This window comes from Ursus americanus, chromosome 22 (genome assembly GCF_024610735.1).
Source record: "Ursus americanus isolate L20-20 chromosome 22, mUrsAme1.1.p, whole genome shotgun sequence".
Classification (NCBI taxonomy): Eukaryota; Metazoa; Chordata; class Mammalia; order Carnivora; family Ursidae; genus Ursus; species Ursus americanus.
Genome location: NC_142148.1, coordinates 23,635,281 through 23,868,597, shown reverse-complemented (window position 1 = coordinate 23,868,597; position 233,317 = coordinate 23,635,281). Strand labels below are relative to the sequence as shown.

Here is a 233,317-nt window from a genome sequence, read left to right as displayed (position 1 = left end):
GGCTTCAGGTCTTACATTTAGGTCTTTCATCCATTTTGAGGTTGCTGAGTGTGTGTGTGTGTGTGTGTGGTCCCCATGGAGAGACATGCTGAGGCAAGGCATTCTGTTGGACACACTGTAGGTGTATGTTCCCGCCCAGCTGTTTCTCTCCCTTGTAACAGGGCAAGTATGAGAACAAGGGCGAGTGCAGGCAGACCATTAGGGTGCTAGGCAGAGTGGACTTAGGTACCATCTTTATGGCAGTTGTCAGAAAAAGCCCACTGCCTAGCACTTGGGACGTCTGGGACCCTTGTGAGATTGTAACTCCTCCAGCCTGGGAGAGGAAGCAGTGGTTCTTGGGGAATCTGGGAACAAGCACAGCTCTCACTGGCTCCAGGCAGCGCACAGGAAGCTCCTGGGGTCACTGCTGGACAGTGTTCTACATTGCAGATACCAGATTTCTAGGAAGGGTCCTCAAGCCCTGCAGTTGAGTCTGGACCTACTCGAGCCATGTGCCTGTCCTTGAGCCAGTTTGGAGAGCTGATAGATGAGGAACTGACCGAAGCTGCCTGACGAGGTCTGGATCACATCAGCACCCCTGGCTGCCTCCATCACTTCAAGCAGGTTTCCTAGCCTTGTCCCAGCATTGTCCAGGCAGTCCTGAGTGGGTCTCAGGAATAAGAATATGAATTCCTGAGGTTTCCCGAAACCTTGGACCCCCACCCCCACCCCCAAGCAGCAGCGACCCCTGCCTGCTGCCTCTTCTAGTTTCCACTGGTATCAACAGGCCCACACGACCCCTCCAAGCTCATTACTTATCCCCAACAGGACTTGAAAAGGATGCCAGCACCTCTAGACTAGCAGGGCCCTGCCACCACATGTATGTGGGCAGAGGGGCCTGGTATCCAGGAAAGAGCTCTGATCTGGAGGCAAGCTGGACATGAAACTCTTCATACATGTTACATCATTTGACCCTCAACAGCCACCTGAGGTAGATACTTACGCCTGCCCCAAGTCATATAGTGAGTTAACAGCAGACCCATGTCTCCTCCTTTCAAAAGCCCAGCCCCCAAAAGCCTTAAACTCCTTTCTCCCTTTCCTGAGGGGCGTGGGGGGACAGCCATGGCCAGGTTAGATACTATAGGACCCTTGGGCAATTCCTTCTTTACCCCATGAAGCTTTGATGGTGGAGCCCAGACATTAGGAGTGGGGATTGGGGACTTAGGAGACACATCATCCTTCATTGTGGGTACCTGGTCAGTGTTACACATGTGACAGATTAGCAGACCTGAAATCAGAGGTTAGGCTGAGACCAGATGTAAAAGGAGAGGGTTGTTGTTTTTATACAAAGGGTAGTTTTATTGAGTTTACCTGAGGCCATTCCCATTTCTACTTGTTAGTGTACATTTATATCTTAATGAATGAGCATGTTGCTCGAAAGATGCATTATACACAGTGTAGGAGAGGGTGTGTTTTTAAGAAGATTCTAAGAACTGGCAGGCCATTTCCAAAGAGGAAAGGGGGAAAAAAAAGAAAGGCCTGGATAACAGAAACAAGAACTCCTGGGAGACTGGAAGTGGGGGACTGCGTGGGATCTCACAGGAGGGAATTCTAGAAAACTATTTCCTAGGTCTGGGAGGAGGCAGACTCGAGGGAAGGGAATGTGCTTACACACAGGCAGAGGCCTCTTGGAGGGAGCAGCATGATTGCCATGTGAGCTAAAGTGTCTAACCTCTCTGGCTCACATGAAGAGTGGCCTTCCCCTTTTTTCCACTGGGAAGTCATTGTCCCAAAGACCACCATGCTAGAGTTGCTGAGGTGGGTGCTGTGGGCAGCACTCTCTGGTGGAAGTCTTGCCTTTAGGGGGCCTGTATTACAGTTCGAGTTACTGATCCAAATGTTGGGAAGTCCTAAACCTGGGCCTATGGGTATGGACGGGGCTTGGATTGGGGCTCAGAATCCTACCTAGTACAAAAGCCAGTTCACTCTCATGGCCCCTCTTAGAGCCTGTTTCCTGATCTGTAAAACAGGAATTCAAGTCCCTACAAGGTTATCAAGAGGAATACGTAAGCACTTTCTTAGCACAATGCCTGATAAACAACTAGGTATGCAAGAAACAGCGGTGGACATGGTAATGGATCTTTCTGTTTGACCACTGGTGTCACGATCAGTTGAGAAGTGTGCCCTATGTCATTTGTTACTGGTAATCGTTAATGTACCAGAATTCCTAAAATTATTTACAATGGAGTCATATCATATATGCATATAACATATTATATGATCTGGAGTCAGGCCACTTGGCCTCTCTGAAACTCTCTTCTCTTTAGTAACATGGGAATAATAATACCACCTCATAGCCAGAGGCTTAGAATACAAACATGAATGATTCACATTTGTGGAATGTTCAGTCAAGTAGGGACATTTCAGGAGTCTGTGAAGTTCAAGGATTAAAACCAGAGCTCTCATCTTAGTGTTCAAAGCCTATCCTTCCTATCCCCCAGGCCAACTGTTGAGTCCTTTACCTCATAGCTCCCCCTAAACTACAGCCAAACAACTCTTCCCTACCCCATCCCCTCAACTCACTCTTACTTAAGCTGTTCTGCCTGGAATGCCCTTGTCTTCAATTCCTCCTGTTAAAAATCATCAGCTCTTTCAAAATCCATTTCAAGCATCACCTCTTCCCTGCTGCCTTTCTCCTACTACTTACAGGGACTGAACTCTAAAGCTGGGCAGAGAAAAAGAAATGCCAGGAGATGGCAAAGCTGTTTTGTGAGTGCATTCTCCATCTAGCTTGAGATCCAGAAAGCTAGGGTCAGGCCTCAAACATCCCAATATCCCCATCAGGCCCTCCATCCAGGAAATGACCCTTAGAATAGTCTCCAGTTACCCTTCCCAGGTGGGTTCCTGACCTGTAAGACCAGCACAGAGTTCAATATATGACCATTTCAGCAAATAGGAGGGTCTTCAATTTCCTGTAAGTGGCCTCTTATAAACTGTGGGACTTTAGGAAAGACATTTAATCTCTATGAGTCTCTATTCTCAAATATAAAATTAGGGTAACATTATTACTAAGCTTATTGTGAGAATAAAGAAAATTACAAAGCACCTAGCATCCAACAGATGCTTAATAAATAATAGTTCCCCCAAGGAGCACTGGATCAACCCAAAGTATAAAGGGAGAGAAAAAGAAAAAATGAATGGAACACACAAAAAAATAAGGTAGAGGAAAAAATTTTAATAGGGATTACAATAAATCTAAGTGGGCTAAATTCATCTACTAAATGACAGATTAGGTTAAAAAACAGGCTGTTTACAAGAGACATACCTCAAGAGATAGAATTCTCTCTCCACTTTACCCATTCTTCCAAGTCCAAAGGTTTGCCTGCAGCTTTTATCACCCCAACCTGCAGACAACCCCTCGTCTTCATCGGCACACAACTATTACTTCTTACTCATGCCATACATTGTTGGCTGTGGATTATCTATATAATAAAGGCTCAGAATTCTTTCAGGCACAAATTTTTTTTTTTTTTTAAAGATTTCATTTATTTATTCGACAGAGAGAGACAGCCAGCGAGAGAGGGAACACAAGCAGGGGGAGTGGGAGAGGAAGAAGCAGGCTCCTAGCGGAGGAGCCTGATGCGGGGCTCGATCCCAGAACGCCGGGATCACGCCCTGAGCCGAAGGCAGACGCCTAACCGCTGTGCCACCCAGGCGCCCCAACAGGCACAAAAATTTTTATTTACCCACCTTCCTGCTCTCTTTTAACATTATAAACATTAAAAACCAAATTAACCTTTTTGATCCAGGGTTGTGATAGGAACCATCATGTTACAAAGAGGTGGCATATCTATGCCTGCTTTTATGATTCTCTGGCCCCCTCAACTGCTGGCTGTTACTTCTCTTATCCTTTTTTGACTGTCCCTTAACAGTATATTCTAACCTCTGTGAAACAGAAACTTAATGTACTAACCTCATTGCTCTGTGAAACCTCTTAAACAAGAGAATGCTCGGCACTAAGGCAGGCTCTCAGGGGCATCAAACTCTCAAAGTTCCTCCCTGCTCTTTGATATAGCTCATTCTCATCTGTCATGGTTGAGGAACCAGTGAACCAGTAAACTAAGAACATGTGTACAAAGTCCATAGACCAGGTGAGGGCCTAGATGGTAAAGTGCATGCACTTTGTGACCACCAAAGCTGACTTCCAACCCAAGTAAGGACTGACTGAGCGAGCAGTTCTAAAACCTCTGAACTCATGGTTCCCTGTGGGTATCTGCTGTGTACTTCTATCATGACCAGTGCTTGAGAAGGGGCTTCTCAATTCCTTCTGCCACACTTAGACAGTATGAGGGATGCAGCAGAGGCCTAAGACTGACTGACTAGCTCTGGGGAGTCAATGGGGGACATTAACAAACTTATCTCAAAGTTGGTACCATTTGCTCTTGGGGAAGAGAGGTGGGACCCCAGCAAGGCCAGCAGTTATAAGGCAAACAATAGGCCTGGTTCTCAGTAGCGGTAATGATCAGGCTTGAAGGGGCCATCACGGGACAAGCCCAGGTACTGGGCCTGCTTCTCAGTCAGCTTGGTCAGCTTCACATTCAGCTTACCCAGGTGGGCTTCAGCCACTGCTTCATCCAGCTAGAGAGAAACACAGGAAGATCTAGAATCAGTGCTATGCTCTGGGACCCCATACCTGCATCCAGCTACGAACAGAGATAAGAACTACTCTGCTGAAGTATCTGTCATACGTGTTACACATATTACTTCATTCTATCCTCACAGCCAGACTCAGTGGATGTGTTGTTTTTGGCTGCCCAGCTCCCCTTTCTCAAGAGAGAACCATGCAACATACCCCCCTCCAAGTAGCCCTGTGAGACCATCAACTACATCTCCTTCCTCACCCTCTACCAACCCAAGCAACCAGCCAAATGCTGCTCTGGAATTTATCTATGGACAGAACATATTTTCTATGACAGACACAGGGATTCTTTAATTCCTAAACAGGGAGGGAATCTTAAAAGAGGGAGGGTATTGGTCTCAGCTTATCAGTGGCAAGTCTATTTGACAAGTGAAGTGAATGTAAAGAAGAAAACAGCCAAGACACAGAGGAAGATGAATCCCTAGGTCCATTGTCTGACTCTTAGACTTCTCTGTTATATAGCTAAGAGTTCCCTTTTAGATTAAAATGGTTGTGATTGTTTTAAAATATATCCTTCAATTCTTTGTCCATAAATATGTAATACCCTTTCCTTCAAGAGGTAGAGCCGGCTCCTCACTTTTTGAGTGACTCACTTTTAATGAAGAGAATAAAGCAGAAATGATGTTGTGGGACTTGGAGACTAGATCCTAAAAGGCACTGGCAGCTTCCTCCTTTGCTCTCCCATGGATCGCTCACTCTACTAGGGGAAGGCCAGCTCCCATCTCATCAGGGGAAGGCAAGCAGCCCTATGGGAATAGACCCATGTGGTGAGGAACTAAGACCTGCCAACAGTGACATGAAGTGAATCTTCCAGCCCCAGTCAAGCCTTCAGATGACAACAGCCACTCCAAATGGAGAGAATGATTTCTGCCCTGTGGAGGACCCTGTGAGGACCCCTAAGAGAGTAGAAATGCAAACCCACCTTCTTGGGCAGGAAGTGAACCCCAACAGAGTACTTGTCTGGGTGGGTCCACAACTCTATCTGTGCCAGCACTTGGTTGGTGAATGAGTTGCTCATCACAAAGCTGGGATGGCCCATCGCACAGCCCAGGTTGACAAGTCGGCCCTCAGCCAACAGAATGATACGGCGCCCATTTTTCAGCCAATAGCGGTCCACCTGCAAGTGGGCAGAGCAGCAGTGAGGGTTGGCAGGGCACTGTTCCCAACGTCCATCCCTGCCTCATCCTACCCTCTTGTCCAGCAGGCCTTCCTGCCTCCAACAGTGTCTGTGAAAGGACCAAACCATCCTAGAACAACCCCCATCACAGGGGCTGGCACTCACAATTAGTTAAGAGCCAATATTTATTAAGCAGCTCTGAGCTATAGACCTCACAGGTCTGCCGTGAGAATTTAATGAGCTGACATGTGTAAAGCACTTGACACATGGCTTGGCAGATACTAAATACTCAGTAAGTATCAGCTAATGTTATTATCATTATTATTGCCATGTGCCCAGGGCTAAGACCATATATAAATTAATTATACATATACATATAAATAATTATATTTCATTCTGATAACAACCCTATGATTTAAGTACTAACTATCCTCATTTCACAGATAGAGAAACTAAAGTTTAAACGGTTAAGTTGCTGAAATTTGAGCCTGGACATTTTGAAGACAAATCCCATGTTCTCAGTCATCATGCTTCATCAAGCTGTGGTGCTCAACCTTAGTTGCACAGCAGAATCATCTTGGGAGCTTTAAAAAAATGGGCTGTCTTGGTGTCACTCTAAGATTCTGATTTAAGTGGCCCAGAAACCAGGCCCTCATCCTCCCCCATTCCACTGCCCTGGTTGCCAGAGCCTCCTCATCTACCCTTCTTGGTGACCAGCCCAAACACATCCCCCCCTGTCTTCCATCTGCCCACCCTGCTGGGGCTTCTCACCTGGGGCTTGACGTTCACCTTCTCCACAGCATTTTCGTTCAGCCACTTGACATCAATCTCCACGTCAAAGTGCCCAATGTTACACACGACGGCATCATCTTTCATCTGCTCAAAGTGCCTGTTGAGGAGTGCCAACCCATGGAAGACCGTCAGGGACAAGAGCAGCCCCAAGCCTGCCTTCTTCCTCGCTCCCTGCGACCCCCAACCTGGCACCTACCGGCCAAGGATGATGTCAGTACAGCCTGTGGTGGTGACAAATATGTTGCCCTCCTGACAGGCCTCATCCATAGTGGTCACCTCATAGCCTGCGCAGAGATGGTGTCCACGGGTCATCCAGGGTGGCCCTGCCCCTCTGGCCCCAGTGGCTGACAGCCAACCCTTGCCCTATCATACCCTCCATGGCAGCCTGCAGTGCATTGATGGGGTCGATCTCCGTGATGATGACGCGGGCCCCAAAACCCCTCAGGGCCTGGGCACAACCTTTGCCCACATCGCCATAGCCTGCTACCACTGCCACCTTGCCTGCAATCATCACATCTGTAGCCCGCTTGATGCCATCTATAAGAGACTCCCGGCAGCCATACAGGTTGTCAAACTTGCTCTGAAAGAAGAGAGGGCAAAGGGGTGACGGGGGCAGGCAAGGCCCTGGGGCCTCAGACCCACTCTCAGCATCTTGGCCTACTGGGTCTTGGGCTGATCACTTCCTGTGACTTCTCCCCACCAGCTAATGTGCTCATATGCCCCTTGCTCTGATCAGCCCAAGACGTTCTCCCTAGCCTTTCTATGCCAGTCCAGAAGGCTTCGTAAGGATCAACTGCTAAGAGAGATTGCCTAGAATCTGCTTTCCTTTAAAGCTCTTGTTGTCCAGCTCTAAAACTCATTGTATAGTTCTTCCCTCTTTAATGTACTTATTACCCTCAGTCACTTATTACTCCCTTATCCTCCTCGAATGAGGGCTTCAAGTCCCTAGCCTACAGCTTTCCCAGGGGCCTTTCTTCAGAGGCCTACTCCTGAGCTGCACTGGGGATGAACAGCTGAACATGACACTGCCCCACGGACTCACCTTGGTGACAGAGTCATTGACGTTGATGGCAGGCACCTTCAGCTTCCCACTGGCCATCATCTTGTACAGGTTGTGGACCCCTGTTGTGGTCTCTTCAGAAATGCCTCGGATGCCTGGACAAGAAAGGAGGGGATGAGGCTAAGGCCAGGAAGGAGCTGCCCAAGGGATAATGGCAGTGCCTCTGGGATGAGACCCCAAGAGCCTCAAAGAGCCCATACCTCAACTCACCCGAATTCTTCATCTCTGACCCTGAAAGCTGCTTTCCTTTCTGGGATCCCATCTCTGTGACTGATACCAGTTACCCGATCCTCCAGGCCAGCATGCAAGAGGAGTCACTACCATCACCAGACCTAAGGATTCCATCTCCAAGCAATCCCTAAGCTCTCCATTACTACTGCCACTGCCTTAGTCCCTGCCACCATTGTCTCTTGCCTGGTCTCCCAGCCACAACCCATCTTCTACACAGAAGCCAGCAGCCATTTTCAGCAGCCAAATGTATATATTTTCAGAGAAATCTTTTTAATACCACCCAATTATTTCTCTTTGCTCTCAGGATCAAGCCAAACTCTTCCCTCTTGGCCTGTTAAGTCCTCACATGTCTGCTCTTCCTTAAAGCTCCAGCCACACCCTGCTATTCTCCCCAGCGAAGGAAGCTGCCAAGTTGGCTTCCGTCCAGTTTCTTGAATAGTCCACCCTTTCCTCCCTCAGGGCCTTTGACCTCACTACCCCCTCTACATTCCTTTCCACCCTGATTTAACAAAGTTGACTCCTTCCCAGCTGTTCCCAGCCCTGGCCTTATGCTTGTCCTCAAACCAGACCTTACCCAGGCCTCCCCCACCGCCTCAGCCCCACACCATCAGAAATCAGGAGGCCAGGCGACAGCATGTCTGCAAGAGCCTGCCATCTTCCCATCTTCCACAGAATCTGCTGTTCTAGGCAGTGGAGTTCTGCCAGGCCTGCTGCTTTCACATGGGCAAGCAGGCCCCATCTAGACTGCCAACACCCTGCGCACCCCCCTACCCCACTTACCTGACAGGAGCTGTGGGTACTTGGTGTGAATGAGGTTGGTGAGGTCACCTCCGTCATCCAGAATCATGTTGAGGGGCCCGTCCTTGAAGTACAGCGTCTGCTCAATGCACCACAGGTACTCCTCGTCTGTTTCACCCTTCCAGGCGTACACTGGAGGTCAAGTGGCACAGTGCATCAGGGGCTGGCCCTCCCCACCGGTGCCTGCCCCAGGGAACCACCAGAGCACAGCCAATACGATCTCCTACCGAATTCCCAGCCCCAGTCACCTCCAGCCCCTCTGAGGACTTAGGCGGTGAAAAGAACAGAACTTGGAACCAGATAGATCTGAATGCAAATTCTGGTTCTACATTCAACAGCTGTGGGACTTTGAGCAAATCACTTCACCCCTGCGAGCCTCAGTTTCTTCATCTCTGATAGTACTGATTAAGTGAGATGGAGGCCAAGTACAGCCCCCCAGATGTAGGTGTCTGGACATAATTATTTCATTCCCTGCCCCCGCTTCTGTCTGGGCCCCAAGGACTGGGACATCAACCTAGTGACCACGGCTCCCACCCACAATGCCTACTGCTAGAATGAAGGTGCTACAGGACCACTGAGGCACACTCAGGTGGACCCATGAGCCAAGATCCAAGATTCATTCCTCACTGAAAGGACTTGAGGGCCCAGCAGTCTCTTGGTGGGCTGTCCTAAGTCTGGCCAAAAAATTATTAACAGCAGCTACTATGCATGGAGCACTTTCTCTGTGGCAGACATTATTCTGACTGCCTCATGGTCCAACTCTTTTTTCTTCACAGTAACTCTCTGAGACAGGCATTACCATCATTATCATTTATAGATGCCCAGAGAGGGGCTAAGATGTGCCCAGGTCACTCAGCATGGGCATTCCAGAATAGGCACCAGAATCCTAACTGCCAGCCCAGACTGGGACACTGATGTTGGGTTCCCATGAATCTCCTGTGAGAAAACAAAACTAGCCAAGCAGGCCCAGCTACCCCCTCCCCCAAACTACGGTAGACAGTGGTCTTAAAAACAAGGCCTTTCCCAGAAAAGGGTCACGGAGCCAAATAAGGCTGAGGAGTGAGGGACCTGCCAGTCCAGGCTGTGGAAGGGTCCTTCCCCACCCATTCCCTCCACCTAAGGTTGGTTAAAGGGAATTGTGAATATCCTATTTAATCACCATCAGAGCTAACCACTTCCTTCCCCGAGTCCCAGCGGACATGTGCCTGTTTCTCTAGCAGCTTGTGATAGTCTTTCCTCAGCCCCCTAGATCATCAGACCCTAGGCAATGGACCTCTGAGGCTCTTTTTCTGCCCAGTATCCCTCCCTGATTCTTTTGGAAATAGAGCTACACCCTTCCTTTAAGGAACTTCCTCTTCTCAACATCATGTGGTTCCCAATCATAAGCTCCCACCCTCCCTGGTTACATGATTTGAGATGGGCCAGTAAGTGCATTCCACAGGATTTTAGATGACAGTGGGACAAAACAACTCTTTCCTTAAATCACTAGACTACAATTCTGCAACCATGACTCCTCTCCCCTGCCATGGGAAACCCTGTCACAGTGAGAGTCAGTGAAGCAAACAGGGAGAAGCAGAGCCCCATCAAGCATCCCCACATCCTTCAGTAGCAAGCAGGACTCACCTGGAATGCCAGCCTTGGCAATGGCAGCAGCTGCATGGTCCTGGGTAGAGAAGATGTTGCAGCTGGACCACTGCACCTAGAACAGCCAACAAGACAGGGCTGCTGGTCACAGACAGCTCATCCATTGGACAGGGATCAAGCAAAGCCTTGGATCGAGGGGGAAGAGGCCCAGCAGGCTCTTCAGTCATAGGTTGGGGACAACTAGTGAGTGGATGGGAGCCAGAACATTAACAAAACCCGACTTAAGTTTTAAAACATCACCTCGTGCTGTGTGGAGGGCAAAGGGCTCCACAAGGAAGCAAGGAGACAAGTGAAGAAGCTGCTGTAAGAGTTCAGACAAGAAATGCAATGGTAGCAGTGGAGGTGATGATGGGTCTATTCTGAAGGCTGAAATGACAGAATTTGCTGTGGGATTAGTTGTTGGGGTGAGACAGAAAAAGGAGTCAGGGATGACCCCAGGTTCTTCAACTGAGAGAACCTGGAAGGCTGGTGTTTCCATTTATTTACATGAGGAAGACTGCAGGAAGAGGAGGGGAACAGGAAATCATGAGTTTGGACATGTTGAGGTTGAGATGTCTATTAGATCTCTAAGTGGAGATGACTGACACATCGGCTGCCGGATACCTAAGTCTGGAGTTGCAGGAAGAAGTCCAGGCTAATACATGTATTTGGTAGTCATACAGACAGTATTTAAAGCCATAAAATCAGACCACTGAGTGTGAATGTTGAAAAGAAATAAGAGGTCAAAGGACTGAGCTTAGTATACTCTTAGTTGGTTTTGGCTGCTCTTCCTTGCTCGGTCTTGGGAAACCATTATTCCAAAATTCCCAGAAAGATTAGAAGAGCTGCCAGTCACTGGTACTTACAACCCAGGCTGAAACAATAAGAGCATACCATCCTTATGGCACCATGATTGGTCCGTGGCGGGCACATGACCCTGGGGGGCCAATGAGAGCCAGTCCTTACATGACTCAGTGGGACATCAGCGTTGAGTTTTTCCTACCCAGAGTTCCTCCGTTAGGAGGATGTGAACTGAAGAAACTCAAACTATCTTCCCAGTCAGGGCAAAAATATGCCTAAGAATAGTCGCCACAAAGGGTGGTGGCACTGTGACAAGCTTGGAGCCCCTGCTGGAGCTCCCCTGCAGGAGCACCACATTGGACTTCCCCACCCCCCACAGGAAATGCTGAGGGCCTCACCTCAGCACCCAGGGCTACGAGGGTCTCAATGAGGACAGCCGTCTCCACGGTCATGTGCAGGCAGCCAGCGATGCGGGCGCCCTTCAGTGGCTTGGAGGCCGAGTACATCTCCCTCATCCGCATCAGGCCTGGCATCTCATTCTCCGCGATGTCCAGGGCCTTGCGTCCCCAGGAGGCCAGGCTGATGTCGGCTGCAGGGCCAAGATGGATGGGAGTTCCATGAGCTGCCTCCTCCCGCCAACCACGAAACACCACCATTCTCACTCACCCACTTGTGGACCCAAAACACTACAGTGAGCAATCCGGTCACTGCACTCTCTCATTCAACAAGGATTTATGGACCCAGGGTAGTCAAAAAAGACAGACATGGTCCCTGCCTCACCACAGCTTACAGCCTTGTGGGAGAACACATGTAATCAAAGAATCACACAGGTATGTGAAAATTACAACACAGGTAAGTGCCCCTTGAAAAATAACTATCAGCCTATACATACCTCCCACTACCCTTTCTGATGTCACCTACCAATCTCCTCATTCCTTAAACATTTTGGTTCCTGGCACTCCATCTTCCAAGTCATCATTCTTCGTGACTTCATCACTCATAAATGATATCCAACACACTGGACTCAACAACTGTGTTGAGCGTATGAAAATGCTGCTTCCCCACTACTGACGTTTCTTTCCACCCGGAGTAAACCCACCTGTGTAACTAACACTCTTGGCCTCTCTCTGCCCTAGGGGAAGCCAGAGTGACTTGTCTGATTGGTAAACTTGGGAGGAATAAAGGTCATGCTCAGTTCAGCTCTCCCTTTTGCAAGCAAGCAGTAGCCAGCCAGCCTACAGGAAGCAAGTTCTTCCACAGGGAGACCTACCTAGGCTCACCCTGCCTGTACCTGGAGGGTAACTGCTGAATCTGGCAGTTTGTTAGCTGGATCATCGGACTTCAACACTCACCTACACCCTCCGGCTTTGATGTTATCAGTAATGAGAGTTATATTTGGGCTTCTATCTGCCACCCCAAATGTCTCAAATTTGTCCAAATTCTCAGACAGGAAAGAAGGATATATAATGAGTTCGCTCACTATCTCAATACTGTTCTCTCTAATTTCACCCTTTCTCTCTCCAGGCCACACTAGCCCATTCCCTAGGTCAGTGGTTACAAACTTCCCTGGGCAGAGTCATCAGGCATACTTGTAAATCTCCCCTGGCAAAAAAGATTCAATAGTTCTAGGATGAGGGCTGGGACTCCTGGTGATTTTTATCTTTAGGGAAATTTAGATCCTGCCAGTCACCCAAAGAGGTGGTGGGTGGGAGAGAAAGGACGGTAGAGAATTTAACAGTAACAAATAATAAAACTAAGTCAGTCTGCTTCCTACTGTACCTCTCAATTTCAGAGAAGAAATATTCCTCTCCCTACTCCCACAGTGCCTCAACACACATCCCCTCCCTTTTTACCCTCTCACTCCACTCCCACCCATCCACCTTGGCAAGCCATCACCAATTCTGACCACCCCCCCCCCTTTGGAAATCTTGATTTCAAAACCAACTCTGGCCATGTCCCATCTTTCCAATCCTCTCCCTCTGGAGCCCCAACTCCAGTAAGGGCAAAGCTATCGGTCAGAACCTCTAATGCATTAATCCTACCGATTTCTGCAGTCCCTCAACACACCACCTTCTATTCTCAACTTCTTCCACAGTTTAAGATTCCCCTGTTCCCTCTGAGAACTCCTTGGCAAAACTCCCACCCTGGTTAAACCTAACCCTCCACGGCACCCAAGCCAGTGAGCACTGCAGGAGGAAAATCACCACCACACCAAGACCACGAATCTCACGGGGCATTCAGCAACCCTAGGACACTTTCTTAGTAAATTTACTCTCCTTAGGCTGGGGCACCTGGGTGGCTCAGTCAGTACAGCGTCCAATGCTTGATTTCAGCTCAGGTCATGATCTCAGGGTTGTGAGACTGAGCCCTGCATCAGACTCCGTGCTGAGCATGGAGCCTGCTTAAAACTCTCTCTCCCTCTGCCCCTACCTTGTACTCTCTTGCACGTGCACGCTCTCTCTCTCTCTCAAAAAAAAAAAAAAAAAAAAGTACTATTTTCCTACTCTGTTCAAAACCCTAACACCTCTCATCAACTAATGACCTCACTTCACAATTCATTGAGAAGAATTCAGAACTATGCCTTATTTCCTTCGTGCCATCCACTAGTCCTTCTCCTCTGTAGCTATAGACCAAGCATTCTTATTTTAAGAGAACAGTCTCTGCCAGGTGGGGCTTGATCCCCTGTCCTCTCACCTTGTTGTGGAACTTCACTACTCCGCTGAAAACTGTTCTCAAGGTTTCCCAAGACTGGCCTGATCCTATATCTAATGGTCAATTATCTATGTTCACATTTCTCCTGCCCACTAATTACGTCCTCCTTCTGAAACCTTTTCTTTTCTTGGCTTCTATGCCTGTCGTCCTGTGGTTTTCTTCCTACCCTCCTGGCTCCTCTTCCTATAACTGACTCTCAAGTTTGAAAGCCTTCAGGGCTCCATCATCTCCCTCTTCTCTCTTACCAGATGAGCTCATCACATTACAGCTTTTAATACCTTCCCTACGGCAACAACTCCCATGTTATTTCCAGCCCAAACTTCTCCCCTGAATTTAGGACTCATATAATCCAATTTATCGACTCAGCATCTCTACTTGGATACCCAGCTGGATTTATTATGGGTCACATTTGAGCCCTTGGGACTCCTCCTCCCTCTCAAACTTTTTCTTCCTCAATCTTCCCATTTTAGGAAATGAAACCACCATCTGACCAGCCACTTCAGCCAAAATCTTTAGATTTCTTGATTCTTCTTTTCCCCTTTCACTGCCTCCCCGTCTTCTAGCTCTTCTAGCCCATCAGCAACATTCCAAATAGCCCTCAACCCTGACCGGCTGAGCTCTTCACAGTATGACAAGCCCCCATTCTAGCTCAGGCACGGATGAGACCTTGACTTAACCTTTCTGGGCTTCAATTTCATGGGGGCAGCTGGCTACTTGATAAGCTATTTCCACAGAATCTTGTTTTGTTTTTTTTTAAAGATTTTATTTATTTGAGAGAGAGCACAAGCCAAAGGAGGGGCAGAGGGCAAGGGAGAAGCAGACTCCCCACTAAGCAAGGAGCTCACTCAGGGCTCCATCCCAGGACCCTGAGATTATGACCTAAGCCCAAGGCAACCGCCTAATCCACTAAGCCACCCAGGTGCCCTATTTTCACAGAATCTTTACAAGTACTTCCTACTAGTGCCTCAGTTTCTTCCTCTGTATAATGGGATAAAGTCCACTTCCACAGATTATTTTGTAAACACATTCAAATCACCAAATACACTGCAAGTGCGCCATAAATACTGATGCCTTTCTTTAGGTTAAATGGTGTCTCGAATTTACTTTAAAAACTGCTAGCAGCCTGAACAGATTTGTGCTGAGAGTTCATTAAGTTTGCTCCAAGTGTGTTCACTTATATACAGTGGTGAAAGAGTGTGCTTAGAGGCCTTCAAGGCCTATGTTCATATCCTGCTCCAACACCTCCCAGCTCTAAGATCTCGAGCAAGCTATCTTTATTCCAGTGTCTCTGCATAATCATCATCAAATGGGAAAGTAATAGTCCCTTCCCTAAAAAGCATGAGAATAAAATCACTTCATGTAGAATTAAAAAGTCAAAGGTGGTGCCCGTCCCATAGTAAATGCCCAAGAAACATTAACTGTCAGTTTATCAACTTCAATCCATAGGACAGCAAGGAATTTTCTAAGCACTCCACGTTTTCTTCGAGATTCTCTGCACAACTGTCCGTGTTGACCAGCAGAGTGACCCCAGAGGCTGAGTAACGAGCCCAAAGTCCCCTGTGAGTGGACTAGTGCCAGCCTCTAGCTCGCTATCCAGGCCTCTCCTCCGCACACGCCTTAGGGACTCCAGTGCCCTCGAATTCCCTATGGGAGGCCCAGACAGGAGTAGGCACTTGTCCGGGTCCACCCAGCTGGCCAAGGGGCCGTTGCAGGCCCAGACGCAAGACCTTGGCCTCCTGGAGTAGGTCCCTGCAGGTGCCAACACTCCCAGGCCGCGGCCAGGTGCTCGCTCTCCGCCTGCCCCAGCCTCCTCAGGGCACGACACGCCGCCAGTTGGCGGCTCCGCAGCCCGCGCCGCTGCACTGGGCCTCGCGCGGCACGCCGGGACTTGTAGTCCACGGCCGCCTCCGACAACCGGCTCGCTGCAACAGGAGAACTCCAACCCCCAGGCGGCCTCGCGCGGCGAAGATCGCGCCGTGCCAAAGATTCAATGGGACCATGAGAGCCTCGCTAGGGCCCCGCGGCTGCCTTCCCGACAGGCCCCCGGCGGGCGCGGAGCCGACCTGGCTTGCTGCACTCCTGGAACTCACCGACTTTGTAGGGCAGTTTGTCCGACATGCTGGCGGCGTTTCCGCACAGAGTGATGGACACGGGCGAAGGAAGCCGGCCCTGAGGGTAGGGACTTGCACGGGAAGGGCGGCGCTGGGCAGAGATCTGCGCTAGGCGCCGGCGCCTTTAAATAGCTTCCTCTGTCTTGCATATTCATGAGTCCCGCTAGAGCTGAGTGGTCCGGGGCGGAGCCCAACGCAAGGTGGGAGGGGGCAGGGGCCGGAACGGACTTCGAATCCTGCTGAGAAAATAACCCGATTTTGTCCGCGGTGGGTCTGGAAGAGAGCTTCGGGAGAGGCCTGAGAGCAAACCCGAGGCTTTCTTTCTTTCATTCGTTCAGCTAGGAAATCCGTAGTTAAAATCTAGTAAAACTGCTATTCTAACCAGTTCACCTCCCTGAGCCGCAATTTCCTTATTAGTAAAATGAGCCGAATGACACCTACCAAACGAATTACACGTAAAGTTGCAATATGTCAGGTACCTAGCACATCCCAGATAATTCTACACTCCCCTCCAGGTAACCACTATCGTGAGTTTAGGTAGATTTTCATGCATTTTACTACTTTTACTACATATGTGCACATCGTTAAACATTTCACAGAATTTTTTCTGTATTTATATAAATGGTACCATACTGTATTTAGCCTTCTGCGACTTGCTTTTTTCTGTCAATATTACGTTTGTACGAGTCACGCATGTAAGCTTAATAACTTTACTTATTTTTGGTTTTGCTGCTGGATAGAATTTCATGTATACGTTCCATGATTAACTGTTCTGTTTGCTAATGTGCAGGTTATATACATTCTATCGCTATTGCATACATGGAGCAACGGACATTTGTGTACTTGTCTCTTAGGGCACATGTGCGGATATCTCTGGGGCAGAATGTACCCAGGGATGGAGTTTCTGGGCTGACATATTTGTAACTTTCCTAGATATTGCCAAATTGCTTTCCAAGGTAGTTTTACCATTTAGCCCCCTCTCACCAGCAATATCTGAGAGGGCCTGTTTTTCCATATCTCTGTGACCACTTGTCAGTCTAACAAATTTTTGTTGACCTGATGAATGTGAAAATATATGTCCCCGTGTTTTTAACTGGTCATCTGAAGACCCTTTAACATCTCTAAAGGAACCCTGCTCCCCACCCAAACCCCAGCTGCAGTCCATTTTCTTCCTCTCCTCAAACTTTTTCAGTTTCCCTTTAGGGATCTGCACTTGTCACCTATCACTCAGTTCTCAGCTATGTGGCCTCTACCCCCATGTCTTGGCAAAAATTTCTGCAGCCAAGGTCATCAGGAAACCTGGCTGAATCCAACAGATGTGCCTCTGCTTGCATTCCCACTCCCCTGCAGCACCTAATGTGCTTTTGGCTTCCTCTTTCCTGTTTCTCCTCCCAGTGTTTATTCCTGTTCACTCAGTTCCTTCTCTGACCTTTGCAACTTCCTCTTTCTCTAATGCCTTTAAGGGTTGATGTTCCTTTTTCCTCTTGCTCTATCCTTACTGTGCCGTTTCACCCACACTTACGGCTGTTGTGACCATTTCTATCAAGCTGATCCATGTGTTGTCCATGGATTAAAACACTGCCTTATGCCAGAAGCCACCTGTTTCCCTTCTCAATCACATGCCCCTTCTCCCCACCCCTGGAGTTATTGCTACAGTGAATTTTGTCTTAATCATTCCTTTGCTTTTCTTTCTTTCTTTTTTCTTCTTTGCTTTTCTTAATGGGTTTTACTACCTATGTGACTATCCCTGAACAGCACATTGTTTAGTTTTGACTGTTTTTTACCTTTGTATAAATGAAATCATACCATATATATTCTTCTGCAACTTGCTTTTCTCTCAACATTGTTTTTGAGTCATTTGTGTAGATAGTGTAGCTGTGGCTCATTTATTTTCTGTATAATCCATTGTATGAATATACCACAATTTACTAATTCATTAAATTGTTGCTGGGCACTGAGTTCCAGTTTTTTCTACTACAAATAATACTGCTCTAAGTTCTTCAGGTATGCTCATGTCCAACTTAGCTAAGCAATAGGAAACCGTTTCCCAAAGTGGTTGCACCAGTCTATATCCCCACCAACTCTGGGTAAAAATTATTGTTCTATCCCCTTACCAGCACATCCTGTTATCAATTTTTATTTTTTACCAACCTGGCATGTATGAAATGATCTTTCACTGTGGTTTTAATTTGGATTTATGTGACTACTAATGAGGTCGAGCGCCTAGTCATATGTTATTTTTTCATATGAATCCTATCTGCAGTCCTTTCTCTGTGAAAGTTCCACTCATGTCTTGCCCATTTAAAAATAGGTGGTTTGTTTTTTCTTTTCAATTAATAGGAATTCTTTGCATATTCTGGATGCATACCAATCTTACGTGTTGCGGGTATCTTCTCCGGGTTTATGGTTTGTCTTCTCAACCTCTATGTTTTTTGATAAATAGAAATTCTCAGTTTTAATGGAGTCAAATTTATATTTTCCCTTATAGTGGGAGTTTTTGTCTTGTTTTAGAAAGTCTAATATCCCAAGCTCATAAAGAATATCTCCTGTATTGTCTTCCCAAAGTTTTACAATTCAAGTATGTATATGGTTGGTATGAGGTAGGAATTCGGTTTCTTTTTTTTCCCATATGGATAAGCAGTTGTCCCAGCGCCACTTAGTGCATCCTTCCCCCAGGGCCTACAGTGCCATCCCTGTCACAGATTAAGTGTCCATAAATACATGGTTCTTTCTGCACTCTCTATTTTGATGCATTGATCTATGTCAACTCTACCCCATTGAAATGACTAAAGCTTTATGGTAATTTTTTGGGGGGGGGGTAGGCTTCATGCCCAATGTGGGGCTTGAACTCATGACCCTGAGATCAAGAGTGGCATGTTCTACCAACTAAGCCAGGCAGAAGCCCCTAAAGCTTTATAGTAAATCTTGATATCTGGTAGGGGAAAACCCCCCCCCATGTCCTTCTTCAAGAGTATACAATTTATGGGATGCCTGGGTGGCTCAGTCAGTTAAGCGTCTGCCTTCGGCTCAGGTCATGATCACAGGTCCTGGGATCAAGTCCCGTATCGGTCTCCCTGCTCAGTGGGGAGCCTGCTTCTTTCTCTGCCTGCTGCTCCCCCTGCTTGGGCTTGCTCTCTTTCTGACAAATGAAATAAATAAAATCTTAAAAAAAAAAGAGAGAGAGAGTATACAGTTGGTAAACAGTGATATACACAGAGCTTAAGTATTATACAGATGAATTTTGACAAATACATACATCCATGTAACCTATACTCCAGCAAGATAAGAGAACGTGTACGAGGATAATTTTTTTTAAAGTTCACATGGAGTGGATGTATCACACAGATTTTTCTATTTTTTCACTATTAGAACTTTAATGAGTTGTTCATTCATGCAGAGTTCCCTATATATTTTGGATCATTCCCTTGGGGGGAAAAGTCCTAGAATTTGGAGTAACTGGATCAAAGGACATAGCATTTTTTTTTTAAAGATTTTGTTCATTCATTTGAAAGAGAGAAAGCGTGCACAAGCAGGGACACCAGCAGAGGGAGAGGGAGAGAGAGAAGTAGGCTCCCCACTAAACAGGACCCCGGATCATGATCTGAGCCAAAGGCAAATGCTTAACCAACTGAGGCATCCCTGGACTTAAGCATTTTTTTTTAAAGATTTTTAAAATTTATTTATGTGACAGAGAGACAGCCAGCGAGAGAGGGAACACAGCAGGGGAGTGGGAGAGGAAGAAGCAGGCTCCCAGCGGAGGAGCCCGATGTGGGACTCGATCCCGGAACGCCGGGATCACACCTTGAGCTGAAGGCAGACGCTTAACGACTGCGCTACCCAGGCGCCCCTGGACTTAAGCATTTTTAAGGATCCTCCTGATTTTATTGCCATATTTTCTAAAAATCATCTGTAGTGTCTGAGTTAAAGTTACTGCATGTTTACCAGCATTTATATTATTCTTGGTTTTGTTGTGGATTTTTGGGGGGTTTTTTTTCTTCTACTTTAGTAGGTGAAAATGATACATTGTTGAAATGTACATTTCTGTACCATTGGAACAAAAGATTCCTGCTCCAGAATGAACCTAGGGAGATCCTCCCACTGAAAGTTTGCCACAGTCTGATTCTGTGCCAAATAGCCTGAGATACTTTAGTTTCCAGTTTGTTTCTTAGCCCTGATTTCCATTCCTCTTTTACTGTCATCCTTCTCTGGTGGAGCTAACTTCCACCTGGCCCATTGCCTGTCAAGTCTCAGACTTCCTTGTCTACACTCCTGCTGTGGACCTTGGGGAGGCACAGCACCTTTCTGAGCCTCCTTTCTCCTCTATTGTAAAATGGGAATAAGACTAATAATATCACCTTAGAGGGTTAGTGCTAATCAAAAAGCTCTTTACCTTCACATGGATATAGCACTTTATAGGTTACAGAGCACTTTTAAGTCCATTTTCTCACGTTGGAAAATTAATAATTTTTCTATTACACAGATACATTATGTGAAATGTAAAAAATATAGAAAAGTATAAAAAAGAAACTCAAGCTAATTCGGAGATTATGACTATTATCATTTTGATACATTTCCTCCTGATCTCTTTTCATTGCATCTATATGTTTTCTATATCTGAGATCATATTGTATAGACTGTCTTATCCCTCTTCTTTTTTTTTTTAAGATTTTATTTATTCATTTGACAGAGAGAAAGCTAGCAAGAGAAAGAGAGAGAGAGCACAAGCAGAGGGAGAGGCAGAGGAAGAGGGAGAAGCAGGCTCCCCACTGAGCAAGGAGCCTGATGCGGGACTTGATCCTAGGACCCTGGGATCATGACGTGAACCAAAGGCAGATGCTTAACCGACTGAGCCACCCAGGCACCCCATACCTCTTTTTTTATATCTAAAATTTTCACATGAGCTAGCTTCATAATGCTCTCAATTTATGCCTGGTTGTGTTCAAAGTGCTTTGTAAATAGTAGCTCATTTAATCCTCATAATAATATTAAGAAGTAGGTTTTTCTCAAATTGCAAATGAGGAAACTGGCCCAGAAAGGTTAAGTAATTTCCCCATAGTTACACAGTTAATAAGTAAAGAAACTAGAATTTCAACCCAGGTGGTCAGACTCCAAAATTTGTTCTTAAGTCCTATATTATGCAGTTTCTCTCTCTTTTTTTTTTTTAAGATTTTATTTATTTATTTGACAGAGAGAAACAGCCAGCGAGAGAGGGAACACAAGCAGGGGGAGTGGGAGAGGAAGAAGCAGGCTCCCAGCAGAGGAGTCTGATGTGGGGCTCGATCCCAGAACGCTGGGATCACGCCCTGAGCCAAAGGCAGACACTTAACGACTGCACCACCCAGGCGCCCCCTATGCAGTTTCTCTTATTACGGAAATTCCAGCCTATGGGTGTATCTCAATTTATGCAGCCAAGCATCTATTGTTTCAGTTTCCCTGAAATAATGTGTCCCACTTTTGATTCATTATGGCTTCGATAAACAAACAGAAATAGAATTATTTGCTTAAGGAATATCAATATTTGTGAAAGTCCTTTTTTTAAAAAAAAAAAAAAGATGTATTTATTTTAGGTGGGGGGAGAGTGTGGGAGGGAGGGGCAGAGGGAGAGGGAGAGAGAGAATCTCAAGCATTCTCCCTTGTTGACTGCGGAGCCCAGACACGGGGGCTCGGTCTCACAACCTGGAGGTAAAGACTTGAGCAGAAACCAAGACTTGGTCACCTAACTGACTGAGCCACCCAGGCGCTCTAATATTTGTCAGTCTTGATCCAACTTGTCAAATTACCCTCCAGAAATTTGGTTCCTATTCTTGATACTCTCGAAAACTGGGTGTAATTATAATAATTTCAAGTATTTTCTAATTTATTGGGTGAAAAAACTTGGCCATACACTCTCCAACTATAAGCATTCGCCTTAAAAAAAAAAAAACTTTTTATTTTGATATAATTGAAGATTCACATGCAGGTGTAAGAAATAATACAGAAATAATACAGAGAGGTGCTGTGGTCCTTTTTCCCTGTTTCCCCTGATAAAGACATCTTGCAAAACTGCGCCATATCACAACCAGGATATTGACATTGATACAGTCAGGATACAAAACATTTCCGTCACCACAAGAATCCCTCAAGTTGCAAACCATAAGAGAAACTTAGGAAACAAACTGAGGGTTGCTGGAGGGGAGGGAGCTGGGAGTTGGGGTAACTGGGTGATGGACATTGGGGAGGGTATGTGTTGTAATGAGCACTGGGTATTATATAAGACTGATGAATCACAGACCTGTACCCCTGAAACAAATAATACGTTATATGTTAATTAATTGAATTTAAATTAAAATATAGAATAACGGGGGTGCCTGGGTGGCACAGTCGTTAGGCGTCTGCCTTCGGCTCAGGACGTGATCCCAGTGTTCTGGGATCGAGCCCCACATCAGGCTCTTCCACTGGGAGCCTGCTTCTTCCTCTCCCACTCCCTCTGCTTGTGTTCCCTCTCTCGCTGGCTGTCTCTCTGTGTCAAATAAATAAATAAAATCTTAAAAAAAAATAGATTAACAAGTTTGTAACATCAAATCTCAGTTTAGTAGGAATACTTGTTAGATCTTGAAATAAATGTGTCATTTAAAATGAAAAAAAAAAAAAAAGAAGCCCTCACGGTGCCCTTTTATAGCCACACCCACTTCTCTCCTGCTTCTATTCCCCCAACCACTAATCCATAGTCCATCTCTATAATTTTGTAATTTCAAGAATGCTATATAGGACGCCTGGGTGGCTCAGTTGGTTAAGCATCTGCCTTCAGCTCAGGTCATGATCTCGGAGTCCTGGGATTGAGTCCTGCATCTGGCTCCCTGCTCAGCAGGAAGTCTGTTTCTCTCTCTCATTCTCCCTCTGTGTCCAGGTGCACATGTGTGCGTGCACTCTCTCTCAAATAAATGAATAAAATCTTAAAAAAAAAAGAATGCTATATAAATGGAATCCTACACTATGTAACCTATTTGGATGGCTTTTCCCACTCAGCATAATTCTTTGGAGATTCATCCAGGTTGCTGCATTTATCAAAGTTTGTTCCTTTTTATTGCTGAGTAGTATTCCTTGGTATGGATGCACTAATTGGTTTAACTGGCCACCCATTGAAAGACATCTGGATTGTTTCCAGTTTTTGACTATTATAAATAATGTTACTATGAATATCCACATACAGGTTTTTATGTGAACATTAAATTTTAGTTTTTCAGAGATAAATGCTGAGAAGTAGAATTGCTGGGGGGCACTGGTTGGCTCTGTCAGTGGAGTGTGTCACCCTCGATCTTGGGGTTGTAAGTCCAAGCCCCGTCTTGGGTATGGAGGATACTTAAAATCTCTTTTTAAAAAAGTGAAATTGCTGGGTTGTATGGTAACTGCATGTTTAATTTTATAAGAATAAACTGCCAAACTATTTTCCAGAGGGGCTGTACCATTATCCTGTGTGCCCACCAGCAAAGCATGAGTGTTGTTTGGGTTTTTTTTAGATTTTATTTATTTATTTGAGAGAGAGATAGCACACATGAGTGGGGGGAGCAGCAGAGGGAGAGGGAGAAACGGACTCCCCAGGGAGACGGGAGCCAGATGAGGGGCTCTATCCCAGGACCCTGGGATCATGACCTGAGCCGAAGGCAGATGCTTAATGACTGAGCCACCCAGGCACCTCTGATCTGTATGCCTTTTATTTCCTTTTCTTGCATTGTTGTACTGACTAGAACTTCCAGCACTGTGGTTGAATAAGAATGGTCAGGACAGACATCCTTGCTTTCTTCCTGAATTTAGGCAGAAAGCATTCAGTTCAGTCTTTCCCCATTAAGTATGTTAGCCACAGATTTTTTTTTTTTTTTTGTAGATGCTCTTTATCAGGTGAGAAGTTCCCCTCTGTTCCTCTTTCTGTTGTTTTTTTTTTTAAATCAGAAACAGATGATGAATTCTGTCTTGTGCTTTTTCTGGTATTAATTGATATCATGAGATTTTTCTCCTTTAAATTGTTAACATGGTAGGTTATATTGATTGGTTTAAAAATATTAAACCAGATTTACACCCTTGGAATAAGCCCCACTTGATCTTGAAAGAATTATATGGTGTATAAGTCTTTACAATTATTGCTGAATTATATTTGCTAATACTTTGTTAAAATTTTGAAGAAAAAAGAATTTTGCATCTGTATTCATGAAGGATATTGGGCTCTAGTTTTCTTTCTTTGTACTATCTTCATCTGGTTTTGGTATTAAGATAATACAGCTTCATAAAATGAATTGAGGGGTTGCCTGCGTGGCCCAGTTGCTGAAGCAACCCATTCTTGATTTCTGCTCAGGTCATGATCTCAGGGTCATGAGATTGAGCCCCATGTTGGGCTCCATGCTAGGCAGGTAACCTACTTGGGCCTCTCTCTCTCCCTCTGCCCCCTCTCCGCTCTTGCGCTCACGTGCTTTCTCTCTCTCTCTCTCTGAAAAAAAGAAAAGAATTGGGAAGTATTCTCTTCTCTTCAGTTTTCTGGAAGAGATTGGGTAGAATTGATGTTAATTCTTCTTTAAAACTTTGATAGAATTCTCCAATGAAACAATTTGGGTCTGAAAATTCCTTTCTTGAAAAGTTTTTAAATTATGAATTTAATTTCCTTAATAGTATAGAGCTCTTCAAATAACCTATTTCACATTGTAAGAACATGGTAGTTTGTGTTTTTTGAGGAGTGAGCCATCTTGTTGAAGGTGAATTTATTTGTGTAGAGGTATTTGTAGTATTCCCTTATTATGCTCTTGATGTCTGTGTGGTCTATAGTGATATCCCGGTTTCATTCCTGATATTGGTAATTAGTGTCCTTTCTCTCTTTTTTCTTTGTCTGTGTTCCTAGACTTTTGTCAGTTTTATCAATCTTTTCAAAGAACTGGCTGTCGGTTTCATTGAATTTCTCTATTTTTTCTGTTTTCAACTCATTTCTGCTCTTTATTATTTCCTTTCTTTTTTTTTTTTTTAAGATTTTATTTATTCATTTGAGAGAGAGAGAGCACAAGCAGGGGGAGTGGCAGAAGGAGAGGGAGAAGCAGGCTCCCCGCTGAGCAGGGACCCTGATGTGAGACTCACTCTCAGGACCCTGAGATCATGACCCGAGCTGAAGACAGATGCTTAACTCACTGAGCCACCCAGGTGCCCCTATTTCCTTCCTTCTGCTTGCTTTGGTTTATTGTGCTCTGTTTTTTTTATGTTCTTGCAGTGGGAGCTTAGATGATTGACTTGAGACTTTTCTTCTTTTCTAATATATGCCTTTTAGTACTATGAATTTGCCTCTCAGCACTGCTTTGGCACAAATTTTAATATGTTACACTTTTATTTTCATTCAGTTCTATGTTTTTTTCATACTTCCCCTTGAGACTTCCTCTTTGACATACGGACTATTTCCATGCCTGTTATTTAGGTTCTAAAGTGTCTGGAAATCTTCCCATTATCTTTCTGTTAACGATTTCTAAGATTGAGTCCATTGCGATCAGAGAACACATTCCATAGGATTTCAATTATTTTAAATGTGTTAAGATTTGTCTTATTTTATGACCAAAGACATGGTCAACCATGGTATGTGTTCTTTGGGCACTGGAAGCGAAGTTGTGTTCTGTGGTCAGGAGCAGTATTCTGTGCGTGTCAAGTAGATACTGTAGGTGGTGATACTGTTGAGGTCTTCTGTGTCTTTGCTGATTTTCTGTCCACTTGTTCTATCAATTGTTGAGAAGTATATTAAAATCCCCCAACTGTAATTATGGATTTGTCTACTTCTCCTTTCAGTTCTATCAGTTTTGTTTCACATATTTTGCAGCTCTGTTGTTTTGCGCACAGGCACTCAGGATTGCTTTGTCATCTTGGTAGATTGACCCTCTCATCATTACATAGTGGGAAAAAATATATATTTAAAAAGAATCGGGGGGGATTCTTTATTAGTGGCACCTGGGGGTGGAAACTAGGCTCCTCATATGGTTTGGGGGGGATGGTCAATTTTCTTTTTACATTTACTATCAGATTGATAAAAATTAAAAAGTGTGATAACTGTTGGCTATCTGTTGATGAGGCTGTGGGAAAGCAGGCCCCTCATACGTGGTACCTTGGCCCAACTTTCACGGGCAACATTCCGGGAACAAGATTACAAACTCACGTGCCCTTTGACCAAATAGTTCTGCTTCTTAGGAATTTATCCCAAAGACTAAGCACATGTGAGCAAAATGACAGTAAGAACAAAAGACTGGAAACAGAAACAATGTCCTTCAGTAGACCTGTTAAATAAATAATGGTACAGTCCAAATTGTGGATTACAGAGATGCCACCACTTCTTAAAAAGAAAGGTATTTATCTATTGATATGGAATGTCCGATCATCAAGATAAAATGTTAAGTGAAAAAAAAAGAAAGGACCGTGCAGGACAGTGTGTCTGGTATGTCATTATCTGTTTAAAAGGGGGGAAAAAACACAAACAACTATTTGCCTATATATGCAAAAAAAAATCAGGCTGAATACACAAGCGCTTCCTGGAGGGTCCCCACTCATGCCCTCTCTGCTCAAGGCCACAGTGGACAAAAAACTGTCAGACTGGCCTTCTCCCAGCCAGGCGCCAGCCCAAGGCTCTGGGGAGGCTGCGGGGTGCGCTAAATAATAGGCAGAGACAGGCCAGGCCCTGGAGCCAGCCACACTGTCTGCCCTTTGAACCTGCCCTTTGGGTGTTTGCTTTTGCAGACACTTAGGCCTCCAACTTGAAAAGTGGAGAGGGGTGGAGACGGAAGGAGCCCTCCCATTGGCCAAAGGGCCCTCTGGATTGCCCAAGCTCCAGGGACCAGCACTTAGACTCTGAATTAATTAGGAGGCTGCCAAATGAGGGATTGGGGTCCAGATCCTGAGGATGCCCCTCAATGGGGATGAGATGGAATAATGCAGTTCTGGGGAGACCCCTCCCACTGCTCCACTTCTATCAGGGTGTCTCCCCACCTCCCCAGGTCCTTCCACAACCCTCCTTCCAGGCCCTCTCAGATTTGTACATGTCCCTTGGGCGGGCCTTGATATCATTGCTGGGTGTTGGGTACTGAGGTGGGGGATTTCTTGGAGAGCTTGGAACAGGACTCCCCCAGAACCCCTCAATCCTCTCATCCTAGACTGCTGCATCAGGGGTGGTGAGGGAGCCTGGGAGAGTCCCAGGAGCCAGCTGCGCCCACCCGCAGATAGGCTTCTCCCTTTGGAGGAGCCCTCAGGCTCAAACGGGGGTGTGTGCAACTATGTATCATCATGTCGAAATAGTCTGATTATGTATCTGACTGCCCCACTGCTTCCAGGAGGGTCAGAAATGTATCTGGTTTTGCACACAAAAGGCACCAATATTTGTGGAATGAATTAACCCTCTCAGATGTAGGCCCAGGAACCCACTTTGTGGTGTCTCTTGGCTTCAGCCCATAGACCTGGGTATCCTTGGGATGGGGATAAGGAACTCTGTGTATCCAGGTCTCTAATGTCCCTGGCTGAAGCTGGACCCTTTCCCTGAGGGGGCTGGATGTTTTCTTGGGTCAGGAAATGTTTTCTTGATGGCTGAGTAAGAAAACATTTCTTGACCCAAGAAAACATCCAGCCATCAAAAAGAATGCAATCTTGCCATTTGCGATGACATGGATGGAACTAGAGTCAGTCAGAGAAGGATAAATACCATGTGGTTTCACTCATATGTGGAATTTAAGAAACAAAACAGATGAACAGAGGGGAAGGGAAGGAAAAATGAAATGAGACGAACACAGAGAGGGAGGCAAACCGTAAGAAACTCAACTATGGGAAACAAATTGAGGGTTGCTGGAAGGGAGGTGGGTGGGGGGATGAGGTAAACCGGCTGATGGTCATTAAGGAGGGCCCTCGAAGTAATGAGCCCTGGGTGATGTATGCAACTCATGACTCACTGGATTCTACCTCTGAAACTAATAATACAGTATATGTTAATTAAATTGAACTTAAAACATTTTCAAAAAATGTTTTCTTGACTCTAGCGTGTGAGAGTCTGGGCTTCCACGATCCTTTTATTCCAGCACTTACTGACAGCCTAGTCCAGGGACCCTAGGAATCCAATGGTCTGGGGGGCTGCCACTGCCTTTCATTTCTCAGACGAGTCCTTCCCTCATGAAGAGATAGACATTGCTAAATGGTCACACGGAGGAAGGCAAAATGAATACGGCTTGCTCTGAGAACTTGTAACAGGGGTGCCTGGCCCAGTCTGGCCGTCCTAAAGGGAGATCTGAGGAAGGAGTCCAGCAGACAAAGGGGGGTGGGGAGAGGCAGCTTATGCCAGCGAGCTATAGAAGTCCCCTCCCCCCGCTGCCCCTCTGCGGGCTCTGTTTACTGGCAATCCTCACAGCAGCTGCCACCTATGAGGTCAGCGACTAGTGTGGGGGAGCCAACCTTTACCCCATCCTTCCAGAAGAGGGCACCCTGCTCCTAGCTTTGGCTTCTGCCTACTGCAGTCCTGTGATCTCGTAAACCTCCGGGCTGCCCCAGGAGGCAAAATACAGTTCATCGCTCCCTCTTGTAGAAGAAACTAAGGCTCAGAGAATTTTGGTGGCTATGGTTAGTAGTCTGTTGACTTGTTTTGAGGGGTTTTAGCCTATGGAAGTATCCACTCTGGGTGTTGACAGTGATATTCGGTATGATAATACTGGCTGACGTCTATTAACTACTTCCTATGTTCCTCCCTATAGGTTAAATGCTGCGATTACACCTGTTTCACAGATGAAAAAACGGAGGCTTATAGTGGTCACCTGGCCCAAAGTTAGAATCATTCATGACATCTGACTCTTGGACCCCTGCTGGTAAGCACCGCACTATTCTGTTTTCCCATCATGCTCTTCCCAATACCCCCCCCAACACACACTGGGGAGTGCCAGATGCTAGATGTGAAGACACAAAGAGGAACAACACAAAGACCCTTTCCCCTGGAGCTCCATTTTAGTGACCATGTGTGTGTTTACACAAATGCAATCATATAAACCCTTACACACATATTCATTCACACATACACGTTTTTCCCACCATCACACACAGATCCACACACACACATTCTCACTCATACACATGCGCACACATTCACATACTGCCACATACTCACATACATTCAGATACACACTTACACACAATTAAGTGTTAGACAAGGATCAGCCCTTGATCTGTGCTTTAATTGCCAGAGCACTGGGGCCCAAAGTTCAGCCAGGGATCTATCTGGGAGCTGTTTGTGACACCCCTCCCTTCTGCTTCCCTTCTCTTTGTCCACAAACATTGCTGGCCACCCACTCGAGGGCAGACTACTGGGGAACATGGATGACTCAGACCTGGCTCCTGTCCTCGAGGAACTTCCTAGCCCTTGGGGCCAAAGACTCACCAAGAACCACCATACAGAACATTAATGCCATGTAACATCGTAACATCGGAGCAAAGCGTCCAGAGGGGAGGGAAGGAAGGAATGATGCACCAGCCTGGGGGCTCTGGAGGTCTCTCAGAGGAAGAGGGGCCCATCTGGGTCTAGAAAGAGCCAGGCAGAGAAAGCAGAAAGAGACCTGCTCCAGCGTGGAAACATTTGCAAAGTCATGACAGTAAAAATGTGTGGGAAATAGCAGCTAACATCATGAACTCTTCCAAACCCTCCATGCAGATTACCCTGTTTAACCCCCTCAAAAATCCTATGGGATAAAAATCATTATTAACTGCATTTTATAGCTAAGGAAACTGAGGGTCAGGAAAACCCGGCTGGTAAGCTGCAGAGTCAGGATCTGAACCCAGTTCCACCCAGCTCCAAGGTGTAGACGCACGGTGCCAGGGTTCTGCTGCTTTGGCTGTGATCACTTCTGCTTCCCACACATACACACCCTTCCTCTCTCTCCTTCTGGCACTGCAGGGGACCCTGACAGGTGCAACAATATAGCACCCCCCTCCCCCCTCCCTTCAAAATTCATCTAAACATCCTGCTGCCTCCTTCCCAAGGAGAACTTTCCAGTAGTGTGCCCTTAGAAACCACACTGTGTTGTTTTGGTTTTGGCAAACAGCTTTTCTAAGTTTGTTATAGTGACCCCACCCCCCAAAAAGTATAAAATTTGAATTAGTTGCCAAATTTTTTAAATTGGGAGAGTTCAAATGGAAATCCATATTTCTGGGTTCTCTTGAAAAAATGATCAGGTCTGGCAATTGAGTGTATGTTGTCGTATAGCAATGGGTGGGCAAGCTGGATGTTAACTGCCCTCTTCAGATGGTGTTTAAGTTTTCCAGGCCAACATATATCCCCTCCCCTGGCCCACTTTAGTTGTTCTGCCAGTCTGATCCCTGACTTACTTTTCTCAGCGGTGCAGGATCATCCCAATGACGACTGGTTGCCGTTCTCATTTGCACAGCGGCCACTGAGTAGTTTGCCCCTACGCTAGATGTCCCTACATTGCAGGACTTCCTGTGTTGGTTATAATTTACCTATCTTCCAGTTGCCACTAGGATCCTAAAATGCAGGCATTAAAAATAACCCTTAGAAGCACCTGGCTGGCTTAGTTGGTAGAGCATGTGACTCTTGATCTCGGGGTTGTGAGTTTAAGCCTCAAGTTGGGTGTCAAGATTACTTAATAAAATCTTTATACAAAAATAATCATAACCCCTTAAACTCAAGCTTCCAGGATGGATTCTTGTAGCCTCCCTTTGAGGTGGACAGGGCTGGAATGATTACACATTTGACAGAAGAGTCAACAGGGATAAGCACTTGCCTGAAGCATCCCGGAGTCAACAGTGGACAAGTGCCTGGGGCTTGAACAGCTCAAGCCCAGATAGGGCGTTTGACGCACCAGTGGTCATGTGGTATGAGGATCAGATGATGAGGCTTGTGCTCTGAGATCCTGGCTCCTGGGGGTAGAAGAGGAGGGTCCAGAGGGAAGATGAAAAGCTTGGCATCACTTCCCCATGGTGGTCTGTGGCTGAATGTCTCTGCCCTGGCATCCAGTTACCTACCGCTGTGTACCAAACCACCCATGCTTAGTGGCATATAACAACAATAATCATTATTATTATCTTTTGGTTTGGGGGTTGATTGAGCTCAGCTGGGCAGTTCTTGCTCTTGGTCTTTTGTGTGGTTGCGGTTAGATGGTGGCTGGACTCGTGTCATCTTTAAGGCTTCCTCACACATGTCGCTGCCCGTTGCTGCTGGCTGTCAGCTAGGACCTCAGGGAGGCTGTCAGCAGGAAACCTGCTCACTGGCTCTCCATGTGGCCTGGGCTTCCTCCTAGCATGGTAGCTGGGTTCCGAGGGGGAGTGTCCCAAGAGAGAGCTAGGCAGAATTGGTGTCACCTTTTATTTTTTTTTAACTATTCTTTTTTTTTTTTTTAAAGATTTTATCCATTTATTTGAGAGAGAGAGAGAGAGAGGATAAGCTGTGGGGAGGGGCAGAGGGAAAGAGAGAAACAGACTCCCCACTGAGCGGGGAGCACAACATGGGGCTCAATCCCAGGACCCCAAGATCATGACCCAAGCCAAAGGCAGACACCCAACTGACTGAGCCACCCGAGTGCCCTTTTAACTATTCTTAAAAAAAAATTTTTTTTTTTTTTGCTTTATGGAGATATAACTGACATAGAACATTGTGTAAGTTTAAAGTATACAGGGGTACCTGGGTGGCTCAGTCGGTTAAGCACCTGCCTTCGGCTCAGGCCATAATCCCGGGGTCCTGGGATCGAACCCTGCATCAGGTTCCCTGCTCTGCGGGGAGCCTGCTTCTCCCTCTCCCTCTGCCTGCTGCTCCCCCCACTTGTTCTCTCAAATAAATAAATAAAATCTTTTTAAAAAATAAAGTGTACAATGTGATGATTTGACAATCACATGTATTGTGAAAAGATGAACACAATAAGGTTAGTTAACTATAGCTATCATTCACCTCACATAATTATTAGTAATAATATAATAATAATATTCCACGGTGTGGGAAAAAGTGGCCTATGTTTTCTTTATCCATTCACCCATCGATGGACAGTCAGGTGTTTCCATGTCTTGGCCATTTTTTGGTATCGCCTTTTATGATCTAGCCTTGGAATTTATATTGGCACCACTTCCACCATACTGTTATTTGAAGCAGTCACAAAGGCCCACTCAAGTTCAAGACAAGGGGCCACAGATTCTACCATTTGATTGGAGAGTGACAAGGTTCTAGAAGAGCATGGGGGTTGGGAGAGATTGATGTGATGATTTTTGAAAAATATACTCTATCACAGCAAATAAGAAGGTGGTGAGCTCTGGAGTCAGGTGCCTGGGTTAGAGTCTCAGCAGTACCCTTTATGGCTCTGAGTCTCATTTCCTCATCTGTAAAATGAGACTAATAATAGCATCTGTTTTGTGTGATTGCTCTGAGGATTGAATGAGTCAAGGTTCCAAAGGGCAGGTAGCTGGCACATGGCCAGTGTTCAGTCGGTATCACTGTTGTTGGGATAGGTCATCATGCTAAGCTCTGACGAGTGTGAGCCACCATACCAGGCCATTGCCTGTTTGTGTGTGAGGAAGCCTGGAGGTATGTTCAAGGATGTGTGTGCACGTGGGTCCATGCACACATGCCCAGAGTTGCTGAGTGAGTGAGTATATGTGTCAGTATGAGCACTTATCTAGGTGGGACCTTGAGTGGAGGCCTGCCCATCCATGACGGCACATGCAGGACTATGGGTGTGAGTGTGTGAGACAGGGGAGTGAGAATGAGCGAGGGGGTGTGTGTGTCCACAGCTGTGCACAATTAGTGCTGGATGTGGGTAGATTGAGCCATGAAGGTCCACAGAGAATGGGATACGACCAAGCATATGTGTTAGGTTGTGTGTACATATGTGCATGAGTGTGTGTGTATCTGCTCTTGATGCGTGGAAAAAATGAGAAGATGTAGAAACAAAGAATGCTTTCAAACCTTTCCAGGGATGTTTGAATCAAACGAACCCTTGGGGACTGTGACCAGCTGGAAAGACGGGGCAAGCCAGGTGGAGGGGCGTGGAGAAAGGCTTTTCTGAGGTTCCTAATCACACTTGGGCTGAGAGCCAGGGGCCGTCTTAAGGCCAACAGCTTCCCACACACAGTTGCCTCTTCAGCCTGGTGACAGCTCCACATCTGGGCCCTCCTCTCCTCGTTCCCATCGCTATTAGTAGATATTTTGTTCATTCATTCAATTTTTTTTTTTAGTCAACTAGTTTATTCTCTCTTTTTTTTTAAGTTTTAATTTTATTCCAGTTAGTTAACATACAAATGTATGGAGCACTTCCTGAATTTGCATGTCAGCCTTGCACAGGGGCCATGCTAATCTCCTCTGTACTATTCCAATTTTAGTCTATGTGCTGTCGAAGCGAGCTATTCATTCAAATATTTGTTGAATACCTGCTATGGACCAGGAACTATGCTGGAGGCTGGGGATAAGGCCCCTGTCCTAGAGGAGCTAACGTCTTAGTTGGAGGGGGTATTATATACATAAACACATATATCATGGACAAACGCCACATGAAGTGGTGGCGAGTGCCATGAAGAAAAATCAGAGGGTGATTGGGAGATGGGAAATACTCCCAATAGAAAGGAGATCAGGGAGGCCTGTCTGAGGAGCAGAGAACTGAGTGTCGAGGGGAAGACATTTTAGGCAAAGGGAACAGCAAACACCAAGACCTTAGGTGAGAATGTGCCTGGCACATTCCAGGAATGATGAGGAGATGGGTGAGGCTTCAGTGACATGAACTAGGGGCAGAGGAGAGGAAACTGGGTCATAAAGCTGCCAGGACAGGGAGAACCGTGAGCTTCAGCAGGGAAGGCCGACTCTCCTTCCTTTCCTTTGCCTTCTCCACCCACCTCGCATGTTCCTTTCCTGAGGCTGCTGCACCAGCTTACTGCGGACTGGTGGTATAAAACAACTGAAAGTTTTCTCACAGAGTGATGGAGACCAGAATCCAAAATCAAGGCGTCAACAGGGCCACACTCGCTCCGAAGGCTCTAGGAGAGAATCCTTCCTTGCCTCTTCCAGCTTCTGGTGGCTCTGGGAGTTCACTGGTTTATGGCCACATCCCTCCAATCTCTGTCTCCATCTTCCCATGGCCTCCTCTTCTCCCTCTGTCTCTTCCTTCTTCTTGTCTCTTCTGAGGATGCTTATCATTGGATTTAGGATTTAGAGCCCACCCAGATAAACTCATCTCAAGATCCCTAACTGAACTGTACCTACAATTCACGTGTTCTGGAGTCAGGACATAGGTATATCTTTTGAGGGGCCATTGTTCAACCCACTACACTTCATTTTTCTAGGATCTAAGGCAGACCCAGTAGGGCTCCTGTAGGTTTCACTCTTCACCTTTATGGAAAGGGACAATGGCATGGATTCCTAGGGTTGTCAAGAGGGAAAGATGAAGTCCTGAATAAGAAGGTGCCCCACATATGTTGGTGCTCAATATTGAATCGTTATTATTGGGGGATGTCCCCATGAAATCAGTCACTTTATCAAGTTTCTTGAGCTTCTATTGAGTGCAGAGCCTCTATTAGGCACCATGGGAGTCGAAAAGGAAGGGGCAGGCCCAACATCAGATTCCTCTCCTGACTCTGCTCTGGCTCACCTTTGTGATGGTTAATTTTATGTGTCAACTTAATTGGGTCACAGGGCCATCCAAATGAAACATTATTTCTTGGTGTCTCTGTATGTTTCCAGAGAGTAGCATTTGAATCAGTGGACTCAGTAAAGTAGACTGTCTTCCCCGTCATGGGTGGGCATCATCCATTGAGGGCCTGAACAGAACAAGAGGTGGAGGATGGGAGGATTTGTTCCCTTCCTGACTGCTTGTTTGAGCTGGGACATTGATCTTCTCCTGCCCTTGGACTGAATTACAGCACCAGGTTTCCTGGTCTCCAGCCTGAGGATGGCAGATCAGCAGACTTGGTCTCTGTAATCATGTGAGCCAATTCCTTAAGGGAAATTTCTCTTTCTCTTTTTTAACATGGATGGATCTCAGAGACTAAGTTGAGTGAAAGAAGTCAAACAAAAAGAGTATATGCTGGATAATTCCACTTGTATGAAGTTCAAGAACAAGGAAAACTAACTGATGTTTATAGAAATTAGGTCAGTGGTTACATTGGCAGAGGGATTGGGGACTCTCAACTGGGAAGGGACAGGAAGGAGCCATCTAGTGGTCTGAAAATTAGTCCGGCTCAAGGTTACGTGGGTTTAACAAAAGTAAAAATGCATGAAGCTGGACACTTAGGACAGGTGCATTTTGTTTACTTAACTGTACATATGTTCTGTCTCAATCACAACATTAGTAAGTCTGCAGTACCAAATGTTGATGACGATGAGGAGTACCGGGGCTTCTCATGCTTTGTTAGTTGGGGAGAAGGAAATATACATAACCTCTCTGGGGAGCCAGTTAGCAATAACTCGCAAAGCGGAAGCTGTGTGTGCCCACCATTTCCATTCCCAAGGCTATACCCAAGAGAATATCACACATGTGCACAAGAAGACATGTACAACACTGTTCATTGCATCATTGTTTGTAAATGTGAAATATTAGAAGCAACCTAAAAATCCATCAACAGGATAATAAGATGCGGTGTACTCGTGTAATGTAATTATACATAGCAGGCGGATTAGAGAGAAGAGGTAGAGAATCATAAGTAGTAGATCTAGAAGGGCCTCAAAGATCAAGTCCATGCTCTATTTTAACCATAGCAAAACTGAGGCCCAGAGAGGCTGACGGACTCATCCAGGGTCACACAGCAAATTAATGAACAAGTAATGTGAGGCCTAGGTTTTCTTACTCTCAATCCAGTACTCATCCCTAGGGATAGAAAAGGAAATTCGTTATAATCCCTGTTCAGATAGCTTCCCTGGGGGCGGGAGGCAGTTCCACACATGGGGAGGTAAGCACAATCATGTTTTGGGTGTAGGGACACTCTCCCCACAGACATGTCCTATGGCCAGCTCAAGGTCCAGATGCCCCATCACAAATCTTAGGACACCTTCACCACTTCTCTGAGACCAGGCCAGCATTGCTCAGGGACCCTCAGCAGGCACTACCACTGAAGGGAGTTGGGGCAGAATGAAGATATGCATGCCAGGCTTTTCCTTGAAAACTCTCATCCCATCAGGACCTAAACTCAATTCCCACCCTGGGCCCAGCCCTGCACTGCTTGTAGCACTCCCACACTCAGCCATTCCATCACTCCTTGCTGCTTCAGGCTTCCCTATCCCTGGTCCTGCCCACATAGGTCCTTGTCTTAGATGTTTCGTCTGTGGCCTTGGAACCTCTTTTTCTATACAAAGCACATTTCTTGACCTTCCCAGAATGTTTCCTTTGAGGGCTGCTGTACTAGAGTAAAGGCGGGGGGGGGGGGGGGGTTCTGATTTGAGGTTGACTTTACATGGAGGAAGGATACTTTGTAAAATTTGTCCAGAGAGATATCCTAATCTTCACAGAGGTCCTTAGGGAGGCCTTGTTTCCCCTCCTGAGCCTTCAGAAAGGATACCACGTCCCCTAGGGTCCTCTCAAGCAGAGGCCTCTCATTTCCTGTCAACGCCATGCATCTCAGAACCTTCTCCATTCCCTACTGCTCCTTGTACATTGTTGCTTCAAATTGAACTGTCTGAGCCTCTCTTTCCTCAGATGCAGAGTGGAGATAGTCAAAGTATTACCAAAGAACGCTCTTGGTTACAAGTAATAGAAAACCGGACCAATAGTAGGTTAGGGGACTTTGTCTTACAGGAATTCTCAACAGAGGGAGCTGCTTGGGTTGCTTCACTGGCTTAATGATGTCATGCCAGGGTCTCTGTGATTCTATTGGCCTTTTCCTCCTGTTGCAGCCTCATGGAATATGTTGTTCTGTGGGTGACATCATGTCCATGTGCCAGGTGGAAAAAGAAAGTAAAGGAATGAAGGATGAGCAACCTGAGTCTCTTCTTGGAAAGCCAAGGTGTTCCCAGAAGTTTTATCCAGTGGGCATTCTCTTCTGTCTCATTGGCTAGCACTATACACAGTGCCCCCCTTAGCTAGAAGGTAGCTAGAGAGGAGGATATTGATGAAGTCAGTCACTAACCAACAGTATCCACACACGCACATCCCCCTCTTGGGGGCGATATGAGGATTACAAGAGCATAGCGCCACCAGAATAGCTAAAATGTAAAAGGCTGACGATATCAAGTGTTGGTGAGAATGTGGAGCAACTAGAACTCTCATACATTATTGGTTAAGAGAATAAATTGGTACAACCCTTTTGGAAACTATTTGGCAATACTAGAGCTAAATCTACATCTCCCTTATGATTCAGGAACACCCCTAGGTTTATATGTCCAAGAGGAGTAGATAAATATGTCTACCGAAAGGCATGTGCATGAGTGTTCATGGCAGCCTTCTTCTCTGAAAACAACTCCGAGGCCCATCAACAGCAAAACAGATCCATTGTGGACTATTCGTACAACAGGACACTGCGTAACAAGAGGAGGGGAGGAAAGAAGGGGAGAGGAAAAAACTCATACACACAGCAGCATGACTTGTCCAAAGTCATGGTGCAAAGGTGGAATTCAAGCCCAGGTGTGGTGACTCCAAATCCTGTACGTCCTAGAGGAAACAGGATCTCTAACTGGTGGGAAAGTAAATTAGAAAAGCCTTCTTGAGGGAGGTTTGGCAGTATCATTGTTAAAAATGTAATGGCCTTTGACTCAGCACGTTCACCATCACAACCTACCCTAGGAAACATATCCGTGTGGACAGAAAGAAGCATGTACGAGGATGTTCACTTCACTGTTTGTCATGGGGAAACAATCCAAATTCGCACTAACAGGGTACCGAGCAGCACCGCTGCACTTGGAAGGCTCTTAGAAGTGCAGTCGGTGAAAGTGTGGACTGTCAGTTCAAATCCTGTTTCGTTCACTTGGTAATATACTTACCCTCTCTAGGTTTCACTTTCTTTGCATTTATTTACTTATTTATTTATATTAATTTTTAAGAAGTAAGCTCTAGGCCCATGGACTCACAACCTTGAGATCAAGAGTCACAAGCTCCACCAACTGAGCCAGCCAGGTGTCCCACTTCTTCCACCTTTAAAATGGAAAGAACGCTAGTGATCAAAGGCTGTCAGGTTGAAATCTGATATGCACATGAAGCCCAGAGGGAGGACGGGGCGGGATCCCTCGGAGGCACTTGAGCATATTTTCACAGCATACACAGTATGAGATCCTGGGCTGTAGTTAAAAAGAACCCTGGGGGGGGGGCGGGGGGGGGCACGCCTGGGTGGCCCAGTCGGTTAAGCTCTTGATCTCAGGGTTGGGAGTTCCAGCTGTGTTGGGTGGAGCCTACTTAAAAAAAAGAAAAAGAGCTAGGAGATGTGCCTGGCTGGTTCAGTTGAACAGCACGCGGCTCTTGATCTCAGAGTCATGAGTTTGAGCCCCATGTTGGGTGTAGAGATTACTTAAGTAAATAAATCTTCTAAAATTTTTTTAAAAATAAAAAGAACTAGGAAATCTCTATGTACTTGTATAGAAAAGAAATCTTGGGGTCCTAGGGTGAAGTAGGAAAAGGTAGTTGTGGAACAACATTTCTAGTTGCTCTTCCCCTTGGAAAAGCAAAGTGATGTTTTCCTGTATGTTTATGCCACAGATTCATACAAAACAAGATGTGGCAGGATATGGACCACATGTATAACAGTGTTACCTCTGGGGCAAAGGAGGAATTGTGCTGTTTTACCCCTGGGCTCTGCCACTTACTAGCTGTGTGATCTTAGGCAAGTTATAGTGCCTCTCTCTGCCTCAGTTGCCCCATCTTTAAAATGGGGATATGCTAGTAGCTACCTGATAAATGGTTGTAAGGACTAAATGAATTAACACACATGAATCACCTAGAATAGTGCCTGTAACACAGTGTACAGAACTGTTAGCTATTACTTATGAAATTAAATTTCTTTTCCTTCTTTTCTGCTCTTTCACTCTGCTGAGAACTTCTCTGTCTTGGTCAGAAGTGGGGGACAGCTACCCCCTCACAATTCCTTCAGGGTTTTATGCAAAGGAAAAGCCTGAGAAAGTTTGAAGGATTGTACTGGAGACACAGGGTAAAGATGGGCTCATGGGTGGTGGGCAGGAGTGGGCCTGGGGGTGGGACAGTGGAGGAGGGGACAGACGCAGCCGGGCCCAGTGTCCGAGAACAGGGCCTAAGGACCGCATTTCATCCAATTTAAGACCCGTCCCTGTAATATGCACCATAATTTTGTGTAACACCACGTGCTTTTTACACGCACCTCAGCTATTACACGCGTCCCAATTTCAAAGATTAAAAGGCAAACAGATGTGCATTGTAGACTCATTAAAATATGGGTCCTTAAAGCACTGAAAAATTATAATGCCCTCACTCCCATTTTTTAATATCCTACTAAACTGTAAAATAAGTAGAACAGGATCTTTCCTGTCATTATTACTTTGAAGCTTTTTGGTGGGGGAGGGGTATAGTAAATGTCAAATTCTTTCCTTAAACCATATCTCGTCTTCTTTGTTCCCCTGCATGGGCTGAGTCAGCCTGTTGGGTGACCCAGGCCTGCCCTGGGGGAGGGGGGAAGCCACACAACTGAGTTCTTTGAGCCTCTCCCCTGCCCCCAGGGCAGCAGCAGCTGGAAAAGGGCCCAGCTTTATGGGGGAACAATGGTGCCAGCCAGCTGCGGGTGAAGCAGGGCTGAGCAGCCTGGCCAAGCCTGGTCTGGATCCAAAAAAGTGACCCTTGTACGTAAGGGGTCCACTCCACTGGGGCAAAGGTCTGAGAGATCCAGGGAAAGTGGAGAGGGAATCACCTCAACATTCCTGGTGAACAACTCTGCGCATGAAATCCCGGAACCTCAGCCAGAGGCCTGCAGGGCCCGTGGGATTCAACAGTCCCATTGTACAGATAGGAAATCAAAGGCCTCAAAGGTTCTGAAACTTATTCCAGGTCACACAGTAAGTCAGAGGCGAATCTGGAGTCAGAATCCAGGTTCCCTCTGACACACCACGTCCACTATCGAGTGATTTGTGCCATCTTTTATAAACATGCCCAGGTCATGTGGTTTTGACAAAGTGACTGTCTGACACATCAGATAAAGTGTCTGACCCAAACAGTCACTGGAATGAGATCCGCACGAATCTCCGGGGGGGTGGGAGGTCTGTGAGCACCTGCCTGCCCCCACTCCTTCCAGCCAATCTTTACTGGGACATAGTAACTGCCTGGGTTCAAAGCCACATCTAATACTTCCTGCGGAAATGACTTTGTCACCATGGTAGCTAGCCTCCACGACAGCCCGCAGTGGTTTTCACCGCCTGGTCTTCATACCCTTGTACAGTCGGTGATTAGAGCTGACCTGTGTAACCACTAGGATATTACAGAAATGGCAGTGTGATTTCGGAGGCTAAGTCTGAAAACACAGAAAATACATTTCAGCTCCCACTTTGCTCTCCTGCATCAGTTGTTCTTGGGAGTCAGTGGCCATGTCGAAAGCGCCCTCAAGCAGCCCAATGGCGAGATCCACATGGCCAGTAACTCCTACAACTGCCAGCCGATTTGCCAGCCCTGTTCAGGGGCCACCTTGGAACTGGACCCTCCAGCCCTGGTGAAGCTTTCAGATGACTGCAGCCCTGGTTGACAGCTTGACTGGAGTCTCATGGGGTGCCCCAGGCTAGAATCACCCCGTTCATCTGCTCTTAAATTCCCGACCCACAGAAAATGCGTGAGATAATAAATGATTATTGTGGTTTTCAGCTGTTATGCTTTAGAATAGTTTTTTTTTTTTAAGATTTATTTATTTGACACAGAGCGAGTGCACAAGCAGGGGCAGAGGCACAGGGAGAGGGAGAAGCAGGCTTCCCACTGAGCAGGGAGCCCGATGCGGGGCTCGATCCCAAGATGCTGGGATCACGACTGAAGGCAAAGGCAGACGCTCAGCTGACTGAGCCACACAGGAGCCCCTAGAATTTGTTATGCAGCACTAGATAACGACTATAGTCAGTCATCCTCTGCCTCCCTTTCCTTACCTTGGAAATGGAGATGACATAAGCACCCACTTCAGAGAATCACGGGGAGGATTCCGTAGAATGATGCCTGGGAAGGGTCTGGGGAGGATGCCTGGGAAGGATTTTATTTATTTATTTATTTATTTATTTATTTATTTATTTATTTATTTATTTATTTATCAGAGACAGAGAGAGAGAGTGCACAAGCAGGGGGAGCAGCAGGCAGAGACGGGGAGAAGCAGGCTCCTCGTGGAGAGGAGCCAACATTGTCCTATGATTTTACAGTCTTTACTCTTTGAGAGCAGAGGTGAATACTGTGTGAGGAAGGGCCAGGAGGGAGGATGAAGTTGCCACCCCCAGCATTTCCTTTATCTTCCTGGCCTCTCAGTTCTGACTCTATCCTTGCATACCCTCTCCCGGGACAGAAGTCCTTCCAGAACCTCAGTCTCCGTAGGAGGCAGGATGGGAACTACTGCTCCTCCGAGCATTCACCTGACAATCTCAGTCTCTGGCGGAATTCCCCATCGCTGCGGCTGATCTCATGATGCCTTGCTCATCCGCGAGGAGGCCCTAGCCTAGCCACAGAATTCGCTTCAGCTCAGCACTTTCCGGGGATCTTCCCTCACCACTGGCAGCCACACAGCTAAGGACTGCTTGGCTCCTTATACTCTCTCTGACGATCAAGTTTAAATTTTAACCCTGCTACTGATTTGCCTTTTGTCAAGTCACTCAACTTCGTGAGCCCCACTTCCTCATCTGCGCAACAGAGATAGTGAATTTTGCAACAACAGGGTTGGTGAGGGAAGAAAATGAAGCAAAACAAGTGAGATAGGAATGCTTTGTTACGTGGAAATAAACTGTAAATGCCCCCAAGCCTGTCAGGGCTGCCCAGCTCCCTGCTCCGTCCCTGTCCTCCCCACAGCCACACTCAATTCTCATAGGCAGGCTGTCCCTTGCTCTGGGCTTGAGACCAACCTTGTTTTTTAATCAGGGGATTTTATTTTATTTTTTGAAGATTTTATTTATTTATTTATTTATTTATTTATTTATTTATTTATTTATCAGAGACAGAGAGAGAGAGTGCACAAGCAGGGGGAACAGCAGGCAGAAGGAGGGGGAGAAGCAGGCTCCCCACTGAGCAAGGAGCCTGATGCAGGACTGGATCCCAGGACCGACCCCAGGATCATGACCTGAGCCAAAGGTGACTGAGCCCCTTTGGCACCCTAATCAGAGGACTTTAAAGAGATTTGATTTCTTTAATCAGGGGCTCAGCTGTAAGTTGAAAATGTGCTCTAGTACCATGTTTCCTATGCCAAAGACCACTTCAAAATAAATTATTGTTAAATCAAAGTAATAAAATCACAGTATAGACTACTGACTTTAAATCTGGATGTGCACTGAAATCAGCCTGAGGAGTTCATGTTGATGCCTGGACCTCACCTCCAGTGATTGAGATCTAATTATCTAGGGTGTGGCTTGGACATGGGGATTTTTAAAAGCTCCCCTGCCTTACTCCCTGAATGAAACAATTGTTTTCAAGACGCTGGACACCAGATAATAAAGGACAGTGATCCCCAAGAGCCGGAAACAAATGAGGTGGGACCTAAGATTTCCCCAGATTACTGTCTTGAGAGGGAGTTTTCAGGCTCTGTGGTGCAGGGAGGGGGCACCCATCAGCCTCTCTGGGTTGGGGAGACAGAGCTGAGAGTCTGGGAGGACCAAAAAAGTACCAAAAAGGAGAGAGAGAGAGAATTCTGGAGATCTACTCAAATATTCAGCCAAATACTCACTAGCACGTGCAGGTGAAGAAACTATCCAAGGACAAGGAAAGGAGACAAAAAGATTAGAGGGAAGAGTGTTCAGTGCTCATGAAGGGCCAAGAATAGTGCCTGATTTCCACCAGCCAGACTGGCAAGCCTCATGATTCATAGGGCACTTGGTAGAATACACAGATGGGTATTGCCTCAGCAGTGGAGAAAAATTGGGCCTAGACCAAGCCCTGTGTTGGTGCAACCAAATCTTAAAAGAAAGACCCAAAAGGATCAAGCTGTTTTGAAATAAGTGCATCCCAGATCAAAGTTCAGGAATACTCATAGAATTACAAAAACATCCTGCAGCCAACAGGTAACATCCATGATATCTGGCATCCAATAAAAAAATTCATTGGTCATGCAATGCAGTAAATAATGAGAAGAAAAAGAAATTGAAACAGACCCAGAACTTAGATGTTAGAATTAGCAGAGAAGATATTAAGATAGTTATTATAACTATACTGTACATGTCCAAAGAGTTAAGCAGACACATGGAAGACAAAAAATTGAACATCTAGAAAAGACCGAGATGCTATTTATTTATTTATTTACTTATTTATTTCTGGGCTGCCTATTTTTAATTTATTTCTTTTTTAAGATCACCTCCTTGCAATTTCCAAAGAGAAAATACAAAACAAGAAACAAACTGTGTTTCAGATACATAAAACAGTGTGCTGGATTTGAAAGCATTACTGATAACATTGTTACAGAAGAATGTCAGTTTACTCCAGGGCATTTCAGTATTCCTGAGGAATAAACATGATTTCTCTTTTCCTCCCACTGGGAAGTTCTCAGGTATAAGTCACTGCTCCTGCTCTTTGACGTATTTTTCATGTAGAAGATACGGAGCCTGGAAATCATGCGGACAGTTGGAGTAGGCCATTCCGCATCCCATGCCAGAACTAAAGGCTAATGGCCACATTCTTCTTTTAAAGAAGGTAAGTGAGAAAACAAGTCCTACTCAGAAACTACTCCCTATTTTCATGGACTGCATCCGCCATGCACTTCCTGCCCAGCTCTGAATCCCAGGGGTTACCCATCCACATGTCCCGCTTTCTCTAAGGGGGGGGGGGGCTGCCAGCTCCTGAGATGAGTGAGATTTTCAAATACACTGAATGAGGGGCACCTGGCTGGCTCAGTTGATAGAGCATGTGACTTTGGTCTTGGGGTTGTGAGTTTGAGCCCCACATGGGTGTAGTGATTACTTAAAAATAAAAAATATTTTTTAAAAAATAAAATACACTGGATGGGATTAACAGCATATTAGACATTACAGTACAGAAGAAAAGATTAGGAAACTTGAAGATATAGCTATAGAAAATATCCAAAATGAGAAAGAAGAAAAGAGAATTTAAAAATAATGAACAGAGTATTAGCGAGCTGTGAGGTAACTTTAAGCAGTCTAATACGTATATAATTAGAGTCTCTGAAGGTGATGAGGGTGGGACAGAAAAATTATTTGAGGCAATAATGGTTGGGGTGCCTGGGTGGCACAGTTGTTGAGTGTCTAACTCTTGGTTTCATCTTGGATCATGATCTCAGGGTCATGGGACTGAGCTCAGTGGGGAGTCTGCTTGGGATTCTCTCCCTCTCCCTTTCCCTCTGCCCCTCACCCAGATCTCTCTCTCTTTCTCTCTCAAATAAATAAATAAATCTTTAAAAAAATGAAGCAATAATGGCTAAAAAATTTCCAAATATGATGACATAATTGTCTATGTAGAAGAAAAGCCCCAGTGGAATCTACTTAAAAAAAAAAAAACTACTAGAACTAATAAAAAGATCAATATACAAAAATAAATTGTATTTCTATATACTAGAAATGAATAATTGGAAATTGGAACAGAAATATTATTTATAGGGCGCCTGGGGAGCTCAGTTGGTTAAACATCCAACTCTTGATTTCAGCTCAGGTCATGATCTCAGGAATATATATATATACACACACACATTAGGGATATATATATATATATATACACACACACATTATTTATAGTAGTATCCCAACTATTAGGGATAAGTATGGTAAAGAATATGAAATATCTCTATACTCTGAAAACTACAGAACATTGCTGAGAGACTAAAAAAGACTTAAACAAATTGAGAAATATACTGTGTTATGGGTCAGAAGACTTAATGCTCCCCAGACTGACCTATAAATTCAATGCAATCCCAATTAAAAATTCCAGTGGGCTTTTTGTAGAAATTGACAAGCTGGTTCTAAAATTCATCTGGAAACACAAGAGCCTAGGATAGACAAACCCTGATTTCAAGACAATATAAAAGTATAGTAGTCACTACAATATGGTCTGGGCAGAAAGATTGAGATTAATGGAACAGAACAGAGTTGAGAAACACATCCACATAGTATATGAGCAACTGATTTTCTACAAAGATTCTAAGGCAAGGATAACCTTTTCTACAACTGGTGTTGAAACAACTGATTATCCCTATGCAAAAGAAAAAAATAATAACATGTAAAAAGAATTTTGATTCATACCTTGCACCATGTTCAAAAATTAACTCAAAGTGTAGACTTAAATGTGAAACTGAAAACTTAAGATTTCTCAGAAAACTTTATGACATGGGGTTAATCCAAGTTTTCTTAGATACCATACCAAAAGCACAATCCACAGGAGAACAAATTGATAAAATGGATTTCACGGAAATAAAAAACTTCCGCTTTTCAAAAGACACTGTTAGAAGAATGAAGAGGGGCGCTTGGGTGGCGCAGTCGTTAAGCTTCTGCCTTCGGCTCAGGGCGTGATCCCGGCGATCTGGGATCGAGCCCCACATCAGGCTCCTCCGCTATGAGCCTGCTTCTTCCTCTCCCACTCCCCTGCTTGTGTTCCCTCTCTCGCTGGCTGTCTCTATCTCTCAAACAAATAAATAAAATCTTAAAAAAAAAAAGAAGAATGAAGAGACAAGTCACAGACTGAGAGAAAAATATTTGTAAATCATAAAAATTAAAGTACCAGAATATGTAAGCAATGCTCAAGACTCATGAAGAGAACAAACAACCCAAGAATGAGCAAACAGTTTGAATAGACACTTCAACCAAAGAAGAGAGATGGTTGGTAAATAAGCACGTGAAAAGATGCTCAGCATAATTAGTTATTAGGGAAATGCAACTTAAAACTGCAATTAGAAACCACTACACACCTATTATGGGGCGCCTGGCTGGTTCCGTGGAGGAACATGCGACTCTTGGTCTGGGGGTCATGAGTTCGAGCCCCATGTTGGGTGTAGAGATTACTTAAATAAATAAAACTTAGAAAAAAATGTTAAAAAAAAAAAAAGAAGAAGAAACCACTATACACCTATTAAAATGGCTAAAATTAGTAAAGCTGACCACAGCAAGTATTGGAGGAGCTGGAACTCTTACGCTGCTGGTTGGGAATATAAAATTGTACAATCATTTTGGAAAATAATTCAGCAGTTTCTTATAAAGTTAAAAGTACACTTACCTTATTATATAGAAATTTCACTCCTAGGCATGTAGCCAAGAGAAATGAAAGCATATGTCCATACAAAGATTCATATATGAATGTTCACAACAGCTTTATTCCAATGAGTACATATTCCAAAAACTGGAAACAATACAATGGTCCATCAGCTGGTGGTATATCCATTCAATGGTATATGGCTCATCAATAAAAAGAAATGAACCATTGATACATGCTACGGTATGGATGAATCAGAATAATTGTGCTGAGTAAAGAAGCCAGACACAGAAGAGTACATACTGTATGATTTCATTTATGTAAAATTCTAAAAAATCTAAACTAATCCGTGGGGATAGACAGCAGATCAGTGGTCGCCTGGGAAAGGGCAGAAGGAAGGGATTGTAAAGGGACATGAGGAAACTGGGAAGTGAAGGATATATTTGGTTTCATGGGTCTTTACATATGTCAAAGTTTATCAAATTGCACACTTTTAAATATGAACAATTTATTGTATGTCAATTACATCTTAATAAAGCTGTTTGTAAATTTCCCAAGTGATTCTAAGGTCCAGCATAGATTTAGAATACTGTTACAGAACATTTAAAGCTTAAAAGAAGCCCCACAATTCCATAGACTCCCAACAAATTTACTGTTGGGACTCTGGTGAATCATCTAATCTTGTCTTTAAATTTGTATACGTTTACTTATGACAAGTTCTTTTTTTTTCTAACCAGAAGAGTAATATATGCCCAGTGAAATCTGGAAAAATACAGACAGTGGAAAGAAGAGAAAAGATCACCCACAGTCACACTACTCAAATAAAACCACTGTTGACATTTTTAGTATATTTCCTCCCAGGCTCAGAGGAAAGGTCTCAGCTATAGAAACAAAATTTAGGGGCACCTGGGGGGCTCGGTCTGTTAAACGTCTGCCTTCGGCTCAGATCATGATCCCAGGGTCCTGGGATTGAGCCCCACATCAGGCTCCCTGCTCAGCAGGGAGTCTGCCTCTCCCTCTCCCTAAGCCCTCTCCCCCGGCACCTGCGCACTCTCTCTGTCTCTCCCTCTCAAATAAATGAATAAAATCTTAAAAGAAAAAGAAAAAGAAAACAAATTTAGAGGGGAGCCTGGCTGGCTCAGTTGGTGGAGCATGTTAACTCTTGACCTCAGGGTTGTAAGTTTGAGTCCCACACTGGGTGTAGAGATTACTTAAAAATAAAATATTTAAAAAAAATACATAAAATTTGAAGTCACTGGCACAGGGATGGCAATTTGATTTTGATTTTTTAAAATAAATTTTAGGGGGTTCCTGGGTGGCTCAGTCATTAAGCATCTGCCTTTGGCTCAGGGCATGATCCTTGTGGTCTGGGATCGAGCCCCACATCAGGCTCCTCCGCTGGGAGCCTGCTTCTTCCTCTCTCACTCCTCCTGCTTGTGTTCCCTCTCTCACCGGCTTTCTCTCTCTCTGTCAAATAAATAAATAAAATCTTAAAAAAAAAAAAAAAATAAAAACATAAAATAAATTTTAGGGGTGTTTAGGTGGCTCAGTCAGTTAAGCCTCTGACTCTTGGTTTCAGCTCAGGTCATGATCTCAGGGTCCTGGGATTGAGCCCAAGTTGGGCTCTGCACTCAGCGGGGAGTCTGCTTAAGATTCACTCTCTCAGGGGGCCTGGGTGGCTCCGTCAGTTAAGTGTCTGCCTTCCCCTCAGGTCATGATCCCAGGGTCCTGGGATTGAGCCCCACATTGGGTTCTCGACTGAGCCCTGCATCCAGCTCTCTGCTCAGCGGGGAGTCTTCTCCCTCTCCCTGTGCCTACCTCTCCCCCTGCTTGTACTTTCTCTCTCTGTCAAATAAAATCTTCAAAAAAAAAAAAAAAGATTCTCTCTCTCTCTCTCTTTCAAATAAATAAATAAATTTTAAATATGAAAATGTTCAAATATATGGAAAAATTGAAAGAATAATACAATAATCAGCCAAATACTCAGATTTAATAACTGCTAACATTTGCCATATTTGCTTTACCTACACATAGGTATGTGAGTGTGTACTTTTTTTTGTTTTTTGCTAAACCTTTTGAAAATAAGTATGAGACATCATGACACTTCAGCACTATGTATACCTCAGCATGCATGCCCTAAAAAGGATGTTTCCTTCCTGACCAAATCATTATTGCACATAGGAAAATGAATACTAGTTCCCTAATATTGGTTTCTACTCCATAATCAGATGGTTTTTAAAAATAATTATTTATTTATTTATTTATTTATTTATTTATTTATTTATTTAAAGGGGGGAGGGGCAGAGGGAGAGAATCTCAAGCAGACCCCTGCGGAGTGCTGAGCCCCAGGCAGGGCTTGATCTCCAGACCTTGAGATCATAACCTGAGCGGAAACCAAGACTCAGATACTTAACCAACTGAGCCACGTAGGCACCCCCATAATCAGATAATCAAAATTGCCCATTTTATAGCTTTTTTTTTTTAAGATTGTTAATTTATTTGACAGAGATAGACAGCCAGCGAGAGAGGGAACACAGCAGGGGAGTGGGAGAGGAAGAAGCAGGCTCCCAACGGAGGAGCCTGATGTGGGGCTCGATCCCAGACTGCCAGGATCACGCCCTGAGCCGAAGGCAGACGCTTAAGGGCTGAGCCACCCAGGCGCCCCAGCTTTTTTTTTTTTTTTTTTTAAGATTTTATTTATTTATTTGACAGCCAGCGAGAGAGGGAACACAAGCAGGGGGAATGGGAGAGGAAGAAGCAGGTTCTCAGTGGAAAAGCCTGATGTGGCGCTCGATCCCAGAACGCCGGGATCACACCCTGAGCCAAAGGCAGACGCCTAATGACTGCACCACTCAGGCATCCCTATAGCTTTTTTTAAACAAGAATCCACTGATGTTTCACATCAAGTGTTTTGGTCTTCTGTCTCCTCGGTATCCTCTAACCTAGAACAGCAGTGCCCCTCTCCCTCCTACGCTCCATGGCACTGATGTTTTGAAGTAACAAGGCCAACTGTCTTGAGTAATGTCTTACATTCTGTCATTATCTAATTTTTTGTGGTGTTATTTAACTTACTCCTCTGTCTTGTATATTTCCCCTAAATTGAAAACTAGGTCTCAAGGCCTCATTATATTTGGGATAAATATTTTGGGCCAAAATACAGAGCTTCGTAGGTCATATTGGGGTACCTCACATGGTATTATTTCTGTAGGCACATCATGTCAGGCGGTCCCTCTGTGAATAATGCTGATGTTGATCAGCCGGTGAGGGGGTGACAGATGGTCAGATCTCGCTATTGCAGAAAAGATCCATTTCTCCTTTGCAGTTAGCGAATAATCTGTGGGGTGATACATTGTCACAGTGGAAAAATCCAATTGTCAAACAGCTAAAATCTAAGTTTTAGCAGGTGTTGATCTTTCATCAATTATTTCACTGGGGGCTATAAAATGGTAATTAAACAAAATTTTTTTTAGGGTCACCTGGGTGGCTCTGTTGATTAAGTGTCTGCCTTCAGCTCCAGTCGCGATCCCAGGGTCCTGAGATCAAGTCCCACTTTGGGCTCCTTGCTCAGTGGAGAGCCTGCTTCTCCCTCTCCCTCTGCCGGCCACTCCCCCTGCTTGTGCGCGCACACACACACTCTCTCTCTTTGACAAATGGGTGAATAAAATCTTTAAATTTTTTTTTTATTTTATCATTCCTTCTATGTTTATTAGCATCACTCTTTGGTAAAGAAGAGTTTTCTTTCTCTTGAGGATGAATTACAGGTCCTACTAGAAAGATGGATTAAACACTTAACTCCTTCTAATAACCAGTAATCAGAGTAAAGAGCTACTATAATAGTCATCTTCAACAATGGCAAATGACTTTCTCTCTCTCTCTCATTTTATAAACTCATAGATTTTTATGTATTCAATGTTTTATAATTAATTACATTAATTTTTTTGTTGATACTCAGATTGTCCCAAATTCAGGCAGTGAAAGCCTCTTTAAGCTGCCTTTGTGTTTCCTGACATACCCTTATTAATTTTGAGTGCATCCCTCGTTTTTGGCACAACAAAATGTCCTAAGCTCTACTTATGCTTTCTCTGCCCAAGTTCTAGAATTAGGGATTTCTCCAAAGAGCCCTGGCCACTTTTAATGAAAAAGGTTTTTTTTTTTTTTTAAGATCTTTTTTTTTTTAAGATTTCATTTATTTATTTGAAGGAGTACAAGCACAAGCAGGGGTGGGCACAGAAGGGGCAGAAGGAGAGGGAGAGGGGCGCCTGGGTGGCGCAGTCGTTAAGCGTCTGCCTTCAGCTCAGGGCGTGATCCCGGAGTCCTGGGATCGAGCCCCACATCAGGCTCCTCTGCTGGGAGCCTGCTTCTTCCTCTCCACTCCCCCTGCCTGTGTTCCCTCTCTCACTGGCTGTCTCTATCTGTCAAATAAATAAATAAAATCTTTAAAAAAAAAAAAAAAAAGAAGGAGAGGGAGAGGGAGAAGCAGACTCCCCACTGAGCAGGGAGGCAGGGAGCCCGATACGGGGCTCCATCCCAAGACCCCGAGATCATGACCTGAGCCAAAGGCAGACGCTTAACTGACTGAGCCACGCAGGCACCCCGAAGATCTTTTTTTTTTTTTTTTTTTTTGTTAAGTAATCTCTACACCCAACGTGGGGCTCGAACTTACAACCCCAGGATCAAGCATCATGTGCTCTACCGACTGAGCTAGCCAGGCACCCCGGTGGGGAAAGGTATTTAAAGACTAAGATTTGGGTTCATTGCTACTAGCTTGTTATTACTTCCAAGCCCTCCCTTTCGTTGGGTAAATCTAGGAATATATATGTTTGTGAGGTTATACTGTTATTTCCAGTTCATAAGTGTTTTTCTGAAATTCTTTGACTTTATATTGGGATCTGTTTTCTCTTGTATGGAAAATTTTGGTTCTTGATAATCACGCATTTACTTATTTGCTTTATTCTATACTAGATATACAGTAGTTCCAAAATTACCATACCAATATTAATAGTAACAATAAAAACACCAGATGAAGTTCTGGTCTTCAGAATGTATCCCTTTAAGTGTACTGACTTTCTGTGTTCAAAGGTCATTCTATTGTTCCTTATTCATTTTAAGCCATGGGAATGAATTCTATCACTTAGATGGAAAAGAGAACTGGTCCCTGAGGACAGCAGCATTTAGATGTCAGGTAGAACAGTTGGCAGGAAGAAAAGCAGGAATTTGAGGTGTCACAGGGACGCAGGATAGTCTTTCATTACTAATGGAGGGCCCGCTATTGTATTGACAGCTGCTTAGGGCTCAAGCGTGACACAGAGAGGTGCTACTAATAATAACAAAAGACATATTTATGGGATACTTTTCCATATTCCAGTGTGAAATAATAGAAAAAATATATATGTATAAGTTTCTGACCACAGTTCCTGGAACAGAGCTCCTAAAACCCTTGACATTTTCTAAGTGATAAAAGCACTAGGAGCATCTTTTGTTCTAATATTTGGCTTTTAACCCTGGTTCCTAACACAGAACTCCTAGACCCCTTGGAATTTTCTGGGTGATAGGAGCGTCTTTTATTCTAATGACTCAACTCTTGGTGGGCTGCTGGATAGCTTCTGAAATGGAAGCTGGTCACCAGAAATACCAAGCCATGAGTAGACGCTTGGAATTTGCAGCCTCACCCTCCAGCCTCAGAGAATGGAGAGGAGCTGGAGTTTGAGTTAATGATCAAGAATCATTAACTATGAAGGGGCGCCTGGCCGTCTCAGTCAGTGGAGCATGTGACTCTTGATCTCAGGGTTGTAAGTTTGAGCCTCGTGTTGAGTTCAAAATACAATCTTCAAAAAAGAGAAGAATCATTAATGATGTGATAAACCCTCCATAAAAATCCCCGAAGTTTGGGGTTTGGGAGCTTCTGACTTGGTAAGCACATCCAGGTGCCAGGACAGTGGCGCACCCCAAGTCCATGGGACAGACCTTTCCAGACCTCACACTGTGTGTATCTTTGTCTGGTTGTTCATTTGTAGCCTTTAAATTATCCTTGGTAATAAATCAGCAATAGTAAAAAAAATTGTTCTCTGGTTCTGTGAGCCATTCTAGCAAATTACCAAACCTGAGAAAAGAGGGTCATGAGAACCTCCAATTTGTAGCCAAGTGTGACAGAAGTTGTGGTAATGTGGGGGTCCACGGCTTGTGGTATCTGAAGTTGGGGGCAGTCTTCTGGGACTGAGCCCTTAACCTGTAGGAACTGGGCTAACTCCGGGCAGTTAGTGTCAGAATTGCTTGGTGTGGAAAACCCACCCGTGTAGTGTCAGAAGTGTTGTGAGCATGGCTGTTGTAGTGTTAGAGTAAAGGAAAACAGTGAGTTTTTCCTACACAGCCAGGCACTGTTTAGTGCTTTCCACACTGTTACCCATTTAATCTCTGTAGTAAGCCTATGGGGTCGACATTATTACCATGTCCATTCTCCATATGAGGAATTGAGTTACAGAGAGAATGAATAACTCCCAAGGCCACACAGCAAGCGAGGAGACCTGGTTTCTCACCCAGGCAGTCTGCCTCTAGAGCAAACTCTTAATCACGGATGCCCATTGGATTTGGGAACACAGCAGTTGTCAGTGGCCTTAAGAAATGCAATTTCAGGGGCGCCTGGGTGGCTCATTTGGTTAAGCGTCTGCCTTGGGCTCAGGTCATAATCCCAGGGTCCTGGGGTCGAGCCCCACATCCGGTTCCCTGCTCAACCAGTAGCCTGCTTCTCCCTCTGCCTGCCACCTCCCCTGTTTGTGCTGTCTCTCTCTCTCTGTCAAATAAATAAATAAATAAAATCTTAAAAAAAAAAAACACACACACACAATTTCATTGGAAAGAAGGGGAGAGAAGCTAGACTGGAGTATGGTAGAGTAGATGTGGAGGAAGAAAGCAGAGATACGGAACAGAGTCAGATTTTTGAAGACATCTGGCTGTGAAAGGGAACAGGGGATAGGAACGCAGATAAAGGGGATGTAAAATTAAAGGAGAGTTGCTTACTTGTGTTTTGATATGGTAGGATCCAAAACATATTCGTTTGCTGACAGAATAAACCAATAGAGAGGGTGAAACTAGTGAAGCAAGAAAGAGGGTAGAATCGAGAAGGTGAAAGGGATGGGATCCTGAGACCCAGAGCATCAATGGTAGGGATGGTTTTACATAGGGTGAGAGATATTTCTTCAGGGCAGAGAGAAAGAAGGGAGTTCTCTTGACTTCCATTTCTTCAAGAAGCTTGAGACAGCATTGCCAGCTGAAAGTGCAGAGTTCTTGAGAGGTTTGAAGGAGAGGAGAGTGTATGAACCAGTTGTCTGATAGAATGAGCCAAAAGAGTTATCCCAGTAAGGTTGAGATCCCACTGGGGTTTATGTACTTAAATCAAAAGTAAAACAAAGCTGGGTGCCTGGGTGGCTCAGTTGGTTAAGCATCTGCCTTCGGCTCGGGTCATGATCCCAGGGTCTTGGAATCAAGTCCCCCATTGGGCTTCCCCGCTTGGCGGAATACCTGCTTCTCCCTCTCCCTCTGCCTGCCACTCCCCCTGCTTGTGTTCTCTTTCTCTGTCAAATAAATAAATAAATAAATAAATAAATAAATAAATAAATAAATAAATAAATAAAATCTTAAAAACACTCCCTCTTACCTTAAAAAAGAAAGGTAAAACAAAGCTAAGACATACCGTTTTCTCCGGCTGTGTTCAACATGGCTGCCAGAGAAGGCAGATAGATGATGGGCTCATTCCGTGTTTGGAATTACCCAGGAGAGGATGGCACAAGGATCATTCCTCCATCACAGTGATGGAGCAGGGAATCCAGGTGGACCAGGAGGCACATGGAAGCAGAGGGGATGGGTGGGCAGTGTGTCAGGGCCAATGGATTTGTGGTCTCACTGAGGTCAATGATATGTACGGAAGGAAAAATTCTTCCTCTTCCCTTCAAGGTCTTCCACCTAGACTAAGAATTAAATTTACATTAGACAGATTAACAGGGAAAAAACCAGAAGTTTTATTACATGCACACAGAGGCCCAATGATGGAATCGAGACCTAAACAAATGACCATTACAGGCAGTTTTTATACAGTTTAGGCAAAGAGACAATAAATTTGTGAGGAATTGACAGGATAAAGAAAATAGGTGTTTGGGAGCTTTAATTAGTAAGGAATTTTTAGGAGATTTTATTCATTTATTTGAGAGAGAGAGAGAGCGAGCGAGCGCACAAGCAGGGAAAGGGGAAAGGGAGAGAGAGACCAGGTTCTCCGCTGAGCAGGGAGCCCGAAGCGGGACTCAATCCCAGGACCCTGGGATCATGACCTGAGCCAAAGGCAGACACTTCACAGACTGAGCCGCCCAGGCGCCCCATAATTAATAAGGAATTCTACGTGGAATTTGTGCTGAGGTAGTAGCTTAGTAAAAAATGAACAAGATTTGTTTCTACAGCTTTCTCAGTTTTAAAGTTCCTCTCTCTGGTGACAAGGACGTCTTTTTACTTCTTAGCGCAGGGAGGGTATTTTTCAAATGGGAGATTTGTTTCCTGATTTCAGCAGGACAGAGGAGGGTCTGAGTGTCCTTGAGCCAGCTGCTTCCCAAGTAGCTTCGGTTCAAAATAATCAGTGTGTTATTGTGGTACGTTTTGGGTGGTCTGCCGTTGGCCCCTACAGATCCAAGGAAAGGAGGTGGTGAAGGGAAATCAAGGGTTCAGACTTGGCGTTCAGATATGACCCTGGGAAACCAAGGTCATTGGAGGAGAGGAGACCAAGGAAGGCTCTGGTGTTGAACCAATCATCGTAGAAGAATGTCAGGAGTAGAGGTGTAGAGGTAAGAAGTAAAACAACCAGTTTTTCTACAGGAGAGGAAATGGAGGTTAGATAGATGGTGAGGAACATTCTTAAGGTCCCACAGTGATGTTGGCAGGGGGGCTGGGATTTGAGGCCACCTCTGCCTAACCCTGGAGCCTGGGTCACACCTCTAGTCTGCTGAATCAGTGATTACAGCCCCCGAGGCTAGGGCCCTGAGGGCTTTTGTCTCCTCTCCTGCAGGGCTAGCCTCTGCCAGGCCACCTCATGCCAACCGTCCACATGGGTTACCCCAGCCACCTGCTCCCATCATCTCTGAACCCTGCATTCTGTTCACTATCGTGGACTTTTGCTCCTCCCCTTTAGCTGACTCTGTCTCCAGAACCTGTTCTACCCTGGAGGCTGTGTCAATAGCTCCAGATCACGCTGTTCACGACGGAGCCCGTCCCATGGCCAGGCCTTCTTCTGACCTGGACCGTGAGGGAAATGATAGTCATAAAGCAAATAACAGCACCTGCTTCTCTGAGCTCTAACAAGCACCAGCTCTACACCAGACTTGGTATCTATCCCCTCTTATTTCATCCTCATGACACCTGGTTGTACCCATTTTACAGATGAGAACACAAAAGCTCAGAGAGATAAAGTCACTTGTCTGTGGCCACGCAGCCAGGAAGTTGCAGAGCTGGAGTTAATCCTGAAGATATTTAGCTCTCACAGTCCTTGTCCTTTGCAAATTCTTTAAAAAAATTAAATAAAATAATGGACATAATAGTGTTTGTACCAGTATAACATATTTTTATTAAAATAACTTTTAAAAAGAATTACATGTTTCCTGACCTCCATCTGCCAGAGCAGTCTGGCATTCCCCATCAAGTCTCCTTCAAGAATTCCTTAGATTTCTCTGGGGGTGTCTTTCCTGTGTTCCAAAACAGGTCCTGTTGGCTGCCACGTGACCTTACCATTGCTCACCCTAATTGAGTAGGTACTTACAGTGTGCCTGCCATCTGGCCTAGCATTCTATGCACATGATTTCATATACATGTCCACACACCCCTAATAGACATACACTAAATATAAACAAATTATATCTATAAATAAAAAAAATATTGTTTCTCTTTCACAAATAAGGCACGGAGAAGGGTGGTAGCTATTGGTAGCATCCAGACCTCAGGGTTGGCAAAGCAAGCTGTAGTGTCCATCCTTGCAGTAGTGATCCTGGCATCTTTCCTGGCATGAATTCTCAGGGTGATCTGGGGAGTTGTTCCTAATGGTACACAGTCCCCAAGGCTGGTGCTCTGGCTCTCATGGACATTCTATGGACCACCCAACATCCTTTACTGAATATCTTTCCTACTCAAGCTGAAGAGAGCTGGTTTCTTTTATTTGCAACTAAGCTTCTTTTTTTTCTTTTTTAAGATTTTATTTATTCATTTGAGAGAGACAGAGACAGAGAGAGAACACAAGCAGGGGGAGAGGCAGAGGGAGAGGGAGACACAGACTCCCCGCTGAGCTGGGAGCCCGACATGGGGCTCAATCCCAGAACCTGGAGATCATGACCCGAGCCAAAGGCAATCGCTTAACCATCTGAGCCACCCAGGTGCCCCTGCAACTAAGCTTTCTGATTGGTATGTTCCATAGCAATTCTATCAGGTATGTGTGTTATTTGTATTAAAGGTATTTTTGAGTTATTTAATTAATGTTTTAAAGTAATAATATAGGTGCTTGTGAATCCACCATCCCCCAATAAAATGCAGAACCTCCCAGTAACCTGTGTCTAGCCATCTGCCCTCCTCCCCACCCAACCCTTTCCCCGACCACAGTGACCATCCTCCGGACCCTGTTCATCATTCCCTCTCTTTTTTATTTTAAAAAATTTCTATTGAATTATATCATAAATACAGTGAAGTACACAGTTATCAAGTGTATAATTCAAATCTGTATGTGTGTATATAGATTTTTGTATAACTAGATCAATATACAGATACTACCCATGTCCCAGAAGGCTCCCTCATGACCCCTCCCAGCTAATTCCTAACGCTCCAGAGAAACCAGTGTTCTTACCTGTATTACCTTATATTTGTTTTATCTGTTCTTAAACATTAAAAGAAGACGTATACTTTTTATGGGTGTATATTCTTTGTCTAGCTTCTTTCATTCATCATTATGTTTGTGCAAATCATCTATGTTTTCACGTGTAGTGGTAGTTTGTACTTTTTATTATTATATGTATTCCATTGTATGAATATGCCGTAATTTATTTTATTCATTCTCCTATTGAAAACATTTGGGTTGTTCTTTTACTTTTCTTTGTGTATTGCTTTATTTCATCTATATGTACTTCTAAAAGTGTCATCTCCATGTTTACAACTGTGGGAACTGAGGCTCAGAGAAGTTAAGTGACTTGCCTGAGGTTGCACAGCAAATAAGCAGCAGACCCAGGATTGACTCCACATCCGAAGTGCTGCATCTCAGCTGCAGAGGTAGTGGAATAAAGGCCCTTCCTCTTTTTACGCTCTGGGACTGGGGGATTGCCATGGGTGTCCAAAAGACCCAGGTGGCCTGACTGTCCCTGGTGGCAGCAGGGTTGTGATGCAGCTTGGTGGCTGGGAGCTCATTCCTACCCTCTCAGGCAGCAGCCACAAGTTCCTGACAGCGCCTTCCACAACCATTGTGTCAGGCCAGGTTTGGAAGGCTCAAGGTTCAGGGGCCCAGCCTCTGTCTGTCTCCAACACTAGGCCAGGCAGAGTGGGGTGTGGAGTCACCAGGTGGGCAGGCTTAGGCTGGCCACCCTGATGGATGGCCTTGCGTTGGCTCCCAGCTGAACTCGTTATCACCCTACCTTAGCGGTTTGTCCTTCTTTTGCATATACTCCGTGATGTGACTTACTCTTAACTTCTTTAAATCAACTCCCTTTTTAAAAAACAACTTTAGGAGCACGTGGGTTGCTTGGTCTGTTGAGCGTCCAACTCTTGGTTTTGGCTGGGGTCATGACCTCGGGGTTGTGGGGTGGAGCCCGCCTCAGGCTCAGAGCTCAGCGAGGAGTCTGCTTGGGGTTCTCTCCCCCTCCCGTCCCCCATAATATCTCTCCTTCTCTCTCTTTCTCTCAAATAAATGAATAAATCTTTAAAAAAAATCAGAAACTGTTCTTCAAAAAAAGAAGTTATTTTCAAAACTATTATTTTTCAAATAGCTAATATAAGCATCTGAGACATTATTCAAAGACTATGAAAATGTATAGAAGGAAAATGTTTTCCTCCTGCCCTTATCTCGCAGCCACCCAATTCCTTTAAGAGACATCCACTTTATTAATTTCTTTTGTGTCTTCCAGAGATGTTCCATGCATATATAAACAAATGGATAGTCTATTTACTTTTATTTTTTACCAAATGTTTAGACTTTATTTCCTAAATAAAATAAATTGGAGACTGTTTCATATCTGTATATATAGATGTTCCTTGCTTTTTTTTTTAAAGGTTGCATAGTTTTCCAGTACCATGCTTTATCTCATCCCCTACTGATGGGCATTGACCTTCTTTCCAGATTTTTCTATTACATACAATGTTATGATAAATAACCAGATTCATCTGCTATTTTGCTCATTGCATATTTATCTGTAAATTCTTAGAAATGGAACTGCTGGAACAACTGGCATATGGGGGTTCTTTCTTTCTTTTTTTTTTTGCATATGTGTTTGGAGAGAGAGATTGAGAGAGTGAGTGCACGTGTGCACATGAGCAGGGGAGGAGGGGCAGAGAGAGAATCTTAAAGCAGGCTCCACCCTGAGGTTAGAACCCAGGTGGAGCCCTACTTGGGACTAGATTTCATGACCTTGAGATCATGACCAGAGCCAAAATCAAGAGTTGGAAGCTTAACCAACTAAGGCACCCAGGCACCCCACATTTGTGTGGTTTGTGTGTGTGTATTTTTTTTTTTTTTTTTTTTTAGAGAGAGTGTGAGTGACAGGGCGAAGAGGCAAGGCAGAGGGAGAATCCCAAGCAGGCCCTACACCTGGCTCACAGCCTGATGCAAGGCTCGATCTCACGACTGGAGATCATGACCCAAGCCAAGTCAAGAGTTGGTCGCCTAACCGACTGAGCCACCCAGACACCCCCACATATGTGTTTTTTAAAACAACTTTATAGAGATATAATTAACAAATCATAAAATTCACCCACTTAAACGGACAATTCAATGATTTGTAGCAAACTTACTGAGTTGTGTAACCATCACCCTAATCTATTTTTAGAATATTTTCAGTACTCCAATAAGATCCCTCATGGTCATTTACAGTTACTTTCCTTTCCCATTCCCCACCCCGGGCAACCACTCATCTCTGCTTTCTGTCTCTATACAGATTTGTGTTTTCTGGACGTTTCATATACTGAACATGGAAATCATACAATATGTGATCTCTTGTGTCTGGCTTATTTTATTTAGCTTAATGTTTTTGAGGTTCATTTGTGACGTAGCATGTATCAATAACTCATTCCTTTTTATTACTGAATAGTATTCCATTTATGAATATAATACATATTTTTATTCATTGAGTTAATGGATATTTGAGTTGTTTCTTTTTATTTTCACTTTCTGGCTATTATGAATAAGGTTGCTGTGAGCATCTACATGCAGGTCATTGGTAGACATATATTTTCATTTTTCTTGGGTAGATACCTAGAAGTGGAATTGTTGGATCATGTGATAAATTTATTTATTTATTAATTTATTTTAAAGATTTTATTTATTTAGGGGCGCCTGGGTGGCACAGCAGTTGAGCGTCTGCCTTCGGCTCGGGGCGTGATCCTGGAGTTGTGGGATCGAGCCCCACATCAGGCTCCTCTGCTGTGAGCCTGCTTCTTCCTCTCCCACTCCCCCTGCTTGTGTTCCCTCTCTCGCTGGCTGTCTCTATCTCTGTCGAATAAATACATAAAAAAAAAAAGATTTTATTTATTTATTTGAAAGAGAGAGAGAGAGCATGGGGAGGTGATGGGGCAGAGGGAGAAACAGACTCCCTGCTCAGCAGGGAGCCCAATGCGGGGCTTGATTCCAGTACCCTGGGATCATGACCTGAGCTGAAGGCAGATGCTTAACTGACTGATTCACCCAGGTGCCCCATGTGATACATTTATATTCAGCTTTTTAAAAAATCAAGAAACTGTTTTCCAAAGTGTCTGTACCATTTTATATTCCTACCAGCAATATATGAAACTTCCTGCTTCTCCTCATTCTTGTCAACGTTTGTTATTGTCTGTTTTATTATTATTCTTATTCTTATAACCATTCTAGTGGGTGTAAATGGCATGTCATTGTGGTTTCAATTTGCATTTCACTAATGACTAATGATGTTGGGAATCCGTTCATGTGTTTATTAGTCATTCATGTACCTTCTTTGGTGAAATGGTAAAAATGCTCATTTTTTAAATGGGGTTGTTTATCTTATTATTGAGTTTTGAAAGTTCTTTGTATATTCTGGGTACAGATCCTTTACAATATGTGTGTTCTAAGCAAATATTTTCTCCCAGTCTCTGACTTATCTTTCATTTTTTTCTTTTCTTTCTTTTTCTTTTCAAAGACAGTATTCACCCATTTTTATTCTATTTTTATTTTTTTAAGTAGGCTCCACACCCAATGTGGAGCTTGAATTCATGACTCTGAGATCAAGAGTCACATGCTCTACCAACTGAGCCGGCCAGGTGCCCCTATCTTTCATTTTCTTAATGGTGTCTTTAAAAAAATCTATTGAAGCAAAAGTCGCAAAAAATAAAATCAGCCATTTAAATATTGAAAAATTCTGGGCACCTGGCTGGCTCAGTTGGAAGAACATGCAACTCTTGATCCCAGGGTCATGAGTTCAAGCCCCATGTTGGGTGCAGAGAATACATACATACATAAATCTTGAAAAATAAAATTAAACAATTCATTAAGGTGCATTTTGAAGAAAAAAATTGAATTTTGATGGTCTAATTTTTAAAAATTTTTTATTTTTTATTTTTATTTATTATTTTTTTATAGATAATGCTTGTTGTGTCATATCTAAGAAAACTTTTCCTAACCCAAGGTCTCAAAAGTTTGCTCCAGTGTCTTCTAAAAGTCTTATAGTTTGACTCTTCTCTTTAGGTTTCTGATCCAACTTAAGTTATATAAGCCCATCATTTGACATGTGGATATCCTGACATAAGTATTTTTAATTTCAATAGATATGGACAAATTGTCTTCCCAACATAGCGGGCATCACACCAATCAGCAGTGAACATGGCTGTTTTCTCACACCTTTGCTAACACAACTAAAATATCAACCTTTTTGTTCTTGGTCAATCTAATAATGAAAATATAAGCATGTCATAGCTTTACTTTGCTAAATTCCTTTTTTTTTAAAATATTTTATTTATTTATTTGACAGAGAGAGAGAGACAGCCAGCGAGAGAGGGAACACAAGCAGGGGGAGTGGGAGAGGAAGAAGCAGGCTCCCAGCGGAGAAGCCTGATGTGGGGCTCGATCCCAGGACTCTGGGATCACGCCCTGAGCCGAAGGCAGACGCTCAACGACTGAGCCACCCAGGCGCCCCATACTTTGCTAAATGCCTACTTTACCCACAACCTAAGCACTACTGTGAAATATATTAGCTCTGGGTATTAGCTACCTATTGCTTCAGCATACATTACCAAGAAACACAGGTGACTGGACCATTTAACCTTGCAGGAACTGCCCCTCCTTCCCTCCAACCTTAGAAGGTCCTCAAGGACTGAAAATAAAATAACACTCCCTGTATACTTGATTGCACCCTTTGCCACCTGAGAAGTTTACATAAATGGAGGCTGAGTTCTAGGATTCCCAGGATTGTTTCTGGCCTGACATCTTCCCAGCTTGCATAAGGTGACCTGGATGCTTGTTGCTTGACTCTATATTTGACTGAAGAATTTGCAGGCATGACTTAAATTTTTTTTTTAAGAGATTTAAATTCTGGTTTAGGACACGACATTTCCAGTACTATAGGCAAGAAATGATTCTGATCTGCAATTTTTAGAGCTAGGGCAATGGGGCTTTACCAGGAGAAGGACAACTTTAGGTTTAAAAGCAAGAAAAGAGGCAACTGGGGATAATGAGCAGTAGAAGCTCTGACATACTGTTTATTATCCAAGGGAGTTCTTCAGTCCGGCAATTGCTCATCCAAATTTTAGTCCTCCCAAAAAACTGCAGGAGGAGGTGCTCAGAGCTCCTTATGGCTATTTATTTTTATGACTTTTTTTTTCTACTTCTAAATTCAGTACAGAAAATCTGAAGGATACAGAGAAGCACAAAGTCTTTTTTTTTCTGCATTGACTCAAAAAGAGGCAGTTGTGAAGTAGGTGAAAGAGACAGCCCTAGGTTTAAATATCAGGTCTGTTTCTTGCATTCTTTGTGAATTTTGGCAAGTCACCCAACCCTTCTGACCTCTGTTTCCTCCTCTAGAAAAGTGGTACTCACAATGCCTCCTCCCTCATTGGGGATGAACATAGGCACATTTAGTTCAGGGTATACAGTGGGCACTCAGTGTGTCTCTGTCTCCTCCTTTCACGATTTACAAGAAATTTTCATTCAAGCATTTTCTGAGCATCTTTAAGGCATTATTACAGGCCAGAGGAAATACAGGGATGGATAAGACTGTGTCTTTGCCCTTGAAGAACTTATGGTTTGGGGAAGGAGAGATTACATGGTCCAGTCTGCTGTCTTTTGATAAAATAGGCACGTGACTCCAATTTTCAGATGTCAGCAGAGGCCCAGAGAGGCCAAGAAATGGAGCAAGTAAGTAGTAGGGAGGGACCTGGAACATAGTTAAGAGGACTATTGGGACAGAAGCAATGAGAGAGGAATTTTGGAAATAAAATCATGCCAGTTTGTAGTTCAAAAGAGAGGAACAGGGGCACCTGCCTAGCTGGCTCAGTCAGTAGAGCATGTGAGTCTTGATCTCAGGTTCATGAGTTCAAGCCCCATATTGGGCGTAGAGCCTATTTTTAAAAAAAGGAGAGAGAGGAACAGGTGGGAGATGGAGATGTCTGCAAATGGTTACAAATCCAGCCCTGAAGGTGGACTGCATTTTGTTTGTGCAGGATTTCTCCCTTCCCTCCCAACATTTTATTATGAAAATTTTCAAACCTATAGAACAGTTGAAGAATTGTACAGTGAACATCCATCTATCCACCACCTCGATTCTACTATTGCTGACCGTTTGCTGTATTTGCTTTGACATGTATTCATTCATTTATCTAGCTCTCCATCCACCCATCTTATTTGATGCAATTCAAAGAAGCTGCAGCGTTCACTCTCCCTCTAGACACTTCAGCACCCCTATCATTAGAGCTCAATGTTCATTTTTGTTTTTAGGTTAAATTTACATACAGTAATGTGCGTAGATCTCAAGTATACCATTTGCTGACTTTTGACAAATGGATACAACTGTGTAATCCACACCCCTCACAAGGTACTGAGAGAATATTTTCAACAGCAGAAAATTCCCTCCTGCCAGAGGCAACCACTATTGTGATTTTTTTCGCCATTGATTAGGTTTTACCTGTTCGAGAACATTATACAAATAGAATTTTAGAGTGTATACTCTTTTGTATAAAGCTTCTTTCTTTTAGCATGATGCCTGAGGCTTATCTATTTTTTGAGTATTAGTAATTTTGTTATCGCCTAGTAGCATTCCACTGTATGAGAGACTGTAACACAGTTTATCCATTTTCCTGTTGATGGAACACACAGAAGTTTTAAACACTTTGAAGTGGTTGCCAGTGTTGTATGGCTGGCTGCAAATCCTGGCTCTGCTACAAGCTAGATACGTGACCACGTACTGGTTTCTTTGTCTCTTTGAGATTCAGTTTTCCCAATCTGCATAATGGGAAAACTGACAGCTATTGCTTATTGAATGCTTGTCAGGTGCCTGCCTGGCACTGTTCCAAGTGTTTTACATATTCATTTAATCCTCATAATGACCCACAGGGTAGGGTATATTACTATTCCCATTTTATAGATTTGGAAACGGAGTACCCCACCTAGTTGCCGGAGTATTCAATGAGTCAGTGCACGTAAAGCGCTTGAGACTCTGTGTTGTAACTTCAGTGTGGACAGTAAACATTAACTGTTATTTTTCATTTTACCTTACTGGCCCTTAGAGGAATTTATTTATTTATTTATTTATAGGTTTTTTTTTTTTTAAGATTTTATTTATTTATTTGACAGAGAGAGTGCACGCAAGCACAAGCAGGGAGAGCTGCAGGCTTCCTGCTGAGCAAGGAGCCTGATGTGGGATTTGATGCCAGGACCCTGGGATCATAACCTGAGCCAAAGGCAGATGCATAACCAACTGAGCCACCCAGGTGTCCCTCTTAGAGGAATTTAAGTTTATTATCCTTATTGGAGAAAGTGTATAAAACCCTGGGTATAGGGTTGCCAGATAAAATGCAGATGTCCAGTTAAATTTGAATTTTAGATAGACAATGAAAATAATTTTAGCATAACTATGTTACATCAAATTTGTCACATCTTTTTTTTTTTTTGAAGATTTTATTTATTTATTTGACAGAGATAGAGACAGCCAGCGAGAGAGGGAACACAAGCAGGGGGAGTGGGAGAGGAAGAAGCAGGCTTCCAGTGGAGGAGCCTGACGTGGGGCTCGATCCCAGAACGCTGGGATCATACCCTGAGCCGAAGGCAGACGCTTAACGACTGAGCCACCCAGGCGCCCCCAAATTTGTCACATCTTAATGCTAAAAAGTTATTCATTGTTTATCTGAAATTCAAATTTAATCGAGCATCCTATATTTTTACTTTCTAAGTCTGGCCACTCTACCTCAGACGAATTGACTAAGGTGACTAGAGACAGACCTTGTGTACATCATTTTGCAGATGAGGAAACAGTCTTAAAGAGGGCAAATGAGAGAGCCATGAGGTCTTAAGTGGATCCAGATATTTGGATCCAGATCTTAGGCTCCTAGAAGCTCCATCCAGTGTCTGCTTTTCATCAACGCACAGCTCTGCCACTTTTCAAGTCTTCCCCGGCCTCTGGCAGTTGAATGCAGTGTGGCTTCAGGGAAGAGGGGGACAGCAACGTGACTAAGTGTTCTGTAGGGAAAGCCAGTAAGTGACAGGCGGCGTGTGGGCTGCTGGGGTTTCTCTTCCCACTCCTTCCAGCTCTGCATCCCTGCTTCCTTCCCTCCTTCTCTCTCCAGAGGCCTGGAAAGCGCCTTCCCTTGCGGGTGGGGGCCTCCTCCAGCCCTGCTTTGGCAGGGCTGGGTCCTGTCCCAGGCTGACCTGGGTGTCCAAGGCAGAGGAGGGTGTAGGTGGTTCAAGGCTTTATCAGTCACAGGGGCTGCATTCTGACTGGGTCTAGACTGACTTCTGAATCAGGGAACCTGGGAGTCAGAGCCACAGCATGGGAGATGAGGAAGTAGCCACACTGGGATTCTCTGCTCTCACCAATTCAGCTTCTCCTTGGAGAACCACCAACTGGAGATTTCCCAGAATCTTCACAACACCCTACGAGGTAGAATCTATTGTTTCCATGTAGACATTTGGACACTGAGGTTAAGGGACTTGCCTAAGACCCCTAAAGTAAACTGTTGACAGTCAGGACTGGATCCTTGATCCATATGCCTCTGAAGAAACCTAAATTACTAACTTCTGCTAGGTACTGCCTCCCAGATCAGAGCTAATCCACCCTATAGGCATCAGCAAGTTAGGGTAGCATAGTCCAGTGGTTCTCAAAATGTGATCCCTGAGCATCAACATCATCTGGGAATTTGTTAGAAATGTAAATTCTTGGGCCTGATAACAGAACTTTCTGACTCAGAAATTTTGGGGCTAATACCTGGCAATCTGGTTTTAATAAGCCCTCCAGGTGATTCTGATGCACTCTGAAGTTTGAGAATCTTTGGTGTATAGTAGAAAGAGGGGTATTTTTTGAAAAAAAAAAGGGGGGGGTATCTAAAGCACATTTGTTTTAAGTAAACTTTTATTGAGGTATAATATGAATATAGAAAAAGACACAAATCATAAGTATACAGCTCAATGAACTTTCACAAAGTGAGGATGCTTGTGTACCAGCACCCAGATCAAGACACAGAACATTATTACCTGCCTGGAGAAGCCCCTTTGTGCTCCTTCCTGGTACTACCTCTCCTCAAAGATAATCACTATCCTGACTTCAAACACCATAGAGTAGTTTTGCCTAACATTATATGCTTTTAAAAATTATAGATGAAGACATGGAGTGCCTGGGTGGCTCAAGTCAGTTAAGTGACCCACTCTTCTTTCAGCTCAGGGCATGATCTCAGGGTTGTGAGATCAAGCCCTGACTGGGGCTCCCTGCTCAGCAGGGAGTCTGCTTGAGATACTCTCTCCTTCCGCCTGCCCTTCCACTCCCCAATACATAAATCTTAAAAAAAAATTGTAGAAGAAGACAGAATATGGAACCAGAGGACTTTGATTGGACCTCTGGTTTCCTACTAAGTGATCTTGAACCAGTCATCTAATTTCCTTGAGACTCATTTCCTTCTCTGTATAATATTAGGTCATAGAAATACCTCAAACCTTAAAGGGGAAACTGTGTTTCCCAGACTTGTGTGGTGTCAAGAATCACCTGGGGCACTAGTTAAAAAACCCACATTCCCCAGAGCATACATTCTTAATAGGACAAAAATTGGTTGTGGGTAGAGAGGAAACTTTTTCCTTGCTTATGTAAAAGCACATATATACATATCGTACATTAATAGATATACAGTATATATGTGCTATTAAAATTTCATGGGGGGAATAACTAAAGAAAAATGTCTAAAAATGTTCCTTAGAGAGCTGATAATATTTAGAAAAGGTTGAAAAACCCTGTCTTATAGCAGTGATCCTCCAAGCGTGGTCTGTGGTTAAAAATGCAAATTCTCAGGCCCCACTCCAGATCTGCTGAATCGGAAATTCTGGGGGTGGGGCCCAGCAATCTGTGGTTTAACACATCTTTCAGGAAATTCTGATGGGCACTAACGTTTCAGAACCACTGCCCTGGAGATTCTGAATGGGGCAGGTCCCTAAGTCTGGACTTTAAACAAGCTCTCCTAAACCATTTTGCAGGAAACATTGACATAGAGATTTGAACATACTTTGAAAAATGCAAGTGACTTTCCAGATGGTAAAATATGTTCATAAGGAGGAAACAGGCTAAACAATAATAGTGAAGGTCACTAATTACTAAGCACTTAGCTGGGCTTCTGAGTCTACTTGCACAGCCTATTAATTCTCACAAACAACCCATGAAGAAGAGGATGGACTCTGAAGCCAGACTGCCCACATTTGTCTCCAGCTTGTGACTTGGTTTATGCATCTGTAAAGTGAGGATAATGGAGGTACTCTCCTCATAGATTTGTTGTGAGGTTTAAAGCTTATTGATCAGCTCTTCGAACACCTGCCACGTTGGCACCACTTATATGTAGGCTATTTTCATCATCCTTAAGCGCACCCTGTTAAAAGGTGGATTTGAACCCAATCAATTTAACTCCCTAGTGTACTTGCTTAAAGACTAAACTATAATCCAGTGGTTTTGAAGCGTGATCGCCCACCAGGAGCACACCAGAGTTAGAAATGCAAATTATTAGATCCCATCCCGGATCTGCTGAAAGAGAAACTCTGCGGGTGGGGCCCCTAAGTTTCAACAAGCCCTTCAGGTGATTCTGATGCACACTAGCGCTTGGGAACCACAGCTACAGTCTTTAGAGGTTCGGGGGTGGGGGATGCTTTAAAAAAAAAAAAAAAAAAAAAAGCCTAGTGGCTGGGAGCAATCCCAGCGTCCCTCCCACCTAAGGGCGAGCAAACTCCAGTTTAGAAGCGTTCCCCAGTTCCTGCCCACATTCCCGGCCGGCGCGCAAGGCCTTCTGGGGTTTGTGGTCCACATCCCTCCCGAGCCGGAGGCGCTTGCGCGTTGGCCGCCAACTCGCTCTAGTTGCTGTGATCGGGGCTCGAGACCGGCTGCCATCTTAGTCGAGGGACTGAAGAGTCGCCGCCGCCCCGAGTCCCGGTAAACATTCGCGGGCGGACTGGGGGCAGTTCTGGGTAGAGGGGGGAGTCCTCACGAGAGTGTCCGAGGAGACCCAAGGGTGAAGGAGTGCGGCGCGTGGGCAGAGGACTCCAGAGCCGCTACTGCTCTCTCTTCCCTCACAGCCGGTGCCGTGGGGGGCGCGGGGAGCTCGGGCTAGTGGCCGAGGGGTGGGTTGGCCGGAGGCGCCGAGCAGCCACTATCTGGCCGGGGTGTGCGGAGCCCCTCGCCTTGCGGGCGCCGAGTTGTGAGAGGGCTGGGCGGTGGCGGGCGCCTGCAGGGTCCGGCCCGGCGCCCCTCAGCCCCGCCCGGGGTCCACTTTCCCGGGGCCCGGCCTATGCGCGGGGCCCGGCGGCAGCGGCCGGAGTGGCCGACGTGGCCCTGTGAGGGGCGGCGGCCGGGCCCACCTGCTATTCGGCTGGCCTTCCCGAGACTTTTTGGAGCCCCCAGTCGCAAGGCGGGCCCAGCACAGCGGCTGCCTCCTCTTTCTTCCACTCCCCTCCTCCCTCCATTGTCCCCCATCGTGGTGGTCCCGGCCCGGGCGCCCTTTTCCGCGCCCGCTACCGCGGCGCCGCCGGAACCTCCCGGCGCCGACTTTTGCAGACGTGGAGCTGTCATTGCCCTCCCTCGTGAGTGCCCTTTTCTTTAGCAGAGAAAAGAAAAAAGTAGCCGTGAACGTATTGTAAGGGTCGAAACGTGATGAGAACATGACTTAGTGTGAACTAAGTGGGGATCTCAAGTTTTCAGACATAGTCCCGGCCACGACTTAAAGAGAAACGCCGGGTCTCTCTCTCAAGGTAGACGTTGGGCCTAAAGTTAGAGGTGTAACCAGGTGAACGTGCAAATTACCCGCAATTCACGATTCCCCATTAACAACTCAGCTTGTTTGCTTGCTTATATTCACCTCTTATCTTGTTACATTTTCTGTCATAATCCTACAGCGTCAGTATACTTTTTTGGGAGTGAGGGTTGGGGAAGGAAAAATGGAATTTTTTTTCCTTTGGAAATTATTGAGGCACTGGAGCTAGCCACTTATCATTGCACTTAGTTGGGGTCTCCCACATCTACTGCTAATAGAATTCAATTTTAAGGAAATGTGTAAAGGCAGTGTATTTCCACCCTCAAAATTGGCTAAGGATTTCTCAACTGAAATAAAATTCTCATGGCAGATAATGCTGAGAGCCTGCATTAATGTATTCATAGATTTACTCAAGGTACAGTTACCAACAGAGAAAGTAAGTTTTTTGGGTGTGAATCCAGAAGGAATTCCTTCAGCTTAGGAATCAAGTTCAGTATAGGAATCAAGTCAAAAAGGATATGAGATAAAGAACGAGTGCAGAATACTTTTTCACAGTATTCTAGAGGAAATCATTTCTAAATTAAAACATCTGTTCACCTATTGGAAGAGATAAACGAATAGTTCCCCAAATTTCCCATTAGAATAATTAGGGGAGCTTTTTAAAAGTAGAAATTCCAGGGTCTCCTTTCCTAAGATTGATTTAGTAGGTCTGCTTTGGCCCTGAAGAATTTATTTTTAAAACATGCCTCAGGCAGCTCTCATGGGTCTTGGGAACCACTGAGGCATCAATACTGTGAACCTACTGAGGAATGCTTAAAAAGCTTTGAGACAGAAGTGACCAGTTCTGTCTGGGGTTTGGCCATATAAGGTGGCAGGACCTACCCCCAGTCCTAAGTTGGGTCTTAGATGATGAGTAGGAGTGTGATGAGGATGGGGAAGGGGAAGAACAGGGCAGACAGAGGAGACCCCTTAATGCTGTGTGCAAATGCAGATGATTGTGCAAGAAAAAGGATTCATGGAGCAGGAAGTGGGATGGGGAAGGAGAGCATTGTGGGGTGTGAGGTCAGAAAGGTAAAAGGGGGTAACTATATGAAAAGTTATAAGTATAATGCTAAAAAACTTGAGTTTTATATTAGCAGTAGATTCAGATTTTAATCAGGGAAGTGATATGAGTTACATGTGTGTTGTAGAAAGATGGCTCTGGTGATGAGAGGGAAAGGATGGAAGAGTGGCTATTGCAGTGGTCTAGGTAAGAGGTGAAAAGGCTTCATGTTGGAGAGAGGCTATGGGGATTGGATTTAGTTCTTTACTAGTGCAATATTGTTGCCATATTTTTGGATGAAAATTTTTAGTGCCATACTGGGTAAAAAGGCTCTTATTCTGTAAAAAGAACCCACTAGCAAATCTGAATAGTTCTGTCAGGTCATATATATATTAATGGTATCAGAGTATATTGTTCATTAGCGCTTTTGAAATATTAGAAAGAGTCAGATTGGCTGCAATTTGGAGGAGAACTTGGAGATTAGACTGCAGTTTATGACTATCAACACTATTGATCTAAGCTTGTTGGAAGTGTTTTTCTCTCGTACTCAGAAACTTGGTATTAGAATTTTAGAGTTGAAAGACATTGCAGAGATTATCTAGTCCACAATGGCAAATATATTTTGGTTTATGGACCAACTCTGCTTTGAAGTAGCTGCCAGAGCACTGTATGGAGAAGGATTTTGGTCATATGTGTTCTCTGGGAAAGTGAGTTATGATTGAGTAGTGATGCTTCCTATGGACACAGTATCTAGTAGGTGATATATGTGCCAGGTATATGCCATCCTTAGACTAGTCCAAACTATTAGTTTTCTGTTTGTTTATATATTAAAAAAATCCTAAGCAGGTTCGGTAATTTACTTAGAACTAGTTAAGAATTAGAGCTAGAATCAGGATCAGGAGAGAGAAAAGGAAGAACTGAGTTTTGTAACTCTTAGTTTGTTATTCTCCAATGTGTCAAGATGAATGTGGGCTGCTAAAGACCTTTTGGTATTAGACCAAAAGAAAAAAGATACTTCTATCTAGCCTGTGCCTCTTGACTGTTTAGGCAAGAGTTTAACAAGGAACTTTGGCCTAGAAGTGAATTTTGTATTTATTCTGGCTTAAGAAATTTGTTGTTAGTATTGATAGGAAATAATCACCTGCTTGTGGGTTTTTTTTGTTTTGTTTTGTTTTTTTCCTCTCACTTCCTTGTTCCTTACCTCTCTCTCAATTTTGGGTTTTCGGGATTGGTTTCCTTCATATGAGTTAAGGCAAAAGTGTATAAAGTTATTTTTTCCTGTATTTACAGCACCTCGCCAAATTCTAGGCTCATAATAAGCTCTTAGTAAAGGCATGTTGATTTTTATGGCTGTACATGATACTGGTTTTGAGTTAACATAAATTAGCGGGGTGGGGGGGGCTGTGCAGAATTGAATTGCAGCATTATCTGGTTGGTAGATCTGCCCTCAGCTAAAAATATTGGGTTGGAAATAGCCTCACAACTAGTAGTCATTAACCAGGAGCTGTTCCTCCTTCAGTCTAGCAGCGCACTGTCCTTGGAAAACTGCTGCCACCTCAGCTTTTTTTCTTTTCAGAACCGACTGTACTCTGATCCTTGAAGTGCTTTTTCTTTTCCTATCCTTAGGAGCCTCCCAGGTTGCAGGAACCATTCTTACATTGACCCCAGTAGGTAGAGTGTGTATTTTATGGCCATCTTCATTTTGCCATGTGGCCATCATACCCAGGTGGGCATCACCCCATACTTTGTAGGAGTCATTTTCCCCGACTCACCTTCTTATCCTGCCTGCCCCATCAAAAATTGTCTATCCCCCCCCCAAATTATCTATCCCATGAAACTTTTTATTTTTTTATTTTTTATTTTATATTTTTATTTTTTTATTTTTTTTTATTAATAATGATTTTTTTATTATATTATGTTAGTCACCATACAGTACATCCCCGGTTTTCGATGTAAGGCTCGATGATTCGTTAGTTGTGTATAACACCCAGTGCACCATGCAATATGTGCCCTCCTTACTACCCATCACCGGTCTATCCCATTCCCCCACCCCCCTCCCCTCTGTAGCCCTCAGTTTGTTTCTCTTAGTCCATAGTCTCTCATGTTCCATGAAACTTTTTATTTTATTATTTTTTAAAAGTAATTTCTGTGTCCGGTGTGGTTTTTGAACTCATGACCCCAAGATGAACAGTTACGTGACTGAGCCAGCCAGGCACCCTTATCTCATGAAACTTAAGAAAACATTGTGCTGTCAGATTCCCAAGGTCGTTGCTAATCTGATGTGTTTAACCATAGGAATAATATATTAATGGACCCTCCTTCCCCTTTCAGGTAACATGCATTTAACAGTGGCCTTCTGGAGACAACGCCTTAACCCAAAGAAGTGACTCGAAGGGTGAGAACTTCAGGTATGGTGGCAGGCCCGTGAAAGAGATTGGGGCGCAGGAATGGTGCAGAGGGTGAGCTCTGGTCATGTAACTGCTGTGGGGGAGGTATTGGGAAAGAGGATGTTGATGCTGACTACATCAGTTGGTTGAAATAGGCATTTTCCACTTGGATTTAAAACTCAGAGTCTCCTCTATAAGGATTAGCCTGTGACCCACACTTCGCTCTCACTTTGGGTCTTCTGACTTTTCTGTTTCTGTTTTTCTTGGACATACACACATTTTTCCTACTGGCACTATTTTATAAACATTTATCTCTGTATACTTGTCCAGATACGTGCATTATGGTTAAAAAGTGTTAAGAAGTAAGAAGAAGGCAACATGCAGTGGAGAAAGATAATTTGGAAAGAAAAGGTCTGATTTGATTTTGCCACTGACAAACTGTGTGACTTTTGGCAAGTTATTTTATATCGCCTGGTCTCAGCTTATAAATCTGTAAAATAGGCGTATTGATTCCTACCTGCCTTCCTGACGTTGTTGTGAAGATCAAATAAAATAATACATAAAAAAGCTTTAGAAAAAAATGAATTCACAACTTAAGACATTATCTAAGTCTGTAAGGTGGGAGAAGTTGGCGGTAATACTGAGAGGGAAAACATGAGGACAGGACAGATTGACTTTAAAGGATCAGGAGAGAGAAAAGGAAGACTACTGGATAAGAAAAAAAAGTAGAGCATGAAAAAACTCAAGCAGTAAGAGAGTAAGGAGTGAATGAAGTAGAACTAATGAATTGGTAGGTGAGAAAGCTGAATAGGATAGAGAGAGGTCCCTTTTACTAGCTCTAACCTTGCAACTCTTCCTTGTCATTGTCACATAAATGTCCTCTCCATACTTAGATTCCAGTCTTCACTGTAAACATCAGTAGTATTATTCATACCGCTGTGTGACCCTTTGTGTTTAGTTTGTATTTTTGTTAACTAATTACCCTATAAATGCTTAGAGACCAAGACTATGATTTGCTTGTTATGGTGTCCCAGGCCATTACTATAATCAAATGTGTGCTTACTCTGTTCTTTTTTATAATTCTGGAGAGAAAGGAAGGAGATAGGGGGAGCTTTGTGAGAGATAGTAGGAAAGGAGGTGGCTAAGAGGGAAAGTAGGTAAATAAGACATGGTAAGAAGAAGAATTCTCAAAAAAGTGAAAGGAAATAAATGAAAATGAAAAATACATAGAGCAAAAATGAAGGGGAAAAGGAGATGGTGTTATCTGCAGTAAAGGAACAAGGCAGCTTTCATTTTTTTTCATGGTGATATAATACCTCACAAAAAGTTATGTGCTGGGAAAGATAATTCTTCATAGTAAGTATCTTTTTTTTAAAGATTTATTTATCTGATAGAGAGAGGGAGAGAGCACAAGCAGGGGGAGTGGCAGAGGGAGAGGGAGAAGCAGGCTCCCCACTGAGCAGGGAGCCCGATGTGGGGCTCGATCCCAGAATCCTGGGATCATGACCTGAGCCAAAGGCAGGTACTTCACTGACTGAGCCACCCAGGTGCCCCCATACCAAGTATCTTTAAAATATTTCTAAAAGTATCCACTACATCCTGAACTCACAGAGTAGTTCTTTGTGGAAAGGAAACTAGGGCAGCATTCAGGAGATCTGGATTCTAGCCTTGGTATTTCTTGTTACTTAGTATTGTCATCTTGGGCAGTTCACTTAAATACTCTCTGGGCCTCTGTTTCCTCACTGTCTATTAAAGGTATCAAACATGATGATCTCTCCATTTTCTTCTAGCTTACTCTTCGATTATATTTTGTGCGCTGTGTTCTGTCTTACTAATTTCTCAGGGCTTTGTTGGTATCAGAATATAAGATTGGTCTTGGAAATATCTTAAAGTAGAACTTCATAATATCCATTACCTTATAAATGAGAAGCCATTGTATTTTAAGTTCGACCCTAAACATTGGCAGAAAGAGAGACTTATAGAAAACCTAAGTATAGAAATGTTAAGTTTGTAATATTCAGCAAGTATTTATTGAGCTCCTGTTGTGCTAGGTCCCAATGGGTACTTAATATAAAACCCCTGTCTCAAGGTTTTTGTGTTTTTGTCAGGAAGACAAACTTGCTCACCGGTAATTATTGTAAAAAGCAAGGTGATAAGTGCTATAATAAGGATTGCATTACATTGCATTGCAATTTAAGGTAGTAACTTTAGATTTCTTGGTTCTTTTAACATAATTGAATACGTGCTAAGTGCTGCTGTATGGTAGGTATTGCAGGGACTCAAGATGAAAAAAAAAGCTCCTGCTCTCAAGAAACTTGCAGGGTTTTTTTTCATGTCTGGAAACTGCTTACCCTAATAGATTTACCCTTCTGTCTCAGGAAAGAAGTTTTATACCGTATCATCACTTCATAGTTTTAAAATAAGAATTTATCTGCATATTGAGCTTACCTCACTCCAGAAATGTTTAATAACATACTTGCTTTCTGAGAAAATGTATATTATTTTGTTGAATCTGTAATGTTTTCTCTGTCAGTGACAGAAATTTTTCTTTTCGGTTAAGGAAAAAATCCAGATGTTCTCTGGATGGCATGTTTAGGTGAACTTTGGTTTGCTTCTTACTCATTCAGAGGAAGGGGGATCTGAAATTTAGCCTTGATTCTTCGTTCCAGGGAATCAATTCAGTTTGTCACAGAGGAGAGGATGCTAGTCAGAAGGAATCATATTGTAGGGGTTAACAATGTGTACTAGAGTTAGATTGTCTGGTTTTGAATTTTGGCTCTACTGTGTACTGGAGGTATGACCTTAGTCAAGTTCCTCATCTGTAAATTGGGAATAGTAATGGCATATATCCATAGGGTTGTTGTGTGGATTAAATAAGATAATGTATTTTTGCTTGAACAATAGTTGGCTCATAATAAGTATGAAGTGTTCATTGCTTTTGTTTTATTATCATCATTACCACCAACCTTGTCTTAAAATTATTGTCTCAATTCTTTAATTCATTAAATAAGCTTATCTAGGGTGAGCATTGTAAATTTAAATGGAACGTTTTAAATAGTAAAGATCAAATTGAGACTTAAGTAGAACTAAGGAATTCATGTTTCTCTAATGGGGTAGCGGTTAAGCAGCTTTGGCTTACTTTTTTTAAAAAAATTAAAGGTAAAATTGACTGTTTTAACCATTAAAAAATACATAATTGGCTCACTTGATCTAGTGGGGAGTATAGGACCAAGTGTGGCCTGAACATCTTTTTAACTTTTTTCTAAACAGAAGCTGGGAATCCAGGTTTTGTGAGAAATCGTTATTTTTAAATGTTGGCAACTTTTGAAATCATGATATAAACACTGTGGGCCAAGCAGATCACCCCTGCGGGCAGAATTTGTCTTGTGTGTTGCCGCTTTGCAACCTCTGTTCTGGAGCTTGACTTTTTGCATCATAACCCATGCTCCCTGCCTTCCGGGAAGAAAGTCCTTACCCACATAAAGGTTTAAAACAGTTCAGGCAACACCTCAGAGTAGTCTAGGGCTGAATGAGAGGTATGCAGAATAATTATTAAGGCAGAGAGGAGGAGGGAAGTTATTTAAGATGGATTCAGAATGGGCAAAGGTATGGAGGCAGGAGTGGACTTGAGATGGTGGTAGGTAGTACAGCGAATAGATTAGTTGGAGTTTAGATTAGTCTGAAGAGGGTCTATATGGGCCTGGAAATAGGAGAAAGTTTGGAAAAGTTAAGAGACCAGCCTTCTTGTTTAGGGATAACCTTAAGTCCTATTGGCTGACATGATAAAATGGTATTTTGTGGTGATTTATTAGGTAATATTGAGGCCTGCAGTATTTACCAGGGTTGGTAGGGTCTGGAGGCAGGGAGAACAGGCTCTGGAGGTAGGTGGTAGTGGGAATGGAAAGGAAGGGACAAAAGCTTGTATAAGAGACAAAAGCCTACATGTGGGTCACCCTGTGATAGTGGGACCCTGCAATAGATAAAGATAGACAATTTTGAAAGCTTTTCCCCATATTCATTCTTTTGCAAAAACTGGGGTATGTGAGAATAATATTATCCCTCCTTTTTGTGTTGTGGATCTTGCTTTATCACTCTTTCTGCCCCAGCGCCCTCCTTAATGATGGATCACATACATAGCCTTATGATTTCCCAGCTTGCACAAATAGAATAGAAAAAAGAAGAAATAAAGTAGTTCAGCTGCTTACCACATTTCTAGTTTTGGATTTTTGGTGATCTCAGTTAACCTCTGATAAGTTTCATTAGACTTTATACATGGAATTTTTGTATTTACTGAAGTTTGGAAACACAGTTCGCTCATGGAAAAGATGTAGAATTTTGCTGCAGAAACTTGACACAATAATTAATTCATGATTTAGAATGTTTAAAGAAACTGATAAACGTTGTAGAAAGGTGGAATGTGTTTATTCTGTGTAACTTGAGAAAGTGATTTTTAGGATTTTATTTTCACCAGGCCTTTTGTCCTGTTTATACTGTGTCATGAGAATTTTGACATACACAGGGAAGTTATTCCTTATTCTTGGCTAAAATGCCAAATATAGTTATTGTAAGTAGTCTTTGGTAAGTAAGCTGAATAGTATGTTAGGTGTAGCCTGAGTATTAAGAATAGTTGAGATGCAGCAATATTTCCCTCATTGATGAATAAAAGTACTGAACTGAGCCTCTGAAAAGTACAAAAAGTTGCTGCCTCAGAGAGATGCAGGAATAGGGTCAAATAGATTTGCGCTAAATCTAAATCTCATTTAATGGAGAAGGGATTTTTTTTTTTTTTAAAGCATGGTCTAACCTAGTTTTTGGAATTCATTTATTCTGAATATTGAAAGGGATTTTCAGGTAGTTCATTTAATTATAGATCTGCTTTGAGGGGTGCCTCGGTGACTCAGTTGTTAAGCGCCTGCGTTTGGCTCAGGGCGTGATCCCAGATCCCGCATCAGGCTCCTCTGCTGGGAGCCTGCTTCTTCCTCTCCCACTCCCCCTGCTTGTGTTCCCTCTCTCACTGGCTGTCTCTCTCTCTGTCAAATAAATAAAATCTTTAAAAAAAAAATTATAGATCTGCTTTGGAAGTGGGAAGGTAAGGAACATGAGAGAGGGATTAGCTGCATTTGTTTCTGTGGAAAGTCAGTAGTCAAAAGGAAATCCCAGATTATCTTTTTCTGTTCTTGAATTTTTTGGAGGAAAGCTATTTACTACAGATCTTAATTAAAAACTATATTCTATATATATATTGAAATGTGCAGAACCTAGTTACTACTGCTTTTCATTGTCTAGAATGTTGCTGATATTTATTTGCTGTCGTCTCCTTGCCCTTTGTCTTTGTCTTTGAGGATTTTGACTTTATTTCATTTTGCTGTTTCAGAAGGGAATGGAGATGGAGTGCTTATGTTCAGTCGGCCCAGTTAGTTGATTTTACTCTATCAGTTGATGTTTTCATCTCTAAGGGAAAATGAAAATGATTAACTTATCTGTTCTGATTGTTTTATTTATTTATTTATTTTTATTTATTTATCTGATTCATTTATTTGACAGAGAACAGGAGAGCACAGGCCAGGGGAGCAGCAGAGGGAGCCTGATGCAGGGCTTGATCCCAGGACCCTGGGATTATGACCTGAGCCGAAGGCGGTTGCTTAACCCACTGAGCCAGGCAGGCGCCTCTTCGTTTCTTTCTTTTTGTGGTAAAATACACATGATGTAAAAGTGACTGTTGTAAACGTTTTTAAGTGTTCACTTCAGTGACATTAAGTACATTCACTTTGGGACGCCTGGATGGCTCAGTGGTTGAGGGTCTGCCTTTGGCTCAGGTCATGATCTGGGAAATGGGCTCCTTGCTCAGCGGGGAGCCTGCTTCTCCCTCTGCCTGCTGCTCCCCGTGCTTGTGCTCTCTCTCACAAATAAATAAATAAATAAAATCTTTAAAAAAAAAAAAGTACATTCACTTTGTTGTGCAGCCATTATTACCATTGTGCATCTCTAGAATTTTTTCATCATCCCAAACATTCCTCTGTTGATGGACAGTTAGCTTAACTTTCACCTTTTGGCTTTTGTGAATAATGATGCTATGAATGTGGGTGCACAAATAACTGTTTGATTCCCTTCGTTTAGTATTTTTAGGTATATTCCCAGAAATGGAATTTCTGGTAATTCTGTGTTTAATTTTTTGGGGAACCACCATACTGTTCAGCAGCAGCTATACCATTTACATTCCCACCAGCAGTGCACAAGATTTGCAGTTTTCTACACTCATACCATTTGTTATTTGCTGATTTTTTAAATAATCATCTTAATGAGTAAATCTTTATCTCATTATAGTTTTGATTTGCTTTTCTCTAATTAATGATACTGAATGTCTTTTCATGTACCTATTGACTGTTACTAGTATATTTTTTGAGAAACGTCTGCTCAAGTCTTTTCCCATTTTTTAGTTAGGGTTTTTTGGTATTTGATGTCCTAATTATTTTGTAGGCTTCTGCCCATATCTTTTCTGCCTCTGAGTCTACTGCTCGTCTCCTTTCCTGTTGTTGACAGAACAGCTAGAACCATTCTCTCCAATGTATAGTCCCTCACTAAATGTTTGATAAAAAGTTAAAAGTAGGGCTTTCTGGAAAGGTAAAGGTTGGTTGGGGCAAGATCTTCATTATATTTTTCTCTAGTTTTGGAGATCCTTGTTCTCTTTTAACCATTTACTTGGTGGGGTAAACATTTTTTTTTTAAGATTTATTTATTTGAGAGAGATCAAGCAGACACGGGGGAGAGGTTGAGGGGGGGAGAGAGAATCCCCAAAGCACTGAGTGGGGAGCCCAACGCAGGGCTCCATCCCAGTACCCTGAGATCATGTTAACCAGCTGAACCACACAAGCGCCCCTGGTCAGGTGGACATTGATGAAAGATTATGCTTTTAGGGAAAGAAGTCAATGTGTCATTTAAATTTCATTTTAGAGAAGGAAAATATAGGATCTTCTTAAAAGAAATTTGATTCTTCTCTGAGAAGCTTGCTATTATTACTGTTTATCTAAGAAAATACAAGTCAGCCTGAGGTATCCAAAGAAGGATTTTACTTTTTGTGATTCCAAAGGAAGAAAATCTTTTCAGTGATTCACTTTTTTAAAAAAAATAATCTTTATACTCAATGTGGGGCTCAAACTCACAACCCTGAGATTAAGAGTCTCATGCTCTACCAACTGAGCCAGCCAGGTGCCTCTCAGTGATTCACTTCTTATTTAAGTTTTCATTGTGTAATGATTTGGAATTTCTTATTTTGAGGCTGCTATTTATTAGGGTTTTTTGTTTCTGTTATAGATGAGAGGGATTAGGAGTGATCCTAGACTCAGTATATATGTTATTTTGAAAAGGACCAACCTGAATAAATTCAAGTATAGCAATGACAAATATATATATATTTTTTTCATTTTTAAAATTTAAATTCAGTTAATTAACATATAATGTATTATTGGTTTCAGAGGTTGAGGTCAGTGATTCATCAGTCTTGTTAATACCCAGTGCTCATGACATCACATGCCCTCCTTAATGTCTGTCATCCAGTTACCCCATCCCCCCCCAACCGTTTCTTTGTTTTCCTGTTGTCTTTTTTGTTTCCTTTGAGGAACCATGGTTTTAAATCATGAAATTAATGTTGAGCAAGGCTAGAGATCTCTGTTTTTGGCCACATCTTTTGTTGTGACCTTGGACAATCCATTTTGATTGGGTTATTATTGAGTTGTAAGAATTCTTTTAAATTCTGGATATAAGTCTATTAGATATGCATTTACAGATATATTCTTCTAGCCTTTTGGTTGTCTTCTCATTTTCTTTCTTTTTTTTTTTTTTAAAGAACACTGATTTTTAATGTTTTTTTTTTAAAGATTTTATTTATTTATTTGACAGAGATAGAGACAGCCAGTGAGAGAGGGAACACAAGCAAGGGGAGTGGGAGAGGAAGAAGCAGGCTCATAGCGGAGGAGCCTGATGTGGGGCTCGATCCCATAACGCCGGGATCACGCCCTGAGCCGAAGGCAGACGCCCAACCGCTGTGCCACCCAGGCGCCCCATGTCTTCTCATTTTCTTAATAATGTGTTTTGAAAAGTGGAAGTTCCTAGTTTTGATGAGGCTTAATTTCTCAGTTTTTTCTTTTATGGATTGTACTTTTTGTCATATGTAAGAAATCTTTGCCTAACTGGGCAATCCATTTAACTTTCCTGGATTTCCATTTGTTTACCTGTAAGAACAAATGAGATGTGTGTGTATTTTGACTTCTTTGCAATAATATTTTTATTGAGTGCCTGTTTGGATTGAGAGTAAAGGAGGTAGTCTTGGGATAGAATACTAAGATGAAAATCTGCAGACCCATATTGGAATATAGAATTGGCTCTGCTTTCATAATGCTGTTTGTTTCCTAATGGGTAAGTGGTAATTTGTCTCTCCTCCCTTCCCCAGTTATTTAGGGCTCTTGGATGTAAATGATTCTCGGTGATTTTTTTTCTGGGCTTTTGGTACAATCTGAATAACAATGGTTTTTGACTCCTTTTAATAAAAACATAAATTTATTTATAAAGTGTACATACATGTTACTCAATAACTCATTAGTATTGACATCTAATTTATTGATAGTTCTTAAATTATGTTCAGAAATGATCTGAGGTTGTTGAAAGGATGGGGATGGTGGCTATCAGGATTTTGTATTTTGAGGACAATCCCATGGATTGTATTAAGAGATGGTATTAAGAGATGGTCAGAAGTGAGTTTCTTGGGAGCCAGAAAATTCAACTTTATATGTAATTAGGTTGTATAATTTCACACAAGCATTTTTTGCAAAAGAGAGCAATATTTATCGTAGCACAATGGTAGTTATATTTATTGTGGCATATCAGATCATTTAAATTCTAGCAGTAAATAGTCAAAACCAGGGAACAACTTGTAATAGTAGTTAATATTAAAATGTTTCTTAGCTGTTTGGGAGAACAGAGAGAAAATTGCCTTCTGCAGTCATGGGTACAGAGTTCAAACCAGCAAATGAATGCTCATAGTTTGATTCTAGTGCCAGTTTCCTTAAATTCTGTTGTCATACAGTTGAACCTTGAAAGTTACATCTTTCTGTTTTTCTGTTTGAATAAGATAATTGTATTTTTATGCATTTGCTTTAGATCCACACACATACATTTGGTTGGAAAATGGGAAAGGAGCTTTCAATGATCTGAGATCATTTACGTGATGTTCAGAGCCCAGGTGTCACTTTTGAGAGGGAGAGAGAATGGTCTACACCCTACCTCTCTGTTTAGGTAACTTTTTCTAGAAATAAGAAAGCAATTTTTCCCCATCGTCAGTGGGTTTGAGTTCCATTTCCTTTTGAGAATGTTATGGAAGTGAGTATTTACCTTCTACCCCAACCCAGAAAACTCGTATCCCCTCTGATAATACTTTCAACTCATACATCAAGTTCAGTTCCCTTGCCATCATTGATAGAGAATGGGATCAAATATTGTTCCTTCTAGTTTGTCTCTGCTACTGTGACTGGTGAGAGCAGGATCTAGTTTTCAAACCAGCTGGGTAGTGTGGCTACTGGTTGCATACACAAGAACCATTATCACCTCCATGGTTCTACTTCCATCTGGATTGAGGCTCCATTCTTCACAGTAGTGGCTGGTGGATGAATACAGACTTTTAAAAACTGATCCTTTTAGACATAACTATTTCACTTGAGTGGTGGTTTGAGAACATGGCTAAGGGGCCCTGTCCAAAGGAGACTACTCAGTATTTACAGTTACTCTGTATGCGTCTGTATTGTATTGTATTTGTTTTTTAAAAGATGTATTTATTTGAGGGAGGGTTGGGCAGAAGGAAGGGAGAAAATCTCAAGCAGACTCCCCACTGAGTGTGGAGGCCAGCTCCGCTCTATCTCAATACCCTCAGATCATGACCTGAGCTGAAATCAAGAGACCGTCTAGCGCCTTAGCCACTTCCATATTTTAGTAGGCTGTTTGAGAGTTTGACCTCATTAGGTTTTACTTCTCTGAACACCACTGTGTACTTTAGCTTTTTGAGCTATGTACTTGTGCTTCGACAAGCAGTTTTTCTCCTTGCCAGTTTAGTGTGGATTTTTTTTGGTTTGTTTTTGTTTTTTTGAGAGAGAGAGGTAGGGGGAAGAGTAGAGGAAGAGGGAGAGAGAGAATGTTAAGCTCTAGTGCAGAGCTTGACTGTGCAGGGCTCGATGGGGGACTCAGTCTCACAACCCTGAGATCAGGACCTGAGCTGAAATCAAGAGTCAGACACTTAACTGACTGAGCCATCCAGTTGCCCCTACTGTGTTTTCTGAAATGTCTTTTTGATGCATCTTTGAAGAATTATAGGCCCATATTAAATTATTGAAAAGTTTTCTAGGTCAAAATAGAAGATGTGGCCTATAGAAATAATGGATTATGTTGGATATGTATTTCTGAAAATAAACCAAGCAAATTTCATAATATCCTGACTAATAATTTTTCTCTAAATAAGATACATGTTTTAAAATAAGGCTAGAAATTTAGTTTGCTCTTTATTGCTTATGGGACAAGATATGACTGAAATAATCTTGTGAAATGTGTCTTTCTCTTTCCACATCTTTATTTCTGTTGCCTTTCAGGAAGATGTTAAGGTTAGTTTTTACCTCTGGGAGTGTTTTAGCACCTCCTTTCTACATTAGACATTCTGTCACATTTTTCTAGTGTGATAGTAAACATTACTCAAAATAACGATATAAAAGTGTTAAGAATTGACCCTATTTTAAGTTTCTTTGTAACTGACAAATAGTAATAGATGATTTTAATATTGTACTATATCTTAGATTCAAACTGATATCTTCAGTGGTTCAAGTCACAGTGGTTTACCAGGTGAAGATAGAGACTCCACTGTACTTGATGGTGAAAATGTTTTTTAAAATCATGTAAAAAAAAGTCCGTTACTTTTTAATTTTATTTTTATTTTTAATTTTTTTTAAAGATCTTATTTATTTGTGAGGAAGAGAGCACAAGCGGGGGGAACGGCAGGCAGGGGGAGAAGCAGGCTCCCCGCTGAGCAAGGAGCCCAGTGTGGGACTCAGTCTGAGGACCCTGGGATCATGACCTGAGCCGAAGGCAGATGCTTAATCAACTGAGCCATCCAGGCGCCCCTATAGTGCCTTGATCTAGGATAGTCAGGTTGCCTTTTTAGTTTTTCAGTACATTAATTTTTGTAATGAGTCCAGGCCAGTTGACTTGTAGAGTGTAACACATTTTGGGTATAATGATTTGCTCATTATTAGATGGGAGGCACAATAATGGCATGTTGTCATACCAGTGGTGTTAGCAAATTTATTTACTTGGTTAACATGATAGTATTACAGCACTCTGTTCTAATAGTATACTTTTCTCTTTGTGACTAATACGTAAAATGTGGGGTAAAACTTTGAGACCCTATAAACATCCTATCCCCAAATTTAGCTGCTTAAAACAACAGATATTTTTTTATCTTGTATAGCTTCTGTGGGTCAGAAATTGAGAAGTGGCTTAGCTGGATGGTTCTGACCCTGAGTCTCATTAAGTTGCAGTCAAGATGTTGGCCAAGGCTGCAGTCATCTGAAGGGCTTGATGAGAGTTGGAGGATCAGCATCCAGGGTGTCTCACTGGTGTGGTTGGCTGTTGTCAGGAGGCCTCAGTTCCTTTCTACATAGATCCCCTTTTATTTTATTTTTTTAAGATTTTATTTATTTATTTGAGACAGGGAATGTGAGAGCATGAGTGAGGGGCAGAGAGAGAGGGAGAAGCAGACTCCCTCTTGAGCAGGGAGCCCCATGTGGGGCTCAATCCCAGGACCTTGAGATCATGACCTAAGCCGAAGGCTGACATTTAACTAACTGAGCCACCCGGGGGCCCTAGTTCCTTGCCACATACACCTTTTTTATAGGGCTGCTGGAGTCTCCTCACAAATTGGCTGTTGGCTTCCCTGAGAGCAAGTAACCTGGGAAAGTGGCATCATCCCCCCCCCGTTTTTTTTTAAATTGTGGTACAATGCATATAGCAGTAAAGTTTACTACTGTCATAACCATTTTTTAAAAAACTATTTCTTTTTAGGGGCGCCTGGGTGGCGCAGTCGTTAAACGTCTGCTTTCGGCTCAGGGCGTGATCCCGGCGTTCCGGGATCGAGCCCCACATCAGGCTCCTCCGCTAGGAGCCTGCTTCTTCCTCTCCCACTCCCCCTGCTTGTGTTCCCTCTCTTGCTGGCTGTCTCTGTCAAATAAATAAAATCTTTAAAAAAAAAAAAAGTATTTCTTTTTAAAGATTTTATTTATTTGTCCGAGAGAGAGAGCACAAGCAAGGGGAGTGGCAGGCAGAGGGACTTGAGCAAGGAGTCCAACACGGGACTTGATCCCAGGGCCTCAGGACCATGACCCGAGCGGAAGGCAGACACCCAGCTGACTGAACCACCCAGGCATCCCCCATTGTAACCATTTTTTTAAAAGATGTATTTATCTTATCTGTCTATTTATTTATTTATTTTAGGGAGAGTGTGTGATTCGGGGGAGGGGCAAAAGGAGAAAGAGAGGGGATAGAGATTCTTAGCTGAGTGTCAGCCTGATGTAGGGCTTGAGTTCAGGACCCAGAGATCATGACCTAAAACTAAGGATCAGACGCTTAACCAGCTGAGCCACCTAGGGTTCCCCATCATAACCATTTTTAAATCTATGGTTCAGTGGTGCTCAGTACATTCATATCATTGTGCAGTCATCACCATCATCCATCTCTAGAACTCTCTTCATCTTGCAAAATTGAAACCGTACCCCGTTAAACAGTAACTCCACATCCTCTCCTCAGCTGAGCCCTTGGTAACTATTGCTGTACTTTCAGTCTCTGATTTTGACTACTCTATGTACCTTGTATAAGTGGAATCATCTTTTTGTGGCTGGCTTATTTCACTTAGCATAATGTCCTCAAGGTCCATCCATGTTATAGCATGTGTCAGAATTTCCTTCCTAATATTATTCCATTGTATGCGTATCACATTTTGCTTATCTATTCATGCATTGATGGACACTTGGGTTACTTCCACTTTCTAGCTTTTATGAATATGCTGCTATGAACTTGTGAGTACAAATACTGGACCCTACTTTGAATTATGTTGGGTATATAGCAGGAAGTAGAATTACTGGATCATATGGTAATTCTATTTTTACATTTTTGGGGAACCACCATACTGTTTCCCATAACAGCTATATCCTTTTACATTCCTACCATTGGTGCACAAGTGTTATAATTTCTCCACGTCTTTGACATTTGTTACTATCTTGGTTTTTTTGATAGTAGCCATCCTAATGGATGTGCATTGGTATTTCATTGTGGTTTTGATTTGTATTTCCCTAATGATTAGTGGCGTTAAGTGTCTTTTCATGTACTTACTGGCCATTTTTTGGAGAAATGTCTGTTCAAGCACTTTGTCCATTTTTCAATTACGTTTTTGTTGTTGAGTGTTAGGAATACTCTGTATATTCTGGGTATTAATCCTTTAGATGAATGATTTGCAAGTATTTTCTCCTATTTTGTAGGTTGCCTTTTCATTCTGTTGATAGTGTCTTTTGCACAAAAGTTTCAAATTTTTGTGAAGTCCAGTTTATCTATTTTTTTCTTTTGTTGCCTATACCTTTGGTGTCATTGGACTCATTGCCAAATCCAGTGTTGTGAAGCATTTGTCCTATTTTCCTCCAAGAGTTTTATATTTTTAGGTCTTAACATTTAGGTCTTTGATCCATTTTTAATTTTTGTAAATGGTGTTAGATAAAGGTCCAACTTTATTCTTTTGCAAGTGGACATCCGGTTTTCCCAGCACCATTTGTTGAAAAGACTGTCCTTTCCCCATTGCATGGTCTTGGCACCCTTGTCAAAAATCATTTTGCTTTATATATGAGTTTATTTTGGGGCTCTCTATTCTAGTCCAGTGGAATAAGTTTGTGTGTCTTTATGCCAGTACCACAGTGTGTTGATTATTGCAGCTTTGTGCTAACTATTGAGATCAGGAAATACAAGTCCCCTAACTTTGTTCTTCTTTTTCAAGATTGTTTTGGCTATTCACGGTCTCTGGAGATTCTATATGAATTTTAGGATGGATTTTCTGTTTCTGCAAGAAACATCATTGGGTTTTTGATAGGGGTTGCATTGACTCTGTAGACTGCTTTGGGTAGTATTAGCATCTTGATATTAAGACTTCTAATTCATAAGCACAGGATGTCTTTCCATTTATTTGTATCTTCTTTAATTTCAGCAATGTTTTATAGTTTTCAGTGTTATAAGTCTTTTACCTCATTGGTTAATTCATAAGTGTCTTAGTGTTTTTGTTTTGCTTTTAAAGATTTTATATATTTGAGAGAGAGCGAGAGACAGTGAGAGAAAGCAGAAGTGGGGGTGGGGCAGAGAGAGGGAGAAGCAGGCTCCCTGCTGAGCAGAGAGGCCGAGTGGGGCTTGATTCTAGGATCCTGGGATCCTGACCTGAGTGGAAGGTAGGCACTTAACCTAATGATTTTGTAAATGGATTTGTTTTCTTAATTTTCTGTTCGGATTGTTGGTTGTTAATGAATGGAAATGCAGCAGATTTTCGTGTGTTGATTTCTGTATCTTGCTAGTTTGCTGAATTTATTCTGACAGTTTTTGTGTGTATGGGATCTCTAGGGTTTTCCATATATAAGATCTTATCTTCAGACAGAATTTTACTTCTTCCTTTCCAATTTGGGTGCTTTTTATTTCTTCTTCTTGCCTAATTGCTTTGGTTTGGACTTCCAGGACTATGCTGACTGGAAGTGGTGAGAGTGGGCATCCTTGCCTTATTACTGGTCTTTCAAGAAAAAGCTTTCATTCTTTCAACATTAAGTATGATGTCAGTTGTGGGTTTTTCATATATGGCCTTTATTAACATACTGAAGTGGTTCCCTTCTATTCCTACTTTGTTGAATGTTTTTATCATGAAAGGGTGTTAAATTTTGTCAGATGCTTTTTCTCTATCAGTTGAGATGATTGTGTTTTTTTCCCCTTCATTCTTTTAATATGGTGTATTACATTGATAAATTTTTGTATGTTCAACCATCCTTGAATGCCAGGAATAAACCCACTTGGTATATAATCCTTTCAATATGCTGAGAAATGTCTATTTCTACCTTCAAACATGTTAGTTTTTGCTTCTTATATTTTGATAGTCTGTTACAAAGTGTGTAAATGTTTATAATTACTGTATCTTCCTGCTGTTTTGGACCTTTTATTAATATTGTAACGTCTTTTGTCTCATAACCTTTTTTTTTTTTGAAGATTTATTTACTTATTCATTCATTCATTCATTCATTCTCAGTACTCAACGTGGGGCTCGAATTTTCGACCCTGAGAGCGAGTGTCACATGCTCCCCTGACTGAACCAGCCAGGCTCCCCTGTCTCATAACCTTTGATTTAAAGTCATTTTGGGGGTGCCTGGGTGGCTCAGTTGGTTAAATGTCTGCCTTTGGCTCAAGTCATGATCCTGGCGTCCTGGGATCGAGTGCCACATGGGGTTTCCTGCTTGGCAGGAAGTATGCTTCTCTCTCTCTCTCTGCTCCTCCCCCTGCTCGTTCTCTCTTTGTTGCTCGTTCTCTCTTTAATAATTAAATCTTTAAAAGAAATAAAGTCTGTTTTGTGTGACTTTAATAGACTTACCTCAGCAGTCTTTTGGTTATTATTTATAGTTTACATGGTATATCTTTTTCCATCCTTTTACTTTTAGCCTATTTGTGTCTTTGGATCTAGAATGAGTCTCTTATTGACAGCATATGATCAGATGATGTTTTAAATCCATTCTGCCAGTTTCTGTCTTTTGACTGGAGAGTTCAGTCCATTTTCATGTAAAGTAATTACTGGTAAAGAGGGACTTCCTCACTTTGCTCTGTTTTCCATATGTTACAGCTTTTTTTGGTCATTCATTTCTTTCATTACTGTTATTGTATTTAATTGATAGTGAAACGTTTTCGTGGCCTTCTCATTTCCTTTTGTGTATATTCTGTAACTATTTTCTTTGTGGTTACCATGGGGATTAAATTTAAAGTCCTAAAGTTATAATATTCTAATTGGAATTTATAACCACTCAATTTCAATAATATACAAAATATACAAAAGCTGTTTCTTTACAGCTCCATCACTACCCATTTTAGTTGTTGATGTTACAAAATTACATCTTCGTACATTGTTATGGCATTGCTTTTTATGACCTCGCCTTGGAAGTCACATACTGTCCTTTCCTACCACATTCTGTTCATTAGAAGAGAGTAACTAAATCTGGCCTGCATTCAAGAGGCAGGGTGTTAGGTTCCATGTTTTGAAGGGAGGAGTATCAGATAGTTTGTGGATATATTTTTAAATGCCATCATCTATTGATGATTCTTGCCTGACTCAATTCTTATATTAGAAGTTGCAAAATAATGATTCTTTCATTTCTTCTTCATTTATTAAGCTCAGCTAAATTTTGAGGGGAAACTCAGTCCCCATGACCAGCCTCCAAATACTATTCCCAAAGCAGTTTTTAAATTACATTTTATTGCTTTTTCTTATCCCCAAATCTTCTAGTTTATTAGATTACTTAACATTTCTGTGCTTGTTTCATCATTGTAAAATGTGGATAGTAGTATCTACGTCATAGGGAGTGTATTAATTTACTGTGACTGCTACAACAAATTACCTCAAACTTGGTGACTTAAAATAGAGAATTTCTTACATGTCTGGAGGCCAGAAGTCTGAAGTCAAGATGTCAGAAGAGCTGCATTTGCTCTAAAAGTTCTAGGGAGAATCCCTCCTTCCTTTTCCACCTTCTGGTGGCTGTAGGTGTCCCTTGGCTTGTGGTTGCATAATTTTAATCTCTGCCTGCTTCACTTGTCCTTTGTCTCTTCTACTTTGTGTGTGTCTCTTAACAGGACAGTTGTCATTGGATTTAAGGTCCACCTGGATAATCCGGGATGATATCTTGAAGTTCCTAATTATTATCTGTAAAGACCCTTTTTCCAAGTAAGGTCACATTTGTAGGTTTCAGGAAATAGGATGTGGACATAACCATTTTGGGAGCCACTACTCAACTTATTACAGGGAGATTGTATTAAATGAGTTACTACACGTAAAATTCTTTAAAACAGTTCCCAACACCTGATTTTTCACCAAACTAGTTTTTTTTTTCTTTTTTTAAGATTTTAGTTTTAAGTAATCTACACCCAAGTGGATCTCTAACTCATAACCCTGAGATGAGGAGTCACATGCTCCACTGACTGAGCCAGCCAGGAGACCCCAAACTAGTTTTTTTTTTTTTTTTTTTTTTTTTTAAGGGGGGGAGGGTCAGAGGGAAAGGGAGAGTAAGAATCTTAAGCAGGCTCCGCACCCAGCACAAAGCCTGATACAGGGCTCAGAACCCTGAGATCATGACTTGAGCCAAAATCAAGAGTCAGATGCTTAACAGACTGAGCCACCCAGGTGCCCAAACTAGAAATTTTTTATTATGATGATGCTTGTAGTTTATTGCAGCCTCCTGAATTTAATACTTTTTCTTTTATACCATCTTACTTTAGCAGTTTAAATTTCCATACCTATCATCCATAATTAGGGTGGTTTTATGTCGTGGTTTGCCTAGTATAGGTCTGGTTTATTCCTGTTGACACAGCATTTCATTTTGTCCCTGTTTACAATCAAAACCATCCCAATTTGTATGAAAAATTAAATGGTCACTCTCCCATAATTCATCCTATCCTTTATTTTGCCTTTTAAGAAATAAATCATTGCCAAATGTAAAATAAGTGCACACCCTTCTATTTGAATTGTAAGAACTTCAGAATAGGTTCTAAGTATGTTAGGTTGGTACTTCAGTGTAAGTTTTCTTCATGTAATTTAGAGCCGAGATCTTACTTACCCTAGTACTTATAGCCAGGATTATACTTTGTCTTCTCTGTTAGTGTACTGTTGCTATGCAGTAGATTGCCCTGAAGTTCAGTGGGTTAAAATAGTAATAACATTATCTTCTGCAGTTTTTGTGGGTGAGAGATTTGGGAGTAGCTTGGCTGAGCAGTTGCGGCTTAAGGTCTCTCTTGGTACCTGCTGATACCAGTTAGATATCAGGTTGCATTCATCTTTAGTCTTGACAGGGACTGGAAGATCTACTTCCAAGGTGGCTCACTCATGGTTAGCAAAATGGTGCTGTCTTTTGGTGAGAGGCTACATTTCCTTTTTACCTGGGCATCTCCATAGGACCACTTGAATGTCTACATAGTATGGTAGCTGACTTCTCCCAGAACAAGCAGTCCTAAGGATCAAGGCAAAAATTTGTAATGCCTTTTATGACCTAGCTTTAAATATAGTACACTGTTACTTCTACCATATTCCGTTGGTTATGTAAGCCAACCATGTGTCACTGTCAGGGGAATTATACAAGAGTTTTGAGTATCAGGAGGTAGGGATTTGGGGGGGGGCATTTTAAAAAAAGATTTTATGTATTTATTTGTCAGAGAGAGAGAGAGAGAAAGCACAAGCAGGGGAAGTGACAGGCAGAGGGAGAAGCAGGCTCCCCGCTGAGCAAAGAGCCTGATGCAGGACTCCATCCCAGGACCCTGGGATCGTGACCTGAGCTAAAGGCAGACGCTTAACCAACTGATCTGCTCAGGCATCTCTTGGGGGACATTTTTGAGGCTGGCTACCACAGCTTCTAGACTTCTTACGGGCCAAGAATTAAAATCTTTTTATATATTCTTCATTCTTAACTCCATCTGAATTCCAGGGGTGCCAACCTAGCTTTTGTTGTTGTTTTTGTTGTTATTTTCTCTTTGTGTTGCCCTGTTATGAATATGTTTTATGTTCACACGTTTGTGTAGTTATCCAAAAATAGTTCGCTTTTGAAATAAAATTTTTTTTTACTTTTTTCACTTAGAGGTTTTCTGCTTTTCATTTGGTCCATGATAAGGGTCAGTTGTCTAGGTTATTATTAGTTGTATTATATGCAGAGGCTTATGGGTTTTCTAGGAAGACGTTCAGATTGCTTGTGAATTATGGGGCGCCTGGGTGGCTCAGTCGTTAAGCGTCTGCCTTCAGCTCAGGGCATGATCCCAGGGTCCTGGGATCGAGCCCCGCATCGGGCTCCCTGCTCCACTGGAAGCCTGCTTCTTCCTCTCCGACTACCCCTGCTTGTGTTCCCTCTCTTGCTGGCTGTCTCTCTCTCTGTCAAATAAATGAATAAAATCTTTAAGGAAAAAAAGGATTGCTTGTGAATTATAAGTTTTATTTCTTTCTAATGTTTATAACAGCAGAGCTAGGGCTTGGTGCCCAGTGTATTGATTTTTGTAGTCCATTCTTTTGGTATTGTATCATTTCCCCCTAGTGCCTTGTTTGTTGGCCAAATTTAAGCAAATCTCCTGTTCTTTTCCTAGTACCCTTTTTACCTACAAGTGCTTCTCTTCTGTGGCATCTTGTCTGAATTCTCCCTCCCTACAAAGTCAGAATTAATTACTACAGCCTATATTTCCTTACTCATGTTACCTGCACATTAGAGAACACAGTGTCCATTTTCTAGAATTCCGATTCTTTATTTTTGGCTCTTCCTCATATTTTAAATTCTAGAAGGCAGAAGCCTTCTTATCTTTGTAAATCTATATTTTTTTTGTTTCTTTTTCTTTCTTTCTTTTTTTTTTTTTTAAGTAGGCTCCATGCAGGGCTTGAACTCCTGACCCTGAGATCAAGACCTGAACTGAGATCAAGAGTCAGACACTTCACCTGACTGAGTCACCCAGGTGTCTCTGTAAATCTGTGGTTTTTACTGTTACGATGGGAAACTTTCTGCAGCATGTATTCATTGGTTGCTTTTATGTTGTTATTATAGCCCTCACAACAAAAACAAAAAAACACCCTTTTGTAACTTCATTTATTTACAAGTAGAGGCTCTTTTGTACAGGTTACTAGTGCTCTCATTGATTTAGAGAAATGTTGGACAGTGATGATGAGTCCTTTGGATTGTAATAGATATTTATAAGCCTTTTAATGTTTAGTAAGAAAGATATCCTAAATTCAGTTTCTTCTGAGGTGTTAGAGAAAAGTTCACCTTGACTATCATAAGTTTTACATATTTTTTGATTGATTCAATAGATGTTTCAAGGCTTACTATTAAGGTGCTTCAGGCATTGTGTCCGGCTGTAGCAGTGTAAAAATGAATGGCCCTTGATCTCAAGAAGACAGTTTGGAAGAGGAGACAGATTTGCAAACAAATACTAAGGGACAGCTATTGAATCACTTGTTAGATTTAAAGCTGTCTATAGCACTTTACGGTATTATCTCAGTCTTTAAAACAAAACTACAGTAAAATCCCTGTTTTATGGATGAAGAAAACATGGCTCAGAAATTAAGTGATTTGTTCACATTTGCACAGTAAGTAACAGTGATGATATGTGGATCTAGATCTGTCTGACTCCAAAGCCTGCACATTTAATTACCATGTTGTACCTCCTGGTATATATGCAGTAGGGTTGATGAGAAGGAGAAATTCATTATTTTGCTACCAGATGACATGCTTGAGAAGAATGTTGAAGGGTAAGAGGAAGACCAGATGAATGGGAAGTTAAGGAAGGAGCAGAGCACATTTTGAATAGAAATAATAGGATAGGTAAATCACAGAAGTATTAAACAGATGGAATGTTGGGGTAGGATGAGTAATTCTATATGGTTGAAGCATGGGGTATATATGAGAGAGTGGAAGGTGAGTTAAGAGAATAGGCAAGTGAAGATCATTAGAGGTATAGAGAATTCATCTTAAAAATCGTTTTGACAACACCGTATGGACAGATTGGGGTCAGACAAGCAGAAATGTTGAAATTAGTATGGTAGTATAAGGAGAGCCAAATGAAGGGAGTAGTGATTGGGAGAAAGAGGAAAATGTAAATTAATTATAGGATTTTCCACTCCTGTCCAACTGTTTTATTCTAATGTCTCAAGGAATTTTGCCCCTTCCATATTTCCCAGTTTTCAGCTGTAATGGTGATGTGTATAGGGTGTTCTTTTTTTTTTTTTTTTTAAGATTTATTTAATGGGTGGGGGGCAGAGGGAAAGAATCTCAAGCAGACTCCCTGCTGACTGGGAGACCTGACTGGGGCTCAGTCTCATGACCCGTGAGATCATGACCTGAACTAAAATCAGGAATCGGTCGCTCACCTGACTAAGCCACCCAGGTGCCTCTTGTAGGGTGTTCTTAGATAGTACCTTGTTTTTTCACTTTGATGCTTGAGGGCAAGGGGTTAGCAAACTGTGGCCCAGGCTTGAAGGAGTCTGGCCTTCTGCCTATTTGTATAAATAGTTTTTCTGGAACACAGTCTCATTCATTCATTTTATGTGTTGTCTATGACTGCTGTCACACTATAAGGAAGTTGAGTAGTTCTAACAGATCATATGGTTTGCAAGATTTAAAATGGTTAGTCCTTTGGCCCTTTACAGAAAAACTCCCTATTTCAGAGCATCAGATTGAAGATATTTTGTTATCTAATAACTAAAATAAATGTGATGAATGAATAACTGAAATGATGAGTACTAATATTGTATATTGGTCATTGTTAGGTGACAGCGACTACATTTGTCGTTCAGAATCTACACTTCTTCCTTAATGTATTTGGAAATTATATTAGTTAACCTCTCCCAAATTGCAAGGTTTCTTAGATAATCGAGTTTTAAATGTAAAGATATTTATGAAAATAAAGAATGGAAAACTCTACTGTGCAGTCAGGTCTCATAAGAAAAATAAGACATGTTGTTAGCCAGTCCAACAGGGACCAAGAAATGTTTAAAGCTGCAAGATTATTTAAAATTACATCCCAGCTCTGGCAACCAAATTATTTTGTCATTCTGGCAGCAGCAGGTATCAGTTGATCCTTGTTCTAGTGTTTTGACAATTGATGTATAGAACTTGCAATTTCAGACTACTTGAGCTACCAAATTGGTGTAGCCTATCTCCATCGTATAGGCTGTTCTATTGGGAACAGTTTTCATGCTAATTCCTTTTTTCCCCCCGAATGTTCTTTTTTTTATGGCATCCTATTTTTGTTTCATGAATGTAGTGTCTTTTCATCTCTCTGAGGATGTTAATACATTTTTTAAAGTTCTCTTTGTTTTCTTTGGCATCACTTCATGATAGAAGCTTTTCACATTGCCTGCTAGTATTTTATCATGTTCAAGAATGGGAGACTAAAAATTGGCCTGGGAGCTCTGAGTGTGCATGTAGGAAGGAGAAGCTTGTTAACAGAGAATGGGGATCTATGAAGTTGGGAAACTTCATAAAAAGACTCATCCTGTCTGCTGCCTGGTTGATTAAATCTTGACTACCACCAAGTGGGAAAGGATGATGGGAGTTTTGTCATTCAGTTTGAATATGTTCTTTTCTCCTGTTTTTGATATTACTGGACATCCTTCTGCTGTGCCTGGCATCTTCCATTCCGGAGATGCTCTACTTTACCCTCTCTAGAGGAAAAAAACCTGAGCCTTCTGGTGTGAAGTAGGGGATTTAGGAATCAAGATGTTTGGTAGGCAGCTTCCAAACAATCTTGTTTATGTATCTTTTTTTTTTTTTAAGATTTTATTTATTTATTTGATACAGAGAGACAGCCAGCGAGAGAGGGAACACAAGCAGGGGGAGTGGGAGAGGAAGAAGCAGGCTCATAGCGGAGGAGCCTGACGTGGGGCTCCATCCCGTAACGCCGGGATCACACCCTGAGCCAAAGGCAGACGCTTAACCGCTGTGCCACCCAGGCGCCCCTTGTTTATGTATCTTAACTTTATGCCCTACTTCCAGAATTACCTGGTGCCTCTCTTGAAAACACTACAGTGTAAACCATCTTGGTGCTAGGCTTTTCCCTGTTTCCAACATAGGAGTCGACTTTCTTGAGTGTGCTGTCAATTGGCATTGGTCTGTCTGCTTTGTAGCTTACTGAAGATAACTGTTCGTTATCTCTACTTTTATTTTTCCTTACCTTTACTATAGTTACGTCTTTGATTTTAAAAATTTCTTTGCTAGAGTTTATTACTTTTTTAAGATTTTATTTATTTGACAGAGAGAGAGAGCACAAGCAGGGGGAGTGGCAGGCAGAGGGAGAGGGAGACCAGGACCCTCAGATCACAACCTTAGCTGAAGGCAGATGTCCAACCACCTGAGCCACCCAGGCGCCCCTTTTGCTAGAGTTTAGAGGGAATTTGAAACGGGATTCAGATGTGCATGTGTAATCTATCATTTTGTAAAAGACCTTTCTCCACATATTTCATTTTTCTCTTTTTGTTGATTTCCTGCATTCTTTTGGATTTATATGTTTTTTTCTCTCAAATCTCTTTTCTCCATACTGGTTTGGAATTTGTGCACTCTGTTTTTAATTTTTTACTGCTTCCTTTTGAAATTTTAACTTGCATATTAACTTCACGAAAGTTAATCGGTATCTTTGCCTTGCTGAGCCATAGAAAGATCTTAGAAATAAACTCCAGTTATCTTCATTCCTGTTTTTCATGCCGTTACTCAGTATTTTAGCTTTGTATTTTTAAATCCCCAAATTAGACATTCTTTCATGTATTTTATATTTATCTAATGTTTACCACTTTCTTAGTCACTTTTGTATTTTGAGTTGCAGAACTTCCTTTAAAAATCATTGTCTTTGGGGCGCCTGGATGGCTCAGTCGTTAAGCGTCTGCCTTCAGCTCAGGGCGTGATCCTGGAGTCCTGGGATCTAGCCCCATATGGGGCTCCTCCGGGAGCCTGCTTGTGTTCCCTCTCTGGCTGGCTGTTTCTGTCTCTGTCAAATAAATAAAATCTTTAAAAAAAAAAGAGAATCATTGTCTTTATTCCTGAAGTACATCCTTTAGAATTATAACTTCTTGGCCTTTAAGCTAAAATCAGGTGTAGAATTTCTTCTAGTGAGGGTCCATTGGTGGTAAAATATTTTAGCCTAGAAAATTAAAAAAATTCCCTTAATTTTTTTTGTTCTTGTCTTAAACAGCTTTATTGATACATAGTTCACACACCATATAATATACCCATTTAAAATGTACAGTTAAGTGACTTCTAGTATATTCAGTGTTGTATAGTGATCACAACAATCAGTCTTAAAACATGATTACCTCAAAAAGGAATCTCTGCATCTCTTAGCTCTCACCCCAAATCCCACATCTGCTCAGCCCTAGGCAACCAATGATCTACTTACTATCTCTATAGATTAGTTTACTCTGGACATTTTGTGTAAATGGAATCATTTAATATCTGGTCCTTTGTGACTGGCTTCTTTCACTTAGAGTACTATTTTCAGGGTTTGTGATACAGATTTTACCAGTGCTTCATTTCTTTTTATTGCTGAATAATATTCCATTGTATGAATATACCACATTTTAAAAATCCGTTCATTATTTAATGGACATTTGGGTTGTGTTTTCTATTATGAATAATGCTGTGAACATGCATGTGCAGGTTTTTGTGTAGCCATATGTTTTCATTTCTCTTGGGTGTATCCCTAGAGAAGAATTGCTGTATCATGTGCTAATTCAGTGTATTACTTGTTGAGGAACCACAGAACTCTATTCCATTGCAGCTGCACCATTTTACATTCCCATTAGCACTGTATGAAGGTTCTAAGTTATGTATATTCTCATCAAGAGTAGTTATTGATCATTTTGATTATAGCCATCCTAATAGGTGTGAAGTGGTATCTCATTTTGGTTTTGGTTTGCATGTCTTTGATGATTAATGATGTTGAGTATCTTTTCATGTGCTTATTGGTCATTCGTGTGTCTTTGGAAAAATGTCTATTTAGGTATTTTGCCAATACTGCTTGTGAGAGTTCTTTATGTATTTAGATACTTTTGTCAGATATATATAATTTACAAAAATTATCTTGCATCTTGTGGGTTGGCATCTCACTTTTTTTTTTAAAGATTGATTTATTTAGAGTGTGTGCACGTGCTCGGTCCTGTGTGCCTGCGCTTTGGGGGAGGGGCAGAGGTTGAGGGAGAGAGAGAATCCCAAGTAGAATCCCTGCTGAGTGGGGATTGCTACATGGGGCTCAGTGTGAGGGGCTTGATCTCACGACCTTGAGATCATGACCTGAGCTGAAATCATCTGTTGGAGGCTTAACCAACTGAGCCACCCAGGCTTCTCACTTCTTGATGGTGGTTTTGAAGCACAAAAATTTGAACTTTTAATTTATATCCAATTTATTTTGCTTTTGCTTTTGCTTTTATATCTGGTTCTGTTTGAATTTTAGTTTGTTTGTTTTTTTCCTTTAAAAAAATGCCATTGGGATTTTGAATGGGATTGCACTGGATCTGTAAATCTTTCAAACCATGAATATGGCTGTCCTTCCATTTATTTGTGGCTTCTTTTATTTCTTTCAGCAGAGTTTTGTAGGTTTTTAAAGAATATTTTATTTATTTATCTGAGAGGGAGAGAGACAGCGTGAGAGAGAGAGAGGGAGCACGACCGAGAGAGAAGGAGAGGGAGAAGCAGACTCCCCACGGAGCAGGGAGCCAGATGTGGGGCTCAATCCCAGGACCCTCGGATCATGACCTGAGCCATAGGCAGATGCTTAACCGACTGAGCCACCCAGACACCCCGAGTTTTGTAGTTTCCATCTCCTTGGTTAAGTTTATTCCTAAGTATTTTATTCTTTCTCGTTCTTTTGGAAGTGGGGATTGTTTTATTTATTTATTTTTTCTGGCCTGATTGCTCCGGCTAGGACTTACGTTGAATAGAAGCGGTGGGAGTTGGCATTCTGTCTTGTTCCTAGTATTAGAGGATAAGCTTTTAATTTTTCACCACTGAGTGTGATATTAGTTGTGAGCTTTTCATGTATACCCTTCATTTTGTTGAGGTGATTTTCTTCTATTCCTAGTTTGACAGTTTTTATCATGAAAGACTATTGAATTTTGTCACATGCTTTTTTTATATCAGTTGTGATAATCATGTGTTCTTTAGCCTTACTTCTTTTAATTATAACACAATGATTTTTATATGTTGGTCCATCCTTGCAACCCAGTGATGAATCCCACTTGGTAATAGTGTAGTAAGCCTTTTAATACGCTGTTGAATTTGGTTTGCTAGTATGAGAAACTGGAAGTGTTCTGGAAATCAAATTCTTCTCCCTCTTCGTGGTTTCTTTTCTTCTCTTCTCTCTCTCTCTTTTTTTTTTAGGATTTATTTATATATCTTAGAGCACGTGCGTGCAGGGGGAGGGGCAAAGGGAGAGGGAGAGAGAATCCTCAGACAGACTGTCCACTGAGCATGAGCCAGGAGGCTGAGATCATGACCCTGAGCCCAAAATAAGAGTCCAACACTTAACCGACTGAACCACCCAGGTGCCCCCCACTTCATGGTTTCTTATTGCTGCTCATTGTGGTGGTTTGCTTATTCAGTGACATTTCCAAAATAATTTTGTATAGTCTGTACTCTTTGTCATGTATGCCACTGAAGTCTGTTCTGTTAGATTAGTGGTCAGCTAGTGATTTGACGGATATCCTTAAAAACTTGGAACCAAACCCCCCCTCCCCCAAACACTAGCATGTTTGCAGATTGGCTGTGTTTGGACACTCCTGTGCTTAGCCGGGCAATTTAAAACTGTCTTAGCCTTTCCTTCCTGCTTGCATGGAGCCTGAAGGTCTCTATCAGAGTTAAGAGCCAAGATCTTCTCCTCCCGGCCCTTCTGAGCATGCATCCATCCACCCCTGGGCCTTTGCATGGACTTCTAGGTTTAATATAATACCCAAGAGTTTTTCAAAGCCCTCATTCCCCCAAATGTCTTGTTCTCTAGTCTCTTCCTTCCCAGCCTTTTCAGTTTATCTATTGTGTGCCCCACCTATTATCCCTTGCCCAGGGTGGCAGTGGTTAATACATTTGCTTTTAAATTCTTTTGACAGACACTGCCTGGGAAGCTATCTCAGCCCTAAGGAAGCTCCCAGGCAGGGAGAACAAAGGCAAGAGAAGTTCTTGAGCCAGTCCTTCATGTAACTTCTAGACAGGTCAAAACATAGAAACAGAGTTCTTTTGTATGGGTCCAACTTAATTTTTTTTTACATATGGTCTGGCAGTTGTCTCAGCACCATTTGTTGAAGAGATGGCAGTGAATTTTTAGATATGACACCAAAAGCACAATCCGTGAAAGACAAAACTTAGAAATTGGACTTTATTAAAATGTACTATGAGATATTGTGATTTTATAATAAAAAAAATATGTATGTTTTTCAATCCTGTTCCTGACACAGAGCTCCTAAAACGCTTGGAATTCCCTGAGTGATGAGGGTGATAAAGGTGTCTTTTGTTATGTTAATGAGGTGACTTTTAGAAGATGTCTTAAGGATGGAAGCTGGTTGCCCTTGCAGGCAACCATGTGATTAGAGATTGGGGAACTTTCAGTCCTGTCCCTGTCCCTGTCGGTTCCCCACCCCCCTCCATGAGGAGAGGGCTGGAGATCTGAGTTCAGTTGATAATGGCCAGTGATTTAATCAGCCACACCTATCCATAAAAATCTAAAAGGATGGGGTTCAGAGAGCTTCCAGGTTGGTGAATACAGGAAGATTTGGGGAGAGTGGTGCACTGGCTGAGGACCTGGATGCTTCACACCTTTTCCCCATACCTTGTCCTATGCATCTCTTTCATCTGGCTGTTAGTGATATCCTTTTATAATAAACTGGTAATCTAGGAATCTGTGAGCCACTCTAGCAAATTAATCAAACCCAAGGAGGTAATCATTAGAACCTGCAGTCTATAGCTGGTTAGTCAGCACAAGGACTTGGGACTAGCATCTGAAGTGGGATGGGGGAGCTTGTAGGACTGATCACTTAACCTGTGGGATCTGACACTACCTCTGGGTGGATACTGTCAGAATTAAGTTGTAGGACACCCAGCCGGTGTCGGAGAATTGCTTGTTGGTGTGAGGAAACCATCCCCATCCACCACATACACCCACATTTTGGAACCTTTACATTGCTGAGAGAACGAAAGGAGAAGCCATAGGCTGTGAGAAAATATTTGCGAAGCACAGATCTGGTAAAGGACTTGTTCCTAAAATACATAAAGAATTCTTAAAATGTAATAATGTGAAAACAAGTAAAAAATGAGCAAAAGATCTGAAGAGATACCCCACCAAACAATGTACATAGATGCCAAGTAAGCATATGAAAAGACCTTCAACATCATGTCATGAGAATTGCAAATTAAACCATCAGTGAAATATTACTGCACGTCTATTAGATTGGCAAAATTTTGAAAAACTAATAATACCAAATGCTGGTGAAGATATGGAACAATAGGAATTCTTTTTTTTTTTTTAAGATTTATTTATTAGAATGAGAGCAAGCATGGGGAGGATGTAGGGGAGAGGCAGAGGGAGAGGGAGAAGGAGACCCCCCCCCCACTAAGCAGGGAGCCCAGCCTGGGGTCAATTCCAGGACCCCCTGAGATCACTACCTGAGCTGAAGGCAGACACTTAACTGACTGAGCCACCCAGCCGCCCTAGGAATTCTCCTTCAGTCCTAGTAGGAATGCAAAATGGTACAACTACTTTGGAAGACCATTTGGCAGTTTCTTACAGGGTTAAAACATAGGCTTACCATTATTCAGCATTGTATACCTATTTATTCAGTTGAATTAAAAACTTAAGTCCACAAATAACCTGTACATGAATATTTATAGCAGCTTTTTTCATAATTGCCCCAAACTGGAAGCAAGCAAGATGTCCTTTGATAGGAAAATGGATAAACTGTGGTATAAACATACAATGGAATATTGTTCGGCAATTAAAAAAAAGAGTTGTCAAGCCATGAAAAAGGATGGAGGAACCTTTAGTAATATTGCTGAGTGGAAGAAAGCGATCTGAAAAGGCCCCAAATTGTATGGTTCCACCTACCTGACATTCTGAAAGAGGCGAAACCTTTTAAGATGTTATTTTTTTTAAAGATTTTTTTTTTTAATTTGTTTATTTGACAGAGATAGCCAGCGAGAGAGAGAACACAAGCAGGGGGAGTGAGAGAGGAAGAAGCAGGCTCCTAGCAGAGAAGCCTGATGTGGGGCTCGATCCCAGAACGCTGGGATCACGCCCTGAGCTGAAGGCAGACACTTAACGACTGCGCCACTCAGGTGCCCCTAAGATGTTATTTTTAAGTAATCTTTACACCCAGTATGGGACTTGAATTTGCAACCCTGAGATCAAGAGTCTCTACTGACTGCTCAAGCATGCTCTACGGACTGAGCCAGCCAGGCACCCCTGGACTTATTTACTTACTTTATTTATTTTTATTTTTAAAAATTTTAGGGGCACCTGGGTGGCTTAGTCATTAAGCATCTGCCTTCAGCTCAGGGCGTGATCCCGGCATTCTGGGATGGAGCCCCCCCATCAGGTTCCTCCACTGGGAGCCTGCTTCTTCCTCTCCCACTCCCCCTGCTTGTGTTCCCTCTCTCGCTGGCTGTCTCTCCCTGTCAAATAAATAAATAGAATCTTTAAAAAAAAATTTTTTTAGTAATTTTTTAAATGATTTTATTTTTAAGTAATCTCTGTACCCAGCGTGGGGCTTGAACTCACCACTTCAAGATCGAGAGTCACATGCTACAGTGACTGAGCAGCCAGGTACCCCTGGACTTCTTTTTTTAAATTGAAGTATAGTTGACACACAATGTTACATTATTTTCAGGTATACAACATAGTGATTTGACAGCTCTGTATGTTTTACTATGTACACCACAGGTGTAGCTGCCATCTGTCACCATACATCACTATTATAACACCATTGATTTGTTCCCTATGCTGTACCTTTCATCTCCATGACTTACTCATTTCATAACTGGAAGTCTGTACTTCTCACTTTCTTTGCCCATTTTGCCTGTCTCCTCACTCTCGCCCCTCTGGCAACCACCAGTTTTTTCTCTGTATTTATGGGTCTGCTTCTGGTTTTTTTGTTTGTTCATTTGTTTTGTGTTTTATATTCCACATATAAGTGATATCATATGGTACTTGTCTTTCTCTGTCTGACTTACTTCATGCAGCATAATACCCTCTAGGACCAGCCACACGCTTATAAATGGCAAGATCCTTTTTTTTTTTTTTTTTTTAATGGCTAAAACTCCATTGTGTATATATACCACATCTTTATCCATTCATCTACTGATGGGCATGTAGGTTGCTTCCATATTTTATCTATTGTGAATAATGCTGCAGTAAACATAAGGGTGCATATATATATTTTTGAATTAATGTTTTCAGTTTTCTTGGGTAAATACCCAGTGGTGGAATTACTGAATCATGGTATTTCTATTTTTAATTTTTTGAGGAACCTCCATACTGTTTTCCACAGTAGCTGTACCAATTTACATTCTTACTAACAGTGCACAGGGTCCCTTTTCTCAGCATTCTTGCCAATACTTCTATTTCTTGTATTTTTGAAACTAGGTATTGTGATGGGTGAAATTGTGGACTTAAAAAATAAACAAAACTTCCAAATTTTCCAGGCACTGATTAACAGGGTAGAAAAGGTGCCTACTTTTGTGGACTTTAGAGTGAATAAAACAGAAAAGTTTCAGTGATGTCATAGAAAGTGATAGGATAGCTACTTTAGGTTGGATAAGTCTAGACAGATCTCTCTGAGGAGGTGATATTTAACTTGAAGCCTGAATACAAGATGTTAGCTATTTTTTTTTAAAAAATATTTATTTATTTATTTGTTTGAGAGAGAGCGAGCTTGTGCATGAGCTGGAGGAGGGGCAGAGGAAGAATCCTCAAGCAGACTCCCCACTAAGCCATGTGGGGCTTGACCCCAGGACCCCAAGATCATGACCTGAATGGAAATCAAGAGCAGGATGCTTAACCAACTGAGCCACTCAGGTGCCCTTTTTAAAGATAGAGGAAAAAGCATTCCCCACAAAGGGAACAGTTAGGTACAAAGGCTGTAAGGCTGGAATGACCTAGTGTGTTTGAGAAATAGAAAGAAAGCACACTTTTAGTGGGTAAGGGGGAGAATGATAGGAGGTAAGATCAGAAAGTCAGTCATGGGTAGAATGGAGTCAGGCATGTGTAAACCAGGGGAAGGAGTTTGGATTCTGTTTTAACTGAAGGAGGTTACTGAGTATTTAAGCAGAGTAAAATATGATCTAACTTATTTTTTTTTAAGATTTATGAGAGAGAGAGAGAGAGAGCACAAGCAGGGGGAGCTGCAGAGGGAGAGGGAGAAGTATACTCCCTGCTGAGCAGTGAGCCTGACAACAGGGCTCAATCCCAGGATCCTGGATCATGATCTGAGCCAAAGGCAGACGCTTAAACGACTGAGCCAGACTGAGCCACCCAGGCACCCCGATCTAACTTATTTTTAAAAGAGTACTCTAGTTGCTGTGGGGAGAATGTTGGGACGGGGAGGGAGCCAGAGCCGGGAGCAAGTGCTGAAGCAGGGAGACCATTTTTATGACTTCTGTTAATTTGTTGACAAGGAAGGAGTGGGTGTTTGTAGCTTGGACTAGGATGCTTAAGAAGAGAAGGAGAAAAGTATCTATATAGTAGGGTATGTTTAGAACTTATTGAGGGAAAGATAATGCCCATATGTTTAGCTTGAGCAATTGGATGGATGACGTGCTATTGAGGCCAGGGTGAGTGTGAAATTTAGTCATTTTAACCAGGTAGGTAGGCAGTTGTAAGTAATGGTCAAACCTAAGGGTCTGGAGCTCAAGGGAAAAGATGGGACTTAAAGTGTAGATTCTCTATTATATCTACTCTCTCTATCCTGTTTTAAAAATTGTGCAAATCATCTGTGATACATGCTTTCTTTTAAAAACCTCACACAATACATAATAAAACCAAAGATCCCCATGACCACCTTCTTTATATATTCCTCTCCTCCACAGAGGTAACCACTGTGACCAGTTTCGGATGTATACTTTTTCTGCATTTATTTATATGTACCTATAGGAATATATAGTTTGTTTTTGTTTGCAAAAATAACACCATATTGTATATATTTTGTAACTTAAATATTCTTGTAATCATTTAATTTCAGTCATTAATAAGTTACTTGTTTTAATGGCTACATAGTATTCTGTTCTATGGTATGAATATGTGATTTAACTGGTTGCCAGTTGATATTTAAGTGGTTTCTTTAGGTTTTATTTTTTGCTATTATACGTCTGATGATTGTAATTTTTCTTATTAAAATACTTGATATATAAAATATGTATGAGTTCATAAATTATTAAAATTACCAGCATGTTTTTGTAGAGCATCTCTTTCGACTACAGTGATTCTCTGTAATTATCTGGAGAGAATCAGTGTTCCTGAAAATGTAGTCTGTACTTTCATGAATCTTTTCTGTATGAAGTTAATTTGAGTTTTTAAAATATATTTTATTTCTGTAGAGATCTTAAATTTATTTTCTTTGCAACTTTGTAATTAATGTTAACTTAGAATAATTAATCTGTGCCATATTATAAAAAAGGATATTTTTCCAGCAATAAATTGTTGATACACATCAGCAACTAGAATAGTAGTTTATCATGCAGATGTTGGACTTCATTTGGTGTCTCTTGATTTACTTGTCTTGATGTCATAGTACTGTTACATACATTCTTTGGGTATTGAGGAGAAGGTAATAACTGTACAGAATGTTGTAATGATGTCTTTGAGGACCTTTTGTATTACAAGCACTTTGAATCAGAAGAATATCCTGGGACGCCTGGGTGGCTCAGTTGGTTAAGCGTCTGCCTTTGGCTCGGGTCATGATCCCAGGGTCCTGGAATCAGGTCCCACATTGGGCTCTCTGGTCAGCGGGGAGTGTGCTTCTCTCTCTCCCTCTACCCTTCCTTTCTGCACATGCTAAGGTGCCTTTTAATTTATTAATTTTTAAATTATTTCATCAAACCTATATAAATGTTTGCTATGTGTCAGGCACTGTTTTGGGCTTCTGGCTTTCATCAGTGGACAAAACAAAGATCTCTGCTCACATGGAGTTAATATTCTGGCCTAGAAAGTTGAAACCAATAAACTTAACAGCCAAGTAAATTACTTAGTGTGTCAGAAGGTGATATATTCTGTAGAAGGAAAAAAAAGTGACAAGGGAGGTGGAGCAGACTGAAATATTGTCAAGAGAACAAGTAAAACAAAAGTTCTGAGGCTAGAATGTGCTGGCATATTTGAGGAATAATAAGGAGATAAGTGCCTGGGTAGGTTAGGAGAGTAGAAGGAAGTAAGATCAGCAAGTTGGGAGCAGGGGTAGCATGGGTCATTTAAGGTCATTGTATTGATCTAGGCTTTTACTCTGGGTAAAATGGAAGCCTTTGCAAGGTTCTGAACACTTTATTTTTTTTATTTTTAAAGATTTTACTTATTAGAGCGAGAGAGAACACAGGCAAGTGCAGGGCAGAGGGAGAGGGAGAAGAACGCTCCCCGCTGAGCAGGGAGTCCGACATGGGTCTGGATCCCAGGACAGTGGGATCACGACCTCAACCAAAGGCTGTGTTCAGAATAGGCACTGAAGCTAGGCGCCAGGTAGAAACAGGGAGACTTGTTGATAATTGGAGTAACTTAGGAGGGAGGCATAATCCAGGAAAAAAAGTCAGGCTCTCAGAAACCACTGTGAACAGATCGATAGTAGAGTTGGTGAGAAATGGTTGGATTCTGGATTTATTTTGCAGATAGAGAGTGTTACTGGCAGATACGAAGGGAAGTGAAAAACAAAGGCAGGATGACTCCAAGGTTTTTAGCCTGAGGATCTGAAAGGATGGAGTTGTTATCAGAAGTTCAGTTTGATGTGTGAAGTTTGGGAGGGTTGTCTTTTAGATGCCTAAGTGAACTTGTTTGGAGTTGGGATAGAAATATAGTTGGGACTCACTGGTGTACATATATATAGATGACATTTAAAGCCATAACACTGGATGATATCCTTGAGGAAATGGGCATAGAGAGATAAGAGGGAACAAGGAACTGAGCCCTAGGGCACTCCAACATTAAGAGAGGGGGAGAAAACAGGAGGGATTGTCAAAGGAGCCTAGGAACAATCGGAGGTAGGACAAACCTAGAGAATGTGTCTTGGGAGCTCCAGGAAGAATGTGAACCATAGAAGAAGGAATGATAAGCTATGTCATTTTGTTGATAGGTTAGGCAGGATGAATACTAGAATTGAAAATTTTATTTAGCAATGTTAAGGACACTGTTATTGTGTGGTCTTCAGTAAGACATGGAAATAGCCTGGTTAGCACTATACATATTTTTTATATGGGATCTTTTCATGTTTACAGTGTCTCTTTTTCAATGCTCAGATTTGCCGTCCTGTTGGTGGTATGTCTGGCAGTGGATCACAGCTTGGTTCAATGGGTAGCCTGACCATGAAATCACAACTTCAGATCACTGGTAAGTCTTAAAAAGATCTACTGCTATAATTTTTCCCCCAATATAAAAAATGATCTTAAGAAAATCTTCAGTGGCTCTTTTATATCAGGTGTTGAATTAATATTTGCTTAATGAATGAATGAACAGAATGTTTAGTTGTATAAAAATTATGTTTTTATTTCAGGATATTCTTGAGTATTTTGCAGGTTTTATTTTTTCTCTCCTATTAAACATTGGTGTCTGGGCAGTTGCTATTATTTTTTGTTTTGTATTAACAGCCTTAAGAGGTAATTCACATACCACAGTTTATTTATTAGAGGGTCACTGATCCTTAGTATGTTCACATTGTTGTATCACAGCCACCACATTCAATTTTAGAAACCTCTACCCATTACTGGAATACTTCCCATGTCCCCTAGCCACCCTCAGCCCTAAGCAACCACTAATCTGCTTCCTGTCTGTAGATTTGCCTATTCTGGATCTCTCACATAAATGGAATCATAAACTGTATGGCTTTTTGTTTCTGATTTTTTCCACTTAGCATGTTTTCACGGTTCATCTGTATTGTAGCATGCATTAGTATTTCATTTCTTTTTATTGCCAAATAATATTAAATGTATGAACGTACTACATTTTATTTATCCATTTATCAGTTGATAATGTTTGGGTTTTTTCTACTCTTTAGCTATTATGAATAATGCTATGAACATTTGTGTACAAGTTTTTGTGAAGGTTTGTCTTTTCAGTTCTCTTGAGTATATACCTAGGAGTGGAGTCCCTGGGTCATACAGTATATATGTTTCACTTTGTGAGGAATAATTCCAAATTATTTTTCAGAGCATCCACACCATTTATATTCCCATCAGCCATGTATGAGGGTTCCAGTTTCTCCACATCCTTGCCAGTTCTTGTTATCTGTCTTTTTGATTATAGACATCCTAGTGAATATGAAGTGGTATGTCACTGTGGGTTTGATTTGCATTTCTGTGGTGGTTAATGATGTTGAACATCTTTTCATGAGCTTATTGGCCATTTGTATATCTTTTTTGGAGAAACGTCTGCTATTACTTAACTAATATCTCTTTCTTTCTTTCTCTAACCATACTAACCAAGTATATCCCTTTCACATTAGTATTCCTAATGTTCTGATACGCTATTTGTTATATTACATTCCTGCTCAAAAACTTTTAGGCCTTCTATTTGGCTATAGTATAGAATTTCTGGGAGCTTTAACAATCTGGCTCCATATGGTCTCTTTGTAGGTATTTATATATGAATTATTTGGTGAGTCACCAGTTTTTTCAGACATGCGTGTGTCTGTATCACACAGTGAAACCTTAATCTTTATCCTTTTAATGGCATTTATTTCTTATAGAACAATTTTCTCTGTATAGTATTTCAGCTTTTTAAAAATTTTTATTTATTTATTTTAGAGAGAGAGCACATGAGCGGGTGGGGGGGTGCGGTGAGCAGAGGAGAAAGAATCTCAAGCGGACTCCAGGAAGGCACAGAACCCAACGCAGGGCTCAATCTCACTGAATTCATGACCTAAGCTGAAACCAAGAGTTGGATGCTCAACTGACTGAGCCACCCAGCCACCCCAGTATTTTAGCTTTTATTACACCTGTCTTTTTTTAAATTAAGATTTTATTTATTTATTTGAGAGAGAGCACAAGCAGGTTGAGGGGCAGAGGAAGAAGCAGATTCCCTACTGAGCAGGGAGCTCGGTACAGGGCTTGATTCTGGGACTCTGGGATCATGACCTGAGCCGAAGGCAGATGTTCAACTGACTGAGCCACTCAGGAGCCCCCTTATTACACCTGTCTTATATCCACTTCTGGATTATGAATATTAGGCCATAAACCATATCCTTATTATTATCTTCCTCAAAACCTTAAAGTGATTGAATTATATAAAAATAACACTTTTATAAGGTGACAGCATCTTAATTTATTTTGGGGGATTCCTTCACTATAGTCTTTCCTTAGCAATGTCTGATTCTCAGTGAAAGATACTAATATTGCTTTGTTAAGTAGCATTCTGATTGTTTTCCCCTGCTCCCCATCCTGAGGCCAGCCTGAGTAGTTGATTTAAATTGAGCCAGCTTCTTATTACTTTTCTTTTTTGGGGGCAGATTAATGTTGAAACCTTTGATTGGAGTGATCTTTAAAAAAAAACCTTACCTTTTCAGGTTACATAAGTAATGCACGTGTTTTTTATTTAAAAACTCAGTAAAATAATAGTCAGGGGTCCTGTTTATCATCTTAGTTCTCAGAGATGATACTGTTATTGCTTTAGGTTTCAATTTATATTCCTTTTGACTTTTTTCTTTGCATACTGTTTATCATATTTGCTATCATCATTATTATCATAGTAGGAAGAACATTTAATAAATGCCTGAATACACCTCAGGAAGACAAAATTCTTGCCATTTATAAGGTTTTAGTCTTGGTTCTACATTTTCTGAGAATGCACAAATACAAGGTAAAAACAATTTAATAAAAACAAACATGAGGATTGGATAAAAATTATGTATTTGGCAAATACATCATTAGATATGAGACAAGTGGAGAGCAGAAGATTATGAGGAGTAATGTGCCAAGTTGAACAGAATCAACTGCTCTTCATAATTCGTTGTTTACTTCTTTGCTTTTAATGCTAGAAACCTCCGATCCAAGTTTTTTGCACAAATCCCTTTAATGACATTGTATTTTTTATTCTGTGTTAATGGGTCAGTTATAGTATGGGTCTTTTTGTTTTTGGTAAGCTTCCTCAGCATCTTTCTAGAATCAAGGAAGGCATAAATATTCAAGTATAAAAAATAAATGCTATGGTATATGGTAATGGCAAGAGGAGAGAACATCTTTGGTCAGGAAAGAGAGAGGTATTTGACCAGAGTTGCTGTGAAAGGAGGTGGTGCTTAAAGCACTGTTACTATTTAAGTGTAGGAAGTTATTTTTAAAAAATGTAGGGGAGTAGAAGGGATCTTTTTAGGAAAGAATATGAGCAAGAGACACGAAGCAGGGAAATGCACAAGACTTCGCCAATGCCCTTAAAAGCGACTGCTGCAGAGTGAGGAGCCATAAGAATTTAGTGGGTGTGGGTCATCTCCTTCAGCTGTGTGTCAGGGCTACAAAAAAAATCATTGCTGGAAGAGATGGAAAGTAATCGGGCTTTTAACCAAGAGTAATCAGTTGTATTTGTGTTTTAGAAAGTTGGTGTGAAAGACTGATAGGAGAATTGAGTGCCAAAGTTAAAATTCTATTTTGTGGTTCTGCTCTAGTTTCTTTTCTTTTCTTTTCTTTTTTTTTTAAGATTTTATTTATTTGTCAGGGAGAGAGAACACCATTAGGGGGAATGGCAGCCTCCCCTCTGAGCAAGGAGCCTGATGTGGGACTTGATCCCAGGACCCCCTGGGATCATGACCTAAGCTGAAGGCAGATGCTTAACCAACTGAGCCACCCAGGCATCCCCCCCGCTTTTTTTAAGTGGGCTCCACTCTTACTGTGGAGTTCAACACAAATCTTGAATTCATGACCCTGAGATCAAGACCTGAGTTGAGATCAAGAGCCCAGTGCTTAACCAACTGAGCCACCCAGGCGCCTGTCTTTTTCTTTCTTTCTTTTCTTTTTTTCTTTTCTTTTCTTTTTTAAATCCAGTTATTTCAGCACCATTTACTGAAGAGGCTGTTTTTTTCTCCCTTGAGTATTCTTGGCTCTTGTCAAGTATTAGTTGACCTTACATGTTTGTGTTTATTTCTGGGCTCTCAGTTCTGTTCCATTGGTCTGTTTGTCAGTTTTTATGTCAGTACCATACTGTTTTGATTACTGTAGCTTTATTTATTTATTTTTAAGATTTATTTTTAGTCAGAAATGCTATTGGAATCTTGATTAGGTAGTGCACTAAATCTGCATATGGCTTCTTACTCTTATTTTCTTACCTCTTTCAAATTTATTTCTTTTTTTAATTTATTTTTTTAAGTAGGCTCCATGCCCAGTGTGGCTTGAACTCATGAGTCACATGCTCTACCAACTGAGCCAAACAAGTGCCCCTATTTTCTTACCTCCTCTATCATATGTGCACCCATACATACATTCCTGTTAATTATTTGTTTACAATATATTTTGGCTAATTGGTCATCCTCACCTGGTTAAGTGAGGGCAAATAGAAAATTTATTTCAGAGAAACGGCACTTTTTTGTAAGCTGTAACAAAATAGAGGTTTAAAAAATTCATAGTGCTGTTTGTTGATAAATGGGTTGTTTAGGGAACTTGGATATAAGTTTTATTTTATTTTATTTTTTAAAAGATTTTATTTATTTGACAGAGAGATAGAGAACACCATCAGGGGGAATGGCAGCCTCCCCTCTGAGCTGGGAGCCTGGTGCGGGGCTCGATCCTAGGACCCTGGGATCATGACCTGAGCTGAAGGCAGATACTTAACAACTGAGCCACCCAGGCTCCCCTGGATAGAAGTTTTAATTTCACTGAATTCTTTATAAGAGTATCCAAGGAAAGGCAGCGTCACCTTTCCTTTTTGGCATTTACATAGAATAAAAAAGTATAGTATTGGTGGATTCGTAACACTTTTTTGTTTTAAAGATTTATATGAGAGTGACAGAGAGTAAGGGGGATGGCAAAGGGAGATGGAGAGAGAGAATCTCAAGCCGACTCCCTGCTGAGCACAGAGCCTGAGATATGACCCCAGCCGAAATCAAGACTCCGATGCTTAAACAACTGAGCCACCCAGGTGGCCCTGCGTTAGTAACACTTTATATAACTTGAATCTAATTTATGGAAATAACCTGAGTAGCCATTTAGCTGTTCAAGTTTGAGTTGAATAAGAAAGATTGTATTTTGTGCTTCTCTTTCACATAGATCTAGGTAATTCTTTGAGGTAGTTGCTTTGGGAGCTTCTGTTAGCTTTAGTGATCTGTTCACATTTTAATTGAATATTGTTATTGCATGTCTCTGTACTGTTCTTCGTATTGGTCAGTACCTTTCCTGTGTAGTTTATCAGATGTAAAAGTGATAGCAAAAAATAAATACTTTAAAATGCTTTGACTAGTGTGCCAGTAAAGCTTCTACAGTTAAACTCTTGGGGAAGTCATCTAACTTACGACCCTCAGTTTTAGTTAAGAAATCTATACAGACTAGGGGCGCGTGGGTGGCACAGCGGTTAAGCGTCTGCCTTCAGCTCAGGGCGTGATCCTGGCGTTCTGGGATCGAGCCCCACATCAGGCTCCTCCGCTATGAGCCTGCTTCTTCCTCTCCCACACCCCCTGCCTGTGTTCCCTCTCTTGCTGGCTGTCTCTATCTCTGTCAAATAAATAAATAGAATCTTAAAAAAAAAAAAAATCTATATAGACTAATGACTCCCATCTTCAGGGGAGTTAATGGCCCTGGATTTTAGTCTTGGTTCTGATACTTAATAGTTTTATAACCCTGTGCGTCTCACTAATATCTTTGAGCCTGTTTTCTTAGCTGTGAACTGAGGATATTAACATCTTTGTCACATGGTTGTTGGGAGATAGTGTATGTGAGTTGGAAAACTCCAAAACACTGTATAAGTATAGATTATTCTTTCCCCTATTCCTTATTTCTTTCTCCTTCTAGTATTACTTGTCTAATTTAATATCTTTTTTTAAAGATTTTATTTATTTATTTGACAGAGATAGAGACAGCCAGCTAGAGAGGGAACACAACCAGGGGGAGTGGGAGAGGAAGAAGCAGGCTTCCAGTGGAGGAGCCTTACGTGGGGCTCGATCCCAGAATGCTGGGATCATGCCCTGAGCCGAAGGCAGACGCTTAACGACTGAGCCACCCAGGCGCCCCTAATTTAATATCTTAACAGCAGTCTAAGCTTAAATCTTTTATAAAGTTGGTTGCTTATTTTACATTATCATCCTAATTTTCTTTTTTTTTCTTTTTTCTATTCTTTTTTTTGAAGATTTTTTTATTCATTTGAGAGAGAGTGCGAACAAGTGAGAGCATGAGCAGGCGGGAAGGTCAGAGGGAGAGGGAGAGGCAGACTCCTCACTGAGCAGGGAGCCGCACGTGGGGCTTAGTCCCAGGACCCCAGAATCATGACCTGAGCCAAAGGCAGATGCTTAACTAACAGCCACGCAGGCACCCCTCATTCTAATTTTCTTTACGTTTAAAATAGTATAGTCAGTGAATGGCAAGAATGGTAGTTTTTGTGAAAGATTGCTGTTTATGTAAAAATTTAACTTATGGAATGGAAGTGTTAACGTATTATGAGGAGGCTAACTGGTGGATCACATACTTAAAATTTTCTTCACTTCTTTGTCCTTTATTCTTCACATCCCTGTCCGTCATCAGATTCTGCTCATTTTTACGATTGGATTTTTTGGGTCATCTACTCTTTTTCTCTAATTGTATGGCCTGGTCCTTTACCTTGGACATAAGTCTGTTTTCTTATGTTCTTCCCTATCTTTAGCCATTTCTTGTTTGATTACGTTTTACACATAACCTCAGCTATTATTCTGAACTCATTTGTGTTTTTTATTTAATGCTTGCTGTGTGCTAGCATTATACTATGTGGGCAAATAAGTAACTTTGGTATTTCTTACAACTTTCTTTGCCTCAGTCTTTACTTAGAACTGATCATTTGAGGGGCGCCTGGGTGGCACAACGGTTGAGCGTCTGCCTTCAGCTCAGGGCGTGATCCCGGCATTAAGGGATCGAGCCCCACATCGGGCTCCTCTGCTATAAGCCTGCTTCTTCCTCTCCCACTCCCCCTGCTTGTGTTCCCTCTCTCGCTGGCTGTCTCTGTCTCTGTCGAATAAATAAATAAAATCTTAAAAAAAAAAACAACTGATCATTTGGAGAGGAGAAACCATCTTGACTTTATTACTAATTGGAATTGAATAATACTGCACTTCCCAAATTTACTAGAAGATTGTAATCTTTGCTTAGATACTAGGAATGCCCTTTTTATTTAAAATTAAAGTTCAGAGTTTATATAAAATTCTATCTAGCCAACACGTAGATCTGCTAGAGAGGCCTCTTGTGGCCTGTCATAACTCTGACCACAAAGTTAGCCTTTGCTTAACTGGTTTTATTTCTTATCAGCTCATACTGCTATTTACGAGGTCTCAGCACCCTTACTTGTTTTACCTTGTTCACTGTAATCTCCCGGTTCCCAAAATAGGTTAGGATAAGCTAAGGATTCACTTTAATTTCTTTATATTTAAATTGTTAGGGTACCAGGGGGCGCCTGGGTGGTTCAGTCGTTAAGCGTCTGCCTTCGGCTCAGGTCATGTTCTCAGGGTCCTGGGATCGAGCCCTGCATCAGGCTCCCTGCTCAGCGGGAAGCCTGCTTTTCCCTCTCCTACTTGCCCTGCTTGTGTTCCTTCTCTCTCTGTGACTCTTGTCAAGTAAATAATAAAAAATTAAAAAAAAATTGTTAGGGTGCCTGGGTGGTGCAGTTGGTTAAGTGTCTAAGCATCCGACTCTTGGTTTTGGCTCAGGTCATGATCTTGAGCCCTGTGTCGGGCTCCATGCTCAGTGGGGAGTCTGCTTGGGACTCTCTCTCCCTCTCCTTCTGCCCACCCCCCCAAAATAAATAAATCTAAAAACATAATAAATTTTCTCAAAGTTTTTTGTACTAGAAAGTTAGGATGAAGAACCAAAGTCAGGTCAAAGCATTGACCTTCGGAAAGGATCAGAAGAACATTAATATAAATTTAAAATTTTTTAAAAAGTTTTTAATTTGAGTAATGTCTGTACCCCATGTGGGGCTTGAACTCATGACCCCAAGATAAGGAGTTGCATTCTCTTCTGACTGAGCCAGCCAGGCGCCCCAGAAGAACATTAATATATGCCATGACACTATATGCAATAGATACTGTATGTGTGTATATAACAGTAAAGCAGGGAAACTTGTTTTCTCCCATGACTAATCATTTGGTTCAACAAATAGATTAAATGTCTCACATTTTTAAATTATTAAATGCTATTGGAATTATAAAGACTGTCCACATCCTTGTCATAACAGGGATTACAGGGTGAGTTAAACTAAAAACCAGTTAACTTACTAAAAGCTGAGACAGAACGAAAAGCTGTAGGAACCATACATAAATATGAAAATGCAATGGAAATGTAGAGGCAGGAGCAATTTAACTTCTTAGGTTTAAAGAAGTATTGAATCAAAAGAGAAGGGGTCACTTATTTCTCAGCAAGTACTGGATTTTATTAGGTAGAAAAGGAAGAAGGTCATTTTGAGTGGAGCTTCCAGAGCAGCACATGAAAATGCATGATCCTTGTGAGGGACAGCAAACAGCTAAGGGTGGTTAGAATACCAGGGGGGATGGGTGGGATTTGGTATAAGAGGAGGCTGAAAAGGTACATAACAATGTAAAATACCCCAGAGTTTTAATTTCATTTTGCAGGTATTAGAGAAGCATTTGAAAAATATTGACATGATCACATCTGTTTTAGGAAGATAATTCCAGAAGTTGTGAGAGGTTGTAGATGTGAGGTTAAAAACGAAAAATTAGTAGAGACCTTTGCAGTTGCCCAGGTAACAGATGATACTGACATTTTTTTGGTTCCCTGTCGTACAGTTTACTGTTTTTATTCTTCTAATTTACTCTAGGAATTTACATTTCAGGAAGTAGTAAGTGATCTATTTTCTAATATTAGGACTATAAAGTTTTATGCATTCTAAACTGAGATTTGAGCACTTAATTTCTCTTATTCAGGCTTCCCAAGTGATCCTTGGGCAAACTTTTAAGTTCTTTTGAGTTTGTCTTTTTATGTGTAAAAATTAAGATGATAGTATCCATCTCAGGAGAATAGTCTTGAGTATTGAAATAATAATGTTTTAAGTCTAGACATATAGCAAACACTAACAGTTGATGTTAGTTTCCTTTACCCTTTTTATTTTCCCATTTAAAGTTTCCTAAAATGGTTCTAGTGGGGTTGGGTGGGATTATGTGGCGAAATAACCTTTAAAAGTTTGAATCCTTTTTCTCCCCCCAAGATTTTATTTATTTGACAGAGAGCAAACATGCATGCACGCACACAAGCAGGGGGAGCTGCAGGGAGAGGGAGAGGGAGAAGCAGCCTCCCTGCCGAGGAGAGAGCCTGACATGGGGCTCGATCCAAGGATTCTGGGTTATGACCTGAGCCGAAGGCAGATGCTTAACTGACTGAGCCACCCAGGCGCCCCAAAAGTTTGAATCCTAAAAAACCACTGAGGGCAGATCATTTCCTTCCTGTCAGGCCTACATTGCTTTGTTTTAGGCTTATTCAGTTTCAGAGGATCATAAGAGACCCTGAAATACAGTGGTGGGCTTTGCATAATTGTTCAGGCTGTTTCACCTTTTCTCAGACCAGAAATGTATTAAAAATAAGAGTTTTATATTTTTTCTGTGGCAATCCTATGATTGAATTGTGTTCCATATTAAGCACTAGAGCATTAATCAGAGATAGGTCTGGTCCCCACTTGAATATTTTCCTTTCTGAAGAAGACTTCTTAATTGTTTATACTTAGATGTCTCACACGTATCTCAAATTTTATACATTCAGTATAATACTCTTGATTTCTTCTTGCCCATGCCATCCCCCTCAAACTTGTTTCTCAGATCTTTTCCATCTTTTTAAATGATACTATCTTCCATCCAGTTATTCGTGCTGGAAACCTGAGAGTTATCCTTGCCTCTTCTTTTTCCCAACTTCCTCATGTAATCTAATCCTGTTAGTTCTCCTTAGAAAATATTTATTCCTCCCCATATCCATATTCACCATCCTCGTCCAAACCACTGTCATCTCTTGATTAGATGACTCCTGTAGTCTCTTAACTCCTACTTTTGTTTCCCTTTCATTTTTCCCACAGCAATGGAATGATCTTTGAGTATTAGTCTGATGATCGCTGTATTCTCAGTGCCTCAGATAATACATGATATATGTAGTAGGCACTCAGTAAATTTGTTGAATAGCACTCTTTTACTTAAAATTCCTCAGTGGCTTCTTATTGCCAACTTCAGTGATGTCTCTTGCAGCTCTTTTTCTTCCTTTGACAGATAGTTTTTTTGCTAGTGCATATTGATTTCAAATCTGATTGAACTTTATTATACCAGATATTCCAAAATAATGATGAAGCTCTAATTTATAGAATGTGCATACATTGTTGGAATACTAACCCTATAGCTGGCTTGCATGCTGCCAAAATAAGGCATACAAGTACCAAAGGACAGCAGAACTATGTGGTACTTGTGAAGTCAAGAGATTCATGGCTCCTACCTGGGACTGGACTTCTAGGATGCCCAGACCGTCTGTGCTTTGGCCTATATATTGAGCTTCTTGGGTAGCTGCTATACAGACTCCTCTAGCAACTCCAAGGAGGCACTGGTATTCTCTGTGCTTTGCTGCTAGAATAGATATCCAGTTGGTAGAATATTTCCATGGCTGTGATCACCTTATTTATGGGTGAGCAGTGAGTTCTCATTTGTAGGAACCATGAGGTGCTCTGCTAGATTCAGATTTACTTGTTACACCTTCCAAGGGGCTTGGACAAGGTTATTTTTTGGCAAAAGTGACTCACTCAAGGGTCTTTGAAGATGATGGAGCCAGTATCTTAAGATGCACTTTATAGGAAGCTCTTGCTAATACGAGGTGTATGAGATACTAAAAATAATCCTGGTTTGTAACTCTCTTCCTCTGGTGGCTTTCCAGCATGCTTAGAATAAAATCCAAATTCCTTATCTGGGCTTACAGAGCTAAATGTGATCTCACTTCATTTACCATACTTTCCTGTTTGCTATATTTTCCTCAGATATGCCAAGTTTTTTTGCTTTTCTCTGGAATGCTCTTCCCACTTCCAGTCTTCTCATGGCTGTCATTTAGATGCTTGCTTAAAAGTGCTTCCTCAGAGGCCTTCCTTACTACCAAGTCATATGCTGCTGTATTAGCCTGTCTTTCAGCACACGGATTTTCTCTAACTAGGGTATTATTATCTCCCTGAGAGCTAGAGCCTTTTCTGTACTGTGAACTGCTGTATTTACAGTTTAGAGCAGTATCTGGTACATGGTAGGTGTTCAAATATTTGTTGACCAGGTTTGTTTCTTACTTTTTAATTGACATTGGAGTTCTGAGACCATCGATATCGGCATTGGAGGTATATTAATAGTAATTTGGGTGCATGATATGGGGGAAGTACTATGTTTATTTACTAGGTTGGGAGGAAATACAAAGGTCATGACTGAATAACATTAGTAAATAATTTAGAGCAAAACTGCCTCTCTGAGTAAAAGTAATAATGTTCTCTGTAACCTTTATGAAATTGAATTGATTTGAAGGATGAACTAACATCTCAAATATTGAAATATTTTCCCTTTTCTTTTGCCTAGTCATTTCAGCAAAACTTAAAGAAAATAAAAAGAATTGGTTTGGACCGAGTCCTTATGTGGAAGTCACAGTAGATGGACAGTCAAAGAAGACAGAAAAGTGCAACAATACAAACAGTCCCAAATGGAAGCAGCCCCTTACAGTGTAGGTTTGAAAGTATTTTCTATAGTATATTTAGTTTAGTAGGTGAATAGAAATGAAGCTTTAAAAATTTCTCACTTGTTTTCTTTGCTCCTCCTCCTCTTTCATTTTTTTTTCCTTCTCCCCTATACCTAGGACTCCTTTCTTTAGTCTCCTTTTTGTTTCTCTTTAGATATTTCTGTTTTTCCATTCTCTACTTTACCTTCTCTAGTTTGGTTGATGATATTATCATTATTGGTACTGAACAGAATCTGGAGAGCCCATGGTCATGGGCCTAGAAAGATTCTTAACAGCTCTTTACTTAAATTAGAGCTATAAGTAGCTCACTTTATTCTTATTTATTTATTTATTTATTTATTTATTTATTTATTTATTTGAGAGAGTGAGAAAGAACTCTCATGAGCTGGGGGGAGGGGCAGACAGAGAGGGAGACTGTTGCGGGACTGGGTCCCAGGACCTTGGGATCATGACCTGAGCTTAAGGAAGATGCTTAATTGAGCCACCAGGTGCCCCGCTCACTTTATTTTTCAGTTTATAAAATAGTTTTGTTTTTGTGTTTTTAATTACAATGTCCACACAGAACCTACACAGGGATTTTCTTCCTTAAAAAAAAAAATTATACACTTTATTCTATATAACTCTGTTTTTGTACTTTACATAGTATGGTTATTCTAGCTGTATACATACAGATCTAACATACCTTGTATAGTTACATAATATTCCTTAGTAATAATGGACTATCATTCATTTTACTAGCTCCCTGTTATCACTTGGTTTCTAATGTGTTATTACACAGCATTGCAGTATACATCCATGTGCCCGTATGTTGTTTTATCTGTAGAATGCATAGAAGTAGCAGATAGATCAATTTTTAATACTTACTGACAAAGCCCCATGTGTTGGTATTGAACACTCACTAAAGAGAATTACAGATTAATTTTAATGTTTTTACTAAAATGGAAGAAAACATGACATCAACAAATGGATTTCAAAATAATATAGCATATTTAGTTTGGGGACCAACTATATTAAAATGTAGTTCAAAATATAATTCGTTGTTACCACATCAAATACACAAAAATTGTTTTTTATTACCTAACATTTGGAATTCTTGCATTTTTTCCCTTAGAGAAATAAACCAGTGACTAAAGAAAAGTTTTATTTCTAAATGGTGAGATAAGATACTTATGCTCATCACACGATAAATGCTTATGTATATAGTATTTATTCCTAATAAATGACAAAACAAATTGGATATAGAGAAATTATTCTTTAACATGAATTTTGGATTTCTAGGGTATCTTGATGTACTTTATGATGATTTTGAGCAAATGAGTGAAATTTTAAGAAGTATCATTCTAATGTTTCTCATCTGTATTTCAACAAAGTTTCTTAGACTGTTTTTAATTAATGATCTGTTAGAGATTGTTTCTAAATTTTAAATTAGATGAGTAAAATTTTTTTAAAAAAGCAAATGAAATCTATAAAAGTTCAGAGCCTCCATAACGACTAGAGATGTTCAGCAGAATAATTGAGTATTGACTGAATGCACATCTAGTTTCTCCCAACTGCTGGCTCTGCTCACTAGATGTGCACTTAGACTCTTAAGCTGATAATGATATGCTTTTCTTAGTGGTTTAAAAGTTAAGAAAAAAGAAACTCGCCTTATAGCCCCTTATGATAGTGCTCTTGTTGAGCCCAGATGTTTGGGGGAACACATAGCTCAAGTTTTGAATTTTTAAGTTGCAACGGATTGGTCTGCAATTTTAACATGGCTTCCATAGCAGGCATTCTCTCTAGAATTGAATTGAAGTAATTTAGTTAAGACCATCTTTGACAGTATACTTTATCCTCTCTCAAATTGAAGTAAAAGTAATCATTTCTTTTATTCTATCCCCATTATGAATTCCCAGGTGACTAATGGAAAAATATTTTCTTGATATGTACTGAATGTTCTTCTGAACATAACATCTGAGAATTTTAAAGAGAAAGAATACATTGTCCTTCCCCATCCCCCAAAAGAAGAGGCAGTGTTAAGATGAAAATTTTTTAGTTTGTTTTAACTAAAAAATGGTGGTGGAAATATGATGATGGGGGGAATAGGCATAGGTAGATTTCTGAGAAAGTGTTTATTTGTCCCCCCAGATTTGATCACCTTTTAGAATGAGATATAGAGAAATTCAAGTTTTTCTAGAATTTTTTAAAAAGATTTTATTTATTTTACTTGACAGAGAAACAGAGCACAAGCAGGGGGAATAGCAGACAGACGGAGAGGGATAAGCAGGCTCCCTGCTGAGCAAGGAGCCTGATGCGGAACTCCATCCCAGGACTCTAGGATCATGACCTGAGCTGAAGGCAGACGCTAAACTGACTGAGCCACCCAGGCGCCTTAGAATTTTTCTTTATAGCATTGAGCCATACTATGGCAGATAATATAGCATTCCTATTTTTCTGATTAATGACTCTGAAATACTTAGTATAAAGTTTATTACAAATTCAAATTTCCCAAAACGTGCTTTGGAAATTAGCATTACAGATAGTTTTTTTGTTTTTTGTTTTGTTTTTGTGTGTTTGGTGGGGGGAGAGAGTTGTGGGGGAGAGGGGCAGAGAGAGAGGGAGAGAGAGAATCTTAAGCAGGCTCCACGCTGAGCGTAGTAGAGCCGGATGCAGAGCTCAATCTCATGACCCTGATCATGACCTGAGCTGATGAATTTAAGAATCAAACACTTAAAGGACTTAGCCACCCAGGTACCCCAGATAGTATTCTTTATTGGCATTTGACAAGGTGTGAGTGAGTCTATATTTGACAGTTATCATGGACACTTTCTTTCTAGCAGTGTGAAACTTGGGGTATCTAATACAATCCTCAAATCATGTAGCTGACTGAAGAACTTTTTTGTTTCTTCTTTTTCCCAAGACTGAGGAACTTTTCAATACAAATTTTAATGTCAGAACTTTGTTCCTATTACAGCCTGCCACTGACTAGCTAGCTGTGCGATTGCTTAACTTCTCTGAATAGCAGTTTCTGTATCTGAAGATGGGGGTGGTAATTCCCATTTCTTAGGGTTGCTGTGAAGATTAAATGATATAACCTCAGGCTCACCATACTACCTGACCTAAAATAAGGATTTAATTTACAAATTAACTTTTTTATACTACTAAAGTAAAATTAGATTTTTAACAATTTCTAGCATGATAAGCAGTTTTACTTTTATTGATGATACATGCATGATGTTGCCCCTCTAGTTCAACTACAAATGAAAATGATGAGGTGAACATGTAGCATTCAGATGTTTTCCATAAGTTATAGAAAATGGGCAATATTGGTTGTAGAGTAAGCTGTAAGTTCTACAGTTAAAAGATTTCAGACATTAAAATTTAATTGTAATTTATTTAGGATCTCATTGTGATATTTCTAATGAAAATAATACATATTTTTTACCTTTCTTTACTTCTAGTATCGTCACCCCTGTGAGTAAATTACATTTTCGTGTGTGGAGTCACCAGACACTGAAATCTGATGTTTTGTTGGGAACTGCTGCATTAGATATCTTTGAAACCTTAAAGTCAAACAACATGAAACGTATGTATGTAAAAGTAACAGAAATTGTGAGGCTATTTGTTTTTCTATATGAAATTCATGTGTAAAAGATACAGAATGACTATGTTCACTGTTCTTAAGTTTACTTGGTTATAATTTTAATAAGGGGAAGAATCTTGAACTATTTATTTAAAGCAATCTGAGTAAGCTTGGTTTAGCCATTCATTTTTGACCCAATATTTTAATAAATTTGATAAATAAGCACTTATTAAAATACTACATACTCAATTATGGAAAACTAAAAGAGAGTAGAGGTGAAGGAAAAATGTAATCCCATTTCAGAGACAAATATGGTTAATATTGATTTTCTTTTCAAATACTTATTTTTAAAATTTCCTAATTTTATTTTTTTTTAATTTTAATTTTAATTTTTTTTAAAGATTTTATTTATTTATTCGACAGAGATAGAGACAGCCAGCGAGAGAGGGAACACAAGCAGGGGGAGTGGGAGAGGAAAAAGCAGGCTCACAGTGGAGGAGCCTGATGTGGGGCTCGATCCCATAACGCCGGGATCACGCCCTGAGCCGAAGGCAGACACTTAACCGCTGTGCCACCCAGGCTCCCCATAATTTCCTAATTTTAGATGGCTGTGGTTTTGTGTGTGTATATATAAAATACAGATATATATTAACTTGAAACATGTTTGTTTTGATTAATATCATGATTTTGAAACATAAATATTTTTCTACCCCGTGACTATCTAAAACATACTTCCTAAATCTCCTTTGAGATTTAAGAGATATAATCCATTCTTTTTTTTAAAGTAGGTTCCACGCCCTGCATGGAGTCCATCACAGGGCTTGAACTCAGCACTGTATACTTAAGACCTTAGCTGAGATAAAGAGTTGAAAGCTTGACTGACCGAGCAACTCAGGCACTCTGAGATATAATCCATTCTTAAGTTACATGTTTTCACTCAATAAAATTCAGGCATATGTTGCTGAATAATACAACTGGTTTATTTTATGCATGAATATAACAAATGAGATGATTGAGCTAGTTAGTATTTTACATTATGGATATTAAGCATTAGCAAATTTTGTTCTATTTTTTAAATGTTTTGTGTCAAAAGGCCTGCACCTCAGTGAAGTATACTGAAAACAATTTATGAACACATAAATACTAAGTTTTTCTGACATTGTTTTTAACAGTTAAGATGACTTAAAGAAAAAAAAGTGACCATTTTGTTCTGTAATTATATTCTTTTACAGTTGAGGAAGTAGTTGTGACTTTACAGCTTGTAGGTGACAAAGAGCCAACAGAGACAATAGGAGACTTGTCAGTTTGTCTTGATGGGCTGCAGTTAGAGTCTGAAGTTGTTACCAATGGTGAAACTACATGTTCAGAAAGTAAGTAATCACTTTTTGTATAGGCTCTTTAATGATTCTTTTTATAGTAGCTGCCAGAGAATGCTGATGTAATTATTGCTATTCTTTTTCGCCTTAAAGAAATTATTTCTTTTTAAAAAAAAAAGAGACATTGATTATTTTAAACATTTTCCTTTTAGTGCATTGTTTCTGTGAATAAAACATTTTTCTGTAATTTGAAAAGCTGCCACATAAAAGTTGAATCACAGTTGATTGTGTAATGAATTGATTTACAAAGTATTTATTTTGTAGACCAATGATGACAGTTATTATGGCTTATGATGCCTCATCCCCTCCAGTGCCAATGGCAGACATAGTTTGCCTGTAGCAGTATCTGGTTGAGTTGAAATTTAACTCAAAATCCTGCTTAGTACTTAGTAATCCTACTTATTACTGCACCAGACTGCCAGTACAAGCTGAAGTCCATTTGCCATTCCTTTGCCATTTCTGTAGGCTACATTTATAAAAGTGTCTTTGTGTTTACAGTAATGACAAAATCAATTCATTATATGTATGACAATATATCTTAGTTTATGATTTACTAGTTTTTGTTAAAGGGAATAATAAGCGTGAAACATGAACTGTAATTGAAAGAAGTTTGGCACCTGAATTAGTGCCTGTATAGCTAGTGTGCTTAATAAAACTACTTAGTGGATTCCTTTTAGATACTTCCATCACTTACTAATGTACTAAGTGTATTTTCACTTGAAATGTAGATTTCAAGTGAAACTTACAGGCCCCAAGACAAAGAGCATATTAATGGTTTCCTTGATTAGTCTGACAAAGTATTTGTTATTTAGAAACTGCTTTATGAAACATTTTGCAGTTGTCAGGTATTATTCTTCTGTTTCTGCTTTGGAAGACTTCCTACTTCTTTAACTTACGACATTTTTTTTTTTTTTTTTAAGATTTTGTTTATTCATTTGAGACAGAGAGATAGAGAGAGAGAGAACATGGGCAGAGGGAGAGGGAGAAGCAGACTCCCCGCCAAGCGGGAAGCCCAACGTGGGGCTCGATCCCAGGACCCCAGGACCATGACCCAAGCCGAAGGCAGATGGTTAACCATCTGAGCTACCCAAGCACCCCAACTTATGACCTTTTTTAATAGCAGGACCTTCAAGATAGTCCCAGTGTATCTTCCAGATTCATTTTTTGAGTTTAATGAGGGTGGAGAGAAATTTCTGAAATGGTCATACTGTACTGTTTCAGAGTTGACAAGTTCATTTTAATTGACTGCCATTCACAGGAACTCTAACTAGTCGAATTTTTCTATAAATTAGAATTCTGGAAGATAACATACAAGTTAAATTTCATTGTTAAATTGCTCTAAACTTGGTGTTTATAGCTTCCTAAGTTTTTTACCCCGTACAAGTTGAAACGATTACTAATGCAAAATATTTTATAATTAACAAAGCATATTAGTCTTCATATTTCAGAGTAGAATCTAAACTGCATATTTATACTACGACTTTACTGTTTATTGCCCACAGAAGTGAACATTTTTTTGTCACCAGTTTTCCACTCAGGTAGGAAAATAATTGGTAGAATTTAACCTGGTACTTTGAAGTAGAGAGAGGTTTTTAACTGGAAATTCACAGGGGTTGCCAGATAAGATAACTGCCATTTTTTGAATGCTTGCCGTGTGCCAACCACTATGTTGGTGTGTTTACATATATACTCATGTAACCATCATAGCTTTGTAAGGCATAACCTGTATTTTGCATATAAGGAGAGTGAGGTTCTGATAATTTAAATAGTAAGTCCAATATCATACCAACTAGTATGATGCAGAGTTAAGACACACAAATATTTATTGATGTTTCCTCTTCTTCCTATATATTACTGGTTTCACACTTAAAAATCTGGAAACTTTGAATCAAGTCATGAGTTGTAAGCAAACAAAATGTAGTTCAGTTCACAAGCATGTGTGGTGGGAACTACACTTGTATTGTTCTTTGGTTCCATTTCTGTAACTTTAACTATAAGCTAGAAATGGAAATTAGAGTTTAGTACTAAAATTGAATTTCTAGCATCTGCAATTGTTTGGTTGGATAAGAACTGCGGGGATGAGGGAGATTGCTTTTGTATTCTAATAATTTTCTACTGTTAAAAGATATTTAGATATTTTCCCTGAGAAGGTTAGTCGGAGGTTTTTTCGTTTGTTTGTTCTTTTAGAAAGATTTTATTTTTAAGTAATGTCTACACCCAACATGGCGCTTGAACTTAAAACCCTGAGTTACATGCCCTACTGCCTGAGCCATGAGCCTCAGTTAGAAGTTTTATTGTGGAAGAACACAGAATGGTTCCTAGAGGGAATTTGTTCTTGTAGATATAAATATTTTTGGTTAAGTTTTAAATAATATTTATGAAAGGAAATCACTGTCTGAATTTTAGTATTTAAAGTCACCAGATAATAGCTTGCTGTATATTTAAATATACTGTGAAGGCTGATTTTCCTGATGGGACAGTATTATCTCTTTGGGTACTTAGAAATTTTTGGTTCATTCTCTTTGGTGGATAAATTTTCTTTCTTTTCTTTCTTTCTTTTTTTTTTTTTTTTTTTTTTTTAGTTTTTAAGATCTTTTTAAAGATTTACTTTTTATTTGGCAGGGGGAGGGGCAGAGGGAGAGAATCTCAAGCAGCCGCTGCACTGACCCTAGATCTAGCCCCGTCTCTTGACCCTGAGATCACAACCTAAGCAAAACCAAGAGTCAGATGCTTAACCAACTGTGCCACCCAGGCACCCCTGGTGGATAAATTTTCTAAAGAAGGCAGTTACATAAGTAAACCTTTTTCAAGCGAAACAAAATTTACTCAGCATGTTTGTTTTTTCTTCCCACTTATCTTCAAGCTGTATTTGAAAACTAGAGAGCTTTCTATCCCCACTCCATCTTCCCATCCCCTGCCCTGGCTCAGAGAACAAGTTTAATATGCAAATGACTATTGTAGTTATCGCATTTTCTTTGATATTCTTTCTTATTTCTCTGATTTAGAAAATAACTTCATAATTTGCTCTGGTGTTTTCCTCTACTTAAGTACAGAGTTAATAGGCTTTTATGAATCTCTGGGAAGAATCCTTTATTTAGTTAGATAGACTTACTGTTTTAGCACTCAGATCTGAATTAACTCAACAAATTGAGTGTGGGTGGTTGTTCATATCTGCAAGTACTTCCCATTCATCTATTTTTACTTCTTGGGCTACTGGTAGTGGTAGATTATTAATTTAACACCTGTCTTCCCAAATATATCACTGAAAAGTATTACTGTCAAAAACATTTTTCCTAAAGACAAAAATCTCATGATTATAAAATAGGAGCATACTTTGTAAAGATCTTTATTTACCATGTATACTCTTGATGTATTTAAAATTATTTTAGGGATAGGTTTTTCAGCACATGTGACCTTTGGTTCTTAGACTGTGTGTATTCCATTCCATTTTGACTATCTTACTTTCTTGTGTTAGACTCTAGTTTTTGTGGTTCCTTTAAATTTTAATGTAAATAGCCATTTTTATATGAATATATCTATAATGTTTTCTTAACAATATAAGAAATTCTAAGAAACTGGCTTAAATTTTTTGCTTGACCAAATATTATTTGAAATTACTAGATCTCAGTTGGGGTCTGGGCACCAACTAATTATTTTATGGAGGGAAACTTATTTGACATACCTTTGACTGTTTATCTATGTTTGCTAAGAATATTAATGAGTTTGTCCTCCTCAAGAAGCCAAGAAAACTTTCCACTTTAAAATCCAAGTATTGAAACAGCAGAAGAGGGTAATAAAGAGATAAGTCTTAGTCTCTTCCCAATCTCCCCTGTGTCTCATAGTTGAACCCAATGCAAGCCAGAGCCAAAGAAGCCAGTAATGGTTAATATATGTCCTACAGTTTACCCCTGTGGGGTACAGAGCAGGAAAAGAAGGCTGGAGAGTGATGACCACCCCTGTTCTCCCTTGCTCTTTTTTTTTTTTTTTTTAAGTGCACAGCCAAAGTAGTTTTGTGAAAACATAAGACAGACCTTGTCAGATGCCTGCCCCAAGCTCCCAGTGATTTTCTGTAGCGTCTTAAAAGTCTGTAAGGCCTCTGTGGCCCCACATCCAAAGCTCTTCTACTTTGATGGCTTCATCTCTTACTCTTTTATGCAGTTTTCTTGAGTGACACCACTCTCCTTGTGTTTTCTTGAACACTCCTGCTTTAGGGCCACTACAGTTTCCTTCTGTTGGCTTGAGCTCTCTTCCTTCAGATTCCATGTGATTCACTTCAGGATTTTCTTGGACATCACCCTCTCTGCAAGGTCTTTCCCGGCCATCTGTCTAATGTTTCGACAGCCCTTTCATCAAGTCCTGACTCACTTTTCTCCATAGAAAAATTCTATTTTCTATCCTATTTCTGCCTTCTGTTATGTTTTGCATTATATGTAACTTTAATATATTTAGTTTAACGTGAGCTCCATGAGGATAGGGTTTGTTTTTCTCTCTTTCCCTGAAGTTTTCCCGGTGTCTAGATTAGGGCTGACACAAGTAGATGCTTAGTAAATACTTCTTTATCAAATGAATAAAACCAGCAACTAAGTTTTTTCCTATAATAGAATATTTGAAATCCTGAAAAACAAAACAAACAAAAAATCCAAGTTTTTTTTTTTTTTTAAGATTTTATTTATTTATTTGGCAGAGAGAGCCAGAGAGCACAAGCAGGGGGAGCAGTAGAAGGAGAGGGAGACGCAGGCTCCCCACTGAGCAGGGAGCCCCATGCGAGGCTTGATCCCAGGACCCTGGGATCATGACCTGAGCCAAAGGCAGGTGTTTAACCATCTGCTCCACCCACGCGCCCTCAAAAAATCCAAGTATTAAGGCTATAATATGATCATTGTTGGTTTAGAGTAATATTTTGCTGTATCTTTCACCCATTTTTATAATTTACAAAGCACTTTGACTTACATTCTCGTATATAGCATATATATAAAATATATATCTCATATATAACATATTCTTATATTTATTATGTGTAATATATAAACCAGCATAATAGAATTGGCACACATGAACTACCCTACCACCCAGCTTAGAAATTAGAACATTAACAACATTGCATCCACCTGTATTTTCCTCCCTGTAGCATTCCTTATCTTTCGCCTACAGATAATCACTACTCTGAATTTTGAATTTATCACTTCCTTACTTAAAAATTTTTTTAAGATTTTTTTATTATTTTTAAGTAATCCGAGTGAGCCAGCCAGATGTCCCTGAAAAAAAATTTTTAATACATACGCATGTCCCTAAACAGTACATTACTTGCCCATTTTCTTAAGCTCTATGAAAATAGATTTTACCTTTTAAGATTTATCCATATTACTGTATCTGTAACTTATTTTCATTGCTGTATGATAATCTGTTAGGTGAATATACCACAGTTTATCCATTTTTTATGTCAGAAGACATTTGGTTTCTTTACAGTTTTTTGTCATTATGGACAGTCATAGATTGAATATGTCTGCATTTATAGATTTATATGTCTCCTGGTACACAGGCTGAAGAGTCTATGTAGGATATATACTTGGGAATGGAATTGTTGGTACATATTGATATGTGCATTTTCAGCTTTACAGCATTTATTGTTTTTTCAAATATGACACTTTTTTGTTGTGATTCTTTTAATTGAGGTGAAATTTACACAACATACAATTAACCTTATAAAGTATACAATTTAGTATATTCATAATGATAGTGTCTCCCACCTCTAATTTCAAAACTTTTTCATCACCCCAGAAAAAAAAAACCATTGTCCATTTTATAATCACTCCCCATCTCTTCCCCTGCCCCCAGTCACCTGGTAAACACTAGTCTGCTTTCTGTCTCTGGGTTTGCCTATCCTGGGTATATTATAAAGAAGGAATCATATAGTACGCGACCTTTTGTGCCTGGATTCTTAGCCTATTGTTTTCAAGGTTTATCCAGGTTGAAGCATATATCAGTACTTTTTTGTGGCTGAATAATACTCCATTGCATGTATATGCCACAGTTTGTTTATCCTTTCTTCCACTGGTGTACATGTGACTTATTTTTCCACCTTTTGCCTATTAATGAGTCATAAATAATGATGCTGTAAACATTTGTGTGCAAGTTACTTTGTGCACATGTTTTCATTTCTCTTGGGTATATTCCTAGGAATGGAATTGCTGGTGCTTGTCTTGTTTTTTGCTTGTTAATTTTCTTTTGATACAGGGTTGTTGTTTTTTTTTTACATTCTCCATTTGAAACTTCCAGTATATATATAAAAAAAGAAAATTCCAATATCAGAAATCTTTGGGGATATGTTTTTATGTCTCTCCTTCATTGATCCTTGTTTTCTTACGTGTTTGCTACTCTTTGATTGCCAGTTTTTTTTTGTTTTTTTTTTTATTGTAGTCTTTGGGAATCTTAGGGACCTAAATTGGGGATTAATTACCCCAGAGAAAGTTTCTTTTGCTTCTGCTAGTGACAGGGTGTGCTATGTACCTGGGAACACTTCAGCTCCTTTACAGTATCCCAAGCCTTTGTTTCTGATCCGTCTCAGAGCTGGTGATAGCCATCAGGATGACCCTTTAAAAAAAATTTTTTTTTTCATATCTGCTTACTGCATCCTGTTCCTACTCTGGTATCAGTTCACTTGTTTATTTGTTTTGCTTTAAAGATTGCTAGGCACCCAGGAAATGGAACAGTGTGTTAAATTGCTTCATCTACCAGCTAGTTATTTTGTGGCAGGAAAGCCCTTTTGAGTAGCTCACTGAATAGAAGAGATCTTTGTAGATCTTCTTCCAAAGTGTCCTGTGGGTAAAATGTGTGTATTTAGAAATATCATTTTTGAGGAAATTTGAAGTGGGAATACTTTAAAAGAACAATACATTTGTAAAATGCAAACTTTAAGTATGGTCATTGTTTCCTTCTTGGACATTCATTGTATAAGTGTCAGATATTTTGTGTCTTTTAAAAAAAAACTATTCTCTGGAAATACAGGATTAGGTCTATTTAATTTATGCCATACATTTTCATAGTTACGGCTTCACTTCTGTATTGAGGTGAAATAAAAGCTTGAACAAAAATGGCCCTTGTCTGTACTTACTGATGAAATGTAAATTTTGAGAAACAGTAATAGCTGATATTTATGGAGTGCTTATTGCTGGGCACTGTTCTAAATATTTATGCTTAATCCTCACAACTGTTCTATGAAGTAGATGTCCTTATTGTCCCCATTTTATATGTGAGGTAAAAGGCACAGGATAATCAAGTGTACTTTTCGAAGGTCATGAAGTTAGTACATGATGAAGCTATGATACGCCTCAGAGTCCATGTGGTTAAATACTATGCTTCTGTGTAATAAATGGAGAAGTTTAGAAGTGGCACTTATTGGTAGATTCGAATATTCCAAATGATTTTCTTAATTTTTGAGACAAGTGCGATACTAATTGACTGATTTTAGTAACTAATGCTGTATATTTTTATTTCTTTTTCTGATTTCATTTGTCTCATCAGCTGTTTTAGGTGGATAATATTCTGTATAAAAATAATTCTTGTGAAACTTGTAAAATTCTTATTTAAAAAAAATGTGCCCTTTTCAGCCTGAAGTGCATTTCATTGTACCATGTTTTCAAAACCATATTTAATAGCTTTATTGAGGAGTATTTTATATTTCATAAGATGCACTCATTGCAAGTCTACAATTTAATGATTTTTAGTAATTTGAGTGATCCAGCCATTACTGTAAATCAGGATTAGAACATTTTCATTCCCCTAGTAAGATCCCTCTTAACTTATTTACACAAAATTCTGTTCTCACCTCTAACCCCAGGCAACCACTAATCTATTTTGTCTCCAAAAATTTGTCTTTTCTGGATATTTCATTACCATACAACATTAGTAAAATACTGTTGACTGTATTTCCTTATGCTGTACCTTTTATGTCCCCACTTTTTTAAATGTAATATTTCTAGGCAAGATGATATACCTGCCAGCCTTGCTGAGGTGATATAGTGTAGCAGTGATTCAGCATTTCTTAAATGAATTAATCCATTAATTATGCTTTGGAGCAATAATAGTGATGATTTTACTGTTTAAAACTATGACTGTATTTAGGGACTATTGTTCTTTAACTACATTGATTGATGTAGACTGTAAAACTTGAATTCTTGTTTCTGCATTTTATAGTTTTTCCTTCCCTGCCTACTATTTTTGCTGCAATCACTGTGCCTAGTCTTTAATACTTTCATAGTGCACAGGCCCTTACCGAATCCTCAGAATATTTCCCATGAATAAAATTTGAAGAAAGTGTGAAATTAATTGGCCACTGAGATTATTTGGTGCCTTTCCTATTCTTTTTTTTTTTTTTTTTTAAGATTTTATTTATTTGACAGAGAGAGACAGCAAGAGAGGGAACACAAGCAAGGGGAATGTGAGAGGGAGAAGCAGCCTTCCTGCTGAGCAGGGAGCCGGATGCTGGGCTTGATCCCAGAACCCTGGGATCATGACCTGAGCCGAAGGCAGACACTTAACGGCTGAGCCACCCAGGCACCCCTACCTTTCCTATTCTTGAAGTTGTTTGCCAGGCCCTTGCATAAGAGAGATGTTACTAGTTTTTTTATTTTTAGAATCTGTTTTATCCATCATCCTGATGGTGATCAGAATTTTTTGTGAGGTATTTTTAGTATAAAAGATGGCTGAAGTATTAGATTTGAATTAGAATCAAGCAAACATATATTTCAAAAGGCAGAAGTAGGACATGAGTAATAATATCTTGACTAGGGGGCGCCTGGGTGGCGCAGTCGTTAAGCGTCTGCCTTCAGCTCAGGGCGTGATCCCAGTGTTCTGGGTTCGAGCCCCACATCAGGCTTCTCCGCTGGGAGCCTGCTTCTTCCTCTCCCACTCCCCCTGCTTGTGTTCCCTCTCTCGCTGGCTGTCTTTCTCTGTCAAATAAATAAATAAAATCTTAAAAAAAAATAATATCTTGACTAATATCTCTTACACATAATAAGCATTGGCACAGCATTTTGGTAAAGCTTTTCTGATTTCAATCATGTGAACATTTATCACATTTTCCTTCTAAATATGTTGACATAAGTTATAGTATGTTCTACAAGATTTAATAAAAGGCTTTGCATGTTTAGGAAGAAGGTGAAAACCACTTTTTGAATCTCATTTTCTGTGTAAATTTTATTGATGTTAAAGGTGCTTCACAGAATGATGATGGCTCCAGACCCAAGGATGAAACAAGGTAAGAGTTCACTTGTTGCTTTACCACAGAATATAAGAAGAGACAAGGAAGAATGAATATTAATTGTAGTCAGAATTTTAGTTTGACTAAAACAAAAGTTCAGACTGCTGAAGGGATAAATGAGGGTCAGAAAACTCAGGGCTCAGGGGCCCCTGGCTGGCTCAGTGGCTGGAGTATGCAGCTCTTGATCTCAGGGTTGTGAGTTTGAGCCCCATGTTGGGTGTAGAGATTAGCTTAAAAAATACTACTAATAAAATCTTTTTAAAAAAATTCAGGACTCAGGGTAAGAAAGGAAATACTTATGAATGTTTCAGTGTTCCTAGCTCATCTGACTGCAGTTTTCCAGAGTAGGCCAGGGATACCTGAATTGCTAGTACTTCCTTCAGCTTGTAGAAAGTGAATATATTGGTACTTTTAACAATAGCAGGGAGTTCAGAATCCTAGGGCCATCATTGGACTGTTACTTTTTTTTTCTAGGAAAGCTGGGATATAGGCTTTGAGTATATGAGAAGGTCATCATGATCTATGGTATCTTTTGGGCCTTTGATAGAGGGAGCAGAGATTTGTACCAGCTGTTCACTATTACCCTAGATTCAGGATTTTTTTTTTTTTTTAAGATTTTATTTATTTGAGAGAGAGGGCTAGCATGAGCCAGCTGGGGTGGGTGGGTGGGAGGTGGGAAGAGGGGCACAGGAAGAGGGACAAGGCAGATGCCCTGCTGATTATGGAGCCTGATGATATGGGGCTTGATCCCAGAACCACAAGATCATGACCTGAGCCCAAGGCAGACACTTAACCGACTGAGCCACCTAGGTGCCCCAGCCCTTTTTTTTTTAAGTTTATTTATTTTTTTTAGTAATCTCTATACCCAACATGGGGCTCAAACTCATGATCAAGAGTCAAATGCTTTTCTGACTGAGCCAGCCAGGTGCCAATAGATTCAGCACTTTCATGTGCCTTTCTGCCTTGAGGTCTATGGTCTGAAAAATGTTGAATGTCTTGGGTTGTGTTAACTGACTTAAACTTTCATTTTAAAATATTTTTCAAAGACTTTTTTTATTTGAGAGAGAGAGAAAATCTTAAGCAGACTCCTCGCTGAGCACAGAGCCTGACGCAGGGCTCCATCCTAGGACCCTGAGGTTCTGACTGAGCCAAAATTGAGTCGGCCTGGCCACTTAACAGACTGAGCCACCCATGTGCCCCCGACTTTAAGTTTTAAGTGTTTGGTGATTATCCTAGAAGCTGATAATGGGAGATAGACTTAGAAAAGGAAATGCTCCTAGTCTTAAAGCAGTAAGTAATGTATCTTAAAGAGTTACAAAATCCCATTGGATTCTTTGTTTTTCCTGAACTGCGTAAGCAGTGGGTAGGAAGATGATGAACCACAGAAGTTGTGGTCAGAGGAGAGTAGAAAAGCAGTATCACAGAACATAAGGGAAAATATCCTGAGAGAGGGTATTACAGTACCAAGTGCTGCAGGAGAGGAGAGGTGGAGAAAGTAGAACAAAGTGTTGATGGTTGTTGAAGCTGAGTTGATAGGGAGTTTGTTATACTAGTCTGTCTACTTTTGTGATGTATGGAAAATTTCAAAACAAAAGTTAAAAAAGACAACTCAGGTCTTTGGGGAAATTAAAGTGTATGAAACTATTGTCTTTTTTCTAATAGAGATCTATCTTCAGAGTCACTCCTGTGACAAAGACTCATTTCTTATACTAATCTCAAAAGAGGTGAAATATTAAGGACTAGTAACATCTTGTTCAGGGATTAATAACTGCTTTTTTTTTTTTAAAGAGAGAAAAAGGGGGGAGGAGCTGAGGGAGAGAGAAAATTTTAATCAGGCACCATGCCCAGTGTGGAGCCCAACTATGCAGGGCTCGATCTCATAACCCTGAGATCATGACCTGAGCTGAAATCAAGAGTTGGACACTTAACCAACTCAGCCACACAGGCACCCTGAATAATAACTACTTTTATTGCTCAGTGTGATTAAAAAGCAATAGAAAAGGTTTTAAAATTACATGGAAAAATTATATGGAAGACAACATAAGCCTTTTGTGTCCTTTTAGTTATATGTTTAATAGAAGTTTGTTGAATTCCTGAAAATTTCTACATAATAAGTAATGTGTTAATATTTCAGTTTGCATTCATGAGTTGAGAACTCTTTTGCATAATAAATCCATATTTTTCCATTAGTGAGAATGTGATAGAATTTTGTATGCTCCTTGAAAGGTTAAGTCATTTTGTTTATATTTTTGCAAATGTCATTTTTTTCCTTTAAATTTTTAAGTAATCTCTGCACCCGGTGTGGGGTTCAAATTTACAACCCTGAGATCAAGTCGCGTACTTTACTAACTGAGCCAGCCAGGCGCTCCCACAAATCTCATTCTTAAAATACTTTATGAAACTACTCTAGGCAACTATAAATTTCTTGCAAAGGCATTCCTAGAGTCCTAGCTTCATGCCATTTATTTAATCAACACTTTACATCTTCCCAAGTGAATCATTGTCATAAATAATCTGAGGAATAGTGTCTTCTAGGTTTCTGAGATTGCCAGTCTAATCTTTGAGCCTGTCATTTGTGTTAAGCATGAATTCTTTTGCGTTAGCTTTTATTCCAGAGAGCATACTTCTGAGATCGTGGGTTTGAAAAGCATTTTTTAAACTGTCAAATGTTTTTAAATGTTACTCCACAATAATCATGGCCATGACTCGCTTTTCCCCTTTGCTTTTATTTAGGGACTTCCTAACTGTAAGACTAAAAAGCAGGGCAATATATGTATCCAGTGGACAAGGGCTTTGTGCCCCTCCCCTCCAATCTGTTGCCCCAGTTATCATTTAGGAAAATGACTAAACAACTTGAGGTTATTTTACTTTTTTGTCCTAATACAGGCACTGTGTATACTGTGACTATAGTCTTGTTAGTCTGCTTTTCTCTGTAACATGTCTGGATGTTTTATGTTTCTTACTGTTGTCTTCTGTCATTTTTATGAAGTTCAAGATGATTGGTGCCTAGTATTCAAGATTTTGTTATTAGAAGTACCTTCCTGACTGTTACGACCTTATTGTATTAGCATCTTCTTTCTCCAGGGTTCTTTATCCTGTCCATAAACATCCCAGCTTATGTGTAAGTTAGATATATATGTATGATGAGGTAAGGAGAGGTTTGTAAAATTGTGGAGCAGAGGAACAAAGCCATAGTAAAGCACATACTTTGTAGCTAATTCCTTTTAAAGGATAGTTGGTGGCTGTAAGTTCACACTGACAATTCTGTATAGCGTATAGGTTTCCATGTTGGTTTTCAAAATCCATTCCAGGTTTTAGTTCATATCCACTTATTAAAGGAACTGAAATAAACCACCAGTGCTATTTTAGTGTGACCGTGTTTCTCAAACTTTAGAGTGCATCAGAATCACTTGGGAGACTTGTTCAGCCACAGATTGTGTCTTATCTCCAGTACCCAATTTGCTATATCTAGGTTTGGGCTCAAGATTTATGCTTCTCACGTTTCCAGGTGATGCTGATGTCAGACCAGGCCATATACTTTGAGAATTACTGTGGTTAGACATATAGCTATTTCTTAGATTACAACAAACTATTATGGGAAATTTTTTCAGTTATGTAATGAAGTCTGTTTCTTAAAAATCCTGCCTTGTAGAACTGTCTCTCTACCTTAATCTCATACTCTTTTACTTCAGAACTAGTTTGAATCTTATTTTTTTTGTTGAACTTTAAAAATTTTTGTTTGAAAATAATGCATGATGGTCTAAAAAAATGTTTATCAGTATATAAAATGTTTAAAACTTCATGGAAGAAATGGCATTTGGCCTAAGACAAAGCATAATTATAATTTGGCTTTGCATGCTTTGGGGAATTGGAGAGGGGAAGGAGTTCTGGTGAAAGGAAGAAAAACAGTTATGGAGATGGGGAACAACACAGGGTGTTTTGTTGGAAATCTTCAGTCGCAGCATAAATAGCTAAAAATAGAGTAATTGAAAGGGGAAAATGGCAGGTGGTGAATTTGAGGGTAGAATCAACCAGTTAATATTTATTGCCTCTTATATGTCAGGCAGTATGTTGAGCATGTTTCCTGTCATTTCAGTGAATCTTGAACATTTTTATGAAGTTGGTAAGTATCATTTTTATGCGTGATGAGAAAACTGAGGCTCAGAAAGGGAAAGGAACTTGCCTGAGTTAATGTTGTGGTAGCACAGTTGAACCTGGGATTGCCTGACCTTCAGAGCCTGACTCATGATTGTCATGCTTTACTACGACCGGGACTTTTTTTTTTTTTTTTTTAATCACATAAATAATTAGCCATCAATAAATGTTAGTTATTTTTAATGTTACATAGGTTGGGGCCAGATGGAGATTTTGGTTTGTAAATACAGACATACTTCATTTTATTGTGCTTTCCAAATATTTTGTTTTTCACAAATTGAAGGTTTGTGGCAACCCTGCATCAAACAAATCTGTCAGCACCATTATTTTTAACAGTATTCACTCACTTGTGTCTCTGTCACATTTTGGTAATTCTTGCATTATTTCATACTTTTTCATTATTTGTAGTGGTGATATGTGATTAGTGATTTTTGATCTTAGTATTGTAATTGTTTTGGGGTATGACAAACTGTGCCCATATAAGATGGTGAACTTAACTGATAAATGTTGTGTGTGTTTTGACTGCTCAACCGATAGGCTTTTCCCTGTCTCTCTCCCTCTCCTTGGGCCTCCTTATTCCCTGAGTTATGACAGGCCAATTAATGACCCTACAGTGGCCTCTAAGTACTCAGGTGAAAGGAAGAACTGCATGTCTCTCACTTTAAATCAAAAACTAGAAATGATTAAGCTTAGTGAGGAAGGCATTTTGAAAGCCAAGATAGGCCAAAAGCTAGGCCTCTCGTGCCAAATAGTTAGCCAAGTTGTGAGTGCAAAGGAAAAGTTCTTGAAGGAAATTAAAAGTGCTATTTCAGTGAACACACAAATAATAAGAAAGCAAAACGGCCTTTTTGTTGATATGGAGACCGTTTTAGTAGTCTGGATAGCAGATCACACCAGCTGCAACATTCCCTTAAGCCAAAGCTTAATCCAGGTCAAGGCCCTAATTCTCTTCAATTTCTATGAAGGCTGAGAGAGTTGAGGAAGCTGCAGAAGAAAAGTTGGAAGTGAGTAGTGGTTGGTTCATGAGGTTTAAGGAAAGGAGCCATATCCATTATCATAAAAGTACAAGGTGAAACAGGAAGTTATCCAGAAAATCTGGCTAATTCTTGAAGGTGGCTACACTAAACAACAGATTTTCAACATAGATGAAATAGCCTTGTATTGGAAGAAGATGCCATCTAAGGCTTTCACAGCTGGAGAGAAGTTAGGGCCTGGCTTCAGAGCTTCAAAGGGCAGGCTGACTCTCTTGCTAGGGGTTAATGTAGCTGGTGACTTTAAGTTGAAGCCAGTGCTCATTGGCCATTCCAAAAATCCTAGGGCCCTTAAGAATTATGCTCAATTTACTTTGCCTGTGCTCTATAAACAGAACAACAGAACCTGGATGATAGCACATCTATTTATAAGGTTTATTGACTATTTAAAGCCCACTGTTGAGATCTGCTCAGAAAAAAGATTCCTTGCAAATGTTATTGCTCATTGGCAATGCACCTGGTCACCCAAGAGCTCTAATGGAGATATACAACAAGAGTAATGTTTTCATGCCTGCTAACAATAGCATCCATTCTGCAGCCCATGGATCTAGGAGTAATTTTGACTTCTTAGGTTTTATTATTTAGGAAATATCTTTCTTTCTTTCTTTCTTTCTTTCTTTCTTTCTTTCTTTCTTTCTCTCTCTCTCTCTCTTTCTCTCTCTCTTTCTTTTTTAAAGATCGGTTTTTTCAGAGGGAGAGAGAGTTGCGTGTGTACGAGCGGGAGGGGCAAAGAGAGAGGGGGAGAGAATTTCGAGCATGGAGCCCAGTGGGGGCTCTATCCCACAAACATGAGATCACAACCTGAGCCGAAACCAAGAGTCGGATGCTTAACCTACTCTGCAACCCAGGCACCCCAAGAAATATATTTTTTCATGAATTTCTTTTTTTTTTTTTTTTTAAGGATTTTATTTATTTATTTGACAGAGATAGAGACAGCCAGCGAGAGAGGGAACACAAGCAAGGGGAGTGGGAGAGGAAGAAGCAGGCTCATAGCGGAGGAGCCTGATGTGGGGCTCGATCCCATAACGCCGGGATCACGCCCTGAGCCGAAGGCAGACTCTTAACCTCTGTGCCACCCAGGCGCCCCTTTTTCATGAATTTCTTAATGACTGCTATGGATAGTGATTTCTCTGATGTATCTGGGCAACATAAATTGATAACCTCCTGGAAAGGATTAAACATGCAAATGCCATTAAGAACATCTGACAAGATTAATGGGAGGTCACAATATCAACATTAACAGGAGTTTGAAAAAAATTTATTCCAGTCTTCATGGATGCATTGAGGGGTTTGAGACTTCAATGGAGGAAGTAATTGCAAATGTGGTAGAAATAGCAAGAGAGCTAGAATTAGAATGGGAGCCTGAAGATGTGACTGAATTGCTGCAATCTCATGATAAAGCTTAAATGGACGAGGAGTTTTTCGTATGGATGAGTAAAGAAAGGGGGTTTTTTGAGATCAAATCTACTCCTGGTAAAGATTTACTCCTGCGCTCCTGTGCAGGTTGTTGAAATGACAACAAAGGATGTAGAGTATTACATAAATTTAGTTGATAAAACAGCGGCATAGTTTTAGAGGACTGATTCCAATTTTGAAAGAAGTTCTACTTTGGTAAAATGGTATCAAACAGCCTTGGTCCAGAGAAATCTTTTGTGAAAGGAAGAGTCAGTTGTTTTAGCAAACTTAATTGTTGTCTTAAGAAATTGCCACAGCCACCCCAACCTTCAGCAACCACCACCCTGATCTGTAAGCAGCTATCAGCATCAAGTCAAGACCCTCCACCAGCAGAAAGATTAAGACTTGAATCACTTTCAGGGTGGATGATGGTTAGCATTTTTAGCAACAAAGTATTTTTATATTTAAGGTAAGTACATTGTTTTTTTAGATATAATACTATTGCGCACCTAATAGACTGTAGTATAGTATAAACATATATGCACCGAGAAACAAAAAATTTGACTTCAATGCTTGCTTTATTGTAGTGGTCTGGAACCAGTATGTTGAGGTATGCCTATATAGGCTCATGGAATCCTTCTGTGGAGAGGAAAGTCTCTAAAAATCTTTAAATGTGGGGCATTGGTGTGATCAGAACTCCATTGGAAAAATTATTTTATTTGGTAATTATATAGAGTTTGGATTATGTGGTGAGAGTGGGAAGACCTAAACAGGAAGTTGTTACAGTAATCCAGTAAGAGAAAAGGAGGGTTAGAACTGGGAGCACTGGTGATGGAAGAGTAGAGAGAATGTGGAAGTGAGACTTTACTGAGTGTCAAGAGGCACAGGAGAGAGGAAAAGTTGTTTCCCAGGAAGATAGTAGTACCCCCTCGTAGAACCAGAACATGGGAGGAATAGTAGCCTTAGAATTGGAGAGTTATTCTGGATCTCCTGCATTCAGTTGATAATTTGGTACAAGAGGATGAGAATGAGACAAAGATGAGCGATTCTGATTTGGGAATCATTTCAGAGATGATCTTTGAAATCATGGAATTTGAGACTCTAGGGGAAAATTAATGGAAAAGGAAAGGAAGACAAGAACAGAACCATAGGAACCTATATTTAGTGAATGGGAAGAAGAATACAAACTGAAGAAGAGATGGTTAGAAGTGGGAGTAAAAGATTAGAAAAGCACTGTCACAGAAGTTAAGAGAAATGTTCTTATTTTTATTTTTTTAAAACATTTTATTTGAGAAGCAGAGCACAAGAGAGCACAAGCAGGGGAAGCGGCAGGCAGAGGGAGGAGCAGACTCCTCACTGAGCAGGAGGCCTGACCCGGGGCTCAATCCCAGGATTATGACCCGAGCTGAAGGCAGACGCTTAACTGAGTGAGCCATCTAGGCACCCCAAGAGAAACGTTTTTAAAAGATGGGGTATTTAATGCTGTCAGATACTGTAGAAGAGAATGAGGTCCTAGACTAACTAATTAAGCCAAGGAAGACTGGCTGTGTGGAAAAAGAAAAGTCAGGTTAGAGCTTCAGCTTGTTCCAAGAGCAGAGTAGATTCCAGGTTGACTTATTTAAAATTGATTTCAAAAAAATGAATCTATGAAACCTTTAGAAGAAAATGTGAATAGTGAACTTATTTCTGAATAAATTTAATTATATAGAAATCTAAAACTTTTCTGTATATTTTGAAATATAGAATTAAAGGCAAATGACAGATATTTAACAGTATGAAAAATGATAAATTAGGGGTGCCTGAGTGGCTCAGTTGGTTAAATGTCTGCCTTTAGCTCAGGTCATGATCTCAGGGTCCTGGGGTCAAGCCCCACATCGGGCTCCCTGCTCAGTGGAGAGTCTGCTTCTCCCTCTCCCTCTGTCCCTCACCCCTGCTTGTGCTCTCTCTCTCTCGCTCTTCTCTCTCAAATAAATAAATAAAATCTTAAAAAAAGAAAGATAAATTGGTATCCTCAGATTGTAAAAAGATCTTACAAATAATAAGGAAAATTATTCTCTTATAACAAAAATTTACAGAAGATGTATACAGTTCATGGAAGAAGAAACTCAAATGGCTTGTTAATGAAATATTGCTGAACATTAACATTTTTATTTACCAAATTAGCAAAGACTTAAAAATATTTATATACTTGATGGTGAAGTGGGCATTTTTATAACTGACTGATAGGAAAATTACCTTTGAAAATATTTTTTAAAAAATTTAGCAGTCAGTATTTCAGTCTTCAAAATACTTGCACACGTTAACCCAGGTATTCTATTCTGGCAGTCTATCTGTAGGAAATAGAACCGACTCCCTCCACTGCCATCACTAAAAGAAAAGAAAAAATGTTTGATGACATGTCTATACATTAGAGCATTCTGTAGTCATTAGATACTATAAATGTTTTTGAATAATTTGGGGGAAGTGCTCAGTGTATAATGAATAACAGAAGTTTGCTGAAGATATGAAACATTTAATGATCACATACACAGCCAATGAAATAGGACTGGCAAGAAATGGGGGTCCATGTCTTAGTGGTAATAATGATCTCCAGAATGTAGGATGGAAGGTGATTTTTATGATTAGAAGTTATTTTTCACTTTGAAAGAGTGAAAGTCTTTGGAAAATTAAAATTACTAAATACATTAATTACATAAGTACAAAAAATTGTAATGAAGGAAAAGAGAATGAAAGAACTAACAGCTTTGGGGTGGCACCTGGTTGGTAGAGCATGTGACTCTTGATCTCAAGGTCATGAGTTCCGAGCCCACATTGGGTGTAGAGATTAAATAAAATTTTTTAAAAATCTTAAAAAAAAAAAACAGCTCTGAAGAGCAGTTAGGATTGAGGTAGTGTTTTAGGTTGAGGAGTTTGATTTTATTTGTGAAGTGAGAGGAAGGATCTGGAAGAAGGAAGATATAAGAAGAGTGTTAAATGATAGTGGAAAGTCCTAGAGGATATAGGCAGAAATCAAGGACACACAGACAAATTAACTTTGAAGAAGTGAAGAGATTTCTTTTCCCCCCAAAAAGGGAAAAAAAGAAATGAAGATGATTAGTGGCACAGAGAATTTTTTTTACTATTGATTTATTATTTTTTTTAACAAGTTTATTCTTAAATGTACAGCAGGATCTAAGACAACGCTTATTCTAGCTATAGTAGACAACAGATGCTACAACAGACAGGGAATCCAGATCTTTAAACAGAAATAGAATTAAGGAACACCATTGTCTCAGGCACAAGAAACAGCTTACTTTTTGCCAGATTTCTTAATTCCACCTGTGGCCAGGGGGCCCTTCCATGTAGCCTTTACTTTTAGCTCCTTGAGTTTTTTCTGCCCCTCATATGTTTCTGCTTGAGTGCTTTATCTTCCTTGTCCATCTCCTTGCCCTGCTTCTTGGGCTGCTTCAGGGGCTTCTGCCATCTTTGTTGCCGGACATGTCACCTGCTGCCCCTTCAGAACAGAGAAGTTTTAAGGTAGATGAGATAGTTGAAGGATAGTGGATGATCACCATGTTAGGGAAGAGGCAACATCAGGGTCATCCGCAGATTGGGAAAGTGGTCAGGAGTAGATTAGATATGAAGAAAATGATTGATTTCCAAGCAGTATGGGTAGTCCACTTGAAGTCATATTTAAGTAAGGTCAGCTATAGCTCTTGTTTCCTCAGTCTCTGAAATGAGCAAGCTTTAGGAAACTGATATCTGCCAGGATAAGAAGATGGAGATTCAAGAAACACAATTTTAATTTCTTTTTGTCTTTTGAGTAGGTCTGTTTAATTGTACAGCACCTAGTAAAAGTCCTTTGCCCTACCAGATTACTATTCATTTTTTATTACTGTTAATTTTAACATCAGTACACCAATCCCAATGAATCCGTGGTGTTACGTTGTCATAGTCCTCTGTTATTTCTAATTGATTAGCTCCCATGAGATTTGAGCTGTGATTTCTTCTTTTTAACAGGAAAAAAAAAAAAAAGTGCTCACTTTGGCAGCACGTACATTACCGGGGGGAAGAAAAGACTTTATCTTGTTAGACATTGGAAATGAAAACCTCCGGACTTTTCCTTGCTGGGCACAGTGGAAAATTTATAAGGACCTTTTATAGAACAGACTGCCCCTTTAATTTGGTACTTTTTTTTTTTTACTAGTTTATTTTATTTACTCTGCTAAATAACACCTGATTTTGCCACTGGAACATTATCTATCATTACTTGTTGGCCCCAGAGAATAGTAGTAGAAGTAAATGAAGGATTAATTGTAGTGGAAAGATTGCTTGGGGCTGGGGAATGTAGGGCAATAGTAAAGGAATTAAAGGCACTAGGGGAAGTAGTAGCTTATGGTGGAGCCCAGGTGGGACTTGAAGGGAGCTGATGGACTATGAAGATAGAGGGGGTCATGATGAGAGCGAATCAAAGATAAAGTAGGAGGCAGGTAGGAGGAGTAGAAGGCTGTATGTAAGTAGAGAGATTTGAAAATTTAAAGACCTAGGAAGCAGGAGCAATTCTAAGCATCAAGGAAATTTAAGGAGTCATCATCATATTATCCAGGTTGTCAGATAACTATGTTGAGAAACTGAGGCCAAGTTGGGGGATTTTACTTTGTTCAGAACTATTCTGAAGGTCCAGTAGAGTGAATGAATACTGCGTAGTGGTTTGCTGCTTACCGGTAGTAGATAGCGGAGTGTTAGCTGAGGCATCTTCAGACTGGCTACACTCCCTCTTTGCTTTCTAATTCATGACAAGAATTCCCCCCTGGGAAAAGGAATCAACTATGTGTAGCTGACCATAGTAATGACTCTCAATCTGATGTTTCCTGTTATTGTTTTCCCCTTTTCTTTTCTTTCCCTCAATTAATGTCATTGCTTTGAAGAAATGACACTTCCTTTTTAAAAAAAGGTCTGTGGGCACCTCTGCTCTAGATCACTAATTTTCAGCATTTTGTATACCATTTGCTGGGATGGAGAGAAAGCATTTTGTCTCTGGGATATTCTTTCTTCTGCCATAGAACAGTCAGCCCTATCCCAAAATTGAATAATATTAAGAGCCAATGGAAACCAAGAAAATGATGGTGATGTTATCTGTGCTCATAATAAAATATGCCCTTTCTAAAGGTGTTGGGATTTTGAGAAATTGACTCTGTTCCTGCTTATACAGTGCCTCCAAAGACATACTTGAAATCTGAATCACCATACCTAATAATTTTGAAGGATAGAAAGTGTTTCTCTGCCCTTGGGTAACCCCTCACTCTATATTTGGGTGGGCTCAGAGTGTTGTATATAAGACTCTACCCAAGGGTTATTTATGTATTTGATAAGGCTGGCCAGAAATTTTAAGTTTTGGTCTTGTTTTTGTTAAATTCAAAGAGCATTCCTTTTCCCTTCCCTTTCTCCCTTTCTTACTCAGAACAAACACAAATGGATCAGATGAGCCTGAAGATGCAGGAGCTGGTGAAAATAGGAAGGTCAATGGGAATAATTCTCCATCACTCTCAAATGGTGGTTTTAAACCTTCTAGGCCTCCAAGACCTTCACGACCACCTCCACCTACCCCACGTAGACCAGGTGTGTATTCCAGCCATACACTAGGGATATAGCTGTCAATACTGTGATTGTAAATAATGTTCTGTTTGGAAATTGATCCTCAGGTAACTGTCGAGAGACCTCTCTCTTTTAGGTCCATTTTCTAGCTGTATTTTTACATTTAAGTTTTGGCCAAGAATGATCTTTCTATAGGTAGACTAATGTGTGCCTTTTCCCTAAGTTTTTCCTCCAGGGTGAAGTTATTGAGGTAAGTGCTTTTTTGAGAATGAGGAAAAAAAAAATTGAGTACCATATGTGCATTATAAAAGTATAGGCAGTTTAGATAAGATTGCAACTTTTCGGCAGGGTTTGTAATAGTGTGGACATAAGCATGTCATATTGTCAAGGATCTGCTTGCTTATTCTTGTTATATCCTTTAAAAGACAATTAGAAATGGCAAGTAACCCAACAATGCTAAATGATATTCACATTTTGAAGCAAAAATTATACAACAAATGAACATATTTCATGTAGTAAAAATGTAAACATCTATAGATAGAATATCCATTTTTCCTGATTACCCAGAATAGAATCTTTAATCTTTTATTATTTCCCTCTGTATGTAGACAGGCAATATAAAATAATTAAACCAAATGTTATTGGAAAAGTAAATTAGTTGTCTACAAATCACTTTGGTAAATAACTTTGTTTTTAACTACACATCTTTCCCCTTTTTTGGCAGACAATGTGTTAATATATTTTTAGCCTTTAAGATCATATACTACTTTGTCAAAATATTGGTGACTTCCCTGAGGAATTGTTTTGTCAAGTCTTTCTTGAAGATGTAATATGTACTTTATAGCTATTTGTAAGAATGCGATTACTTAACAGTCAGATCTTCTGTGTTTTGACTAACATCAAAAATTGGTCTTTGATCTGCAGGGTTTCATAGAAAAGACAATTTTAAGGCTTTGGAAGATTATAAAATGAACTTATAATACCAAAGGATACCAGTGCTTTCCTTTTTATTTTTTAAATAGTTTTTATTTCTTGTGGTATCAGGAAATCAGAATTAGTATGTTCATAATTAATAAAGAGACATGGTTGGGGCGCCTGGGTGGCACAGCGGTTAATCGTCTGCCTTCAGCTCAGGGCGTGATCCCGGCGTTCCGGGATCGAGTCCCACATCAGGCTCTTTCGCTATGAGCCTGCTTCTTCCTCTCCCACTCCCCCTGCTAGTGTTCCCTCTCTTGCTGGCTGTCTCTCTCTGTCGAATAAATAAATAAAATCTTTAAAAAAAAAATAAAGAGACATGGCATAGATGGAACCTAAAAAGTTATTTTAAAAGTTTCTTTAAGTAATTTTCACCTGCATGTCCATATCTTAAATTTTCTATTTGTCACCTGCCTTTTTATATTTTAAAGTTTAAATTCTATCCTGAATTCAGATTTCTGAAAATAAAAGGTTGTTTTCCACAAATCTTTTACAGCATCTGTCAATGGTTCACCATCTGCCACTTCTGAAAGTGATGGATCCAGTACGGGCTCTCTGCCACCAACAAATATAAATTCAAATACATCTGAAGGAGCAACATCTGGATTAATAATTCCTCTGACTATATCTGGAGGCTCAGGCCCTAGGCCATTAAATCCTATACCTCAGGCTCCCCTACCACCTGGGTAACTATCTGTCTTTGGTTACTATTTGTTTGCCCTAGGCTTCTACATATACTCACTAATAAGGAAAATAATACTGAACTCCATTCTTTAAAAAAACATCTTCAAGCATGGTAACTGATTTTGGTGGTGCTGTGTCTAGTGTCAAACTGAACCAAAAAAAATCACCACATAAGAAACCCACCCCCTCCTCATTTCCAGGGCAAAGGTTTTTTTGTTTTTTTGTGTGGTTTTTTTTTTTTTTAATTGAAGAACTCTGAACCATAGAAAGTTAACCAATGCCATGTAATAAAATTGTCACCTAATTCAGATTGCTTTCTCTTTGAAGGGAGGAAAATACTTTCAAAATAAAAATTTTCCATCATAAAGTCATTATAGCAAAGTAGTAATAATTTAAGAAATTGAGGAAATTAGTACTCATAATCCCATTGTAGTCTCTGCTGATTATTTTAAAAATTAATGCTCTAATAGTTTACATACATATATACATTGTGGCATTCAATTGATTCAGTGCTTGGAATCTAATTACAATTAATTGCTTGATAAATTAATAAACCCTCATGAGGAAAATTTAATTGCTAAACAGATATTATTTGTGAGTAGTTGGGCTATTTTCCTTTTTTGAAACCTACATGGGAAGCCATGGGAAGCCATATTGGAAAATTATTTGTGCAAGGTATTAGCAAACAGAAACCTGTGCTCTCCAAAGTGATTGGTACTTCTAAGCTGTGATGGTTTATTCCTGTCTTCTTCTCTTTGGGGATTAACCTATCAAGGCGACTAGAATACCCACATTGATTTTGTCTGTTAGACTGTGCAGAGACATATCTGATAAGATCTTAGTCTTTGATTTCAGTTCTTCTAGAACACACATAGTGTTTTGCCTTTGAGTTAGCAGCTCAGTCTTTCTTCAGATTTGAAAACATTAATTACAGCACTTTTTTTTTTTCACCAAGTCTTGCATATGCCATGATTAGATTGAGGTAGACTTTGTCTCCTGAGTGCATCTACCTCAAACCTCTTTAGAAATACAAGGCATCTCTTCAGCAGATACTGCTGCAGAAGTCTTATCCACTCTGTCATCCTCAGGATAACACTTCTTGACTTTATTCCTAAATTCTTTTGGTATCTTCTTCATATACTGACATGTTTATTTGCCTCAATTCTGTAATATGGTCATGTAAGAGAAAATAGCAAAGATAAGTGCCATATCGGCCTTTTAAATTTTGTGTTTTAAGTTGGGAGCAGAGAGTGGACCAGCATGGACGAGTTTACTATGTAGATCATATTGAAAAAAGAACAACGTGGGATAGACCAGAACCTCTACCTCCTGGGTAAGTATCTGAATTAAAGAAGAAGAAAGTATTTATTCAGAACTAGAGATTATATCTGTACAAAATCTTCCGTATATTCCTACTTTTCCTATTCCTTTCAGTCTTTCCTGAAGTTTCCACAAAGTATCCACTTTGTGTTGTGGTAGGAGCAAACTAGAAAGGAGAGAGAAAATTGATTAAGCATGATGAATGATTTATTTTTATGCATTTATGACCTAAAGATTCCATGTTTTCCTTTCTGTATTTTCCTGCTTCCTGTTTCCTGGCTCAAACTACAGTGTTTTAAAATTAGTTTCTTCCAGAGTAATTATTTAACTGAATAAGAATTATTATAACCCCATCATATATATGACGATAAAGTCTCTATTATATAAAAAACTTTAATATAAGTGAAATAATTACAGAATAGTTGGGGAATTAAAGGATATATTAATGCATGATGTTAAGCATTTAACATTTACATTATAGAAAATGGAAGAAAACATTTTTATTCAAGGGAAGTCAGTAGCAAACATGGGGAAATATCTTGCTATAATCTCAAATACACACCTAAAAGGTACCGTTTTACTTATTAAATTAGCAAGATAGTATCCAGTGTTGGTGAGATAATATTGCTAGTGGTAGTATAAATTAGTTGTAACTCTTACAGAAAGTATATATAAGTATAGTAATGCACATACCCTTAGTAATCCTCTCCAGGAAATTTATCTTAAAGAAGAAATGCAAAGGAAGAAAAAACTTGATGTATTAAAAATATTTATTATTTTACTATTTCTAATATGAGGGTATTGGAAATAACCGTAAACAACAAAGTAGAAATCAACAAGTTATTGTATTAATGTTTACTTAATATTATGCACCCATTTGAGGGGCGCCTGGGTGGTTCAGTTGGTTAAGCGGTCAACTCTTGATTTTGGCTCAGGTCATGATCTCAGGGTTGTGAGATGGAGATGGAGCCCCATCTCGGGCTCCATGTTCAGTGGGGAGTCTGCTTGAGATTCTCTCTCTCCCTCTCCCCCAACCCTGCGTGGTTTCTCTCTCTCTAAAATAAATAATTTTTTAAAAAAAATAGTATGCACCCATTGGAAATGATCAGTAGTTATTATTTTGTGGGAAAAGTGCTTTTTGATATCTGAAAAGCTGATACAATTGTGTCCCTCCCTATTAGGATTTCAACAGTCAAAAGAACATTGGAAAGAAAATGAGAACTTTTTTCTTAATTATTATTTGAGATTTATTCACTAAATATGCATTGTATTTTTAAAACCTGATACATCTTATTTTAAGGAAAGAAATTTTTAGAAACACTTCTTGTGTGTTCACTTAACAACCATTTAAAAATATGTAAAATAAAAGATTTCAGGTAAATCAAAAGTAGTTTAAGGTAAAATCTTATCAAACCTGCACCAGGGCCAAGGTGAAGTCCTGTTCAATTCATATCTGTATCACAAGTAATTATTGAATTAGGTTGTTTTTGTCCTGATGTAGTTGGGAACGGCGGGTTGACAACATGGGACGTATTTACTATGTTGACCATTTCACAAGAACAACAACATGGCAGAGGCCAACATTGGAATCCGTCCGGAACTATGAACAGTGGCAGCTACAACGTAGTCAGCTGCAAGGAGCAATGCAGCAGTTTAACCAGAGATTTATTTATGGGGTAAGCAGCCCGTTACACTATAAACTTAAGAAGTATTTGTTTTTAACCTTTTTTGCATATGAAATGTTAAGTACTAAAAGACAAAAGGGTACCCAGTTGTTGCTGTTGTTAGATATTATGTTTAGACCTTGAGTATTCTGTGCATGTGATCTATTCTTACCTCTTTGGAAACTTCTGAAGTTCAGCCTCCTTTGCTTTATTAATGTCAAAAATAAAAAAGAAGTTAGGAAAACTTAAAATTCATGAACAAAAGGTTAGTAAAAATAAACCCAAGTGGTTTGAAGAGAATTAAAACAGTTCTAAATTTAATACTCCCTAGCTTGGCAGAATATTTGAAGGTTTGGCTCTAAGAGCACCTGACTATTAAGTGGTTATATCGAACTTATATAACACAGAATTGAATCACTTTATAACATATGAAAGTACAGTTTACCTAATTAATTGTTTGGTGCTCTGGTAGACTAAAGAAATTTGATTCCTTATATGATAATGCTAAATATATTATTCTGGCTTCAGAACTATATTATCTTTGGTATGCAAACGTTTCTGTTCTGTAAATGGTTTAAGTTTGTACGTATTTTCCTTTAGAGTAATATTGCAATAATAGCTGTAAGTTCACCAAAATATATTAATGTTTTGTTAATGCAGTTTTTGGTGATAGGAATTTTATAGTCTCTCAAATCATAAAGTATTATAGATCTTTTCTCTGAGGAAAGGAAAATAGTCCTTGGAGAAATATGATTCTATGGGCCAAACAAAAGGGATTTGTTTGAGTAATTCTTAAAACTTAAATCAGAGAAAATCAACTCTCCAAGAGTTCAAGAGTAGCTGACCTCCATTTTCATCTCTTCCCCTCCACCACCATCGGTATCATCCCTGTTAGAATACATCGGAGTAAATTACTGTCCTCTCTGAGCATTATTTTCCCCCCTTTTCTCCATATTCCTATCTATATCTTGGATCTCACATAATAGTTTTCATTCACTGATTTAAACAAGTTCACCATAATCAGCACCCTTCCCTTTGCTCCCTAGTTATGACTAAGATTCTTTCTTTTTTTTATTATTATTATTATTATTATTAATTAATTAATTTATTTGACAGAGAGAGACAGCCAGTGAGAGAGGGAACACAGGCAGGGGGAGTGGGAGAGGAAGAAGCAGGCTTCCAGCGGAGGAGCCTGATGTGGGGCTCGATCCCAGAACGCCGGGATCATGCCCTGAGCCGAAGGCAGACGCTTTACGACTGCGCCACCCAGGCGCCCCTAAGATTCTTTCATATAACAATTTTTCCTGCCACCTTCTATAGGCAGCTGTCATTATATTTCTTCCCAGTGGTTTTAGAAGTGAAATTAATTTGTCTCTTGTCTACCTTACCCTACTAATTTTTTTTTTCCTATGCTGTTTTACATCTTCCTTTCTTTCTAAATTATAATCAGCTTTGGTATACCTGGCCAAATTTCTTCTAGGTTTGAATGCCTACCTTGCCTGCCTTCTTTAAAGCTATTTTCCACATGGGTGTCCAGTGGAAAGAACATGGGCTTTGGAGTCAGACGCATCTGGATTTGAATCCTGGTGACACAGTTAACTTTCTCTGTATGACTTTGAGAATGTTACTTAATCTCATCAAGACTCATTTAGTTTATCTGTAAAAAAATATATATATGAAATTTCCTCAGAAATTTTTTTGAGGATTCTGTAAAATAAAGTTCCTAATATGTTTGGCACATATTAGATGGATAGAAATGTTAGTTTTCATTTTTTCTTTCCCTCATATCCACATTGTAAATGTGTTCTTTATCTTAATTTTACAGTACATCATCTTTTAAAACATTCTTTTTAAAGACCGATTTAACATATTTCCAGGGCACCAACAGTATGTATTGCTTCACTGTAAACTTCATCAATTTGATACTCAGAGTCTTTGGAACTTTTCTTGAATTGCAGCAATTGTCCATGTTCTTTTTTTTTTTTTTTTTTAAACTCTTATCCAAAATAATCTGACCATGTTTTTAAAATTCTTCTACTTTGTTCTTGTTATAGAACAGTTTTAAATCATAACTTAAACAGCCTATTTTAGTTACCTTTAACATAGCCAGCAATATTAACTGAATTGAATGAATTAAACATTCTTACTATCAGCTGCTTAAAAATTGGTGGGGTTGTGGCATATTGCTGAGAAAGTCTGTGTTATAAAGTGGCCTTTGTTCCCCTGGTTATAGGTCAGTAGACTCTTAGACACCTACCTTTTTTTTTTTCCCCCTTAAGTAGGTTCCACATCCAACAATCGCAAGATCAAGAGACATATGCTCTACTAACTGAGCCAACCCAGCACCCCTACACTTAGTATTTTTAACCAGTGGTTGATGTTGGAACACTGTGTAATGGCTCTTCCTGGCCCATGGCTTCAATGTGCATGTCCCCAATTTATTTAACCAGGGAAGAGCCTTAGGTCTTAGGCTTGGGATAGGCTTGGGTCTTAGAAAATTATCACAATAGTTTGTCATATGCCAGACTTTTCAGACCTGTTCCATAACCAGTATTCAAACCTTCTATAGTGTTTCTCCCTGGTCTCTCTGCTCTCACTGCTTTTCAAATAACTGTGTCTGTCGGGAGGAGCAAGGCCAGTTTTTGAGAGGTCTGTCTTCCAACAGCTGTTTAATCAGAAATAGAATATCTGTCATATGCTTTAAAACTTTAAATCAGTTACCCAGTTTCTGTAATAAGTCAGTGGTATGGGAAAAAAAGCCCAGAGACAATAGGGGGAATTGCTATAGATTGAGACTTAAGAGACTCAGCCAAATGTAATGTGAGGACTTTGTTTGAATTTTGACTTGAACGAATAATCAGAGGCATTTAATTAGTGACCGGACATTAGATGATAAAATTAACGTAGATTCTTTGCTAGGTGTGATTAACAATACTGTGGTTATGTGAGAGGATGTCCACAAATTTTAGAAAGACATGCTAAAATACGTGGGGGTGAAATGACTCAATGATTCAGCAAAGAAGAGGGAGAAAAAAGAAAATTTGGCAATGTCTTAATTGTTGAATCTTGGTACTGGGTGTATAGGGTTCACTTTCCTTATTTTACTCTTATATTTTTCCCATTAATTTTGTTTAAAAAGCAGAATCTATTATTCATTTTATCTTAGTAAAGGAGAAAGGGTTTAACCAAATCTTCGTAAGAGACCACATGTTACCTCTACTTTATTATACATTTAAACCAAACATACCCATTAACCCTACATAGTCACTGTGACTTTTGCTTCTCTTATTTTAATGGTTGACTCATTTTTCCAAATAGTTTCCTTTTATCTAGCCAGACTTCTGTCTCTACCATTGTGGTCATTAGGAACAAGTTTAAGAAGTCCTCTTTACAGATCTAGATTTATCAACTCTTTCCAACTGGAATTCTTTCCCTTCATTCATCTGACAACTTGTTCTTCCTGCTCCTGCAACTGTGTTTCCACAGTGTTTGCATATACCCGGTGTTTTGTATGATCCTTTCTTTTTGAGTTAGAAATACAAGGGTAGTCTCAGCTATCCGATGACTTTGAGTACTGTTTATAGACTCTTTGGGGATTCATATATTGCTCTAATTTATTGAGTTGTAGCTGAAGAAGAAAATGATCATTTGAGGGTGAGGATTATGTATTTGTAATATTTGAATTTCAAATAGTTTCAAGTATTATTGTTTACAAAGATTTTTTTTCCCCTCCAGAGTGTATTGGCATTTATCCATTGACTGTGTGACACATCTCTCTAAGATAGTGAACTCTAGGAGTGTGTAACATTGCACATGACCACGGAAGACCTGCCAGAACTCATAACCTTGCTTTCAGGTTATCTAGTTAGGTTGTTCATTATTTCACCTTGTTATTCTTTTTAGAATCAAGATTTGTTTACTACATCACAAAATAAAGAATTTGATCCCCTTGGTCCCCTGCCACCTGGATGGGGTAAGTCACATGATTTTTTTTATCGCATTTGTCATTTTAAAAATCAGATATTTATGGATGATAACCTGCTCTTGTTTGAGTGAATATCTGGGAAGTTTTTGGGGTGTGTTAGTTTAATTCAGAGTGCCAAGTAGGTATTAAATTTCCCAGAAATTCTAAGTTGACTGTCTTATTATAGTTAACTTTTATTGGAATTCAGAATTATTTTACTCTTTTAAAGTTTAAAAATATTTTGGTCATTTAGCAATAAAAAGAAATGACTTACTAATACAACAATCTGAATGGACCTCAAGGGCATTATGCTTAGTGGAAAAAAAGTCAACATTAAAAGATTATATCAGTACTGTATGATTCCGTTTATATAATATATTCAAAATGACAAAATTACAGAAATGGAAAACAGATTAGTAGTTTCCAGGAGACAGCCAGTGGCAGGTGGGTGCAAATACAGGAGGTACTATAAGTAGTTCTTACGTGACAGTGAAGGAGTTCTGTGTCTTCACCGTGGTGGTGATTATACAAATTTATACATATGGGATAAAAGTGCATAGATTATACATTCACATTAATGAATTTAGCATAAAAATTGGTGAAAATTGAATAGAGTCTGTAGTTAACAGTTATGTACCAGTGTCTCTTTCCTGATTTCAATTTTGTACTATGGCTATATAAGATATTACCATTGGGGGAAACTGGTGAATGGTACATGAGATTCTTCAAATGATTTTTGCAACATTCTGTAATAATTATTCCAAAATAAAAAGCTTAAATATTTTTACCACATTCGTGCTTCTAAAACACTGTTCATAGTTTGGTTGAGTTGATGTGATCTTGAAAGATGACATGATACTTTATGTGGAAAATCCAAAAGACTCCATCCCCAGATTACTGGAACTCATACAGCAATTCAGAATGTGGCAGGATACAAAATCAATATACAGAAATCAGTTGCTTTTCTATACACTAACAATGTAACTGTAGAAGGAGAAATTAGGGAATTGATTCTATTTACAATAGCACCAAAAACCATAAGATACTTTGGAATAAACCTAACCAAAGAGGTAAAGAATCTATACTGTAGAAACTACAGAACATTTATGAAAGAAATTGAAGAAGACACAAAAAGTTGGAAAAACATTCCATGCTCATGGATTGGAAGAATAAACATTGTTAAAATGTCTTTGCTGCTCAGAGCAGTCTGTACTTTCAGGGCCATCCCGATCAAAATACCAATGGCATTTTTCAAAGAGCTGGAACAAACAGTCCTAAAATTTGTATGGAACCAGAAAAGACCCTGAATTGCCAAGGAAATGTTGAAAAAATAAAACAAAGCTGGCGGCATCACGTTGCCTGATTTCAAGCTATATTACAAAGCTGTGATCACCAAGACAGCATGGTACTGGCACAAAAACAGACACATAGATCAGTGGAACAGAATAGAGAGCCCAGATATGGACCCTCAGCTCTGTGGTCAACTGATCTTCGACAAAGCAGGAAAAAGTATCCAGTGGAAAAAAGACAGTCTCATCAATAAATGGTTCTGGGAAAGTTGGACAACTATATACAGAATGCAACTCAACCGTTCTCTTACACCATACACAAAGATAAACTCTAAATGGATGAAAGACCTCAGTGTGAGACAGGAATCCATCAGACTCCTAGAGAACATAGGCAGTAACCTCTTTGACATCGGCCACAGCAACTTCTTTAAAGACACGTCCCCAAAGGCAAGGGAAACAAAAGAAAAAATGAACTTTTGGGACTTCATCAAGATAAAAAGCTTCTGCATAGCAAAGGAAACAGTCAGCAAAACAAAGAGGCGCAACTCATGGAATGGGAGAAGATATTTGCAGATGACACTATAGATAAAGGGCTGGTATCCAAGATCTATAAAGAACTTCTCAAACTCCACACCCAAAAAACAAATAATCAAGTAAAAAAATGGGCAGAAGACATGAACAGACACTTCGCCAAAGAAGATATACGAATGGCTAACAGACACATGAAAAAGCGTTCAACATCATTAGCCATCAGGAAAATTCAAATCAAAACCACATTGAGATACCACCTTACAGTGGTTAGAATGGCAAAAATGAACAAGACAGGAAGCAACAAATGTTGCAGAGGATGTGGAGAAAGGGGAACCCTCTCACACTGTTAGTTGGAATGTAAGTTGGTACAGCCACTTTGGAAAACAGTATGGAGGTTCCTCAGAAAGTTAAAAATAGTGCTACCCTATGATCCAGCAATTGCACTACTGGGCAAAGATACAAATGAAGTGAAAAGAAGGGGCACATGCATCCCATGTTCATAGCAGCAACGTCCACAGTAGCCAAACTGTGGAAGGAGCTGACATGCCCTTCAACAGATGAATGGATAAAGAAGATGTGATCCATATATACAGTGGAATATTACTCAGCCATCAGTTAGGACGAATACCCACCATTTGCATCGACATGGATGGAACTGGAGGGGATTATGCTAAGTGAAATAAACAAAGACAATTACATGGTTTCACTTATATGGGAGCATAAGGAATAGCATAGAGGGCATTAGGAGAAGGAAAGGAAAAATGAAGTGGGGGGGGGGGAACAGAGGGGGAGACGAACAACCATGAAAGACTGTGAACTCCGGGAAACAAACCAAGGGTTTCAGAGGGAAGGAGGGTGGGGGCATGGGTTAGTCCGGTGATGGGTATTAAGGAGGGAACATATTGCAGTGAGCACTGGGTGTTATATGCAAACAATGAATCCCGGAACACTACATCAAAAACTAACGAAGTACTTTATGGCAACTAACATAACATAATTTAAAAAAAAAAAAAAAAAAAACAGTGGAAGGGGAACATGTTAGGGTGGTGACTTTGTGCTTGGGCATGTTTTGTTGTTGAATACATTTGGTACCTTAGTATTAAAATTCTGCTAATAGATTTTAAGATGGGCCTATCCTACCAGGTTTCGTTTTACAGTAATATATAAGTCATAGCACAGTAGCAAGTTTTCAGAATAAACATGGCAATATAGAATAGTTTTGCATGGAATCCAAAGAGTATAGAAATTAGGAAACCGCAAAGTAAAGCCAGTCATGGAACTAGTTGAAGTTTTATCTTCAAGAGCCCAGATATTTCATAACTTGGGGGTAAAATCAGAAAGTGATGTTTCTAGATAGTCTTTTTGGGAGGCATTGGTCCCCAAGATTGCTCTAGCATTACTTTATTGAGGAATGGAGAAAAAATTGAAGTGTTAAGATCACATGAATCTGGGCAGTAAATGATATGGGACATATAATGCCTTTGAGAAGTCCCATTGCTCTTCAGGTTATTTATCCTTAACACTGCTGTGAGACAAAGGTAAAAAACAAAATAGGTCTTACTTAAAACTGTTATTGTTATTAGCATGTAACAAAGGGAGGGCATTTGAAAGCGAATTGTGAATTTCTTTCTTCACCAAAGCCTGGCAATATGATAAGTAGTCTTTTGTATTGGAGTTTCAGAGTGGAGAATGCATGGTTGGTGTGAAGTACTTTAGAAAAGGGGATGTTGCCTTTATGAAGCATATTGAACCAGACCTGTCAGATTGCATTCCCACACATGGATGGTTTTCCCAGCGTTATTTCTAGAATCGTTGTATGTCCATGTTACAGAGGAGAAATTGATGCACTGCAAGGATGTATCTGAAGGTCACGTATTATTCTCTTGATTTTACTGCAGAAGAACCATGACCCAATTAGCTTTTGTCAGAACCATGGACCGTCTCCAGAGCAGCAGTAGGAAAAAATTGCCTCTTGATCATAGAGGCACGGATTTTAGGCTGTGTTGCCTTTATTCAGAAAAGCTTTTCCTACAAGCTCTGGTGCCTTCTGTATTTATTGTTATCCTCATCATTAGGATCTTTCTCTTTTTCCTAACTTTAGCCAACAGCACTTCCCTAAAATATTGCCTCTAAAGACCCAATCCCAGCTTACCCAGGTTATCAGAATCTTGCCTTGCTTATTTTACATTCTGCTTATTTTTAGGTCTCACACTTCTGAAGTTGAGGTGTACCCCCCTTCCTAGATGAGTTCATAATCACCCTGTTATTAAGACCGAGCACTGCTTTATGACTCTCTGCCTTTGGGGCACATGCCTTATTTGTGGAACCAGTGACAACACTGGTACTGTAACAGATGAAACCCTACCTGACATATCTTCTGGATTGACCCAGGAAATAAAACCCCAGTTTAAGGCCTGTGTTTACATTCTGAAATCAACAGTATTATTTTTGTGACACAGTAGGTTTGTTTGTTTGTTTGTTTCAATGTGGGGCTTGAACTCCTAACCCTGAGATCAAGACCTGAGCTGAGATCAAGAGTCAGATGCTTAACTGATCTAGCCACCCAGGTGTCTCCACAGTATGTATTTTAAATCCAGCTTTCTCATCCTTTCAGACTTCATGTGCTAGGACTAGACATTACCACCTCACAAGCTGACAGTGAAGAATTTTTAATACATGCATACTAAAGAGGCTGGATAGCAAAGAATGCTTTTTAGTTCAACACTTGTAGTCTGAGGGCTTATTATAGCTGGTTTTACCCATCAAGTATAAAGATATTTTCTCCTTTTGAGAGTTGCTGTGAAAGAATACATAGAACAACAAGAAGCTTCTGTTTTTTACTTTTATTCATCAGGTCAGGAAGGGCTCTGATCTGCGTTTACTTTGCTATTCAGTAATCTCAGTTTTGTTTATCATGTGACTCTTTTCAACAAAGTAAAATCAGCTCTATGGCCACAGTACTTCCTCTCATTAAAACAGATGAGCCTTCAATTTGCAAGTGCATCCACCTTTTGAAATTTTGTTTTTCACAGCTTCTTCCAAGAAATGCTGATATCAGCAATATATACTTAGAACATACAAAGAAAAGGGGCGCCTGGGTGGCATAGCGGTTAGGCGTCTCCCTTCGGCTCAGGGCGTGATCCTGGCGTTATGGGATCGAGCCCCACATCAGGCTCCTCCGCTATGAGCCTGCTTCTTCCTCTCCCACTCCCCTTGCTTGTGTTCCCTCTCTTGCTGGCTGTCTCTATCTCTGTCAAATAAATAAATAAAATCTTTAAAAAAAAAAAAAAAAAGAACATACAAAGAAAAGAAGTTTTGTATTGAATTTATCCTGCTTCATGTTAGCTTTTGAAGAGAAAATCTCTGGCCCTGAAGTCTGAACTTACGTGGCAGATATGCACTTAGGGTATTATTTTTAGATTATAAAAATTACTTTAAAAATTATTTGGATACAAAAAAATACAGATTTTGTAAATATATTTTAAAATTTAATGTGACTGCCAAGAATATTAGCTAACATTATTAGGTAGCCAGCTGTAGCACTATGGATGCTTCTTTTTGCCTCAGAGACAGACTTAAAGTTGGTTACTTTTCACACTCAAGATGCCATTGATGAGGTTGTGGGATCTAGGTGACGTTCAATGGGGTAGAGTCCGGAGCTGACGACCAAGAAAGAATTCTTGAGACGTCTTTGGTGCAAAATGGTGCTTTATTAAAGCATGGGGACAGGACCCGTGGGCAGAAAGAGCTGCTGCCCGGGGGTTGTGAGGTGTGGCTGTATATACTATGGGGCTGGAGAAGGTAAGGAAAAAGGGAGGTTGAGAAAATACTTTCATATGTTAAAGAAGACTTACAGGATACCGGGGGGCCTTGCCATTGTCAAGTTAAGGTTGTTTTTCCCTCTAGGAAGGCATTAACATGAAGGTAGTTGGGAACTTCATGGAGGTTACAGATTATGACATTTAATAGTATCTACATTTCCTTCCGGAAGCTAGGTTATTGATGGAAATGCTTTGTTCTTGTAGACTGCTAAGACATTTGTAAACTGAGGGAGACTCAAGTCTTACAGGATTGTGGTCTCTATAGGTTAACTGTTTCTTTTTCCTTTAGGGCAGCCAGGAGTGCCTGAGGAATGTCACATACATCCCATGGGTGGTGGGGGGGGAGTTGCGGGGCATCGGTTTCTGCTTTGTCCTCAGCTTGCTTTCTGTTCCCTCATCACCATGACCAGTGAAGCTAGTGTTAATATTCACATGTGTCACAAGATGCAGAATCCCATTTATCTGTATATTATGCACACTTGGGGTTCTGTTTCCATTTTAGGCTCAAGTGATGTAGCTGAGATGTTAGGAGGGGATTCAGGATACTCACCAGTATATCCCTTCTAACCTCCCATATCACCACTATACTTGACATCATGGAATTAGTGCTGGAGATATAATTAAAAGTTACCAAATACTAACTTGACATAGCTATATAATTTGGCTAAAGTCTTGTCCTGCAATAGCTTGCTCAGAGAAAGATCCAAAGGATCTAAATAAATGTTATTTGAAAAAGAGATAACCAACTTTTCAAACCATAAGGGATAAAAAAATGGCTTTATCAGCTTGGAATTAACCTTAAAATTTTGTTTGAAATTGCTAATTTTTAGAAACTATGCTTTTAACAATGTTGGAATCCATTCTATATTCTTCATTACTTCACTTACCTCATTGTGAGACATCTAAAAAATTCAGGTACAGAAATTACTTTTGATGAAGAATTAATTGGTAATAGAATAGAGAATTCAGTAGTTCAAAACAACAGAACTTAATATTAAAATTTCAAGGACTCTTCGGTTATTAAAAGAGAAAATGATATTCACATGTCTTCTAAACCTTACTGAGAAAGCTCAGGAATACAGGGGAAGTTTTGTAGAATGGGAACAAGAAAATAAGGAGAATCCTAAAGCAAGAGGCAGATGGGGGAAAGAAGCAGCAGTTTCAAAGGCAGTAAACTAAAGAACTGAAACCTTTGCTCAGCCTTTGTGTAGAAGGTTACTCTAGATATTTAGGATTTGGGAACTGAATGTATTAAGGAAGAGGATATATTTTGAAACCGTGTCTTCCCTAGTTTTATAATGCCTAGCATGTAACAAAGAAGCAAGTTGTATCGCCCCCCATTATATCTTAAGAAAGAAGGTGATATGGTATGCAAAAAATGCCTGAATAGAGACCTGACTTTTCATCCCATCCTGTCACTCTGCTACTCAATTCTGAGATTTTGGGCAGATCACTTACCCTGTCCAAGATTCCCTATCTTCAAGATAAACTGAAACCATCTACTCCTGGGACTGTTAAGGATAAAATGAGGTCATGTATGAAAAAGTTACGATGTTAATTAATCTTGCTGCGTTTGGTTAGATTGAACAAAAAGGTCCTATAGGCAGGACATTGTGAATTAAATCTGTTTAGCTTCTAGAATGTAATCCTATTTTAATAACTCTAACAGGTATATGAATTTAAAAGTGAAAGAATATATCAAACCTTTTGAAGTTGTGATTCGAAAGCTATAAAATCAGTGCAATGAGAAATGGGCAAATTCAGCACTTTTTATTTAAGTTTGTGGAAGAAGACTATGCCAACCCTAATGCTTTGCCTTTTTTTTCTCCTTTTTTTAAGAGAAGAGAACAGACAGCAATGGTAGAGTATATTTTGTCAACCATAACACTCGTATTACGCAATGGGAAGACCCCAGAAGTCAAGGGTAAGAAACTTCCAGTTACTAGTATATAATCTCTTAAAGATTGTACCCTATTTCTGACTCAGTTATGGAAAAAATCAAGTTACAAGTTATTTTCCCAAAGTCTTTAAACTTGACTCACCCATATATTTTAGAAAGAGAAAAAAATTACACTATTACTGTCGTATAATGGGTGTGGGTTTCTTGAGAATAGGGGGAAAAAGTTATTGGTTTATACAAATATACTATGTATTCAAAATTTCCTATTTATTATTAGTAAGCCCAGATTAGTAATTCTAAAGCAGGATTTTGCAGCCTGGGATCACTGGAGAGAATTCAGGGAATACACAACCAAGGGGAATAAATACAGATTGTTTTATTAACCTTTACCTGAAATTGAGTGTTTCCTTTTATTGTGATCATAAGCTGCAGCCATAGTAGAATTAGCAATGCCTAGGACTTTCCCACCAGTAGAAATCATAGGTTTTTAATAGCATTTTGCAGTTGTTGCAGTTTTCTCAAAATACTATTTACACATATTGTAAGAACTTGCTAGTTAATATATTAATAAAGAGACACATACTATTACAAGTTTTCCATTTTTATTGAAGTATAATTAACATACAGTATAAGTTTCGGGTGTACAACATAGAGATTTAACATTGATGTACATTATGAAATTATCATCACAATAAATCTAATTACCCTGTGTCACCAAAGTCATTATAGTATTACCGACTATATTCTCTTTGCTGTACTTTACATCCCTGTGACATTTATTTCATAACAACCTTTGTATCTCAAAGACAAGTTTGTCTTTTTAAATGTTTGGTAACTGTGTATATACTTGCCTGCCTGCCTTCCTCCTCTCCTTTTCCTTCCTTCCTTCCTTCCTTCCTCCCTCCCTCCCTCCCTCCCTCCCTCCCTCCCTCCCTCCCTCCCTCCTTTCTTTTCTTCCTCCTTTCCTTTCCTTTCCTTTCCTTTCCTTTCCTTTCCTTTCCTTTCCTTTCCTTTCCTTTCTTTGAGAGAGTACAAGCAAGGGGAGCAGCAGAAGGAAAGGGAGAAGCAGGCTCCCCACTGAGCAGGGAGCCCAATGTGGGACTCTATCCCAGGACCCCGGGATCAGGACCTGAGCCAAAGGCAAACTCTAAGCATCTGAGCCACCCAGACACCCCTACTTGATTTTCTTTGTAGCATTATGTAATAATATTTGTATTAGTTTGCTAGGGCTGCCTTAATAAAGTACCACAAATTCAGTGGCTTAAACAATAGAAATTGTCTCATCCTTCAGGAGGTTCAGGAGGCTAGAAGTCCAGAATCAAGGTACAGGCAGGGCTTTGCTCCCTTGGAAGGCACTAGAAGGATTTGTTCCAGGCCCCTCTCTTAACCTTCTGGTAGTTTGGTTTATGGCAGCATAACTGCAGTCTTCTCATAGCATTCTTCAGGTCTGCATGTCTCAAGTGTCCAAATTCCCCCTTTTTATAAGGACACTAGCCATATTAGATTAAGGGCTTACTGTACTCCAGTATGATCTCATCTTAACTAATTATGTCTGCAATGACCCTATTTCCAAATAAGATCACATTCTGAGCTGCTGATGGTTAGCTCACACAATTCAGCCTGTAATAAAATCTAATACTATGCATTTATCAGACCACCAGAGGGTTCCATTCTGCAAGGAATTTGGCAAGGTGTAAAGTCAGAGAGCAGTCTCCAGAAGAATGCCTTCACTTCAGACATCCACCACAAACTGGGAGATCCCCAAAATTGCTCTCACTTCAGACCAACTGGGTATGGATTCAGGGATTCCCACAACCACTTTCAGGTTTGATAACTCACTTGAGAGACTAGAACTCACTGAAGCTTGTTATACTAACAGCTAAATTTATCATAGGGAAAGGATACAAATTACAAGCAACAGAAGGAAGAGAGACTGGACAGAATGTGAGAAGGTTCTAAATACCCAGAATTGATGTGGGAGAGTACATGTGGAGTATTGCCAGCCAGGGAATCTCACTTGAGTCTCTTATATCCAGAGTTTTTATTGGGGCTCCATCATGTACTACCTGCATAGCTCACCTTTAGTCTCCAGCCCTGTCCCAGAGTTTGAGCTAACATCTTCAGTTTCTAGTAACTCCAGAAGTTGGAATTGATGTGAGGTGTCCCAAAGCTTCCATCAGAAATCACATTGTTGACTGGCTGGTGTTCAAAGTCCCCGAGCAAACAGAGATACTCCTGACATGCAGGACATTCCAGAGGCTTAGAGATCACCTCCCAGTAGCAGAGGGCAGAGGCCAGACCTCTCTTTTGGTATGATTAATTCTTCACACATCCCTTGACTGAAAGTTAAGAATCTTTGTTCTAATAATATGCTTTAAATTTAAAATCTGTTTCTGGATATTCACATCACATTTTTTATGTTGTTACAATATTTAACTTAAATATATTCAGTTTCCCAAAAAGGAAGAAGAATTTCAAAGGTAACATTTTAAATTGCTCTGTAAAATCCTGTCTTGAAGGACAGAATAGACCATGTCACCTTTCTGTAATTTGCTACCATTTTTTGTTCCCCCTTAGACTTTTAAAGTGTTGGAGCTAAGAATCAAATTTTAATAAATAGTACAAATGACCCAGTTCTATCAAGTTTGTGTTGCTTTCATGACAACGGTTTGTTACTGAGCTCATCTGGAAAATAAAATTATAACAAATAAGTGTTACCTTTTAAAAATTTTTGGTAATCTATTTTATCTGACATTTCTGTTAAGCTCCATGAATAAAGCTAAATGTTCTTAACCTTTCGACATAGTTTACAAAATACTGTTCTAGACAATGGTTCTCAGCCTTTTGTTCTTCTGAAGTACACTGGAGGAAAATGACAATCCTGTCAGCAACAGTGGCTCTCTAAACCCAGTCAGCTTAAATGCCTCCATCCTCTCCTTTTCTTCCTTTCTGATGCGAACTTGGACATTTCCTTTCTCTCTCTCTCTCTCTCTCTCTCTCTCTCTCTCTCAGTAACCCACCAGGTGAGAAAATTTGAAGCTGTAGAATAGAGGAAAACAAACTGGCAAATATGGGTAAAAACTTGGAACACTTATTATACCTAACTAGTTAAAAAGATTAGTTGCCATTACGACAGAATATACAAACACAAACTACAAAGGAGGTATTCAGTAATTTCCTACCCATTCCAGTGGAATATTTTAAAATATAAAAATTTCTTAGGTTCACAAGTAAGCAGTTTTGAATATTTATGCTTATGGCCCAATTATTTTAATATATAGCATAAAAATGCAGTATTGCCTTATAATCTAGTTCCTTTTTTTTTTTTTTTTTTAATCTAGTTCCTATTTTAAAACTCATGTAGTATTTGCAGGGTGGAAAGTTGTTGCCAGACACACAAGCTGAAACACTTGACAAATGCTGTGCTAGGAGTATGAAGGAAGTACTTTCAGAGACTCAAGGAGAATGATCAGTATATAGTAGGGGGAATTCTAATAGTTAACAACTTGAGGGCTTACTGTGTGTGAAGTTTTTTTACTTATATTGTCTCACTTATTCCTTTTAAAGTCTTACTATATATACATTCTTAACAAACTGAAGCTGAGGGGTGCCTGGGTGGCACAGTGGTTAAGCGTCTGCCTTCGGCTCAGGGCGTGATCCCAGCGTTATGGGATCGAGCCCCGCATCAGGCTTCTCTGCTATGAGACTGCTTCTTCCTCTCCCACTCCCCCTGCTTGTGTTCCCTCTCTTGCTGGCTGTCTCTATCTGTGTTAAATAAATAAATAAAATCTTAAAAAAAAAAAAAAACTGAAGCTGAGAGATTAACCAAAGTCTAAAGATAGGTATTAAGGAAGTGGTTAGAAATACTTCAGAAAGAATAGGTGAGTTTCCTTAGCAGGAATAAGATCTTCTGGACAAGGGGAAAAGGCTTCACTTGGAGGTATGACAGATCATGTCTTGTTTAGGGAAATGGTGAGTAGCACTACACTATGAAATCACAGGGTTCACAGAAGGGAGTTGGAGTTAGAGTGCAGGGTTAAATCTGAAAGGGAACACCGAGGGCAGAGTAAGTGCCCGGTGTTGAGTCCAGGTCTTACGATTAGTAGTGTGAACAGTGGATATCCTTTTAAGGAGAGCACTAATCGTGATCAGATCTCTATTTTAGTACTGTCAGCTATGAAATGAGTGTAGGACCAGAGCGAGACTAGAGGCAGGAAAACCAGTTTGGTGGCCATTACGAAAGTTTAGAAGAGAGATGAATGATGCCAGGGTAAGGATGTTCTTGGGGATTGAAAACAGTGGTGAATATGAAGGCTTCTAAGGCAGAGTGGGCAGAACTTGGTTACCAAAAGCTGTTTAGATGGGTTATTAGATGGGGTTTACAGGCCAGGTAGGTAGAAACCGAGTGGTGGTTCCATGAACTTATTGACATGTTTAACATGCTTGTAGGATATCTATAGAGAGGTCTAGTAAAGAACAGGAAACACTGGACTAAATGAGCTAAATGATGCTGCATTTATGGGTAATTTTTATTTTGTGTACTTGGGAAACATCTCAACATTTTTTATTTGTATTTTTTCCTATGTTTTGTAGTCAGTTAAATGAAAAACCTTTACCTGAAGGCTGGGAAATGAGATTCACAGTCGATGGAATTCCATATTTTGTGGACCACAATAGAAGAACAACTACCTATATTGATCCCCGCACTGGAAAATCTGCCCTGTAAGTTTCTAAACATTGTAGATTAGAAGTAAAACTGATTCCTAAGATTTTGTTACAAAGATCTGAATTAGCAAGGAGTACAGTTCTTACTGTTTCTTGAGTTGGGTTGCCCAAAGGTCATTCATTGTTCACTAAATATTTTGTGTCTTTATTACCCTGTTTATTTATCACCATATTTTCTCCTGGAGACCTTTCGTATTTGTTATCTATTCACACAGCACTAAAAAGGTTATTTAGAAATTATCAGTACGGTACTGCTCACCAATTAATCCCTGATTTCTGATGCCTACTTTCTTTCAATTCTCCTATTACTTTGTTTTTCTTCTCCATTTTTGAAAAGTAACTTTGTGTTTTGTTTAAGGTGTTTTTTTGTGGCAAAATACATATAGTAGAGTTTATTGTTTTAACCATTTTATGTGTACAATTCAGTGGCATTAAGTACATTCACTTTGTTATGCAACCATCAACACCATCCATCTCCAGAACATTTTTATCATCCCATACTGAAACTCCGTGCCTATTAAACGATAACTCTCCTGCCCCCTTCTTCCCTTAGCCCCTGATAATGGTTATACTTCCTGTCTCTATGAATTTGACTACTCATGTAAATGGAATCATATGGTATTTGTGCTTGTGACTGGTTTATTTCACTTAGCATTATATCTCCAAGGTTCATCTGTGTTACCATGTGTATCAGAATTTCAATCCTTTTTAATGCAGAATAATACTTTAGTGTATGTATATACCATATTTTATTTATACATGTGTTCATGGACTTTAGGTTGTTTCAGACATCTTTTGACTATTGTGAATAATGCAGCCGTAAATTTGAGTGTACAGATACCTGAGTTTTTGTTTTCACTTCTTTTGTGTGTATACTCAGAAGTGGAATTGCTCGGTCAGTGATAATTCTGTGTTTTTTTGAGGCACTTCAAGACTGTTTTCCACAGTGGTATACCATTTTACATTGCCACCAAAAATGTACACAGGTTCTAGTTTTTCCACATCAGCGGTTGTTGTTTTCTGTTTGTTTTTTAAAAATGTCAACCTGATGGGTATGAAATGATATCTCATGGTTTTTATTTGTATTTCTCTAGTGATTCATTATTTTGAGCATCTTTTCATGCGCTAATTGACCAGTTACCTGTATATCTTCCTTGAAGAAATGTCTGTTCAACTTCTTTGCCCATCTTTGAATCTGGTTGTTTGGTTTTTTTGTTGAATTTTAGAAGTTCTTTATATTCTGGATGTTAATCCCTTATCAGATTCATCATTTGCATTTTTTTTTTTTCCTGTTCTGGACATTGACCTGAGTTTTACAGCTTTAGCTCTTAGGTGTAGGTTTTGGGTCCATTTTTAGTTAATGTTTGTAAATGATACTAGGAAAAGGTCTAATTTCATTTTTTATGCAAGCGGAGATCCAGTTTTCCAAGCACCATTTGTTGAAAAGACTGTCGAATGGTCTTGGCACCCTTGTCAAAAATCTTTTGACCATATATGTGCAAAGATTTATTTCTGGAGTTTCTATTTCATTCGCCATTATGTCTGTCTGTATTCTAGCTCCACACTGGTTTCATTACTGTAGGTTTTACTGAATTTTGAGCTCAGGAAATGTGAGTTCTCCAAGTTCTTTTTTTTTTTTTGAGATTGCTTTGGCTTTTTAGGATCCCTGAGATTTCATGATTTTTAGGATAGAATTTTCTGTTGCTGCAAAAATGTCATTAGGATTTTCATAGGGGTTGCGTTGAATTTGTAGTTCTCTTTGGTTTGTTTGGACATCTTAACAATATTACATCTTTTAAGCCATGAACGTAGGGTGTCTTTATTTTATTTGTCTTCTTTAATTTCTTTCAGCAATGTTTTGTAGCTTTCCAGTATACAAACCCTCTTGATTTAGTTAATTCCTAAGTTTTTTTTAATGCTATTTGTAAAATGGAATTGTTTTCTTAATTTTTTTTCAGATTATTGATTGTTAGTGTATAAAAATGCGACTGATTTTTGTGTTGTTTTATGTCCTACTTTGCTGAATGTACTTCTTCTAATAGTTCTTTGGAATCTTTAGGATTTTCTAAATATGAGGTTATCTAATCCTCAAACAAAGATAATTTTTACTTCTTCCTTTCCAATTTGGATGTCGTTTGTTTCTTTTTCTTGCCTAATTGCCCTGACTAGAACTTCTGATATGTTGAATAGAAGGGAAAGCAGGCATCCTTGCCTTGTTCCTGATCTTTGAAGGAAAGCTTTCATTTTTCACCATTGAGTGTGTCAGCTGTGGGACTTTCATAAGTGGCTCTTATATTGAGGGAGTTTCCTTCTAGTCCTCATTTATTGAGTGTTTTTGTTTTTTGTTGTTTTTTTTGGCCTCAGTTGAGATGATCTTGTGGGGTTTTTTTTGCCTTTGTTATTGATGTGTGGTGTATAGGATTGACATTTCGTATGTTGAACAGTCCTTGCATTCCAAGAGTAAATCCCACTTGGTGAAAAGGATTAAGATATTAATCCTTTTAATATACTGCTGAATTCAATTTGCTAATATTTTGTTGTGGACTCATGTCAGTTCATAAGAAATATTGGTCAGTAGTTTTCTTGTAGTGTCTCTGGCTTTGGTATCAGGGCAACGTTTATCTCTTGTTACTTCTTGAATCTTATGATTTCTGATGAAAAGCTTTCAGGGCTCCTGGCTGACTCAGTCAGTAGGACATGTGACTCTTGATCTTGAGATTGTGAGTTCAAGCCCCACGTTGGATGTAGAAATTACTTAAAAATAAAATCTTAAAATTTAACTTTCATGTGTAAAGCAGAAACTAGAAATTCAGGCCGCTTAGGTTTTAATGAAATGAAGAATTATTTAAATATGGCTGTTTACCCCAATGATACAAATGTAGTGATCCAAAGGGGCACTCCAGTATTCATAGCAGCAATGTCCACAGTAGTCCAACTATGGAAAGCACAGATGTCCATCAACAGATGAATGTATGAAAAGATCTGGTGTGTGTATATACACACACAGACACAGACACACACACACACACACACACACACACACACAATGGAATATTACTCAGCCATCAAAAAAATGAAATCTTGCCATTTGTGAGGATGTGGATGGAACTAGAAGGTATCATGCTTAGTGAAATAAGTTAGTCAGAGAAAGATAATTATCGTATAATCTCATTTATATGTGGAATTTAAGAAACAAAACAGAATCATAGGGGAAGAAAGGAAAAAATAAAACAAGACGAAATCAGAGAGGTAGACAAACCATAAGAGACTGTTAATCATAGGAAACAAACTGAGGGTTGCTTGAGGGGAGGGAGGTAGAAGGATGGGGTAACTGGGTGATGGACATTGGAGAGGGTATGTGTTTAATGAGCGCTGGGTATTAATAAGGCTGAGGAATCACTGACCTCTACCTAAGAAACCAATAATATATGTTAATTAATTGAATTTAAATTTAAAAAATGGAAAAATATTTAAATATGTAAATAAATAGTAGATACTTTAATATCATTCATTTTTAGTTTCAGTTAAGTTCGGGTATATAAAACAAAACCATAAAACCATAGTGGTTCATTTATGACAGAACTATGTTTCTTTCCATCATTAAGCACGCTACTAATAATCCATGGCTCAGCGAAGTCATGAAAAATTAGGAAACATTGTATTTAATGATAAAAATGCAACATATCACAATTTGTGGGATTTAACAAAAATAGTCCTCAGGAAATTTTACTGCTCTGTATAGGATTAGATTAGAAAATAAGAAAGGTATAAAATCAGTGATCGCTGCTTTCACCTTAGTCTAGAAAATTATTAAACCCCAAATAAGCACAAAAAAGGAAATAAACATAAAAGCAGATATTAACAAAATGAAAATGAAACTATAGAGAACTCAGAGCTAGGATCTTGGAAAAAATTAATAATATTGATAACCCCTAGTAAACCTAAGGGGAAAAAGAGAAAACAGAAATTAATATGAAAGTGAAAAGAAGGACATCACTACATATCCTACACACATTGAAAGATAACAAAGTATATATACTTGAACAACTTTATGCCAAGAATTTTGATTGATTGATTGATTGATTGATTGATTTTTAAAGAGTGGGAGAGAAGGGAGGGAAGGGGGGGGAGAGGGAAAGAGAATCTTAAGCTAAGCGTGGAGCCCTATCTCAAGACCCTGAGATCAGGACCTGAGCCAAAATCAAGTGTCAGACAGTTTACCAACTGAGCCATCCAAGTGCCCCAAGAAGTTTGATATTTTAGATCAAATTGACAAATTCCTTGAAAGATACAAGTTACCAAAATGAACACAAGAAATAGTAAATCTATGGAGTGCCTGGGTGGCTCAGTCATTAAGCTTCTGCTTTCAGCTCAGGGCGTGATCCCGGCGTTCTGGGATCTAGCCCGCATCAGGCTCCCTGCTCTGCTGAGAGCCTGCTTCTTCCTCTCCCCCTCCCCCTGCTTGTGTTCCCTCTCTCGCTGGCTGTCTATCTCTGTCAAATAAATAAATAAATAAATCTTTAAAAAAAAAAATGCCAGTTTATGATAAACTCTCAGCTGCCTTGGAAAGTTTCTTACATCATCTTAATAATGAAATACCTTTTAAGAGCAAGAATAAGGTGAGGATATTTACTGTCACTACTTCATTCACCATTGTATTAGTAGTCCTATGAAATAAGAGAAAGAAATAGCGTAGACTGGAAAGAAAGAAAGAAAACTATTTTTTTTTATACAGATAGCATAGTTGTGTACATAGAAAATGCTAAGGAATCTAGAAAAATACTGGAACTAGTAAGTGAATTTAATAGTGCCGCTGGAGACAAAGTCAGAAGACAAAATCATTTGTATTTCTTTTGTTTTCTCTTTTCTCTTTTCTTTCTTCTCTTCTCTTCTTTCTTTTCTTTTCGACTTTAAGTAATTTCTACACCCAACGTAGGGCCCGAGCTCACAACCCCAAGATCAAGAGTCATATGCTCTACTGACTGAGACAGGCGCCCCTAAAATCAGTTATATTTCTACATTGAACATTTAGAAAATGAATTTAAAGGAAGCCCAGGGTGGGGCACTGGAGTGGCTCAGGCGGTTAAGCGGCTGCCTTCGGCTCAGGTCATGGCCCCAGGGTGCTGGGATCAGCCCCACATCACGCTCCTTGCTCCCCTGCCTGCCACTCCCCCTGCTTGTGCTTGCTTTCTCCCGCCTGCTCTCTGTGTCAAGTAAATAAAATCTTAAGAGAAAAAAAAAAAAAAAGTCCAGGGCTTGCTTGGAAGCCCCAAGGTGTCATCAGTGATCTAGGCTTTTTCTTTCTGTTTTACTCTTTTTTCAAGGTTACCTCATAGTGTGTGATAGCTGCTGAAACTTCAGCTGTCAATCCACTCTAGGCTGGAACATGGAGGAACAACAAATTAGAAAGAGAAAAAAATCCTTCTCTAGCCATCTTCTCAAAAGAGCCTTCATGGAAGTTCTATACATTTACAGCTCATTAGCCATGGTTAAGTTGCACAACCACGCTGGGAAATGTAATATTTATTCTAGGTAGCAGTCTGCCCAGGTAGGTATCAGAAATCTGATTTGAGGACAAAGGAAAGAATGGATTTGGAGATAGGCAACATTCCCAGATAGAACTTCCTTTACCTAGTCTTGTTAGATTTTGCTATATATAAAAGAAAATCCCACAACAATGCCTTTAAAAAGATCTCAATTCCTGTCTCTTTAAACTAGTCCTGGGAAATTTTTTTTTAAAAGGTGGTGTTTAGGAGTATGCTATCCTACAGTATTTTTATATTTGAGTACTGAAGGGGTGTGGTATTTTGCTTTCCTTCTATATATTATGAGCTATTATATATGTCATATGACGTATGTCATATGTCCTCCTCAGAGACAATGGACCACAGATAGCCTACGTACGGGACTTCAAGGCAAAAGTTCAGTATTTCCGGTTCTGGTGTCAGGTGAGTATTAGGACTTTTTTCTCTACTCCCTTTTCTTTGTTATGTTGCTTATATTACACAGTGGTTGTGAAAATAATTAAGCCATAGAAAAACAGGTAAAATGGGAGGCATAGGAATCTGTTTTTTCTATTTTTAGGGCAAAGAAAAAGATTTATCAGTTAGATCATTTGTGGCTTCTGTAGTCCAGAAAAATAAATTTGAAGCAGTTTGAAAAAAATTGCTACTCTCCTTTCAGTACCCATAATTCTAAGATAGCAAAAGTCTTCCAACAAATGAGTTAAGACATTTTCTGATGTGTAGATTGTAACCAACCCCTTTCATATCTAACATTTGCTATAAATGACTTTGATATATAACTGTATATATATATAGAGAGAGAGAGAGAGAGATAGTTACATTCTGAGTATTCTTCCCAGATGGGATCAGTTATTTCTGATATGTATTTTCTGAATTAATGATTTATGGGTTCTAAATAAAATTAATGTATTAATCAAAGTGTTACTATGATGAATATTTTTAAACTTCAAACTCATGTAATTAACTGAGCCCAGGCAAGCAAGAATAATCTAAGTTAGCTTTTTGAAAATAAAACTTAAAATTTATTTGACTCATTAAGTAAGCACTGCATATGAGATTTTTTTTTTTTTTTTTTGGTTTTCTTCTGTTACATACCAAATGATCTGTAATTAGCATGAATGCTCACAAATGCATGGTTAAACATAGAAATAAATTCATATTCATGGTCTACTTGTTTCTCTAAGCAAAGATAAAAGTAAATATAATTTCACTCTTTTGGTTTCTCAATAGGCTATTTTAATAGAGTTTACTTAAGTCATTCTTATGTTTCAGCAACTGGCCATGCCACAGCACATAAAGATTACGGTGACAAGAAAGACATTGTTTGAAGATTCCTTTCAGCAGGTACTGTCTTAGCCACCTCATAGTTTGCCCCAAGGCTGCCTGCTCAGAACCACTTTTGGTTCCATGTCTAAGCAGTTTTGGACTTTTTGAGTTGGAGGTCTTACATATTGCCAGCTGCATTAGTACTTACAATTTAGGAACATGTAGATAGTTTTGTATATGTATATGTCTTGTGCTTTTGAAATGTCAGAGTAATTTAAAGTAATTGGTGAGTTTCAGGTTTTCATTTCTAAGCTGAGTGTTCAGTTTGAAATAGATATTTGAGTAAAAAAGTAGGTTTTTGATAGACAGAAGTCTGGAAATATCTGTATGAACATTATTGGATGGGTAAGAGGGGATGACTTTGCTTTTATAGGTGTGTGTTACTTGCATTTTTACAGTAAGCATTTGTTACTCATAATTTTTACAAAAATTTTTTTTGTGTAGGAAAGAAATTGGTCGTTGGTTACGATACCAAAATAAAAAAAGATAATTTTTTCAGAAGTAGTCAACAAATTTTTTTACTGTCCTCAGAACCCAAGTTAATTTACACTTTATTTTGCAACTTAACCAACTGCAAATAAATGTTAAGTGAATTGGATGCGGAGAAGATTAAAATAGCCAGTGAAAAACTGTCTTAAAACGAAAACATCTGGGGCGCCTGGGTGGCACAGTGGTTAAGCGTCTGCCTTTGGCTCAGGGCGTGATCCTGGCATTCCGGATCGAGTCCCACATCGGGCTCCTCCGCTGGAAGCCTGCTTCTTCCTCTCCCACTCCCCCTGCTGTGTTCCCTCTCTCTGCTGGCTGTCTCTCTGTCACATAAATAAATAAAATCTTAAAAAAAAAAAAAAAAGACGAAAACATCTACTTAGTCCTTACTTTATGGCCAGATATGGGCATATTTTTTTTATTATCAAGCCCGTGTGATGATTGTGGTAGCTACAGCTTCAAAAGGAATGCAAAGGGAAAAGAGATTTTCTGAGTTGGTTGGGAGGTCCTCTGACTTAGCTGGCTATTTGCTTTCAGAAACAGTTATGTGCATTTCCTAATGGAACCTCAGTAATTAACATTGAAGAGAAAAGCCAGTTGGCATCCTGCTAAGTAGGAGCAGATAGCTTTTTAGCAGCAGAACTTGACTAAGGCTATTTAGAGAATTATGAGTTATTGCCTTGATCTGATGCAAATCGCCAAGGCCATTCCCAACTCTAGTCATTACCTGCTTCTAATTTTCATATTCATAACTATTGTGTAGTCAGTCTCTGGTAGGCCAGTTTCTTGGAACATAACTTGCTATTGCATTGCTGAAAGGTGCAAAACATGATTAAATATCCCTTTATTTTTTGACTTTTGAAACCTAAAGACTTTTGCAGAGTGACAGACCAGATGGTACTATGAACAGTTGTTTAAAATTGTCACCCTAGATTTGATATCCATCAAGTAAATGTGAAACCAAAACTTAAGAGAAAAATTTGATTGCTTTGGAAGAGTGACAAATCTGATAGCAAAATTAGCATCCAGTTTTCTTCCTAAGTGGTGGATAAAGTTGTTTGGAGTAGTTAAGTGTTTTTGCTCATTGGGGTAATTGCAGGAGAAAAAAATGTTTTTAAATATTAGACGTTTTATTAAAGGGTACTATTTAAAAATATTTTTTCCGGGGAACAGCAACTCCTAAAGTATCAGACACACGGGGCAAAAGAACCACCAGAATTTCCAAGGGGGAACATTCTCAGGTTTGGGGGAATAGCAAGAGAGATCAGAAATAGCCCTAGGTTTTGGGGAGCAGCCCTAGGGACAAGGAATAGCCAGAGGGAGCAAGAAACAAACAAACCAACAAAAACAAATGTTTTAACCTTTAATTATCTGTCCTTTGCATCGCTGTATAGCTAGCCTAGAGTGTGTGTAGAATATTTGTCATAAGCATTGAATTTTTTTTTGCTATATCTGGGATTTTTTTAGTGGAATATGAATTCATGAAAGTGATGTATTTATTTTGTGGAAACTGAGCCCTGGCATAAGCAGGTTACTTACTGGGCTTCTGTGGATATTTAATGTGAGAGTTCATTCTAATTTCATAAAACAGAGGCATTAAGTCCACTTCTCTTTGTCCAGGCCCTGTCACCTTTTTTTTCTAAGAGTTATTAATATTTGTAATGTTCTTTGATCCAGTTTTAGGCAAGTAATTAGATAGTTTTACAAAGGAAAAACCCAAATCATCTATTCATTATATTTCGGTAATGGTGCTGTCCTTCAAATATGAATGATCTTATTAACCACTGTAGTAGGACACAAAATTTGAGTATTTTTCCAGGTATTTATAGGTTTCCACTGAAAATTAGTTTCCAAAATTAACTATATTCTCTGTGCAGCCCCTGGTTTTCATTTCCAGGATAGCTAAATGCTGTTATGTGTACTTTTTGGCTGTAAAACAAACCCAGACATAACTAAACCACAGCCCTTCAACACCCATATGACCTAACAAAGGACCATGCCCACAGTTACTCTTCTTTAAGCAAGTGACAGAAGCAACTTGATAAGTCAAAAGTAAGATTATTTAGGGGCGCCTGGGTGGCGCAGTCGTTACGCGTCTGCCTTCGGCTCAGGGCGTGGTCCCAGAATCCTGGGATCGAGCCCCACGTCAGGCTCCTCTGCTGGGAGCCTGCTTCCTCCTCTCGCACTTCCCCTGCTTGTGTTCCCTCTCTCACTGGCTGTCTCTCGCTGTCAAATAAATAAATAAAATCTTTAAAAAAAAAAAAAAGATTATTTAAAAGAAAAGTATGTATCTATAGAGTATATTAAAATATAGATGTGTATAATACATATAAAATATTATAAAACTTCAATGTATTTTCTGTATGATGTTGCTAACTAGATCACGGACACCATTCTATGTGATGGGAAACTCAAGTTACTTATAATGAAGAATATCTCAGACCTGAAAATGGTAGAATGATGTTTCAGTAATTGCTTTTACCAATTCTTTTACTATATTATTTTGTAGATAATGAGCTTCAATCCCCAAGATCTGCGAAGACGTTTGTGGGTGATTTTTCCAGGAGAAGAAGGTTTAGATTATGGAGGTGTAGCAAGGTAGTGATAATATGAATACTCAGAACTTAGTTCCTTTCTTCCAAAGGTATCATTCACTTTGCTTGCAAGTATTTTCTCAATCTTATATTTCAGGAAAATGAATGTAGCAAATTATTGTACCTTTTTCTGCAGCTACAGAAGTTCAGCAAACACTAATTCAACACTTTCTGTCTAAGGGACTGCTAGTTGATTTCCCCAACATTACTCATTTTAATCCTCAGGATAACCCTTGTGAGATAGAATTTTATAGGTAATAATGAGGTTTAGAGACTAACCTACACCACATAACTAAGATGTAGAGCCAGGATGCAAGCTTTGTATCATCAAACCAGAAGCCCATGTTCAGTCTACCACCTCTTTTTTGTTCCACAGAGCGAGCATACAAGGCCCTGTAGTGATCAGGTTATTTTCCCCATCCCAGATTTCTGATACAGATAACAGCCACTCAATTCCCAACTGAGATTAACATATCTGTATTAAGAATTCAGAGGCCTGTGTAAAATAGGAGTTGAAATTTTAAATTCTGCATTCTTAATATTGGAACTTCTAATCAAACCCTAGAAGATAAACTCAAGTAAGAAATTCCTTTGCTTATTCCATAACAATATAGCACATCCGGTTAAATATTTGAATAGCAATGGCAGTGTGGAAAGCAAGGACTTTGGAGTCAGGACTGGATTTGAATCCTTTTTCTGCACTTAGTAGTACAACCTGGGGCAAGTATCTTCCTTCTGTAAAAAAAAAAAAAAAAAAAAGAACAGTCATATCTAGTTTTCTAGGATTATTGTGAAGAGTAGAAGTAGTGTTTATAGTAATGTTCTTTGACCCAGTTTTAGGCAAGTAATTAGATAGTTTTACAAAGGAAAAACCCACATCATCATGTGACCTAGTTCAGATCCTCCATTTTTGTGTGCTCACTAAATGATGGCTCCATTTTCATAGTTCTTATTTATGTTATGTATTAAAGTTCACATTTCAAAATGTATGATGTAACCACTGGTAAATAATAAATATGAATAGAAACATTGAATTTTGTGTAAGTTAAAGGTAATTCAGGAGGAGGGCAATCATTTATTCTTAATTAGAAAATCAAATAGTATGAATAAGTAAAAGCAGCATTACCACCAGAGACCATGAACTCACAGGAAAAGAAATCTCAGACACAAGCTGGTATCACCTGTATTGCCCCAGATCCATTCTGACTACTGTTCTATCAGGCCCACCCATGTTATATAGTAATTATAATCTTATGTTAATATTCATATTTTCACAACAGTTGAGTTAGAGCTCCTCAGCACATTTTTCTAATGACTGAGTGGCTTCAATTAAGTGTTTTATTGTCTTTGTGAAATTGGGAGTTTTTTCATATTTACCTTAAAATTTAGAGAGCAGTGGCATCTGTTTAGTAACAGATGGAGTAATATTAGGCTTCTTTCAGCTGCTCTAACTACATGGGTTAATAGTAAATTTTAAACTTGCCTCTATAGAGTATTTCATTGATTCTAAGACTAACATTTTAATGTCTCTGACATTGGGATATGTATCACAATTATAATGAGAAAAATTTTTAGTGGCTCATCAAATAATGGTGTCTTTAAGTACATGATGTCTTAGATTCTTTGAAATATAATATGCAGTGTGTAAATCATCTCTGTAAACTAGATGTCTATTTGAACAGAAGCAGTTAAAAATCAACATGGGATTAGAAAACTGTCACCAGCTGAGGAGTGTAGATTCCTGAGAACTTTGTAGCACTGCTCTTTGATTTGTTGGCATGGTTTTTTCACCCTAAATTTTCTTTTAATTTCAGAGAGTGGTTCTTTCTTTTGTCACATGAGGTGTTGAACCCAATGTATTGCCTGTTTGAATATGCAGGGAAGGATAACTACTGCTTGCAGATTAATCCTGCTTCTTACATCAATCCAGATCACCTGAAATATTTTCGTTTTATTGGCAGGTTTATTGCCATGGTAAGTAGAGGTGAAGAACTGTGTTTACTTTGTTAATTCGGCAATACTAAAGCATTGTTTCTTCAACTTTCTCATTTGAAATTTTCTCACCACTAATTTTTTAAGATTGGTTTGTTATCTTTGCCCTTTTCCCAAAAAGGTGCCATAATAGATGACGGGAACTTTAAGGGAAGAATTCATCTAACATTCTATTATAAAATTACATAAATGGTATTATTTTCTTCTCGTATAGGCTCTGTTCCATGGGAAATTCATAGACACAGGTTTTTCTTTGCCATTCTATAAGCGTATATTGAACAAACCAGTTGGACTCAAGGATTTAGAATCTATTGATCCAGAATTTTACAATTCTCTCATCTGGGTTAAGTAAGTTTGTTTCCATTTATCAAAATGTAGTCTTACATTGCTTTCATTATGGTGTTGGTAACTTATCCAAACTATAAACATGTAATTGGTTTATTGAATTTAAATATTAAACTTGTCTCATTTTCTAATATGATAGATTTTACAGAATACACCCAATATCTTAGGCAAAAATATGATGACTTCATAGCATAATCTTTCCAGTTTTCTTATTATTTTGATGCTATAGTTTTATAGTAATTATTGAAGAACACAGTCTTTTAAATACTTTTTATATGGTTGAATTAGTATAACAGATAGTGTTAATTTCATTTGTGCAGAGAAAACAATATTGAGGAATGTGGTCTGGAAATGTACTTCTCTGTCGATAAAGAAATTTTAGGTGAAATCAAGAGTCATGATTTGAAACCTAATGGTGGCAATATTCTTGTGACAGAAGAAAATAAAGAGGAATATATCAGGTGAGAGAGAATGCTCCTTTTAACGTACTTCAGCCTTTCTGTTGGGCTATAGCACATTGATAATTGCCTAGTAATACTAGTGGACAGTATTTCAAAAGATAATGTTTGCCTTTTTACTAATCATTATGAGAACTGATCGTGTATAACAAGGACATGATCGCTTTCTACCTTACAAGTGTGTTGAGAGAGGAACAAGGAACGTGCTATGGGAAGTCAAGGGAGGCAGACATTATTTCTTCTAGTTGTGATCATGGAGCAAGTAGTTGATGATACTTAATTTAAGCTTTGAAGGTTGGGGAGGATTCAGTTGTGCAGAAATGAGAACAAAAGTTACGAGCAGAGATATGAAGGCTGGAAAGCACAAGTCACAAATAGTAAATAGGGAAGTGTACTGTGTGGTGGTGCTGTCAGGCAGCTCAGAGTTGAGATCCTATTCTGCCATGTCCCTCATTTCAGAGGCCAAGGAAAATGAGGAATTTTTAGATGATGTGGAGGCTAATAAGTTATAATAACCCTTAAGAGAACAGTCAGAACTGTATCCAAGTGGTAGATAGAGAAGCCACATTACAAGAAATTAAGGACCAAATTCAGTAGACAATCTAAATTTCTTTTAACAAGTCTGGCAGCAGAACAACGAGAAGGGAGAACAGATTCTTGTGGAGGCAGCAGGGTAGAGGCGATCCTGCAGGTTAACTCAAACTAAATTTTACAAAGAATTAATCTAATGGGTACTGATAGATTTTATATACCCTTTTTTGGTGTATTTTCAGTTTAACCACAATTTGAAGATTATAAAGGGATAGAAAAGAATTTTGGTTATATAGAACTTTCACTTTTTTTCAAAAAGTGGGAGTTTTAAGAGTAGATATAATGCTAGATCATTCTTTCAAATACCAGTTCTGTAACCACTATGCCATGTAACATCAAGTCATTGGGAAGAATCTCAGGGGGTGCCTGGGAGGCTCAGTCGGTTAAGTGTCTGCCTTTGGCTCAGATCACGATCCTGGGGTCCTGGGATCAAGCCCTGCATTGGGCTCCCTGCTCAACGGGGAGTCTGTTCTCCCTCTCCTTCTGCTTCTCCCTGTTTTTTCTCTCTCGCTCGCTCTCTCAAATAAATAAAATCTTTTTTAAAAGTCAAAGTTGAAATCTAGAATATTTAGTAGAGAATTTTCATTAAAAGTATTTTCATTCGGGGGGCGCCTGGGTGGCTCAGTTATGATCTCAGTGTTAGCCCCACTGCAGGCTCCTTGCTCAGCAGGGAGTCTCCTGGAGATTCTCTCTCTCCCTCAGTCCCTCCCCCCACCACACACTGTCTCACTGTCATGCACACACGCTCTCTCTCTCTCTCTCTCAAATAAATAAATCTCCAAAACAGTATTTTCATTTAAAAAAAAAATTGCAAGGCGGTATCTATAAGTTAAAAGCTTAAGAGACTTTTGCAATGTATGTACCCTGTTTAGATGCTGATTCAGAATTTGAGCACTTGAATACTTGGCTATAAAGAAATTATTGTTTACTTTTTTGTGTGATAATAGAATTGTGGTTGTTTTCAAAATGAGACTATCTTACAGAGATAAATGCTGAATTATTTATGTTTAAAATGATAGTATATGATATCTAGGTATGGGTAGGGGCATAACGAATTAAGATTAGTGTTGTGTTGAAGCTGGGATGTACATAATGTAGGACTCATTATATCCTAATTTTATAAATATTTGAAGTTTTTCATAATGAAGTTTTTAAAAATTATTTTTACACTCAGAATTTAAAGGTAAGATCTAAACTTCCTGATAGCTTTTTTAATATTTATTTACCAGAATGGTAGCTGAATGGAGGTTGTCTCGAGGTGTTGAAGAACAGACACAAGCTTTCTTTGAGGGCTTTAATGAAATTCTTCCCCAGCAGTATTTGCAATACTTTGATGCAAAGGAGTTAGAGGTAATGAGTTTTTCTTATTTCCTCTACAGCATGCTGGTAAATAACACCTTCAGGTGTCTGCTTTCAGCTCACTTTCTCATCTTTCCAGTAGCAATAGTATTTTTTATGCTAGCAGGATGTTTTGAAGCTTCCCAATGGTTTAAAAAGTCCGTAATTTATCAAATATATTAAAGTGTTATCCCCCCACCAAAAAAAAGAATTACTGTCGGAACCTCTCAAATGAATGAATTATTTTACTTGAATATGTGTATATATGACACCATCCATGGAAAATCAACCTTCATAAGTAATGTAGTCACAATTCTTGATGCACAGCTTATAAGCATAAGCCTCCTGATTAATTTGTTTTTTGAAAATTGTTGAATATTAGTCTTTTCTTCTGTGTGTCTAGCAGTTTTATATAGGTTATAAAGAAACCATCTTTTTTTTTTTTTTATCTTCAAAGGTCCTTTTATGTGGAATGCAAGAGATTGATTTGAATGACTGGCAAAGACATGCCATCTACCGTCATTACACTAGGACAAGCAAACAAATCATGTGGTTTTGGCAGGTTTGTCTCAGTTTATTTCTATTGGCAGAACATCATAATTTTTTAGAAATTGCTTACCATATATGGAAGAAAGTCACAGAACAAAATGTACCAATATATTCAGGCCCCTTGTTCCATCCTATGCATTATAATAAATGAATAGATAATACAGTTGCTAAGTTACAGAAGCAGCCCAAGTGTCCGTTGATAGATGAATGGATCGAGAGGTGTGTGTGTGTGTGTAAATGCGTGTCCCCACACACTGAATATTACTCAGCCATAAAAAAGAATGAAATCTTAAGGGAAAAAAAAAAGAATGTACTTTCGCCATTTGCAGTATCATGAATGGATCTAGAGGGTATAATACTAAGTGAGCCAGAAAAAGATAAATACCATACGATTTCACTCATGTGGAATTTAAGAAACAGACAAAAAGATAAACCAAAAAACAGACTCTTAACTAGAGAGAACAAACTGATGGTTACCCGAGGGGAGAAGGGTGGGGATGGGTGAAATAGGTAAAGGGGTTTAAGAGTACACTCATCATGATGAGCACTGAGTAATGTATAGAATTGTTGAATCACTATATTGTACCCCTGAAACTAATATAATACTGTATTTTAATTATACTGGAATTAAAATTTTAAAAAAGATTATAACAGTATTTTTAAAAAACTATTGCTGAGTAAGCAACACACACCTTGCACCTTTGCCCCGGGTATAAGATAACTTCAGATGATGATTCCCCTGCATTTGACCTAAATGCTTTTGGAATTTTATGGAATTGTCTCAAGTATGGTTTTTCAACATTCATACCTCATTAAGAATTTTTTAATGTTCAAAAGGCAAAACTTAAGAGAGTGACCTGGTTTGGAATCATAATGGTGTGTCTTCAGAAAATGCCTGCTGTAAGCACATGAGAAGATGCTCAAATCACTAATCATTAGTGAAGTGCAAATCAAAACCACAATGAGATACCATTCCATATCCATTACTAGCATGGCTATTATCAAGAAACAGAAAATAATCATCCTTGTTGAGGATGCAGAGAAATTGGAACTCTCCTACATTGCTGGTGGGAATATAAAATGGTGCACAACTGTGGAAAACAATTTGATGGCTCCTCAAAAAGCTAAACATAAAATTAACATATCCAGCAGTTCTCCTAGGTATACCCAAACGAAGTGAAAGCAAGGACTCAAACACATACTGGTACTATGTTCATAACAGCATTATTCACAGTAGCCAAAAGGTAGAAGCAACTTAAGTGTCCATCAGCAGATGAATGGATAAACAAAATATGGTATACACATACATACAATGGAATATTATTCAGCCTTAAAGAGAAAGGAAATTCTTACAGGCTACAGCAGGGGTGAACCTTAAGAATATTATGCTGAGTGAAATAAGCCAGTCACAAAAGGATAAATATTGTATGATTCCATGATTCCATTTATATGAGGTATCTAGAATAGGCAAATTCATAGAGACAGAGTAGAATAGAGGTTAACAAGGGCTGTTGGAGATAGAGGGATGAGGAGATAAGTTTTATGAATTCAGAGTTTTTGTTTAGGATCATAAAGTTCTGGAAATAGTGGTAATAGTTATACAGTAGTGTGAACATAATGCCATTGAATTGTGTGCTTAAAATGGTAAATTTTATATGTATTTTACCACAACAAAAAAATAAAAATTTTAAAAATGTCTATTACTTATGTAAAATTCATAAGAAACTCAGATGAACTGAGCTTCTATGGCAAATAGGACTAGCATTTTAAAATACTTGACAGTAGTACAATAGGATAAAAATTATTTACAAAAAATATTTGGCTGAGTCAAAATATTTGTGCTACAGGCTAGAAAGAATCTTCCATAAACCTAATGTTTTGAGCCAGATTTGCAGGAGTTGAAAGCCACCTGATTCTGATAGTGTGTAGCTGTACCAAAACCTAGAGAACACTGAGAGAAGGAGTTTATTGGGATATATATGAATCAGAAATCTATGAGCTTGATTTCATTTGTTCATAAAACCAAAGAGCCCATACTGATTCAAGCTCTGTGTCCTGTGTAACCACATGTATATCCTATAGGACAAGCATACCTGGGAGGTAAAATAAGGGGCTGCTCTAGAAGAGCTAATATTGAGACTTCGTGAGTAGGGAACTCTTAGGTCCCGGGCACCCTTCTTTTTCTATCTCCCTAAAAGGATGTGGTCCTAAGATTTATATAGGGGAAGGTTGGCAGGGCTTCAACAAACATGGAGAAGCTCCTCCATCCACAGTGGTGGGGTATAGTCATTATCTAGTGCATCTAATACTTAGGGAGTTCATTTGAAATGATCATTTTTCATTCTTGTTTATGCTAAACATAACATAGGACCTATATATATCTCTTTACATGTGTGTGTGTGTTTAACAGTTTGTTAAAGAAATTGATAATGAGAAGAGAATGAGACTTCTGCAGTTTGTTACTGGAACCTGCAGATTGCCAGTTGGAGGATTTGCTGACCTCATGGGTATGTATACAGGATCACTTTTCCTATACAGAAAATTGTTTATCACACGGTTATATCAAATCAGTGTGTATAAAACTTATCAGAAATAACAAAGAGTAGACTTTTCCTAACCAGTCACAGTTAACCTGAATTTGTGTAAACTTTAAATTCACTTTGTAGTCCTTACCTCTAGAAATTTTTAACCCTAAGTCTAGATCCCACATTTTAACTTCATAGGATAGCAATATTCTATATGTAAATCTGTTTCGTCATTCAGTCATTGGCAAACATTTTAGTGTCTCCTACAAGCCAGGCACTGTTGGTTGTATTATACTATATTTTAATGATGTGTTTAACACTCTTCTCTATTATACCTGGAGCTCCTTAAGATACAGATCCATATCTTCATCTTTTTATTTTTGGTGCCTAGCATTAGTACTTGTCACATAGTAGTCACTGATCAAAATGTGTGTTGTTTGGAAATGAATGACCATGAAAATACTTTTGTGACTGATAATAAATTAAATTCAAATCTTTAACACCAGCATTACGCCAGGTACCACAGGAGAACAGAAGTTATGATCCCTAAGCCTGTTTCAGCTGAAGCAGAGAGAACTGAAGAATTAAGTAGGCAATTTTGGATACAGTGACTAAAAGCCAGACCAGGAGAATTTGGGACATTATTCTGAGGGTATTGGAAGCTGTGGAAACTTTTGAAAAGAGGAAAATTTGGTGAAGCTGCATATTAGCAAGATTTGATAGCAAGGTATAGCATACATTAAAGGATAAGGGAAACTCTGGAGAGAGGAAGGAAATATTGGAGCAGTTGATCTTAGGAGATGAAGGTAGGGATGGAAAAGAAGGGATAAATGCTAGAGAAGTGCCAAAGGTACAAATAGGACTTGATTAAAAGATGAGATATAGGGATACCTGGGTGGCTCAGTTGGTTGAGCATCTGTCTTCAGCTTGGTTCATGATCCTGGAGTCCCACGATCGAGCCCCGCATCGGGCTCCCTGCTCAGCAGGGAGTCTGCTGCTCCATCTGCCCCTCACCCTGTTCGTGTTCTCTCTCTCTAACTCTCTCTGTCTGTCTCTCTCAAATAAATAAAATCTTTAAAATAAAAAAAAGGTATAAAGGAAGAATGCCAAGGACAAAACCATGTTTTGAAAAGTGGAGACGTTGTAAAGTGTAAAGAACTTGGTTTAGAGGTTTTGAGGGAAGCTAGTGAGTGGCTTATAACCTCTTGAGTTCAAGGCGACTGCCAGACAACCAGGAAAAAAAACCAGGGAGCCAGAGGGGCAGTTTAGTAGGTATTGCCAAAGTATGAGTTTAGAGGTAAGAGGAGTAGAGCAGTGACACTTGAAGCTATTAGAATAGGTTGGCTTATGCAGAAATAGAATACAAAGAGTAGAGGGCTGATGCTTAGAAACACCTGTATTTAGGGATGAGACAGAAATAGCCTAGAGGCAGACTTAAAGGATTTAGAGCCCAGAGAGTGAAAAGGAAAAATAAACAGTCTCTCAGAAGCAATATAGAAAGGAGATTTTTAATCCAGTGCTAGTGAGGTCTCAGAGAAGGTTTATTATTACTAGGTAAGTTTTTGGAGAGGGGCACCTTTTGAGAATGCTCTCTAATTTGAAAAAGAAAAACCAGGGGCGCCTGGGTGGCACAGCGGTTAAGCGTCTGCCTTCGGCTCAGGGCGTGATCCTGGCCTTATGGGATCGAGCCCCACATCAGGCTCCTCCCCTATGAGCCTGCTTTTTCCTCTCCCACTCCCCCTGCTTGTGTTCCCTCTCTCGCTGGCTGTCTCTATCTCTGTCGAATAAATAAATAAAATCTTTAAAACAAAAAAAAAGAAAAAGAAAAACCATGTTGGTGGTTCAGGAAGTAAGGTAATGACCAAAATGAGGAAAAACTTGGTGTAAGCTTCTGTATAAACTGGAAATCTGATCATTTAAGAGATGAGAATGAGGTCTGCTCTTGGGAATAATATTTGGGGTTGGGTGGAGCTATCTAAAATAGCACAGGAGGATACCTGTGGAAGGCAGAGAGGAGATTGTTGTTCATAGAATTTTAGAGGCCATCTGGTTTAACCTTCCACTCGGTGTAGAAGGAGAAAGTTATAAGAATGGTGTATATAACAGTTTAATGTGATGGTTCTCAACCTTGACAGATCAAACATCCCATTTCTATAACAAATATTTATAATATACTCTACAATATTCTGGAATAAAATTGGTAGACATGAAATAAAAGTACCTACAAATCTCAAAAAAGATACATAAACTTAGCACTAAGTAAAATTTTTAAGAAGTGGCTTATATTTATTTCATTCAATGTGTATTTGGGAACAACTGTTAGAAGACACTAGTTAATAGATACTTGTTCCTACTTAAAAGGTCTGGTTTAAGATAAGATCAGAAACCTTTCTGTACAAGAAATACTGGGATATGAAAGAACAGATAGAAAGAGCAAGAAATAGAGACGCCTGCATAGCTCAGTTGGTTAAGTGTCTGCCTTCAGCTCAGGTCATGATCCTGGGCTCCTGGGATCAAGCCCTATGACGGGGCTCCCTGCTCAGCAGGGAGCCTGCTTCTCCCTCTACCAGCTGTTCCCCCTGCTTGTCCGCTTGCTTTCTCTCTCTGACAAATACATAAAATCTTTAGAAAAAAATAAAGGGCAAGAAATAATAGACTTAAATATGGTAAGAAAAAGAGGGAGGGACACCTGGGTGGCTCAGTTGGTTTAGCATCCAGCTCTTGATCTCGGCTCAGGTCTTGATCTCATGGTTGTGAGTTCAGGCCGCACACTGGGCTCCATGCTGGGTGTGGAGCCTACTTAAAAAAAAAAAAAAAGAAGAAAGAAAAACAGAGAAATAATCTAAATGAAGTAGGGATAATAGACCTGCCAGAATAAATTACAGGTGATCAAAGTGGAGAAAAATGAGGTAGTGTCTATGATAAAATTCCACTACAGGCCAAGGTTCTGATATATAAAAAGCCCTCAGAGACCATATTATTTGAAAGTTGAAATGGGTTTAAAATAGAAACATAGGTGCAAGGGTCCACATAGAGCTTGTATGGTTTAGGGGCAATGTCAGAATAAGACAGAATAAAACAGCAGGCAACCTAAAAATAATTTCAGTATATATAATGTATACAACTTGATATCTTAACATTCTGTAAAGTTTCAGAAAGCATTTAGGATGATATGACATATTTGTAAGATAGCCTTTATTGGTGAAATTCACTAAGACCCTTCATTTCCTGTTTCTCTCTTTTAATATTTGATCTGTGTCTTTTGAATGCAATCCAGATTCTTCTGTTACATATTAATTAGCACAAAAAATGTTCCATCTTTGTGGTTAGAAATGCTGTGATATATTGAGTAGAGAGAATGTTCAGAGTGAGTTAACATAATTTTGAGCTTAATTATTTAATAATTTTAACTATCCTTTGTCATAATGACCATTTCCTATCTTACTGGGCTTTTCATATAACTACTTGTGCAAATACTTTGATGTTATTAAATCAAAAGTATTACCAGTGCATATTTGTACTGGTCAAGAGGGACATGAGAACATGAGAAAATTCTTTGAGTATGGCTATCTCACACATTGCAGAACATTTAGTTTGCCTGGCCCATTCTAAAGTCCAGTAACACCACTAATCATTGTGACTACCAATAAATGCCTTCTAGGGATTGGTAGTCACCTTTTAGAAAACCAGTGCTTTAGGATCACCATTCACTCTTGTCTACAACAGAAGGTAACTGAGAGGAGAGACAAGAAGTGGGCATAAGTGTATAAAGGTTCTGCAGGACCTATAAGCACAAGCATTGTTAATATTGAATTCACTAGGTTATGTTTAAATCAAGTTTTATTGTGTAATGTCACAGTGGATTGTAGTTTTCCTGTTGTGTTTAAAGCTAAAATTAAGCTTCTTAGGTGTTTTGTTGTTAGGTGAGGTATATTAGTTGGAATGCCAGATAAAACTGCATTTTCTTCTCTTCGGCATACATTAACAAAATGGTTCCCAAACTTTAATACTTATTAGAATCACTTGGAAGCCTGTTCAGACACACATTGGTGAGCCTTATCTCAAAGTTTCTGATTCAGTTCAGTAGGCTTTGGGTAGGGCCTATGGATATGTGTTTGTTTTCCTTTTAAAGATTTTATTTATTTTAGAGAGAGGGTGCACAAGTGGGGGGATGGGCAGAGGGAGAGAGAGAAACCCAAGCAGACTCCACACTGAGCACGGAGCCTGATGTAGGACTTGATTTCATGACCCTGAGATCATGACCTGAGCTGAAATCAAGAGTCGGATGCTCAACTGACTGAGACGGAAGCCCCAGATTTGTGGTTCTAACAAGTTCCCAGGTGATGCTGATGCTGCTGGGCTGAGGGGGTCACAATTTGAGAACCACTGAGTATCAAGCTATTGATGATTTCACTGTTTTAGGGAGCAATGGACCACAAAAATTCTGCATTGAAAAAGTTGGGAAAGAAAACTGGTTACCCAGAAGTCATACGTGGTAAGTAAAATCAGAAAGAGTAGAGAAAGTAGCCTTTTTCCAGTTACCCTGTAGATATTAAAGCCTGTTGGAAATTAGAAATGAAATATTTTCCCCGTGGTATTGAATTACTTTTAATAGCTTTATTGAGGCATAATTTATATACCTAAAACTACTAAAGATCATAAGGTTACTCATTTAAATTCAGTGATATTTAGTAGATTTACAGAGTAGTAACCATCAACCAATTTTAGATTATTTCTGTCACTCAGGAATGATCCCTTATACCCATTTGCAGTCCCTTTTCCTACCCCTGGATTTTTTTTTTTTTTTTATGTGATATTAGGAAATCTTTTAACTTTTCTCTGAGGGCAGAAGAAATCAAGCTTTCATAGCCTTTGGGAGAACAGAAATATTTTCTTTTTTGTTTTCCTTATAATAATATTTTTTTTATTATATTGTTAGTCACCATACAGTACATCCCTGGTTTTTGACAAACCACTGGCAAGACTTATCCAAAAGAATAGAGAAAGGACCCAAATTAATAAAATTATGAATGAAAAGGGAGAGGTCACAACCAACACCAATGAAATTGGAAGGATTATTAGAAACTTTTATCACCAGAAATATTTCCTCATTATAAATGTAGCTTAACTGCATTTCCAAAAATGTACAGAACTAAAAACAACCCTATTTTCAATTCAGATACAATATGTTGGAATCCCACCTAACATCAACAATATTTGAACTTTATTTTTTGAGACATTTCAGTAACCTTGCTGGATATTCCTTTATTTTCTCCATCCACCCTTCATACTTCTTTTAGTGTCTGTTCCTTTATATTTTCATTCATATACATATATTGGTTTTAAAGAAATAATATTGGCACATTTGTAGAAAATCAGTTGACCATAAATACATGGGTTTATTTTGGGATTCCCAGTTCTATTCCATCGATCTATTTGTCTTTCCTTAATCATAGTACCATATTGTCTTGATTACTATAGCTTTGTAGTAAGTTTTGAAATTAGAAGGTATGAATTCTCCAACTTTTTCAAGATTGTTTTGGCTATTCTGAGTCGTTTGGATTTCGATACGAATTTTAGGATCAGCTTGTCCATTTCTACAAAAAAGTCAGCTGAGATTTTGATACAAATTGCTTTGAATGTGTAGATCAATTTGGGGGGAGTACTTTATTCTTTTTGAAGCTATTATAAATGAAATTGTTTTCTTAATTTCATTTCAGATTGTTAAGATTATTCATTGCTAGTGTTCAGAAATAGTTATTTTTGTACATCCATCTTGTACACATGTACAACACATCGATTTGACCTCTTGTCTCTTTTTTCCAAACTTGGAACAGATTGTGTCATTACACTCCTGTCATCAGTTTATCTTAGTCACACATGAAAACCAGCCTCATTACTTCGTCAGGTTCCAGGTTTTCATTTGCAAGAAGTAACAAAAGTTATAATTGTAGATTTATTTTCCCTTTGTGGATAGCATTATTTCTTATGATGTCAAACATTTGCCTAGGCCTTATTGTTAAAATATAGCAGAGGGGCCAGAGCATTATGGCAAACTCACTACCTCATGAAGGTGATAATAATATGGCCCCAAATTAGAAGATGCCCTTTAAAACCTCACAACTAAGAATAGGACAGAAAAATTCAGTAGGAATAGAGTATTAGCTATTAAAGCAGAAAATTTGCTCTTAAAGTAGTACACAGACAGTCCCTGACTTAAGATGGTTTAAGATTTTTTGACTTTACGATGGTGCGAAAGCAATATGCATTCAGTAGAAACTGTACTTTGAATTTTGAATTTGATCTTTTCTTGGCTAGCAATATGTGTATGATACTCTCTCATGATGCTGGGCAGTGGCAGTGAGCTGCAGCTCCCAATCGGCCAGCAGTCATGAGGGTAAACCGGTATATTTAAACAAGTCTGTATCCATACAACCATTGTTTTTCACTTTGAGTACAGTATTCAATAAATTACATGATATTCAACAATTTATTATAAAATAGGATTTGTGTTCAATGATTGTGCCCAACTGTAGGCTATTGAAGGTGTTCTTAACACATTTAAGGTAGACTAGGGTAAGTTATGATGTTTGGCAGGTTAGATGTATTAAAATTCATTTTTAAAACACATGTAATCCACATGTAACCCCACCATAAGTCAAGGAAGATCTGTACTTTAAAACTTTTGATAAGAGACCTGTGGCCTACAAAGCCTATATTTACTATCTAGCCCTTCACAGAAAAAGTTTGCTGACCACTAATCTAGATTAGGGTGAATGGGAGAGTATGAGAGGACTAACTCTTGGGCCTGTGTTGTATATACACTTGTTAATTCTTCACTCTACCCTGAAAGATAAATATTGTTATTCCCATGTTACCAAGGAGGAACCAAAGTTCAGAAAGGTGAAAGCACTTGTTCAAAGGCCCAGTGACAGAGTTGGGATTTGAACTCAGTTTTGCCTGACTTTAAAACCAGTGTTGTTATATACTAGACTGCTCATATGATTCTTCGTATATTTCCTTTTCTCAAGCTAACAATTCTTACTTTTAGTTTTAACCGCCTGGACCTGCCACCCTACAAGAGCTATGAGCAACTGAAGGAAAAGCTGTTATTTGCCATTGAAGAAACAGAAGGATTTGGACAAGAGTAACTTCCAAGAACTTGTGCCACCAAAGGACAAGAACTTATTTGCAATGTCTGTCCTTTTCCTTCTCTGCTTATTGCACATCTTGTTGTAAAATTGGGCTGTGACTGTTTAGAGAGTTATTCGAGTGTAAGTAAATTAATATTATCATTGAGATTTATCTCCCAGTGATTCTGGATTTCTACTCAGTGTTTCCAGAAATCAGATCTGCAAATGACTAGTCAAACCTTACTTAACATGAGATTTAACACAGCAATGAAATCTGCCTTGTCTTATTCCACTAGATTGTTAAGGTACCTTAACAACAGTTCTGTATATGTGTGTCAAAAGTCTCACTTGGGAGTAGATTTTTTTCTTTTAGAGATTTCTGCAGATACGCAGGGAAGTCCCTTGGTAAATGAAATATGTAAGATCTTAAGCCTCTTGTTTGTAAGAGGTATTTGTTAAAAGTGCAGACTTAGCCCAGCTTCTGGGGATGTGAGCAAACTTCTGGCTTGTGCTCTCCCTCTCATTTCAGCCTGGCCTGACTATTGTTTTTCCTTTCCGGAGCATGAATCCACGCATCATTTTGCTGTTATCCTTGGAAAGTGATGCAAGACTCTTGCACTGCTCTACAAAGTAGTTTTGTTACTTTGAATTCAGGGAGAAGTTGGTCCCAGCCTGCAAATGACCCTATAACCCTCTTCATTTGGAAGTCTGATTGTTTTAATTGCCTTGCAAATACTAAACTTTTACAAATAATATTAACATTGTGCTTCCTTCATGGTGGTTTTATAAAAGTTAATCTGGAATTGGAATTAATTTAGCTAAATTCATCAAAGGCCATCATTGACAATTTTTATATGTTCCTGTATACAAATTGCATCTATAATTTTACATAGTCCAGCACCTTCAGTTATATTTAATTATTGCTAAGGAGTTCACGCTATAACTAGAGTACTCTACACCCAAAGAGAGAGGTCAATGAAATATCCTCTAAATTACATTTTCATTAGGGAGGGAGAGCTGTGGTACTGGCTAAAAAGAAGGGAGTAATACATTTAGTAGCAATACATTTCTAGTAACCACAGAAATGTATTCTCTGTATGAATTAAAAATCTTCAAACTTACCATTTCTCTCACACCGTGGAGTAGTCTTTTCCATTCTTTACATTGTCCTGAATTGGATAGTCTCTTCACTTCTAAAAATTTTAACAGGCTTTTCCTTGTTTTTCCCATGACTGTTTAATTTCATAGTGCTCCATTAGTATCTGATTAGTGCACTTTTGAATATCTCTATAGTTAATTCTTTTAACTTAGTCTTAGACTCTGTCAGGAAGGCTGCTGTCAGAGGTTTGACTTTATGGACAGTGGGATGAAGCCTCAGTCAGCTGAGTGCCCATCACAGCAGAACCCTGAGGACAGCCTCAAAACTCGTGAAGCAGGACTTTGGCAGGTTTCAGTAGCATAACATGAACAAGTAGCACTGGGCCAAAAATCAGCAGAGAGTAGCAAACCCCTGTTCCATATGGAAAGAAAATGGTTTATCTTTGTCTCTAACTCCTCTTACATCCTGGAACAACAACAAAAACATTTTTAAACTTGTGTACATATGCTCTAGAACACTGCCATCATAAAGCAGACTTAAGTGAGTGAAAGGGTTGCCTCATCTAGAAATTGTCAGTGTAAAGGGAGGAGATTAGGTTCTCCCCAACCCTATCTTTATTTTGTTTTTTATTCCATATACTCCACGAAATGTATGGTCTCTAAAAGCCCTAGTTGTTTCCAAAGTAGGGACTCTGCCTTTTTGTTGGTAGGGGGAAAATGCTGTTGCTTTGTCTTACAGAGCGAATGTCTGCCAACTATCCATTCATTATATAAATCTGAACTTTGGTAATATATGGCTGTGGAGATTAAGCCTTCTATAAAGACTTACTATTGAGGTGAATTCTCATTAAAATGTAGTTATCTACAATATTTACTAGAGATTTATGAGATTAAATTAAATAATGTAAGAAAGTAGACTTTTTGTTCTACATAATGCTTGATGATTCATTTAGGGACCTAGAAATATTGTGTGAAAATGTATAAATATCACCCAAAAGGCTTTCTGCCCTATATTTTTAAAATACAGAATAGTTATATTTGAAGTAGCCCTGGCCCTAGTTCTATAGGGCTTGGCTATTTAATATTTTTATGGAAGAAACATTTAGTTCTGGAAAAGGTAAATGCTTGTATATATTTTTGCAGCCTGGGATCTCCCTTACTCCATTTCTTCCTTTAATTTAAGTGGCCACGTGTATATGTCTTCCCTGCTGTGTTAGGAAAATGGGGGCTGGATATCCCAAGAATCAGAGGTTATATAAAAATACTACAGATAGACAGCAGACATAAATACCTACCAAATGCTATTTTAAATTTTGGTCCAAACTGAACATTTGGAAATAGATTTATTGTAAGTGTTCAATTAGAGCGATTTCTTAAATCTGAACTAAATTGCTTTTTAGAATCCTTTTTCTTTGTAAGCCTTGTAAATGCTAATAAATCCTGTTAATTTTTTTTTTTTTTTTTTTTTTTTACTGCATGTTATGTTGAAATAAAAAAGTAAAATGAGCGATTGCCTTATTCTTCTGCTCTTTTGGGAGATTGGGGAAGGCAGCATTTCACAGCCTGGGTCAGGAGGGAAGGACCTCACTTGTTTCATCAGATAGAGTGGTTTAAAACTGATCCAGCAGCTCATAATAATAAATTCCTGCTCTGTCTTTTATGATCTTATATCAAGTGCAGAAGAATCTAATTTCATAAGACTTACAATAACTCTATTTAAAATTCAGGTATTCTTCATCAAGAGATTGACATATCAGTGTCAATGCATCAGAAATTTAAGTGAAGAATGACTCACTGGCCCACAAAGATTTCATCCTAAATGAACTATTTCAGTCAGGCCCACTCTGCCACTTTTTATTTATCTGGTTATTAATCTAAAACGTTATCAGGGATGACTCACGTAGTTAGACTTCTCTATTTCTATACCCTCCTTATTTTGGATATAATTCCATCTGAACTCCTTTAGGCTAATTACTTCTACTTAATATTGTTGGTATCTCCAGCCCCCCTTTATTTTTTGTTTTTCTTTTATTAAGAGTTATTTACAAAAGTATTTGTATATATGGTATGCTTTCATTTACTAAAAACAGGGAATGGCAGCACTGGATTGTATATTACTGTATTGGAGTTCCTTTGTTTTCTTGAACTGTAACTTCAAATACTCAGGTAACTCTACAAATATCACAGGGAGTCAAGTGCTCTTATAAAGGTCCTGCACAGGGCTGCCTCACTTGCATTTCCTTAAAAGATGTAAGACTGTGTTTATAATTAAACTTTTTTGGTCCTTTATTTGCACACTGTTCTGTTAGTCTTGAGTAAGGAGGTTTTCCCTACCTACAGTGAAGCCTTCTTTCTATATGATTGAGTCGTATGTAGATTTCTGCCTCTTTGCTTTTCTAAGTGGGCAGATTATAACTTGTCTATACTGTGGAATAGGTAGAAAAAACTGGAAAGACCCACTGAGGTGATACTGGGTGTGTCGCCTATATTGAAGAGAACCAAAATGAAGACATCTGCTTTTCTAAGACAACTTGAAGGTGCTCTGAAACAGAACCCCAGCAAGGGTGCTGAGTAGAGAATCACCAGCTCGTTACCAAGACTGACCTCAAGAAGCTGTCCTACTCTCTAGCTTCAGTAGACCTTTTTTTTATTAGGAAACCAGGTGATCATGCTCTCATTTAAAATAGAACCAGTGGTGAGAGGCTAAGGGGATTTGTTTTGTTCTGTTTTTTGGTTTTGTTTTTAATGCTGAACTAACAGTGACATTTGCAGAGAGGATTCTAGGGTATCTTGCTGTTTGACAAGGAGAGGAGGGTCTTCATTGGAGACCTCAGAAGGTCAGTGTTTGTCCCTTTTAACAGGTTCCCATTAAGCAGAGCTGCTGTGGGCAGGAGGGTTTCCTCAAGGCACCCCACAGGACAGGACCTTGAGAATTTGCAGTCATACCTGTGGATCACTGAAAACACTCATACTGTTATTTTTCCTCATTTCTAATTCCCACCTGCTCTTCTGTTTGTCTTCCCCATCCTAGCAACCAATACCACACCTGTATTCATTTAGTCCCAGGACACTATCAACATTTATTACTATGTCCCAAACATTGTTAGATATGCCACGTGAAACTGTCATTTGGTCTTCCTGGCCATTTTCAAATGATTAATTCTATTTTACAGATAATAAAATGGAGGTTCAAAGTGATTAACTTGAGGCTATTCAGTGGCAAGAGTGCAAACTGGAATTCTGGTCTGTGACTCCAAAACCTGCCTGCCTAAACGTTTATATTCCATTACTAGTAATGTTAACCTTGATCCTCTGATTAAGATGGTGTCTGCCCAGTTTTCTCACTGTAAAGTCACTATTCGATCCTCTTAACATCCAGACCCCCCTGGAAGGAGCACCACATCCTTCCCTAATTAAGAGAGGCTACAGTGGAATAAAAAATTGGAGTTAGATTATCTGTGCTGAACTGAGCAACCTCCCCAGGAATGTAACCTTGAAACAGTCAACATGGAATTTTCTGGTCAATACTAGTAAATTTACTGACAGATCCGTTCCTCTCCCCTCGTAAGGGCCTAAATAATTCGTTCCTTGCTGATAAATTGCTTTCTTTTTTAATGCCCTCTCTTGACTGTAAAAGTCTTTGTGTAGAGATGGGATGCTACCCGACTCATGAGTCGTGTAATAAAGTCAATTAGATCTTCAAATTTATTCCATCGAATTTTGTTTTCTAACAAAGGCAAAAAAACAAGATAGGACAACGTAGGGCTTTGCGAAGAAGGCTCCCCCCTTTTAAAGGTCAGAAAATGAGGGAGCAGAGATGTTAAGTGGTTTCTCCAAGGTAACCCAGGGTGGGGCTGAACTGGGAGTCCTAAACCTGCATACTTCCAGGCTGACCACTCCATCTGAGAACCTGCCTGGAATATTCCCAAGGGGGTCGCTCTGGAGACTCCAGAGACGCGTGACTCCAGTCGCACTACCCGACTTTGCCTTCTGTGCATTTTGGCACCGCGCCTCACTCTGCCTTAACCAGGGCGCAAAGGGGGTCTCAGCCTACCACCGTCCACCCAGGGTTTCCAGAGCCAGCTCAGACCTCGGTTGAGAGTTGAAATCCTCTTCTGACACCATTAACCAGCATCTTCCGGCACAGGAGTTGTGAATTTTCCGTAGCTGAAAGCGCTCCTCTGCTTTTCACTTGCGGACAGCGCCTGGTAAATTCCCTACAAGCCCTGGGGGAGTTAAGACCCGCCTATCCACCCGTCCCACGCTGGCTCCTGATAGGCTACCAGAGCTGTCCGTTTTGACAGGGTGCTGTGCGCAGGCGCGGAAGCGGACCGGGACTAGACGGAGTGCCGGCGTCGCGGAGCTACCCTTTCGTTTGGAGATGGTGAGTGTCGGCCTGCAGCTTGTGGCTGGCGGCCGGAAGGTGGCCGAGCGCGGCCGCCCACCACCCTACGCCTGGCTTTCCATCCTCGGGAGGCGTCCCAGAGTCCTGGGCTGGGAATCCGCGGGGCTGGGCGGGGCTGGGCCCGAGCTGACGGGAGGGCGGAACCCGGGCAGCGCGGGCCTCCAGACCCGGACTGAGGGGACCGAGGGGACCGAGGCGGGGCCACCGTATCCCGCTGACCCTTGACCGGAAGCAGGAGCTCGGGCCTTGGCGAGGGTCTGACGGAGATGGGGAGGCCAGCCAACAGGCCCTTGCATCCTAGCGTCCCGGGCCTAGTTGCGCGATAACAATGATAATGTTTCCTGGAAGCTTAATTTGTGTCAGGCGTTGCTAAGCGCTTTCCGTATGTTGGCTCTCCTCACCACAGCTCTGTGAGATAGGTGCGACCATTATCCCTATTTAACATACTTGGAGTCTAAAGCCGAGTGAAATTAAATACCTTGCCTCAGGAAATGGCGGAGGTAGGTTTGAACCCTAGAAGCTTGACTGACGCCTTTCTGTCCGTGTGGTTCTTTCGAGCGTCTAGAACTTGGTGCATGAATTAGAAATCGGCGGGGTCCACCCTTGGACATCCCAAAGCCTTGCTGGCAGGAACTGTTGGCTCTTTATGCTTTTGTAGGTTTGTTTTCTCGTGGTTTTTATCCTCCCGACTTGTAGATTACTTGAAGACTTCTAAAATGTGAAATCAGAAATCTTATTTAAAAATATGAAGTCCACAGGAAAAATGGCAAAGGAAAAAGGAACAGTGCCATGACCTAGAGGCAAGCGCTTTTCGTTAGAAGACATATTCTAGGCTTTCTGTCCTCCGTTTTCGCTTAATATAGTTTAGCTCTTATTGAACGTACAGTTGTGGACTCTGCTTTTTTCATTTATTATTACAGCATAAAGAATGTGTTTACATCACTAAAAACATGTAATAATACTTCGGACATATGTAACCTCATCTTTCACAACACTTTTTTTTTTTTTTTAAAGATTTTATTTATTTATGTGACAGAGAGACAGCCAGCGAGAGAGGGTACAGAGCAGGCGAGTGAGAGAGGAAGAAGCAGGCTCCCAGCAGAGGAGCCCGATGTGGGACTCGATCCCGAAACGCCGGGATCACGCCCTGAGCGGAAGGCAGACGCTTTAACGACTGCGCTACCCAGGCGCCCCTACACTTTTTAAACTGTAAAAGAAAAATGAATTTTTAACAGATAATACCTGCACACAGAAAAAATAATCTGAAACAATCTAACTGAAAAATAAATCTCCCACTCAGCCCTGATCCCCAGCCTCAGTCTCCAGAGTTGAAAGTTAGTTTCTTATATATCTACATGCAAATACAGGCATGTATATGCTCCCTCCTTTTCTGACACAAATGGTAGCTTACTGCAACCTGTACCATGCTACTGTGTTTATACTCATAAAAGCAGAACATATTTAGATGCACAGTTTAAGCAATTCAAGCAGTTTCAAAGTATGTAATGTAGAATGTGCATGTGGTCCCCATGTTACTCCTCTATGGTAAATGACAGTTGGCAGTTGGGTGTGTTTCCTCCTAAATTTGATTAGTGCATAAGCACATTTACATATAAGCTATTTATTGCATGAAACTGGAACGTTTATGTTTCTACATATTAAGTTTACTTAGGCTATATATAGAAAGAGATACCTCTTTCTAAAGCTCATTCTGTTCACTTAAAAATACCAAACATTTTTCCATGGCAATGTATACAAATCTTAATTCTTTTTAAAGACTGTATAATATTCCACTGCTGTAAATACATTTAGGTGATTTACAGTTTTTCACTCTGGACAATGCTGCAGTAACTGTTGGCTTTTTTTTAAAGATTTATTTATTTGAGAGAGAGAATGCAAGTGGGTGAGGGGCAGAGGGAGAGAGAATTCTCAAGCAGACTCCCCACTGAGCACAGAGCTGGACTCGGGTCTCCATCCCAGGACCCTGAGATTATGACCTGAGCTGAAATCAAGAGTCTGACGCTTTACTGAGTCACCCAGGTGCCCCTGCAGTAACTGTTGTTGGTTTTTTTGTGTATGTGTGTGTGCTTATGCTAGTGTCTATGTAGGATATACAATAGATTCCTAGAAGTGTTACTTCTGGCATGCATATTTTATAGCTTGGTAGTAACTGCCAAATTGCCCTTCAGAATGGTGATATAAAAATCATCCATGGGGCGCCTGGGTGGCTCAGTCGTTAAGCGTCTGCTTTCGGCTCAGGGTGTGATCCCGGCATTATGGGATCCAGCCCCGCATCAGGCTCCTCCACTGGGAGCCTGCTTCTTCCTCTCCCACCCCCCCTGCTTGTGTTCCCTCTCTCACTGGCTGTCTCTCTCTGTCAAATAAATAAATAAAATCTTTTAAAAAAAAATCATAATTCTATCTAGTTTTACTTCACCACACAACTATTTTCATCTTTGTATGTTCTCCTTCCTCTTGGTTCACATGTGCCTATTTTTCAAGATGTACATTCTACTTCTCTTGTGTTTGTTTTAATGTCCAAAGAGATTTAATTTAACCTTGTTGTTAACATCATCTTTGTGATCAGTTATTTTTAGTGACTACATAATGGTAAAATAGCTGTACCATAATTTGCGAAACCATTCCCGCTGGTGTACATTTGGGTTGCTTCTAGTTCTTCATTAGTTGGGATAATGCTGTGATGAGTACTATTGTATGTGTGGAATTTTCTTTTTTTAAAAAATTACTAGATTATTTCCTTAGGAGAAATTCTCAGGAAGAGAACTTCTGAGGCCAAGGGACCAAAACTTATGGGTCTTGCAGTAGTGTTGTCCTGTAGCTTTCCCAAAAGGTCGAATTGCCTTTGTACCAGTTTTGCCGTAACTGCTAGATTTAAAAAGATACTTAATAATTGGTACAATTTTTCATTATTTTGGAATGAAATAAAATGTTTCCTGTTTTTCAGGAAACAGTGAATATTTTTCTATATGTTTGTAATTTCTCTTAGGTATATTTTCTACTAGTATCCTTTTTGCCCACTTAGTTAATTTTTAGACTTTGTTTTTCTTTCTTTTTTTTAAAGATTTTATTTATTTGAGAGAGAGAAGGTGAGAGAGAGAGATCATGAATAGGAAGGAAGGGTAGAGAGAGAAGCAGACTCCCCTCTGAGCAGGGAGCCCGATGCAGGGCTTTATCCCAGGACCCTGGGATCATGACCTGAGCTGAAGGCAGATGCTTAACCGACTGAGTCACCATGGCGCCCCTTGACTTTATTTTTCTTGATCATTTTGTGTGATGTTTTGGAATTACTCTTTTGTTATATTAGATGCAGATTTTTTTGTCCTTTTGTTTCATTTTTGTTTTATACAAATCATAATGTTTATGCTTAGCAGTCAGATTGGTCAGTTTCTTTGTGAATCATTTGCTTCTGATTGTTATTCCTCTTATGCTGAACCAGTAAATAATCCTGGAGTTTTACTGCTACTTGTTTTTCTGTCTGTCAACAACATGCACCTGGGAACTAAAGAACCCAGAAGGCTTGTTTCTTGCCTGATGCAGACACACATGTTAGTAGTACTTACAACCCAGGATGTGGAGGATACCAGTTGGGCTCTCTCTAGGAGCAGGACAGGAAGTTGGAGATGTGAGCCAACCCTGGGGGACTGCATATCCACTCAGATATTTCTGATACCAGTTGGATAGCTCTGCAGGAACAACAAACTCTGATCTAGAGCTGGCATGACTTGGATGCCTGCCTAGGACTGTCCTTTCCTATCTGTAAATGTCCCTGTTGCTGCTTGTGGCTTTTTGGCAACATTAGTTTTTCTTCTTCACTCTTTCAGGGCTGAACTTGAGGTTTGTTTTAAGCAGTTTCTCCTGAACCCAGATAGGTAGCTGGTGCCCTGCTGTCTCCTAGAGACCCCTCTAGACCTCATGATCCCCAACTCACCCAGGCCTAGCTTCATCCTACTGGTTGGGATCATGTTGGGAAAGACTATTCTTATTCTCTAGTCTTACAGAAAAATATTTTTATTTTATTTATATACTAGACAAAAGTCAAATATTTCTAACATACAAAAGTTTTTGAAAATCAATAGATATGAGGAAAAATCGAAAGACTCAAAAATGAGAGTTGTAAACAGGCAATAAGTTTCATTTCAACTTCACTGATAATTCTTAAAGATGAGTTGACTTTCTCTTGTATGATTTTTGCCTATCAAATTAGCAAAGAATCAAAAAATATTGGCAATACTAGCCCCCTCTGTTCTTTAAACATGCCAAACTTGTTTCCATTTCACTGCCTTTGCTTTCAGTCCTTTGCCTGGAGTGCTTTCCTTTCTCATCATTTAGTTCTTCGCTTAAAGAGTACATCCTCAGGTGTTCCAGACCACGCTAGCCAAAGTATATTTCCCTGCCCCCAGCCCTGTTCCTGTACCCTGCAGGAATCTTGGTTACTTGTTTTTTGAATGTCTCTTCACCATCAGCCATGAAAAAAAAAAAAAAAAATCCTGGGGCACCTGGGTGGTTCAATCAGTTAAGCACCTGCCTTCAGCTCAGGTCATGATTCCTGGGATCAATCCCCACATTGGGCTCCCTGTAGGGAGCCTGCTCCTCCCTCTCCCTCTGCCCCTCTGCTTTTGCTCTCTCTCTCTCTCATTTGTCTTCATTCTCTCTCAATTAAATAAATGAAAATCTTAAAAAAAAAAAAAAAAAGAATGTCTCTTCACCAGAATGTGAGCTGCCTGCAGGCAAGGACCTCATCAGTTGTGGTCAGTGGCATATTCAGCTCTTCTCTTGACCTGCTATGTGTCCTTGGGCAAAACTTCTTTCTGGATCTCTGTTTCCTCATTATAAAATGGAGATCCTACTAACATGGAAGGTTCAGATGAGAGATGTCTGAAAACATTCATCGCAGTATCTGATCTGTAGCAGGTACTGAGCAGGTTAACGTATAAGTGTATGTCCTCTTTTTCTTGGCGTGTGTTTTCTTTAAGCAGCCAGGTCTTGGTCATGGGTTCTCATTAAATGTAGGATCACCTAAACCCTAGCTTTTGTTTTCCCTGGGTACTGTAAGGCCATGTCCCCCCTCCTATACTTGAAAAGTAAAACATGGTTTTAAAACATGGTTGTAGAAATGCTTTTTATTTGTTCCTTAAGTATTTACTGAATCTATACTGTGCCAGGTAGTGGGACTATAAAGTTGAGGTCCTTGTTCCTGGGGTGCTTTGGGTGTAGAGGAGCACAGATAGTTATCCCACTGTGGTAAGTGCTGTGAAGGCAGGGTGCAGGGGTACCCAGAAGAGGGACAGAAGAGGGGAGAAGGTCTCCCACCAAAGGCTCGTGAGCTGAATCCAAAGAGTTGGGAGTTAGTTATATCAAGCAGTGAGTGAGGGAGAGAAGGTTGCTTCCTTCAGAGGGAGCAGCACACATCAAGACTCAGGCTCAGACAGGCTGTGCTTGCCCCCTGCAGTCTGTTCTCCACACAGCAACCAGAGCCATTGTTTTGAAACATCAGATCTTGTCATTCCTCACCTCAAAACCAGCTAGTGGCTCCCCATATCATCCCCATTAAAAACCAAAGTCATTGCTGTGGTCTACCAAACCCACGGAAATCTAATCTGACCCTGACTACCTCTCTCATCTGGCCACCTGCTGCTCACTGCACTTCAGCCACACTGGCTCCTTTGAGCCCTGGAACATGCTACCTCCGACTCTTGTACTTGCTCTTCATGCTGTCTGGAACACTCCCCTTAGAAAACCACATTAGCTCCCTCATTTTCTTCATTCAGATCTCTACTCAGCTATCACCTTAGTGAGGCCTTCTCTGACCACCTTACTTAAAATTGCCTGCCTGGGTGGCTCAGTTGGGCATCTGCCTTCAGCTCAGGTCATGGGCTCAGGGTCCTGGGATCGAACCCCACATCAGGTTTCTGCTCAGCGTGGAGTCTGCTTCTCCCTCTGCCCTTTCCCCAGCTTGTGCTCTCTCTCTCTCTCTCTCAAATAAATAAACTCTTAAAAAAAAAAAAAATTGCCATCAGCTCCTGCATTCCAGAGCCCCCTTCCCTACTGTATCTGACATTCTATTTTACTTGGGTTTTTTGTTGTTTATTTGTTTTTTAATGTCTGCCTCTCCCCTTATGTCAGCTTCATGAGAGCAAAGGCTTTTGTTAGATTTTGTTCATCATAGCATCCCCAGGCCTAAAACAATGTCTGGGACATAGAAGGTACCCATATACCTGAAGTAGGACTGAAATGAATAGCAGTTATAAAGTATTCATCTTTTTAATTTCAGTCCCACTTTCCACCCTCCAGGGGATATTTGAGACCTCTATTCTGACATCTTTGATTTTAGCTTTCTTTCCCTTCCCTAGGTTGATTGCACATTGACTGAGCTGTCAATGTTGAGCGTGTCAGAGCCCTACGTCCCCATATTAGAAATCTCTTTCTTGGATACACAGAGAAGGGTTAAAAAAATGTTTGGGTTTTGTGGGTGGTGGTTGTTGTTGTTGTTGTTGTTTTTAAGCTTATTTATTTTAGAGAGAGCACGAGTTGGGGGAGGGCGGGAAATCTCAAGCAGACTCCTCACTGAGTACGGAGCCTGACTTGGGGCTCAGTCCCATGACCTTGAGATCATGACCTGAGCTGAAACCAAGAGTCGGATGCTTAATCACCTGAGCCACCCAGGCACCCCCAAAAATGTTGTTAAATAGAAACAATATAATGGGGTAAAAAGAGGCTTGTTTAAAAAAAAAAAAAAGAAAAGAAAAGAAGACCTTACCTATAATTCCCTGCTCTCAATGTGGCTTTTCTTTTTTTCAGAGTCCTAGCTTGCTTGTTTTCATGTGGTTGCTCTCATCAGGCACTTTATTTTTGCACAGCTGTTTTCACTTAATGTTATAAACTTTTTGTGGTGATATAAATATTCTGATTACCATTTAATGTGTGTATTATTTTCCTATGAACGGACATTCTGTAATTTATTTGGCTTTATTCCTAATTATTGGGCATTTTTGGCTCTTTCTGTTTTTTGCAACTGCAGATGTCACAGCAGCAAACATCTTGCTGTAGTCTTCTTTTAAGTTATTTCCTTAGGATGAGTTTCAGGAAAGTTACCAGGTCAGATTGAGTCCTGTGTAATATTGACCACTATTGTACTTTACCCCTCCTCTCCAGAATAGCACTTAATAGGAGTTCAGTGAAAGTCTTGAATGAATTATGACCTCATACATGCATGACCCATTGTATTGTACTCATGTCTACAGAGCTAGCCCTGTCCTTTTACTCAGGCTCCAGATTTATGAGGTGTCAGGCTATTTGCCATCTCGTAGGAGGAACTTGTTTGCTCTTCTCTCTAGCATTTGAGTATTCTTGTATCATTGGGGAGTGGGTGGTAGTGACTGGATTGTCAGCCTTGTTCCTACTAGAAAAACAGTAATTCATTGTGCTCTCTCCATCACTGTTTAGAAGCTCCTCCCCTCCAGGCCAACTCATTAGCCCTTGTGGGTCGGGAACCACTTTCTTTAGGTGGAGGGCATCTGTTTTTAACATAGTCTGACTCAGCCTTGGAGTAGCTTCTGCCTGGATTCTGGACTGGTCTGGAAGGGGCCTCCTAAGAACAAGCACACTTTAAGGCCAGTTTCCATCCACAGAGGTAGGCCTAGTTCAGTTAAGCAGCTGTTTATTGAGCACCTATTCTGCAGAGCATTGTAGAAACTCTAAGTAATCCAGTACCTAATGCATTCCTAGAGAGGTACAGTCAAGAGTTTGGGGAGTCAGAAGTGGGCAAAGACTCCAGAGTTGGGGATCAGTAAAAGCTTCGTGGAAGAGGTAATGTCTTAGATGGCCTAGAAGAATTTATTGGATTTCCTTGTTAGGATATAAAAGATGTGGAGGTAGGGAGGTATGGCCATGGAGCTGGAGAGTTGAAGGAAGGGTAAAAGAGATGGGAGTGATAATATAGAAGCCCTGGCATGATAGGGTGAGGACCCAAATGCCATGTGCCAGTTTCTGGAGAATCAGGATTAATGAGCCCCTTCCCCAGGCACATTTTCTGTGCCTGTGTGCCATGTGTCACTCTGTCTCAGATAGTAGCTTACTAAGTCGCTAAGTTTATCCTCATGGAGTCATTTTTCTTCCTTTGGAATATTTTCATTTGTGCTGTTTGGGCCACAAATGACAACTTAGGCTCCTTCCTGTTAGATACCACTGTTTGGGTTTTTTCAAATCATCAGAGTCTGGTCCTCCAGGTGTCCCAAATACGTGAGTCATGGATATACTGCCAAGAATGGTATTTATATTCTGCTCCAAATTAGCTAAGCAGGGAGGGGTAATAGTGCCTCGTGGGCAAAGAGCCAGTAGCCCCGCCCCATGCTGGGGTTTGTGAGCAGATGGGTTAAGCCCTGGGGATGCCCTAGGGACCACTCCAAACAGACCTGGGGAGCTTTGAGGAGGTGCCATATGCCTGGGTGTTACTTGTTTGTTATTGGAAGACAGATGGGTGATTAATCTGCCAGGAGTATGAGGGAGTCAGTCCAGTCTTACTGGCCCCTCCTGACCTGGGTCTTGTTTTCTCTGGCAGGCAGAGGTGGAGGAGACACTGAAGCGACTTCAGAGCCAGAAGGGAGTACAGGGCATCATCGTGGTGAACACAGAAGGTACGCCCTCCCTTGCGCCATGACCTGCTCACAGGCAGGCCCCGAGAAAACAGCCCAAACACAGCATGACACTTAACTGTTTACTAAGCCCCTTCATGTACAGGATCTGATTTTTACCCTTTTTAAGCACTTCCAGTGTCCTAGGACTATTATTGGTATTCCAGAGTTTAAAAAAGGAAAAATTCACTCAATCCCACTGCCCTCACAGATCATACTTTTTACTATGCCATGCTTTTCTAGCCCTTGCCCAGGTACATCTTCTCTTGGTTATAATTATTATAATTGTTACTCTTTTGCATATGTTTACTCATGAGCTTGTTTTTTGGCTCTTTTTCTTCTATGATTTACGTAAGCAAATTTTTTAACTTCCACTGCAATGTTTATCAGCCATCCACCATTTATATGGTTTCTACGTTTTTTTTTAAGTAAACTCTACCCCAGTGTGGGACTCAGACCACACTGAGTTGCACAATCTGCACACTGAGCCAGCCAGGTGCCCCTGTTTCTGCTTTTTTGCTAGATGATACTCTGGTCAACTTCTTAATGCCAATAGCTTTTCCCTCCTTTTGGGGGCGGGGAGGGACAGAGGGAGAGGGGGAGAGAATCCTGAGCCACCCAAGCATCCCTCCCTCCTTTTCTATAGCATTTTTTTCAACAACTAGAAGAGTACAGATACTAATTTTCCCAAACTGCAATAGACATGGTGAAGAAAAGGACTAACATTTATCGGACACCTGTTCTGTGCCAGGCCATAGGCCAGTGCTTTACAAACATATTGTTTCATTTATTCCCTAAAGCAACCCTGTTGTCTCCATTTTGCAGTGGAGAAAACAGAGTCTGGAAATTTAATTGGTTTGCCTGCCATTGGAGAACCAAGATTTCATGCCAAGTCTGTCTGAATGCACTTGTGCTCTCTCTCCCACACTGTACTGTGAAGGAACAGAGAGTAGCTGCTGGTCTGTGGCCCAGGCCATGCCCAGGGTCACCCAGCTGGGCTCCCCCATTCTCTAGAGGAGTGCATTTAGTCAACTCTGATTTGTTTGAGATTCCTTGAGAGCTCTGTGTGTATGTGTTGTCATTCTAGCCCTTGTTTTTTGAAGGGCAGAATTCTCCCAGAATTAGAAAGGCATTAAGTAATGCCTACTTAAATAGAGCAGAATGAAAGTCATCAGGGGTGAAGAAGTAGAAGTGGCATGTCCTTAGTTAGAATGTTATTTTCCAAGTTGTCAGACCCTGGCCAGCCCAGAACTAGGTAGCGCATAGTGCGTGCTCCCCAGCTTTGTCAAAGCAGGCAGCAGGTTGGGTGCCCTCAGAACACTGTGGAGGCAGGAACAAGTTCCAGCTCAGGTCTGCCACTGCTCAGCTGGAGGACCTGAGGCTTCCTCTTCCCTTCTTCAGACCTTTGCTGCCATAAGTGGAGTGGTTGATCCGGGTAATCTCTTTTGGCTGCTTCTTACTCCAAGATCTGAAAGACTATTTGCATATCTCCCAGAGAGACTGTCTTCTCAGACTGGACATTTTTTGACCCCAAATGGGGAAGGAACGGCTCCCGGGGGTGTTTCCCAAATGGGGAGGTAGTAGGCATCCATCAGTATTTGCAAGCCACAGCCTTCAGTTTTGCCTTAAAACTGCCCCGAAGCTTGAGCTTTTTCATTGGGAGAATATAGCACCAACTGCTTACCTTTTGGATACTAATGAGCACTTCTTTTTCATATACTAATGTGGCAGTATTGCCCAGTGACTAAGAATATAAAATGTGGAACCAGACTGCCTAGGTTTGAATCCTGGCTCTACTTAATTTTTATCAGCTGTGTGATCTTAGACTAATCACTTAACCCCTCTGTTCCAGTTTCCTCATCTGTAAAATGTGGATAATTATACTACCTTCCTTTAAGGGAAGCTTTTAGAACAGTGCCTGATGTATGGTAACTGCCATATAAATGCTAAAATTATTGCGTGTATTCATTTATTTTTAATTTGTGTCCCATCTACAGACCTCCCACTTTAGTCTCTCATTTACATTTCACACCGTGACCCTGGAAGGCAGGGGTATTGCCCGTTTTTCAGATGAGGAACCCAAAGCTGAGAGAAATTAGGTGACCTGTTTAAGATCACCCAGCTGTGGATGGAGGTGGTCAGAACTCATACTGTATAGGGCCTTTAAGCTCTCTGGAAGCTTCCATTTAGGATGATTAGTTAGGGATTCCTATTATCCCCTCTAGGGCTTTCCTGCCCCTGTGATTCAACTCAGCTGCCTTTTCCTGCATGATGCCTTTCCAGACCACTGCAGCCTAAAGTGATTGCTTTTGCCCCTGAATTAATGACACACCATTATCCCAGTCCCTTACCAACCACCTGCCCCTGCACTTTGATCTCTTTACCTTGGCCAAATTTAAATGATGTTGCATAGTAAAAGTGTGAATTTAAGTAGAATTACCGAGAACTTAAGGAATATTCCACTCCATTTGTACCTCTTCAGACCCCTGCAATCTTCTGCTGCTACCCACATGGGGCAACATAAGAGACTCAAATGTGTAAGCCTCACGAGGGCAGAGATTTGTTTCTTGGGTTCACTGCTATATCCCCAGCACCTAGAACAATGTCAACACTTAGTTGGTGCTTAATAAATACAGTAGTGCCCCCCTTATCCACAGGGGATACATTCCAAAACCCCCAGTGAATGCCTGAAACCAGGATAGTACCCAACACTACATATACTGTGGTTTTTCCTTTATGTACATACTTATGATAAAGTTAAATTTATAAATAAGGCACAATAAGAGATTAACAACAATAACTACTAATAAAACAATTACGACAGTATACTGTAATAAAAGTTATGTGAATGTGGTCTTTCAAAATATCTTTTTATATGGTATTCACCCTTCTTGTGATGATGTGAGATCATAAAATTGCCTCCGTGATGAACCGAAGTCAGGGGAATGACATAGGCATTGTGAGGCAACATTAGTCTACTACTCACCTGATCAGGAGGATCATCTGCTTCCAGACCAGAGTCGATGCGGGTAACTGAAACCATGGAAAGTGAAGCCACAGATAAGGCAGGGGACTGCTGCCTCTGTTAAATATTATTAATGTTTTTTATTGTCAATTGATGAAGCTGGGTTTGGTGGGAGGACCTGGCTATACAACCTTGGTCTTGACAGATCTGAGCCACAAGTTAGAAATTGTGCTTCCATGTGACCAGCTACTTCTGCAGGCTGCACAGTCCCCATTTGTGAAGGCAGAAGCTTGGAGTAGATGACCTAATCATTCAGCTGTCTTTGTGGTTTCCCCAGCTCTGACATCATGTGAATCTGGACTTGATCTCTTACCCTTATTTGAAATTCTCCCCAGTTTTGGTCCCTGTCCCGCCTCCTCACTACCTCTATGTTTTCTTTTGTTTTGAAAGTGAGCCAACAAGTGGTTGGTTTCTTGTCTCCTTTATACACCTCTCACTTAGTAGAAATGTGATCAAACTCATGACAGTATTTGAACTGCTGAAGGAGTCCTTGAGAGCACTCATTTATCATCTGCAGTAAGTGCTTAGTGAACTCTCTTTAAGGACAATGATGAGCAAATCAGACCTGGTCCTGGTCACTTCCATAATGTGTGATATCAAACTCCAGAAGAAATGGCTCTAAAGGAAAATTGTGTGGGATGGTAGAAGGGGGGCATTGACCACATATGGAGGTTGTTAGATCACCAGAAAATGGACACCTGAGGGATCAATGGGAATTATGCGAGAATGGGGGAAAGAAAGAAAGTTCCAGGCAGAGGGACCTGAGAGAAGACTGCCTTGTGGCATATAAGAAGAGAAGGTTAAGAGTTTTGCTCATCCATGGGGCGCCTGGGTAGCGCAGTCGTTAAGCGTCTGCCTTCGGCTCAGGGCGTGATCCCGGCGTTCCGGGATCGAGTCCCACATCGGGCTCCTCCGCTATGAGCCTGCTTCTTCCTCTCCCACTCCCCCTGCTTGTGTTCCCTCTCTCTCTGGCTGTCTCTGTCAAATAAATAAATAAAATCTTTAAAAAAAAAAAAAGAGTTTTGCTCATCCAGACTTCGCCAGGCCTTGATACTGGCTCCTCAAGTTACCTGGGGGATGGAATTTATTGTGTAGTGATGTTGATAACAAGCCAACATTACATTCGTAATCTTTCTAAACATTCTTAAAGAATTAGCCATATTTAATCCTCACAGCACAAGCATTATTTTACAGATGAAGAAATGGAGGCTTGAGAGGTTAAATCACTTGTATAAGTCCACATAGCCATGAAGGGATAGAGCCAGGGTATAAGTCCAGGTCATCAGATTTCTGAGTTCCTACTCAGTCATCACCTCAGCTGCTCATACTGCCATCCTTAGGAAGATTCTGCTGTGGAGTGAGGCCTCATGGGGCCTTGGTGGGCACATTATCCCTATCCAGAACCCAGTAGCAGCCCTAGTGACCTAGTCCTCTTGTCCCTTAAAGGCAAGTGATCACTACAGTCTGTCCTCATGACTTCATTTGGCTCAAAACAGCCTCTCTGACTTAGCTGCTTCTCTTGCCGTTATGTCCCCTTCTGCCCACTCTCCTGTTGCTGTGCCCTAGGAAGACAAGATTGGGCCAGTTTCTTGCCACCTGTGAGTAGGCCTGAGGGTAATTGCCTTTGGCCAGTCCTTAAGCTGGTCACTTATGGGCCAGACCAGCAGGGTCATGGGCCCCCAAATCTAGCTACTTACGTGTGAGGAGCCATTTGTGCCACATTCATCACAAATGCCTGTCAGCTATGGGCACTTAAGCCTTCCTCAATGGAACCTTCTGCTGATATGTCATGGTGATTCATAGGCACCTGATGATTCAGTTGTGTCCTGAGGTGGCTCAATCTGAGCCCCATTTTTCACCTCCATGATGATAGGCACTGACCAATAAGGGAGGTCCATGTAATAATTCATTTCGAGGAAACAATCTTCCAAACAGAAAAGGCTTGATACACAGTGGTGTTCACTGCACAGTAATTAAGTAAAAAAATGCAGCCTGTGTACCAACAATAGAGGAATGGTTAATTCTGTGGAATGGCCATTTGTGGGCTCTTTGAAAGCAGTAGCAATGCTGTTTATAAGTGTATATGCAGACAGAAAAACACGCTTTAATTTAATCATGTGTATAGACATGTGTTTACAGTTGGGCCCTAAGCGTGCCTCAGTGGGAACTGGAGCAAAGCGCTAGTGATGATAATGTCTTGGCATAGGCTGACCTTTTTTTCTTCTTCCTACTTTTCTGTATTTACAAATTCACAAGAGCTGTCCTTTTTGTTCAGGTTCTAAGTATTTTGAATGATAGTCTCTCCTTTTATTGCTGGAAGCCAGTTGAGATAGTGTGGCCCTGTGGAAGGAGCCCAGCAGTGGAGCCAACAGGCCTGCATTTGAATCCTAGTCCTACTGCTTCTGTGCTGTGTGAAGGCTCAAAGCTTCTGTTGCCTCGTTGGCGAGTGAAGATGGTGATTCCACCCCCAAAGTAATTCCCGGGACTGGTGCTGCCATGCTTGAAGTGCTCAGCACTGTGCCTGTCAAGCCCTCAGTAAATCGTGGCATTGATTGTTAACTGCTAGTCCAGTACTCTTGAATTAAAGGTGTGGGGTTGGGAGCTGGGCAGAAAGGGGCTCCAACTTCCACTCAGTCTCTGCTCTCCCCTCAGGCATTCCCATCAAGAGCACCATGGACACTCCCACCACCACACAGTATGCCAACCTTATGCACAACTTCATCTTGAAGGCCCGGAGCACCGTGCGTGAAATCGACCCCCAGAATGACCTCACTTTCCTTCGAATTCGCTCCAAGAAAAATGAAATTATGGTTGCACCAGGTAAGAGGTCTTCCACATTCCCACTTGGGAGCAGACTGTCCCAGCATATTCTGGGTAGCTTATCAGGAAGGCTTGGCACATTGATGTCCCCATAGGTGCCACTGCAAGGCCTGAAGAATTGAAGGTACAGAGTTGATTGCCTCACTGCCTAGCCAGTCTCTGACTGGCATCCCCAACAAATACTTATTAGCTGTGATTCTAGGCCAGACCCTGTACTAGAGTGTAGGCCACAGAGGGGAATCGTGGTCTCACAGAACATAAAGGAAGGTGTGATTAGGTCTCCCCAGAAGAGGGGACATTTGAGCTGAATCTAGAAGGCACAGGAAAGAGTGTAAGCAAGTTGGAGGGATGGGAAAGCTATGTTTGAAGGAAAAAGAACTCAGTGATTTGAAACCACAGCACAAGACAAAAATATCATATGGTCATTTTATCCTTGAAAAAAATGTTAAATTGCCCACTTCTAAAGTACAGTCCTGTCTCTCTGGACCGTGTATGGCCAGCTTTTCCTCCAGTGTTGGAACAGATCGCTGCTTTTGTTTCTCGTGCAGTGCTTGGCCTGCGTTTAAGAGCTGTGTAGTACAAACTATGCCTGTCTTTAGGTCTTAGGATCATTCACAGGATGATGAAATTCACCTCCTGGGAGGAGCCCACAAGGACTGGGACCACTGGAGGGAACAGCAGGGCCACCTGTCCTGGCCTGCATCACCTCACTCACATTTACAGACTGGAGAGGTGGACAGATTAATTGTCCAGGACTATTTTTGTGTTATTACTTCTGTTCTTCCCTCTCTCTTTTTGGCTGTGCCACATAGTTAAGTGTGCATGTGATGATGCAGGTGGGCTGCAGTGCAGCTCGTCTAGTTCATCAGAATATGTGTAGGAAGGAATGAGAGGTGAGATGTTTGGTCCATTTTCGAAGAGGCATCAGACACCAAACTAAGCTCTGTGGACTTGACCCTGTGACGGTTTTTAAAAAGCAGGGGGTGATATGATTGTGATTAGGGCCTGGATGAAGGAGGGTAGTATGGAGGCTGTGGATGCTGAATGTCCTTGGGCTTGGCAACACAGATGATGAGGGAGGTGGCTGCAGAATTCTGAGATAATTTGGTGGGTCACCCACCCCAATAGCAGGGCAGTGTTGGTTTTCAGGCCTGTTGTGGCCCAGTCTGGCTGCTTAGAAGGATATAAAGGGGAGAACCATTGACCCAGTCACAGGGGCTCACAGTCTCCTTTGGACACTCCCTAGAGGGGTAGGGACAGAGCAGGTTGGTCGCAGAGAAGAACATAGGATAATTCAGAGGCATTTATTCCAAAAACATGCTGTATGCTGTTTATCAGTTTAATCACTATTTGATACATCACCTACTAACCCATTATGATGCCTCAGGTTCTCTGAGGAAAACCAGATTGCAGCAGACAAAACATGTTTTCCCAGCTTTATCTCTTTTGAATGTGACCTTAAGTCATGGAATATCTCTGAACTACTACTTCCATGTCTATAAAGTGTCTAGTAAGGTACTATCCTGCTCTGGTCTCCTGAGACACCCCCATCTGATTGAGTGGGTTGGCTTTGGGGGGGGGGGTAGAAAGAATATTTTCAGTATTATTTGAGCTCAAATCCCTCAAGATTCGACTTCATGTTGTGTAGCTACACAAACTTCTACTTCCCTAAAAGTTAGGCTGGGAATGGTCCCTCTGTTTACCCTGCATGTCAGAGCAGACTTTGTGCCCACAGGAAGGCACACATTGTGAGGCAAGGACAAATGATGTGGTTCCCAAATTAGATTCTCCATGGACAGTTTCTCTTAACTTAAAGCTTCCAAGAACGTCTCCTCTGGAATGGTAGAGTCATCTGGAAGTTCTTGACCATCCATTCTCAGCTCAACAGCAAAGGCATCTCCAGCTTGCCCTTGAGGACCCACAGGCATTCACAGTTCATGGGTGTAGTTGGTGCTTGAGTCCAGGGTTGGCAACTCCCAAGTTAGAAGTTCTCCTTGGAGTTTGTGGGCCCAGAAGCCCCTTAGCTTTGTCAGTGGCGGTGAAGATGGAATGGCTGGGCTCTTCCTGAGCGACACACAGAGGCCTGCAGGGAGGGCCTTCACGCCTTGTCATTCTTGCTCACTCACTCTGTCTCACACTCACATTCTCACAGTGCCACATGCACACATTCTCTTACACTGGGGAGCCGTGTGACTTTTTGAGGTTGCCTTCAACACAGTGAGTGTTCTTTCTGAACACCCTCACCACTTCTCCAGTCACCCTGCTGCCTTTCAGAGCTTCAAGAGACTTCAGCTTCTCTCCCTGGGCCCTCACACATGCCATCCTGCTGCTGGCAACACTCCATCTTGCCTTTTTCATTTAGCCAACAAGCCTGCTTATCTGCATTTTTAAGTCTGTCTCCCCGCCTAGACCGTTCCAAGACGACAGAGATCTGTAAGCACATAGTAAGCATTTAACAGATAGTTGATGAGTAAGTATATAAATGATTCCCTAAATCTCCCTCCATTGCTGACACTGCACTGTGGAAGTAAGAGGTAGGGTGAGCAGTGGGGATGGGGTCAGGATTGTCTGTGGGACATGGTATTTAAGATGAAAACCAATAATTTGACACCTTGACTCACCCACTTTGATATGGCAAAACTATATATGTATATTGGATTTTGGTGCCAGAATTCTTGTGGGCAGGAGCCACTGACCAGAGCCTCTGAAGCATTAGGACTAGATTGCCTTAGAATTTCCACAGAGCACAAGCCCCACGGGGATGACCCCCAGCATAGAACAGGCCTAGCTGCTGCATGTTGAGGTGAGTCCTTCTGGGACTATAATTAGCACCCCACACCGTGGGAACAATGTGGAAGAGCCCTGCCCAGGAAGGAAGTCCACTGACCCTTTCTTCCTACCTAATCTTTCTGGTTGATCAAACTGAGAAGCTGTTTCCCAGACCACAACTAGCAACAGGTAGTTTCAGACAGTTTGGTCCTTCGTACATGGGCCAAATTTCACCCCATCCTGGCGCAGAATAGCCTGTGGGAAAAGACGTTTTAAGACAGACTTTTGGTTTTCATTTATTAACCTCACTAATATTAAGGCCAAGTTAATGCAGCATAATCAAACTTTAACACTCTGCTTCCCACAAAGTACTTGGAGTGATATTATTGAATTTAGAGCTTGATGTTTGGAAGAAGAGACACTAGTATTGCTAATTGTGTCCGTTTCTGTTGGTGGCTTGTTAATTATTTCTGTTTTTATTTGTAAGTGATGTTAACTTCTACAGATTGCTTAGCCATGAAACTCTTAGTCTTATAAAATCTGTTTCTTATTATCTGCAACAGCCTGTCGTCATGGGAAGAAGCAAACTTTAGGTTTGAATCAGCACACAAAGCTGGCAAGGCCAAGGTCCTGCCATTTTTCCCCTCTTCAGCAGAGGGCAGACCAGAAGCGTGCAAACCCAGCTAGCTACCCCACCGGGCGTTTTTGCCTTGGCTTGGGCAAGTCATTTAACCCTCTGAGCCTCCGTGAAGTGGAAAACACTAGTGTCTGTCTCATAGAGTATTTATTGAGGTACCATATGAGAAGCATTTGGCCCAGGACTGGGCACATGGAAGCCTTGATAAATGTTTGTGGTTTAAGTGGACAAAGTTGAAATGCCCTGCTTCGCCAATTTCTTATAAAATGAAGAGCAACCTTAACCTAGTGGTTGTCCCAGAACCTGCAGCATCAGAATTACCTGGAAACTTGTTAAGAATGCAAATTCTTTTAACTATACTGGAATTAAAATTAAAAACTTCATTAGAGGTGCCTGGTTGGCTCAGTAAGAGGAGCATGTGACTCTTGATCTTGGGGCTATGAGTTTGAGCCCCAAGTGGGGTGTAGTGAGAGGTAAGTAAGTAAATAAATAAACTTTAAAGAAATAAATACAAATTTAAAAATAAAAACTTAATTTAAAAAATGCAAATTCTTGGGCTCCACTCCAGACCTGAATCCAGAGGGCTAGGGGTGGGGCCCAGTAGTGTTTGCTTTGAGCCCAGCCCTCTAGGTAATTCAGGTGCACTCTAGTTTGAGAATCACTGCGGGAGGCAATTCATTTAAATTCTCTGAACCTGAGTTTTCCTACCCAGAAAACGGGAATGATAGTCTTACCTCCCTGTTGGTACCCTGTGTTACCATGAGGATGAGAAAGGAGGATGTGCTGCAGGCTATAGCTGCCGGGTGGGAGGGGCTCCACTTTCCCAGCAGCCACACTGTAGAAGCCCCTTTGGGAAACTTGCAAGTTCATCTTCTGTTTTCCCAACAGTTGGAGGTAGCCTGAGCATTGATGCTTTTTATTGTTCCCCTCCCCTTTTATATAATGTAATGATTTAATGATTTAGCGATTTATTTTTTCATTTTTCTCTTTTGCAGATAAAGACTATTTCCTGATTGTGATTCAGAATCCAACTGAATAAGCCACTCTCTTGGCTCCCTGCGTCATTCCTTAATTTAATAGCCCCCAAGAATAATAATGTTAATCATGTCAACCAACTGGCAGGTGGAAATCACCTTAGAGCCTACTTAGACCAGCCCAGTGACCAAAGTCATCAAAGTCATCCCTCTGCCGGCCAGTCACCCTTGAATTCTTGGGAGGGCCTTTTTTCCTTGCCTCCAGATTTTGGAGCAAGTGCTTTGAGCAGCCCACACCTTGCTTCCTTCTGACCTGCAGTTCACTTTGTCACCCTTGGAAAAGGCTGTTTTTCTTTAACTAAAAATAACTGAAATGCTTACCCTGCTGTGTGTCTTTAAACACTAGGTTGAAGAGGCCTCTCTGCCTCCCTCTCTTCCTATGTAATCACGTGGTCTGAAGGCTGAGCCCCAATGCTGCCTCCAGCCCCCACGGCAGATTGGATTTGTGGTTCAGAGAGGCCTGCTTTCCACTGCACCTGTGGCCACACTTGCTGAGTGGATTTCGGTTTATAATTGGTACCCTGGTTTGTCCTTTTGTCCCTAGCCTTTTGTCCCTAGCCACCCCTCTTATCATTTCCTGCTCCCACCAATGTTTTAAAAGATTTTTTTTTCCTCTACACTGCACTGGGGATAGGAAAGGAGTGATATTTTTTGAGTACCCAGAATACACCAGGTGTGTTATATACCTTGACTCATATCATCCTCACAGTACCCTGAAGACAGTGTTAAAGCCATATTCAAGATGAGGAAACTGAGGTCTAGAGAATGACTTGCCTGAGGTTTCACAACTATGGCACAGTCTCTGACTCCAAAAGCTCTGTTTTTTCTGCACCTTCTTCCCAGAATTCCCCAATGGTCCCCTTTACCTGAATGATCTCATAAACAGGTAAATATGTGCCTTCCTTCCCTTAGACTCGGGGCTGGGGGGGCGGGGAGGGCATGGGTACAGGGAGGAGGCCCCAGAACGTGCCTGCTACTCTGTGAGGCTGTAGGCCACCCATCATTCAGTAGCACTCTGGGATTCCCCCCCCCCCAGAAACCACATGTATTTATTTTTTGTATTAGGTTTTTCTTTTTATCTTGTTTCTTGTTACAGAGAGAAAGGATTCAAAACTGTGTAGTATAAACCTTGAAATTCCCCTCCATTGTCCTTCATTCGCCAAAAGTAACCTTTGTCTACAAGTGAGTTCTTCCAACTAGCAAAAATACTTTTCTAAATTTTCCAGGGAATTTTCCTTAATGGTATCAGGGGAGTAAAAGATGTACCCTTGGGAGGCTGAGGGTGTAGATTATAAGGACTCAGCAAAGTTTTTTCAAAATCTCCCTTTTTAGTGAAAGACATGTTTGTCTTAATATAGCAGTAATACTTTCAAATAATTTTCCCCAAATCTCCAAGGAAAACTGATTCTCTGGGAAAACACTGTAGGTTTGCCCTGTCCCAGTGGGCTTAGGAAGCACACCTGAGGAGAGGGTGATTGTAGGACCAGAGCAAAATGACGCTGGATCAGTAATGATCTCAGAGATTCAGTTTTAAAAGAAAGCGAGGTATGGCCACTGGAATCCTTTTTGTTCTCAGAGGCTTCTGGAAGCTATGATCTAAGTTTGAGGTTCCTGTGTCCTTCTGGCTTGAGTTTCTGCAAGAAGGATAATGGGGGAAGAAGGTCTGGTCAACATAAGTTACCTGGTGGCAAAGTCAGGTTTCTAAAGGAGGAGAGGGACTCTGTCCCTGGGGAAGGAGGTGGTCTGGCTCCAGAGCAGGAGCTTGGAGACCTCACCCTCCTTTCTTGCTTTAGTCCTTCTCCCTTCTCTTGTTTGCCTTAAAATTCCTAAAACTGCCCTTCAAGGTCCTAAGGAAGGTTTAGGCTCAGTCTGGCTTTGGGGGAAACTAGATGACTCCTGAATGTATATTCTGCCTCGGAGTGCCCTGGTTAATGGGATTTCTTCACACATGGGAAGCCCACTTTGGATGCATTCCAGTTTGTGCTACAATGTATAAAACTCGTTGGACTCATCTTAAGATGTAAAAACTCAGGTTTTTAAAAGTTTAAATCATGGTAGAACACATGCAAATACCCTAGGGTCTCTGTACTTAAAGTAGCAAGTATATGGGAATATAATACCTACTAAGGTTAGAAGCTGACACCTGTCCTGGGCATGGAGGGAAGGGCATGGCTTCTGGGTTTCAGAAGTACATTTGCCAATATAAGACTGCCAGCATTGTGAAAATTTACAGAGAAGTTGAAATAATTATATATTCTGCATTTAATTCTACAGTTAACATTCTGCTACATTTCTTTATCATGTAACTAATCATTCCTTCATCCATCCTATTTTTTTATATATTTCAAAGGACAGTTGCAAACAGTACACACTCCTAAACACTTCAACATGCATGTTATTAACTAGTTTACCTTTTTTGGAGGGTGGATGAAATTTATGTACAGTGAAATGCAGAAATCTTAAGTGTGCCACTTATGTGACAAGTGCTTACACCAGCCAACTGAGTGCCCTTTCAAGATCACAGGACCCCAGAAAACTCTCCTGCTGCTTCCTAGCCAGTCTCCACCCCTACTCAACAGAGGCAGCCCCTGTTTAGATTCCCTCCAAGGTGCAGCTCCATCCATCATTCAAGCATCCACCTCAGTACTTGGCCTCTGTGTCTGAGAATTCTCATGTTCCTCTGTGAGCTGGTATTGCCTTTCTCCAAAAACGTGTTTTTAAAACACTGCAGGAATTACAGGGGCACCCGGGTGACTCAGTTAAGCGTCCAACTCTTGATTTCAACTCAGGTCACAATCGTCAGGGTCCTGGGATTGAGCCCTGGTCAGGTTCTGCGCTCAGGAGGGAGTCTGCCTAAGATTCTCTCTGCCCCTCCCCTGCTCTTGCTCATGTACATGCACCTTCTCTCGCTCTCCAAAAAAAAATAAATCTTTAAAACACTGCAGGGGAGGGCCTAGGTGGCTTAATTGGTTAAGCATCTGCCCTCAGCTCAGGTCATGTCCCAGAGTCCTGGGTTTGACCCCAGCATTGGACTCCCTGCTCATGGGGGAATCTGCTTCTCCCTCTCCCTCTGCCCATCCTTCCCCTCCTGTGCGCTGTCTCTCTCACTCCTCTCTCTCAAATGAATAAAGAAAATCTTAAAAAAAAAAAAAACTGCAGGAATTATAGGCTTTCTCCTCTTAGTATATTTGGCTCAAACCAACTGTAATTCTGTACATTTTTTCATTGAGAATCCCAAACCATCTTTCCACACCACATTCAGGTTCTGGTGAATTACCAGGGGGAAAAAAAGAGAAATGTAGATCTTGTAGATTTATTGCAGCAGGTAGAAATCATGAATTTGCCAGACATCAAATCAGTAGAGCCACAATCCAATGTCCGTGAACTTAAGCTGATCAATAGTATTCAGTTGTAAAGGAAAACACAGACTACAAAGTTCAACTGTTGTGTTAAACGAGCTCAATTGCATCAAAAGTCAACTTTATTATGGTCTCCTACTGTCTTTAAATTTGTTCTCCAAGGCTTGTTCTTCCCCTGCCCCTGGATGGAATGTGTGGCAAGTCCTGAGGCTTGTCTCATCACTTTCGGGTACTGAAGGCCCTCCCATTGGCAGATGATGTGTCCGGTCCAGTGTAACAACAAAACCTTTTAACTGAATTTGGAGATGGCGACTGCCCCTTATTCACCTTCAGCCCACTGCCAGCCTTGCCCTCTGTGGTGGGGGACGCAGGGTAGGCAGCAAAAGCTTGGCCCTGTTCCCTGACTGTGCTGTCACCTTTTGCCCCATGTTGCTAAGACAGGTGTGAGATGGAGAGGCAGGTGCATATTTGATTGATACTGTTGTGAACTTGGTTCTGGCTCTCTACACCTGACATGTTTAAAACCGAAACTTGTCCTTCTGGTCCGTCTTTCATGAATGTTCTCAAGACCTGTCTGCTGTCCTATCTGCCATGCCCTTACTTTGGATGCTGCAGCCTCCCTGCTGGCCCCTTACAACTTTCCTTTTGGCCTCTGGTTCTCAGGGTCCCCCTCTACACACTCTGCCTCTATCAAATTGAGGTGAAGCAGAATCATCCACCACTTCCCTCCAGGGGTGGAGACTCAAAGCTTATCAACAGCTTCTAATGATCGTCCTCTAGCTTCCACCTCTTTTACAGGCGAGCGATCAAGCAGAAGTCTGGACTCACTTTGGGCCACCTGGTGTTGAAGTCCTGCATTGGTCCCACTCCTCTCTTAGCATGCAGCCCCTGTTGCCTTGAAGCTTCAGCAGAAACTGAGATGAAAATTATTAGACTTTAACTTCTAGTTCACAAGAAATATATTATTAAAAACTTGCCTTAAAGGCAAAGTGAAATAGGAATTTCACGATTTTTTTAAAATTCTGGGTTTTAAATACTTTTTTGACATACAAGCCTTGTTTGACTTTCAGGTAATCTTAAGTTTTCAAATATATTTAGAGAAAACATTAAGGATAAAAGAGGCATATTGAACTTGTTCTTATTTTACAATCTTCACAAAGCAGTGCGTTGTTCATTGATTCATTCAACAGTTATTTAGTGCATGCCTACTGTGCACCAGTCTCCATGTCTAGACATAAAGGAATGGAAACGAGCTTATTTCTAGTGGAGATGAGACAACAGTTAAGAAAAACAAAACTATGCTTGGGACCCATCTTAGACCAATTAGATCATAATCCCTGAGCATCATTAGTTTATAAAAGCTTCCCAGGTTTTTGTGACATGCACCTGGAGTTGAGAACCATGGACATCAATCAAGCCTTATACACGTGCCATGGTGGTGAGTAGAAGAGGCTAAACAATATTCAGAGATAAGGAAGAAAGCTTGAAAGATTATAAAGGGAATAATTTCAACAGAAGAATTGCAAGATAAAGTTGAGAGAATCTCCCCAAAAGTGGAAAAAGGGAAGAGAAAATGGAAAAGTTAAGAAAACTGAGGGATCAGTCTGGGATATTCAACATCTGATTAGCAGAAATTCCAGAAAGAAAAAACAGGGTAGAAAATTATCAAGAGACTATGAGAAAAATTTCCAGAACTAAGGCCCTAAGTTTACAGGTCAAAAGATCTGAGTGACCAGAGCAATTAATTTTAAAAAGACCCATGCCACCCCAATGTTTATGGAGCAATGTCCACAATAGCCAAGATATGGAAAGAGTGCCGATGTCCATCAACAGATGAATGGATAAAGTTGATGTGGTGTCTGTGTGTGTATGCGTGTGTGTGTGTGTGTGTGTGTGTGTGTGTATATATATATATATATATATATGAAACAATGTTACTCAGCCATCAAAAAGAATGAAATCTTGCCATTTGCAAGGACGTGGTTGGAACTAGAGGGTATTCTAAGTGAAATAAGAGAAAGACGAGTACCGTATGATTGTACTCGTGGAATTTAAGAAACAAGACAGATGAACATAGGGGAAGGGAAGGAAAAATAAAATAAGATGAAAATAGGGAGACAAACCATAAGAGACACTGAACTCTAGGAAACAAACTGAGGGTTGCTGGAGGGGAGGTGGGTGGGTGGATGGGGTAACTAACTGGGCGATGGGCATTGAGGGCATTTGATGTAATGAGCACTGGGTTAACACCCAACTGCAACTGATGAATCACTGAATTCTACCCCAGTAAGTAATAATACAGCATGTGTTAACTAAATTGAATTTAAAGATTTTTTAAAAAATAAAAAGACCCATGCCAGGCCCCATCATCATGACCTTTCAGAACACTGGACAGACACAATCCAGAGAGAAGAAAAACAGGTGCCAAGGATTAGAAATTACAACAGCATTGGAACAACAGCATCACTAGAAACAGTGGAGCAATGCCCTAAAAATTGTGATTAAAAAATTATTTACAACCCAGAGTTCTATTCCCAGCCAAACTATTAGTTAAGTGTGAGAGTAAGGGAAATATTTTCAGACATACAAGATCACATGTATTTATCTGCCACGAACCCTTTCTCAGGAAGCAGCCAAAGAATGTACATCAAAATAAGGGCATGAAGCAAAGAAAATAAGACCTAGGATTCAGGCAATTTGAGGCTCCAACACAAGAGAGACAGAAGGGATACGTCAGGATGATGGTGAAGGGCCCAGGGCAGTAAACCTAGAGAGAAGTCCTAAACCGGAGAAAGATGTTTCCAAGAAGAAAAAACTGATAGATTAGTTCTGCAACAAATTTAGGGATAATTTAATATTGGGGCATGGAAAAAAAGAAAAAGTAAACCCAAATTCCAGGAAATACAAAATTGTACAATAAAAAGCAAATCTAGGACATACCACGTGGCTCAGCTGTGCATAGTTATGTAGGCAAAATACTATAAACCCTGAATGGTGCTACAGCTGCTGGGGGATGGGAAGGGTGATGAGGGGCAAGAGTCAAGTCCCCTTCCAGCATAAGCACTAAAGAAATAAGAGGAAAACTACAGTGCTTAGAAACATGAAGTTAAGGGGCGCCCGGGTGGCTCAGCCAGGTAAGCATCCGACTCTTAATTTCAGCTCAGGCCATGATCTCAGGGTTGTGACCTCAAACTGAGCTTGGGGCTCCGTGCTAGGTGTGGAGCCTGCTTAAGATTCTCTCTTTCAAGAAAAAAGAAACATGAAGGTAAATATCAGAAGAAACAGCAATAAGCAGTTAAACTGTTATTTGACTTTTGTATGTTACCAGTATTTGGGGTAAAGTTAGATTTTGAGAGTTTGTAATAACCTAAAGCTATGCTTATAATACGATGTTAGTGCTTCTAGCCCTTTTCCAGTGAAATAACTGAAGAATGAGGAGAGTTTTCTAGAACTCCAGGGGGAATCTGGAGGGGTAGATCAAAGAGAATCTGTTGCAAGCATAAATTATCTTTGCAGTCTCCTACTATCTTTAAAAGTGTACACATATTTTGCATTCTGGTGGCTCTGTGGAGAATGCGGGACCTGAGTGCAATCAGGAGCCCAGTCAGCCAGGTGAGCGCTGATGGTGGCCTGGGTGAGAGGTTTAACTTGGGGTCCTGGCTGGGGGTGGGTGTAGGAGGGGGATTTCCAAGGAGAGCATCAGAACTTGCTGAACTGGTGGGAGGGAAGGAATGAGACCTCAAGGGGACTCCTCGGCGCTTGCTTGAGCAGCCAGGTGCTGCCACCCATTGAGATGGGGAGCAGTTTTGAAGTGCATGAGACCACCAATTTTGAAATGGCCTGCTTCATCTGGGCCTATTAGACATCAATGTGTCTGATATGTTGAACACACTGTTGAATATACAATTCTGTACTGGACATACAGACTTGAGACCATAAGCCTGTAATTAAAGCCAAGGGCTTTACATGAATTCGCTAGAGTGAAAGAGGGAACAAAAGGAGAGAGGAAGGGTCTGAAGGCATCACCAGGGATACTTCACCTCTGGAGGTCTGCTCCAGGAGCAGGTGCCAGCAGAGAATGAGAAGGAGGGAGGCTAGGAGAGTCAATTGAGATAAAAGCTGTTTCAATTAGGATTTAGTTCAGCTGCAGAAAACTCAAAATAACTGTGGCTTAAACAAGATAAAAGTTTACCTAGTCAGCAGTCTAAGGTTGGAATGGTGACTCCACAGAGTTATCAGGGACCCAGGCTCTTTTCAGCCTTCAACTCCACTATCCCTGGGGTATAGCCCTTGTCCTTATGATCCTAGATAGCTGCTAGAGCCCCAGCCATCACACTCAAGTTTCAGGCAGCTGACGGAGGACCGGGTACAGAAGGATGTACTCTTTCCCTTTAAGGAGATTTCCCAGAAGCCCCACATAACACTTTCCACTTTCCCTCCTCCCCCCAAGAGCACTCTGTGCCCTTATAACAAGCAGGCTACTTGAGGGGTTTGAAGCAGGAGGAGGGGATGGCGCCAATGCCAGGCCCTCGTGCTTCACAGGCTGTAGGTGGTGAACTCTCCCGGACGGTGGCTGATCGTCTCGGGCCTGAGATGGTCGAAGGACTTGCTGTTCTAGGCGCCCACCGTATCCGGTAGGATGATCTTGTCCCGCAACACTTATGTTTTATGGACAACAGTTTTGTCATCTTGTCGCTCTTAACTGCAGTGGAAGCTGGGAAATCAAGCTGGGTGTGCAACGGCCCTAAGAGACATCAGGGTCCTGTTCCAAGGGGGAGCAGCACAATAGTTGTGGAGGGGTGACTGTCCGCAGTCTCCACCACAGGAGCCGAGACAAGAAAGAACTTCAAGGAGAAAGTGGTCCTAGCAGTGGGTTAGGAAGGGAGCAGAAGAGGGGTGTGTGAGTTCCCAGAACAAGTCTGTTTGCTGGTGGGAGACGCGGAGGGGCCTCCAGGGGAAGGATGGCCCCGGGGTGGGGGTGGGGTGGGGGCTGGCTTCGGCAAGCACGGGGCAGCTGGTCCACTGCACCGGAGGGGAGGCAGGGCGAGGGCACTGAGGCCGCGAGCTGTCTGCCGGGGGGGTGGGGGGCAGGAGCTGCCGGGAGGCGGACTCGAACTCCCGGGGAAACGGTGGGGTTGGGGATGGTTGGGCAGGGCCCAGCTGGGCGGTGTTGCAGTCAACAGTTTTGCCGCCAGGGGCGCAGCTGTGCGAGAAGCTCTCGGCGGGCTTTCGGCAGGAGGGGTGTTGCCGGCGTAATTCCGAGTGCGGGAGTTCCGCGCTTTGGGCAGTGATGACTGGGATGGGCTGTGGATTGTGCGCTCGGCAAGAGAAAGTGGAGACAGGCAGGGGAGTGACTGGTAGACGGTGGAGTAGAAGTCTTGTCTGTTCGAAGGCTGGTGGTGAAGTGTGGTCTAGGCTGAGACCCAGGAAGTGGGGGGCCAAGCTGACCTGGCGGAGTGACAGGGGGAGGGTTGGGAGGGGACAGCTGGGTCTGAGAGGATTCCGAGAGTGACTGGATTGGTGGCTGAAGGGGAGAACCCGTGGGACCCGGGTCAGGCCGGGGTGATGGGATGTGAGGGCGGCGGACTAAGCAGGAGGAGCAGATATTTGGGAAGATGGTGGCTTCGCTTGGATGTGTTGAACTTGAGAAGCTAAATATTCTGAGGCTTTGCTCAGGAGGCAGGACCCAGACCTTGAGGCTCTAAGGGAAAGTCAGGGCTGGATGTAGGGATCTGGGAGTCCCTGTCATGTTGAAGGCACTGATGGGGTCAACAGGAACGTGACCCCGGATGACTTGAGCGGGCTGAGGAGAGATGAGGGCCACAGCAGGATGAGATCTCTTAGGTCCAGCGAGATCCTGAAAGGCCAAGGTGAGGCAGCCTCACCAGGGGACTGGCCAGCTCTAAAGGCCAGTGTGTGGGGAGGGCAGGGACTGTGAGGACATAGAAGGGGAGGGTAAGAGGAGCAACCCTGGCCCTGTCGTTCAGGGAGGGAAGGTGAGAGCTGAGCATGCCCCTGGTTAGAGGGAAAGGAGGCAACAGAGGCAGTGAGGCCCCATATGGGCAGTGGGACTGGCGGTAATGGCCAGGGACACTTTGAGGAGTGAGGATAGGGCAGCCTCAGCCAGAGGCCTGGGGACCCCTGGGCGGGTTTCATTCCCTCCAATCTTTGGAAAATTCCACTTCGAGTCTGTAAACAGGAACAACCAATCCTCACTCAGAGATAATGAGCCTGACTCAGACCTCAGTCCTCCTGGGTCCTCCCAAAGTGAGGCCCATTTTATAAGTGAGTTCATTGCCTTAAATAAGATACCACCTCACTGGGCGCTAAAGTTGGTCCATCTGATTCCTGACCCTGTTTCCCAGAGCTCCACACCCTCCTGGTCACTCACTGGTACTGATCCTTGACCTCAGAGGTAGGTTCTGTTAGCGTCTCCAGGTGAAGACATTGAGGCTCCAGGGGGAAAGAATGTGCTCAACGTTTTCCAATAAGAGTTTGAGCTACTTGGGACCCACGTCTCTCTGCCACTGTGTGAAGGAGCAGACAGAGGCTCCAAGAAGGAACCTGCCATGGTCACACAGTAATTGGTGACCACCCAGGCAGTGTTGCTCCACTCTCGTGTGATGGGCCAGCCAAGGCCAGCTCTCTGCTTTTTCAGGCCCGTGAGTCCTAATCGGAAGCAGGGGCAGTGGGGAAAGTGAGCTTGACTATGGTGAGACACTAGCCCTAAGCTGACAGTTACCCCAACCACCCCAGACAGTCCTTTCGGATCTCCTTAGCAGCCGGCAGCAGAGCTTGGCCCAGACTCCGTCCCTGCACATGGTCTAGAGGGAAGACAGACCTTCAGATGGGTAGCAACCTAGAGAAATGGCACTGTGAAGGCCCAGAGGAGAGCTCCTCATCCAGTGAATATTTACCGAGCACCTGCCATGTGCTACCTACCCTCTGTCTAGGGGCTGGGATAGAGCAGGAACCAAACATACAGAAAATGCTGCCCTTAAGGGGCTTGAATGTTAGTGGGAGGGAGAAATAAAATGATTTTTGTAATAATTATACACCATATTAAATGTAAACCCACAACGAGAAACCACTGCACACCCACCAGAGTGGCTAAAATTGAAACAACTGGCAACACCAAATGTTGACAAGGATACAGAGCTGCTAGAACTCCCATATAATGTTGATAGGAATTTAAAATGGAACTACTCCTTTAGAAAAAGATCTGGTAACTTCTTATAAAACCAAACACACGTACACCCCATAAGCCAGCAATTCTACTCCTAGATATTTGTCCAAGTGAAATAAAATGAGTATGACAACACAAAGACTGTTACAGGAATGTGCATAACATCTTTATTACAATCACCGGAAGCTGGACTGTCCAGGTGTCCACCGGTAGGAGGATGGCTAACTGAGCTGAGGCGCACCCACACAGTGGAAACCACTCAGCGACAGAAAGAAATGGTCTACTGGTATCTGCAACAGCATGAACCTCAGAATGTTTATATCGAGGTAAAGAAGCCAGATACAAAAGTGTGTACTGCACGGTTCTGTTTATATGAAGTTCTAGACCAGCTCAGACTAATCTGTGGTGAAAAACTCAAAATGGTGGTTTCATCTGGAGGTGAGGGTGGAAGTGGACTGAGACGGGGCAAGAGGGAACTTTCTTTTTTTTAATTTTTTTTTTTAAGATTTTATTTATTTATTCGACAGAGACAGAGACAGCCAGCGAGAGAGGGAACACAAGCAGGGGGAGCGGGAGAGGAAGAAGCAGGCTCATAGCGGAGGAGCCTGATGTGGGGCTCGATCCCATCACGCCAGGATCACACCCTGAGCCGAAGGCAGACGCTTAACCGCTGTGCCACCCAGGCGCCCCAAGAAGGAACTTTCTAAAGGTGATTGTAGTGTTCTGTATCTTTGTAGGAGTTTGGGTTGCACAGGTGCCAAAACTCCTCAAACACACACTTAAAATCTTGTATGTAAGTTTTATCCCTGTAATGGAGAAAAAAAAAACCCACACTGATATGGATGTGAAGGGTTTACGGATAAAGTGAACTGATGTCTGCAACTTACTGGGTTTTTTCCTTTTTTCTATTGAGACATAATTGACATATAACATTTACATTAGTTCTCGGTGTACAACATAATGATTCAATATTTGTATATATTGTGAGATGATCACAGTAAGTTTGGTTAACAACCATTAGCAAACATAGTTACAAAAATTTTTTTCTTGTGATGGGAACTTTTAAGATGTATTCTTTAGCAACTTTCAAATATACTTTACTGATCATAGTCACCATGCAGTATATTACATCCCCTTGACTTGATGTGGGGCTCGATCTCACGGCCCTGAGATCATGACCTGAGCTGAATCAGGAATCAGACACCCAACCAACCGAACCACCCAGGTGGCCCCCCTTGACTTATTTACAACGGAAAGTGTATGCCTCTTGACCCCTTTCACTCATTTTGCCCCACCCCACTCCCCAGCCCATGGCAACTGTCACTCTGTTCTATCTATGAGCTCGTTTGTTTTTTTAGATTCCACATATCAGTGAGATCATGGCCCATCAATGTGGTCACAAATGGCAAGATTTCATTCTTTTTTATGAATTAATAATACTCCTGTGTGTGTGCCACATTTTCTTTATCCATTCATCTATCAATGGACAGTTAGGTTGTTTCCATATCTTGGCTACTGTATATGATGCTGCAGTAAACATAGGGATGTGTATATCTTTTCTAGAGATTTCTGTTTCCTTCAGATAAACACTCAGAGGTGGAACTGCTAGATTCCTATTTTTAATTTTTTGAGGAAACTTCATACTGTTTGCCACAGTGGCTGCACGAATTTACCTTCCCGCCAACAGTGCACAGGGTTCCCTTTTTTCCAGATTCTTGCCAACACTTGTTTCTTGTCATGTTGATGATAGGAGCCAGGTGTGAGGTGATATCTCATTGTGGTTTTGATTTGCGTTTCCCTGCTGATTAGTGATGTTGAGCATCTTTTCATGGGTCTATCAGCCTTCTGTATATCTTCTTCGGAAAAGTGTCTATTCGGGTCCTCTAATGAGTTTTTTTTTTTTTAAGATTTTATTTATTTATTCAACAGAGATAGAGACAGCCAGCGAGAGAGGGAACACAAGCAGGGGGAGTGGGAGAGGAAGAAGCAGGCTCCCAGCAGAGCAGGGAGCCCGATGCGGGGCTCGATCCCAGGACCCCGGAATCATGCCCTGAGCCGAAGGCAGATGCTTAACCGCTGTGCCACCCAGGCGCCCCCTCCAATGAGTTTTTAATCATATTGGGGGTTTTATTTTTTTGCTATTGAGTTGTTTGAGTTCTTTATATACTTTGGATATTAGCCCCTTATCAAATATGACTTGCAAATATTTTTAAAAAAGATTTTATGTATTTGTCAGAGCGAGAGAGAGCAAGTGTGCGCGCACGCACAAGCAGGGGGAGCTGCAGGCAGAGGGAGAAGCAGGCTCCCCGCTGAGCAAGGAGTCCGATGTACCCCAAGGTCCTGGGATCATGACCTGAGCCGAAGGCAAACGCTTAGCTTAACGGACTGAGCCGCCCAGGTGTCCCTTTGATGCAAATTTAAATGGGATTGTTTTCTTAATTTCTCTGACAGTTCATTATTAGCATATAGAAACACAACAGATTTTTATATATTGATTTTGTATCTTGCAATTTTACTGAATTTATAAGTTCTAACCGTTTTTTGGTAGAGCTTTTAGGGCTTTCTTTCTATATATAATATCCTGTCATCTGCAAATAGTGGCAGTTTTACTTCTTCCTTTCTGATTTAGATATCTTTTATTTCTTGCCTAATTGCTCTGGCTAGAACTTCCAAGATGGTGTTGAATAAAAGTGTAAGAGTGGGCATCTTGGTCTTGTTCCTGATCTTAAAGGAAAAGCTTTCAACTTTTTACTGTTGAGTACGTTAGCCTTTATTATGTTGAGGTATGTTTCCTCTATAACCAATTTGTTGAGTGTTTTTCTCGTAAATGGAAGTTGGATCACAACCTATTCTGAAATGGACAGATGGACGCACAGATGACAAAACAAGCAGCACTAGCAGTAAGTGCAGAACATAACTGCTGGGTATACTGGTGACCACTGGACGATGACTTCAAGTGTTCCGTGTACCTGAAAACTTTCAGAATGCTTAGAAAAATTCCATAGCATATTAGAAGGTGATAACTGTTCTGGCAAAAAATAAAGCAAGGCATTGGGAGGGAGGATAGAGAGTGGGGTGGGGGCTGCAACATTAAATCATTCAGGAAAGCCTCCCCGAGGAGACCTGGAAAATGAGAGTGTGAGCCACACAGAGATCTTGGGGAAGACTGTTCCAGGCAAAAGGAACAGCAAGTACAGAAAAGCCCTGGGGCACAAGTATGTCTGGGGTTCCCGGAATAGGGAGGAGGCCAGTGTAGCTGAAGCCAAGGGGGTGAGGGTGAGGGTAGATGAGGCCCCAGGAGTAGCAGGAAGGGAGATCCCACAGGTCTCATGGGCCACTGTTTAGCTTTGACCTTTGCTCTGAATGAGTGGGGGACACAAACAGCTGACCCAACTCCTGTGTGCACAGAAAAGCTGCTGTCAGTGTAGTGAGACCAAATGAGGGCTCGCAAAACCAAAGCCAGGAGACCAGAGGGGAGCTGCTGGCAGTAGTCAAGCAAGAGATGATGGTGGCTCTGGCCTGAGGGTTGTGGTGGAAATGGTCAGATTCTGCAGCTATTTGGAAATGTGGGCCAGCAGGGTTTGGGCATGGATTGGATGTGTGGATGGTGAAAGAAAGGAGTCAAAGATGACAGCTGGAGACAGGGAAGATTACAACGGGAGCACATTTTAGAGGAAGAGCACAGGTTCATGTGGGGGAAGTTAAATTTGAGATGTCTGCTAGGCTTTCAAGTAGAGACATGGAGTAGACCAGACCTTTGGATTCTAGGGAGATGGGGGAGAGGAGGAAGCAGTGGGGAGAGAAACCAGAGGACTGGAGGAGGGAGGTTAGTCTTGCTGACAGGTCAGGTAAGAGGAAGAGTGAGCACAGACCTCGGGATTTGGGGGATGGGCCCCTCCCCCACTGTAGCCTCAATTCAGGGCTTAGTCAGACAAAAGAGAGGTGTAACCATTTCCCCAAGGCCATGGCCGACCTAGTTCTTTCAGCTGCACCTAGTAGCTCTGACCACATGGTCCTGTAACTTTGTGAGATTTGTCCATTTTAATGCAGCTTTAGATCAAGAGTCAGTGAACTATGAGATACCACCCTACGCCAGTTAGAATGGCAAAAATAGACAAGGCAAGAAACAACAATTGTTGGAGAGGATGTGGAGAAAGGGGATCCCTCTTACATTGTTGGTGGGAATGCAAGTTGGTACAGCCACTCTGGAAAACAGTGTGGAGGTCTCTTAAAAAGTTAAAAATTGAGCTACCCTATGATCCAGCCATTGCACTACTGGCTGTTTACTCCAAAGATACAGACGTAGTAAAGAGAAGGGCCATATGCACCCCAATGTTCATAGCAGCAATGTCCACAATAGCTAAATCGTGGAAGGAGCCGAGATGCCCTTCAACAGATGACTGGATTAAGAAGTTGTGGTCCATATATACAATGGAATATTACTCAGCTATCAGAACGAGTTCTCAACATTTGCTGCAACATGGACGGCACTGGAGGAGATAATGCTAAGTGAAGTAAGTCAAGCAGAGAAAGACAACTATCATATGATTTCTCTCATCTATGGAACATAAGAACTAGGATGATCAGTAGGGGAAGAAAGGGATAAAGAAAGGGGGGGGGTAATCAGAAGGGGGAATGAAACATGAGAGACTATGGACTCTGAGAAACAAACTGAGGGTTTCAGAGGGGAGGGGGGTGGGGGAATGGGATAGACCGGTGATGGGTAGTAAGGAGGGCACGTATTGCATGGTGCACTGGGTGTTATACGCAACTAATGAATCATCGAGCCTTACATCGGAAACCGGAGATGTACTGTATGGTGACTAACATAATATAATAAAAAATCATTAAAAAAAAAAAAGAGTCAGTGAACTAAGGCCTCAGGCCAGATCCGTCTATTTTAGCAAATAAAGTTTTACTGGGATACACCATGCCCATTCGGGCCCCAAGGCTGCTTCCACACTCCAACAGAATTGAGTAGTTGCTGGGGATCAAATGGCCTGCAAAGCCAAACATTTATCGTCTGGCCTTTTCGAGGGAAATTTTGCTGACCCCTTCTTTCTCACGGTGTGTTGCTCTGTTAAAGGAATACCCAAGATATTCAGTAGGACATCTGGGTGATCCCAATTTTTTTGCTATTATGGAAATGCTCCAATAAACATACTTAACTGTGTTCCCTTGAGCTTGTAAGGTACACAGCAAGTGGCATTCCTGGTCTGTAGGGTATCGGCATCTTCAGTTTCCCTAGATGGTAGCAGATTGTAGAGTGGCTGAAAAGATTTACACTCGCATCAGCAGCATGGAGAGTTCCTGTTTCCCCATCTTTCTATAAAACGTGGTATGGTATTAGTTCATATTAGTTAGTAGTCCTCTATTGGTCGTGGATTCCTCTGCCTCTTCCGGCTGATAGTTATGCTTCTCCTTTCTTTTTCTTGGCCTGGTGCTCTGGCTGGGACCTTGATACAATGTCGCATTGTGTTCAATGACAAAATTCAAAATTTTGTTCCTGGCTTTAAAGGGAATAATGCTTAACTTTTTACCATCTAGTATGGTGTTTTACCATTAACTATGATGTCTGCTGCAGGGTTTTTTGTTGAGGGGGAGAACTCACCTAGAAAACCATCTGGATTAGTTTTTTTGAGGTATATGGCTACTCATTTTGCATATTTCTTTTTAAATTAGTATTGGCAAATTATCCTTTTCTAGAAAATTGTCCATTTCATCTAAGTTTTAAATTGACTGGCATAAAGTTTATAACATTCTTATTTTTATCATTTCTGCTAGAAACGATAGTTATGTCCCTTTTGCACATTAATGTTCATTTTATTGGTCTCTTCAAAGACCCCCCCACTTTGTTTTGTGGTCCATCCTGGTGTTTTCGTTCTCTATTTCATCAATTTCTAGTCTTCATTATTATCTTCTTTCCACTTTGGGTTGACACTGTTACTCCTTTTTAAAATTCTTTAGGGGCACCTGGGTGGCTCAGTCAGTTAAGCATCCGATCGTGATCTCAGGGTCATGAGATCAGCCCGCATCAGGCTCTGTGCTCAGCGGGGAGTCTGCTGGAGATTCTCTCTCTCCCTCTGCCCCTACACCCCACACTCTCTCAAATAAATCTTTTTTGGTTTATTTATTTATTTGAGAGAGTGTATACACACAAGCAGGGGAAGGGGCAGAGGAAGGGAGAGAGAAGTCGGGGGGGGGGGCAGGGGGAGAACCCCCAACATGGGGCTCAGTCCCTGGACCCTGAGATCATGACGTGAGCCGAAAACCGTGAGTCAGCTGCTCAACCAAATGAGCCACCCAGGTGCCCCTCTAATAAATATATATAATTTTTTTTAGATTTTATGTATTTGAGAGAGATTGTGTGAACAGGGGGAGGGGCAGAGGGAGGTGTGGAGCTCGACATGGGGCTTGATCCCATGACCCCGAAATCAAGAGTTGGACGTTTAACTGACTGAGCCACCCAGCTGTCCCTAATAAATAAACCTTTAAAAAAATTCTTTAACACTCTGCTTGTAAATTTTCTGTATTTCTTACCTACTATAATGCTATAAATCTTCTAAATGCTGCTTTAGTTGCCTTCCCCCTCCCATGAGTTTTTATATATGTTCTCATTTTTTTATCTAGTTTTCATTTCTATAGAATTTCATCTTTGACTCAAAAGCTTTTTAGAGGTTTAAAGGTCCAAACATTTGGAGTTTACTTGGCTCCGGTCTGTGGTCACAGAAATATGTTCTGTATGAAATGGACAAACTATTTGATACCTTTGAGATTCATCTTGGAGCCATTTTTTAGATCATGTTTTTGTAAATGTTTCTTGTGTATTTGAAAGTAACAATATTGGGTTCAGGGTTGTATCAGGGTTCATTTATTAATATCTTCTATATCCTTTTTTTGGCTGTTGGGTCTATCAGTTACTGAAAGAGGTCTCAAATCTCTCACTGTGATGGAACATCTGGTAATTTCTCCTTGTATTTATCACTTTTGTTTTATACATTTTGAGCCTTTTAAACCTCTAACTTGTATGTTTTACAAGAACTGTTATGTCTCCTAAAAGTTGTATTTTCATCATTTCGTGGTCACCTCTTTATCTCTAATAATGTCTTCTGTCTTAAAGCCTATTTTTTCTGATTTTGCTCTCGATGCACCTTCTGGTTAGCTTTTCTCGAGTATACCTTTTCCCACCATTTTACTGTAGGTGCACTTACATTTTAAGTGTCCTCTTGTAAACATCATGTAGGGCTGCATTTTATTTTTCTTGGCCAGTCTGATCATTTGTTTTAATAGGTGAGTGTAAAACCTTTTTTTACCTCTGGTTTTGTATCCTATACCATTCTTTTTACTACCTTTTTCTCCTTTTCTGCTTTGGCAGTTACACTTTCCGTTCTTTTAGTGATGAAATACACATGTGGATTTACAAAGCTGGACAATTATCAGTATCTTTATCCTGCTCCCCTTAGATCAGTCAGGCGTCTTAGAGCACTTGAACCGATTGCCCTCGTCAGTCTCACATGCTGCTGCGTCCTCTGCCCATTTTGTGCCCCACAAATTGATCCTCACTGGTCATGTTCCACTGTTCCAGATCTACTTACATGTTTACCAGTTGCACACTATTTTCCTATCTTCCCTTTAGAGTTCTGCAAATTCAGTACAAAGTGCCAAGATGCTACTTTTATTTATCCTGCTCTGGATTTTATGTGAGGATCCTGGTCTTGATCAAGTTTGGAAGCTCTTCTTCAGGAACTGCCTCTCCCACTTTTTTTCTCTCCTGGAATTCTGACTGGACCTGTAACTTGTCTCACTTCACCAGCCCTGTCCCTTCCCCTTTTCCATTGTTCATCACCTTGTTTCTCTAGTGAGTTGCTTCTGATCTCTCCTCCAGGTCAGTGACTTACCTTCTGCTGTGTCTAATCTACTTTCTTGTCTCATCCTTTGAGACCTGAATTTTAATGGTTTTTCTAATTCTAGAAATAAATTTTAAAACCTGTGTTCCTTTTTAGCGTCTTGCTCTTTCATGTTTTAATCCCCCCCCGCCGCCCCGCTCTAACCATGAGCTCCACGAAGGTGAGGAGGTCTTAGGTTGTTCACTGTTGTCATTCCCAGTGCCTCGGA

At 40.6% G+C, this 233,317-nt stretch overlaps 3 protein-coding genes, 1 long non-coding RNA gene, 1 other non-coding gene and 2 pseudogenes across 7 annotated transcripts; 2 read left to right on the top strand and 5 right to left on the bottom strand.

Annotated features, from left to right (window-relative positions):
* Nucleotides 1–3,194: 3,194 nt before the first annotated feature.
* Nucleotides 3,195–16,062, bottom strand: AHCY (adenosylhomocysteinase). Its single transcript, XM_045806586.2, has 10 exons — nucleotides 15,903–16,062; nucleotides 11,499–11,689; nucleotides 10,300–10,375; nucleotides 8,659–8,808; nucleotides 7,630–7,742; nucleotides 6,960–7,167; nucleotides 6,784–6,871; nucleotides 6,567–6,684; nucleotides 5,601–5,795; nucleotides 3,195–4,617 (listed from the first exon to the last, which is right to left on the bottom strand). The coding sequence occupies exons 1-10, from the start codon at nucleotides 15,928–15,930 to the stop codon at nucleotides 4,486–4,488; spliced, it is 1,299 nt and encodes a 432-aa protein (XP_045662542.1). The 5' UTR covers nucleotides 15,931–16,062; the 3' UTR covers nucleotides 3,195–4,485.
* Nucleotides 16,063–33,174: 17,112 nt separating this feature from the next.
* On the bottom strand, nucleotides 33,175–33,281 carry LOC123800902 (U6 spliceosomal RNA). Its single transcript, XR_006782051.2, has one exon. It is a non-coding gene; the product is annotated as a U6 spliceosomal RNA (small nuclear RNA).
* A 10,246-nt stretch (nucleotides 33,282–43,527) lies between these two features.
* LOC123800718 (MICOS complex subunit MIC10 pseudogene) lies at nucleotides 43,528–43,771 on the bottom strand (annotated as a pseudogene).
* On the top strand, nucleotides 43,603–193,605 carry ITCH (itchy E3 ubiquitin protein ligase). Of its 3 annotated transcripts, none has more exons than XM_087853643.1 (25): nucleotides 43,603–43,663; nucleotides 72,189–72,265; nucleotides 106,531–106,621; nucleotides 117,975–118,116; nucleotides 121,572–121,696; nucleotides 122,926–123,063; nucleotides 132,280–132,325; nucleotides 144,350–144,507; nucleotides 145,955–146,144; nucleotides 147,380–147,475; nucleotides 148,964–149,138; nucleotides 153,030–153,099; nucleotides 160,571–160,655; nucleotides 165,225–165,353; nucleotides 171,232–171,304; nucleotides 172,154–172,225; nucleotides 175,203–175,291; nucleotides 177,102–177,261; nucleotides 177,494–177,627; nucleotides 177,945–178,085; nucleotides 179,903–180,023; nucleotides 180,469–180,573; nucleotides 182,971–183,067; nucleotides 187,508–187,580; nucleotides 190,137–193,605. In XM_087853643.1, the coding sequence occupies exons 3-25, from the start codon at nucleotides 106,552–106,554 to the stop codon at nucleotides 190,234–190,236; spliced, it is 2,589 nt and encodes an 862-aa protein (XP_087709769.1). In that variant the 5' UTR covers nucleotides 43,603–43,663; nucleotides 72,189–72,265; nucleotides 106,531–106,551; the 3' UTR covers nucleotides 190,237–193,605. The 3 variants fall into 3 exon arrangements, with proteins under 3 accessions (XP_087709769.1, XP_045662501.1, XP_087709770.1); XM_045806545.2 differs by lacking the exon at nucleotides 43,603–43,663 and adding an exon at nucleotides 67,850–67,998; XM_087853644.1 differs by lacking the exon at nucleotides 43,603–43,663 and adding an exon at nucleotides 67,850–67,998 and having other exon boundaries at nucleotides 190,117–190,248.
* On the bottom strand, nucleotides 142,199–142,388 carry LOC148108042 (translation machinery-associated protein 7 pseudogene; annotated as a pseudogene).
* Nucleotides 175,291–195,529, bottom strand: LOC148108041 (uncharacterized). The gene is made up of 3 exons (XR_015720922.1): nucleotides 195,407–195,529; nucleotides 185,775–185,881; nucleotides 175,291–176,022 (listed from the first exon to the last, which is right to left on the bottom strand). It is a non-coding gene; the product is annotated as an uncharacterized LOC148108041 (long non-coding RNA).
* Nucleotides 195,530–195,974: 445 nt separating this feature from the next.
* DYNLRB1 (dynein light chain roadblock-type 1) lies at nucleotides 195,975–214,977 on the top strand. The gene is made up of 4 exons (XM_045806567.2): nucleotides 195,975–196,221; nucleotides 204,300–204,375; nucleotides 210,050–210,217; nucleotides 214,619–214,977. Exons 1-4 carry the CDS (start codon nucleotides 196,213–196,215, stop codon nucleotides 214,660–214,662), a joined length of 297 nt encoding a protein of 98 aa, XP_045662523.1. The 5' UTR covers nucleotides 195,975–196,212; the 3' UTR covers nucleotides 214,663–214,977.
* Nucleotides 214,978–233,317: the final 18,340 nt, after the last annotated feature.

Excerpts from the sequence above, each read along its gene's own strand:
- AHCY (XM_045806586.2), bottom strand. The coding sequence starts at position 15,930 with ATGTCGGACAAACTGCCCTACAAAGTCG. Across the intron at positions 7,743-8,658 it reads GTACCCACAGCTCCTGTCAG|GCATCCGAGGCATTTCTGAA; the intron begins GTAAGTGGGGTA and ends TTTCTTGTCCAG. Across the intron at positions 6,685-6,783 it reads ACTGACATCATCCTTGGCCG|GCACTTTGAGCAGATGAAAG; the intron begins GTAGGTGCCAGG and ends ACTCCTCAACAG.
- DYNLRB1 (XM_045806567.2), top strand. Across the intron at positions 204,376-210,049 it reads CATCGTGGTGAACACAGAAG|GCATTCCCATCAAGAGCACC; the intron begins GTACGCCCTCCC and ends CTCTCCCCTCAG. Across the intron at positions 210,218-214,618 it reads TGAAATTATGGTTGCACCAG|ATAAAGACTATTTCCTGATT; the intron begins GTAAGAGGTCTT and ends TCTCTTTTGCAG.
- ITCH (XM_087853643.1), top strand. The coding sequence starts at position 106,552 with ATGTCTGGCAGTGGATCACAGCTTGGTTCAATGGGTAGCCTGACCATG. Across the intron at positions 146,145-147,379 it reads CAGGCTCCCCTACCACCTGG|TTGGGAGCAGAGAGTGGACC; the intron begins GTAACTATCTGT and ends TTGTGTTTTAAG. Across the intron at positions 149,139-153,029 it reads ACCAGAGATTTATTTATGGG|AATCAAGATTTGTTTACTAC; the intron begins GTAAGCAGCCCG and ends TATTCTTTTTAG.